The sequence below is a fragment of the Jaculus jaculus genome, chromosome 15, assembly GCF_020740685.1.
Source record: "Jaculus jaculus isolate mJacJac1 chromosome 15, mJacJac1.mat.Y.cur, whole genome shotgun sequence".
NCBI classification, from domain to species: domain Eukaryota; kingdom Metazoa; phylum Chordata; class Mammalia; order Rodentia; family Dipodidae; genus Jaculus; species Jaculus jaculus.
Genome location: NC_059116.1, coordinates 26,929,779 through 27,218,136, shown reverse-complemented (window position 1 = coordinate 27,218,136; position 288,358 = coordinate 26,929,779). Strand labels below are relative to the sequence as shown.

Genomic DNA, 288,358 nt, shown 5'->3' with positions numbered 1-288,358 from the left:
TTTGTGAGAGAGAGAAAGGGAGGCAGATATATAGAATGAGAGAATGGGTGTACCAGGAACTGCAAAGCAATTCCAGACACATGTGCCACCATGTGCATCTGGCTTATGTGGTACTGGGGACTTGAACCTGGGTCCGTAGGTTTCTCAAGCATGTACCTTAACCACTAACCTATCGCTCTAGCCCTTACTCCTATCTTTTGAACTACTTATAAATTATACTTGCTTGTGGTAAAAGATAATATCACCTGAATTTAAATTAGAAATGAAAAATGGCCATTTGTACAGCATGTAGTAGCTAAAATACTTGTTCATTAATCATGAAGTAGATTTAAATTATATAATAGTAGGGTTGAGGCACAAGAAATGAGACTGACTCCCTAATCTGTCTCTGGACCTCACTTAATGTGGGGAGACTACAATCTTCCACATGACAGTGAGACTGGGGCTCAACCAGGATAAACTCTGTCCAGCTACAGAATTGGCACCAGCACACTCTCTTCTGCTTTCTCTCACACACAGCAGCCACCCCCAGATTATTCCTGGCCGTAGAGAGAACTTAATATTGTAAGTCATCTTTTGTCTACGTAAGAGAGAGTTTAAATTTCAGAGCTGGTGAGAGGCAAAAGGGATTGGTCCTCACTGCAAACAAAACGTGCAATCTTCATCTGCCTCTGTAGACAGACATGCCTTGGAGGATGGCTCAGGTAGACAAATAAAACAGAACCCATCATACAACCATGTAGAGATACACATGTCTATTACTCCCCATCAAGAAATATGAACAGCTTATTAACTTTTACTGTCTAAACCAGAAAAGAAAATAATTTCTAGAAGAAAATACATCGTTCTCTAATATCCAGGAAATCCTGACTATTTCTAAAGCCTTGTTTAAGCCTCAGAGCTCCATACTGTCTCTTTTGATAACATTTTCCCCTCCAATGGACATTCCCATCAGGTCAATAATCACAATTTGGCACTTACCAATGTCTAAAATTCTCTTTTGTAGAGCTCCGGTGAAAAGAAATGGTTCATCTTTACACGACTGAATGAGTTTGCCCACCAGCTCTGAATTTGTTCCTAAGACACAGGCACTTTCTTCACTGAGGTTGACCCCTGCCATAGAAGTCACATCATTGAGGTCATCTTCATCCCTAACAGAAGAAAGTGAGAGATTTTGGTAGGATGTGCGTGTTTAAATGCATGGTTTCAGAGTGGGAAAGAAATGCAGATCCTAGCCAGGGGTGCGGGCACAGGCCTGTAACCCAGCACTAGGGAGGCAGAGGGAACAAGATCCGGAGTTTACAGTCAACCACAATTACACAGTGAGTTTGAGGCCAGCATGGGTTATATGAGAGCCTGTCTCCAAAAAGGGGGAAAAAGTACAACAAACAATAACAAAAATACCCAGATCTTTTCTTATAACTAGTTAATAACATATGTGTGTATGTGTGCAGAGGCCAAAAGACAAAAGGGGATGTCCTTCTCTATTGCTCAGCCACGTATTTCCTTGAGTCCTGGAACTGCTATCCATTAATGGGCTTGAGTTACAGAGGTGTATGGCCACACCCAGCTTTTCCACTCATGCTTAAACAGCAAGCACTCTAAAATTGCCGAGCCATCATGCCAGGCCCTGGTAGGCTTTTAATATTAATTTCAACTCTAACCACTAGTGCACATTTAATATAAGAAAGCTGAACTTTGCGTTCTGGAGTTTATCTATTCCTCTCTGGCAAGTCAAAGACACCAAAAAGGTTTTGGAGTTATACTAAGTCATCCACAAATCCTCTGTAATGAAAACCAAGGAAATGAAAACAGACATCTTTGTTTTCATCAAGATGGTTAAAAGGCCCCCAGAGTCCCCTGTGGACTCTGCCACTCCACATAAGGGCAGCAGATACACAGGGTCCTGAAAGGTCATCCACACCGAGTCCCCCAAGAAGCTGCTCATCCCACTAGCTGTTCTGAAACCAAACTGCTGAAAGGAATTGTGTTTTTCTACTTCAGACTTCTGATGTATTACAAGACACACGCGCATATGAAAAACAAGCACAAAATAAGTTTGGGCTATAGGACTAAGATGGGCATATGTATTGAAGAGTAGAGAGGAAACACTCAAGTTTCCTCCCAACGGCCTTAGCCCTGTAGATGGTAACAGGCAAGTTATTGGTCAGAACTCATACACTAGTGAACAACATAATTTACACAACAATGATTATTAAATAAAGATGTTCCTTTCCTTTATTGCATGGGTCAAACAGTGCATCATGTGGTCTCAGGTCAACAGTTTTAAATTAGAAATTTCCCTGTGGTGATGTATTTGTGCACAGAGGGAGAAATAAATTACAATTATCAAACACTCAAGAAAGGAAGGCCTATTGTGTCCAACTTTAAAAACCAGCACATTGGAGGTAAGGGAGAAAAGAGCCCATACCCATCCATCCATACATACATACAGTGAGCTAAATGAAAGAAGAGACGGGCCGAAGCAGCTGAGAATGAACCGAAGGAGCCATGGTCTTCGCATGTCACTTCAAGTCACTAGCAGGTCACAAGTAAAGGTGTAACGTGTCAAAGTATGACATGAAACATGTAGATAAAGAAAATGCTAAGACTCTATCCACCTTATACACACAGAACGGCTCTAAGAATCAATTTCCCACTTTTATGTCCAGATTTGAATATCTAAACTTTGAAAGCATAAGAATGGTAGAAACTAAACAAGGATCAATATATGAATAAAAAGAGCTGGATGTGGTGGTGCACGCCTTTAATCCCAACACTCAAGAGGCAGAGGTAGGAGGATCACCATGAGTTCGAAGCCACCCTGAGACTACATAGTGAATTCCAGGTCAGGCTGAGCTAGAGTGAGACCCTATCTTGAAAAACCAAAAAACAACAAGAGAAAAAAAAGCACTCTTAAAAAGGCCTATGTAAAATATTTCAAAAATAAACCCAGTAAGCACAGGCATTATTAAGCTACAGTAAGAAGGGGTAATAAGTTCTAATGTTCCACTGCACAATGAGAAAAATGCTGAATTTCAATAAGAGCAAAAAAAAAGAAAAGAAAAGAAAAGGACAACTGTTTTGAGATGAACTCATTCTCCTGATTTGAACATTATGCAATATATGCTTTAAAACACCATATAGCACCAAATAAATATGTACTAAAGCCAATTACAACTAAAAATAAAAAGAGCAAGGACACATAAGAAGTCACAACTCACTGCACAACAGGATCCTAACCAGCTACTTAGTACTGCGGGCCTCCATTTCTTCCTCTGGACCACGAGTAACTGAGATTAGCTCCCCTCCAAGACCCTACTCAGTCACGGAAGAATGAAGTTGCTCTCTCGGACTTGCAAAGAACAAAGAGACTTGGGCTTTGAACACATACACACTTATATGGACACAACATGTTACTAGAAAGATAGGTGAAGAATTTTTGCTCTAAGAGGGAAAGGGGGAACACATTATATTCTTTCTGTCTTTTTTTTTATTTTGGAGTGGGGGGAGGTTCGAGGTAGAGTCTCACTCTAGCCCAGGCTGACCTGGAATTCCCTAGATAGATTCAGGGTGTCCTTCACTCACAGCGATCCTCCTATCTCTCTCTGCCTCCTGAGTGCTGGGATTAAAGGAGGCACCACCATGTCTGGCTGTAGCGTATCTTTTAAAACACAGAAAGAAGCCAGGCATGGTGGCACACATCTTTAATCCCAGCACTTGGGAGACAGAGGTAGGAGGATCGCCATGAGTCCAAGGCCACACCTGGTGAATTCCAGGTCAGTTTGGGCTACATTAAGCTCTACCTTGAAAAACCAAAAAATTTAAAAATTAAAGAAAGATATACTATATATATGTATTGCCCAATCAGCATGGTTAGTGATTTTTTAAAAAATAAACTGAGCATTAGGAGAAGAGAGTAATAGCTTAGTGGTAAAGCACTTGCCTAGTATATACTCTGCCCTAGTTTCAATCCTTGATACTGGAAATATATTAAATTTAAAACAGCATTTAGAAGAAGAAAGCTAAGGATAAATAAAAGTTATTAAGGTTATTCCATAGAGTGTTCACACAAATGCACTTAAGACTGAATGCTTATAAATGAGATTTATGCTGCTACACAGGCCTTTCTACACTGGATCTTGCTTCTCTATCAGAGTGCCTACACAGCTCTCCTGAGATCCTACATGGGCATGGGCCACAAGTGCAAGCCTACTTATTACCAGTGCATAGCAATACTTAATAGCAAATAGTGTTAAAAAAATTAATGAAACTCATCATGGAGAATCCTTCAACCCTCCTCTGAATATAAAACATGGAATTAACTGCCCCAAAGAATGAACTCTTGCCTGCGATCCTTCCTTCTAGATGGTCTGGAGATGAACACAGTTCCCCTTAGTATAACTGCCAGAAATCATGGTTACACTGTCATCAGAAGACCCTTCCCTATGGAGGGAGGGAGGGAGGGAGAAACGGGGCCTCAGTAAAGAGCCAAGCCATTCAAAACCTCCTCTGGGACGGGGCTGAGGTAGGAGAGCAGAGACCCTTCCAGCAGCTCTGACAACGAAGCTAAGGCAGGCCAGTGATCACAGCAACGGTGTTCAGGGATGTTTGTGACTCTAGGTTTTCTTCCTCTCTTGTCTCATTCTAAAGAAGAAAGTGAAACCCAGTGATTAAAGTCTTCAGTCTAATGTAGGATCTTTGGATGAAGATATGAGACAGTCTTTTATTTTAAAAGACAATGAGAAAAGGAAAACTAGTACCTCAGTAGAAAGAACCTGCCAGCATCCATGAAGTGGACTAGAGTGCAGCACCAATTAAGGAAGTGCCGCCTGCTCAGAACGTCTTCTGGTCTACGGCCGTACCGCTCGGAACGTGTGCTCTGGCTTCTGACGCTGATCTGCCTTTGCACTGGATGAAGTTAGCCATGGCTCCTGCTTACTTTCTTAGCTCCGCCACCCTCTGAACATCTGCAACAGCACGAGACTGATTCTTCGTACTCTTTTCCCGCTGTTGTCCCCATAAAGTCAACCTCACACTCAAGGTTTTTCAGGTAAGAATCTTAAGTTTACCCTCTTCCCTCTCCAATCACTCGCTATCAATAGATTTGATCCTAGCTACTGCCTCCCTGTCTTCTCGACTTCTGAGAGCACGTTTTCACCCATTATCACAGAGCTTATGTGATTAGTAATACCCTGTATGTTTCCCCCTAACTTCAATGTTATCATACTCCACGCAGTGACATATATTGTACTTATATGCTGCACAATGCTGGCTCACTGAGTTATAGAGCTCCCAAATTTATACAATTATACATAATCCAGAAACACAGCATTTCTACTCAGATAGGAAAATTCGAGAAGCAGTCAAATTAATGGACTAGATATACATTTTCTTATATTTTAATTTTTAAAAAAAAATTTCTTGAAAGCTCAAATTTTATCACTGGCCAAAAAAAAAAAAAAAAAAAAAATACTGACAGTATTTTCCCTTTGAAGCCACAGACTCATTATGTAAATTTTCATAAAACCATCAGATTACTAAGTCAACATAACCATAGTTATTCTTACAAATAAAAAATGGGGATCAGTAAGAAAAGCAGACAGTTTGGATCCCAATTCAAATGCAAGCACAAGAAATTACACTCCAGCATTCCTCAGAGTATTTTTGCATCCCAGAATATTAAACACATATGTACTCAAGGGTCAAGGCTTAATGAAATAATAATCTCTCCTGCCTTATTAAGAGCAATTTTAAAAAAATACCCTTTTCCTTTTCCCTTTATTGCACTCAAGTAGTGTGATGGGTCAAGATGAGGAAGGTACCAGTGGTGGCTCTGATTTGGGCAAGGCTGAGGTGCTGGCAGTGTTACCTCCTTGGCTTCAGAGTCAACTCAAATCCCACAGCGAAAAAGGCAAATAATGCGATTATCATGACAATAACACCACGTAACACTCATGAGTCTCACTATGTGTGTGTCTGTGTGTGTGTGTGTGTATACATGTATGCATGTGTGAACAAGTACATGAACCATTTTACAGGTGGCATTATGTGGGTAGGAGAATTGAACCTAGACTGACAGGCTTTGCAGGCAAGTACCCCCAATGACAGAGCCATCTCACCAGCCTCGCAAAATTCTTTTCTGAAAACAATCTTTTGAGACCTAACAGTCTACACTTGTGGCTATTCAAACTGTAGTGAATGTCAGAAATACTGAAAAGAGGTCTTTAAAGTGGATTCCTTCCCTAAGTAATAAATGAGGTAGGTCCTACCTTCCCCCCACATAACTTGAACCTCTGTTTCATGGAATACTAACTCTAAGGCTTCTCTTCAATATACATGTAATCGACAAAGATCATTTTTCCTGAACATCATTGTACTGTGACAAAAAGTGACTAAATTCTTTGAAAGGCATTGTGATCTCATACCCAAGTCTCTACTCATGTTAGGTCCTTCCTTTATGTGGAACGGTCAGATTCCTAACTTCCATCAAAACCTTTTGCTGAATTTTAACACTATGGCTAATCTAGTCTGAGTTGAACTAACATGAATGCATCTTCTATGTACCTAGTCTTTCCAAGATGAGAGCTTTGTTTTGCTTGATATTTTGCCACAAGACCCCATTTTTTCTGTTTAAAAATTCTAACTAAGGAAAAATTAACATTATATCATCTAACAAACAATATTTATGCTGATAGACTTATACTTAATACAGAAAACAATGAGTTACATACATATGTTGAAAGTTTAAAACATTTACTATACATTAAAAAACTTGATTCCTGGAGCTGTGGAGATGGCTTAGTGGTTAAGCGCTTGCCTGTGAAGCCTAAGGACCCCAATTTGAGGCTCGACTCCCCAGAACCCATGTTAGCCAGATGCACAAGGGGGTGCATGCATCTGGAGTTCGTTTGCAGTGGCTGGAGGCCCTGGCGTGCCCATTCTCTCTCTATCTGCCTCTTTCTCTCTCTGTCACTCTCAAATAAATAAACAAAAATGAACAACAACAAAAAAAAACCTTGATTCCTGCAAATTGAAAAAAGTAAATATTAAACTTGGTAGAGTACCGTTGTCTGTGAAATAGAAAACAATACAGGGTAAGATTATATGCTAAGTGTTTTCTAAAACAAAAAAATAAAATCTATGTAATCCCTAGCTGTTAAAATACCTTCACTAATAAAATAATCCATATACACTGTTCATCCATAAAGATCTTAGAATGTATCTATAAAATAGAAAGGCTGGGCTGGAGAGATGGTCTAGTGGTTAAGCACTTGCCTGTGAAGCCTAAGGACCCCGGTTTGAGGCTTGATTCCCCAGGACCCACGTTAGCCAGATGCACAGGGGGCGCGTGCATCTGGAGTGCGTTTACAGTGGCTGGAGGCCCTGGCGTGCCCATTCTCTCTTTCTCTCTCTCTCTCTCTGTCACTTTCAAATAAATAAAAATAAACCAAAAAAGTTAAAAAAAAATAGAAAGGCTTACAAAAAGCTCAACCACAAAATATTATCACATCCAAAATGGAATTAATTCCTTATCATTACCAAATATCCCATTAGGTGAAATACTGATAACTAAACATTCAGGAGAAGTATAATATACTTGTTTGTATGATGCTGAAGTATGGCATAGAAGACATGAGTCTCTGGCGCCCTCTTGTGTTTAAACACCATACAACTGTCAATAGCCCAGCTGCTAACTGCTGAGTAGGAAATAGGATTTTCTATTAGAAAAAAGACAAAAATTAACCATAAAGTTAAAGTTAATTAGATAATTTTGAAGAAAAACCAAGCAGGTACCATGTATATTATTAAACCTCATTCAAGTTGCTTAAAGACCTACTATCATATACTCCTCATTTAACAAGACTTAAAACATTAGTGGTTTATCTTTAGTTTTACTGAACGGATACTAAGTACCCAGAGAAGCAAATTTATATTAAAAACATATACATGTGCTGGGCGTGGTGGCCCACACCTTTAATCCAAGCGCTAGGGAGGCAGAAGTGTGAGGGTCACTCTGGGTTTAACGGTACCCTGAGAATACACAGTGAATTTGAGGTCAGAATGGGCTAGAGTGACACCCAACCTCAAGAAAAAAAAAATTTAAATATGTGTAAGACCACATGATCCAAATTACCAGAAAGCACTGTAAAAAAATCAAAGTATCTCTTAGTATAAAAATAAAAGGTATCTAGAGCTATCCATTATAAATGCTCCTAATTCTCACTTTCAAATTGACTGTTTCAAAACTACTTGAATTTTTAATATGAACCAGACACTGTTATAAGCACCAGTATACATATGAAAGTAAATAACAGAACTGTAAGCTCTCACAGATAATGAAGGGGACTGAGAACCTCATCCAGGAAGATGGCAAAGACATGGAAAGACTCACAGCTCATCAAAGCAGAAAACCAGAGGCTGCTGCCTCCTCAACAGTAAAGGAAACTTCTAACATGCCCTCCAAGACACAGTGAACATTGTGGAAGACCGAAAGACATGAGAGCCACAGGTGGGAAGGTATACTCTGAGGCATTGGTCCCCACCACAGAGACTGATGCTGCATTTTGACCCCACGGTGAATACTGACAGCCCCACTGAAGAGACCTGTCAGGGAAATGGGGACAGTGAGAGAGTACCCAGCAGTATAACCTAATGGGAACATGACTAGTATGTACTAGTAAAGTTCTCCAGTATTAAGAAAAAAAATTTAGAAAAATTAAAAAAATTACTAAGGATTACGAATGTGCTGTGTGAAACTAGACTGCTTGGAAAGATAAGTTAAAAAATGTACCTTTAGAAAAGAAACTAAGCTGGAACTGAGTGGCCAGGAAGTGCATGTAGGCTGTGGGACAAGCCATCAGCATTCTTAGCCAGCAGTGAACCCTACATACTATCCGACCAGCCAGGCAAGATGTGCCCACTGGTACAACAGTAGTGTACCAGTTACCAGTGTCACCAACCACTTTCAGACTTGGTCTGAGGTCTGCTCACACGGGGAAATTCATGCTTGGTACTAAAAACCTGGCCCGAAAGCCCGGGATGGCAAGGTCCTAGGAGGAACCTACTATTGTTTTGCTAAGTGGATATGCTGTTCTCATGAAAGGGCAGCTAATTTGTTTATGACCATAGATAAATGCCACTCAGCTTCTTTGCAGTGGGTAGCAGTTGTTAGACTCATAATTGCTCAAACGCTGAGAACCATTGACTGTCCAGTTCGCTGTCATAAATGAGACATCTGCATCACCTTGGAAGGCAGGGCTCAGGGGTCATCATAGAAGAAGGGTGGAAAGCACGTGAGAGCTGGTGGATGGGGAGGGTGCTGTGGACACAATCTTCTGGATATGGCATGGCTATTGCACTTCTGAAGTCACGACAGCTGTGGTTGTGTGCAAGACTGAGCCCCTCGGGATTTCCTCATGGTGGGTGAAGAAACCATGAGGCCCTACACCTCCCGTGGAGCTGCAGGCAAGAGAACAGAGAAGACATTTCCTTTCAGTTGTGTGGCTATGGCTAAGCTGCCCGTTCTGATCACACAACAAGCATTCACCTTAAATGAGAATGGTTGAAAAGAATTCAGCGAGAGAGGGAGGAGATGGGAGAAGGTAAAGAGGGGGAGAATGTGATCAAAATACATTACATACACCTATAAAACTGTCAAAAATAAATTAATATTCATAAAAAGAGGAGTTGAGAAGATGGCTCCGTAAATAAAGCAAGCTTGAAGACTTGAGTTCAGATCTCCAGAACCCACAAAAAAAAAAGTCTAATGGCCATGGCAGCCCATCTTTAAATCCAGCACTCAGGAGGAAGACGATGGACCTCCAGGGACAGCCAGCTAGCTAGCTTAGCAGAATCAGTGAACATCACTTCAGAGACACAACCTCAGTAAATAGAGAAAAACTGAAAGACACCTGATGTCAACCTCTGGCCTCTGTACACAACACACATGTACATTTATACCTGTACACATGTGCACCCATACACATACATACATGCATACACACATGCATGTATGCACCACATACACACAATTACACAAATAAAGATGGATGGAAAGATGGCTTAGCAGTTAAGGCGCTTGCCTGTGAATCCTAAGGACCCATGTTCAACTCTCCAGGTCCCACATAAGCCAGATGCACAAGGTGATGCAAGCAGGCAAAGTCACACACGGCCACTAGGTGGCGCACGCATCTGGAGTTCCATTTCAGTGGCTGGAGGCCCTGGCATGCCAATTCTCTCTTTCTCTCATAAAAAAAAAAAAAAATTACAAAAAAAAGATAGACAAACTTCTTCAGCTGGAGGACAATGGATCTGTGGACTAAAGTGAACCCAACAAAGACTGGCGAGTACAACACGCTGGCTTTTGAATGTGTACAGAACCGCAGAAACGGATGCACAGCCAAAGGAGGGTGAGCAAGATGGAGGCAGAGGAAAACAGGAATCTAAGATGGGGAGGCAGGGGCTGGAAAGATGCTCAGTGACTAAAGGTGCTTGCTTGCAAAGCTTGCTAGCCAGAGTTCAATTCCCCAGGCTCCCTAGTGCATATCACAACAACAACAAAAAAATGAGAACAAAACTGATTCCTGATAATGGAAGACTGAAATAGAAGTAAAGCTTTAAAAAAAAATAACAAGGAAGACTATCCTTATGATCTATAGGAGGACTTCTTAAATAAGGCCCAAAGAAGCACTTTTTCATAAAAGAAACTGTAAATTTCCTACTTTAAAATTTCTGTTCAAAATATACCATATAGAAAGTAAATTGCAAAATAGTAACTCCAACAGAGTTGAACAACAACAAAAGAAGAATATGGAAAAAAAATTACATGAGCACTTCTGCTTGAGTTTGCTGATCTTTACCTATGCCAGCCTCCCAACCACACACACACATTTGGGGCAGAATAATAATAATAATTATTATTATTATTAGTAGTAGTAGTAGTAGTATTTTTTTGAGGTAGAGTCTTGCTCTAGCCTAGGCTGACCTGGATTCACTCTATAGTCTCAGAGTGGCCTTGAACTCACGGTGATCCTCCTACCTCAGCCTCCTGAGTGCTGGGATTTAAAGCCATGTGCCACCACACCAGGTAGAACAATGGTGTTTAAAAGTTTCTGTGAAAGACATGAAAGAGCTACCACGGGGCCACAGGCCTGCGCTCAGACCCTCGCTGAAGTCGCCTCACTCCCTCCATCTCGTGCGTCCTTGGGCAGGCGCTAATTCCTGATGTGGAATGAGACACTAAACCGCCACACAGAGCAGCTGCTAAGGGCACAAGTCAGCAGAGCGCCGGGCAGGTCCGTGAAGACGGAAGCAGAGCACCGGAACTCAACCCGTCTGGAAGGACAGCCACGCACCCCGCAGGCAGCGCGGCATTCACCCCGAAGCGAGGCTCTGCTCCAGAGACCCACGGAGCCGAGCGGAAATCCTACGCGAGGCCCTCGACGGCCGCAGTGCGGGTGAAAGGAGAAGCGGGCTGCAGTATGAGCACTGCGAGGTTTCTCAGTGTTACGTGAAATACTTGTAAAAACTGACAAAAGAAAACTACGCAAATCGCAATCAGAATTAGAGGTTTCAACACTCACTCTGAGTCAATGACAGACCAAGTTCCAAAAACAAAAGATGTGAACATTAGTAATACTTACGAAAGACTAATTCCCAAAAGTCAATGACACACATTTGTCCCCAATTCAACAGGATTATCCATATTGAGAAGTCAGTACAGCAAAACATGGGATACACGTAACTTAAGTTGGCAAGCCTAGAAATAAATATATTCTGAAAGAAAGGAGGCAAAGAGAAGAAAAGCACCTTTTGGAAGGCAAAAGATTTAAAAATAGAAAACTTAAGAGTGCCACAAGAGAAGAGAGAAACAACCATATTTAAACCATGGATCAAAATGATTTTACAAAGCCAAACACTGGAGAAACTGAGGTAAGAGGACCACAAGTTCAGGCCAGTCCAGTGAGACTACATGGGAAGATGCTCTCTCCCAAAGAAGGAGAAAGGAACAAGAGGACTACTACAGGCTTTCCTCTGTTAGTACTATTTATGTAGCAGGGACACTGTACTAGGTACTCTAAGCGCACGGGAGAGTGCACTCAGACTCTGTGAGGACAGCACACAACTTTATGAGCACGTTAAGCAGCACCAGGGTCTTAAGACCCGCGTTCAGTAGGCTGAAGCAGAAAGTCTGCTATGAGTTCGAGGCCAGCCTGGGCAAACTATACAGTGAGCACAGGTCGGCTAGGGGTCAGAACAGCATCATGTCACAAAAGCCCCCCTTCCCCTGCAAAACTTTAAAATGTAAGTTGAACTGAGCGCCCGTTTCTAAGGACTGGGACTAGAAGAAACCCCTATGCATAGCATGTGATTTTTTCCTTCCACATACATACCTATGACAGTATCTAGCTTAGGCATATTGAGAGATTAAACAGTAATTGATAATAAAGTGATTATAATATGTTGAATAGAAGTTACGTGGATGTGGTTTCTCTGTGCTCACCCTTTTGGGATTATGTGCAGTGACACAAAACCTACATAATGAGATGAATGAGCGACACAGGCATTGTGACGTAGCATTAAGCTACTATGGTAAACACTAGGGCTTGTCAATTTCGTAACTGTGAGAGGCCACAAGAGGACCACAGGACAGGTGGCACGTCCACCCTGGACACACCGGACAAAGCGATGTCTCACCTGCTGAGCATGACACACTGGCCCTTACCATGCTCCTCAGCATGGTACACTTCTGAAATATTTCTACACTTTTACATTTAATATTTTCAGATCACCACTGAGCACCACTGACTGAAACAGCAGAAAGCAAAACTGGAGAGAAGGGAGGACAATGGAACAGTCTAGTTAGGAGTACGAACAGACACAACTAGTCTGTGGTGGCAGGGAAGGAAGGTGACGGTAGACATGTCTTGTGTCTGGGATATTTTCAAACAAGTTTTTAAAAATTCATTGGACAAGACATGTAAGATGTGTGCACTGTTAAAGACATCAACATATCTGTTTTATTTAGGCGTTACTCTTTGCCGTCTTCTATTTCCTCAAATATTACTTCCTTAACCCAGACCAGGCTTAACTATTTACTTTCTTTACCTGAGGCATGGCGCTCCATTCTCTCTTACTTTGTTTTTCTGAAGAAGAGAAGCTTGAGCTTGAAGAGACAGAATTTTATTTCCAGGCAGAGTAATTTGCTTTACATTGGAAGCTATAAAAACAAAACAAGGAAAAAAAAAAAAAAACAATAAAAAATGGTAATCATAGCCGGGGATGGTGGTGCACGTCTTTAATCCCAGCACTCGGGAGGCAGAGGTAGGAGGATCACTGAGAGTTCGAGCCCACCCTGAGACTACAGAGTGAATTTCAGGTCAGCCTGAGCCAGAGTGAGACCCTACCTTGAAAAACAAAACAACAACAAAAAAAAGTAATCACGCTACATTAGAAAAAATTCAGACTAGCCAGTTTTTATATGAAAGATTTCAAGCTGCCCTAGAAGGGTGTTTAAACATAAACAGATGTGATGAATGTGACCTGCACAAGAAATCATCTGATAAAGACCTTTTGGCTCAAACTGCCTTTTGAAAATAGCATCATTATTAAAAGCATTTTGCACAAAAACATGACTGAAATGTGTTGGAAATATTTTTTCCAATTGGTATATTTTTAAAATATGCAAAGCCTTGACCTTACCTATATGTGACTAATTTCCACACAGATTAAAAACAAACAAACAAAAAAACTTTATGGAGGTTTGAAGCAGGGTCTCACTTTAGCCCAGGCTGACCTAGAACTCACTCTGTAGCTCCAAGCTGGCTAATACTCAAGGCCTCCCTCCTATCTCTGCCTCCTGAGTGCTGGGATTAAAGGGTGTGGCAAAAATAATTTAATAAATAAAGCTATGCTATCTATCTATCTATCTATCTATATACATACATACATACATACATATGTTTTGTTTTGTTTTGTTTTGTTTTGTTTTGTTTTGTTTTGTTTTGAGGTAGGGTTTTACTCTAGCCAAGGCTGACCTGAAATTCACTACGTAGTCTCAGGGTGGCCTCGAACTCATGGCGATCCTCCTACCTCTGCCTCTTGAGTGCTGGAACAAAAGGCATGTGCCACCATGCCCGGCTCTATGCTATATTTTTTAAAGTTAAAAGAAAGCGTACTTACTACTAGACTGTTCTAGCTAATTATACAATACTGTGAGAGGTTGTTTCCTTTATTTCAGAACAACATATGTTCCTAAAAGTATTTAAGTACAAAGAATGTTATCATTGTTTCAGTCTTGTCATAGCAGCCAACTTTTTGTTTTTGTTTTTGATTTCTTGAGGTAGGGTTTCGCTCCAGCCCAGACTGACCTGAGTTCACTATGTAGTCTCAGGGTGGCCTTGAACACTCAGCAATCCTCCTACCTCTGCCTCCCGAGTGCTGGGATTAAAGGTGTGCGCCACCACGCCCGGCCTTAGGAGCCAACTTAAAAGAGTAATCCCTCTTCTTGTAATGAAACAACTAAGTTGTGCAAAAGTGCAGCATGCTGTAGACCCACTGTGATGGAGCAGAGATTGGCCCGCATGGGCACAGAGAACTTACGAGTAGGTACGACGGCGTTCCCTGGCATCTTCAGCACAGATTTCTGAAGAGTCAATGCTGAGGAAGGAGAAATGGTGTTGACTTGTTTGGCAATTCCTCCCGAAGGCTGCTGGACTACCTGAAACATTGAGAAGCATCGTGATAGTCACTCAAGGAACCCTATTTAAAAATGGACAGGAGCTTTCACAAATTTGAAAAAATTGTATTTGTGTGCTTGTGCGCGCATGTGTTGGGGTCTCTTGGCACTAAAAACGCACCTTGAACTCTTGCACCACTTTGTATACCCAGCTTTATGTGTGCAGGTAACTAGGGAACTGAACCCCGGCCAGCAGGCCCAGCAAGCAAGTGCCTTTCATCGCTGACCCATCCCCTCCGTGCCCAGCCCATGAGCTTTCACAGCCAAGTGCCTTTCATCACTGATCCATCCCCTCCGTGCCCAGCCCATGAGCTGGCCTTTTTTTTTTATTTTTATTTATTTATTTATTTGAGAGCGTCAGACACAGAGAGAAAGACAGATAGAGGGAGAGAGAGAGAATGGGCGCGCCAGGGCTTCCAGCCTCTGCAAACGAACTCCAGACGCATGCGCCCCCTTGTGCATCTGGCTAACGTGGGACCTGGGGAACCGAGCCTCGAACCGGGGTCCTTAGGCTTCACAAGCAAGTGCTTAACTGCTAAGCCATCTCTCCAGCCCCGAGCTGGCCATTTTTAACAGCGTATACTGACCTAATTGTAAATACACATTGATGTAGCACAAGAATGCCTAGTTAAAATTTAACGTTTGTGTTGATTTTCCTGAGACAGGGTCTCACTATGTGGTTCATGCTGGCCTCTAATTTATGAGGAGCCTCCTCTTTCAGGCTCCCACATCTGAGTTTATGGGTATATAACATGACACTCAACTTTACATTTGTACCTGGCAAAATTATCTTGGGATTGGGAGATGGCTCAGTGGGTAAAGTGCCTGCCATCCAAACATGAGGACCTGAGTTCAAATCCCTAGAACCTATGTGAAATGCTGAGTGTGATGGCATGCACCTTTAATCTCAGCGCTGCAGAGGAAGAGAGAGGCAGATCCTAAAGGTTACTCACTAGTTCTTCTAGCTACATTGGTGAGCTCTAGGTTCTGTGAGAAACCTTTCTAAAACAACTGAGGTAAAGGGTGGAGACATAGCTTAGCAGTTAAGCGCTTGCTTGTGAAGCCTAAAGACTTGGTTCGATGCTAGATTCCCCAGGACCCATGTAAGCCAGATGCACAAGGTGGTGCATGCATCTGGAGTTCATTTACAGTTGCTGGAGGCCCTGGTGCACCCATTCTCTCTCTGTGTGTGCCTCTTTCTCTGTCTGTTGCTCTCAAATAAATCAATAAATAAAAATAAACAAGAATTTTTTTCTTAATGAGGTGGAGAGCAACTGGTGACAATTCCTAGCATCAACCTCTGGCCTACGTGTACACCCACACATAAGCATGCACCCCCACAAAAACCCATACTGACAGCACACATAAACAGGCATACAGGTACCAAACACAACAGAGAGACAAGTTATCTTGCTCAAAAGTGAAAGACATGACTATCTCACATATATTTTCTAGAAAATAATTTGAATTTTAAAAGCCATCATATAGATCTTTTTTAATTTATGCAAAATTTCAAAAATATAGAAAAGTATAGAGCAAAATGAAATCATCTAGCTCGATTAAACAATGATTAATTTTGCACAAACACATTTCAATTACATCTCATCTCTTTCCTGCTAATCCCCCAAATACTGTAAACCAAACCCAGGTATATCTTTATTCATGAGCATTCTAAAACATACCTCTAAAAGATAAAGACTTTATGTGCAGTCACAGAAATCTAGTCATGGTATAGGATAAAGAGAAATTAATCACAGGTCTACTCTCTTTAGCTTCAAAGAAAAAGAAAAGACAGAGTAGCAGAAAGCCTGTATTTTCACATCAAAGAAACAATAGCCACCATGTATTTGGGCTGCTACTGATAGCGGGCTCTTCAGAAGTCCCTAAACATCTAGATAGCCACTGCAAGGAGTCACGATCTGGCCAGGAGACAGGCTTCAGAGCAGAATTATACAAGCACAATTTATGACGCTTTAATTGTTTGTAATTAAAGTTAATAACTCAACTGTGTACTGCTAACAAAAGAGTAACAAGAAACAAAATATCCTCCTAAGTAATCCTACAAAAACCGAATGTCCTTAGAGAACTATCAGTGGAATAATTCCATTGTTATCATCCATTGATAACAGAGCTCCCCTAGAGAAAAGATATAAACTGGAACAATTCAATTGACATCCTTCTTTGATAACAGAAAAAGTAGTACTTTTTTTTAAAAGATGAGGTAAAATGCTATGTCAATGACTGGTTTATGGGTGTTCATTATACAATTTGGTTGCTTCAAGTTTTCATAATAAAACCTATTTTTTGTGTTTGTTACTACCTCCAGCTACCCCAAGTCTCAAGATCTTACTGCCTCCAGAGCCCCAGAGCTTAGATTACAGGCATGTATCACCACATCCAGCTAAAATATTTTATCTGTCTCTCAAGTAAGTAAAAGTGCTTTTTCACAAATATTCAAAAGAAAGCTTTCAAGTATTAGGTTGTCAGAAAGATTCTACCCATGATACAGTTTACCAACTCTCTTTCATTAACTTTTAAACAAACAAACAAAGAGGCAACCTAAAGGTAAAATGTTTAGCAGTTAGTTTGAGAGTACAATATCAAACAGTAATTACTATACCACAAGTAACAGAAAGCCAATGAGATTGAACATTTAGAGCTAGAGACAGCCCAGTGGCTAAGGCACTTCTTAAGAAGCCTAATGACCCAGGTTCCATTCCCCAGTATGCGAGTAACCCAAAGGCACATGCGTCTGAAGTCTGTCTGCAGCAGCTGGAGACGCTGGCACGCTCATTCTCTATCTGCCTCTTTCTCTTTCAAATAAATAAATTAAATTAAATATTTTTAAAACATTTATAAGAACTGAATTCTTTGATACAATCCCCACTACTGAGTAAGCTCACATTTCAAGTGTCTGAATACATAATACAAGCAAAAAAAAAAAAAAAAAAAACTTAAAAGAAGAAACTATGAACAATTCCAGTTTAATCCTCCTCTCTAATATTGTAACAACCAATGAGGAAAAGAAAGGTAACAAGTGAAGGGTCCATTGTGAAAGAGGTGGCAGAAAGAACGTAAGAGCCAAAGGAAGGGTACCGCTCCTTACTTACAACTGTCGGAACAGAATATGGCCTCGATACCCAAGACCTCACAGTGCCTAGTGATATCCACACAAGACCTTCATAATAGGAGAAAAAGATAATGACATGAAATTAAAAGAGAGACTAATGGAGAGAGGGAGGGGATGGGACAGAGACAGAGTTATGAAGGGGAAGGTGGGGGAGGGGAGGGAAATACCATCGTTTGTTGTCTGTAAGTATAGAAGTTGCCAATAAAATATATATATTTAACAAATAAATAAATTCTCAAAAAGATAGCAAGTGAAAGAAAAGACAGCATAAAGCAACATCTAATGTCTTCCTTTTTTTTTTGTTTATCGAGGAAGTCTCTCCCTCTAGCTCAGGCTGACCTGGAATTCAATACGTAGCCTGAGGGTGGCCTTGAACTCATAGTGATCCTCCTACATCTGCCTAAAGTGACAACTAATTTCTTAATGTGGTAGTAGATATATAAAAATGTGTAAACGTAACTTAGTTCATAAAATAATATGAAATCTAAACCCTGTAATGGTAGCTTGGAAGGATTTTTCCTACATCTTGTAAGTACAAAGTTTAAATATCTTATACAAAGGACAAGAAACTCCAAAATTACTATAATTAAAAAAAAAAACAGTAAGAAATAAATGCTAGGGATGGAGAGATGGCTAAGCGATTAAGGCACTTGCCTGTGAAGCCTAAGAACTCATGTTCGAATCTCCAGGTCCCATGGAACCAGATGCAAGGACACAAGCGTGCAATGTCACACATGCACACAAGGGGACGCATGGGCCTGAAGTGACTGGAGGCCCTGGCATGTCAACTCTCTCTCCTGAGTTCCAGGCCAGCCTGAGCTACAGAGTGAGTTTGAGGCCATTCTGAGCTAACATAAGACTCTGCCTCAAAAGGAAACAAAATATACAATTATTAAATTAACTGCTACCTCTACTTGGAAGGTTTAGTAGCCATTCAAAGAGTTTTAAGTTGTATATATTAAAAAATTAAAAAAAAAAAAAACAACTCCAAGAGTGTGACGGGCACTCAGCCCGCTCTTCACAGCACGTGAGTTACGTGACCACGGGTGTGGTGCAGTGTGGAAAGACTGTTTTCAATGACCACCTGCCGTATTTCATCTAGCATACATAGAATGCTTTCTTCTCTTCTAGTTTTATTTCCTCACTTTGACCTAGCGTGCTGGTTTGATTCAGGTGTCACCCCTAAACTTGGGTGTTCTGAATGCTAGGTGCACAGCTGATGGAGATTTGGGAATTAACACTTCCGGGAGGGAGTGTATTGTTGGGTGCATGCTTATGAGTGTTATAGCCAGTGTCCCCATGCCAGTGTTTGGCACACTCTCCTGTTGGCCAGGGGGTGATGTCCACCCTCTGCTCATGTCATCGTTTTCCCCTGCCATCATGGAGCTTCCCCTTGAGTCTATAAGCCAAGATAAACCTTTTTTGCCCCACAAGCTGCTCTTGGTCAGGTGATTTTCTGCCAACAATGTGAACCAGACTGCAACACCTAACATTAAAATAAACTATGGTTTATAAAGGACTCACTGAAGATATCCTATAATTACTTTCACACTTCAAATTAAATTTTTTAAATCTAAGTTAAAATACTAATTTTCTGATTAGTGATTTGAAAGGATGCCCATCCTCCCTGTGAAATTAGCATGGACAGTCTGTGCTGATTTTGGTCCAGGTAAAATGATATAGGGTGAATTAACTCAGTCTATCTTCATCATCTAGCTACTGGGTCCCTTGCCATTTTATGAAGGTAGGGAAGACTAATGTCATTTCTGTTTGCTAGAAAGCAAACAAGAAAGCAGAATTATTTCATATTCTTTGCTTTTTTTTCTTTTTTATTTTTATTAAGATAGGATCTCTGTGCTAGGGAAATGGCTCAGCAGGTATGAGCACTTGCTAGGCAAGCATGAAAACCTGAGAGGGCCTTGAGTTTAATCCTCAAAACCCATGTTTAAAAAAAGAGACTGGGCATGTCCACATGCCTGTTACCCCAGTTCTGTAGGTCAGAGACTGGAGCAATCACCAGGGCTCATTGGTCAGCTGGTCTTGACTGGAAACAGCTCCAAGTTCAATGAAAGTTCAACAAAAGACTCCATCTTAAGGAAGTAAAGCAGAACAATCAAGAAAGGTGAGACCTGATATTCTACTTTAGCCTCCACATTACTGTCCACGGGGCATACACACGTACACACGTGCACACATGCACACACACAGTCTAAAAAAAAAAAAAAACAGGAGCTCATGCTGCTGAGGGTAGCCTCAAACTTGCTACTTAGTGGAGGATGACCTCGAACTTTAGATCCGGTAGCTACCTCTGGAGCGTTGTGCTGCGCACAGGCGTGCACTGCCACGCTTGGCTTATGCGCCTGGAACCAGAACAGAAGCAACACAAGCTGACAGCAAGCACGGGAGCAGGCCGCTCTTCATCACTGGCTGACTCGACAGGCGGGTCACTTGGAATTTCTAGATTCTTAGTTTTCCTTCACCCAGCTTTTTCTATATCACAAAATTATTTTAGCCAGGTGTGGCAGCACACACCTTTAAACCCAGCACTCAGAAGGCACAGGTAGGAGAATGTCGTGAGTTGGAGGTTACCTGGAGACTACAGAGTGGATTCTAGGTCAGCCTGGGCTAGAGTGAAATCCTACCTCAAAAAACCAAAAAAATAAAAAATTAAAATTAAAATCCATAGCACAGTAATGATATGCTTTCAGAATTGCATGTAGGTAACAAAATATCATGGTCAAAAAGATTAGCATTGACAAGGATCAGAAGGATCAGAGATGACTTTTCCTTGTGGCAGTTCCTCTCACGTTCAGGCTCCCAACCCTCACTGCCCAGAACAGTGCTTATCAACCAGTGCTTTTAAAAGTGCTTCCCCTGGGCTGAGGAAATGGCTCAACAGTTAAAGGTGCTTGCTACCAACACCTGTAGTCTTGGATTCAATTCCCCAGCATCCACAAAATGCCAGTTGCTCAGGGTGCTGCGTACATCTGGAGTTCATTTGCAGTGGCAGCTGGCCCTGCTAGGCCCATTCCCTGTCCCTTTTTCTATGCCTGCAAATAGATAAAATACTCAAAAAATAAAATATATAAAAGTGCTTCCTCTGTCAGCTTATGTTCAGGTACCCTGGGAACTCTGCCCACCGGGTACACAACTTCACTTGAAAACACCTAGAGTGCGAACAGACAGAAAGCGTGCTCAAGAAATGACTCTTGCTCCAGCTAGCCAAAGGTTGACCACTCTCCCATCCTGGCCACCAGATCTTCCCCTCTGGCTCTATGTCCAAACCTCATCACACAAGCAAGGCTGAAAACCACACGCACAATAAAGAAACACACTAATGAGATTTAAAACACCTCATGTAACACGAACAGAACAGCAATCACTAAAATGCAGAACACTGTGCTTTGCTAAGAACTTTAAATTAATTCACCATGTAGTATTTCCCCATGGGTGAGAATCCTTTATAGTCTTCTGATAAATTTTTTTCCCTGACAAAAGTAGAAAAATTCTAACCAACTAATCAATAAACAACTACAGTTTTCTTTTTCATCCAAGAATCTCTTTAACTTACCAAGTGCAGGGAAAGAAATGCAATGTTACTTATGACTTCAGTTTTTCAACTACTAACAAAAAAAAAGTGCTGAGGAGATGTGTTAGACTATAATGTGCTTCCTGGGTGAGCACAAAGACCCGAGTTCGGACTCCTAAAACGCATGTAAGGTGCAGGGCGAGGTGGCATGCACTCGTAACTAGTGCTAGGGCACAAAGATGCCCCGAGGCCTGCTGGCTAGCTAGTCTAGCCAAGTGAGCGAGCTCCAGGCTCAGTGACAAATCCTGTCTCAAAAAAATATGGCGGAGAGCAACTAAGAAAGACACTCAAAGACACACAAACATATACATCACAGAAATGAGCCATGACTGATGGCACAGGCCTGTAACCCTAGTTATTCAGAAAACAGAGACAGTGCTGCATGTTCAAGGCTGGGCTGGCAACCGAGTGAAACCCAGCCTCAAACTAGACTAATAAAATAAAAAGATAAAAAGACATATCCCAGTGGTAGAGGACTTGACCATTAAGCTCAATACTGTAATTTCAGTCGGCAGTATTGATTTAAAAAAAAAAAAAAAAGTCTCCGGGCGTGATGAAGCACGCCTTTAATACCAGCACTCGGGAGGCAGCGGTAGGAGGATCGCCGTAAGTCCAAGGCCACCCAGAGACTACATAATGAATTCCAGGTTAGACTGGACCAGAGGGAGAGTCTACCTTGAAAGACCACAGAAAAAAAAAAGTCAAAGTATTTCCCATGTAAAAAGCCCTTCTCAAAACATTTCATTGAAATCTAATCTTCAGCAAACAAGATAAGGACACAGTCTATAAAATAACTAACCTGGGTACTTAAAATATTATAATGTAATGACAAATCACAAAAGCTGGAAAACTGTCTAGATTAAAAGAAGAAAAACAGGTATGATTGCTGAATACAAGTCATCTCATTAGAAACAAGATCAGAAAAAAAAAAAAATAGCATTAAAAAGTTTAGGGCTGGAGCTGGAAAGATGGCTTAGTGGTTTAGCAGTTAAGGCATTTGCCTACAAAGCCAAAGGATCCCAGTTCAATTCTCCAGGACCCACATAAGCCAGATGCACAAGGGGGCGCATGCGTCTGGAGTTTGTTTGCAGTGGCTAGAGGCCCTGGTGTGCCCCTTCTCCCTCTTTCTCCCAAATAAATAATAAAAAAATAAATTTAAAATAAATTTAAAGGACAACTAGAAAATATTTTACCAGTATTAACATCCCTATGTGACAATATGTTTTGCTTATATTAAAAAATCACCCTTGGTGCTGAGGCGACGGCTCAGTAGTTACAAGCACTTGCATGCAAAGCTGCTAGCCTGGGCTGAATTGCTAGCACTCACGTAAGGCCGCATGCAGAGAGTGGCACATGCATTTGGTGTTAAGTCTGCAGTGACATGAGGCCCTGGCACAAACCTGCCCCCTACCCAAATAAGCTTAAAAGAATTTAAAAAGCCGGGCGTGGTGGCACACACATTGAATCCCAGCACTCAGGAGGCAGAGGTAGGAGGATCGCCGTGAGTTTGAGGCCACCCTGGCATTACAGAGTGAATTCCATGTCAGCCTGGGCTGGAGTGTGACCCTACACTGAAAAACCATAAATAAATAAATAAATATAAAATAAATAAGGAAAAGAAAGACTTTAAAGACCATTCACTCCTTTAAGAGATAAGCCCAGTACTCAGAAGGGTGAGGTGGGAGGATGTCAAATTCAAGGCCAGTCTGGGCTACAGAGTGACTTTAAGGCCATCCTGAGCAACTCAGACCCTATGTCAAAATAAAACAAAAACAACAAACCCTGAAAAGAGGAAGGCTTGGGGAGCTGGCTCGGTGGGAGAATGCTTGCCTAGCATGCCCATGGCCCTGGGTTCAATCCCAAACAACACACACAGAAACAAAAAAATTAAAAAGAAAAGAAAACAAAGGCCTGGGAAGATGGCTCGGTCGTTAGGGGTGCTTTGGTCAGCACAGGTTCAATTCCCTAGCCACCCTCGTCAATTCGATGCAAAAAATGGCACAAGCCTCTAGTGTTTGTAGCAGCACAAGGGAACCTGGCATGGCAATACATATAAAATGAGTACAGCTTCTTTTAAATATTTTTAATTATATATGAGAGACAGACTGAGAAAGGGGCACAGAGAAAAAAAAGAGAAAGTGAGTGAGTGAATATTGGTAGGCCAGGGCTTCCCGCCACTGCAAGTGTGTACTCCAGATGCATGCGCCACTCTGTGCATGTGGCTTAACATAGGCACCGGGAAATCAAACCCAGGTTTCAGGTTTTGCAATCAAATGCCTTTAACCACTGAGCTATCTCTCCAGCCCCCAAATATGGTTTTTTAATTAATTTTTTTGGCATTTATTTATTTATTTGAGAACAACAGAGAAAGAGGCAGAGAGAGAGAGAGAGAGAGAGAAGGGGTGCGCCAGGGCCTCCAGCCACTGCAAACAAACTCCAGACGTGTGCACCCCCTTGTGCACCTGGCTAACGTGGGACCTGGGGAATCTAGGGTCCTTAGGCTTCGTGGGCAAGTGCTTAACCACTAAGGCATCTCTCCAGCCCCCAAATATGTTTTATTTATTTATTTGTTTATTGATTTATTTATTTGAGAGTGACAGACAGAAAGAGGCAGATGGAGAGAGGGAATGGGCATGCCAGGGCCTCCAGCCACTGCAAACGAAATCCAGACATGTGCGCCTCCTTGTGCATCTGGCTAACGTGGGACCTGGGGAACCGAGCCTCGAACCAGGGTCCTTAGGCTTCACAGGCTTGCACTTAACCGCTAAGCCATCTCTCCAGCCCCCAAATATGTTTTTTAACAACAACAAAAAAAACACATAGTACTTTAGAGTAGACAATTACAGCTTCCTTAGCCAACTCTCAAACGACTTTTAACAAAAATTATACTCAAGTTTGTGTACGTGTCTTGAAAGACACAAAGCATATGAGGCAAAAACAATTGAAGTTCGTCAAATCTGGAAAAGTATATTGAGTCTTGCCAGTTTCCTGGTGTGGGGAGTTTTGCTGTTACTATTCAGGGAGCCCCACTCTGTAGCCCAGGCTAGCTTCAAAATCAAGACAATCCTACCTCAGCCTCTTGAGTGCCAGAATTAAAAGCTACCACGCCTGCCTCCGTTTCCTGAGTGTTTGAAAATTTCCAAATATGTACCTGAGAAGAAATGACACATGACTTACTAGTTGCTTGACTTTAACTGCCTGTGGCATGCCAGCTGTCTGGGGAAGGAGGGGGCCTGGCTGAGCAAGCGTGATCTGGACTGGAGGACCAACAGCAGGCTTGTCAGCTGTGGTGCCAGCCGAAGTCACAACGGATTTCACGGGTGCGAGACACAGAGCTGCGGTTGAAGTTTCTCCAAACGCCACCGGTGGGAGAGCCAGCGTGACTGCCGCCCCAGACACAACTGGCTTCTCGGGCTGCAGCGGGACGGCCGTCACCGTATTTGGTACGGAAGTCACGAGTGGTTTGGAAGTCTGAAGCAGAACAGCCCCAGAGGTTGTTCCTCCTGCGATCGCAGCTGGGCCCACAGTGTGTAGTGTCACCACGCCAGGCTTCGCTCCGCCTGGACCAGCAAGTGTGTTCAGAGTCTGCAAGGACACGGTCGTGGGTGGTGGTGCTCCAGACACAAGGATGGGCTTTTCCGGCTGGACTGAGGAAACTGTACTTGTTACCACAGGAGACGCAGCTGCTGTTGTGGTACAGGTGGCCAGGACCACCTGACTGGAGGTTTCCTGAACACACTGCTCAATGAAGCTCTGGGAATTGGGAAGTAGTTGTCTTAAGGCAAACACGCTTTTCTAGAAACGTAAGAAGGAAAAGAAAACACTGAGAGCTAAATAACTCACCAGGAAAACAAACTTGTACTTCTTATCTTACCAAGTACAAAGCAAATGTGTTTCAGGAGAGAAAACCTAGTATCCTTTATACTGTCCCACCAGTACCCAGGATACAACCAATTTAAGCCCTTTTCAATAAGAAATTACCCTATCTCGGTATGAAACTCATTTTGGATATGTCAGTGATCAGTTTGGTAAAATAAAACATTATCATCTAAGCCTTATAAATAGATCATGAATTACTTTAGTATGTTTATTTAAAGCACACAGAATCTAGGTTGTTAAATAACTTTCAAACGATGGATGCACTCTATATCAAAAATAATACAAAGCGAATTTTAAAATCTGAAACAATTTCTTTAACTGAGTGAGCATACTTTCTGCCTTATTTTAGGTCAGTATTTATCTTTGTATAATGCTGAAAGAGCAAAGGTAGTTAAAAAATTAACATCTAGTAGATTATATCTTTTCATCCCTGAGGTTTTTTAAATTTAAATTTTATTTTACTTTATTAGGGTTTCATTTTTAAACCAACACAGAACAACAGATGTTACCTCCATGGGCTGCTGATAAAAATATCTTTGTTATACACTTAAACATAAGACAATAAGGTATTAAATAATCAAGAACTCAGAAGACAAAACTATTATTCCTCTTCCTTTATTATATACCGTGTGAGTATGTATATCTACATATATATACACACACATATATATATATATACACACACACACACATCTAAATCTTAAGTATATGAAAAATGTTCTTATTTGTGGAAATTTTCAAATATATATACTAAATAAGGAAAGCAAAAAGAAAATCCCTCATAATCTTTTCCAAAATTTAAGGGCAAAAGCAAACAGCTCTGGAAATACATGAAACATTATTTAAACCCATTTAAAATAGTAATCCAAAAAGAGGTTCTCAGAAAAACAACTGGAAGCTCATATTAAAGTAGTAAGACTTAAAGAGACAATGTAAACGTGCATTTGAATTACGCTTGATTATATCCAGGATTGAGCTAAAATGTCAAATCAATCCTTCGTACCTATGTAACGTTTAACTGTGAAAAAGTTCTCTAGGATGAGGATCAAAGCTCCAGGAATAGGCTGGAGATATGGCTTAGTGGTTAAGGTGCTTGCCTGCAAAGCTAAAGGATCCTGGTTTGATTCTCCAGTACCCACGTAAGCAAGATGCTCAAGGGGGCACATGTGTCTGGAGTTCATTTGCAACGGCTGGAAGTCCTGGCATGCCCATTCTCTCTCTCTCTCTTTCTCTCCCCCCTTGTTCTCAGTCAAATAAATAAACAAACATGAAAAAAAGCTCCAGGAAAAGAAAAATGGCCCTCATGAACAGTTACAGAATTCAAATCTTGCATGGCAACACTTGGTAACTAAGGGTAGCATTACAGAGAAAGAAATATCAGCATAAATCTAGACAAGTGAGTCTGAGCAAAAGTTTGGTGGTTTAAATCAGATAAACACAACCATCAGTTCTGAACGCTTGGTCCCTAGCTAATGGCAAGTCAGGAGGGGGAGGCTTGCTGGGGGAGGTGTGTTGCTGGACACCGGCTTAGGGCTGTTACGGCCAGCTTCTCTTGCCATAATTCAGTTCACTCTCCCGCTGCTGCTGTCCACCTGCTGTGGCAGAGGTGACACTCCACCTCGACTCATGCCATGCCTTCCCTGCCCTCATGAAGCTTCCCCTGGAGACTGTAAGCCACAAGAAAACCTTTCCTCCCATCGGCTGCTGTTGGTTGGACGCTGTATCACAGTGCAGCACTATAAAAATACTCAGCAGAAACACTAACAAATGGAGCCCCAAACACTAGTCTCTGGGTACTGGGGTGTGTCCCAGCGTGGCACTATAGAAAAGTAGTAGAAACAGTGAGCAATGGAGCCCCACGCGCTAGTCTCTGGGCATTGGGGCATGTCCCAGTAGGAGATTACAGGACTGTGCGCTTTCTCTGTCTCTATTTCACTTCCAAGCCATGAGATAAACATGGTAACAGAGTCAAATCCACAGACCTACCAGTCATGAACTGGAGCCTCTAAAACTGTGAGCCAAATTCCACTGTTACTCTTTAAAAAATATTGCAATAGTTATTTATTACGATGACAGGCCGAACAAGACCATCTGTCACACCACAGATGCTCACTAGCTGTCTTCCTCCTCCCTCATCATGCATTCATTGAGTACAAAAGAAAACTCCACAATGAATTCAGCCACACAGAAATATCCAGAGTTTAAAAACATTTAACCCAAACAATCTCCGGAAAGCAACATAATTGTACCTTAAGAAAAGGAACGAGGTGAGGCTGAGGTGCAGACTTGAGCTCAACATACAGTTTCTTAGTAAATTCTTCTGCGTCGATCTTTGCATCCTAAGGAAACGGAAAAGGCAAACACTTTGAGGTCTACACATCTTTTGAGACACAAAGCTAGCTATGGTGGCACAAGTGCTAGCTACTCAAGGAGGCTAGGGCACAGCATCGCAAAGGCCAGCCTGGACAGCAGTGAGACCACTGTCTCTTAAAAATGATTAAGCTGGGCTGGAGAGATGGCTTAGCGGTTAAGCGCTTGCCTGTGAAGCCTAAGGATCCCGGTTCGAGGCTCGGTTCCCCAGGTCCCACGTTAGCCAGATGCACAAGGGGGCGCACGCGTCTGGAGTTCGTTTGCAGAGGCTGGAAGCCCTGGCGCGCCCATTCTCTCTCTCTCCCTCTATCTGTCTTTCTCTCTGGGTCTGTCGCTCTCAAATAAATAAATAAATAATTTAAAAAAAATGATTAAGCTAAGTTGGACCAGCAGCTCAAGGTACTTGCGTGCAGAGCCTGATGGCCATGGGTTTAGTTCCCCAGTACCCATGTAAAGCCATATGCGCAAATGTGATACAGAAATCTGAAGTGTGTTGGCAATGGCAGGAGGTCTTGGCACACTCATTATCTCTGTCTCAAATAAATAAAAGAAGAACTATTTTTAAACATTATTAAATTAACAAATAAAAAGGCAAAGTACAGCAATCCCTGATAGCAGACAAGCATTTCAACAGTGGTAAAATCCCCTTTATAAGAAAGCACTTTTAAAAACATTACCAGAGAAACAGGTGAACATTTAAATAATAATGCTCAGTCCCAAACAATACAACAAGAGGATGATACTTTGGGAGTGAGGGGGGAAGAGGATTCCAGTAAGCAAATGAGAAAAGGGATGGCTGGTGAATAATCTTACAGTATTATAACGTCTGGAGAACAATTACCAAGCAAAGACACAGAAGTCCAAAATTTCTTAGATAGGGAAAAGTTATTTGGTTTGAGGGCTTTGAAGTTCATTGTTTTGTTTTGAATTTTAAATTACCTTAATAAAGCTGATTGTATCTTTAGAATGCTATGGCAAATTCATACTATCAGTTCCAAAAGATAAAGGACCCTTATTTTTTAATTTTTTTCCCCAAAGTAGGGTTTCACTGTAGCTCAGGCTGACCTGGAATTCACTATGTAGTCTCAGGGTGGCCTTGAACTCACAGAGATCCTCATACCTCTGCCTCCTGAGTGCTGGGACTAAACGCATGAGCCACCACCATGCCTGGCTTACTTATTTTATACTCTAAGCATTTCAGGGATCTGTGAGCCTAAATTATTTCCATGTTAATCCTTAACATTTGTGAAGTGGAGTGGGCTTTTCCACTGTACTGGCCAGAAGTCAATGGCAGTAAAAGAGTTATACTGTAATATACACTGCTATGTACTTGTAGTTAGACAGTCAGTTTCACTTTAAAATATCCTTAAAGCAATTTTATTATTTTATTAAGTATTCAGTGCATATATCTTTTTAAAACTGTAAACAAGGGCTGGAGAGATTGCTTGGCAGTTGAGGCACTTGCCCATTAAGTCCAAAAACCCAGGTTTAAGTCCCCCAGGACCCACATAAGCCAGATGCACATGGTGGTGCATGCATCTGGAGTGTACACTGGCTAGAGGCCCTAGAGTGCCCATTCTCTCTCTCTCTCTCTCTCTCTCTCTCTTTCTTTTCCTCTCTCTCTCAAATAAATATATAAGTAAAAATAATTTTTAAAACTGTAAACAAAGCAGGAACCAACATAAAGCCTTTCTGCTGCAGATCACAGAAAACTGTTCAAGGAACAGCACTGTGTTTAAGTCACCAGTGGAACTGCCTGAGTTTTCCCATGCCCGTCCCGCCCCTGAAGGAATGTCAAAGCAACTATGTTTATTCAGCTTAAAGACTGGAACACTTGAACGACCCATCCACAGCAAAAGATCACGCAACCCTCTAGAGAAAACCCAGTGATCTGGAGAAAGTGAAGGATGCTCACTATAGGCATCCTTCTGCACAACAGCTTATCTTCTGGGACGATGGACTCTAAGCTCTTTAACACCACGTCACAAAACAGATTAAACACGGAAGCAGGCAAACAACAATGACAAAAAATCCAATACCTTTCATTAACTCAGACACCAAAACAACTTACAAAATATAAAGCAATACCATTTCTCACTCAAATTTGTTTTAGAAACTATTGTTTTCCTTAAAACGCTATTTATGATAAAAATGGATTTGTTATTTTATATAAGTAAGTTTTTAAATTCTTGGGTTTTAATTCCACCCTACACAAAAATAAAATACCTGAGGGACCCCTGATTTTAAGAACACAGAAGTATCCTGACACCAAAATGTATGAGAACTGCTGCTTACTGCCTTGGGATAAATGGAGCTTAAGCTATAAAGAATATTTGATAGATTCATAACTGTTGCAATCTGTCCACAAAACTCACACAAATCTTTTCTATTTAGAGCTTCAAAAGCTGGGTACAGAGGTGCAGTGAGAAGATACAGAAAGACAAATGCTCATCCTCAGCCACACAGAGTTTACCAGCAGCCTGGATGACATGAGATCTCATCTTTTTAAAAAAAAGAAAGCAATTTTTTGGGCTTGTTTATTTTTATTTATTTATTTGAGAGCGACAGAGAGAGAGAGAGAGAGAGAGAGAGAATGGGTGCACCAGGGCCTCCAGCCACTGCAAATGAACTCCAGTCACATGCGACCCCTGTGTATCTGGCTTACGTGGGTCCTGGGAAATAGAGCCTCAAACTGGGGTCTTCAGGCTTCACAGGCAAGTGCTTAAATGCTAAGCCATCTCTCCAGCCCTTCTTTCTTTCTCTATCTCTCTTTCTTTCTTTCTTTCTTTTTGGCTTTTTAAAAATTTATTTATTTATTTGAGAGTAACAGGCAGAAGGAGAGAGAGAGAGAAACTTAAAATCTTTTATGAAATATATGTTCAGTTTAATCATATCTTTCTGTCTAGGAGGGTGTGTGTTGCAATCCCTATGGGGTCACGTAACAATGTGGAGATTGTGAAAAATTTGACAACAATCAAAGGTTTCTGAATGTACAACCACCAACAACTGATGGCTCTTAAGTGTTTCTGGCAGCATTCACAGGGGCTACATTGTGCAGTCTCACAGCAACTTTACTTCTGAATACACACCATGCACACTTTGCATATGCAGGCCATTGTATCAACACGGCCTAAAAATACCTTAGCTCCATTCTGGACTGTTGTAAGTTATGTCCTTACTGGTCTTACAAAAACATAATGGATTCATTATAAGAAACACCAACTTTTGATATTTTCTTACCATCATTCCCCAGTATGTTAAGTATCAAAGTAGGATACCTTTGGATTTTTTTTTTTACAGTATTTGATTTAATAAAAGTTTTATGTTAGAGCTACTGACTTCAGTGTCATAAAAAATTGTTAAAACAATTTTAGTTTGGTACTAGGACAGAATTTCTAACAATTTATGAAATGGTTCTAAACATACTATATTATCTGCTCCATATTTATGCAACATGGTGTTCTCAACATTGGTGATTATAAAATCAAAGTATTAATCAGTTCCCAAAAATTATAAAGGCCTTTAATCCCAGCACTCAGGAGGCAGGGGTAGGAGGATGACCATGAGTTCAAGGCCACCCTGAGATTTCATAGTGAATTCCAGGTCAGCCTGGACTAGAATGAGGCCCTACCTCAAAAACCAAAACAAAACAAGAACAAAAAAAAACTAAAGGCTGGGTGTGGTGGCACATGCCTTTAATCCCAGCACTTGGAGGGCAGAGGTAGGAGGACTGCAGTGATTTCAAGACCACCCTGAGACACAGTGAATCCCAGGTCAGCCTGGGCTACAGTAAGACCTTACCTGGAAAAAAAAATTTTTTTAAATGTCTTTTTAAAAATTAAAAGCTAGGGGCTGGAGAGATGGTTTAGCGGTTAAGCGCTTGCCTGTGAAGCCTAAGGACCCTGGTTCAAGGCTCAACTCCCCAGGACCCACGTTAGCCAGATGTACAAGGGGGGCACACACATCTGGAGTTCATTTGCAGTGGCTGGAGGCCCTGCGCGCCCATTCTCTCTCTCTCTCTCTTTCTCTCTGCCTTTCTCTCTCTGTCTGACGCTCTCAAGTAAACAAATAAAAAATGAACAACAACAAAAAAAATTAAAAGCCAGCCTGACATGGTAATGCATGCCTTTAATCCCAGCATTCAGGAGGCAGAGGTAGAAGCATTGTTATGAGTTCGAGGCCACCCTGAGACTGCAGAGTGAATTCCAGGTCAGCCTGGGCTACAGTGAGACCCTACCTTGAAAAGCCAAAAAATTAAATTAAAATAAAAACCTAAAAATGCTCTATATTCCACAGTATCAATTATTTGGTCAACACTTAATTTTTATGTAAAAATAAATCAACACATCCATTTCATTAATATGCACGTTTGCTTTCATCTTTAATAAGTGGCAAGAATGTATACCAAGAATGGTTTTAAGATAACTAAACCTTCCTGATTTTCAATAGACGTTTGTCTGTACACCTACTTTACACCTGAGGTCATATAGAGAATTCTCAGGCAGACAAGCATGAGAAGCCTGAGTTGGGGGCATCTCTACCATACCACATCCTCTGAACCTAGCACATCTTGTAAAGGGAAGGGCAAAAGCAAAAAGATACTCAAGGTCTGATTGAAAACCTGTTCATATGATTTATTAGCAAGTTTCTTCTTTCTAATTTCTTGGTTTTACTTTTTTGTCTTCTTGTTTCTTGAGACGGGCTCTTGCTATGTAGCTCTGCTTAGCTTCTAACTCACGACCACCCCACCTCAGCTTCCCAAGTGCTGGGGTTACAGGTGTCTAATAGTCTTCCCAACTTCTAACTTCTTTTTGGGGTGGGAGGGGCCCCTTTCTTATTTTGTTTGTTATGTTGTTTTCCTCAGAGCTGAGACTCAAACTCAGGGCCTTAAGCAAGTGCTATGCACCTGAGCAGCATTCCTAGCCCTGTGTTTGTTGTTCTTTTAATTTCTCAATATAGCTAAGGCTGGCCTTGACCTGCTATGCCACCCAAGCTAACCTGGAATTCAAAATCCTCTTGCCCAAGTCTCTAGAGTACTGCGATTATAGAAACGGTATCTAAACAAAAACAGCTTCCTAAATGGAAAGCTAGCTATTTCAACTATATTCTATTTGAAAGGTACATGTTTTTAAAAAGTAGTAAAAGCCGGGCGTGGTGGTGCACGCCTTTAATCCCAGCACCTGGGAGGCAGAGGTAGGATGATCGCCAAGAGTTCGAGGCTACTCTGAGACTACATAGTGAATTCCAGGTCAGCCTGGACCAGAGTGAGACCCTACCTTGAAAAGTGGAAAAAAAAAAAAAAAGTAGTAAGAAACTTCATTTAATATTTATAAAGTATGTTAATTTCCCCTGGACAATATGTGAAATATATGTGTTTGCCACTAGGAAAAAGCATTTTCATATGAAAAAAAATATAAATCAGCAGAGAATTCAAACTATTACCACATTCCACTTGTCATGTTCTCAGGATGTCTTAAGTACATCACCCAAAATATTGCTAACATCTCCCTTTATCCTCTGTAAAATATTTTCTTAAAGAAAATAAAAGAAACCAAGCATTTAAGTTGGCAGCTTAGGCAGCATCTTAGCTCTTTAGAAGCAGCAGAAATTACCATGTTCACCTTTCCCATCTTGTAGATAAGGACACTGAGAAGGTTAGTTAACCTGCACGGGTCTCAAAGCACACTGTTTTCACATACGACAATCAGATTGAATTACTAGTTAATGCTTTGGTTTGGGGGCATTTTGTAATTCGAGTAACAATTTCCTAGGCCCTGCTTAGAACAAGGAAGATAAGACTGGTACACAAAATATCATGTATACCTTAGACATATATGATTGGAAAAAAATCCAGGATAATAAGGAATTTATGATATATACACTTTGCAAAGCTTTCAAGAGATATATCTAAAATAAACTTAAGGGCGGGTGGGGGGGGGCTGGAGAAATGGCTTAACAGTTAAAGTACTGGAATGCAACGCCAAAAGACTCAGGTTCAATTCCCCAGGGCCCATGTAAGCCAGAAGCATCAGGTGGCACATGCATCTGAAGTTTGTTTGCAGTAGCTGGAGATCCTGATGTACCCATTCTCTCTCTTTCTATCTACCTCTTCCTATCTCCCAAATAAAACTTAAGGGCTGGGGAGATGACTCAGCAATTAAAGGTGCTTTTTTTGCAAAGCCTTCTGGCCTGGGTTCGATTCCCCAGTACCCACATAAAGCCAGATACATGAAGTGGCACATGAATATGGAGATCATTTTCAGTGGCAAGAGGCCCTAGCATGCCTATGTTTATTTATTCTCTCTCTCTTTTTACAAATAAATAAATAAAAATATATTTTTTAAAGCTTCATTACAAATAGTTTCCCACTTAAAACATGTTCCATGATTTTGATAGAGCTTGCAAAATTTATAAATTAACTTACCAAAAGTTGCTCCACCAGCTTCTTCACATTCTGCCCCATTTCTGGAGACTGTGATCCACTACATGCCAGTTTTATTAACATTGAAAGGAAGTTTTTGCATTTCTTTACATTTTCCAGTGTTGCCTAACATGGAAAAATAAAGTGTTAGTAAGTAGGATCGAGAAGTTAATAAGGAATTGTACATCAAGTGCAATTGAGAGTTTACCGGAGAAAGATTAGCCTGAGAAGCCACCACCGAGGTCTCTGCTTTGAGACTGGGCACATTTGAGGGGGTGGAGGATGCTCCCAAACTTGACGGCTTCAGTGTGGTGACAGTGTTCAGCAGCTTTGTAGGAGCAACCGTGATGACATTGGTTGGCACAGCCACAGACTGAAATAAAATCCCCATATATTTAGATATGTATTACTGCAGTACAATAGTGGGCAACTCATTTCACAATTCTAACACTAAAAATGAATTTTGACATCTTTTTTTTTTTCCAAGGTAGGGTCTCCCTCTAGCTCAGGCTGACCTGGAATTCACTCTGCAGTCTCAGGCTGGCCTTGAACTCACAGCGATCCTCCTACCCCAGCCTCCCTGAGTACTGGGATTAAAGGCGTGTGCCAGCACATCCAAAAAAAGCTACATCTTTTGTTCTTAACGTGATGCTGTAATAACCTGAGGCAATGGAAGGGAACAACTCTGCATTCTAGCACAACTGGTGTTCATTCTCACCACCACTCGACTTTCCATTGCTACCTACTAAAAATCTGCATATCACCAAATTAGCTAATCCTCTGCAAAATTCCTGTATGTACAAAACAAAGATGAATATGAGGCTCACTGTCTAGAATGGTCTGTGAAAAATAGTGTTATATAAAAACAAGACTTACTATTCATGGAGGCCTGTGGGAAAAGTGTTGCATAAGAGTGAGACTCAGTATTCATGATGGTCTATGAAAAACAGTGTTGTACACTAACTCCTTAAGATGTTATTAATGAGTCTTTGAAAATGTATTTGTAAAAGTAAGCCTGCATGAAAACCAAAAAACCTTGTTCTACACTTCCCTGCTTTTTCTTAAGCAGAAAGCAAAGCTATCTTGAGATGATCTTACAATCAGATATACTGATTTAAAAGATTTGATTTTTATTATTTGAGACGGAGGGAGGGAGGGAGGGGAAGAATGGGCACACCAGGGCCTCTAACCACTGCAAACTAACTCCAGATGCATGTACTGCCATGTGCATCTGGCTTACATGGGACCTGGAGAATCAAACCTGGGTCCTTAGGCTTTACAGGAATGTCCCTTAACAGCTAAGTCATCTCTCCAGCCGATATGCTGGTTTTAAGTAAACCATTAAAATAAGCATGGGCGTTACAAAGGAGGGAGAGTTTATTCTCAGACTGAAAAGAATTCCATCTGGCTCTACAGCTTTCTAGAGTAAGGTGTGAATGTAGCACCACCTACAGAGCAAAACGTTTAACACAAGAAATCACAAGCTACCTATAATAAACTAAAAACTACATTGAGATAACGCAACAAAAATATTACATCTTACACAAGAAAAAGATGGAAAAAATTTTTTTAAAGATGGGTGAGGGGTACAGAAAGAAAATAATATTCAATTTTCATACAAATACTTAATCATGACAGAAATTATTATTATTATTATTATTTTTTTTTTTTTTTTTTTTTTTGGTGGTTTATAGAGGTAGGGTCTCACTCTAGCCCAGGCTGACCTAGAATTTACTATGTAGTCTCAGGGGTGACCTCGAACTCAAAGTGATCCTCCCTATCTCAGCCTCCCAGTGCTTGCATTAAAGGTATGTAAAGTTTCTCCTGAACCCTACTAGAGATTTTTTAAGTAAACTTTTAGGCCAGTAACAGTAAAGGAAACTCTTGAGAACTGGGTGTAGTGGCATACTTTTAATCCCAGGACCTGGGAGATAGAGGTAGGAAGATTAGGATCTCAAAGCCAGCCTCAGTTACAAAGTGAGTGCAAAGCAAAACTGAAATCCTGTCTCCTCTGTCAAAGACTCCTTAAAGGGCTGGAGTGATGGCTGAGCGGTTAAGACACTTGCCTGCAAAGTCAAAGGACCCAGGTTCAATTACCCAGGACCCACATAAACCAGATGCACAAGGTGGCGCATGCATCTGGCGTTTGTTTGCAGCAGCTGAAGGTCCTAACATGCCCATCACACCCATTCTCTCTCTCTCTCAGTAAAATAAATAATAATTTTTGAAAAAGACTCCTTAGAGATGTATCTTAAGTGGCCATAAAAATCTTTGTAACACTGAATTTAAGAACATGTAATCTCAAATTTTTGCTAGTGTTTATGACAAGCCTTCAAAGCATGCTGAGAGGAGTTCCTCAGAGCAGTGTTAGTCCCCTTGTTCCAATGAAATGTGAGCTCAGTAGAAGTGTCCTACTATTGTGAACAGGGGAAGTACTCATGACATCTTAAAGTCCTTGCCAGTGTTTGATCCTTTCTCCATGTAATTAATAGTTGTGCAAGCCCGTATTATAAAAGCTTGTGAGCCGGCCCATGGCACTACTGGGAGATGATGGAACCTTGGAGAAGCAGAACCTAGTTGAACTGGGTCATGAGGGGAACACAGTTTGAGGAACCTTCTTCCTTGCTTGTTTCCTGCTACAAAGTGAACGGCTCTCCTTCACCACCCAATCGCATGATACAGGAAGCGTCAATAGGCCAAAGAGCAGCAGGGCCAATACATCATGCACTAAAACTGAAACTGAGACCAAATAACCCTTTCCTCTTGTTAGGCTGGCTTATCTGAGTTATGTTACTGTTATGGAAACCCAACCAACACCCTAACAGAAACTTGTCTTTCACAATGCTTTTAAATGTAGCCACTACCGCACTTCATCAGATAATCACACATTTCAAATTTAAATTTTAGGAGTCACTGCGAAGTACCTAACCTTTCCCACTACAGTACTGAATGGACCCTGTGGTGGTTTCAATATAAAACTTCCCCTACAGCCTCATGTGTTTGCAATTCAGCCTCACACTAAACCGCTAGCTGGCACAGCCTTTGGGTGGCAGGGCCTTGCTGGCGGAGGCACAGCGCTAGGGACTGGCCGTGAACAGCGCGGCCCCCCTGCTAGCCCACGCTCGCTCGCCCTACTTCCCCCCGAAGCAGCAGGGATGTGATGCTCGGCCCTCTGCTCCTGCTGCGCTTCCCCTGCCAGCTTCCTCTGGACACTACAAGACGTAAATAAGCCCGTCCCTTCCATCACCTGCTTCTGGAGGAGTTTCGTCCCAGCAGTGAAAAGGTTAACTGCTACAGATCCTCTTAAACTCAATCATAAGTCTGCCTTAGGCTCAACAATCTAGACTAGCCGATGGGAATTTCTATTCTTCGTTTTGTAATAACATTATCAAATGTGGTTTTTAGTTTTTGTGTGAGTGAGCATGTCTGTGTTTGTACATGTCGGGCCAGAGGTCAACATTGGGTGTCTTCTTCAGTTACTATGCCACGTACTTCATGACAACATCTCTCACTGAACCTAGAGATCAACCGTTCGGCTAGACCAGCTGGCTCCTCTGCTCCCACCACCGCAGCACTGGGACTCCAGGCACGTCCCGCCACACCTGGCTTTGCACGGGGGCTGGGGTTCACACTCAGACCCTCACGCCTGCCTGGAAAGCACTCTACCCATGAGGCCATTCCCACAGCCCAGTACTTCTATTCTTTGTAAGACCACATTGCACTGACTCAGCATGTCTTACGGACATGAGAGTAAAAGGCTGGATTATGTGTGAGATGAATCTGTGTGAAAATCAGCTATGTGTAATTTAACAGCTCAAACTGCACTTAAGCAAGGGTCACTTTCTATCCCCGTCTGAAAGAGCAATCACATTAGGTTTTACCATACTCAATTACAAATACTACTTCTGAATCAAATTATTTACACACTTGTGTTCTTGCCAAACAACGGGGTCTATATAGTTTAACATTGAGCACAAAGATTTAAAACTATTTCTTGTATCATATTTACTAGAATAAGACATACTGTAAGCCATTTTAAACATAAACTGGTAACTGTTAATAAGAAGATACGTACTCTCAAAACTTAACACATATTTGAGGAGGGAATTACCATAGTGTATTGTCTATAATTATAATTATGGAACTTATCAATAATAAAAAATAAAAATTTGAAAGAAAAACAGAGGGACCCAAGTGGATATGATACATAGCTGAGGCCAAGGCCATTGCAAAAGGTAACAGGGCTACTTAAACCAGGTCAACGCCTGCCAAAATGCCTGGTATGCACACCTGCATGGGGAGTGCTAATGACACCTGCCATGTCAGGAAAGGTTGTGTTAGATATGATCGATCATCGGCTCTGCCGTGCTTAAATAAGCTATATATTGGGGTTGTCCTTTGTTGCTTCCTGACTTATAGTGCCTTTGTCTTCTTCTGTCATTCATGGGGGCAGGGTCTCACTCAGACCCAAGCTGAGGTGGAACCCTTTATAGACCAGAAATCTTAGCCTCCCACTTGACAGGATTATGGGTGTGGGGCAACACAAACACTTAGAGACTTTGACTTTGTTAGATGATCTATTTGTTTTAATACCCAATCTTACATAAATACTCCAAGCTGGTTTTGACTTAATGTGTATATTGTTTAGTTGAATTGTAGAATTTGTCTGTATTTTGTACCACTCAGCTTACTAAAACACTTGCATAGCAAGCAAACCCAACACCTAGGGTCACTTCTGCTAGTGCTCTGGGGGTCATTTGGGAGCCACATCTGGTACCTTAAATTCTACCCTGAAGATATATAACATCAGATTTATATATCTAAGAATAGTGTAGGTAATAAGAAAACCCAAGCATAAAAATGAACCAAGATGCAAAAATTGTAATATAAAAAACACAAAAAAATTAAGACAATACAATTCCACCAAAAATTATAAATACATCAAAAAGAGGCTAACGGAATATATGACCAGTACTGTCAGATTTACAGAAAATATTTGAAAAAATCCTCCATGCTGAAGAGAAAGGAAAGCACACACATGAGGAAACAGGAAAAAATACACCATACTCAAATAACAGTTAATACAAGAAAGTAAAAGGAAAGCAGGAAGTACTACAAAACAAGAAGAATGGTGAGAATGAATACATATTTTTTTGTTTGTTTATTTTTATTTATTTGAAAGTGACAGACAGAGAGAGAAAGAGGCAGAGAGAGGGGGGGGGGGAGGGAGAGAATGGGAGCGCCACGGCCTCCAGCCACTGCAAAGAAACTCCAGATGTGTGCTCCCCCTTGTGTATCTGGCTAACGTGGGTCCTGGGGAAACAAGCCTTGAACCAGGGTCCTTAGGCTTCACAGGCAAGCGCTTAACTGCTAAGCCACCTCTCCAGCCCTGAAAACATATCTTTCAATGATAATTCAATTATCAATGGCCTCAATGACCTAACCAAAAGACGACACAGGCTTCCAAACTGGACCAGAGTGAGACCCTACCTTGAAAAACAAAATCAGGCTGGTGGTATCATCCTACCTGATTTTAAGCTACATTCCGGAGCCATAGTAACAAAAGCAGCATAGTACTGGCACAAAGGCAGATCTGTACATCGATGGAACAGAACACAGGGCCCAGATGTAAATCTGGGCAACAATAGCTATCTGATTTTCAACAAAAATATTTATTGGAGAAAAGAGCCTTTTAAACAAACGGTGCTAGAAAAATTGGATATCTATATATAGAAGGATGAAAATAGATCCTTATCTCTCTAGATGCATAAGAATCAAGTCCAAATGGGTCAAAGACCTTAATATCAGACCTGAAACTCTGAAACTACTACAGGAAAAAGTATGGGAAACCCTCCAACATATTAGCATATGTAAAGACTTTCTGAATATAACTCCAGTGGCTCAGAAAATAATAAACCACTAATAAACCACTGGGACTTCATGAAACACTAAAAGCTTTTAGAGGGCTGGAGGGATGGTTTAGCAGTTAAGATGTTTGTCTACAAAGCCAAAGGACCCAGGTTCAATTCCCCATGACCCACATAAGCCACATGTCTGGAGTTCGTTTGCAGTGGCTGGAGCATGCCCATTCCCTCTTTTTTGTCTCTCTCCTCCTCTTTTTCTCCCTCTTTCTGTCAAATAAATAAAAATAAAATGTTTAAAAAGCTTTTGTATATCAAAGGATGCTGTGAATAGAGCAAATAGGCAACCTATAGAATGGGAGAAAATCTTTGCCAGCTATACCTCTGACAGAGGATTAATATCTAGGATATACAAAAAAACTCAGAAAACTAAATAAGAAATCAAATACCTCTATTAAAAAAATGGGCTATGGAAATAGAGAGTTCTTAGAAGAATACAGATGGCTTATAAACATCTGAAAATATATTCTATATCCTTGCCATCAGGGAAATGCAAATTAAAACTAAGATTCCATCTCACTCTTGTCAGAATGGCTATCATCAAGAAAATAAATAACAATAAATGCTGGCAAGGATGCAGAAAAGCAGAACCCTTCTTCACTGTTAGTGGGAATCTAAACTGGCACAGCCATTGTGAGAATCACTGCGGAGGTTCCTAAGACTAGGGCCGGAGAAATGGCTTAGCAGTTAAGGCACTTGCCCTAAGACAACTAAAAATAGATTTACCATATGACCCAGCTATTGCACTCCTAGGCATATATCCTAAGGACTCATCTTACTACTTTAGAGATACTTGCTCAACCATGTTTATCATCACTCTATTTACAGTAACTAGGAAATGAAATCAGCCTAAGTGTTCCTCAACCAATGACTAGATAATGAAGATTTGGTAAATTTACACAATGGAGTTCTCTTCAGCAGTAAAGAAAAATGAAATTATAAAAATTTCAGGGAAATGGATGGATCTGGAAAGGATTCCACTAAATGAGGTAACCCAGGCCAAGAAAACCAAAAGTCACATGTTCTCTCTCATATGTGGATCCTAGCGACAAATGTGTAGACTTGTATGTAAGCTGGAGTAAGTATCAGTAGCAGAGGCCAGTAAGCTAGAAAAGGGCAATAAGGGATGGAGGAGAGGGGAGGATTTAAGGGGGCAGATGAACAGATTAGTGGGGGTGCAATACCCTAAGTGAGGTCATGCAAAGAGATTGAGTAAAATAAAGGTGAGGGTAAGGTTAATCAAAATTCAAGATGTTGTGAATAAGTCATATGGAAACCTACTTTTTTGGATAATGGCACAACCAGAAGCCATAGACTGTTACTAGAAAAGTTTCAGTGCCATGGATGGGATACCTTCCAGTGACATATTGGCCAGGAAGGTCCCTGACACCCCTAGAACATTATAGGCCATTGCCAAGGGCCTTAGTTTTCCATCAGGAATCAGTGGTAAGACTCTATTGCTGAAGATTCCACATGCCTGGGCTACAAGGTCATTGAGAAATCAAGCTGGAGCGAAGTTGAAAACCTCCTCCCTGTAGATCAGCAGACAGAAAGCTGGAAAAAGCTGTATTGCATGCTGCCCTATGGGAAGTCATTAGCATTGAACACAAAGGTCAACATAAGCCTCAAGTTTGGACAACCAGGCAAAATGCCTGAACAGGTGCAACAGTGGCATGTCTGTTATGGGGGAAACCATCCATTCTCTAATTGGACTGGAGGCCTGCTCCATGGGGAGGGGAATACATGCCTGGTAATGAAAACCTAATCAAAAGACTAGCTGGGTAGGGCTAGAGAGATGGCTTAGCAGTTAAGCGCTTGCCTGTGAAGCCTAAGGACCCCAATTCGAGGCTCGACTCTCATTAGGAGTTTAAGTGTTGGTTTAAGTGTTCCTTCAAAACTCCTGCTGCAGCCAGGCATAGTGGCATATGCCTTTAATCCCAGCACTCGGGAGGCAGAGGTAGGAGGATTGCCATGACTTTGAGGCCACCCTGAGACTTCATAGTGAATTCCAGGTCAGCCTGGGCTAGAGCAACACCCTACCTCAAAAAAAAAAACAAACAAACAAAACAAAACAAAATCTTGCTGAAAAGCTGAATATGGTGGCACACACCTTTGATTCCAGCACCCAGGAGGCAGAGGTAGGAGGATCACCATGAGTTTGAGGCTACCCTGAGACTACATAGTGAATTCCAGGTCAGCCTGGGCTAGAGTGAGACCCTACCTTGAAAAAAAAAAAATCCTGCTGAAATGTCCCTGCCATTATGCTGCTATTAAGATATGAGAATAAAAGGCATGGACTTTGCAACTGTAAATGGATTGACACTTTTATCAGAGGCATGGGTGAGTTCTCTCTCAAGAGAGGTTCCTAATAAAGAGTAAGTTCAGCTACCATCATTTTCTCTCTCTACCATGCTTTCTAGCCATGTACTCCTTCTGCCATAACATGAGTCCCTAACCAGTCATACCATGCTCTTGACACCCTTCTCTCCAGTACTAGGAGTCAACATCTCTGTTCATTACAAATTTCTCCCCCTACCTCCCACTATTCTCTTCGGAGTTTAAAAAAAAAACAGAGAGGAAAAAACAAATATGCATAGTGAATCCACACAGATCTCTTAGCAACTGAAGTCTGGTCAATTTACTGAACGACTACCAAGATCAACACAGTTATTGGTAGCTGAGGGTAAGGGTAAAGTCGGAGGGAATAAAATGAGTAGGAGCTCTAGCCCAAGACCATGCACAGGAGTTCATCCTGTTAACCCTAGCCCTTCTTTGTTTCCCCAGACAAGCTCCTATCAGAACCACAGAACACTTACTCCTCAACATGTAGGAGGAAGGAGATTCAAGGGGCAGACTGCAATGAACCCTTGTAAAAGGGCTGTGTACTGTTCTAGCTGCTGGGAATGCTACTGGGCAACTTCCAGTTAACAATTCCATCTGTTTGGTCACCTTGTCAGAAGGTAACCTTTCCCAAGAGAATTAATTTCCAATGACTAAACCCAAAATGACGCGTAGAGCCCCAGACTTCACTGGCCCACACTGGGACAGTACCAATGACCTGAATATTCCAAAGTTCTCCACTGCGTTAGCTAAGGCTTTACCAGACCTGCATTGGTTTATACTCACCCTCTTTCCCTTCATTGGTACTGATTCTTAATAATATCTCATACACCAAATTCTAATTAGCACCTGATTCCAGACTCAGACACATGGCCATTAGATGTACTTATATTAATAACTTTAAGTAAAATGTACTTAATAGTATATACGTTTTCTTATTTTCCATTCCTCCAACAGTTCCTAGCTTGATTAATAACAGCATATATCACTGAAATGCCTTCTTCCTTGTTTTACAGCCAGACACTTACAATCTGGTAGGAAACAACTAGATAATAGCAACTTACCTGTACTGAGGAAGCACTGGGAGCAGTGGCTGTTATGGTAGTTCCTATCTGTGCCACATTTTTAACAGGTGCCACTGCTACTTTCTTGAGCAACGGTGAGCCAGAATTCTTGGAGGAAAAGACAAGAGAGTCGCTAGTGTTAGTCATTTAAGTCAATCAATACAATGGAGAACATAAAAACATAGCAAACTGATTTGTTATAACTGGCTTAAAAACCATGTAGGTTTAATGTACATTTTATGCTATAAATCTAACTGGGTCAATTGGCCAGCTAACGCTCCATATTTCAAAGGAGACAACAGATCCACTAAATACTCTTTTCTTTTATCTGAAATCTTGAATGGGAGCTGGGCGTGGTGGCTCATGCCATTAATCCCAGCACTCGGGAGGCAGAGGTAGGAGGATCTCTGAGAGTTCGAGGCCACCCCTGAGACTACATAGTGAATTCCAGGTCACCCTGGGCTAGAGCAAGGCCCTACCTCGAAAAACCAAACAAATAAAAATAAAAAAAATGAAATCGCCAATGGAATTTAAGTACTACAACATTAAAATCTCAAATGACCCTGGTCATATAGGAGCTGTAAAGATCCTTATTTAATGATTATAAACAAAAATCTGCTATCCTTTATTTGTACCCACAGATAACCAAACTAGGAAGAAGAGAAACTACTACAGGTAGAAAATAATAAGCACGTATTATCAAAATCAGTAGGCCTCTCTCTCCTTGTAAATAAGTAAAATTAGAAGATAGAAAAAAAAAAAGAAGAAAGGAAGAGAAAAGAGGACAGGAGGAAGGTAGGAAGTTTCACTGCCTACCATACCAAAAACCCCAACAATGTAACCTTTATTCAGATGAGCATGAGAAAATGCTACACTACAGTCACCATCTTCTATCTAAAGATGTACACAGAAATATTTTTAAGTTCAAGCACAATAAATAATCTTCAGTTATGTAAAAAGATAACCATCCATATAAAACAAGTTACTTTCAACAATACAAAACCAATGCAGTATTAAAGCAGACTTATTTTATTTCTTAAACAAAATTTATATAGGGTATGGATAAGAAACAATACTATATGCAGGAGTCTTACTGTTAAACCACAAATTAAACTAGCACAATGGTTATTTTCTCTAGATGCAAATTGCCCCTTTGAACATTTCCTTTGAGGACTATAAAATCACCGAGTATGAAGATTCAATTTTCATTAATTTAACAATTATCAAACCACAAAACCAAAATCTTAATTAAATTAGCAAATTCAAAGGAAGGTATTTAATTTAAAAAGCTGAATAGAAGCATCATCTCAGATTAGTTTTTACTAGCATCTATATGAAAGATAAAGGCTGGAGGACAAAGATTAAGGGACATTACCGGCACTGCACAGATTTTGACTGCTTGAGTACTTGCTGATATTGCTGGCCTTGGATTGAGGGTACTTGTGGTCTCGGTTCTTGCTACAGCTTGCTGAGGAGACACCAGCATCAACTGACCACTGTTACTTTTGATCAAAACTGTTCCTACAGTTAAAAGAAAAACACAGTAACTTTAGAACTAGACAGAATTCATAACCATTTATCATTTACTTTTCTCATTGCTGGGACCAAATACCTGACAAGAAGTTACTGCACAGAGGTAAGGGTTTATTTTGACTTGCAGTCTCACAGCATATAGTCCATCACAGCATTGTACCCACAGTCATCAGGAAGATGAATGCAGAATACTCAGCTCCATCTTTCCTTTTAATTCAGCCCAGGACTCCCAGCCATGAAACAGTACTGCCCACAGTTAGAGAGGGGGTCTCCCACCTCAAGAAACCCTCACAAACATGCCCACGGGATTGTTTCTGTGGTTATTCTTGATCCCATCAAGTTGACAACAGTATTATCACATCCACAAAAACCTTTGAGAAATGCTCTAAATATGTGCTTAATACATAATGAATTTCATGTTCATTAATTATCATACATCAAATGGTAAATGTAAAAGCCAGGCATGGTAGTTAGCACACCTTTAATCTGAACACTTGGGAGGCAGAGGTAGAGGATCGCAATGAGTTTGAGGCCACCCTAAGATTACATAATGCCAGGTCAGCCTGGACTAGAGTGAGACCCTACCTCAGAAAACCAAAACAAAACAAAAAGGTAAATGTATTCAGTCAAAGCTTATGGGCTGGAGAGATGCCTCATTTGGTAAAGTGGTTCCTACACACAAGCATGAAAAATGAGCTTGGGTCCCCAACAACCAGGTAAAACGAAAAATATGGGTGGCAGGTCCCACTTTTAATCTCAGTACTGGAGACCCATGCTAGACAATTCAGATCCCATGTAAACCCGATGCACAGGTGATGCAAGTGGGCGAGGCTGCACATGTGCCCACATCTCAAGTTTGATTATAGTGGCTGGAGGCCCTGGTGCACCAATCTGTTGGATTTGCCTCAAAAAAAAAACAAAATGAAAGAAAGGAAGAAAAAAAAAAGAATGACAATGCCTGACATCAGCTTTTGCCCTCCTCATGCACCCAAGCACACATGTGCACCCACAATACACCCACATGAATACATAAAGACTAAACATGGTAACACATACCTGTAACCCCAAGAGTTGGGAAGGTGATGCAGAAGGAGCATGAGTTTAAGGCCAGATGAGGCTACACAGTCAGACTGTCGCTACACAGACTGTCATTACAGTCAGACTGCTGCTACACAGACTGTCGTTACAGTTAAGACTGTTGCTACACAGACTGTCATTACAGCCAGACTGTCGCTACACAGACTGTCATTACAGTCAGACACAGACTGTCATTACCGTTAGACTGCTGCTACACAGACTGTCGTTATAGTTAGACTGTTGCTACACAGACTCTGTCTCAAAAAGGGGGAGGTGGGGCTTTATAAAAATATTTTAAATGTATGCGTATGTTAAGACACTTCTGAAACAGGCAATACTTCAAGACAGCAGTACTATTAAGCTATACTAAGGTGATGGGCTAGCGGCACAATACTGCACAAGCTGGCCTGAAGAGGACTCAGGAGGACATGTAATAAAGGTTAAGCACCCTTTATCCAAAACGCCTCTGACCAGAGTGCTTCACATTTTGGACTTTATGCATAGACTTTATCAGGTGAACATTTCTGAAAAGAAAAATCTGAAAGCTAATATGCTCCAAAATCCAAAATCTGAGCATTGAGAGGGCACTGAAGAGGTTCAGAGTCTGGACTCCAGACACTCAACATGTATCAAATTCTCCTAAGAGGCTTCATATGGGCACACCCAAGCTTGTGACATTGTAACAGGATACTGCCATCTACAAAGTTCCCACAAGAACCACACAATTTAAATACAAAAAAAAAGTAAAGCAAAATGTCATAATTTTAAGCAGCGTTGCAGCTTTGGCGGGGCCTCCCTCCGAGCACTGCTGGCTGCGGGCGCTGCTCAGCCCCGGGCGCCCTGCGCACTACTCGCTGGACACACCTGTGCTCTACAGACTCGTGAGGAAAGCTTCGTGGATGAGTTACCCACAGGGAAAAGATGACATTAGTTGAGATGCAGCCACTGTAAGGGTTCCGTGTCCTGTGCACGAGGTGAGAACGCTGCTCAACCACATGCTCCCCAACCACCAAGTATCGTCTCCACCCAAGCCCAGAGCAACACGGCCTGCCGGGGGACCACACACTGAACCCTTTGCCCAGAATATGCTTTTCTCCCTTTAAAGTGTGTATGCATGCACACGGAGACGTGCACATCCATGTACACCTGTGTAAAGATCAGAGGACGATGGTAGATGTCTTCCTCTATTCCTCTTCTGCCTTATTCCCTGAGACAGGGTGTCTCTCGGAACCTCCAGCTCACCATTTGTCAGGTCAGCTCTCCTCCTATCTCTGCCTCCTCAGCAACGAGGGTACAAGCATGCATGGTCAGCCTGACTTGACTTCACTGCTCATACTTGAGCAACAAGAGCATTTACCCATTGACCCATCTCCCCAGGCGCTAAACTGCTTTTCGAGGGTATGTTGTCCTTGTGGTGGAAGGTCAAGATGGACACGAAGGTAAAAAGGTGTGTGGTGGCACACACCTGAAAAACCATGCTAGGAAACAGAGGCAAGGGGAACTATCATTCCAGGTCAGCTTGGCAAAACAGCAAATCTGTGGCCAGCCTGAGCTACACAGTGTGATTCTGTCTCAAAACAAAACCAAGGGCTGGAGAGATGGTGTAGCGGTTAAGCGCTTGCCTGTGAGGCCTAAGGACCCCGGTTCCAGGCTCGGTTCCCCAGGTCCCACGTTAGCCAGATGCACAAGGGGGCGCACGCGTCTGGAGTTCGTTTGCAGAGGCTGGAAGCCCTGGCGTGCCCATTCTCTCTGTCTCCCTCTACCTGTCTTTCTCACTGTGTCTGTCGCTCTCAAATAAATAAAAAATAAAAAATAAAAATTTATAAAAAAAAAATTAAAAAAAAAACAAAAGAACAACAGGGGGAGGATGTATCAATACAGTTCACTGGCACAGTCCTTCGCTGGCATGTGCAAGGCACTAGGTTCAATTTCAAGCACCAGGAAAAAAAAAAAAAAGGTAACAGGGGGGCAAGGTGGTAGAAACCCAGGAGTGGAGGAAAGGGGCTAAACAAAGTATGGGGCTGGAGAGATGGCTTAGCGGTTAAGGTGTTTGCCTGTAAAGCCTAAGAAACCAGGCTTAATTCCCTAGTACCCACGTAAGCCACATACTCAAGAGGACACATGCAGCTAGAGTTTGTTTACAGTGGCTAAAGGCCCTGACATGCCCATTGTCTCCCTCTCTGCCTCTAATAAATTTTTTTAAAGTATGTAGAAAAGTTCCATAATAAAACTCATTATTTACATATTAGTTTTTCTAAAAGCTATTTAAAATATAATTAAATTTTTGCTCCATACCTTATGAATAATGGAATGCTTTTATGTAATAACAAAAAAAATAAATAAATGATTTGGACTGGAGAAATGGCTCAGCAGTTAAAGGCTCTTCCTTGTACAAACCCACCCAACCTGGTTCTATTTCCCAGTACCCATGTAAAGCTAGATACACAGAGTGGCACATGTATCTGGATTTCATGTGCAATGGCAAGAAGCCCTCTCTTTGTATCTCTTACTCTCAATCTCTGTTTGCAAATATCTTTTTTTTAAAAAAAAAAAAAATTAATTATCCGGGGGCTAGAGAGATGGTTGAACAGTTAAGGCTCTTGCCTGCAATGCCTAATGTCTGGAGTTTGATTCCCCAGTACCTACATAAAGCCAGATGCACAAAGTGGTACATGCATCTGGACTTCGTTTGCAGTGGCTAGAGGCCCTGGTGCACCTAAGTGTCTGTTCTCCACCCCCCTTCTCCTTGCCTTTAATCCCAGCATGTGGGAGACAGAGGTAGGAAGATCACTGGGAGTTCCAGGCCAGCCTGGCACTAGAGTGAGTTCCAGGTCAGCTTGGGCTAGAGTGAGGCCTTACCTTGAAAATACAAAAAAATCAAATGATTCAAATATCTTAACACATACATACATAAACACACACATATATATATTTGAGACAAGCCCCAGTAGTCTGACTTTTTTTATGAAAAAGTTGAAAGAGAGTGAGAGTGAGAGAGAGAGAAAATTGGTAGGTCAGGGCCTCCAGCCACAGAAATTGAACTCCAGATATGTACCTGACCCCCCCCCCCCGTGCACATGTGTGACCTTGCACACTTGGGTCACTGTGTCTGGCTTATGTGGGACCTGGAAAGTCAAACATGAGTCCTTACCCAGTCAATTGCCTTAACCCCTATGCCATTTCTCCAGCCCAGAAAATTATCTTTTAAACTTAAGGAAGGACTTCTTAAAATAGGTAAAGCTTAATACATACACTAACATTAAGAGAACTTTTGGTAGACTGCACACCTTAAATACTAGCACTTGTGAGGCTGAAGTAGGAGGATCACTGTGAATCAAAGCCAGCTTAGGACTACAAAATGAACTATGGTCAGCCTGACCTAGAGCAAGACCCTACCAGATTAGGGGCAGGGACAAGGGAAAAGAGGATACCAACACATGATGTATCCATATGAAATATGTTGTTAACAATAATTTGAAAATATAAAATAAAAACCAAAAGGGCTGGAGAAATGGCTCAGCAGTTAAGGCGCTTGCCTGAGAAGCCTAAAGACCTAGCTTCAATTCCCCAGTACCCATGGTAAGCCAGATATACAAATCTAGAGTTCATTTACAGTGTCTAGAGGTCCTGGCACACCCATTGATATATCTGCTTCTTTCTCTCTCAAATTTTTAAAAAGAGTGGAGCAGCAGGAGCCTCACCAAAGAAACGTGGGGGGAAAAAGAGACAAGATAACACACAAAGCACTCTCCTACCAAAATGTGAAGGTGAGGAATTGTAAGCCCAGGTGTAATAGTTTGAATGTATGTTCCCCAATAGACTCAAATACTTTATTACAGCTTGCTACTTGGATTTCTAGCCACCTGGCTGGAAGAGGTATCAATGGGACTGGATCCTGGAGTCCAGTCCAAAGGTGTTACTGGGGGTGGATCTGCTTGCAGCCTAAAAGTATGCAGAGCACCTGAGCTGTGCCTGGGGTTCCCGGTGTGTGTTTGCTTTGGGTGGTGCTGCGGCGGTGCTGCTGGTGGTTTTTCTCTCTGTGTGTGGATCTGTGAAAGGGAGCCAGTTTCTTCTGCCATCAATGGAACTTCCCCTGGATCTCTAAGCCTGAAATAAATCCCATTGCTCCCATAAGCTCTGTCTGGCTTGCAGGTTCATCCCAGCAGTGTGGAGCTGACTATGATACCAGGTGACTATGATACCAGGTACAGAAGCAGGGGAGCAAGGAGCTTCTATGGAAAGAGCTTCAACTCATTCAGGCCCTGCTGAACCAGTAAGAGAAAAAGCACTGGGAAGGGCTGGGCATGGTGGTACACGCCTTTTATCTCAGCACTGGGGAGGCAGAGTTAGGAGGATCACTGTGAGTTTGATGCCAGGCTGAGACTACATAGTGAATTCCAGGTCAGCCTGGGCTAGAGTGAGATCCTACCTCAAAAATCAAAAACGAACCAAAAGAAAATTACAAGGAGGGGATTCTCCAAGCCACACAGGCCTTCCAAAATAAAAGTAAATAAAAATAAAAGCTTCAAGGATAAGACCACAGGGCCCAGCTGAGTAGCTCCAGAACAACTTTAGGCAGTTCTCCACACCCTTCCCTCCCCCTATGCTGGAGACCCCCACACAGCATCCAGACCAGCTGATCTGAAGAGTAGACCGACCTGACCAGCTGAGCCAAACCCCCATGTGCCAAAGAAAGAACCAGATTCATGCTCAAAATAGGTGAGACAGGAAGTTACCCCAAAAGGTAACTGGGCTGTACTACACTAGGGAAATATATACTCCAAAGCTGGGTATATTATACAGGCTTGCACTGGATGTGCCAGTTGCACCTTCCAAGTCAGGGAAGGTTGCTGAAGAAAACCATCCCAGGATGGGAAAGAATTAAAAACCTAGTCCACTAAGGAAAAGAAATACTGATGTGTTAGAAATAATGTACATTTAGTCTACTTTTCCAACCTTAAAAAAACTGTGTCTTGGGCTGGAGAGATGGATTAGCGGTTAAGCGCTTGCCTGTGAAGCTTAAGGACCCCGGTTCGAGGCTCGATTCCCCAGGACCCACGTTAGCCAGATGCACAAGGGGGTGCACGCGTCTGGAGTTCATTTGCAGTGGCTGGAGGCCCTGGCATGCCCATTCTCTCTCTCTCCTTCTTCCTCCCTCCCTCTCTCTGTCACTCTCAAATAAATAAATAAAAATAATTTTTAAAAAAATGTGTTTTAAGGTTAACTTTTGTCACCTTTGATATCTATTACAGTGCTCCCCCCCACCTTCTTTCTTTCCTGGGGAAGGGCCTCACACTGGCTCAAGCTGACCTGGAACCTACTGCAGCCCAGGAATCTCAACCTCCCAGTTGACCAGATTAAGAACAAGAAGCACCACACAGCCAAGTTAGGGCCTTTGGCTTTGTTAGTTTATGTTCTCTTAATCCCCACTCCTGCATAAATCTTCCAAGTCAATTTTGTTTTTATTTGGACATTGCTCAGTTGTTCTGTAGGACTGTTCTGTATTTTTCTCCACGCACCCTACTGTTGGAAACTTTCTGCTACTCTTCCCCCCTCACACACAACTTGCTTCCTTTCCCTCTCTTTCTCTCTCTCTCTCTCTCTCTCCAACCCCCTCCCCCACTCTCTTTATTCTCCATAACTATAACCTTCCACAGCCCCAACAACCTCTAAATTCTATGGAAATTATACCTCAATTTCCCTCTCCCAGATAGCTGAGTCACCATCTTTTGCAAAGTTAATACTAGCCCTCTCACATTAATTCCCCCTACACTGCTCCCACTTCTAAGTAACCAAAACCATAGCATACTTCTGCCAGCCTTTTACCTGGTTCATTTACCCACCAGCAACTGCTAAACTCAAAAGGAACACTGTTGGGCTAGAGAGATGGCTTAGCAGTTAAGACCCTTGCCTGTAAAGCCTAAGGACCCAGGTTTAATTCCCCAGTACCCATGTAAGCCATATGCACAAGGTGGTGCATGTGTCATGAGTTCCTTTGCAGTGGCTAGAAGCCCTGGCATGCCCATTCATTCATATTCATTTTCTCCCTCCATCCCTCTCTCTCTCTCAAAAAAAATATTTTTTTTTAAAAATGCTGAGGTTGAAATAAGGGAATCACTCCCATTCACAATTGGAATAAACCTAACCAAGGAAGTGAAGGATCTCTACAATGAAAACTTTAAAACACTCAAAACAGAAATTACAGAAGACATCAGGAAAGATATCTCAAGTTCTTGGATTAGGTGAACCAATATTGTGAAAATGTCAATCTTACCAAAAGCAATCTACACATTTAATGCAATCCTCATTAATATTCCAATGGCATTTTTCACAGAAATAGAAAAACAATCCTAAACTTCATTTGGAAACACAAAAAAGCCTTGAATAGCTAAAACAATTTTGGGCAACAAAAATCAGGCTGTTGGTATCATAATACCCAATTTAAAGCTACATTACAGAGCCACTGTAACAAAAACAGCATGGTACTGGCACAAAGACAGATACACAGATCAATGGAACAGAGTAGAGGTCCCAGATGTAAATCCAGGTAATATAGCCATCCAACTTTCAACAAAAATGCCAAAAATATTCATTGGAGAAAAGACACCCTCTTCAACAAACAGTGCTAGGAAAACTGGGTATCTATATATAGAAGATGAAAATAGATCTTTATCTCTCTCCATGTACAAGAATCAAGTCCAAATGGATCAAAGACCTTAATAATCAGACCTGAAACTCTGAAACTGCTAGAAGAAAAAGTAGGGGAAACACTTCAACATATTAGCCTAGGCAACAACTTTCTGAATATAATGTCACTGGCTCAGGAAATAAAATCACTAATAAACCACTAGGACCTCATGAAATTACAAAGCTTTTGTACAGCAAAGGACACAAAGAGGCAACCTACAGAATAGGACATAATCTGCCAGCTATACATCTGACCGAGGATTAATATCCAGGATACACAAAGAACTCAGAAAACTAAGTAAAAAGAAATCAAACAACCCAATTTAAAAAAATGGGTTAAGGAACTAAATAGAGAGTTCTCAAAAAAAGAAATACAGATGGCATAGAAACATCTAACATAATGTTCTACATCCCTAGCCATCAGGAAAATGCAATTAAAACTACTTTGAGATTCCATCTCACATCTGTCAGAATGACAATCATCAAGAAAAAAAATGGCAATAAATACTGGTGAGAATAGGGGAAAAGAGGAACCCTTCCACACTGTCGATGGGAATGCAATCTAGTCCAGCCATTGTGAAAATCAGGGTGGAGGTTCCTGAGACAGCTAAAAACAGATCTACCATATGACTCAACTATAGCACACCTAGGCATATATCCTAAGGACTCATCTCACTACCTTAGAGATACTTGCTCAACCATGTTTATTGCACTTTATTCACAGTGGTTAGGAAATGAACCCAGCATAGATGACCTTCAACAGATGAAGGGATAGTGAAGGGCATGGTACATTTACAAACTGGAGCTCTATTCAGTGGTAAATAAAACTGAAATTATGACATTTGCAGAGAAATAGATGACTCTTGAAAGGATTACACTAAGTGAGGTAAACCAGGCCCAAAAAGCTAAAAGTCACACGTTCTCTCTCATATGTAGATCCTAGCTACAAATGTTTAGACTTGTATATAAGTTGGAGTAAAAAATGGTAACAGAGACCAGTAAGCTAGAAAAGAGCAATATGGGAAGGAGGAGGAAAAGGGAGGACTTAAGGGGATGGTATTATATATATATGTAAGTAGATGAACTGATTACTAGGGGTGGAATGGCCTAAGTCGGATCAGGGGAAGAGATCTGAATAAAACAAGGGTGGGGGAAGTTTAACCAAAATTCAAGATGGTGTGAATAAGTCAAATAGGAACTTACTGTTTTGGATAATGGTACACCCAGTAGTCAGAGACTGGAACTAGAAAAATTTCAGTGCCAGGACCTTCCAGTGAGTTGTTGGCCAGGGAGGTCCCTGATACCCCAAAACATTATAATCCATTGCCAAGACTCTTGGTTTTCCACCAGAAATAGATGGTAAGACCTTACTGCTGAAGATTCCACATGCTTGGGCTGCAATGTCACAGAAAAATCAAACTGGAGCTGAGCTGAAAACCTCCTCCCTGTTCTGACAGAAAGCTGGAAAGAGCTGCACTGCATCAGCCCTATGGCAGACAAACATGAATGGTTAAAACAGTGGACACTGGAAGCCTCAAGTTTGGCCAGCCAGGCCAAATGACAGAAAGGGTGCAATAGTGGCATATCAGTTATGTGGGAAACCAACTGCTCAATGGGAGGAAATACATGCCTAGTACTGAAAATCTAATCAAAAGCCTATGGTGGGGGAGGTCATGAGCCCCAGGAGTAACGCCTCGTTTTGTCTGGCTAAATACATATATTATACTCACCAAACTTCCTTTTAAGAAATTTACTTAATATTCATACCCATATATTAATGCTACTCTCACTTTTGGTTTGAGAAGCTTCTCTTTTCAGATGGTGGTAACCACTGGGATGACCCACAAGGCACCAAAGTGCTGAGAAGAAGTGACAGGAGTACTCAGCACTGAACCACCTTTCTATCACCTTCCAAGGTTCAGGGTTCATTGTGGAAGAGCTGGCAGAAAGAATGTAAGGACCAAAGGAAGGGTAAGACTGCTTACAATGCTATTGTTCAGACAGAAATTGGCCTCAATATCCAAGACCTCACAGGGCCTAGCACTACCTTCACAAGACCCTCTTAACAGGAGAAAAAGACAATGATACCAAAATAAAAGAGAGGCTAATGGAGATAGGGAGGAGGTATGATGGAGAGTGGATTTGTGAAGGGGAAAGTGGAGGAGGGAAGGGAATTATTATGGTTTATTGTCCATAATTATGGAAGTTGTCAATTATTAAAAAAAAAAAAAAAAGGCCAGACCAGGCCAAGAGTGGGGAGGTCAAGGGCCTCAAAGGAGGTATGAAGGTCTCATTCAGGCCCCACCTCCAGTGGCATCTGGGAGGTTTTGGGAACCAGGGGCAAGAGAGGACTTTACTAAAGGGCAGTCTGATGGATGCCAAGCCCTGTGTGGGCAGCTGTTGGGCACTGCCAGGCACAGGCTGGAGCCTTCAGGAGAGGGGCCTGAGCTGCCAGGCATGACTAAGGACTCCAGGCTACAGGAGGCCATTCCTTCTCCAAGCCCAGCACATCTGAACTTAGGCTTTGCCCATAGCCCTATAACCTTTGGCCAGTGCCTAGGAAACTCCATATCAGCCAGCACCTTCATGCCCTGAGACCCTAGATCACCTGACAGCCCCTCAAGGTTCCCCCCACCCTCAGATGCTTATCAACCCATTTCCCTGACAATAAACGGACAGAGCTGTTCAACTATATCCCAGGAGTGACTCTCCAGTCACATGCTCCCCCACCCCGGTTGCCTGGGCACCTTTGGGGGAAACCGTGGCCAGGCCCCAGAGGACACAGGAACTCACAGCTGGCACCTGAACAGGGACCCTATGAGACAGACAGGGTAGGCGAGTGCTCGCCCAGAGGGACTGGGAGACATCGGCACTTGCGGACTTGCCTCTACCTTTTTGTGGGCTGGCAGGTTTCTCTTTTTCCTCCTTTATTTTCGGTTGGTGCCATCACGTGGGACCAGACATAACAAACTGCCAACTGGTATCTCTTGGCCACTCCTCAGTACTGACTGAAGGCCATCCGACCTCTGCCTGGACCCCAAGAGCCCATTGGGTGTTGACAAAAACCCTCTATTTCTCTTTCCTCCATCAGACAGAAGCAATTTTTCTTTTTTCCCCTTTACTTTAATATTGTCTCCCAGTAAAAGGAATCACAGATTCGTAGATTATGGGCTCTCCTAAAAGGTTAGGTAATTAAGCTCTCCCAGAGTAGGCCAGCTCCTTTTGGAAAGTCCTCCAGGTCGCCCCATGGATGATTTCTGGGCATCCATGTGGCCTAGACATGTGGACCTGCATAGCTTATCTGGCTAGGAAATGACAAGTTCAGGAAGCAAATTTCCCCTCACTCCCTTTAAGTGATGAAAATGCAAGCCGGATTTGCAAGCACTCCAGAGCAGCTTAGGTCAGAGTCAGGTGGCGGGCCCACACGTGCCCAGACAACGGCACCTCAGCCCAGGCAGGTGCCATGTCTCCGCCTCCTTCTCCAGCACCCCCCCCCCCCGTGGGTCCCCTCTTTTCCCAATGGTCCCCGGTGGGCTCCCTCCTTCAGTGGCCTCCTGGTGGTCCTGCAGGCCCCCTCTTTTCCCAACAGTCCCAGCCCACCCCCCGTTCTTTCCCTTTCAGGTAGCTGGATCAGCCTCCAGCAGTCATCTCTGGCAGTCTTGGCAATTCCCTCCACATGTACTAGACCAGACCCTGGGTTAGTGCCCGGGAGCAGGACGGGGCTGAAGCCGGGCAGGGCTGATCTAAGGTGTAGGCAAGCCCCACCCAGCTACCCTAGAGCTGGCACCAACAAGTGGCCAAAAAAAAAAAAGAGGTCACATTTAACTATAGCCTATGGTGAACAGAAGTTTTACATAAACAATGCCATACTTTGTGACATGATACCATAAATATAATTACTGAGCTTATGTTCTAGGTCAACTTCAATTTACATAGAGGATTATTGCAAACAACAGAATTCTAGCTTTAGTGGTGACTTATAATTTGTCAGATATTTTTTTTAAAAAAGATTGTAATGTCCTGTTACTTAAAATGAGGTGGCAACTGACCTGACGTCTAGGCCTTAGTTACTCCTAATAAAATCATTTCCAAGTGTGTTATTGGTATTAATGACATAAAATTGTCTTTAGACAACTTGCTTGTCAGTGAGTAAATAGGATTAATCAATTTGGTGTAGTTTTTCTTAATAACCTTATAAGAAAGATGGTTAATAATGGGGTGAGATGAACTGACTGAAGGAACTGGGAAAAAAAATTTCAATGGTGGGACATAGAATGCTCGTTAAAAATGCTTTTTAAGTGGCACTTACATCAGAATGTTAAAGTATGTGGATGAAGATGTGTGTGTAGGAAAGAATTTTCATGCTAAACCTAAACGCCATGCCTAAAGTTAGAGAATTTTCAACTGTTTACAAACTCTTAAGGAACAAAAAAACTAATTTTCAGGCTAAAATATGTTGGGATAGCTTGCATAAGCATTATCAAATTTAAGTCATAGGTAAAACATAAAATTGTTTTATGTTAATAAAAATTTCTATGGCACATAAAATCAATAACTATCAAGATAAAGCCCAAATCATTGGTTGTCAAATGGTCTTTTCTTTCAAAGAAGATTCAGCAAGGGTTATATTAAAATTTAGCTAGCTATCTGGCTCAAAAAGACCAGATTCTGCTCTAATGTGTGTAAAGTAACTGTCTCATTGTTGGCATCTTAAGTCTAGTGGCCATCCAATAGGCACACACATCATCAGTCCATCAGAACCCCAGTGAGCCCTAAATACCATGGTCGCCTGTGCTTGGATGGTGAGGCCCCTGAGCCTGCCTCCTGCCTTCTCTAGGTCAGCTCCACCTGTGCCCTGTGTGTGAAGGGGAAAGGAGGCGCAGGGCCAGTCCAAATGTACCAACTGGTGCAATGGTGGCATGTCTGTTATGAGGGAAAGAGCTTCTCTCTCATTGAACTTGAGGCCCACTCCATGGGAGGGAATTTCTGCCTGGTACTGAAAACCTAATCAAAATCCTATGACTGGGGAGGTTATAAGCCCTAGGGAGGGAACTACAAACAACTTTTGTGTGGCTAACAGATATATTATGCCTACCAAACTGCTCTCTAAATACTTACGTTTATGTCCACATATTCATGTTACTCTCTTTCTGGTTAAAGCTTCTCTTTTCAGAGGGTGGAGACCCTTGAGGTGACTCAAAACTTACCAAAGTGCAGAAAAGACGGAATAGTGGGGTGTTCTGCACTAAATGAGGTACTTCTATCACACCCTCCAAGGCTCAGGAACCACTGTGGAATAGGCAGTGGAAAGAATGTGCGAGCCAAAGGAAGTTTTTACAACACTTTCTTCCAGACACAAAGTAGCCTTGATGTTCATGAACTCATAGGGGCTGATGGTACCTACACAAGACCTCAATAGTAAGAGGAGAAACATGGTAACATCAAAGTAGAAGAGAGACTAGATGAAAAGAAGGGAGTCAGTGAAGAAATATCTTGGGAAAAAAGGGAAAGTGAGTGGTGCGAGGGGATTATTATCATGGTATATATAGTTTATAGTTACAAAAGTTGTCAATAACAAGAAGTAAAGTTAGCTGAGCATGGTGGCGCACACCTTTAATCCCAGCACTCAGGAGGCAGAGGTAGGAGGATTGCCGTGAGTTCGAGACCACCCTGAGACTCCATAGTAAATCCCAGGTCAGCCTGGGCTAGACTGAGACCCTACCTCAAAGCCCTCCCTAAAAAATGAAAAGTTGGAAGTAATAAAAAAGATATCACAAAATAGCAAACATTAGAAAGATAAAGCAGTGACAGCAATATCAAACACAACAAACTACACAGAGATACATGAAATGTCACTATTGATACAAGAGGAATGTTTGGGGGACTAGAGAGATGGCTTAGTGGGTAAGAACCACTGTCATGCAAGTATGAGGTCTTGACGGGGTCTGGTTCCATCCCCAGCACCCATGTAAAGAGTCAGGCAGTTGATCAGGTGCAATGGTTTTGGAATATACTGATAGACCACCATCTTCCACCAACCCTAAGGCTAAGAATGTCATCAGATAACGTCTAAAACCTATGGTAGAGATTTTTCCTACTTTACTATAACCCACCTACCTGATGATTAACCAATGTATTTGAAAGCCTTGATTTAAGACTTTCTTTTTTCTGTAACTATGAAAACTTCATGCAATTGTTAACATGTTGGAACGTAGAATTTGGGAATAACCTAAATATCTATGTCCAGGCCATGGCCACTTATACTTGGTTCCAAAATAAACTATTGCCTATCCCCTTTAAAAAAAAAAAAAAGAGTCAGGCAGGACCATCCAGACCGGTAACCCCAGTTAAGCAGGGAGGGGGAGCAGGGACTAGAGAATCATTACGTCTCGCTGGCCAACCAATCTGACATAAAAGGCAGCTCCAGGGAGTCAAAGCAGAAAAGTGATAGAAGACATCCAACATTCTCCTCTGCCTCCCCTAAGTATGTGCACATGCGCGCACGCGCACACACACGCATATGCATACACTATCAATACATACAACACACCATACATACTACACACATTCACACACAAAGGTAGTTTGTAATGACAAATGACTTATAAACTAAAAACTTACATTTTATATATGTATGTATCAAACTACAAAGCCTAAAATATACAAATTAGAACTGTAAATGAGCCGGGCGTGGTGGCACATGATGTTAATGCCAGCACTTGAGAGGCAGAGGTAGGAGGGTTGTCATGAGTTAGAGGGCACCCTACTACATAGTGAATTCTAGGCCAGCCTGGGCTACAGCAAGACTCTACCTTGAAAAACTGAAAAACAGCAGCAGCAAAAACTTGTAAATGAATCAGTCGTAGTGGTGCATGCCTTCAATGTAAGTACTTGGAAGTAGAGGTTGGAGCTGGCGTGAGTTTGAGGCCAGCCTGGGAGTAGAGAGTGAATTCCAAGTCAGCCTGAGCTAAGAGACCCTACTTAAAATAATGATAAGAATAATAATAACGCAGCTATAAGTTATGGAAATAAACAATTCAACACTAACAGCTGCATAATGCCCATTCTCAATAAAGTACAGAAGTAGATGATAGATCAGGGAAGGAGAGGAGCTCACTGGTGGAGAATTTGCCTGTTACACACAAAGCCCCAGGCTCTATCTCCAGCACTACCACCATCACCAACAACAAACAAATACATAGACACAGTAGATTAAATACCAACAAAGAAACCAAAAAGCACTTCAAACGAGTTGAAAAGGGATTCACTGGAGGGGGATTTGGGAGAGGGAAAAGAGAAGGAATTGGGAGGGGATTATGACCAATTTATGTTGTTTATATTTATGGAAGTTGTCAATAAAAGAAAAAACTTTTTTAAAAAAGCGCTTTAGGGCTGGAGAGATGGCTTAGCAGTTAAAGTGCTTGCCTGCAAAGCTTAAGGACCCATGTTCAACTCTCCAGATCCCACATAAGCCAGACGCTCAAAGTGAGACAAGTGCAAGGTCACACATGACCAGTAGGAGGCGCAAGTATCTGGAGTTTGACTGTGGTGACCAAGGCCTTGGCATGCCAATTCTCTCTCTCTGAAAAAAAAAAAAACTTAAAAAAGGTAATGAAATTAATAATTTCATCAAAAATAATATACTTTAAAAACAAATTTTAAAAGTATGTTCAAGCCAGGCATAGTGACACACACCTTTAATCCAAGTACTCGAAAGATAGAGGTAGGAGGATCACCTTGAGTTCGAGGCCACTCAGAAACTATATACAGAATTCCAGGTCAGCCTGGGCTAGAGCGAGACCCTACCTCGAAACACACATACACGCACATGCAAAATTGATTTCCCAGTACCCACATAAAACCAGACACACAAAGTGGTGCATGCCTCTGGTGTGCATTTGCATCGGCAGGTTGCAGTGCACCCATATTCATTCTCTCTGTGTCTGCATCTTTTTGTCTCTCTCAAATAAATAAAAACATTTTTTAAAGTACATAAGCAGGAGATATGGCTCAGCAGTTAAGGTGGTGCATGCAAAGCCTAACAGCCTAGGTTCAAGTTCCCAGGACCCACACATAGCTAGATGCACAAAATGGGGCATGCATCTGATACTCATTTGCAGCAAGAGGCCCTGGCACATCCATTTTTCTTGCTCTCTCTGTGTGTCTCTCTTTGCTTGCAAATAAACAAATAATTATTTTTTTAGAAATAAAGAAACTGGACTGGAGACATGGCTCAGTGATTAAGGCACTTGCCTACAAAGCCTAAGGGAACTGGGTTCAAGTCCCCAGTACCCACGTACAGCCAGACACACAAGGAGGCCATGGCATGCCCGCATTCTCTCTCTCTCATAAATAAATACAATATATAAAAAATAAGTGAGAGCTGGAGAGATGGCTTAGCAGTTAAGTCACTTGCCTGTGAAACCTAAGGACCCATTTTCTGCTCTGCAGATCCCACATAAGCCAGACTCACAAGGGGACATGAACACAAGGTCGTACATGCACACTAGGTGGTGCATACATATGGAGTTCAACCGCAGTGGCTAGAGGCCTTGGAGTGCCAATTCTCTCTGTCTCATTTAAAATAATATATATATTTTTTTAATTCTGGGTGTGGTGGTATGTGCCTTGAATCCCAGAGCTTAGGAGGCAGAAGAAAGTGGATTATTGTGAGTTTGAGGTCAGCCTGAAACTATTAGTGAATTACAGGCCAGCTTGGTCTGGAGAGAGACTCTACCTCAAAAAACCAACAATATAAAATAAAACAAAATACAATAAAATAAAGAGTAAAAAGTAAATGAATAAACAAACTATAAACTGTCTTTAAAAAATTCAAAAAGGTCTAAATAAATGGAAAATACCACAATGTTCATGGATTGGTAAACTTGAAACCTGCCTCATAAAACTGTTAATGAGATCAAAAGAAACAATATAGAAGCTGGGTGTGGTGGTCCATGCCTTTAATCACAGCACTCCCAGCCACCCTGAGACGACAGAGTGAATTCCAGGTCAGCCTGGGCTACAGTGAGACCCTACTTCGAAAAAAACAAACAAAAAAGAAAAAGAAAAACATTATCGGAGAGAAGGATTTATGAATTTTATTTATTTATTTTTATTATTTTTTTTTTTTGGCTCTTCAAGGTTGGGTCTTGCCCTAGCTCAGGATGAACTGGAATTCACTATGTAGTCTCAAGGTTGGCCTTGAACTCACAGAAATCCTTCTGCTTCTGCCTCCCAAGTGCTGAGATTAAAGGCTTAAGCCACCACACCCTGCAGGACTTCTGAATTTTAAAGAATGTTTAATATTACTACAAGGCCTACAATTCAACATTCAAAACAGCACTCAGCACATCACATAACATAACATGTGACTAGTTATGGGGCAGATGATACTGAGATAAAAAACTACATCATGTGAACTTTGGTCCTCTCCTGACTGAGGTGCTCCTTGTCGTACACACAATGTAGCTGTCTATTTTTCTGCCCTGTGAACTACTGTGTCCCAAAATGGCAACGTCGGACCTGGATGGAGGCTCTTGGGTCTCTCCCATATCTCCAGTACCACCTGGGAAGGAGAGCAGCTCCAACATCTGGAATCAGAAAGACTATGTAATCGACCTGCTACACTTCCAAATGCTGACGTAAGGCTGTCTCATCTTTTCCCAAGCAATCCTAGGAAGACAGAATATACACAGGCATTTCAAAAGCCCTTCCTTAATATGCAAGCAAAGTGTGCCTCTTTTAAATGTCTATAGATGTGATTGTTATTTCTACACCTATGCAAAATTAGCTTACTTTCATTCCCACAGGGAGTTCTATAAATACCTAGATGTGGCTAAAAGTCTAAACCACATTTTTTTTTCCAGGCACCATGAGCCAAAATCTTCTAATTTTACAAGTTAAAATTTTCCACACTGAGCTTAAAACCACTTAGATTTCCCTTTTTCCTTCATTTCCTGAATTGAGTAAATGCGAAAATTAAAACCAACTCATAGTTTCACATGTGTGGTGGGCGCACACATGTATGAGCATGCAGGTGTCTCCCTCCACGGTTTCCACCTTACTGACTGAGGCAATGTCTCTCACGTGAGTCAAAGCCGTGGACGGAGCTGGTCTAACTAGCCGGCCCGCTCCAGAGCACTGGGATCACGTGCCACCAGGCCCATCTGGCACTTACATGAGTGAGTGCTGGGGGTCTCCACTCCAGTCCTCATGCTCATGAGAGAGCTTTATCTACTGAGCCATCTCCCCGGCCCCAATTGCCAAGTGTTTGTCTCAGGATTTGCTATAAAATAGCACAACTGCCCATCCTTAATGTGCCAAAATAGACCTTGATTTGCTAAAAAGTTATTTTTCCCCATTAAATTTTGATTTATTTTTAAAATATATTTATTTATTTATTTGAGAGAGAGAAGCAGAGAAAGAGAGGCAGATAGAGAAAGAATGACCATGTCAGGGCCTTCAGCCACCGCAAATGAACTTGAGACACATGAGACACCTTGTGCATCTGGTTTAATGTGGGTCCTGGAAAATCAAACCTAGGTCCTTTGGTTTGGCTGGCAAGCACCTTAACTGCTAAGCCATTTTTCCTGCCCATCAATTTATTTTTTAAAAGTAGACCCATAATATTTCAAGTGATTATTACTTTAATTAATCTACAGAAATCCAGGAAATGTATTCAACTTGCAGGAAAATATTGTCTACCTGACTTACTGTGGTACCCATGGTTTTTAACATATAATCCAATAAGGGCTGGAGGGATGACTTAGAAGTTAAGGCATTTTCCTTCAAAGCCAAAGGACCCAGGTTCAATTCCCCAGGACCCACATTAGCCAGATACACAAGGGGGCGAACATGTCTGGAGTTCATTTGCAATGGTTGGAGGCCCTGGCGTGCCTATTCTCCCCCTTCCCGCCCTCTTTTTCTGTCGAATAAATAAAGTAAATCTTTAAAAAAAAAAACAAGCTGGATATGATGGCTCACACCTTTAATCCCAGCATTCGGGAAGCAGAGGTAGGAGGATAACCATGAGTTCAAGGGCACCATGAGACAACACAGTGAATTCCAGGTCAACTTGGGCTATCGTGAGACCTTACCTTGAAAAATCCAAAACAACAACAACAATAAAAGAACCAAAAACAAACAAAAAGATGCTTTATACAGCCATTAAAAATTAAACTGGGGGTTGGAGAGATGGCTTAGTGGTTAAGGCTATTCCCTGCAAAGACAAAGGACCCAGATTCGATTCCCAGGACCCACATAAGCCAGATGCACAAGGTGGCACATGCATGTGGAATTCGTTTGCAGTGGCCACAGGCCCTGGCATGCACATTCTCCCCTCCCCCCTTTCTCTCTCAAATAAATAAAAATAAAATATTTTTAAAAATTAAACTGGGTATGGTGGCAACCATCTCTGATCACAGCACTCTAGAGGCTACAAGCTCCATGCCAGCCTAGGATTCAAAGCAATATCTTATCTCAAAACCACACTGGCAGCAGAAAACTAGCACTAAATAATGACAGCCTACATGTTCTCTCTCTCTCTCTCTCTCTCTCTCTCTCTCTCTCTCTCTCTCACACACACACACACACACACACACACACACACACACACACACACAAACTTCTGAGAGTTCAACAGTCTGCACCTTGATCACTCTGGTGGCTAGACCATCATTTTTTTCAATATTCACTGTAAATAGGTTCCTTTTTTAAAAAAAACTATACTTCAATGATGTTGAAATTTTAAAAATAAGGTAAAAAGAGTGGAGGGGCTGGAGAGATGGCTTAGTGGTTAAAGCACTTGCCTACAAAGCTTAAGGACCCATGGTCAACTCTCCAGATCCCACATAAGGCAGATGCACAAAGGTGAGGCAATGCAAGGCACTACATGCACACTAGGTGGCGCAAGCGTCTGGAGTTTGATTTTAGTGGCTGGAGCCCTTGTGCCCCAATTCTCTCTGTCTCTCTTCAATGCTCTCTCTCTAAAATAAAAATAAAAAAGAAGAGAGAGAGTGGAGCCAAGCATGGTGGCACATTCCTTTAAACCCAGTACTTAAGAAATAGAAGTAGGAGCCAGGCGTGGTGGCACACGCCTTTAATCCCAGCACTCGGGAGGCAGAGGTAGGAGGACTGTCGTGAGTTCGAGGCCACCCTGAGACTCCATAGTGAATTCCAGGTCAGCCGGGGCTAGAATGAGACCCTACCTCAGAAAACCAAAAAAAAAAAAAAAAGAAGAAAAAGAAAAAAAAAGAAATAGAAGTAGGAGGACTGCTATGAGTTCAAAGCCAGCCTGGAGCTACAGAGTTCCAGGTCAGCCTGGGCTAGAGTGAGAACCTGCTACAGAAATAAATAAATAAATAGGGCTAAGGGATGTAACTCAGTGGTAGAACACTTGGCTTTGATCCCCAACACCACAAAAAATTTAAATTTTAAAAATAGATGCAAGGTCTGGAGAGATGCCTTAACTGTTAAGGTGTTTGCCAACAAAGCCAAAGGACCCAGGTTAAATTCCCCAGGACCCACATAATCCAGATGTACAAGGTGGCACATGTGTCTGGAGTTAGTTTGCAGTGGCTGGAGGCCTTGATGCACCCATTGTCTTTTCTCTCTCTCTTTCTCTCTCCCTCTTTCCCTTTCTCTGTCTCCCTCTCTTAAATAAATAAAATAAAATATTAAAAAGATATTTAATTAGATAATTAGAAAACCCAAGATTAAGTTAATCTAATCTGGAAGCAGCCTAGGAGAGAAAAAGGAAAAAAAAAGTAAAATACCCTCTTCTACTAAAAAGCAAAGGTGTATAAGAAATTATCAGCCACAGCAGAGAAGCAGGCGAGATTCAGAGAGTCTAGAGACAACAGAAGCAGGCAGAAACAGCTCCAGGAGCGGCTGCACCAGGTCTGCATGGTTGCCAGGCTCAGCCTGAGCTGCAGGAAAAGCCAGGTAAGGGGATTTTCCACTTACACCAGCCCCCTCGCAAACTCAAGAAAGGTGAAGGGGAATATGGCAGGGACCAGCGGAGCGACTCGTGAGGAAGTGGACCGCGAGGACCAGTGGGAGAACTTCAGCCACACACAATCTACGGCCTCCCCTCCCACCACTGCCAGTACAAGTGCCAGCAAACACCAGAGACGTGGGGAAGGGAACTCACCTACACAGCACCTGGCACAGGCAATAACAGCAGGGACCCAATGACCCAGCCAGCCTAGCTGAGTCCACAGCACAGCAAAGAGGGACCCAAGCAGGCGCAGCGTAACTGAGACAAAAGCCATCCCAAAAGGTAACGGATTACACCAAGTCAGCACCCGCCAAAAAAGCCTGGTATATAGACTTCATCAGAAGTGCTAATTGCACTTTCCATGTCAGGATAAATTATGTGTTTAATCTGATGGATGGTCAGATTTGCCATTAAATAAGCTATATTTTGGGCTTGTCATTTGTTGCTTCCTGATTTATACTGCCTTTGTCTCCTCTTTTGTTGAGGCAGGGACTCAGTCACAAGCTGACCTTGGAACCCTCTACAGATAAGAAATCTCAGCCTCCCACTTGACCAAATTAAAGGTGTGGGGCAAAAGACATCCTTAGGGACTTTGACTTTGTTAGAGGGTCTGTTTATCATAATATCTATTCTTGCACAAATACTCTGTGTTGGCTTTCATTGAATGTGTATAGTGTTTAAAGTTTAGAATCTGCCTATATTTTGTTCCACCCAGCCTACTACAATACTCTCATAGCAAGCAAACCCAACACCTAGGTTCACTTTTGTGGTTACTCAGAGAGTCTTTTTTTAAAAAAAGTTTTGGTTATTTTTATTTATTCATTTGAAAGCGACAGACAGAGAAAGAGGCAGAGAGAGAGAGAGAAAGAAAATGGGTGCGCCAGAGCCTCCAGTCACTGCAAATGAACTTCAGACGCATGCACCCCTTGTGCATCTGCCTTACGTGGGTACTGGGGAATTGAGCCTCGAACTGGGGTCCTTAGGCTTCACAGGCAAGCGCTTAACCGCTAAGCCATCTCTCCAACTCTGAGAGTCTTAAGAACCACATCTAACACCTTAAGCTCCTACCCTGAAGATATATAACATCAGATTGATTGATACATCTAATAACACTGCAGATAATTAGAAAACCCAAGCATTAAGTTAATCTAAGATGCAAAAATCTCTACATTATAATACAAGAAATGCAAAAAATTAAGACAATATAAATCCACCAAAAATTATATATCTATCAGAAATGACCTCCCGTGAGACTGATTTATAGGAAATGCCTGAGAAGATTTCAAAAGAATGATTATAAATATGCTCGAGGAAATCAAAGACACAGGAAACCAATTTAATGAAATAAGGAGGTCAATACAAGACATGAATAAGGAAACAGAAATAATAAAAGTAAACAAAAATCAGTAGTTGGGAATAAATAATAAAGATTAGGGCAGAAAATAATAAAACAGAGACCAAAAACAGTCCAAAGAATCAATAAAACAAAGAGTTGGTTCTTTGAGGGCTGGAGACATGGCTTAATGGTGAAGTGCTTCCTTGTGAAAACTGGGGACCCCAGTTCGAGGCTTGATTCCCCAGGATCCAAGTAAGCCAGATGCACAAGGTGGCGCATGCATCTGGAGTTCATTTATATTGGCTGGAGGCCCTGGTGTACCATTCTCTCTTTCTATCTGCCTCTTTCTCTCTCTGTCTGTAGCTCTCAAATAAATAAATAAAAATAAACAAACAAAAAAAGAGCTGGTTCTTTGAAAGGATAAACAAGATGGATAAACCCTTAGCAAATCTGACCAAAAGAAAGAGAGAAGAGCCGGGCGTGGTGGCGCACGCCTTTAATCCTAGCACTCGGGAGGCAGAGGTAGGAGGATCTCCGTGAGTTCAAGGCCACCCTGAGACTACAGAGTTAATTCCAGGTCAGCCTGGACCAGAGTGAGACCCTACCTCGAAAAACCAAAAAAAAAAAGAAAGAGAGAAGAGATAAAAATGAATAAAATTAGGGATGAAAGAGGCACCATCACAACAGATACCAGAGAAATAAAAAGAAATCATAGGGACATAATATAAGAACATATACTCCACTAAGTTTGAAAATCTGAAAGAAATGGATGATTTCCTTGATTTATATGACCTACCAAAATTAAATCAAGATGAGAATAATCACTTAATGATGCCCCCAAGACATTATAGGCCATTGCCGAGGCCCTTGGTTTCCCACCAGGAATAAATGGTAAGACCCTATTGCTGAAGACTTCACATACTTGGCCTGCAAGGCCACTGAGAAATCCTGCTGGAAATGAGCTGATAACCTCCCCCATGTAGACCAGCTGACAGAAAGCTGGAAAAAGCCATTCTACATGTAGCTCAATGGGAGAAAGAGATACCACCAGTGAAGATACTCAACAGTGGACATGGCAAGCCTTATAATTGGCCAGCCATCCCAAATGAGCCAAAGGGTACAATAGTGGCACGTCTGTCATGGTGGAAACTAACTGCCTTCCAACTGGACTGGAGGCCTGCCTGCTCCATGGGAGGGAACACATCCCTGATACTGAAAACTTAAAACAGGGGTAGTCATGAGCCCTAGGGGTGTAACATCTGCTGATGTCTGGAAAAATGTATAAACTCTGCTTATCAACTGCCCAGTAAGCACTTCTCTTAATATTTATACCCTTATATTAACGCTACTCTCACTTTGGGTAGAGAACATTCTCTTTTCAGATGGCAGTGACTTTGAGATGACTCAGAAGGCGTCACAGTGCTGGAAAGAAGTGACTGGAGTACTGAGTAACATCGCGATCACATCTTCGAAGGCTCAGGGTCTAATGCGGAAGAGGTGGCAGAAAGAATGTAAGAGCCAAAAGAAGGGTAGGACTCTGTACAACATGCTCCCTCCAGACCATAAAATGGCCTGGATATACAAGACCTCATAGGGCCTGACACTACCTACACAAGACCATCATAGAGGAGGAAAAGACCATGACATCAAAATAAAAGAGAGACTGATTGAGATGGGGAGAAGATATGATGGAGAATGGAATTTCAAAGGGGAAAGTGGGGGGGGGAGGGAGGATATTACCATGGGATATTTTTTATAATCATGGAAAATGTTGATAAAAATTGAGAAAAAAAAGAATAATCACTTAAATAGATATATAACAACTATTAAGATCCATGCATGGATAAAAAAAAATGATAATAATCTCCCAACTAAAAAAATCCAAGCCCAGATGGATTTTACCAGACCTTCATGGAAGAAGTAACACAACTGCTTCTCAAACTTTCTCATAAAATATAAAAGGAAGGAATTGTACAGACCTCCTTCTACAAAGCCAGCATATCACCCTGATGCCAAAACCAGACAAAGACAAAAAAAAAAGATAGATAGATAGATCGATTACAGGCCAATCTCCCTCATGAACATATATGCAAAAATTCTCAATAAAATATTGGCAAACAGAATACAAGAATATATCAGAAAGATTATTCACCCCAACTATGTAGGCTTTATCCCAGAGATGCAGGGATGGTTCAACATACACAAATCAATAAATGTAATACATTATATAAGTTGACTAAAGGACAAAAATCACATGATAATCTCATTAGATGCAGAAAAAGCATCTGACAAAATCCAACATCCCTTCATGATAAAAGTCCTACAGTACCTGGGAATAGAAGGAACATATCTCAACATAATAAAGCCTATTTATGACAAACCTACAGCCAACATAATACTAAATGAAGAAAAACTTGGAAGCTTTTCACTTAAATCAGGAACAAGACAAGGGAATCCACTGTCCCCACCTTTATTTAATATAGTTCTGGGTGTCTTAGCCATAGCAATAAGGCAAGAGACATACATAAAAGAGTTACAAATTGGAAAGGAAGAGATCAAGTTATCATTACTTGCAGGTGACATGATTCTATACATAAAGGACCCTAAAGACTACCAGCAAACTGTTAGAGCTGATAAACACCTTAACTATGTAGCAGAATACAAAATAAACACACAGAAATCAGTAGACTCCCTATATGCTTACAACAAACACACAGAGAATGACATCAGAGAATCACTCCCATTCACAATTGCATCAAAATAAATAAATAAAGTATCTTGGAATAAACCTAACCGAGGAAGTGAAGAAACTCTACAATGAAAATTTTAAAACACTCAAACGAGAAATTGCAGAAGACACTAGGAAATGGAAAGACATCCCTTGTTCTTGATTGGAAGAATAAATATTGTGAAAATGGCAATCTTACCAAAAGTAATCTACACATTTAATGCAATCCCCATCAAAATTCCAATGGCAATCTTCACAGAAATAGAAAAAACAATCCTAAAATTCATTTGGAAGCACAAAAAACCTTAAATAGAAAAAAATTTTTGAGCAACAAAAATAAAGCTGGTGGTATCACCATACTTGATTTTAACCTGTATTATAGAGCCATAGTAACCAAAGCAGCATTGTACTGGCACAAAAGCAGATATGTAGATCAATGGAACAGAATAGAGGACCCAGATGTAAGTCGGGGTAGCTACAGCCACCTGATCTTTGACAAAAATACTCCTTGGAGAAAAGACAGCCTCTTCAAAAAATGGTGCTAGGGAAACTGGATATGTTTCTATAGAAGGATGACAATAGATCCTTATCTCTCTCCATGTACAAGAATTAAGTCCAAATAGATCAAACACCTTAATATCAGACCCGAAACTCTGAAACTGCTAGAGTAAAAAGTAGGGGAAACCCTTCAACATATTGGTCTTGGCAAAGACTTTCTGAATATAACCCCAGTTGCTCAGGAAATAAAACCAGGGATCAACTGCTGAGACCGTATGAAATTACAAAGCTTTTGAACAGAAAAGGACACTGTAAATAGAGCAAAGAGGCAACCTACAGAATGGGAGAAAATCTTTGCCAGCTATACATCTGACAGGATTAATATCCAAAATATACAAGAACTTAAACTAAATAATAAGAAATCAAACAACCCAATTTAAAAATGGGCTATGGAAATAGAGAGTTCTCAAAAGAAGAAATACATATGGCATATAAACATCTAAAACAATGTTCTATATCCCTAGCCATCAGGGAAATGCAGATATAAACTACCTTGAGATTCCATCTCATTCCTGTCAGATTGGCTACCATCATGAAAACAAATGACCATAAATGCTGGCGAGGATGCAGAAAAAGAGGAACCCTTCTACACTGTTAGTGGGAATGCAATCTGGTCCAGCTATTGTGGAAATCAGTGTGGAGGTTCCTAAGACAGCTTAAAATATATCTACCATATGACCCAGCTATAGCACACCTAGGCATATATCCTAAGGACTCGTCTCACTACCTTAGAGATACTTGCTCAACCATGTTTATTGCCACTCAATTCACAATAGCTAGGAAATGGAACCAACCTAGATGTCCCTCAACTGATGAGTAGATAATGAAGATGTGGCACATTTATACAATGGCGTTCTACTCAGCATTGAAGAAAAATAAAATTATGAAACTTGCAGGAAAAGAGATGGATCTGGAAAGGTATTCTCTTAGTGAGGTAATCCAGGCTCAGAAAGCCAAACATCACATGTTCTCTCTCATATGTGGATCCTAGCTACAAATGATTGGACTTCTATGTGAATAAGAATAAAACTCAGGGGGCTGGAGAGGTGGCTTAGCGGTTAAGTGCTTGCCTGTGAAGCCTAAGGACCCCGGTTCGAGGCTTGGTTCCCCAGGTCCCACGTTAGCCAGATGCACAAGGGGGCGCACGCGTCTGGAGTTCGTTTGCAGAGGCTGGAAGCCCTGGCGCGCCCATTCTCTCTCTCTCCCTCTATCTGTCTTTCTCTCTGTGTCTGTCGCTCTCAAATAAATAAATAAAAATTAAAAAAAAAAAAAGAATAAAACTCAGTAGCAGAAGCCAGGCGTGGTGGTGCATGTCTTTAATTCCAGCACTCGGGAGGCAGAGGTAGGAGGAGTGCTGTGAGTTCGAGGCCACCCTGAGACTACATAGTGAATTCTAGGACAGCCTGAGCGAGAGTGAGACCCTACCTCCCTACCTTGGAAAAAAAAACCAAAACTCAGTATCAGAGGCTAGTAAGCTAGAAAGAGGATATAAAGGGAATACAAAGGGAGGGGGAAGAAGGGACTTAATAGGATGGTATTGTATATATGTAAGTAGAAGAACAGATTAATGGGGGTGAAAAGGTCTATATGAGGTCAAGGGAAGAGATTGTAGAAAAAAGGTAGAGGGAGGGCTAATCAAAATCTAAGAGGATGTAAGTAAGTCACATGGAAACCTACTTCTTTAGACAATGGAACACTCAGAAGCCATAGATTGTTACTAGAAAATTTTCAGTGCCAGGGATGAGATACCTTCCAGTGAGCTACTGAACAGGGAAGTCACTGATACCCCAAAAACATTACAGGCCATTGCCAAGGCCCTTGGTTTCCCACCAGGAGTAGATGATAAGACCCTATTGCTGAAGACTCCACATACTTGGGCTGCAAAGTCACTGAGAAATAAAGCTGGAGCTGAGCTGAAAACCTCCTCCATGTAGGCCAGCTGGCAGAACTGGAAAAAGCTATGCTGCATGCAGTTCAATGGGAGAGAGAAATCACCAGTGAAGATACTCAACAGTGGACACCGCAAGCCTTGAATTTGCCCAGTCAGGCCAAATGAGCCAACGGGTACAATAGTGGTATGCCTGTTATGGGGGAAGCCAACTGCCCTCTAGTTTGACTGAAGGCTCATTCCATGCGAGGGAATACATGCCTGATACTGAAAACCTACAACATGGGTAGTCATGAGCCCTAGGGGTGTAACATCTGCAGGTGTTTGGCTAAATGTATATTCTGTGCTCACCAAACTGCCTGGTAATTACTTCTCTTAATGTTCATACCCATATATCAAAGCTACTCTTACTTTTGATTAGACAACCTTCTCTTTTCAGATGGCAGTGACCTTGGGATGACTAAGAAAGCACCATAGTGCTGAAAAGAAGTGACAGAGGAGTGCTCAGCACTGAAACATCTCTATCACACCTTCCAAGGCTCAGGACCCATTGCAGAAGAGGTAGCAGAAAGAATGTTAGAGCCAAAGGAAGGGTAGGACTCCTTACAATGTGCTCCTCCAGACACAAAATGGCCTGGATATCCATGACCTCACAGGGCCTGACACTACCTACACAAGACCATCATAATAGGAGGAAAAGATGATGACATCAAAATAAAAGAGAGACTGATTTGAGAGGGGGGAGGGGTGTGATGGAGAGTGGAATGTCAAAGGGGAAAGTGGGGGGGGAGAGGGAATTTCCATGGGTTATTCACTACAATGATGAAAGCTGTCAATAAAAAAAATTAAGAAAAAAGAGATTCAAAATATATACATTTAAAATGCTGCATGTCATCAAAATGTCTATACGTTTATCTCCTTTGATTTATGCTGCTCTCACTCTTGCTTAGAAAGAACCTGATTTTCACAGATGGCTATGAATACCAGAGAGACCCAAGACCCATTAAAAGGATGAGCTGCTCCAGTACCCAGCACTAGCCTGTTCTGTATCACATCTGTCAGGACCTAGGAAACACTGCAGAGGAAGCAGCAGGTTGATATGAGTGCTGTTAGCCAGAGAACCTTCTCTATGGGGATGGGTTTAGACTGAGAAGACTCAAAAAAACTATCAAAGCAGAAAACAAGAGGCTGTCCAGAGCTCAACACTTAAGGAGACTACTAACAAGCTCTCCAAGATTCAGAGAACATTGTGCAAGAAGGGGCAAAAGAATGTAAGAGCTTGAGGCTGGAGAGATGGCTCAGTGGTTAAGGCACTTGCCTGCAAAGCCTAAGGTTACAGGTTCCATTCCTCAGTACTCACATAAGCCAGATGTACAATGTGGCACATATGCCTAGAGTTTGGTTTACAGTGGCTACAGGCCCTGGAGTACCTATACTTTCTTTATCCCCACCACCACCACCTCTTTCTATCTCTCAAATGAATAAAAAAACTAAAAATAAAAGAATGTAAGAGCCACCAGGTGGAAAGGTATACTGTGAAGCATTGTACCCCCTCCCCCTAGCAACTGACTGGAGTAGTCATGACCCCACAGTGATTATTGAAGAAGGCCCACAGTGGAATGAGGATAGAGGAAAGGGGACAAAAGATGACCTGATGGGATTATGACTAATTAACAACATGTTTATATATTAAAGTTCCCAATAAAAATTTTACAAGGAGAGGAAGAAGAAAAGAAATACTGGGCACGGTGGCCAATGCCTATAATTGCATCACCCTGGAGGCTAAGGTCAGCCTGGGCTACATAGCGAGCGCATTGCATTATGGGTGCAACAAGACTCAGGGGAACCAGACTAGAGATAAAGCAAAGTAATAATCAAGTGTGAGTCCATGAAAGCACAGGATAGGACTGGGAACACATACCAGGGCAACCTAAAAGCCACCAGCACTCTCTGCAGAAGTATAACCAACAATAGAAAAAATAAAGCCACTGACACTATGGCACTAAAATGACTACAGTCTTTGGGAACCAGCTGGTGGCCAAGGTGAGCTCAGAAGCAAACAGCCTCTCACTCCAGCCATCCGGCACCACCACCAGCTGCGGAGCCAGTGATCCTGGAGGCGGCAAAGCTTGAGTGAATGGGAACAAAGAACCCCGAGCAGGTCCAGGGACTGGCTCAGAAATGTCAGGAGGATGCCAAGTCCATGTACTCACTCAGCTGCTTTACACGCAACTTCCACAAACTTCTGGAGAATATCACAATCATGGAGAGTTTATCAGGTTATGCCCTACAAGTAATGGAATCTTTGCTTACCACTTTAAAATAGTGGTACATCTAAGCCTGGGCTAGAGAGAGACCCTAACTCGAAAAACCAAAAAAAGAAAAACAGGGGGTACAAAAAATGTAGACTATTAAAACCAGATATCAGATTTGAAATCCCCATGTTTGCTCAAAAGATTGAAGACTTTACCAAAACTTTTCCTTTCCTCACAATGCCCGCCCCCACACTTTTTCTAGCCCCTACTCTGTAGAAAAACCTTTGATCCATACGTTCTATTTTTGTGTTTTGGTTTGGCTTTGTGTATATATGTACATGTGTGTAACACATGGCAGAATGCATGTGGCAGTCAGAGGACAAGCTGGGATGTTGGTCCTTGCCTTTGATCTTGTTTGAGGCAGGGTCTCTCGTTCATAGTGGGAGTTTGCCAGGCTACCTGGCCAGCAAGCTTCTGGAAGATTCTCCTCTCTCTGCCTCCTATGTCACCAGAGGCACACTAGGATCACAGGCATAGGCTATAGCCTCGGGTGTGTTACTGTATCTGGAGATCTGAACCCAAGTACTTAGGCTTCAGAGACCCTTGTGGGTTTATTTGTAGGTGGGGTGGGGGACGCACGGGTGCCACAGTACTGTGTAGAGGTGAGAGGACAACCTCCCCCAGGAGTCTGTGCTCTCCTGCTACCTTCTTTGAGACAAGGTCTCTTGCTGCTGATGCCAGTCAAGCTGACCAGAAGAACATTCCAGGTTTCACCTCCCTTGTACTAGCTCACTGGGATCACAGACACATGTGCCACTTTGCATATGGCTTTATGTGGGTGCTGGGGAATTGAACTTGAGTTGGCAGGCTTTACAAGCAAGTGCCTTTAGCCACTGAGCAACCTGCCCATCTCCCCTCATTTACTGCTTGAATTGGGTCTTACATGGACCTCTAGCCAAGGATAACCTTGAACTTGTAGCACTCTTCCTGTCTCAGCCTCCCAACCGGTGGGATTACAAGCTAGAACTACCATTCTGAGTCTCAAACTTGCTATGTTGCCAAAGATGGCCGTGAACTCCTGATCTCCTGCCTTTGCTCCTAAGATTACACAGGTGCACCACCACACCAAACCACATAAAGACCAGTTTTGTTCAAAGAAAGTAACAGTCAAAAGTATTCATTATCTTGGAAAATTAAGAAGTGATTATACACACACGCACCTCCTTAAATAAGGGATTGTTTATCCTCACGAGCTCCTCTCAACAGAATGGCACAGGACTGATAACTAAAGTTAGTCAGTTTCCATTTCATTCTTCAATTAATGGTTCTTTTGCCAGAAGATATTCCCAAAAGCAACTGTTCAAGTACCTCCCAAGTTCTTCTGTAACCAACGATTAATTCTTAAAGACAAAGTATCTCTTCTGAATGATTTATGGGGGGGGTCAATAACATAAATACTTAAGCTGTGGTCTTTGTTTAAGGTGACAGAACTTAAGTCTCAATTTGGCTTCCTTAATTTATAAAATTCGAGGCTATATTCTAAAATTAAGTCACCTTCCAGTACCAACACTCAGCAAGGCCAACTGCACGCACTCACGTGGTAAGCACAGAGCCGTAGAGTTAGAGAGACCTGGACTCAAATCCTGACTCAAGAGTTAGTTGCCTGCACTGGACAAATTATTTACCCTTGGAGACTTCTTTCCTTTATTTGCTACCTGCAGATTATGGCCAATGAATAAAGACTATAAACAATGTATTAGAAATGTCTAGCACTGGGGCTGGAAAGATGGTTTAGCAGTTAAGACGCTTGCCTAGACCCAGGTTCGATTCCCCAGGACCCACATGAGCCAGATGTACAAGGTGGCTCATGCATCTGGAGTTTGTTTGCAGTGGCTAGAAACCCTGGCATGACCATCCTCTCTCTCTATTTGCCTGTTTGTCTCTCAAATAAATAAATAAAATATTTAAAAAATTAAAAATGTCTAGCATGAATTCTGGCGAGATGGCTCGGTAGTTAAAGGCCCATGATGTCCATAACCAAATACAGTACAAACTCTCAAGACAAAAGAAACCTGTAAGGGACACCAAATCTTTAGAATACATGCCTGTACTTCTCTTTATTATCTAAGATTATGAAAGGTTCTTGTACCTAGGAGTGATATTTTACATGTAGCTACCACCAGCAGATTGGAGTTCTAATTTTTGCTAACCAAAATTAATACAAAACAAACTTCAAGATACTGAAACTTGAGGACCGAGAGAGCTAGAACACTCAGACTTCCTTGGTACATTTTCCGTATGTAAATTATCACAAAGTGAAACCTTTGTGTAAGTAACTTATGAGAAATGGCCAGCAGGGTAATACGCGCTAGATACGCGCCAGGAGGAAAAGTAAAGGCTCATGAACAGAGCATGCTCACATCACGTCAAATATCAACAGTGGTATGGCCCTTATCTATTTGTCAAACTTAAAGTGTTCCCAAACTTAAACTTAGTTCGATGGTGCAGAAAGCAGTATCTGGCCAGGCATGATGGTGCATGCTGGTAAACCCAACATCTGGGAGGTGGAGGCAGGAGTGGAAAGTCATGCTCAGCTGCACAGTAATTTCAAGTTTGAGGCCAGCCAGGGCTACATGAGACCCTGTCAAAAAAAAAAAAAAAAAAAAAAAAAAAAAACACCTCTTTTTTTAAAGCATGTTTCTGGGGCAAAAAAGATGGCTTAGCTATTAAGGCAGTTGCCTGTGAGTCCTTAGGACCAGGTTCGATTCCCCAGTACCCATGTACACAAAGTGGCACATGCGTCTGGAGTTCATTTGCAGTGGCTAAAGGCCCTGGCGCACCCATTCATATCCATATGCATTCTCTCTCTCTCTCTAAGTTTGTGCTTATTAGAGAGCTGTAATTATTCGACATTGCTTAAAATGTAAGTCTCGGTCTTAACTCACAAGCAGTACCTTCCAAAGACACTTATTTGCATCAGATTCTACGCGTGTGTTAGGACGAATGGTCCTGTACGTCGCCCTCTACTTAGGTGTCAGTGTGACTCCCCTGGGCCCTCGTGTGCTGCTTCCAGCTTTCAGTCATTTAAGTGAAAAGTTTCCTCCTTTGAACATGAAATGCTGTAATGAACAGAGGTGATATGAATTTCAAAGTAAAATCACTGCCAATGGGCTGCTTCCTGTCGGCTCACTGCAAAGTCAAGATTTTACGGAAGGGTTCTGCTGGCTCAGGAGTTTCCCGGTGCTACCCGCAAGAAGCGACCGAGGGCTGCGACGTCCCCCTCCCAGTCCCCTCAGCCTTCCGAAAGGTGCGACCCACATACCTGGAGGAAGCTGCAAATTAGCAGGCAGCTGGATTGTCGTGCTGGGGGCTTTCACGGTGACTATCTGAGGAGCAGGCAGCCTAGGGCCGCCGCCGAGTTTAGGAAGGGCAGTGACAGGAGCCACTTTGGTCACTAGGGTCCCCACTGGGGACGGCAGGGACTGGGACGCCACGGATTCCACGCTGACACTGACAGAAGCCTTCGTCACGGCGCCCAGGCTCACCGGGGTGTTCTCCAGCCGGACGGGCAGAGCTCCGGCTGGGGCCATAGTCAAGGTCCCCGAGGCCGCGGGAGGAGCGGCGCCGGCCGGTTCACCGGTGAGGCCCGCGGGCATCCCCTCCGCGGGGTGGGAGGTGGAATCAGCAGCGCTGCCCTTCCGGGCGCAGAGGCGGACGGAGCTCGAGCAGGCGGCAGCCGACTCCGGCGCAGCCCGGGCTCCGCAGCATCGCTGGGGCGGAGAGAGCGGAGCGGGGGACGCGGCGCGGCGGAGCAGCGGGGGCAGCGGGACCCTCGCCCCCGGGGGAGCCGCCCGGGGCAGGCACGTGCGCCGGGCTACTGAGCCGGACGGGCAGCTCCCGTAAGGACGTCACTTCGGTTCCCACCTGGGAAACTTTGTTTGTTTGCTTGTTATTTTTTTTTTTAACTGCACGGTGTTTCCCCGCCACAAACTTCAAATAAGAAAAGAAAAGAAAAAAAAAAAAAGGAAACTACCGACCCGAGGCGGCGGCGTCCCGGAGCCCCTCACTGCGCGCACTCCGCACGGCCGGCCTGCGCCGCTCCGCCAGCCATGTTTATATAGCCACGCGGAGAGCTCGCGCACGCGCCCTGGCCCGCCGCCGCTACGGTGCGGGGCTTCCCCGGAGTCCGGCCTCCTGATTGGACGATGAGAGGTATACGCGCCCGTGACGTCATTGGGGACGACGGCCGAGCGCGTTGGAATCTTCCTAAGAATCCCGAGCTGCGTTATCACGTGCGGGCGGCGGGCTGCGCGCGGTGAGGTGCGGCGTCCCGGCTCCGCTCAGGTAAGCTGAAAGCCTGCGTCCCCGAAAAGCGCCCGAGCTGACCTTCCGCGGAACCTCCTTTTTAAGGGCGGGGGTGGGGGAAATGTGGAGATTTGGGAGAAAGGGAAATTCAGAAAGAAGTCACTTACCTCCAGGTTTTCCTGTTTGTGTGACGGCTGCTCTCAAATTAGCATTTACAGTTGATGTTGGGAAAGTAAGAATAAGGTAGAATTTATTGTCTTCAGAAGATGTCCTTTTGGCATTTTAGAGTTGAATCGCCTACAATATAAACTTGGGGGTGGGGGGAGTCTTCCCTACTGTTTTATATGCCTTTATTTCCTCCAAGTTTGCTTACTGACCTACTGGATTTTTTGCTTTTAAGAGAATCTCACACTAGCTGACCTGGAACTCACTATAAAGCCCAGACTAGACTTGAATTTATAGCAAACCCCCTGCCGCAGCTTCCCAAATGTGGGATAGTGCTGTGAGCCACCCTGCCTAATTTTCCTGGCTTACTTACATTGTTTACATGTCTGTCTTCTAAGAAATTAGGATACTGGCCTCTGATTCCTTACATCTGCAAAGTCTAGCGCTAATAAGTTCAGTTCACTACACAGGGTTGAATGAAACAATGGGAAAATTTGCCCCTTCATGATCTAGTGAAAGAAGCTGTCTTTATTTCCAGACTTCGGTCTTAAGATTTATTTGTGACTAATTATGTGATTTGTTACGAATGTGTTCCCTTCAAATTCATATGTTGAAATCTTAATTTATTTGCAAGCAGGGAGAGAAAGAGAGAATGGGCATGCCAGGTCCTCTTGCCACTGCAAACTCCAGATGCATGCAATATGTTGATATCTTAATGGTATTGGGAAATGGCAGGGCCTTTGGAAAGTGGTTAAGTCATGATGCCCTTACAAAAAAACAGTCCACCCCCCATAAAATGACAAGTATGTGAGGTGTTTCAGGTAGTATGATTTAATCATATACATACATATATCATGTCATAGTGTATAAATATACAATTATTACTTGTCATTTAAAACTAAGCTGCAGGGCATGGTGGTTCATACCTGTAATCCCAGCACTGGGAGGTATAAGCAGGAGTTCAAGGCCACTCTCTGCTACCATTTGGTTTGGGGGCAGCCTGGGATATACATACTGTAAATTTTGTCTCAAAAAAAAGTACGGGTGGGCTGGAGAGATGGCTTAGTGGTTAAGTGCTTGCCTGTGAAGCCTAAGAACCCTAGTTTGAGGTTAGATTCCCCAGGACCCATGTGAGCCAGATGCACAAGGGTCCCAGGCGTTTACAGTGGCTGAAGGCCCTGGCACGCCCATTCTTTCTCTCTAAGCCTCTTTCTCTTTCTGTTGCTCTCAAATAAACATAAAAATAAAAACGTAGGGGGCCCTGGAGAGATAGCTTATCAGTTAAGACACTTGCCTATAAAGCCTAGTGACCTGAGTTCAATTCCTCAGTACCCAACTAAATCCAGATGCACAAAGTGGTGCATGCATCCGGAGTTCCTTTGCAGAGGCTGTGCATGTAGGTACACACCTTTAATCCCAGCACTAGGGAGGCAGAGGTAGAAGGATTGCTGTGAGTTCTAGGCCAGCCTGGGGACTAGATACTGAATTTCAGGTCAGCCTGGGCTCGAGCTAGACTCTACCTCGAAAAACCAAAAACTAAAATACTTTAGAGGTGCTCAAAACCAAAAAAATAAAATAACATTATTAATGAAATAAGTACTCATGGTATGCAGAGGAATTCCAAGCCCGTCAGGCCTTTAGAGTGAGATCCTATTTCAACAAAATAATTAATTGAGTATATATATATATTTTTTTTTAAGAAACTAGAGATGAATGCTTGGCCCATTCCAATGTAAGGTGACAATGAAAAGACTACCACATAGAAAACAGTCACTAGATACCAACTCTGCCCTTAGCTCTTGGACTTCTGCCTACAGAAATAAAATGTTGTTTATATGTACTATTTTACTTTTTTTTTTAAATATATGTCTGTCCCTAGGACCTCTTGTTACTGTAAATGAACATCAGACACTTGTGCCGCTTCTTGTGTCCAGCGTACTTGGATGGCTTAGGACTTGAACCCAGGCCAGTAGGCCTCTCAAGCACATGCCTTTAACCAGTGAGCCATCTTCCCAGCCCCTGTTACAGTATTTTTGTTCCAGTAACTCAAACCACTGAGACAGCAGGCAACCTGACATTGACATTCCTCTGTTTTCTCCCTTCCAGTAGACTCCTTGGATACTGTTCTAGTTCATGGCCTTCCCTGTCCTTCTCATGTCTCAACCAGCCCACATGAAACTGCTGGACTTGAATGCCTGAAATCTCAGTACTAGGAGGTGGAGGACAGAAGGTTCTAGGCCAGTTTGGGCACAAACCTTGTCTCAAAAAACAAAAAACAAAAAACAAAAAAAAAAAACTGGGTGTGGTGGTGCATGCCTTTAATCCAAGCACTGTGGAGGCTGAGGTAGGAGGATCACCATGAGTTTGAGGCCATCCTGAGATTACATAGTGAATTCCAGGTCAGCCTAGACTAGTGTGAAACCCTGCCTCGAAAAACTGGGAGGAAAAGCCAGATTCATCTTTAGACCCAATTCAAGCACAGCCTCCTCCTTTCTGTAACTGACCTACTCAGTCTTTTTTGCATTTGCCTTAAAATGGAGTTCAGGAAACGGAAAGTAAATTCATGGAGAATTCCTAGGTGCCGCTTATGGAGATGCATCTGCTCTTCCCACCACCACCTTTTTTAAATGGTAAACGCTTCATTTCACTGACTTTAAAAAAAATGCACTTAAAGGCCCAAGGCATAGCTTAGTGAAAGAGCGCTTGCCTGGTATGCATGAGGCTCTCTGTTCCCGCTCCAGCACCCCACCTCCCAAGAAAATTCCTGCTGTTGGAGTCATTTATCCAAGATGCTGGTAATCAGACCGGTCTGCATGATGCCAAAGCACATTTCTTGCCACTACTATACAAACGTCTGATTCATCCTCTGTCCCTCACTCACTCTGCCAAGATGCCTTCGGCATAAAAGGTATTAAATAAATATTTGCCAAGATGGTGGACTGAATGGAGCCATATAATTTTAAAGCAAAGCTAAACAGTGTAGTGGGTTTGAATTTTCTTCAGTATAGGGCTGGGGGCTTCAATAAGTGCTATGGAAGAAAGCTCAAACTTTAAGAATTCTCTCTCTAAGCTTCTGTTAGTCCCACCCCAGAACTCCACTCAGATGGCAAAGAGGCTTGGTTGAGTTACTGTGTACTTTCTTTTTTAAAATGATCTTTACATATTGTTTTCTTAAAATTATTCCTATTTGCTTTGATAATTATAATTTTTATGATTTAGCTCATGGTTGGGATCTTTAATTTTCTTTTCTTTTATTGGATCTTTAATTTTCTTGTTTCAAAATATACACTCTTCCTTACTACCTACTACTAGCCTGAATTTGGAGGTTACTAGTAATTATGTTTTTACATTTCTTTCTCTTACAAACTTAATGAAAAGGGCACTTATATGAAAAAGGAACAAATAATGCATTTTATCTCTTTCGTTGTATAAAAAAAGGAGGAAGGTAATAATTTAATTTTAATATGTCTATTAAATTTTTTATTTGTAAACTTAAGGATGTTAAAAAAATACTTACTGGCTGAGGATAGAACTCAGTTGACATGAAGTCATGGTGGTAGATGCTTGTAATCCCAGCACTCTGAAGGTGGAGGCAGGAGGATCAAGTATACAAGGTCATCCTTGGCTATATAGAGAGTTGGAGGCCAGCCTGGGCTATAATGACATCCTGTCTCAAAAAATGAAAAAAATATTTACTTACCTTTTAAATAAGAGCAAGGGGCCATGTCATGAAAAGTCTAGATGTCCTGCTGATCAAATCAGACAATGAAACAAAAGTATGAACAACTGGAAAATGAATAGCTAGTATCTCACTATTTGGAATGTTAAAAAAAATGCAACTTAAACTTGGAAAAACCTAAGGCTAAAGGCAGAGTTACTGTGTGGACAGACAAGTAATTTATTCGTACTGTTCTTTTGCAAATGCCTAAAATCTTTTAAAGAAATGAAAGGGAATTTTGGATTTAAAAGGGAAGTCGATTTATCTGAAATAAAACTAACTGAAAGTATGCCTTGTACATGGGGCTAAGATGGTTTCAGAAGTAGATGCCATTGAACCTGGCCCATGAGCATTTTCATCAACCCATTTAAATTCTTTTTTGTTTGTTTGTTTTTGTTTGTCAAGGTAGGGTCTCACTCTAGCCCAGGCTGACCTGGAATTCACTGTGTAGTGATCCTCAGTTTAGCCTTGAACTCATGGCAATCCTACCTCTGCCTCCTGAGTACGTCACCACGCTCAGCCCTTTTTTTTTTTTTTCTTATGTATTTATTTATTTGTTTGAGAGTAAGTATGGACATGCCAGGGCCACCAACTCCTAATTTTTACAAACTCCAGATGCATGTGCCACTTTGTGCATCTGGCTTTACCTGGATACTAGAAAATTGAGCCCTGGGCTGTAAGACTTTGCAAGAAGTGTCTTTAACTACTAAGCCCATTTAAGTAATTTCTGCTACAACGTACATGCACTGTGATTGCCTAGCTTTCCTTTCCTTTTAAAGGAATATGAATGAAACACCTAAAAAGTTTTTTTTTTTTAATTTTTTATTTACTTATTTGAGAGCGACAGACACAGAGAGAAAGACAGGTAGAGGGAGAGAGAGAGAATGGGCGCACCAGGGCTTCCCGCCTCTGCAAATGAACTCCAGACGCGTGCGCCCCCTTGTGCATCTGGCTAATGTGAGACCTGGGGAACTGAGCCTCGAACCAGGGTCCTTAGGCTTCACAGGCAAGTGCTTAACCGCTAAGCCATCTCTCCAGCCCCCTAAAAAGTTTTGATTTTCCCTTTTGTTGATCTGGCTGGCCTTCAACTTGAAATCCTCCGGGCTCAGTCTCACTGTACCCCAATACTAGAGTGAGAGCATATGCCACCATGTTCAGCTGTAACTTCCTTTTTCCAATGCCTTTATAAAGGTTTAATGAACTCTAGGTCACTTAAAACTAGTAGAAAGAATTAATACTCTCAGGCTGGAGAGATGGCTTAGTGGTCAAGGAGCTTCTCTGCAAAGCCAAAGGACCCAGGTTCAATACCCCAGTACCCACGTAAGTCAGATACACAAAGTGGTGCATGCAGGTGGAGTTCGTTTGTAGCTGCTGAAGGCCCTGGCACATCAGTTCTCTTTATCTCAAATAAATATAAAATAAATAATAACATTTCCTAAAGATAAATATGACTGAAAGATCCAAACACAGGGAATCCATTCTAGATATGGAAAACTAGCCAGCCGCCACATTCTTCAGTGTGTAGCCGCTGGTATGTTGCCCATCTACTAATAAGTACCCCTCCCCCCAACATTCATCCATGCTCATGTCAGACACAATAATAATAAGTACCCCTCCCCCCAACATTCATCCATGCTCATGGGAGACACAGTAAAGTGCAATAAATGAAGTAGACCTGTGTGAGTGCATTTACTTGAAGTCCGCCTGTGTACGCGTCTGGCAGCTTGTGGAGAGCACCTTTCCAGCCACCACACTTGGATCACGGAGGAAGGGAGTACCAGCGGAAGAGCCCCAGGTGCCCTGTGGTGTAAGGAGCATCTGTACAAGGTGGAGTCTGGACAACCAGTAACTTAATGAGCTTTGAATGGACTGTCAAGGAGACAACAGGTAAGGAATGGAAACTGGAGAGTATCTGGTAGGTGCATTAACACAGTGTGAAGGTCACTGGTAACTTTAACAAGAGGTCTCTGGAAATGTGGGGGTACAAGCCTGATGAGAGTATGTGCAGGAAAGAAAGGGGAGGATAGGGCTTGAAGACTGAAGTTTGATGCAGCATGAAGCAGAGAAATGAGGCAGTGGTGAGAGGAAAGGGGAAGAAGTCAAGAAAGAATTGGGAAGTGATTAGTTAGGTTATTTTTTTGAGGCAGTCTTATGTATCCGGGGCTGGCCTCAGCTCACTGTCTACCTGAGATTGTCATGAATTCCTGGTCCTCCTGCCTCTGCCTCCAAAATGTGGGGATTGCTTACTGCATGCCCAGATGCTGATGACACTGACCCCACAGGGAGGGGAAGTTGCTGATCAAGTGTTGTTGGAACTAAATCCTAGGCAGAGACAGAACGTCGTCTACAAGTGGGAGCTGAGCTCTGGAAGAGGACAGGCCACTTTGTAAATAGCCTCAATTTGGGCTTGTCTGTCTCCTCGTGGTGACTTCAGTCATACATTTTTATAGAAATATGGTGTCATGCCCCGGTTTGAGGCTCGGTTCCCCAGGTCCCACGTTAGCCAGAAGCACAAGGGGCGCACGCGTCTGGAGTTCGTTTGCAGAGGCTGGAGGCCCTGGTGTGCCCATTCTCTCTCTCTCCCTCTGTCTTTCTCCCTGTGTCTGTTGCTCTCAAATAAGTAAATAAATAATTGAAAAAAATATTAAAAAAATAAAAGAAAAAAAAAGAAATATGGTATCATGACCTCTGAATCACATTAGGAGTCACATGTAGATTTTTTCACAAAGTGTAGTCTTCGGGTAAATTCAGTCACCTCTTGTTGGGCTGCTGGTGAGAGAAGCAGCACACTGTACTGCTGAGCTGTATTCCTGAATCCTTTTGATAAATCCCCATCAATTTCTTGAGTAACTTACATTCCTAAAAGAACATTATCATTTTAATTGTTACATGGAGAATGGACTTGGGGAAGGCAGAAAAGGAAACTAAAATTAGAGTACATAGATGTTTTTGGTTTTGTTTGATTTTTTGAGGGGTAGGGTTTCACTCTATCCCAGGCTGACCTGGAATTCACTATGTAGTCTCAGGCTGGCCTCAAACTCACAGTGATCCTCCTACCTCTGCCTCCCGAGTGCTGGGATTAAAGGTTTGCGTCACCGCACCTGGCACAGATGAATTTTTGTCAGAAGCCAGTTGTGAAAGGAGAATGGCTTGACATACATTGGCAGTTAAAGATAGATGTGGAAAAAGATGGGCAGGCAGATTTTATACATACACATTTGTTTGTTTGTTTGTTTGTTTTTTACTGGGGATTAACACCAGAGCCTCTTGCACACTAAACACTTCGCTACACCCCCAGCACTTTGAAACCTACTTCAGAGGTATGCTCTGAAGTATTGATTGAATAGAACAGTGAGCCAAGTGTCAGCGTATCTGTCACGTTTCTAGCGTAAGAAGTGAGGTGGACAGAGAGACGCATTCACAGTGAAGACAGGCGAAGCAGCAGCTCTGAGGTCAAAGACCACGGCTGGGAGATGATGGCTCAGTCAGTAAAAATTTGCCATGCAAACATGGGAAAAAAATATACTTCCATGCCAACCCCAGTACCCACTTAAATGCTGTGTGGGTTTAGTGGTTTAGTGGATGTAACAAGAATTTCTGGACACAGGAGGCAGAGACCGGGTCCCCCAGGTCAAGCTGGCTAGCTAGACTAGCTGGATCAGTGAGCTGCAGGCTCAACCAAGAGACCCACTGCCTCAATAAGATCAGTGGGTGTGTGATTGGGGAAGATGCCTGATGCCAGCCTCTGGTCTGCACACAAGTATGTGTTCCCACACACATACAGACCACCTAGGCATGCAAAAAAGAAAAAGAAAAACATGTTCAGTGAAAGCCAAATAGAACTTTGAGACAAGTGGATGGCTCACAACTGTGATCACTTGGGAGGCTGAGGTAGGATAGGCTAAGTACTGAGATCCATGTCACCTTGTGTTACAGAGGTGAGGAAAGAAAAAAAAAAGCATTCAAACTTTGAAGTGAAATATGGCATGGGCTGTAACTGGCTCATGCTTGCTTTTCGTGGCACGATACAAATTGTACTCCAAAGTATGGGGACTGGACAGTCACTGAGTAGGAAAGGCACTGCAAGGAGAACCCCTGCCCCCCATGAACCTCAGCACCCAGCAATAGGAAAAGAAGCCAGTACAGAGATGACAAGAGGGCTGGAGAGATTGTCCAATGGTTAAAGCATTTGTCTGTGAAGCCTACAGACCCAGGTTCACTTCCCCAGAACCCATGTAAGCTAAATGCATAAGGTGGTGCGTGCATCTGGAGTGGCTGGAGGCTCTTGTGCGTCCTTTCCTCCCTGCCCTCTCTTTTTCTATCAGATAAATATGATAAATGGATGTGGTGGCACACACCTATAATTCCAACACTAAGGGGCAGGGGTTGGAGAATAGCCTCAAGTTCAAGGACAGCCTGGTCTATGTAGTATGGTCAGTAGGGCTATGTAGCAATACACTGTCTTCAAAAACCAAGGTCTCATTCCCTGCTCTGGGAAAGTACACACAGGCTGATCCCAGGGGCTTGTTGGCCAGCCTGTCTAGCAGTCTGGCAAGCTCCAAGTTGGACAGTCCCTGGAGAGAAATAACACCTCAGGTGGTCCTGTGGCCTCTGTATTGCATGTGTACGCGTGTGCACTCAATAACAACAACAAAAAAAAAGCAGGGCAGGGGAGATGGCTCAGCGATAAAAGTGCAGGCATGAAGATGTAAATACCTGACTTCAGATCTTTATACCCCAAGTAAAAGAAACTATGGTGGGCTTCTGTAATTCAAGCATGCCTGTGGCAATGTGGGAAGCAGAGATAGAATTTCCCAGAGGCTCCCGGACCAGGTAGCCTGGCAAACAGAATGGTGAACTTCAAGAGAGAGACCCTGCCACATACAAGGTGGACAACGTGGAAGGCAAGGGCTGACATTTGAAAGTCATCCTCTGACCTCAGCCTGCCCGCTGAGGCACACATGCACCCGTGCTCTAACATAAACACATTCACACACAAAAGGTGGTAGCAGCCAGGTCGTCAAAAAATAAATAAATAAAAAGTACAATTAGCCAAAATACTAAGTGAAATGTAGATTTCAGAATTTTTCTTCTAGAATTATCTTTGTAAAGTCAGGTATCTTATCTTGTAGCCTGAAGCAGAGGCTAAACTATAGCGGGTGTTTGAGTTTGTAAAGCCTAGCTTTGTAGTGTCAGTATGTTGGTTAGAAATCACTTCAGAGGGGCTGGAGAGAGGGCTTAGCAGTTATGGTGCTTGCCTGTGATGCCTAAGGACCCAGATTCAATTACCCAGTACCCATGTAAAGCCTGATGCACAAGGTGCATGCATATGGAGTTTTTTTGCAGTGGCTAGAGGCCCTGGCATGTCCATTCTCTCTTCCTCCCTCCCTCCTTATCTGCCTTTCTCTCTTAAATAAGTAAAATTACAAATCTCTTAAAAAGTGCTGAGCAATAATGATACATATCCCACCTTGTTCCAATTAGGTAATCCTTTAAATGTTTGCTGCTATGAGAGAAATTTGATGGTTTTTTAAAAAACATTTTACTTAAGAGAGAGAGAGAATGGGTGCGCTGCAAATGAACTCCAGACACATGTACCACCTGGTATATCTGGCTTTTCGTGGCCACTAGAAAATTGAATCTGGGTCCTTTGGCTTTGCAGGCTAGCGCCTTAACCACTGAGCCATCTCTCCAGCCCATGATGTTTTTTTCTATAGGTGAGAACATTCTATGTATGGTCCTACTCATCTCCCCACTGCCAATGTCAAGAGAAATCCTTGCTTGCACTGTGTCTTCATCAAGATTTATGATAAGGGCTGGAGAGGTGGATAAGCAGTTAAGGTAATTGCCTACAAAGCCTAAGGATACATGTTCAACTCTCCAGATCCCATGTAAGCCAGATGCACAAAGGTGAGGCAAAAGTGCACAGTTGTATATGCCCACTAGGTGGCGCAAACATTTGGAGTTCGGTTGCAGTGGTTGATCCCCTGGTGCGCCAAATTTCGAGGTAGGGTCTCACTGTAGCCCAGGCTGACCTGGAATTCACTATGTAGTCTCAGGATGTCCTCGAACTTATGGCGATGCTCCTACCTCTGCTTCCCAAGTGCTGGGTTTAAAAGCGTGTGCCATCACGCCTGGCTCAGTGTTGTAAAACACTATGGGAGTCGCTGGAGGGCAAGGGTCACCGACTGTGAATAAGTAGGAACCCTGTAAGCTACAAAATCAACCTGGCAAGAAGCGCACACTTGTGTAGTAGTGTCACCAGCTGTTTCCTTTGCAGGTAACCAGCTGTTCTCAGACTGGACATGAGGCCAGCTCAGTGGAGGAGAACGCCTATCTGGTATTGGAAACCAAGTCAGAATCCCATGGCCAGGAAACTCATAAACTCCAGAGAGAAGCCTCCACTGCTCTCTGGAGAAGAAGAGTGGATTTACACATCAAAAACTCCCTCAAGTAATTTGCTTATCCCCTTTAATCCAAGCCATTCTCATTCTTGGTTGGAGAACCTGCTTTATTTTACAGATAACAGAGAAAACTCAATATGACAAGAAAAAGCCAATTGCCTACCATAAGATGTGCCGCCACAAATGCCAGGGCTCCTGAAAAATTATGTAGGAAGTGGTGACATAAATATTGCTTCCACTGCAAGTCTGACAACCAACTCCAGGGAACTGGCTACAGAAAATGTGGCCAGTGAAAACACATCCAATCAGAAACCCAGAGGCTACAGAGAACTCAACACTAAACCAGACTGCTAACAGACTTGCCAAAACTCAGGTACCACTGTGGAAGAGCAGGCATGAAGATTTTAAAACCTTCAGGTGGGGGGTAGAAATATATTGAGGCACAGTCCCTGCCCCCTGAAGACTGAGACCTTAATTACCCAACAGTAAATACCAACAACTCCTCTGAGAGAGGTAATATATGACTAAACCTTTGTTAAGAATAAACAACTCGGGCTGGAGAGATGGCTTAGCGGTTAAGCGCTTGCCTGTGAAGCCTAAGGACCCCGGTTCGAGGCTCGGTTCCCCAGGTCCCACGTTAGCCAGATGCACAAGGGGGCGCACGCGTCTGGAGTTCGTTTGCAGTGGCTGGAAGCCCTGGCGCGCCCATTCTCTCTCTTTCCCTCTATCTTTCTCTCTATGTCTGTCGCTCTCAAATAAATGAATGAATGAATGAACAACTCGCCGCGCCCGCGTCCACCGCGCCCCGGGTACCATGGCGCCCGCCCGCCTGCTCGCGCCGCTGCTGCTGCTGCTGCTGCTGCTGTTCGCCCGCGTCCCCGCCGCCACCACCGAGTCGATCCGAGAGACTGAAGTCATCGACCCCCAGTATCTCCTAGAAGGCCGGGACTTCTCTGGAGCCCTACCTGATGATGAGGATGCCGGAGGACTTGGGCAAGAAGTCGATGACTTTGAGCTGTCAGGCTCAGGAGATCTAGATGACTCAGAGGACCCCACAAGTCCTGATGGAGCCATCCAGCCCTTGGTGCCGCAAACTAACCACATTCCTGAGTGGGCAGAGCCTGGGATCCGGGTCCCCTCCAAACCCAAGGTACTGGAAGAGAATGAAGTCATCCCCAAGAGGGTCTCGCCCTTCGAAGGGGATGAGGACGTGTCCAACAAAGTATCCATGTCTAGCACCACCAAGGACAGCAACATCTTCCAGAGAACGGAGGTCCTAGCAGCTCTGATTGTGGGCGGCGCGGTGGGCATCCTCTTTGCTGTCTTCCTGATCCTGCTGCTCGTGTACCGCATGAAGAAGAAGGACGAGGGCAGCTATGACCTGGGAAAGAAGCCCATCTACAAAAAAGCCCCCACCAACGAGTTCTACGCATGAAGCTTCCCACGGACACTGCTTGGACTTAAGCAGGGAGGGAAGCCAAAGGATTGCGAACAGTGGGCATTAGTAGGGAGAGGGCACCTTAATCCTGACCTACCTGTCAGTATCTCTATCTCTGGTCACCTTTCCAGGGTCAGAAGCGAGAGCGTGTACTGCGCTGCCTCACTTTTCTTGATTCTTTGGACCCCAGTTGCCTTGGAAGAAAAATGGGGTGAAACTTGGCCTTTCTGAAGGCAAGCCTGGGATTGGGTCATAATTTTAAAACTTTCCAAATCAGAAGGTAGGACCAGTTCAGAGCTTGTATCAAACATGCCACATCTAGGACCATCCTTAAGCTGGAGAGGATATGAGGTATGTGTTAGAAGCCTGCCCAAGACTGCCTTCCTCCCTCCGTACACACCCTGTCCATCTGTCAGGAATCGGGGGAAGGGACTAGAACCCTCTAGACTTTGTGGTGTGTCCATCCATGGGTGCTTGTTCACACTATGGGTGTCTCTGTGGTATACCTTGGGCCATTTGGGGCTCTTTCAAGTGACTTGGAAATCAGTTGTTTTTTTTTCGAGGGGGTTAGACACGGGGTGGGGGGAGAGGTGAGTGTATAGAAAGCTCACACCGAAAGGGCTGTGTAGAATATTTGTAAATCTATTTTTTTTAAACGGTTCATTCCTTTATGCAGAGTGTCTGGTGCCTAGGCAGGAGTGTGGAGATACAGAGATATTCTTACTGAAAGCATTTCCACTGCACCTGCTAAGTTTGTATTTAATGGGTTTTTTTGTGTATGTGTTTCTTGACAATGAGAGAAGAGCTGGAGATATGATTTTTATTAATTTTTAATTTTTTACTATTTATAGCTTCAGACGGGCTTCCTCCCTCTTCCTTTTTTTTTCACTTCCTTTAAACCCCCTTTTCCATTTTTTTTTTTAATACTTCATCACACTCCCCTATATATAACCTTGGCCATTTCTGTAGCTGCTTTATCTAAGAAATAGTTTTGGCTGAAACAGTTTTCTAGCAGATCCCAAAATACAATGTATGGGGATGGTGGGGTATTTGTGTATGTCCATGTGCTTATAATATATTGTTCTTACTTGGCTCTAGAAAAATAGATAAATATATTTTTTTAGGATATAGTGTGATATTTCCAGGTTCCTGTTGGCTGGGTGGCTGAGTGATGTTCCGTGTGGCTGGGTCTGTCCCTGTCCCATTCTTTTGCCCTGTTCCAGGTGCCTTCTCCTGACTGAGCTGAAATAGTTGAGGGTAGTAGCCCACTCTAACCCTCTTTGTGCCTTCTGCTTTGGGGCCCAGTGGGCACCCTTTCTCCCATCTCTTGAGATGTGCTGCAATACAGGAAACACATGTGGGCCAATTCACATTCACGGCAATTAGAAATTCATGTCTCAGTTGTACTGGCTACTTTTGAGTGTTTGGTCGCCACCCATTGGGCTCACTCCTGAGAGACCTAGACTGGCTTAGAGAGTTGCAGCTCGACTTTGCTGGGATGATGACCCTTGTCACCTGGGCAAGGGAAGGGGACCAGGAGGGTGGGGGGGGTGATGTGATTTGTTATCTGGGCCTCACCCTCTCACAGGAGAGAGGCCTGGCGGCTTAGCCCATGGTAGGTGGGGGAACCTCACTCCCTTGCTGTACTCAGAGGCTGTTAGCTCCCATCACCATCCTAATGCAGGGTCCCAGCCGGCTGGGTCCTCCTAGCCCCAGTGCCCTTTTCCTTGGGCTGTGTTGGAGTGAGCACTTTTCTGTAACCCCTCTCACACTGTTGTCTGTTACTGATTGTTTTAATAAAATAAATAAATAAAACCTGGTACTTTCTAAAAATAAAAAATAAATTAAAAAAAATACAAAAAAAAGAATAAACAAATAGGGCTGGAGAGATGGCTTAGTGGTTAAGCACTTGCCTGTGAAGCCTAAAGATCCCGGCTCTAGGCTCAATTCTCCAGGACCCACGTTAGCCAGATGCACAAGGGGGCAGTTCGTTTGCAGTGGCTGGAAGCTCTGGTGCGCCCATTTCCCCAACCCCCTCCCCGCCTCTTTCTGCCTCTGTCAGTCTCAAATAAATAAATAAAAATGAAAAAAATAAAAGAATAAACAAATACAGGGCTGGAGGGATGGCCTAACAATTAAGGCACTTGCCTGTGAAGCCTAAGGACCTAGGTTCAATTCCCAAAGACCCATGTAAGCCAGATGTGTAAGGTGCACATGCATCTGGAGTTTGCAGTGGCTGGAGGCCTGGCACGCCCATTCTCTCTCATTCTCTGTCTTCCTCACTCTCAAATAAATAACATTTTTTTTTAAATAGCAAACAAATACATAAAAGGAAACACACACACACAATAGCCCCTCTTATCCAAAGATCCAAAGACTTCCTTTCAGAGGTTTCCATTACTCAGAGTCAACTGTCACCTAAAAATATTACATGGAAAGTTCTAGAACTAATTCATGTTCTGAATTGTGGACTACTCCAGGTAGCAGGATTCAATCTCCTTTCTTGCCCTCTCCCACCTAGAACTTGTATTGTCCCCTTGTCTAGCACATCCATACTACATATGCTATACCTGCCCAACAGTCACTTCATCGTGTTGGTTATTACATCAGTTAGGAAGGCACCACAAGTCTTCTGTTGAAATCACCCTAATGTGTTAGTCCAACCATAAGCCTAAGTCATACCCATCACTTCTTCTTATCACTTTATGTCATCACGTGAAGGGCGACTATGGCATACAGTCATTACTTCTTGTTAGGACAAAATACTTGACAGAAGTGGCATAAAGGAAGATTTACTGTGGCTCATCGTCAGAGAGGGTGCAATTCATTGTGGGAAGGCAAAATGGTGTTCAGTGTGGCAGGAGCCTTTGACAAGAAATCATCACGTTGGCCACTAGAAAGTAGAGAACACAGACTGGAACCAGAGGCAGATATAACCGTGCTCCACCCCAAGTGACCTACCTCTGCCAGCCAGAACTGGCATCTCAAGGTTGTACAACCTTCCAAAACAGAACCACCAGCTGTTAAAACACACGGGCCTATGAGAGGTTTCACAGTCAAACCATAACCTGGAAAAATAACACACACACACATGGTTCCATATAGTTCAGGATTCAGGTATCCCCAGGACAACTCGGAAGGTATCACCTGTGGATGGAGTGTGGGTTCTGTATTTATCCACAATGTCATCCTTCTCATCAGCTTGTACTGGAAAGCTAGTGCCTGATGCTCTTCCAGAGAGATGTAAAATTAACATCTGCCTGCAAACTGGAACAGCAGCCACAGCCCAGAGTGAGTCCTAGAAGTTCATGTTGATGAGTAAAGTGAACTTTTTGCTGGTTTATTTACAGAGCACTGGGTAACTATGATGGCTGCATTTTCCCAAAGGCACCAACACTCTGTCCTCACCAAGTTCCTATTTTATGTGTCTTGAAGTCTGCATCATGGCTCATGCAAACCTGGGCTTACAGTGCTACCAAGTGCTACAGCAGCAGAGGGGCTTAAGGCCCAGACAACCACGTTTATGTCGATTCCATTCTTGCCTTTATCAGGGATCCTGCTGTTTTCATCAAACACCTTCTGACTGTGGGAAGGATGACATTATTTTTCTGCAGTCTGGCATACAAAATAGCTTGGTGGAGGCTTGCTGCAAAATGGCATTAGTTTGGCTAGAACTCAGGAATAGATCTCAGGACACTCCACTCCTACCCTTGGCACTTACGTTCTTTCTGTCCCCACTCTTCTGTGATGTCCCATTGGAGGGGTGTTGTAGTCAGTTCCACTTTGCTGGGGTGAATATCCAACCAGACAAACTACAGGAGGAATGGATTTAGTTTATTTCAGGCTTACAGATCCAGGGGAAGTTCCAGCAATGGCAGAAGCTTGTCTCCCTTTCATTAGATCCAAGCAGACAGAAACCACCCAAACAGCTAGTACCACAAGCAAGTGTGAACCACCAGAGCTCAAACTGCCCTTTCCACGCCTTTTGGTAACATGCCTTAGGGTTGAGCTCCAAGATCTGCCCACAGTGGCATAACCCCACTAGGAGCTGAAGTTGTAAACTCAATTTTAAATATTTTTATTTAGTTATTTATACATTTATTAGAGAAAGAGAATGGGCATGCTAGGGCCCCTTAGCCACTGTAAACAAACTCCAGACACTTGTGCCACCTTGTGCATCTGGCTTACATGGGACCTGGAGAATCTAACCTGAACCCTTAGGCTTTTTTTTTCTCAACATTTATTATTTTATTTAATCTCACAAAAATTATGAGTACTTAACAGATTGCCCACTTTACAGAAGTTGATCAGCAAGTACTTGCCCAAGGTTACTCCATTAAACACAGCCTGGGACCTGGGCCTGGTGGCATAGGCTATCATCTCGGCCACTCAGGAGGCTAAGGCAGGAAGATCATGTGTACAGGGACAGCCTTGGCTTCAGAGTGAGTTCACATCCAGCAGCTTTGTGGGACCCTGTCTCAAAATAAATAGTGAAAATATAGGCTGAATTCTTAGGCTTTGCAGGCAAGTGCCTTAACTGCTAAGCCATCTCTCCAGCCCCTATAAACTCAATTTATTTAACCACCTGAGTCTATGAGGCTATACATTCAAACTACCACAAGGTGGGAGGACTTGGGTATCTCCTGAGAGCAGAGCACTCAGCCCTCACTCCACAGGAGCAGATGCATACTGCTAGAACAATGGAGATGGATCAAGAGCACATGAGGGGCACTTGCCTGTGAAGCCTGAAAACCCAGGTACCCACATAAAGCCAGATGCAAGAAGTAGCATGTATGTCTGGATTTTGTTTGCAAAAACTATAGACCCTGGCATGCCTATTCTGTCTGTCTGTCTGTCTGTCTCTCTCTCTCTTTCTCTTTCTCTCTGCTTGCAAATAAATAAAATAATAAAAGCTTTTTTTTTTTTCAGAGCACATGAGCCCAGTTACCAGATAACATGCTTTTATCTGAAAAAAGAAAGCCATCCAACAGGATTGGGATATGCATAAGGTGAATTGGTACTCAATACTAGACTAGTTTACAGGGGAAAATGTCTTTTTGTATGTGTGCTTCTTAGTTTTCAGTTACAACTTACAGATAAATGGCCAGACAAGAAAGGCCACCCAAGTGCACACCAGTAGTCCAGTAGTAGGGAAACTAATGCCACAGGTATTTTCTGATCACCACTCTGGACCTGCTGGTGTCTACTCCATGTATGCAGTAGGCTTCTTGTCTCCCAGTCCTTCCTATATCCAAACCTGTTTGGTATTTACACAGCTGTAGACCAGTAACCATCCCATGTGCCAGTAAAGGACAGTTTTTGTGACAACAGGGAGCATAGGTACATAGATGTCCATGCTTCACCGTTACCCAGGTTATTTGTCTAATTCTGTGTTGTGTCCATGCTTTTCCATTCCCCAGGTTATCTGTCTTCTGTGGTGTGTCCATGCTTCACTGTTAACCAAGTTACTCGGTCTTCTGTGGTGTGTCCATGTTTCACCGTTACCCAGGTAATCTGTCTCTTACTGTGGCATGTCCATGCTGTAGCCCTGACCATGTCCCAGTTCCATTTAGGACAAATAGGCATTGGAGCTCCTGTTTAGCTTGCACCACAAGAGTATCAATTTGCACAAAAGCCTCTTGCGTCTTTTTTGTCCCAATCTCATGTCCCCCTCCTTCATGAGGGTGTGTAGGGAACCAGCAATCAGTAAAAAGGGGGGTATTAAATATGTATAGGGCTGGAGCGATGGGTCGGCAGATAAAGATGCTTGCTTGTAAGGCTTGAAGACCCAGATTCAATACCCCAGTGCCCACATAAGCCAGATGCACCAAGTGGCCCATGCATTTGGAGTTTGTTTACAGTGGCAAGAGGCCCTGGCATGCCTATCTCTCTCCACCCTCTCTATCTCTGCTTGAAAATATTTTTTTCTTTTTTAATATTTAATTTATTTATTTATTTGAGAGAGAGGTAGATAGAGAGAATGGGCATGCCAGGGCCTCTAGCCACTACAAACTCCAGATGTACATGCCACCTTGTGCATCTGGTTTTATGTGGGTATTAGGGAATTGAGCCTGGGTTTTACTTGCCAGTTTTACTGGCAAGTGTCTTAATTGCTAAACCATCTCTCCAGCTCAATAAATATTTTTTAAAAGAAATATGGCAATATTAGGTAGGAGAGATGGCTTACCAGTTAAGGCATTTGTCTACAAAGCCAAAGGATCCCGGTTCGATTCTCCAGGACCCACGTAAGCCAGATACACAAGGTGGCACATGCATCTGGAGTTCATTTGCACTGGCTAGAGGCCCTGGCATAACCATTCTCCCTCCCTCCCTCCCTCCCTCCCTCCCTCCCTCCCTCTCACCCCGTCCCCCCCCCTCTCCCTCTTTCTGTCTCTCAAATAAATAAACAAAATATATTTTTTTAAAAATAGCCAATATTCCTCACAGCCTGCATAGCACTTGGCTCTAGCTTCTGTCCTGATGCAAAATTTCCTCAATGACCTTATCAGGTGACCTGAGACCACTGGACTCCTAAAAACTTTTACAACTGTGCCAGGTCCTTTTCCTGTGACTTTTCACCTTGTTTCTTTTGTTCACATAACCAAACACTCCACTAACAATAGGAAACAAAGCGGCCTTACAAAACAAGGGTACCAAACTAGTGAAAGACAGCTGAGTCCTAACTACATTTATGACAAATGAAACCAATGAGACCCACCCTCCATACAGCTGAATTCCAGGTTCTTAGCAGCTCCAGGTTGTAGGCAGACTTTATTACCATTTTGATTTCAAAAAGGATCTTTTTCCCCCGTTGGTCTCTCATGAACCTAAGAATTACAGAAAGTTACATTCTAATGAGTGCTGGGCAAGATAAAACTTTGAAACAACCTTGAACGCTGAAACTATTAATATATGCAAGAAAAGGCAGAAGGGAGAGAAAATACACAAAGATCCTAGAAAAAAAACCTTTAGATATTAACCTTGTAATTGCAGCTCAGGCTGTAAAAGACCTTTGTTTTCTTAAAGACCTGGGGAGATAGCAAATAGCTACTTTCCTCTGGAAAACCAAGGGAGAGAAATGAGGAGGGGAGGGAGGAAGAAAAATGGAATATTCAGTGGCATATATGGACTGGACAGGAGACTTGGGTTCAGTGGAAGCAAGCTAGACCCACAGCACTTGCTGGTCTTCATCATGCTCCCCCCCCCCTTTTTTAACAACTTTTATTTGTGTGTGTGTGTGAGAGAGAGATGGGGGGGGGTGAGAATGGGTGTACCGGGGCCTCCAGCCTCTGCAAACAAACTCCAGACTCAGGCCAGGGGGTGTTGAATGCCTTGCATTCCAGACTTGGGAGGCAGAGGTATGAGAACTGCTGTGAGTTCGAGGCCACCCTGAGACTACATAGTGACTTCCAGGTCAGCCTGGGCCAGAGCAAGACCCTACCTCGGGGGGAGGGGGACTCCAGACTCATGCGCCACCTTGTGCATCTGGCTTACATGGGTCCTGGGGAATTCAATCTGGGTCCTCTTGTTTTGCAGGCAAGCTCCTTAATCACTAAGCCATCTCTCCAGCCCTCTGAACGCCCTTTTTAATACTCTGCTCATGGGAGGCTTGAGAGGTGGCTGAGCAGTTGTAGTTGCTTGTTGTAAAGCCTGACAGCCTGGGTTCTATTTACTAGTACCCACATAAGCTAAATGTGCACAGTGGTACATTTGTTTGCAGTAGCAAGAGGCCCTGGTGCACCCATACTTACTCTCTAGCTCTCTTCCTTTGCAAATAAAGAACTAAAAAGTAATTTAAAAATAAAAACTCACGGGGAAGACACTACTACCTGAAAATCCTTTTCTAACTGAAATCCCTCTGTTAGGGAGTAATTCCCTTCTGGGCAGACAGCCCACTTTGGGTGCATGTCTTTCTGCGCACAGCAGGGACCATACAACTGAGGACATGGCTCCTCGGCAGTATAGTTCCACAAAGCATGGTAACATGTCCTCTGGTCCATCGCACTTCTTATTTGAAGAACTTTTCAAAATCTTTTTTTCCTGTTGTTTTTGCCATTATAACAAATATGACATTATATTCCAATAAGCAAAACAAACCTTAACGTTAGTAATTTTGCATTATATATCTCTTAATTAAGAAAAATGATAACAACTGGCAGCTGCTTTTGAAATTTTGTTTTATCCTGAATGAATGGCTTTGTACTGTTCATTCAGCAAGTTTTTTTTTTTTTTTTTTAATCTTCCATGTGCTAGGCACTGGTCCATGTACCAGTGGATAAAATGATGTGGAAAGGAGAATTCTAATGGGAAGTATGGTCAGAAAATCATACAAATATGTATTTCACAGACACATTACTTCAGGTATTATTAGATTGTGGGTTTATGAGTGCAATCTTATATGGTCATCAGAGAATGCTTCGGTAATTGTGGCATTTGTCATGCCCATATGGGTATTTGTCATTATGGCAGAAACAATAAGATAAGGATTTATTTCTTTTTAAAATTTATTTTGAGGGCTGGAGAGATGGCTTAGCGGTTAAGCACTTGCCTGTGAAGCCTAAGGACCCCGGTTCGAGGCTCGGTTCTCCAGGTCCCACGTTAGCCAGATGCACAAGGGGGCGCACGCGTCTGGAGTTCGTTTGCAGAGGCTGGAAGCCCTGGCGCGCCCATTCTCTCTCTCCCTCTATCTGTCTTTCTCTCTATGTCTGTCGCTCTCAAATAAATAAATTAAAAAAAAATTTATTTTGAGAGAAAGAATGGGCATGTCAGGGCCTTCAGCCACTGCAAATGCACTCCAGATATATGTGACATTACGTGCTTACATCACTGTGCATCTGGCTACATGAGACCTGGAGATCTGAACATGAATTCTTAGGCTTTGCAGGCAAGCGCCTTAACTGCTAAGCCATCTCTCCAGCCCAAGGACTTATTTTGACTTATGGTCTCAGACAGTTCAGGCCATAGTTGCAAGAGTGCATGATTTTTAAAATTTTTATTTACTTGAGAAAGAGAAAGAAGAAGAGAGGGAGAGAGAGAAAATGGGTACACCAGACCCTCCAACCACTTAAGGCTTGCAGTGTCCACTGATTACATCTTTCTCTCCCATTTAACTGCATGCAGTGTAGCTTTTTCCAGCTTTCTGTCAGCTGGTCTACATAGAGGAGGTTTTCAGCTCAGCTCCAGCAGGGTTTCTCAGTGACCTTGCAGCCTAAGCATATGGAATCTTCAGGAATAGGATCTTACCATCTATTCCGGGTAGGAATCCAAGGGCCTCAGCAATAGGCTGTAATGTTCTGGGAGTTATCAGGGATCTCCCTGGCCAACAACTCACTGGAAGGCATCCCATCCCTGACATTGAAAATTTTCTACTTAACAAACTATGGCTTTTGGGTATGCCATTGTCCACAAAAGTAGGTTTCCATATGATTTATACCCTCTTAGATTTTGATTATCCCTTCCCCCACCCTTCCTTTACTCAACATGTGGAAAACAATTTAAATCACATCCTTTCTCTGGACATCAAGCAGGAAGTTACTAGGTTCAGAAGGTCGCTTAAAACTTTTCCTACAAATGACTCACCTGTTTCATCAGAAGACTAATCATAATTCAGTTCAAATAATGGTTAGTCATGTCTTATGAATCCATCCATGTGTTCACTTTTTTTTTTTTCTTTGAGGTAGGGTCTTGCTCTAGCCCAGGCTGACCTGGGCTATCCCTCAGGGTGGCCTCGAACTCACAGTGATCCTCCTATGTCTGCGTCCCTGGGCAGTGCTGGAATTAAAGGTATGCACTACTGTGCCCAGCATGTTTACCTTTTAAGATCACCAAAGTGAGTATAAATATGGGGGAAAGAAGTTTTAAAAAGTGTTTCATTGAAGAGATGGCATAGCAGTTGAGGCACTTACCTGCAAAGCCAAAGGACTCAGGTTCAGTCCCCAGGACCCACATAAGACAGATGCACAAGGGAGTGCATGCCTCTGAAGTTTGTTTGCAGTGGCTGCAGGCCCTGGCGTACTCATTCTCATTCTCTCTCTTTTAAATAAAAAAAGTAAATTTTTTTAAAAGTCTTAAGTACTGGCTGGAGAGATGGCTTAGCAGTTAAGGCATTTGCCTGCAAAGCCAAATTATCCAGGACCCATGTAAGCCAGATGCACAAGGGGGCGCATGTGTCTGGAGTGTTTGCAGTGGCTGGAGGCCCTGGCACACCCATTCTTTCTTCCTCTCTCCCTCTCTCTCAAATAAATAAATAAAATAGTAATTACTAGCTGTAATTATTAATAAAGCAGAAAAGTTTCTGGCTCTGATAGACTACCTCTACCTGCTCAGTGCTGGAATTAAAGCTTTGTGCTGCCATGCCAGATTTCCATGGTAGACATTGAACCTGTGGCTTTGTGCATGCTGGGCAAGTAGTCAACCAACTGAGCTACATCCCAGGGTTATACTTTTTACTTTTACTATTTGTAGATTTATAGATATCACTTAATATATTATCCTTAAATGTTTTGAATTTTTCTCAGCCTCTTTCTCTCCCCCCCACTCTCTCTTTGAGGAATGGTCTCACATCATAGCCTACCTTAATCTACAATTTGCCATTTAGTCCAGTTTAGTCGTAAATTCACAATCTTCCTGCTTCAGCTTTCCAGGTGCTATAATTACAGGTGTGCACCATATGTACCACCACACCTAGCCTCTGCATTTCTTGAAGGCATGGTAAATTTTTCTTCATCTTTATCCTGTATTACATATTTTTGTTGTTGATTTTTGAGGTAGGATCTTTCTCTAGCCCAAGCTGACCTGGAATTCACTAGGTAGTCTCAAGGTGGTCTCAAACTTAAAGCAATCCTACTACCTCTGCCTCCCAAGGGCTGGGATTAAAGGCGTGCACCACAACGCCTGGCCTGTATTACATATTTTGGACCTATAATTGTGAAATGCATAGACATAGTAAGCACTGCAGGTCTGTAGAGTTAGGAATAAGGAGTATTCCTAAGGAAATACTTAGGAAAGTTTTACCAGTGCTTGTGTCTCTCTGCCCCACTCCCAGACCTCATTTTCTTGAATTTTCCATTAACTTATTTTTAAAATATTTCATTTTTATTTATTTGACAAAGAAAGAGGGGGGAGAGAGAGAGAGAACGGGCAAACCAGGCCTTCCAGCCACTGCAGATGAACTCCAGATGCATACACCCCCTTGTGCATCTGGCTAACATGGGTCCTAGGGAATCAAACCTGGGTCCTTTGGCTTTGTAGGCAAATACCTTAACCACTAAGCCAGCCCTCTGGCCCTCCATTGACTTTTACTTTGTTTTACTTCAATTTATATTCAGCTTTTTAGATCTTTAAACATTCCACGATTATTTATTTATTTATTTGGTCTTTCAAGATAGGATTTTGCTGTAGCCCAGGCTGACCTGGATGGAATTCACTATGTAGTCTCAGTGTGGCTTTGAACTCATGGTGATCCTCCTACCCCAGCCTCCTAAGTGCTGGGACAAAAGGCATGAGCTACCATGCCCAGCAAATTTAATGTCTTTTTATTGTTTATTTATTTATAAGGGAGAGGGAGAGAGAATGGGCACACCAGTACTTCTAGACACCACAAGTGAAACCCAGACACATGCGCCACTCGTGCAACTGGCTGCACATGGGTACTGGGGAACTGAACCTGGGTCCTTTGTCTTTTGCCACCAGGCATTTTAACTGCTAAGCCATCTCTCCAGCCCTGAAGTTGCTTCTTTTCAGGAATTTTGTTACAAGAAAAGTAATTAATACAAGCATGTATGGCTTAGCAGTTAAGGTGCTTGCCTGAGAAGCCTAAGGATCCAGGTTCAATTCTCCAGATCCCATGTAAGCCAGATACACAAGGTGGCACATGTGTCTGGAGTTCGTTTGCAGTGGCTAGAGGCCCTGGTGCATCCATTCTCTCTCTCTCATAAATAAAACTAAACTTTTTTTTTTTTAAACAAGCATGGGCTGTAGAGATGACTTAATGGTTAAAGTATTTGCCTGCAAAGCCAAAGGATCCTGGTCTGACTCTCTAGGATCCACATAAGCCAGACACACAGGGACACATGTCACATGCGTCTGGAGTTCATTTGCAGTGGCTAGAGGCCCTGGCACATTCATTCTCCGACAGTCTCCCCTCTCTCACCCTCCCTCTCTCTCTCCCTACCTATAAATAAAATTTTTAAAAATTAAAAGTAGCACTATTTGAGTATTTTTTGTTTAAAACTTCATGTTACATGAAAACAAGCAAGCAAAAATTTGAACAGATGAGTGAAGCTTGGCCAAAATAGCAGTTAAAGTTCCAAAGAAAAATAAAGTCCTCAAAATAACCAGAATCTGATATTTGAGTATGACTAAGTCACCAGCTGGGGGGGGGGGAGCCAAAGAAAAGAAAAACTCTTCATCATGGCCTGTCTAGGTGAGGGAGACTGGGTGAGAAATGGAACACCATTGTGATGGATACTTGTGGCAATGCCATATGATGTCAGCCCCATGGCCAAGTAATATGCTTGTCTCAGGAGAACCATTGGGAATTAAATGAGCCTGTGTTCGCAAAGAACTCAGAAGTGTTTGGTATTTTATAAGTACTTAAGTAAAAATTAAGGGGTGGGGTTACAACCACATCCTTGAGAGGATGCATAACCTCAAAACTGTGCAGCAGCTTAGAAAAAGCCAGTAACATTGTTTGTTTATTGTTTATTTTTGCCAAACCCATCCAACATGTTGACCACCCTAACTTCAGATCAGAGATAGAAAATAGGATGTAAGAGGTCTCACTCACTTCTTTTGTTCATTAGGACACAAAATAGGTTGCAATTGCTTTTATAAAGGTCTGGTATTACATGCCTCATTTATTCCATCATTTTTAGAGAACATTAGCAATACAGCAATACATGTTAAATTCAGAGAATAGGCTTCACTCTTAGGTTTTATGGCCTTGCTCGTTTTAGGTACTTGCACTGATGAATAGTATGTGAATGTCATTTCAAATCAGGGAAGTCTGAGCATTCTCAGGAACACATCTTCTCACATGATAATGGTCTTATTCCTGGGAGTACTCCTATTTTTATTTAATCAGAGCTTGAATATATATACTCATTAACTATGTGGTATCTTCCCATCACTATGATATTCAACAAGTGCCACAGAAATTAATAAGGTGAGTTCTACACTGAGTGATTAGACTGGGCAATTAGTCTCTTCCTTTCCTCCTAATATCTGGTCTGTTTACTGTATTTACTTGGAAACAGTGTCTTGTGTGTCCCAGTCTGGGCCCAGCCTCCTTTATACCAAGGCTGACCTTGAATTTCTGATCCCCCTGCCTCTACCTCCCAAGTGTTGAGGTTACAGGCTTTTGCTACCATGCTGGGTTTCATATGGTACGTAGAACTGAATCTAGAGTCTTGTGCATATGAGGCAAGCACTCTACCAACTAGGCTTCATCCCAGTCCCAATGTCTGATATTTTAAAGGAGATGATTGACAATAACCTTACATGTATTTATTAAGTCACAATCATAAGACAGTTGTGGAAACAATGAAGAAGATCAGGCCATTAGGCTCCTCAAAGTCCTCAAGATTAGGAGAGGTGAGGTTCACAAAGAGGTTCACCACATTAATCCTGAATGCAATTAAAATTACTTGGGTTTGATGCCTATCTCCTTCCTATGTAGTAACCAGGAAAGAGACAAATCTAGCCAGGTATTGGTGGCACAAACTTGTAAACCCTGGACATGGGAAGTAGAGGCAGAAGGATCAGAAGTTCACAATCACCCTCAGCTACATAGGGAGTTTGGGACCAACTGGGGAACTAAGAGACCTTGTCTCAAGAAACAACCAAGTTGGGTGTGGTGGTGCACTCCTTTAATCTCAGCACTTGGGAGGCAGAGGTAGGAGGATTGCTATGAGTTTGATGCCAGCTTGAGAATACATAGTGAATTCCAGGTCAGCCTGGGCTAGTGTGAAATCCTACCTTGAAAACTAGGGAAAAAACCATAACCAAATAAACAGACCACTACATTGTGACTAGTATTTCATTAGCATCTACCATTGTTTCTATCATTAAAGCATTTAGTGTTTGTCAAACAAGTAGATCAAAAGGATAACATGGGGCTGGAGAGATGGCTTAGCCTTTAAGGCACTTGCCTGCGAAGCCAAAAGGTCAGGTTTGATTCCTCAGGACCTACATAAGCCAGATGCACAAAGTGGCACATGTGTCTGGAGTCCATAGTTTGTTTGCAGTGGCTGGAGGCCCTGGCATGCCCAATGTCTCTCTCTCAAATAAATAAATAAAAATAAAATATTTAGAAAAGATAAGCTACTGTTCTACTTTCCATTGTCAAGTTCCCAGTAATCTTGGGCTATAAGAGATCTACACCCTTTAAATTCTCTCTGAATTCATAATGGCTATCCCATTTAACTGGTGCTGTCTTCACTCTCCATTGGAGAATCTGCTTCTCTTTTTCAGATGGGAGTTGGACCTGAGGAGATAAATGACCCAGCGCATTCCACCCCGGCCCCAGCTGAAACCAGAGGAACTGGGGAAATGAGCAAGTGTGCTGCTTTCTTACTGAATCTGATATAAGCACAAGGGTGAAGGAGATAGACACTACCAAACCAGAGATCCAGAGGCTCCTGTCAGTGAAATAAGACTTAAAATGTACCCAACAGCCAGGTGTGGTGGTACACGCCTTTAATCCCAACACTCAGGAGGCAGAGGTAGAAGGATCACTGTGAGTTCAAGGCTACCCTGACTCCATAGTGAATTCCAGGCCAGCCTGAGCTAGAGTGAGACTCTACTTTGAAAAACAAAACAACAAAATGCACCCAACCCAGCTCAGGAAATTTTGCTGAGGAGGGGGTGGAAAGATTGATAGAGCCACAAATTGGGACATTTTGCACAGAGACATTGCCTCTCCCCCATAACTGATTGTTGTCCCACAATGCATGACCCACAATCCCCATGGGGTTGACATACATCCCCAACAAGGAAGGCCTCTTCAGTAAAGGGGCAGGGAGGAGGGAAAGGATGGCACCAACATGTGTTGTTTATATTCTAAATATGTCCATATCTAATAAAAATAAATTTTTAAAAATCTGAACATAGTAAGGCAAATGCTAAGAAAGACATCTGTGTAGGCTGAGGAAATGGCTTAGTTGGTAAAGGGCTTGCCTCACCAGCATGAGAACCTGAATTTGATGTACAGAGCCCACACAGGTGCTGGGTGTGGTGGTATGTGCCTGTAATCCCAGTAATGGACAGGCAGAAACAAGCAGATTCCTAGGACTTGCTGGTCAGCCTATCAGGTCTTTCTGGTGAGTTCAGGGCAAATGAGAAGCCTTGTCTCAAAAAGATGTGTGCAGCACCTAAAGGTGACACCAGTTACCCTCTGCCTCCTCACACACACACAAACATATGCACACCACATACATATGCAAAACAAAATAAAAATATATGTACAAGATGCATGTATTATGGTTTCCAAGGACTTCACAGTACAAACTGTATAACCACCTATATACAGAAATGCCCTATAGTCTTGCCAGGCGTGGTAGTGCATGCCTTTAATCCCAGCACTTGGGAGGCAGTGGCAGGAAGACTGCTATGAATTTGAGGCCACCCTGAGACTACATAGTTAATTCCAGGTAAGCCTGGGCCAGAGTGAGACCCTACCTCAAAAAAACGAAACAACAACAACAAAAAAGTCTTTAGGTCTGGTAACAAAAGTGTGGCAGCAGGATACAACAGAAAGCTGCCACAAGAACACCAGTAAGGTAGGCCAAGCAGATCTGGCCCAAGCCAGTCAGCACACCTGGCTTCTGACAAAATGTTGACAATCCACCAACATATGTGTAGTAGTCTGAATGATAGTGTCAATGTATGGCACCACAGACTTGGGTGTTTTATTCAAATTAAACTTGTAACTTGGGTCTAGTCGCCTGGCTGGGGTAGGTGTCACTAGGGGTGGATCCCAAAGTCCAGCCCTAAGATATATTTGGGGGAGGATTTGAATTCCAGCCCAAAGGTATGGAGAGGGCAGTTAGAGCTCTGGCTGTTAGCATTTGAGGTGCTGGCGGGTAGTAATTTCTCTGTATTTGGATCTATGACTGGAAGCCAGCTTCTTCCACCATTAATGGTGTTAAGTGTGAAATAAACCCATTCCTCCCATGAAGTGTGTCAGGTTGGATGTTTGTCCCAGCAACTTGGAACTGACAACAACAGATTTTGGTACCAGGAGTGGGGTGTTGCTGTGATTAATCTGGTCATGTGGGTTTTGGTGTTTGGAACCTGTGTGCTAGGGACTTGGTACTCGGGACTGCAGAAGCCTCACAGTGTGGTAAGCCATGTTTTATGGGATATTCTTGTGAGTTTGAAAATGCTACATGCAGAGATAAATGTTGGCTTATGAACTTTCAAAGGGAAAGGAAAAGGCCCTGTGTTACAGGAATAAAGGCTGGCCATATTCTGCTGCCCATGCCCACAGAGTTTGATCATGGTTGAATTTAAAAGTAATGGACTGGTGTGCTTGGCAGAAGATATAGAATTGAAATATGCACAACTTAAAGTTGAAAAAAATAAAAATAGAAAAAAGTGGGAAAATATCAAGCCAGTTTTAAACTGGCACAGAGACTGATTTGAGGCTGATTTGGTTACTAAAGCTACTATTGTTAAACAGATTACCATCATTAAGTGTGAGCCAACTGCTTTACATTGAAACAATGGAAAAGATACCTGAGGGTGAATTCTACCCAGGAAAGGCTGAATGATCAGGAATGCAAACTCTTTTGAAAGATGATGATTGGAAAGAATTCTGAAGACTGAAGATCAATATTTACTTCCCCCTGGATGAACAATGGCTGTGTTACTGTACAGCTGTTGTTGGTTTTGGAAGCATGAAAAATGCATGAAAGCAGGTCATGAATTGCACACAGTTCTAGGAGCTCCTGCTGACATATGGCATATGTAGCAGGGTGACGTTCCTAGGTAGACAGGTTGTAAGATAGACAGTGGTATGCAGTAGAGACATGATTTGGATGTACCAGAACTGTGCAAAGGCTACCATGGAGCACTGTTGGTTGATGAAAATTTTCCCTGGGCTAATAAGCCCAGTTGGAGGGGCAGAAATAGAAATTCCAGGGACTGTTGTCACTGATTGTGGATGTCAGACTTGAAATATAGATGTTGATGTTTACCTGATGGTTACTGATCTTGTATTGGTCCAGTTTCTCTTTGTTCTACCTTATTCTCAATGGAAATGTTTACTGTGTGCCATTATGTGTTGGAAGTATGTAACTTGTTTTGATTTTTCAGGACCAACAAGTCTCGAATCTCAGATGAGACTATGAACTTTGTAACCATCTTAAAGTTGGTAAAGACTATGGGGACTTCTGAAGGTGGTCTGAATGCAGTTTGCATTGTGGTATGGTCATAAATGTATGGGGACTAGAAGCAAAATGTGGTAGTTCGAATGTGATAGTGTTAACATATAGCCATAGACTCAGGTGTTTTATTAAAATTAAACTTGTAAGTTGGGTCTCCAGCCCAGCTGGAGGAGGTGTTAAGAGGGAATACTGTTAGGGTGACTGGACTCTTGAAAGTAAAAAAGACAGAAAAGTCTGTACTTGTTAGAAACCAGAGATGATCTGACTGGCTAATCTTTTGTCTAGTTTCCTAGACTTGCTTTTTTACAAACAACCAGGAAACCTCTTGGGAGGAAGGTCTTTCATAGGTTTTAAACACTGTGGTTGGTCAAGTTCAGCCTTTAGAACTTAGTGTCAGGGCTAGTTTTTTTTCTGAGACAGCCCCTAGCCCTAACCAATGAGCAGCCTGCCCCTCTGGCTCACCTGAGCTGGAAGACAGCCCACCACTATAAGGTTACAAATACCTTTGCAAGGGGAGGGCAGGCTCTCTAACCACTTGGGAACTACCAGCTGTGGGTGAGTTTTCCCTCTGCTGGGCATTGGGCCCAGCCGGGCTGAGCTGAGGGGAGAGCCTCCAGCCCTAACTCTCCACATGGGCTCCTTTACCCCTTCCAATTCCCCACATGGCAGGAGCTCCTTAAACTCATTTCTCTCTTTTCCTTCCATGGTTTTTCCAGGCCCTCCACATGAGTTCTCTAGCCACATGGGTCTCTTTACTTGGCTCTGTACTTTCCTCAATTAATATAATAATTTAATAACTATCCTTCTCAGGCTTTTTTATTCAATTCTTTGATTGAAATTAGAAACAAACCTAGGGTTTGGGGTTCAAGGACTTTTCTGGACCCTGAACACCCCATTACAGTGTCACTGGGGGATGATCTTATCTACCATTCATCAAGAAATGCAGCTTGAGGTTGAAGAGATGGCTTAACAGCAGAGTGTTGACCACATAAGCAAGAAGACCTGAGTTTGATCTCAAGCACCCACATGAAAAAACAACAACAAAAAACACCAGGTATGGTCATGAATACCGGTGACCCTAGTTCTAAGGGGGGCAGAGATAAGAGAATTACTGGGGCAGCCAAGTCCGACTAAAAACAGCAGCTCCAGGTTCATGGACAGACTCCTTCTCAGGAAGACACAGTGGAAGAGGGACAGAATAAGACACTGCATACACCACACATACACCAAGGGGAAAAAAAAAAAAGAAATGCAACTCATTGTTATATCCATTTATTTTGGGATATAGGTAGCTACCTAACTGATAGTGAATATACAAACGTCATAAAAGTACTAACTTTTTATTTTATTTATTTATTTTTTTTTTTTTGGTTTTCCAAGGTAGGGTCTCACTCTAGCTTAGGCTGACCTGGAATTCACTGCGTTGTCTCAGGGTGGCCTCGAGCTCATGGTGATCCTCCTACCTCTGCCTCCTGAGTACTGGGATTAAAGGTGTGCACCACCACACCCAGCTAAAATATTAACTTTTAAAATTGAATTTATTGAAGAAAAGCAACATATTGAGCAAGTGTACAGTTGCACTCTCAGGCTTATATACAAGACTGCTTTAAGCAACTGCTGGACCTACTTCTAAAGAAACCACACAAGCCTGTCTGCAGACGCCTCAAGCCTGTCACTCTCAAGCGGCGCATGGGATGCAATGCAAGGCTTCAACCAACTTACCCCCACAGCTCCCTCCCAAATCACACACTGCACAACAGAACGGAAGCCCCCAGGGCTGCCCCATTAGGTAGACTTCTTTGATTTCTTCTTCTCTGCTTCTTCCTTTTCCTTTTCTATTTCACTTACTTGTAATTCAATTTCTTTGGCACTAAACATCTGAAAAGTGGAAAAAATTCAAAAAGTAACTATACTGAATATTTTCTATTTATAACTTTGTATTTTATCATGTCAAGTGTGGTGTATGTTCAGGGGTCCCCCATAAACTCAGTTGTTCTGAGTGCTAGGTTCCCAGGTGATGAAGATTTGGGAATTAATGCCTCTTGGAGGCGGTGTATTATTGGGAGCGGGCTTATGGGTATTATAGCCAGTTTCCCCATGCCAGTGTTTGGCACACTCTCCTGCTGCTATTGTCCACCCTCTGCTCATGCTATCATTTTCCCTGCCATCGTGGAGCTTCCCCTTGAGCCTCTAAGCCAAAATAAACCGCTTTTTCCCAGCTGCTCTTAGTCGGGTGATTTCTACCAGCAACGCGAACCTGACTGCAACAGTAAAGTGGTACCAGGAGTGTGGGGTTGCTGCTAGATACCTGACTGTGAGGGTTTGGCTTTTTGGAGCTGATTTTCAAGAGGAATGTGGAAGGATTTGAACTATGGACTGTGAGGTTTGGCTAATAAGGGTGATAAAGAGCTTTGCCTTGTATGGGAAGCTTGCTGTTATGCCTGGGTCCTGAGAAGGTGTGCAGGGTTGCTTTGCATAGAGATGAACTGGGATGAGCAGAGGGATATGGCACAGAAAGAAAAATTTTGTGGTGAACTGTTGCCCATCCAACTGCAATTAAGAGATTACAACCATGGAGATTGGGCCAGCTGACCTGCACTGAGGCAACAGGAAGAATGTACTTTTTTGAAGGGACCTAAATGCTCAAGGAGTGTCCTGTTCTTCAAAGTCTGCTTTATGTCCCCCCCCCCCCATTAACAAATTGGCACCCTACCTGGTATTGTGGAGCATGAGAAATGCAGGAAAGAGAGGGTCACTGAGTTTGCAACACAGTCTTATGTTTTGGAAATGGCCATGGGCAGTGTGTGGTGGTTTGATCCAGGTGCCCCCCATAAACTTAGGTGTTCTGAATGCTAGGTTCTTAGCTGGTGGGTATTTGGGAATTAACTCCTCCTGGACGGAGTGTATTGTTGAGAGCAAGCATATGGGTGTAATAGCCAGTTTCCCCATGCCAGTGTGGCACACTCTCCTGTTGCTAGTCCACCTTATGTTGGCCAGGGGGTGATGTCCACCCTCTGCTCATGCCATCGTTTTCCCCTGCCATCGTGGAGCTTCTCCTCGAGCCTGTAAGCCAAAATAAACTTCTTTTTCCCAGAAGCTGCCTTTGGCTGGGTGATTTCTACCAGCAATGTGAACTGGACTGCTTGCTACACAGTGTGAAGCTGGTGTGCTGGTTGCCAGCATAGAGACCCAATAGAGCCATGAGGATGAACCATGGTTTGCAGTGGAGACCTAGTGGAGATGCCGGGGCCATGAGATGGCTGCCGAGGAGCTGCTGGTCTGGATGAAGTTTCCCAGGACTGGGAGTAGCCTAGCTGGAGGGGCGGAATTGGAACGCCAGAGACTTGTTGCTGGTTAGAATTATTGGACTTGGAGATTTGTCACTGCTAGAGTTGCTGGACTTGAAGCTACAGAGTTTGGTGTTTTCCGTGGTTGTTTTAAATCTTGTATTAGTTGAATATTTCTTTGCTATGCCCAATGCCATCTTTTTCAGTGTGAATGTTTATTCTGTGTCACTGTGGGGTTTTTTTTGGTATTATGGCTCAGTTAAAAGATCTTATCAGTTAAAAGACTATGGGGATGTTTGAACATCATCGGGACTGATTAAAACTATGGGGACTTTTAAAACTGGACTGAATGTATTATATTTTCCATCCCATATGAATATGAGTTTATGGGGGCCAGAGGTGGAATGTGGTGGTTTGATTCAGGTGACCCCATATACTTAGGCATGCTGAATGCCAGACTCCCAGCTGATGGAGATTTGGAAATTAATGCCTCCTGGAGGTTGGAGGTGGGCTTATGGATGTTATAGCCAGTTTCCTCTTGCCAGTGTTTGGCACACTCTCCTGTTGCTATTATCCACCTTATGTTGGCCAGGGGTTGAGGCCACCCTCTGCTCATGCTGTCATTTCCCCTGCCATTGTGGAGTTTCCCTTTGAGCCTATAAGCCAAAATAAACCTCTTTTTCCCACAAGCTTCTCTTGGTCAGGTGATTTCTACCAGCAATGCGAACTCACTGCAACATCAGGTATACAAAAACACTTCAAAATGTTCAAAACAATACACTTGCAATAATTAGGATCAAAATAAAATCTGTGACATTACCAATATAAGGGCACTAAAAAAGGAAGTAGGGCAGGATGTGACCTTGAATTATACACCCTATGGTATGCACAGTTACTGTGAAAACATTTCAATAATGCAAGGTGAATTTTTCATTATTGTGAACTCCTATTTCATCCTACTGTGTTCCTCTGAGACAAATTTAACCACCGTTATAGTTTGAATGTCCCCACAGCCTGCTGTGTTTGAACATTTGAACCCTCTTTCTTTCAAATAAATAAGTGAATGAATGAATAAATAAACTATATTTAAAAGATTCATAGGTAATAACACTTTCACTTCTATAGATTGGTTTACCTCTTTAGCTACTGACTTACCTTCAAAGGTTGATTTCTTCTTATGATGGCCAGCTCAATGTTTTTTCCTCCAGACTGGACAACCTAATGAAGAACAAGTCCACATGAGAGCTACTTACGCAGGCTCGGGTCAGGTCTGTGGTAGAGCAGGTACCCGGCACATGTGACGTCTGGGGCAACCCCCAGAACCACAGACAAACAACCTCCTGCAGCAAATTGTGCGTTGAATAAACAAAGGCGAGGACAAGAAAGACCTGCCTTTCAGAACACGTCTTACTAGATACTTACTTCTAGCAAAGCTCTTATTGCCAATTTGATGGCTTCATTGTCATTTGCAATAGCATCTTCTGTGTAATTCTTTTCCAGAAATTCCCGAACAGTTTTAGCACTTCGGCCTATTGCATTTGCCTTGAAAATGAAAAGGAATTAGTGATACTATTGCAATATGAGTGAACTTATTGTTACTAAGTATAGAGTATACTCTAGAATTCTCTAGTTGAATCAAGAATAAAGTATAAACTAAGCAAATATTTAAGAAATTATTTTGGTTATCATGTGAATATTCTATAATGGAGACATGGTTTTTCTTTTTAAATTAAGTAGTATGCAAATTTGCTAGACAAATTTAATGGGCAGTAAAATTAGTATTGTAAACTTTTTGTGGACAGGCTCCATACATATACACAGGGCACCCTGGTCATAACCCCTCCCTCCAGCCTCCTTTGTCCCCATCTCCCATCATTGAACCCCGTCTTCTTTCCAACTAGTCCCCTTCTCCTTTGATGTCATTTTTTTCCCCTTCACATTATGCAGCTCATGTGCAGGTCGCAGCAGCACTGTGAGGTCATGAATGTAACTGCCATCTGGTGTCTGACATGTTTGAGGTCCTTTGTGGAAACACAGCATTTCAAAAGCACCCCTCTCCTTCCTTTGGCTCTTACATTTTTTATACCACCTTATCTGCAGCAGTTTTATTTTCAAATTCACCAACGTTCTGCGTGGTGAATGCTTTCTATTACCTCACTGTTAGGATCCCAAGTCCTCTCCCACTAGAGGAGACTTCTGGCTGGCATGACTATTGAGTCTACTTACCACAAGTAGTTGTTGGTAACTGGTTGTTGCCCAGTGAGGAAGGACAAAGTGCTTTATCCCAAAGTTTCACAGGTCCATTAAGGTCAGGTTATAAATTCTCAGTGACTTTTCTAGTCTCTCCAGTTGCTAATGGCAAATTCTTTGGCTCTTATCCATCTGACTGATTTCCTAAAATCTTGCCTGCTCTCAGCAGACTCTTCTCTTCACCTTCCCTGCCCCTAGCACGCAGCCCAGCCAGCATCGACAAGATTTCCTGCTTGCCTCTATACCCACAAGAATCGTGAATTTTTTGTGGCAGACTAGTACTTGACAACCTCATTATCCATTCTTCCTTTGTGACAAAACTCTAGGCAATGTGAATGCTAAAAATGTAATTTCCCAACATTTGTTCCAACTAGGTATAAAGAAATGAAGTCACTGGATGCAGCCATGGGAATCTTTGCAGCCGGGAACACAAGCACACTGGCGGAAGGTCAAGTACGTATCCTGAAGGCATGGGGAAGACCATGCATAACAGACAAGTGCCAGCACCTTCACACTCTCCTTAGTTAATGAAAAACTTAATCTTCATGTACTAAGCATTATCAGGCCCTTATTTTTAGAAGTTAAGAACACCACCTCATTGGTATACTCCTGGAGTTATCGTGTAGCACACTGTCCATACATCCTCCGAAAAGAAAGCTTTACCCTGGAGCTGTTCTCCGTGCCCTCGGCAGGCACGCCTCTGCTCTTGTAAGAGTTGGCTAACTCAAGATCATGAGCACTTTCAGGGACAGCCCCATCCACTGACTGAATAAAGAAGAGCCTTTAATGTTGAAGTCCTACACCCCAACTTGGAACAACGCTACGGAGTTACCACAGATCCAGAGATTTCCACAAGGGCATCTAATGAGCTGCAGGCCATCTTTGTTCTCTCTCTCTCTCTCTCTCTTTTTTTTTTTTTTTTTTTTTTTTTTTTGATTATTTGAGGTAGGGTCTCACTCTAGCTCAGGCTGACCTGGAATTCACTATGTAGTCTCAGGCTGGCCTCAAACTCACAGCAATCTCCTATCTTTGCCTCTTTCTTACTAGGATTAAGGGCATATACAATCATGCCTGGCTTAGAATATTATATATTTAGTTTTTCGAGATAGAATCTCACTCCAGCTCAGGCTGACCTGGAATTCACTATGTAGTCAGTATGGGCTCGAACTCACGGCAATCCTCCTATTTCTGCCTCCCAAGTGCTGGGATTAAAGGTGTGTGCCACCACACCCAGTGAGAATTTTTTTTTTTTTTAAGTGGCCACTTCACTCATTAGCTGCTGGTTTCACTAGTGTCCATCATGGAATAGTTTTATTTAGGAATTTAAAATACAAGTTTTTCAAGAAATGCACAGAAACCAAAGCATTAAATATAAAAACAGAATAACAATTCTGTAAACTATTATGTCTTAAGTGAAAGCAAGCACATTTCACAGGAATGTGAAGCGACTGAGCTGCATACTTGGGTCCCTACATTTCAGACTATGAAGCAAGAACAGAGCCAATCCCTGCAAGTATATGTTACAAAACGTTACTTTGAAAAATCAGTAACACACACAGTAACAGTTAAAATTTTCATTATATACATGATTAATGTGTTCACCATAAAAAAATTAAGACACAAACTTTCTCTCTATATATTTTACTTAATATAGGAAATAAATGAAAAGGAACTACTATTAAATTCAAAATTGTTAAGCTTTCAGAAGTATAAAGGGAGAGAATGCTTCCAGCTGAGAATCAAGTTATGTCATGTACATTTGGTTTTTAAATTATTTTTAATTTTTGCTTATAAACTACTCTATGATCCTAGGCTGACCTTGGACTCACAATGATCCTACCTCTGCTTCCTAAGTGCTGGGATTAAAGGTGTGTGCCACCACACCCGGCTATGCATTCATTTTTTATTCATTAATTGTTTATGTACAAACATTCATGCTCATATTGTATATAAGGTTTCAAAAGCATAAAAATTGGACAAAATCCCTTCACTCACAGACTTTAAAGTCTAGAGTGAAGCAGGGGAGGGAAGAGAGAGAGATAAAATAGCAGTATGTTGTTAGAAAGGAGAAAATAAGCTGGGTGTGGTGGTGCACATCTCTAATTCCAGCACTTAGGAGGCAGAGGTAGGAGGATTGGCATGAATTTGAGGCCACCCTGAGACTACATAGTGAATTCCAGGTCAGCCTGGGAGTACGTAACCTTACCTCAAAATAATAATAATAAATATAAGTGGGGAAAGAAGAAAGGGTATTGGGAGTGGGCTGCAAACTAGTAAGTCTTTTTAGGAGAGACTTTCCCAAAGGAAGACAATGGTAGCCATGTAGGCATCTATGAGAAGAAAGCTCATGGCAGAGGGAGAATATGGAAAGACAAAGGATAAAGGCTCTGAGTAAGGCACATGTCTGGTTTTAGAAGAACTCCACACACCAGCACACCTGGCAAGGAAGCAAGGTGTGGAAGGCTTTGTAGAGTTCTTCAGAATTTCTTCTGTGTTGCAAGAGGATATTTTGAACAATGGAGACTGGATCTCATTAACTGTCAACAGAATCGTCCTGCTGACAATCTGCATGCACACCCAGTCAGAGCTGCAGCAGATGCACTGCAGTACAGCAACAAAGCTAAAATACTTACCACTTGGCCTTTTAAAAAACTGGATTCCACCGGGTGTGGTGGTGCACGCCTTTAATCGCAGCTTTCAGGAGGCAGAGGTAGGAGGATTACCGTGAGTTTTAGGCCACCTTGAGACTCCATAGTGAATTCTATCTAAGTCAGCCTGGGGCTAGAGTGAGACCCTACCTTGCAAAACCAAACAAACAAACAAAAACACCCTGGATTCCAAGCCTCACGTGGTGGCTCATGACTTTAATCACAGCACTTGGGAGGCCGAGGTAGGAGGATCGCTGTGAGTTCAAGCCCAGCTTCAGACCACATAGTGAATTTCAGGTCAGCCTGGGCTGGAGCAAGCCCATACCTACAACAACAAAACAAAAAAACAAACAAACAAACAAACAAAAAAATCCTGGATTCCTGCTCTAGATCAATAGTTTACATTCTGAACAATTACTGAGAACTTCAAAGCACTTTGGCTTGTTTTTTTCCCAACAATATTTACCAAACCACTATTGAAAGAGATCGTGTTCCTGGGTCCTGCAATGGTTAGCCTTGTCAAATGGACTGGATTAGGAAATATCTAGGATAAAACTCTATTGCTAAAAACACCACAAGCTGCAGCGGCTTGTGAAGTCAGCATGACGAGATATCAAAATGGAACTGAGATGGATGCCATCTCCCTGTGGCATAGCTGTCACAGTGCTGGAAGCCACCATGTGAGCTCCTGGCAAAGAAAAGCCATCTGCAGTCTGAACATCTGTGGATCCTTCAAGCTACAAAATCAACCAGCCAGGCAAGACATACTCAATGGTGCAACAGAGGCACAAAGTTACAGGGATAGTCAAGTGGTCTCTGATTGGATAGGAAGGCCGCTAAGTGAGAGGGAATTCATACCTGGTACTGAGAAGCAAGTCAGGACTTGGGAGGCAAAGGGAGGAGGATTGCTGTGAGATCCAGGCCAGCCTGGGCTAGAGTGAGACTCTATCTCAAAAAAAAATTTTAAAAAAGCCTTTGCGTCTTCTGCCGTGAAAGTATACAAGATGATTTATTAGCATGTATTAAATAAACACTATAGTATAAAATCAAATCCAGACTCAAAAATGAAAACATAATATGTTCAAGTATTTAATTCATTAAATAATAATTACATCTTTGGTATACAGTCTACCTGATTTGCCACTATAAAATACCACCAATAGGTGGCTTCAATAAGAAAAATTTGTTTTCTCATAGTTTTGGAGGCTTAAAGCCTAAGGCCATGGTGCCAACAATTTACGTTTGTGGTGAGACTCCTCATAGTTTGCAAACAGCTGTTTTACCACTAAGTCCTCACATGGCCTTTCTTCCTTGTGTGTGCACATGCATATACATGGAAAAGACAGTTCCACTAGGTCTTCCACTTCTCATGAGGGTATCAAAGTTAGGGTCCCACCTTGATACTCTCATTTACTCTAGTTATCACTCTAAAGGACCTATTTCCAAAAACAGTATATTAGGGGTTAGGGATTCAACTTATGAACTGTGGGGAGGGACACAACTCAGTTCCTAACATGTTGATATATATAGCATGCTTTTATGAAAAAGTTATATTTCCAAAATAAGTAAATCTGAGAAGAATGGCACTGTTTTATATTTTTATAAATAATTTTGCTTTTGCTATCTGGTCAGAAGAAAAAAGATTTTCCTGTGTGTTTTGCATTCATTACTTTATAATACTATTATTTTGATTGAATTATAGCCTTATGCAAGTATGTGGTTAGGAAAGGAACATTTATTTATTTACTTATTTTTATTTATTTATTTGAGAGTGACAGAGAGAGAAAGAGGCAGAGAGAAAGAATGGGCACACCAGGGCCTCTGGCCACTGCAAAGGAACTCCAGATGCATGTGCCCCCTTGTGCATCTGGCTAACGTGGGTCCTGGGGAATTGAGCCTCCAACGGGGTCCTTAGGCTTCACAGGCAAGCGCTCAACCGCTAAGCCATCTCTCCAGCCCAGGAAAGGAACACTTTAATGTCCTTCCCAGAAGTATTTTAGTATTCCACTCAGAAAGTGATATCATCATAAAAGTTAAATGCAACTTGGAATCTGAATCACAGGAGATAAAACTTTTTAAAAAAAATTTTATTTTTATTTATTTATTTGTAAGAGAGACAGAGAAAAAGAGGCCAATAAAGGAGACAGAGAGAGTAAGTAAATGGGTGCTCCAGGGCCTCCAGCCACTGAAAACAAACTCCAGACACATGCACCAACATGTGAATTTGGCTTTTTGGCTTACATGAGTTCTGGAGAATCAAACCTGGATCCTTAGGCATCACAGGCAAGCACCTTAACTGCTAAGCCATCTCTCCAGCCCAAGAAAACTTTTTGACATGATTGCACGAATGTCTCTTGACTAATTATTATCTTAAAATTAATGAAAAATTTGGGGAGAAGATGAAGAGATGGCTCAGCAGTGAAAGGTGCTTGCTTGTAAAACCTGATGGCCCAGGTTAAATTCTTCAGTACCCACTAAATCCAGATGCACATGTGGGCTGAAGAGATGGCTTATCGGTTAAGGTACTTTCCTGAAAAGCCAAAGGACCCAGGTTCAAATCCCCAGGACCCACATAAGCCAGATATACAAGCCAAATACACTAAGTGGCACATGTGTCTGGAGTTCATCTGACATGGCTGAAGGCCCTAATGTGCCCATTCTCTATATGCCTCTTTAGCCCTCAAACAAAATAAAATAAAAGTTTAGAACAGATGCACATGTGTTTTGAGTTCAGCTACAGTGGTAGTAGGCCCTGGTATACACATAATTGTTCTTTGAATCTCTCTGTTTCTCTCTCTCTCTCTCTCAAATAAATAAATAAATTTCAAAGAAAATTTTGGCAGAACATGGTACATGCTTTTAACCCCAGCAGTCAGGAAGCTGAGGCAGAAGAATTGTGAGTTCTAGTTCTAGGCCAGCATGTCCTATATAGAAAGACTTGTTCTAACATTTTTTTTTAATTTTATTACTGAGGGTTCTTTGGTGATGGTGTAGTGTCACTGATTTTGACTTTTGGCAAAGGAGCTTGCTTACACTGGCCTTGAACCCATGTTTCCCCTGCCTGCGCCTGTCTAGTACTGTGATCAAACTGAATCTTGAATAGTCAACAGGCATTAGTAAAACCTACACATGGAAGGAACTGTGATCAAAATATATTATGTAGAGGTTCAAAAATTATCAACATAGATGGTTCTTAAAAGTGAACATGGGCTGGAGAGATGACTCAGTGGTTAAGATGCTTGCCTGCAGAGCCCATGGACGAGGGTTCAATTCCCTAGTACCCACATAAAGCCAGATGTACAAAGCGGTGCATGTGTCCAGAGTTCATTTGCAAAAGCTTTTTTAGAAGCCCTGGCACACCCATTCTCATTTGCTCTCCTCTTCTCCTTGGCAATAAATAAAATATTTTTTAAAAGCCTACATAGGGGGCTGGAGAAATGGCTTAGTGATTAAGGTGCTTACTTTCAAAGTCAAAAGACCCAGGTTCTACTCCCCAGGACCCACATGAGCCAGAGGCACAAGGTGGCATATGTGTCTGGAGTTCATTTTTAGTGGCTGGAAACCCTGGCATGCCCATTCTCTCCATTAAATAAATAAATAAATATTTCTTAAAAAATAAAGCCTACATAGGGGCTGGAGAGATGTCTCAGCAGTTAAAGCACTTGCCTGCAAAGACTAACAACCTGGGCTCAATTCCCCAGTACTCATGTAAAACCAGATGCACAAAGTGGTGCATGCATCTGGAGTTCATTTGTACTGGCTGGTGATCCTGACATGCCCATTCCCTCTCCTTCTCTCTTTCCTTCTATCTCTCTCTGCTTGAAAATAAATAATTAAAATAAAATAAGTTTTTAAAAGCCTACATAGGTCTTATTTTGACTAGATCTTTTATACTACAAGATTTTGTAATATTATGTCTTGGCATAATTGGAAAACATTGGCTTGCTGAATTATGTAGATATTTCAAATGTTAACCCATCCAAATTTTAAAATATCAAATAATTATGCTCCTTAATTTCAATTCAAGTCTCATCAAACAAACCTTATTAAGTACTGGGAATCTGTCAAGTATATTGTAGTAAATGATATGTCTTCCAAAATTTGTCCCAAACCTTGAATTTTTATCATTAGCAACAATACTATCAGTTGTTTCCTGAAAGTAACAGGCTCAGTTTGTTCATTCTTGAGAACATGTCTTGCCAAATCTCCACATCTGAATAGCCACCATTATTGTCTGTTTCTATCAAGCACAAGTGAACTTCCATAAAAAATGGGCTTTTCATCTTGTAGCTAAATAACATAATTGTTAACTTCTGAGAACAATCCCCACTGTGCCCACAGCAAACCTGCCTTATGAACCCTCCCGTCCCAGCTCACAGAATGTAAAATGCTGCCAGACAGGGGGGCACATACCTTTAATCCCAGCACTTGGGAGGCAGAGAGAGGAGGATTGCTGAGTTTGAGGCTACCCTGAAGCTACATTGTGAATTCCAGGTTAGCCTGGGCTAAAGCAAGACCTACCTTCAAAAGCTTAAAAAAAAAAAAAAGTAAAATGCTGTCCACCTGGTCTGAATTTCAGAAAATTATGTATTAGCATCTATTGTTTCATCAAAGGTGTGAAAATTGATTTATTCACTTATTCACTGAAGATTCATGATGGTAATGAATGAGTATTATCAAGGTTGGAAGGTACTAGCAGTTTTATCCATACGGAATCAGGACACATGTCCACATATAAAAAGGGAAACATTCCTTGGTGGTGTTATAAAAATGGGGTTTTCCTCCTCAGACATCATGGAGGCCTTTTATTGTGCACATAAAACCACTGAGGATCCTTCTTGTGGCCACCTTGAGATTGCATGAGAGGCAGGCACATCTGGCTCCAGACACTTGGGCTTAATGATCTGGGTCAGTCACAGGAATACAGAACTAGGTTCCAGCCAGCCAATGTTGGCTTTTATATACTGAGACCATCACAGCTGACTACCAGAGTCCTTCAAGTACTGGTCAAATACTTTCAAGATCATACCTTGGCCACATGAAAAACTTTACCTTGGTGACAGGGAATAATTACCTAGCTATTGACTGAAGGGCTCAGGAACTCACTGCCTACACCTTACCTGGCCAGAGAGATTCTGAAATTCCTGTCAGCAAACTTAGCCTTGGGTTGCCCAGTTGCTCAAGTCCGAGGAGTTGGATATACTTGGCCACTTGCTCATATCTGCAAGGTGTCTCTGCCCTAAATCTTGCCCATTACGAAGCACCACCATTAGGTTGGTAGTGAAGGCATCTTTAATCTTTCTAGAACCATGTGACACCATGATGTCCAACCATTAGACTACACCTGCTTTCAGGCCTGAAGAGACACAGACACAGGGCTGATCTGTCCTTTGAGGAGAAGGCAGTTGCATAATTTCTTGCCCTGGGTCTCTGACAATTGGCTTTGAGTTGGTTACTGTGAGATTGCCCCTTATTATGTGGATCATGGCAATGGGTGTGAACTCTGCCAAGTTCCTTAGTCATCCAGATCAAAGGGGTTTTTGTAAGATTTTTTTTGAGGGAGGGTCTCATTCTAGCCTAGGCTGACCTGACACTCTGTAGTCCCAGGCTGGCCTTGAACTCACAGTGATTCTCCTACCTCTGCACCGCCACTGGCTCCCTTCCCCCCAGCGCTAGAATTAAAGGCATGAGCCACCAAGCCCATCTGGCTCAAAGACCTTTCTTTCTTTTTTAAAATCTTCTCAAGGGGATTTTTGACAGAGAAACTAGGTAGTAATTTTAGGGTGTTTGTTTTGAGGCAGGGTCTCCTGTAGTTGTGGTGGCTTGAGTGTAAAATGGAGTTAAACACTAGATGATGGCATTGTTCAGGAAGGCTGTGGAGCTCTGAGGAGATGAAGCTTTCCTGGAGGAAGTGCTTTACTGAGAGCAGCGCTTAAGGTTTGATGACCTGGCCCCATGTCCTGTGTGTCTGTGTCTCTGTCTCTCCTTCCTCCCTGGCAAAATGACACTGGCTGGCTGCCTCTCCCATGCTTTTCCTGCCATGGCAGAGTTCCCCTCGAACATGTACGCTGAAAATAAACCCTTTTCCAAGGCTGCTTCTGTCATGCATTTTGTTCTAGCAGTAACAAAGCAACTGATACTGTAGCCCATGCTGGCCTTGCTGGCCAAGGACAACGTTTACCTCCGGCTCCTCTTACCTCCATCTCCCAAGTACTGGGTGCAAAGGTGGGTCCACCATGCCCAGCTTACTAGGTAGGCACTGAAGAAGGAGTTTTACAGGTCAGCCAGCTTCCAAAGTGTGATTAGACCTACTTGTGTCATCACAAGACAAAGGTCAGGTCTCATTTCCAGAAGCACTTGGCAGAATGAGGCAGGCAGACTGCAAAAAGTTCAAAGCTAGCATGGGCTATGGAGTGAGAACATGTCTCAAAAACTAAGTAAGTAAAAATAAAGCAAATAAATTAGATGGATAGCAGAGTTTATAGAAGTGTAGAGCCAGTTGGCCTAGACAATATGGCATTATATGGTAAAAAGAATTAACTTTTTGCTTCTTTATTGCTTTCAGTAATTGTCATTAACTATGAATGTGAACTTAAAATCATTTAACCCTTCCATTTCAGTAGCCAAGCACATTTTTAAAGTTTTCTGATATTTTTGTTATATTTTTTTAAAAAATTTTTTATTTATTTGAGCGATAGAATAAAAGAGGCAGATAAAAGAGAGTGCGTCGGTATTCCAGTGCCTCTAGCCACTGCAAATGAACTCCAGACAACTGTACCACATTGTGCATCTGGCTTTATGTGGGTCCTAAGTAATCAAACCGGGGTCCTTTGGCTTTGTAGGCAAATGCCTTAACCACTAAGCCATTTCTCCAGCTCTGTTATAGATGATTTTGAAAAGTGCCATAACACTTCCATCTGAACCTCATGTGGAAAAAGTATGTAACATGCACAGAACATGCATAGAGTGACAACAGTGAGATGTACAATGTGTGCGTGTGCAAGACTTTTCACAACCTCCCACCCACGGTGCAGCTTGAAGCAGAGCAGAGGTGATCTGTGACATGTTTACCAATTTGAAAACTCTGTTGTTCTCCTGCCTGACTGACTGGAGTGAAATAAAATAAAAATACTTACCTGGATGTCCTCAGAAAACAGCCAAATTAAATTGAAAAAAAAAATTAAGCAAACTTGGAACTTCTATGCCCAGATACATGAACAGTAATGATGCCATGACAAGTGTAAACAGAAGGTGGCAGGCTTCTAAAATACTCAAGGATCAAGTCCAAAGACTTGCTTCCTGTAGGTCACTGGTATAAAAGGTAGATGTTAGATGCTTGTTTTTGTTTTTTTGAGAAAGGGTCTCTATCCCAGGCTGGCCTCAAAGTCTCATGCAGTTGAGGATGACCCTGAATTTCTGATCCTGTTGCCTCCACCTCCCAAGTGCTGACCATGTCACGTTTTCTAATTGGCGGGATAACAGGCTGGCATTTTCAGCAGGTAAATCCTCCCTTCTCTTTAGCGTTGAGGTTATGCGGTAGACTGAAGGATGCTGCTATCTGTTGCAAGATTGTATCCCACTGCTTTACTGGCCTGCTTACGTGGGTTATGAACCAGTGTCATGCAAGTATGGTCAGACAAATCAAATTCTTTACCTAATACAGGCATAGAGACCACAACAGTATTCCCCCATTAATTTCTTTAGCTCCTAGTAGTAATGAAACAAATTCAGCATAAAATTATCTAAAGTCTGCATACTTAAATTTTTTTAAGTTTTTATTTATTCTTTTATTTGCAAGCAGAGAGAGATAGAAGAGTGAACAAAAACAGAGAATGGTCACACCAGGGCCTCCAGCCACTGCAAATGAACTTCAGATGGATGTGCCACTTTGTGCATCTGGCTTTACATGGGTACTGGGAAACTGAACTCGAGTAATTAGGCTTTGCAGGCAAGCATCTTAACCACTGAACCATCTCTCCAGCCCACTTAAACTTTTAATACAGTTAAAATCACATAAGCTTAGTTCTGTAGTTGTCGTCTTATTCCTACATAGCATAGTTCATGAAAATTCACTGCCAGAAACTGCTACTGGCTTCTCAGGGTCCTGGACTTTCGTTTTAGATTTGAACATATCATTAAATAAGTCATTATCTAATAATGAAACAAGAATAATTTATCAAGAAAAACTTCCACTAATTATGTGGAGATTATTACTGTGTAGTGACACACATGTATCTCTAAGTTTGTGGTACTCTGACTCTCCACAAACAGAGGAGACATTAAAGAGTTCAGTATGAGGGCTGGAGAGATTGCTTAGTGGTTAAGCACTTGCCTTTGAAGCCTAAGGACCCTGGTTCAAGGCTCAATTCCCCAGGACCCACATTAGCCAGATGCACAAGGGGGCACACGTCTGGATTTCCTTAGCAGTGGCTGGAGGCCCTGGCGCGCCCATTTTCTCTCTCTCTCTGCCTCTTTTTCTCTTTCTCTCTGTCACTCTCAAATAAATAAATAAAAAAGAACAACAACAAAAAAAAATTAAGAGTTCAGTATGAAAGCCAGATCAGAAAGATAAATATCACATGTTTTCTCATACATGGCATCTAGATTTAATATCTCTATCCACACATAAGTGAATGACATGAAAGAAGAGAGACTCGGGCTGGAGGGATGGTTAAGGTGTTTGCCTGCAAATCTGAAGGACCCAGGTTCAATTCTCCAGGACCCACATTAGTCAGATGCACAAGGGCACACACGTCTGGAGTTCATCTGCAGTGGCTGGAGGCCCTTGAGCGCCCTCTCTCTCTCTCTCTCTCTCTTTCTCTATCAAATAATAAATAAAAATAGGGCTGGAGAGATGGCTCAGCAGTTAAGCACTCGCCTGTGAAGCCTAAGGACCCCGGTTGGAGGCTCGGTTCCCCAGGTCCCACGTTAGCCAGATGCACAAGGGGGCGCACGCGTCTGGAGTTCGTTTGCAGAGGCTGGAAGCCCTGGCGTGCCCATTCTCTCTCTCTCCCTCTATCTGTCTTTCTCTCTGTGTCTGTCGCTCTCAAATAAATTAAAAATTAAAAATTAAAAAAAAATAAAAATAAAATAAGAAGAGAGACTATGCTTGGAAGTAAGGGGTCTGAAATGAAGGGAAGGGGGAACAAGAGAGGACAATGAGGAGGGAAACACATCACGTTTACTCTCAAATACAGACTTCGGGTCTCTCTGTCTCTCATAAGAAAGCAGGAGTACTTATTGGGGAGAAGATCAAAGAGATGAAGAGGGGGCAAGGGAGGGTAATGGGGGAATATGAGCAATTATACATATGTATGAACTATTAAAATTAAACCCATTTTTTTTGAGGTAGGGTCTCACTGTAGCCCAGGCTGACCTGGAATTCACTATGTAGTCCCAGGGTGGCCTTGAACTCATGGTAATCCTCCTACCTCAGCTTCTCAAATGCTGGGATTAAAGGTGTTTGCCACCACACCCAGCTGAAAGCCATTATTTTGGATGCCAAATAAAAATTATTTTTGTTGGCATGGTGCCACATATCTTTAATCCTAGAACTCAGGAGGCAGAGGTAGGAGGACTGCTGTGAGTTTGAAACTGGCTTGTGAATAGAGTGAGTGCCAAATCAGCCTGGGGTAGAGTAAGACCTACCTCAAAAATTTTTTTTAAATTTTTTAAATTTATTTATGAGGGAGAGAGAATGGGCATGCCAGAGCCTCTGGCCACTGCAAACCAGCTCCAGATACATGCACCACCAGGTGCACCTGGCTTTCGTGGGTTCTAGGGAATTGAATGTAAGTCCTTGGGTTTTGCAGGCAAGTGCCTTAAATGATAAGCCATCTCTCCAGCTGAAAAAAATTATTTTTAAAGGTATTAATCACTGAACCAACATTTCATTATGAGGATTACATGCTCATTTAATTCTTTATTAAGAGCAAAAGAAGTTTTACTCAAAGCAAGAATCTACATAATGCAAGACTAATTTGGAAGTATGTGTAATGCTCTTGTTTGTAAATTACAGATTCACCTGTCACATCTTTTCCAAAGTAAAGGAAGGATCCTGGGATTAAAAAATGAAAATGCTTACTTTGAGACAAGGTCTCTCTCAGGAGCCCAGGCTGGTCTGAACTCCCACTGATTCTTCTGCCTCAGCCTAAGTGCTGGGATCACAGGGGTGCACCACCCTGGCTGGCTAGAATAGTGTTTTACTATCCAAAATCATTTCTGGCCAGCTAAGTAACTCCTTTTACACTATGCTCCCATCAATGTAAATACAATATAATTTCACCATGCCCCTGAAAGCAATAAAGCATTGAGAGTGAATACATGTACCCAATTTCTATGAAAACTTAAATTCATTACTCACTTTCCAAGCATGGTAAGTACCAGAAGGATCTGTCTGATATAATCGTGGGATACCGTCGTCATCAAAACCTACAATTAAGGCTGAAATACCAAAAGGTCTTCGTCCATTGCTCTGTGTATATTTCTAAAAAAAAAAATGTATTTTTAGGATAATTCTAATATCAAATAAGATTCTAATGATTTACTTTCCTGTCGTATTTGACACATTTTTAGGATTTTTTCTGGACTGTCTCAATTCATAATGAAATTTTAAAGAAAAATAATATATATAACCTATAAAATGAAATCATAAATTCACTTTTATATCTCATTTTTCTTAAGACAATTATTTTCTTTCCATTTTTAAAATTAAAATTTAAGGTTAGCATTAAAGGCCTGTTTGATTATGGTACTTTCTTTCTCTCCTTTTTTTTTTTTTTTTCCTTTCATTCTTTTTAGTCTTTTGGGACTCACTTTAAACAAGGCTGACCTGACCTTACTCTGTAGCCCTGGCTGGCCTTGAACTCATAGGAATCCTTCTACCTCAGCTAACCAAGTGCTGAGATTAGAGGCATGCACCACCACTCCTGGATTCATTATGGCATTTTCATACATCCGTGTCATAATATTGTTCTAATTCACCCCCTCCACATTGACACTCATCTGTTCACTCTTTCCCTCTGTTGTCCTCTTTCCTTCTCCTAAATAGTTTCCCCTCCCAATTTCATGTCATCTTCTCTTTCCCCCTCCTTCCCATGTATGATCTTAAGTATGTCCTAATGTCCTGACTGCTCTGGGTACATGTGGTAACATAACCACATTGCAGTCTCTTTTTTAAAAAATGTTTTATTTATTTACAAGGAGAAAGAGAGAGAACAGGGAAAGAGAGACAGAGAGAGAATGGGCATGCCAGGGCCTCCAACTACTGCAAACGAACTCTGCAAGCATGTGCCACTTTGTGCAGCTGCTTGTACATGGTGACTGAGGAATCGAATCTGGGTCATCAGGGTCTGGAGGCCAGCACCTTAACCGCCGAGCCATTTCTCCAGCCCCACGCTGCAGTCTCTAACACAGCAGACAGAGGGCTAGGTACTTACGCTTTACTATGCTGGTTCTCAGTAAAGATGACCTAATGAGTTGTGCTTTGTAAGCAGATCCTTGGTCTACCTTGAAGGACAGTATAATTGTTACTATTATTATCAAATATTCCTATTTGATACCAGTGTTATCAAATATGTTCTGTTCCCTGAATACTGGGTTATCTCTACTTCAAAACCCAGTGAGACATTGCTTTCAGTCCCAAGAAAAACAATCCTTTGTTTCTCTTGAAGAAAGTGCAGCCTTTTTTTTCTTACAAACAATAGGACACTGAAACCAATTATATTCATTACTTTTGTGACAGGGAACTTACTGGGTCTGTGCTTCAAGGAGTGGGATTCACAACCACAGTGGTGTTCCTAGAAGTTGCGGGAAGAGGCAGTCCTGACAGAAAGCTGAGGATGGACTATGTAGGTAACTTTCTGTAACTGTGTATGTCTGTGCTGCACCTGCGTCTGTATATAACTCTGATGTAACATAACTTTACCACAGCTTTCTTCCAGGCTTATCCAGGTATGGGATCCAGTTTATTTTTCAATTGTATCATATTATATGATGTTTTATGAGCCAGTTCAAATGAAATGCAAACAATTGGGCTTTGAAAGTAACCTTCTTCTAAAATAGGGTTTATGTCTTAATTCCTCTGTACTTTCTAATGCTACCAGTTAATACCTAGTTATGAAGTAGATACTTTCCAAATATGTCTTAGAGAAGAAACCTTTTTACTTTACTTTAATCTTTGCTTAATCTTTTTAATTTTAAAGTAAAAAATGTAATATACACAGGGTTAAAATGATTGAAACATATAAAAAAAAAAGATGCACATAAGATCTCTCTGCCCCAGAGTCCCAGGCATTTCCAGAAGCAATCTCATGGTCACAGATTTATAACTAAGTTTCCACAAATATCCTCTGCACTGCCTTTTGATATTTCTAGATGAAATCTTGAAAATCACGAGTAAGAGCCTTGTATGCATACTGTTCTGTGTCTTAGTTTTTGGTAGGTATCTTTTTAAGGCCTGGAAAAATTAAAAGAATAAAAGGTGGGTAATAGTAAAATATTGAACTTCCTTTCAACACGAATTAAGATTTTTAAAAATCAAGAGTGATTTTTTACATGTCAATGATTTAAAACTTTATTATCTAGAATATACATACAGAGAGTTTACCTCCATTCAGACATATGGAAACAGCCAGGTCAGAGATGGATCTATGTGTTTGAAATATAGTAAATCATCTAGTTCATAATGGAACTCAGCAAGCTATATAGTATTACAACATTCATTTTGATTTTATTATTTATTTACTTGAGGGGGGTGCAGATAGCGAGAGCAAGAGGTTGGGTGTGCCAGGCCTTGTCACTGCACACGAACTCCAGACACATGCACCACCTTGTGCATTTGGCTTACATCGGTCCTGGGGAATTGAACCTGGGTCCTTTAGTTTTGCAGGCAACATGTCTTAACTGCTAAACCCTCTCTCCAGCCCACAATATTCATTTTATATATAATAAATATAGAGAAAACAAAACTGAACAGTTTTCTCAAAGACACTAAGAAGTAGAAATGCCAGGATTTAAAATCTTAAAAATCTAGCTCTTGCAGACACACCCTTTAACAAAGTACCTTTTAATAGAGGAGTGGATAAAGAAAATGTAACATACATGCACATGGAAATTTTCAGCCACAAAGAATAAAGTCGAGCTAGGAAGATGGCTTAGCGGTTGAGGTGCTGGCCTGTGAAGCCAAAGGATCCAGATCCAATTCCCCAGGACCCATGTAAGCATAAGGTGGTGCATGCGTCTGGAGTTTGTTTGCAGTGGTTAGAGGCTCTGGTGTGCCTATTCTCACTCATTCAAACAAATAAATAAGCAAAATATTTTTTAAAAGAATAAAGTTATGTTGCTTGCAGGAAAGTAAGTGCCACTGCAAATAAACATATAAAGTTAATCAAGCCAGGCTCAGAGACACACAGTAAAGGTTCTCTCTCATCTGTGGGTCCGATTTCATGTAGATACACAGTCATGTGTGATGCATGACAGGAAAGTAGAAACGGAACTTCCTAGCAGAACAAAAAAGGGCTAATGGAAAGGGGTAAAATCAAAAGGCATAAAGCTATGGAGAAATATGTCGATGTGCAATACTTGCTTGTATAAAAAACTTAAGTATGGGCTGGAGGGATGGCTAAGCGGTTAAGGTATTTGCCTGCAAAGCCAGAGGACCCAGGTTCGATTCCCCAGGGCCCAGGTTAGCCAGATGCACAAGGGGGTGCACCCATCTGGAGTTTGTCTGCAGTGGCTGGAGGCCTTGATGTACCCACTCATTCTCTCTCTCCCCCCTCTTTCTCTGTCAAATAAATAAATAAATAAACCCACATATTCCAGCATGGAATTGAATCCCAATAGATTAAAAAAAAAAAAAAACCTTAAATATGGCTGGGGAAATGGCTCAGTAGTTAAAGACACTTGCTTACAAAGCCTGATGGTCCAGGCTTGAGTCCCCAGCACCCGCATAAAGCCATATGCACAAAGCGGTGCATACATCTGGAGTTCATTTGCAGTGGCAAGACTTTCTGGCATGCCCACACTCACTTTCTCATTGTCTCTGTGTCTTTCACAAGTAAATATACTAAAAACTCAAATGCCAAAAAAAATTTTTGAAAAGTGCACAGATTTACCTATGTCTGCAAATTGGGCAATTAATTAACTAATTTAAATGGTAGAAAAATAAACGATGTGCTTGGTACTTGGACATGGTGGCTCACACTTAAAATCCCTGCCCTCAGGCTAGTGTAGGAAGACTTCTGTGAGTTTGAGGCTAGCCTGGACTACAGAGTTTTAGGTCAGCCTGGGCTAGAGTAAGACTGCCTCAAAAAAACAAAAACAAAAACCAAACAAAAATGTGTTTGTACAAATACAATTTACACTACGAGAAATGAAAATAGCAAATCAATATGTGGGAAAATTTATTCTCAGTAATCAAACACAAATTAAAACAACTATTACAGTACTACTTAATACTTATAAAAGAAAGAAAAATGAAAAAAAAACCTGGATGTTGATTCCTCTGGGACAGTCAGCTGCACAATAAAAATCGGCTCAATCTTTATAGGAGGCAATTTGGTACATATAACAAGAGCCTTAAAATCAAATATAACCTCTAACATAGCAACCCCTTAGTGAAAACTAAATTTAACAATGCAATTTATAGAAGAAAAAAAAAAAAACAAAGATTACGAGCAAGACAGAGTAACATTATTAGGGCAGGAAAAAGATTAAGAATAAATGTGAAAGGAACCAGAAACAATATAAATTTTCAAGTTACTACTGGAAACAGTTACAGTTTTTAAAACTGCAACTAGCAAGAGAATAACTATAAGGATGATGTTACCACATATAAAATAAGAGAACAGTACATACACTCTATCTGACCTAGTCAGGTGTATTTAGGCTTACAGGGGAAACAATGGACATTTCTTTGGAAACTTTAAAGAATATTTTTTGTTAGTGTGTGTCCACAAGTATAGAAATTTCCTATTTTAAATTTTACGAAACTCCTAGAATTGAAAATAATTTTTGATTTTCAATGATTGATGCAATTCAATGTACCTGAGTAAGGATGTCTTTGTGACTATGAAGTAATTGTGAGAATGAGTAAGAAATTTAATAGATTCAACAAGCCAAATGCTTGGAGCAATTGTAGTATTTCTAGGTAGGGCCTATAACAATGGAAAGGGAGAAACGTGTGCAGAGTTCGAGCTTACCTGCTTCAAAGTGGCTATGAAGCGGGTTATGTACTCCACTGTGACAGGGTCCTCCACGGTCAGCTTGTGGCTCTGGCACTCCACACGGGCTCTGTTGATCACCACTCTAGCATCAGCAGTCAAGCCTGGAAAATAATCAAAACTTTAAAATATATATTTCCTTGTCAAAGGATTTTAGCGACCACCAAATCTTTCTTGGCATTCCCTTTACCCTTAATAACGATCTTCTTAAAGGAATTATGAAATAAAGCAACATTTGTTTTACAATGTTACTTGACAAATTCTTATTTCCTCTATAAAGGAAATAGTAAAAAGTTTTAAAGAATAATAGCTTAAAGCTGGAATTTTTTTTTTTTTCCTTAAGAAAGCAAGAATACTCCTCCATTCTGAAGTTGTGGTAGTTTGATTCAGGTGTCCACCATAAAAGTAGGTGTTCTGAATGCTAGGTTCCCAGCTGATGGAGATTTGGGAATGAACACCTCCTGGATATAGTGTATTGTTGGGGGTGGGCATATGGGTATTATAGCCAGTTTCCCCTTGCCAGTGTTTGGCACACTCTCCTCTTGCTATGGTCCATCATGTGTTGGCCAGGGGGTGAGGTTCAGCCTGTACTCATGCCATCATTTTTCCCTGCCATCACAGAGACTCCCCTCCACTCTGTAAGCCAAAATAAACTCTTTTTCCACAAAAGCTGCTCTTGGTCAGGTGATTTCTGCCAGCAATGCAAACCTGACTGCAACATATGTCATTTACAGTTTTTGTTAAGAATAAAACTTTGCTGGGCGTGGTGGTGCACACCTTTAATCCCAGCACTTGGCAGGCAGAGGTAGGTGGATCACTGTGAGTTCAAGGCTACCGCATAGACTACATAGCCCAAGTCAGCCTGGGCTAGAGTGAGACCATACCTTGAAAATCCAAAAAAATAAATAAATTAAATTAAATTAAAAAAATAAAACTTTTAGGGCTACAGAGATGGCCTAGCAGCTAAGGTGCTTGCCTGCGAAACCTAAGGACCCACATTCAACTCTCCAGGTTCTATCTATATAAGCCAGATGCACAAGGTGATACAAAAATGCGCAAGGTTGCACATGTGTCCAAGGTGGCACACTTATCTGGAGTCTAAATGCAGTAGCTGGAGGCCCTGGTGCACAAATTCTATTTCTGTCTCATAAAAAAGAATAAAACTTTGAAAATCAACAATATTGAAACCAATCAGCATTTGGCCTTGCTTCTGTAATGCCAAAATATCATGTGATTAATCCTCAACCTTGCCATAAGGAAAAAGAATGTGTTCTATCAAATGTCACAAACTACAAAATTTATCTGATTGAATGATTGTGGATATTTGTATAAATTAAGGATCTCTTTGGTACTTGACTTCTCTGCAGCCGTTTTGTTTCTTTCACAGTTCTGTTAGTGTAAAAATCCATAAAGTCCTGGAGACAGTCACTTCTCACATGACCATCGGTGTTTTGCAGTCACATTCATTTTTCTTCCACATTATCGCAAACCCTTTTTTTTACTATTTGGAAAAATCTTCAGTCCCCAAAGACAGTATTATTCAGCAATCAAACTGTTGGAATCTGTCACTGTTGAGAATCACCCAAGTACTCATAGGTCAAGTGTGAATTATAACCAGATACTCAAGTGGAGGAAGAGAAATTGATTCTCTTCTCTTTGCAGAAGTTATCTAATGGAAAGAAGTGGCAAGAAATTATCTAAGCTGGGGCTGTAGAGATAGCTCAATGATAAAGGAACTTACTTGCAAAACCTGATGGTCTGGGTTCAATTCCTCAGTGCCCACATAAAGCCAGATGAAAAAGTGGTACCTGTGTCTGAAGTTCATTTGTAGTGGCAAGAGGCTCTGGTATGTCCATTCTCTCTCTGTTTGTACTCCCTCTCTCACACACATAAATAAATAATTTTTAAAAGTTCCTCTTTCCAAATGAACGTCATCCACTAGAGAAATATTCAAGTTGAAACACTTTAGAGACAAAGGAATGTAACTGACGCAAGAGAAACACTAGCGCCAAAGTAACTGAGCAGGATCACTGTGGCGCAGGTTTATAACACAGAGGGAGCAGTCACAGCAACCAGGTACTAGGTAAAAGAGAACAAATTCCTGTTTCAGTTTTGTTTGTTTTTTTCAAGGTACAGTCTTAATCTAGCTCAGCTGATCACCAATTCACAGCAATCTTCCTACCTCTGCCTCTCCAGTGCTAGGATTAAAAGTGTGTACAACTATGCCCAGCTATGAGAACAAATTCTATTTAACAAAAGAATTTGAAATTATAATTCCACTTTGTTTTATAGCAAGTAATTCATCTCTTAGTCTAACGCTGTTAAATTTATAGCACATTACCTCAAAGATACTATCCTAATTCAAAGTGCACACTTTTAAATGAAATTCTATATGCTACATGAACTATTTTTTCAAATTCTTTGTCCCATCCCCAAGGTTTATTTCCCAAACATTAAAATCACAATCTAGAATCAAAGGCAAATTAACACCAACAAAAACATGATTTTTTTTTCAAAATGAAACTATTTTTGCCTGATATGTACTCACTATAAAATACACCAATAGGTAAAATAAAAGCTCCCACAGGGGCTGGAAGATTGCTCAGCACTTAAAGGCACTTGCCTGTAAAGCCTGATAGCCTTGGTTCAGTTCTCCAATACCCACGTAAAACCAGAAGCACAGTGTCACATGGGTCTTGTTTGCAGTGGCAGGAGGCGCCTCTGGCTTGCCCATACTCACTCACTCTTTCTTTCTCTCTCTCTACTAATTTAACTTGTGATTTTTTTCTTTGATCTATGACAGTTTTTGGAGTACATAGTTTAATTCCCACATGTTTGTAGTTTCATTCCATTTTAATCAAAATAATACTTCATGTGATTTCAATATTTTAAATTTAATACAACTTGATTGAGGCAAGATGAATCCAAAAGTGGGTAGGCTAAAAATTCTCTTTTGCTGAATATTTTCTTTTAAACTTCAATATAAAAGTCCCAGTTAAAAAATATTAGAATCAGGGCTGTCGAGATGACTTAGTGGTTAAGGTACTCACTTGCAAAGCCTAAGAACCCATGTTCAACTCCCCAGATCCCATGTAAGCCAGGCACACAAGGTGATGATGCACAGATTGTGTATGCACACAAGGTGGCGCATGTGTCTGGAGTTCGACTGCAGTGGCTAGAGGCCCTGGCATACCAATTCTCTCTCTCTCATTAAAAAAATTAGAGTTGGCAAGAATTATGAGACATGCTTTACTCAATATACAGAGTTAAACAGGCATATGAAAATGTGTTCAACATAATCAGTCTTGAGGAAAATACATGGTGATCCCGCAAGTAAATGTGGTTTACATACTTTAATGAAAGTCCACCATAACAACATCTAAGTATACAGAGAAAATGAATCACTCATATAATGATAGTGGGATGTAAAATAATATATAGACACTTCTGAGTAGAATTTGGAAGTATTTTTATAAAACTGAAGATGCATTATCATGTCCATCAGACCATATCTGTTCCATAGAAATTAAGTCCTTAATTTCCACAAAACATGTAAACAAATGTTCATACTTTTATTGTAACGGGCAAAAACTGGAAAGGCCCTAAATACCATTCAGTGCGCAAGCTGCGAACAAGAGTGGCACATCTATACCAGCAATTCTACTTAACAACAAGGAGAATGCACTGTTAATCTGCAGCAACCAAGGTGAACTGCAAAGGAATTTTGCTGAATGAATTATGTGTGCAAAGGTTCCACATCATATGACTGTATTCATATTACATTCTGAAAATGACCAAATTACAGAAACGAGGCCACATCAGGAGTTGCTGGGAGTAGAGAAGGAGAGAAGGGACAGCACAAGGCAGTCCTGTTGTGATGAAGAAAGAGTTCTTCACTGTGACTATTTGGGAGTAACATGGATCCATACATGTTTAAGTGTCATAAAACTACTACAGGTATCTATTCCAGAGAAGTGAGGCCCTATTTTTCCACAAAACCTGTACACAAGCATGCATGCTTTATTTGTAATAGGCAAAATTCTGGAAACGTACCCTTGAGTGCCAACTTACTAATGGTGGTGCATTCATGCAGTGTGGCACTCCTCAGAGCATATGTAAATGGATGCATGCAAAATTGCTGGGATCTGAACAAGTTCTTTGGATTTAAGGTTCAAATGTTTTCATGATTTTGAAGATGCAGTCATTAATGGAAAACAGTAAATAAAAAATGGAATTCTCTGTGCTTCTTGTGACTTTACATTATTTCACAGTAAAAGTATTTTTAGCTATGAGATGTATAGCTCAGTGGTAAAGTGCCTGCCTGGCACATGGCTTTTTAACCTTTTCTACTTCGAATCTTTTTGCACCAGAGAAGTTCTACATGACCATTAGTATATAGTTATATAAAATAAGTATATAAATCAAACATTTGCCGATAATATTATGAAATTATTTTAAAACATTTCTTTGGTATATATGTATCAATTATTAAAGTAGAAGCAAATCATCACATTAACAATACAAATATGATTACTTATTTTCAGATAAAGAATTAGCCTTGGCTGAATATTTGATAATGCAGGATACCAAACAGCATTAAGGTTTTTCGGAGTTGTTCGATATTTTGAATTTGTAATCGTCAATTCTGAGTGCTGCTCCACACAATCTTGAGGTACAAAATGGTAAAAGCGTTTCAGGGCCATGTTTCATGTGTATGTAGTATATGATGAATATGTGCGTGTGTGCAGGCCAGACGTTGATGGTGGCTGTCTTCCTCGACTGTCCTCCTCTTCATCTTACCAAGGGTCAAGTTCTCAAGTCAGCATAGCAAGGGCTTTATCCACTGAGCCCTCTCCCCAGCCCTGTTTAGAATCATTTCAGAAGTTGGAAATTCTATCTTAATCCTAGTTTAAAATTCATTGAATGAAGGCTGGAGAGATGGCTTAGCATTTAAGGCACTTGCCTGCCAAGCCTAAGGACCCAGGTATGATTCCCCAGGATCCACGTAAGCCAGATGCCTAAGGTGGTACATATGTCTGGAGTTTATTTGCAGTAGCTAGGGGCCCTGAAGCACCCATTCTCTCTCTCTCTCTTTCTCTCTCTCTCTGCCTCTTTCTCAAATAACTTAATAAAATATTTTTAATTCATTGAATGGATGATTTTTTTCATGAAACTTGAGTCAGCAATTTGAATAGTAACCTTAAAAATCAACATTTAATCCCAGCACTTAGGAGGCAGAGGTAGGAGGATTGCCATGAGTTTGAGGTCAGCCTGGGACTACATAGTGAATTCCAGGTCAGCCTGGGCTAGAGCAAGACCCTGCCATGAAAAAGAAAATTAAATTTTAATTTTAAAAATTCCTACATTTTACCACTATACTAAATCCTACTAATTTGATGCTTACATGCTAAGGAATTAAGGTAGGACATATTGTTAGAACTTTCTTTTTCATAAATAAACCATTCTGCTCCTATAAGAGTAGAAATGCAATTTATAACACAGAACATGTAACACTGTTGAATCTGAGTGGCAGTGTTTCAGGAAGTGTTTGCAGGCGACGTCTGTGTGTGGCACACACACTGTGAAGTATGCACCTTGTACTCAGAACTGAGGCTGCAGTGAAGTTGTTAGGTGCCGAACAGGCCTGTGCCAACACACATCTCAGCTTCACGTTTCATTTTGAATTAATTTTGGTCAGTGTGCATTCAGAAACCTTTCACTGTTATAAATTTTCACATTTACTTGGGTCACAAACCCAGTTTAAGAAGTTAAGACCTAGTACATGGGAAGCCATGAGTTTGAGCTCTAGCAGAACACACACACACACACACACACTCATACACACATACAACACACTCACCACACTTTTTAAGGTATGAAAAGAAAACCAGTTCCTTAAAGTTATGAGGTTTACATCTTTTAACACTTATCCATCATTATCAACCATCATTATTAGATACCCTAGTCTAGAGAGCTGCATTATTTGTGTGTGTGTATGGAGGGAAATCTGTATAGTATGTGTGGTGGTTTATGTATAGTCATGTGTGCACATGCCCCATGTCCACACATGCAGAGGCAGGGAAAAACACTGGGTGTCCCCTCTATTGCTAACCCATGTGCTTCCTTGAGATGACGCCTTCCAATGATTCTGCAGCTTCCTATTTCCACAAGACCCAGATATTCTCCCATCTCTGCTCCCCATAGGCCTGGGTGACAGACATGTGTGGTCACAGCCACCTGTTTCTATGGGTCTCAAGCCCCTTGAGCCCTCAAGCTTATGTGGTGAGCACTCTTACCCACTTAAAAGTCTCTCCAGCCCTATGATATTCTATTATTAATTTTTTTTACATTTTTAATTTTTTTTATCTTTTCATTTATTTATTTGAGAAAGAGAGGAGATAGAAAATGACAGATAAAGAATGGGAATGTCAGGGCCTCCAGCCTCTGCAAATGAAGTCCAAACACATGTGCTCCCTTGTGCATCTGGCTTTTGTGGGTCCTGGGGAGTTGAACTTGGGTCCTTTAGCTTTGCAGTCAAATGCCTTAACCACCATGCCATCTCTCCAGCCCTGTTTTTTTAAAATTTGTATTTACTTGTTTATTAGAGAGAGAGACAGAAAGAGGTAGATACATATACAAGGAATGGGTATCCCAGCACCTCTAGCCACTGCAAATAAACTCCAGATGCATGCACCACCAATGGGTCCTAGGGACTCGAACTCAGGTCTTTGGCTTTGCAAGCAAGCACCTTAAAACAGCTAAACCATCTCTCCAGCCCTTAAATATTTTATTTAGTTATTTATTTGAAGGAGAGAGACAGAAAGACAGAGGGTGGGCACATTAGGGCCTTTAGCCACTACAAACAAAGTCTTGTGCATCTGACTTACGTGGGTACTGTGGAATCAAACCTGGGGTCCTTAGGTTTCACAGGAAAGTGCCTAAATGGCTAAGTCATCTCTCCAGACGCTTTTTTAAATGTTCTTTTTAAATATAGGTGATATTGCTTGTTTTTAGGAAGAAATGGAGTGTAAATACTCATGTTGTGTAACTGTAGAAAACCTGGTTATAGGGGCAACTATGTTACTACAGTCCATTAAAATACCACCCATCCTTATCCAGGTTTGTAAATACCTGCAAAAGCCATGCAGACGTGGTCATCGAGGGCACAGATTTTCCTCACGGTTCTTTCATCTTGAAGCTTGGCAACAGATTTCTTTTCTACCCCAAGCACGACTATATTGGTACCTCGAATTCCAACCTGCCAAGTCATTAAAACAATTTCAATTTAAAACTGATGAGTTATTGTAACCCATCACTAATAGTTAATGGGTTCCTCCCACATTTACGTAAAATGTAAAGAGTGAGTTGTGCCGGGACGTGCTTATCGCAAGCCTATTCCCCAACCTCAAAGCAAGTAAGACCAGGTAGAAACGGCAACGGATATACCTACCGTCAGTGAGGAAACCAAAGTGAAATGTCCTAATCTCATCAAACACCTGAGAAGTGCTTTCTAAATATAGTACATTAAAAGATATGTATAGTCCATTTAAAAAAATATTTTATTATTTTTTGTTTTTCTGAGGTAGGGTCTCATTGTAGGCCAGGCTGACCTGGAACTCACTCTGTACTCCCAGGCTGGCCTCAAACTCTGAGAACTCAGAAACCTTAAAAAAATAAAAAAAGGTTCTAACCCTGACCATATTTAATTAATTAATTTTCAAGGAAAGAGAAAGCAAGAGAACACATGGGCGTACCAGGGCCTTTAGTGGCTGCAAACAAACTCCAGATGCCTGCACTACTCTGTGCATCTGCCTGTATGTAGGTCCTAGGCAAAGGTACCTGGGTCTTAAGGCTTTACAGGCAAATACTTCAATAGCTGAGCTATCTCTCCTGGCCTATTTTTTTTTTAATTTAATTTATTAGTTTTCATTTCAGTGAATACAGGCAGTTTGGTACCATTATTTAGGCTCATCTGTGATCTACCCCCTCCCATTAGACCCTCCTTGTTAATGAAAATGGGTCGTGCATTGTGGAGTTAGCCCCCAGTTATTAGTATGATAAATGTCTCTGCAACTCATGACCCTGGCCTATTTTATTTTAATACTGTACTTATTAGCAACGAGAGAGAGACAGAGAGAGAGAGAAAACGGGCACTCGAGGGCCTACTGCCAGTGCTGCAAACTCTAGAGACGTACAACTTTGTGAACCTGGCTTTATGTGGGCACTAGGGAATGAAATCTAGGACAGCAGGCTTTGGTAGCAAGTGCCTTTAATTGCTGAGCCATTTCCCCAGCCCTGTTATTTGTTTAATTTATTAAAAATTATTTATTTGTGCCAGGCGTGGTGGTGCAATCCTTTAACCACAGCACTTGGGAGGCAGAGGTAGGAGGATCATCATGAGTTCAAGGCCACCCTGAGACTACATAGTGAATTCCAGTTCAGCCTGGGCTTAAGCAAAACCCTTCTTCGAAAAACCAAAGGGAAAAAAATAATAATCTATTTGTGTGTGCAAGTGTGTATATGTGTTTGCCTGCCACGGTGCATGTACGGAGGTCACAGGACATCTTTGAGGTATCTGTGCTTCACAGGGTCGCTTTTAATTATTATTTCTTATTTTTAAATTTTATTATTTATTAGTGAGAAAGGCAGATAGAATGAGAATAGGCGCATTAGGGCCTCTAGCCACTACAAACAAACTCCAGAGGCATGTACCACCTTGTACATCTGGTGTTATGTGAGTACTGGGATATCAAACTCAGGTCCTTAGGTTTTGCGGGCAAGTGCTTTAACCACTGAGCCATTTCTCCAGCCTTAGTTATTCATTTGACAGAGAGGGAGTAAGCAGGTAAGAGAGAGAAAAACATAGGCATACCAGGGGCCCCTGCCACTGCGAACAAATTCCAGTTGTAGTTGTCATTTTGTGCATCTGGCTGTATGTGGGTACTAAGGAAATCAAATCCAGGCATCACACTTTGCAAGCAAGATACTTTAACCACTGAGCCATCTCTCCACCCCATAACAGGCTCTCTTGCAGAAGCACACCAGGTTCAGATTCTCCTGGCTCTGCCCCAATGCCATAGGCACTTTGAAATCACAGATGAATGTGTGACACTGCATCTAATTCTGGTGGGTGCTGGAGAAATAAGCTCGGTCGGGCAGGCTTTGCAAGCAAGCATGTTTAACTACTGAGTCATCTCCTAACCCTACGATTTGTTTCTTAATGACTGCCATTCTGACTGGAGTGAGTGTCAATGTAGTATTGATGTGTATTTCTCGTAAGGCTAATGAGGGCCAGGGATTTTTCTGTTCTGTGCGTGTGAGTAGGCATGTGTGCATGTGCACAAGTGTGGGGGTCTCCGTGCATGTATGTGCATACGGAGGCCAGAGGACAACCTCGGGGGTCACGCCTCAGTATGCCATCTTTTTTAAATTCTTAATTGATTTGTTTGAGACAGAGAAGGGGTGAGGGGAGAGAAAGAATGGGCACACCAAAGCCTCCAGCCACTGGAAATGAAACTCTAGGTGCATATGCCACCTTGGGCATTTGACTTTATGTGGGTACTGAGGAACTGATTCTGGGTCCTTTGGCTTGGCAGGCAAGTGCCTTAGCTGCTAAGCTATCTCTCCAGTCCCATGTTTTTTTTTTCCTTTCCTTTCCTTTCCTCTTTTTTTTTTTTTTTTTTTTTTTCTTTTCAAGGTAGGGTCTCACTCTAGTTCAGGCTGACCTGGAATTCACAATGTAGTCTCAGGGTGGCCTTGAACTCACAGTGATCCTCCTACCTCACATCCAGCATTCTTTTCTTTTTCTATTTTAATTAAGTATTTATTTATTTATTTGAGAATGGGACCCTTTTTTGCTTTTTGATTTTAATAAATAAATATTTTATTGTGATATTTCTGATAAGGAGCACTTTAGATGTGTTCCTTTCTCATCTTTGAGCCTAACATGTAAGAGCGTCTAGCATTTCCAAAGCTGTTATTCCTGTCTTTTTTTTTTTTTTTTTTTTTCTGTTGTCACTGGGGCTTTCCCTTCCCACTGTTCTAACTTGTTATTGCCCTGAAAAAATAAAGACTATATTTTGGGGAAAAAAACAGCAATTGACTTTTTAAAAAAATAAATATTTTATTAATTTGTTTATTTATCGGACAGGAGAGGAAAGAGGCAGATAGAGAATGGGTATGCCAGGGCCTCTAGCCACTGCAAATGAATTCCAGAAGCATGTGCCACCTTGTACATCTGGCTTATGTAGGTACTGGGGAATGGAACCTGGGTCCTTAGGCTTCACTGGCAAGTACCTTGACTGCTAAGCCATCTCTCCAGCCCTTCATTTAAAAAAATATTCTATATTTATTAAGGTTTTTTTTTTTAAATCTTATTTTATATTCTCTCTCTCTCTCTCTTTTTTTTTTTTTTTTTTTTTTTGGTTTTTCAAGGTAGGGTTTCACTCTAGCCCCGGCTGACCTGGAATTCACTATGGAGTCTCAGGGTGGCCTTGAACTCACAGTGATCCTCCTACCTCTGCCTCCCAAGTGCTGGGATTAAAAGCATGCGCCACCACACCCGACATTTTTCTCACTTTTAAAAAACATTTTCCACGATTATAAAAAATATCCCATGGTAATACCCTCCCTCCCCCCCACCTTTTCCCCTTTGAAATTCCATTCTCCATCATATCTCCACTCCATCTAAATAAATGTCTCTTTTATTTTGATGTCGTGATCTTTCCCTCCTCTTATGATGGTCTTGTGTAGGTAGTAGTGTCAGGCACTATGAGGTTATGGATATCGAAGCCACTTTATGTCTGGAGGGAGCACATTGTAAGGAGTCCTACCCTTCCTTTGGCTCTTACATTCTTTCTGCTACCTCTTCCACATTAGACCCTGAGCCTTGGAAGGTGTGATGGAGATGTTACTCAGTATTCTAGTCACTTCTTCCCAGCACTATGATATCTTCTGAGTCATCTCAAGGTCACTGCCATCTGAAAAGAGAAGATTCTGTACCCAAAGTAAGAGTAGCATTAAAATAAGGGTATGAACATTAAGAGAAGTGCTTACTGGGCAGTTTGATAAGCATAGTACATACATTTAGCCAGACATCAGCAGATGTTACACCCCTAGGGCTCCTGACAACCCATTTTAAATTTTCAGTATCAGGGATGTATTCCCTCCCTTGGAGCGGGCCTCCAGTCCAATTGTAGGGCAGTTGGTTTCCACTGTGACAGATGTGCCACTATTGCACCCATTGGCTCATTTGGCCTGGCTTGCAGTGTCCACTGTTGAGTATCTTCACTGGTGGTATCTCCTTCTCCTATTGTGAACAGCATGCAGAATAGCTTCTTCCAGGTTTCTGTCAGCTGGTCTACATGGAGGAGGTTATCAGCTCACTTCCAGCAGGATTTCTCAGTGGCCTTGCAGCCCAAGTATGTGGAGTCTTCAGCAATAGGGTCTTACCATCGATTCCTGGTGGAAAACCAAGGGCCTTGGCAATGGCCTATAATGTTTTGGCGGCATCAGGTACCTCCCTGGCCAACAACTCACTGGAAGGTATCCCATCCCTGGCACTGAAATATTTCTGGCAATGAGCTACGGCTCCTGAGTGTTCCACTGTGGGACTTTCTTTTGTCATAGGGTCTCTCAAGCCTGGAGGTCACCTTGTACTTAATACTGGCTAGCCAGAAAGCCCCAAGAATGCTCTTGTTTCAGCCTTCCCAACACTAGGATTATACGTGCACACACCATGTGTAGCATTTTTACATGTGTTGTGAGAATGATACTTGGGTCCTAATTCTTACAAAGCAAGCTTTTTGACAACTGAGCTATCCCCACAATCCAGGTTGAACATTTTTTTTCCATGTGTTTAATGTTGAGAACTATCTGTTCATTTCACTAGCCTATTCAGTGAGTGTGTTTATTTCCTGTTTAGTTGTTTTGTTCTTTGCATAGTCAAGATACTAATCTGCCAGCTAGCAAAGATTTTCTCCCATTCTGTAGGCTTTTTTTTTTCATTATACAATCTATATTTTTAGTACATTTCTTTGTTGTTTGTTTTGGAGGTAGGGTCCCAATATAGCTCAGGCTGACCTGGAATTCACTATGCAGCCTCAAGGTGGCCTCCAACTCATAGTGATCCTCCTACCTCTGCCTCCCAAGCACAGGGATTAAAGGTGTGTGCCACCACACCCAGCTATCTTTATCATCTTTGTCAAAAACTCATATCCCTATAGTTAGGTGTGTTCATATCTGGGTCTTCTATCTATTCCACTGACATATATGTCTGGGTTTCGACCAATACTGTGGTGGCTTGAATGTGAAATGTCCTCCACGACCTTGTTTTTTTTTGACTAACCTTCATAATTAATCACCAGCAGGTGGAAACCTTTGGGAGGTGAAACCTTGCTGAAAGAGCTAGATTACTGGAGGTCACCTGAGGTGTTTAGTCCATAGTAGTGGGTATTAATTGCTCACTCTCTTTTCTTCCTCCCTGCTAATGTAGAGATGTGATGTCTGTTCCTGCCTTGGTTTCTCTACCATGATGAAACTTCCCCTTGAAACCGTAAGCCAGAAACAAACCCTTTCCTTCTGTAAGCTGTTTCTGGTCAGATACTTCATCCCCATGGTCAGAAGGTGACTAATACCATGATTTTTTTTGTTACAATAGCTCTGTAGTGTAACTTACAATCAGGTATGGTAGTTTCTTAAGTCTTTTTGCTCAGGAGTGCTTTGGCTATCAGAGGTCTTTTGTGTTTCCAATATAAATTTTAAATTTATTTTTATTGTTATTTATTTATTTGAGAGCAACAGACAGAGAGAAAGAGGCAGAGAGAGAGACAGAGAGAGAGAATGGGCGCACCAGGGCCTCCAGCCACTGCAAACGAATTCCGGATGTGTGCGTCCCCTTGTGCATCTGGCTAACGTGGGTCCTGGGGAATCGAGCCTAAAACTGGGGTCCTTAGGCTTCACAGGCAAGTGCTTAACCACTAAGCCATCTCTCCAGCCCTCCATATAAATTTTAAATGATTTTTTTCTATTACTGTTTCTTTTTTTTGTTTGTTTTTTTGTTTTTGTTTTTTGAGACAGGGTCTCGCTCTAGCCCAGGCTAACCTGGAATTCATTATGTAGTCTCAAGGTGGACTCGAGCTCATGGAAATCCTCCTACCTTTGCCTCCCGAGTGCTGGGATCACAGGCGTGCACCACCACACCACACCGGCTGATTTTTTTCTATTTCTATAAAGAATGGTGGAGATTTTGTATACATTAGTTCCAATACACAAGCATGAGAGGTCTATCTCCCAGTGTCTTCTCCCGTTTCTCTCTTCAGTTTACTAAAAATACTCTATGTGAGTACTAGGCACTCAAACCCAGGCTGTCAGACTTTGCAAGCATATGGCTTAACATTGACCCACATCTCCAGCCCTCTTCAGTGTTTTGAAAGTTTTCATTGTAGAGGTTTTTAACTTCATTGACTTTCAAGTATTTTACTTTATTCTGTGAATAGGACTGTTTCCCTGATTTCTTCCATGGCATGTGTCTTATTGTTATATAGAAAGCCTACTCAATTTTGTATCTTGTCCTGGTATTAAAAGTGTTTATCAGATCTACCAGTTTCTACTAGAATCTTTAAGGTGTCGTACGTATAGAATCACAGCATGTACAAGGAAAGATATTTTGACTTGTTCTTTTCCTAAATGTATCCATGTTATTTACTTCTATTGTTGCATTGATCTAGCAAAGACTATACAACTTTAAACAATACTGAATAATAATGAAGAAAGTGGAGCTGGAGAGATGGCTCAGTGCTTAAGGCGCTTGCCTGCCAAGCCTAAGGACCTGGATTTGATTCCCCAGTACCCACATAAAGCCAGATGCACAAGGGTAGTGCATGCATCTAGAGTTAATTTGTAGTGGCTGGAGGCCCTGGCATACTCATTCTCTATCTGCCTCCACTCTCAAATAAGTAAATAAAATTTTTTAAAATGATAAAGTGGACACCCATTTTTGTTCTTGATTTTAGTGAAAATGCTTTTTTTCTCTCATTTAGTGCTGTTTGTAAGTTTGTCATATATAGATTAGTATGTTCAGTTATGTTCCTTCTATTACTACTCTCTTCAGAGATTAAAAAAAGTCTTCTTGGGCTGGACAGATGGCTTAGCGGTTAAGCGCTTGCCTGTGAAGCCTGAGGACCCGGGTTCAAGGCTCAATTCTCCAGGACCCACATTAGCCAGATGCACAAGGGACACATGCGTCTGGAGTTGTTTGCAGTGGCTGGAGGCCCTGGCGTGCCCATTCTCTCTCTCTATCTGCTTTCTCTCTCTCTCTCTGTCGCTCTCAAATAAGTAAAAATCAACAACAACAACAAAAAAGTCTTCTTTATTTATTTGCAAGCAGAGAGAAAGAAAAAGAGAAGAGACGGGGGGGGGGGAAGGGGGGGTATGCCAGGGCCTCCAGCCATCACAAATGAACTCCAGATGCATGAGCTATGCAGTGCATCTGATTTTACATGGGTATGGAGAAATCAAACCAAGGCTATTAGGCTTTGCAGGCAAGTGCCTTAACCACTGAGATATCTCTGTAGCCCTCTTCAGAGATTTTACCATGCAATGATGTATTCAAAAGCCTTTTCAGTATTTACTGAAATGATTATGTGACTTTTGTCCTTGAGTTCATGTATGTGGTGTAGCACATATCGATTTGTGCATATTGAATCATCCTCTGTCCCTGGAATGAAGCCAATTATATCATAGTAAATGATCTTTTTTATGTGTTCCTTAATTCAGATTGTAAATATTTTATTGAGTCTTTGCATTTATGTTCATCAAAAGATTGGTCTAAAATGTTCATTTTTTTGGTTGGCTCTTCATATGGTTTTAATCTGAAAGTAATATTGGCTTCATAAAAAGAGATTCCTTCCTCTTCTTTTTTACAGAATAGTTTGAGAAATATTGGTGTTAGTTTTTCTTTAAAGGTATCATAGAATTCTGCAATGATTCCATCTTGGCCAGAAAGTCTTTAGTCATAAGGTTTTTTTTTTTTTTCTTTGTTTTGTTTTGTTTTGTGTATTAATGCTTATTGCTTCATATAGAGCTGTTCACATTATCTATCTTATTTTGGCTTCATTTTGTGGTCATACGCATCTAGTAATTCACCCTTTTCTTTTTGATATTCCAAATTTAGTGGAATATGAGTCTTTAGGGTACATCCTATAATTTTCTGAATTATACTGTTGTCTGTCTTCTTATGTCTAATTTTACTAATTTGAGCCTTTTCTCTCTTTTGATTGGTTTGGCTAAGGGTCTGTCAGCCTTGTTTGTCTTTACAAGTAACTAACTCTTTGTTTCATTGATTCTTTGTATTATTTGTTTCATCTCCATCTCATTCATTTTTACCTTGATCTTAATTATTTCTGTGCTAATATAGGGTTTGGCTTGTTCTTGTTCTTTTTTCAAGGATCTAAGGTTCATCTCTTAATTACTGTATTTGAAGTGTCTCTGCTTTGTGTGTGTGTGCATGTGTTTGTGCACGTGTGTGTGTACATGTGTATGGGGAGGCCAGAAGACACCCTCCATGTCGCTCCTCTCACATGCATGAGATGGTTTAGACACCTGCCATTATTATGTAAGAGTTAATCTGTAATTTATATTTCATAATATTTCATGAAATTGGGAGCACTTGTATTTTTTTCAAGGGTATTTAAAATTATAAATGTCCTCTTGAAGGATTATTCCCTTAATCCATATCCATTTTTGTCAGATATTAGACATACTCATTTCCTAGTTCTACTTGCTTCAAAGACCTTTTCTATCTTTTCATCCTAAGATTGTACTTTCCTTTGATGGTGATAAGTATTTCTTGAAAGCAACAAACAGATCATATATATATATATATATATATATATATATATATATATATATATGTATATATATATATATATATATATATTTATTATTTTTATTTTTTTTGGTTTTTCAAGGTAGGGTTTTGCTCTAGCCCAGGCTGACCTGAAATTCACTATGTAGTCTCAGGGTGGCCTCGAACTCACAGTAATCCTCCTACCTCTGCCTCCCAAGTGCTAGGATTAAAGGTGTGTGGCACCATGCCTGCCTCAGATTCATTTTTAACATTAAGTGTGTGCAGGTGTGTTTGAATGTGTGCGTGTCAAGGCAAGAGATTAATCTTGGATGTAATTTTCAGGAACACTGTACACCTTTTATGACACAGGGTCACTCATTGGCTTGGAGCTCACCAATTAGGCTAAACTGGCCGGCAAGCAAACCTCAGTGATTCTCCTGACTCCACCTCCCTAGAGCTGGAATTATGGACATAGGCCACTACAAGTGGGTACTAGAGAAAGAACTCAGTCTTCATGCTTGCAAGATAAGCTCTTTACCAACTAAGCAGATCCTGCTTTGTTCTGTTTTTAAATCCAGTCTTAGAGCTTATGTCTCCTGATTGGGGAATTTAGAACATTAACATTCAGCGTTATTATTGAGATATGTATCAGTTTCTGTCATTTTACTGATTTCATAATGTGTTCCTCACTTACTTATCTGTTGTAGTGGTTTATTCCTCTTTGCATCATCATGGATATTTTATCTGTCTCTTTGATGACAACGATTCCTCTGTAGTACTAAGGTTTAGTGATCATGAATTCCTTTAGCCTGCTTGTAACATGGAAAGCTTTCCTTTCTCCATTAACTATGATAGCAGCCTGGGTTAGTAGTTGTCTAGAGTTTAAAGTATATCACTCCAAGTCCTAGCATTTCACATTTATGTTGAGGAATATAATGAATGTTATTCTGATAGGTCCGTCTTTGTACATGGCTTGGTGTTTCTCTCTAGCAGCTTTCAATATAATTTCTTTGTTCTATATACTTGTATTTGGACCATATGGACTGGGTCTGTGGTCTTGTCTTGTTTGTGTTCTAAATGACTCTTGTACCTAGATAGGCATCTATTTCCCTAGACTTGGAAATTGTTCCGTGATTTGTACTGAAAATATTTTCTAAGATTTATAATGGAATTCTTTTTATATGCCTGTGAATAAATTTGTTTTTTTAATAGTATTTCATAGATGTCAAATTATTTTCTTATCTGTTATGATGAATGACCCAATCCTTCTACCTGTCTTCATACTCTGTCTTCCCTTGATCCACAAAAAAATTATCTACTGAGCATTTTATTTGATTTATTCCAATTTTCATTTCTAAGGATTTCACTTGGGTTTTTTGCATGTGTTTCTCTTTATTGGGACCTTTCATATCCTGAATTGACTTCCTTATTTCCTTCAGGTGTTAATGTTGGCAAATTCATTCAGGAGTTTGCGTCCTTTGATTTCATTGAACATACTTATAATTAATTCTTGTGGATTCTTTTTCTGGAACTTTATCTAATTTACTCTCATTGATGGACATTACTGTCAGGTGAATGTTTTTTGAAGGGAGGAGTCATATTGCCTTAGTTTTTCATGTTTTGTGTTGTGACTTGCATATTAAGGTTATATCATTTTGAGGATTTCTTTTTAAAATCATGCTTATACTTTCATTGGAAGTGTTTGCAATGTTCAAGGAAAATCAGGTATTAGTAGGACAAGATGTTCTTTGCTAGGCTAATATTTGGGGCACCAGGTCAGTTCCCAGTACTTCCTGACAGTAGAGTTTTTCCTTTGTAGGAAGGTGAGTTTCTTGGACACAACAAATTGTAGGATCCTGCTTTTTAACCCAGTCTGCAAACCTATGTCTTTTGGTTGAGGCATTGAGGCCATTGATATTAAGAGATATTGAAAGGTGTGTATTTATGTTTGCCATTTTTTTGTGTGTGTGTGGTTCTGGTTCTACCTGTGTTCTCTTGTGTTAACTAGTATTTGAGTATTGCTTGTTTTTTCTAGGTTCCTTATATGTGTGCTTTGCCTTTTCTTCACCATGAAGGATTCTATCAAATATTTTCTGTACAGCTGGTTTTGTCTTCAAATATTCCTTTAACCTGCTGTGTCATGGAATGTCCTTATTTCTCCTCTATTTGAATGGATAGCTTTGCAGGATAAAGTAACCTTGGTTGAGAGTTGTTATCTTTCAGAACTTGGAATATATCACTCCAAGCCCTTCTGGCTTAAAGTTTATGTTGAGTAATCTGCTGTAATCCTGATGGGCTTGCCTTTGTAGGTAACTTGATTTTTCTCTCTAACTGCTTTCAATATTTTTTCTTTGGTTTGTGTGTTTGGTAGTTTGATTATAATATGGCAAGGAGAGGTTCTTTCCAGATTTTGTCTGGCTGGGGTTCTAAAGGCTTCTTGTATCTGCATTGGCACCTCTTTCCCAATTTGGGGGAAGTTTTCTTCTATGATTTTGTAGAGGACGCCTACTGCCTTTGGAATGGAATTCTTCTCCTTCTACTATGCCCTGAATTCTTATATTTGATCTTTTCATAGTGTCCTGAATATCTTGAAATTCCCACTCATACTTTTCTATAAGTTTTTCTTTCTCTTTGTTGGACTGTATTAGATCTGCCACCTGGTCTTCTAGCTTAGATATTCTGTCCTCTCCTTCTTCCATTCCACTGGTGAGATTTTCTACAGTTTTTTATTTCATTAACTGTGTTCTTCATTGCTAGTAATTCTGACTGGTTTTTCTTTATTATTTCTATTTCCTTATTTATGTCTTGTATTGCCTTCTTTATTTCATTAAGTTGGTGTCCTGCATCTTCTTTGATTTCCTCTTTGATTCCTTTGATTTCCTTTTTGATTTCTTCTTTAATTCCTTTGATTTGTTCTTTGACTTCTTTGAACATATTTACAATCATTCTTTTGAAATCTTTCTCAGGCATTTCCTCTAACTCATTCTCACTGGAGGTCATTTCTGATGCATTAATACTTTTAGGTGGATTTATATTGTCTTGCTTTTTAGTGTTTCTTGTATTATAATGTATATATATATTTGCATCTTGAATTAAGTTAATGCTTGGATTTTCTAGCTAGCTGGGTATTCTTCGCTGTATCAATTGATTTGATGTTATATATCTTCAGGGTAGGAGCTTAACATGTTAGGTGTGGCTCTTAAGACTCTCAGAGTATCTACAAAGGTGTTCCTAGGGGTTGAGTTTCCCTGCTATGGGAATATTCAAGTAGGCTGAGTGGAATAAAATACAGGTAGATTCTAAAATTTAACTAAACATTGTACACATTCAATCCAAAACAGCCCCGAGTATTTATGCAAGAGTAGTTATTATAACAACCAGATCCTCTATCAACAAAGAGTTTAAGATTCCTGGTCTGTTGAGGGATCCAAGTCAGCTTGTGACCAAGTGAGACCCTTCTCTGGTGCAATCCCAGTTACCTTGGATGGTTTTGGTCTCAGTCAAGTTGCTGCCTGGGTTGTTGGGCTGATGTTCTGATTTCTGGAGCTGGGCACTGGCTTTTCCTGGGGGGCAAACTGAGCCTGGAAACTGTGGCCCTGCAGATCGGCACCCCCACTGCTGGGACCACTACTGCTGCTGCTGAAGCTGCCGCTGCTGGGTCTGTCACCACTGCTGCTGCTGGATCTACCACTGCTGTTGCTGCTGATGTAGCTGCCACTGCTGGAGCTACCACTGCTGTCTCTGAAGCTGCTGCTGCTGGATCTGTCGCTGCTGCTCCTGAAGCTGCCACTACTGGATCCGCCACTGCTGGGGCCGCTGTTGCTGGTGCTGAATCTGCTGATGTTGCTGCGGGACTCTGCGCCTGCTTGGGTCCCACTGTCGGCTCAAGTTGGCGTGGCCAGTCCCGGGACTGCTGCTCTATTTGCTGGAGCTGGGTGCAGGCGGTGGGGGAGGGGAGGGAGCCGCAGCTGCTCTGGTTCTCTCCCTGTTCCACGTGTTCTTCTACCTTGTGATCTGCTCCTGCATTGTTCACTGCCGCTCTCCCTTCAAGTTTCTTGTGTTGTGGAGAGCTCCGGTGTGAGTAGAAGCTCCCCTCACCTAGCTTTTCCTGTGGCTCGAGTTGAGCCGGGTGGCTTTCTGGTGCGCTGCTGCCGCTGCAGTCATCAGACCAGCTGGGGCCACTTTTGCCGGCCTGTGCCAGCTCTGGATGCTCTGAATCTCTCCTACTTCTCTGCTGCTGTTTCAATTTCCTATACACCTCACTTTTTAGTAAAAGTGTGTATTTTGCTGAGGTTTTTTGGTCTTTTTCCCACCTAGGCTGCTTTGGCATGGTACCTACGCCGCCATCTTAACCGGAAGTCTAGAGTATTTCCTGATTTCTGTTGCAGCCTTAACTCAGTATTCCTTCCTGAGCTCCAGATGCCTGTTATAGTCCTGGATGTTCAGGTCACAGATGCCCATCCGGTCAGCTCATAGATGCTGGTCATGCTTCTTGTCAGTCTTACAGGGGTTGATCTGTGGTCTATGTAAATTTGAGCTCAGGTCACAAATGCTGGTCCCAACAGGTCTTGTCATAAATGGTGACCACACCTCTGGGCTGTCCATCAGTGGTCAGATTATGAATGCTGCTCTTACCCCTGAACATTCTTTTGTAATATTTATTCCCAGATACTGATCCCATTTCATGTGTCATATTAGGAAGTTGGCCCTGTCTCTGAGTGGTTCTTTTGTGTAGTGTGCTGAGTGGAACTTGAGTCTGTGTTCCCTCCCGGCTCTAGTTCTTTCCAGTTGTCCAAAGTGCAAAATACTGCTCACTTAGACTCAGTGCTTCTTCCCTAAATTCTACAGGAATTCTGCTTATCAGTTTCAGCATATAGACCCATAACACTTGCTCTGAGTTTTCTGAAAGTGAAGTTCATGGAAGGTCAGCAGAGGTCTCACTGCTGCTCTGATCATTTTAAGATGCCATCTTGTCGCTGCTCCAGTTGAGTGCCAGGAGGAGTGGGTTTTCAGGTGTCTGTCTCTCCCCCTAGATGCTGTAAATGACTTTGGTTTCCATTCCACCCTCTTCTAATTTTCTCTTTTGCTGTCTGTTACTGCAAGTATAGTGCTGGTTTTCAACAGCTGTCTTAAGCCTGTCCCTCTCACTAAAATTGATTCTGTATTCTATCTGCTCTGATTTTAAAGTTTCATCTTTTACTTTGGTACTCACTAGAGATATATTATTATCTTCCCTCTCTCCTGATAGCTAATTACCTAGCTTGCCCCAGTTTATTCACTGGAGATTCTAATAGATTCTCCCTGTATGTTATCTACTCTATTCCATTATTCTTACTTAAAAAAATTAAAATCTCAATGCATACATACTATTTAGGAAATGTTAATACTAATTAAAGTCTTTTGGAAATGGTCAAAAAAACATTAAAGAGAAAATTTATGATTTTTCCAACTTCAAATGAACAAAAAAAACTGAAATTGTAGCCGGACATGGTGACACATGCCTTTAATCCCAGCATTTGGGAGGCAGAAATAGGAGGATCACCATGAGGTTCAAGGTTACCCTGAGACTACATAGTGAATCCCAGGTCAGCCTGGCCTAGAGTGAGACCCCACCTTGAAAAACCAAAAACAAATTAAAATTAATTACTAAAGCTAGGTATAGTGAACCATACTTATGCTCTAGCACTTAAGGGGTGAAGGAAAAAGAATCAGGAGTTCAAAGTCACCCTAGGCTGCACTAGGAGTTTGAGGTTAGCATCGGCTACGTGAAACCCTATCTCAAAAAAATTAATTAATCATTTGAAAATTACAAAATGTACAATATTTAAGCTAAACTTAATAGAAAATGAGGAAGAACAGTTAGGGAGAAAATAATGAATTATATCAGGTCTTTTAAAAAACAATTTAAAAAAAAATCTCTTAATCTAGCCTAGAACAAAGTAAAAGAAATACATATAAATGGAAAAGTAGTATTTTAAAAATAACAGTTTCAGCAGTTAAAGGCATTTGCTTGCAAAGTTTGTTGACCCACGTTCAATCCCCCAGTACCCATGTAAAACCATTCACATAAAATGGCTCATACATCCGGAATTCCTTTGCATTGGTAAAAGAGGCCCGGGTACACCCATTCATTTTCTCTCTCTTTTTCTCCCTCCCTTTCTCCCTGACCCATTCTCCCATTCTCTCTCTTTGTCTGATAAATAAATAAAAATATAAAAAATTAGAGACTCTACCTTAAAAACTGAAAAAAAAAATTAAAAGTAGCAATTTAGAAATTGTGCTGGGCATGGAGGCACATGCCTTTAATCCCAACATTTGAGAGGCAGAGCTAGGAGGATTGCTGAGAGTTCGAGGCCACCCTGAGACGCCACAGAGAATTCCAGGTCAGCCTGAGCTAGAGTGAGACCCTACCTTGAAAAACAACAACAACAAAAAAAAAATGTGTAAAAATTGTTGCCACAAGACAGGCATGGTGGTGCACACTTTTAATTCCAGCACTTTGGAGGCAGAGGTAGGAGATTACCATGAGTTCAAGGCCACCCTGCGATTACATAGTGAATTCCAGGTCAGCCTGAGCTACAGTAAAACCCTTCCTTAAAAAAACAACAACAAGGGCTGGAGAGATGGCGTAGCGGTTAAGCGCTTGCCTGTGAAGCCTAAGGACCCCAGTTCGAGGCTCGGTTCCCCAGGTCCCACGTTAGCCAGATGCACAAGGGGGCGCACGCGTCTGGAGTTCGTTTGCAGAGGCTGGAAGCCCTGGCGCGCCCATTCTCTCTCTCCCTCTATCTGTCTTTCTCTCTGTGTCTGTCGCTTTCAAATAAATAAATAAATAATTTAAAAAAAAAATGTTGCTACAAGAGGCTGGAGAGTTGGCTCAGCAGTTAAAGGCACTTGTTTGCAAAGCCCCATGGCCCTGGTTCAATTCCCTACTACTTCTGTAAATCCAGGTGCACAAACTGGCACATGAGTCTAGGGTTAGTTTGCAGTGGCAGGAGGCCCTGGCATGTCCATTCTCTCTCCCTCTCCTTCTCTCTCTCATACACACACACACACAAACACACACAAAATAAATAAATTAAGAGAAATTTAGCCGGGCGTGGTGGCGTACGCCTTTAATCCCAGCACTCAGGAGGCAGAGGTAGGAGGATCACCGTGAGTTTGAGGCCATCCTGAGACTACATAGTGAATTCCAGGTCAGCCTGGGCCAGAGTGAGACCCTACCTCAAAAAACAAAAACAAGAAATAAAAAAAATGGGGGCTGGAAAGATGGCTTAGAAGTTAAGGCACTTGCCTTGGAAGCCTAAGGACCCCAGTACCAAGGTAAGCCAGATGCACAAGGTGACACATGCATCTGGAGTTCATTTGGAGTGGCTGGAGGCTCTAAAATGCCCATTTTCTCCCTTCCTCCCTCTCTCTCCCTTTTCCTCTGCCTCTTTCTTTTCTCTTCCAATAAATATATCAATAAAAGATTAAAAATCTAGATAAATTTACTGTAATGTAATAAGATTAATCAAGAGACTAAAAATCTGGGCAGAGCAGAAAAATTTTAAATGCATTATATTATCTCAAGAAAAAGATAATAACAAACATAGCATAAAAATCTGCTTTGTGAAAGCTAGGTGAAGATGAAGAAAATAAAAGCTGCAGATGAGAGAAGATTATTGAGGCCACATCTACAAAAGGACTAGTATTTAAGAATTCAGAAAACTCAAACCTCAAAGGTGAAAAGCCAGCCATCATCTGAAAGTGGGAAAATTACATAGTGGTACGTTTCACTAAGGAAGACACACAGGTGGCAAAAGGAGCTCTACAAAGTGTGCTCATCCATTACCAGCCATTACTGTCAAACTCAATTCATTTAGTTAAAATCACTGCATATTTCTTAGAATGATCAACCTGAAAATCAGTAAAACCAGCAAATGCTGGCAAGGATGTAGAGAAACTGGATCACTCATATTTGCTGGTGAGAATGTAATATGATACCACTCTGGAAAACCATCTGGCAGTTTCTTAAAACTACCATGTGATTACCATATAACCCTACAATTGCACACTTGGGGACATATACCAGAGAAATAAAATCTGTTTTTACACAAAAACCTAGGTTAAAATTTTTACAGCATCTTTATTCATACTCCAAATGGGAAATAGGCCCGATGTTCTTCAACAGGTGACTATTTAAGTGGTTCCATACTATGCAACATTACTCAGTAATAAAACACTGGCACATCAACAACCATGGAGGCATCTCAAGGCATATGGCCAATCTTAAATGGTTTCACACATTTACATCACAGTTTTCTTATTTTGGAAACACAGTCTATATGGCCTGAACCTGTCTGCAACAACCTGGAACTCTTGATTCTCCCACCTCAGCCTCCCAAGTGCTGAGATGGCAGGCTAGTGCCACCATGCCTGGATACGCAACAACATTCTTGAAAGGACAAGACTTACATACAAAGGACAGGTGAGTGCTGCTAGGAAACCATAACTTTCTCTACAGGCTTTTACTTACCAACATTTAAACATACGCTGAAGTCTCCCTGATATTAAATAAAAGTTTAAAAGATACTCCCATTTAATCCCACATTTGTCCCTTCCAACATCCTCAAAACCAAATACTGTCATCTCTCAGCCCGTATATAGCAACTTGGTTTCTGTCTCTGCTCCCCTCCTCTCGGAGACTACCGGCAAGAAAGATGATACACAAGTAGACTCAACTGAAGGTTATCCTCTCCACGGTCTATAGCCTACATTGAATCTTCTCAAATGTAGAATATTCTGCTGGAGGTGGTGTGCTGCCTATAGTCTTGGAACTTGGGAGACTGAAGCAGGAGAACTGCTGTAAGTGCAAGTCCAGTTTACGTTAACCAAGAAATTCCAAGTCAGACTGGTCTAGAATGAAACCTTGTCTCAAAAAAGGGGGGATCTAGAGAGACAGCTCAGTGGTCCAACCTGAGGACCTGAGTGTGGATCCCCAAAACCCACTGCTACTACTGGATGCAGTAGCAAGAGTGTTTGTAATCCCAGCACTCCCACAGTTGGATGGAAGGTGGAAGAAGCAGGAGAATCCCTGGAAGCTCACTAGCCAGCTATCCTGGCAAACACAGCAGTGACCAACAAGAGACCCCACCTCCAACAAGTTATCAGACAAGAACGACATCTGAGGCTCTCCTCTGACCTGCACACATTTGTCCTGGCGTGTACATGTGCATGCACACACACGCAATAGAAAAGACAACAGAGGTACAATCTCCAGCCAAATGCAACCTTGTGATGTCTAACCATGTGTGCTGAGCCCTCTCACGGTGTGTGGGTCAGGAATCTGGCCATCATTTAGGACAGCATTCTGGCTCAGGTCTCACCTGGATACCATAAGCTGTCCTTCAGGGTTTCACTCATCTCAACACTCAGCAATCTAAAACATGACAATGCTCACACCCCAAAGTCTTTTCAACTTACTGGCCTCTGCTACTAAGTATTTTCATTCTCACGCAGAAGCCCAGTCATCTGTAGCTAGGATCCACATATGAGAGCGAACATGTGGTGCTTGGCTTTCTGGGCCTGGGTTACCTGACTTAGTATAATACTTTCCAGGTCCATCCATTTTTCTGCAAATTGCATAACTTCATTTTTCTTTACCGCTGAGTAGAACTCCATTGTATAAATGTACCACATCTTCATTATCCACTCATCTGTTGAGGGACATCTAGGCTGGTTCCATTTCCCAGCTATTATAAATTGAGCAGCAATAAACATGGTTGAGCATGTACTTCTAAGGAAATGAGATGAGTCCTTTGGATATATGCCTAGGAGCGCTATAGCTGGGTCATATGGTAGATCAATCTCTAGCTGCTTTAGGAACCTCCACACTGTTTTCCACAATGGCTGGACCAAATTGCATTCCCACCAGCAGTGCAGAAGGGTTCCTTTTTTTCCACATCCCCGCCAACATTTATGATCATTTGTTTTCATGATGGTGGCCAATCTGACAGGAGTGAGATGGAATCTCAATGTAGTTTTAATCTGCATTTCCCTGATGACTAGTGACGTAGAACATTTTTTTAGATGCTTATATGCCATTCGTATTTCTTCCTTTGAGAACTCTCTATTTAGCTCCATAGCCCATTTTTTGATTGGCTTGTTTGATTCCTTATTATTTAACTTTTTGAGTTCTTTGTATATCCTAGATATTAATCCTATATATCAGATATATAGCTGGCGAAGATTTTTTCCCATTCTGTAGGTTGCCTCTTTGCTTTTTTCACTGTGTCCTTTGCGGTGCAAAATCTTTGTAATTTCATTAGGTCCCAGTGGTTAATCTGTGGTTTTATTGCCTGAGCAATTGGGGTTGTATTCAGAAAGTCTTTGCCAAGACCAATATGTTGAAGGGTTTCCCCTACTTTTTCCTCTAGCAGTTTCAAAGTTTCCGGTCTGATGTTAAGGTCTTTAATCCATTTGGACTTAATTCTTGTGCATGGCGAGAGAGAAGAATCTATTTTCATCCTTCTGCAGCTTTTTATCCAGTTTTCAAAACACCATTTGCTGAAGAGGCTGTCTCTTCTCCAATGAGTATTTTTGGCATTTTTATCGAATATCAGGTGGCTATAGCTACTTGGGCTTACATCTGGGTCCTCTATTCTGTTCACCCCAAAGTCTTTCAAAGTCTCTTGACCTCAGAGTCAAGTATATTCTCAATAAAATAATTTAAATGTGTTCTAAAACCTGACCCTGGTTTCTGGCTTCATCTTATCCTACTTTTCCATTGCTTCCAGAACACATGTTTTTTGCTTCCTGTCTCCCCACATACTATTTCATTTGTCTAAAATACTTTCCCCTGTTTATGTAGCAATCTTTCTTCTTTCAGGAGGCTTCTTAAGTATTGCTTTCTCAGGAGGGCTTACCTTACATCCAGAATTTTCATAACACCTCATGCTTTTGTATGTATGTGTGTGTATGTGTATATATATATACATACACACACACACATACATACACACACACACACATACATTTATTTCAAGGCAGGGGCTCACTCTAGCTCAGGCTGACTTGGAACTCCCTCTGTAGTCCCAGGCTGGCCTTGAACTCACAGCAATCCTCCTACGTCAGCCTCCAGAGTGCTAGAATAACAGGCATGTGCCACCATGCCCAGCTTTTCCCTCTCTCTCTCTTTATCTCTCTCTCTCTCTCTCCCTCCCTCTCTTTCTCTCTCTCTGTTGAGATAAAGAGAAAGCGAGAGAAAGAATTGGCATGCCAGGACCTCTAGCCTGCAATTGAACTCCAGATGTGCGTGCCACCTTGTACACAGGTGTGACCTTGTGCATCTGGTTTACATGGGTTCTGGGAAGTTGAACCTGGGTCCTTTTGCCCCATGGGCAAGTACCTTAACTGATAAACCATTTCTCCATCCTCTTTTTTCTCTTTTAACATATGGACTTCTTATGGAGCCCAGGCTAGTCTAGACCCAAGAATCCTCTCACTTCTGCTTCCTGACTGTTGAAATTAGAGGTTTTGCTGCCATTCCCAGAGAGGACTCTCCCCCTTATCTTTTAATTTCCCATCTAGACAGTAAGTCTGTGAAGGCAGGGATTGAGAATAACTCGTTTATGTGAAATCCTAGGGTGGAGCACCTAGGTCAGTCTATGTAAGTGTCCAAAAAAAGGTCTTCAAGGGCTGGGAAGATTTCTCATCAGTTAAAGGCACTTGGTTGTAAAGCCTGATGGCCTCGGTTTGATTCCTCAGTACCCATGTAAAGCCAGATGCACAAGTGACACATGCATCTAGAGTTTGTTACCAGGGGAAGGAGGCCTTGACATAGCCATTCATATTCTCTCTCTTTCTCCTTGTTCTTCTTCCTTCTCTCTCAAATAAATATTAGAAAACATTTTAAAATGTCTCCAAAATAATGTACTTGAAGACCCATAGACAAAGTTGAGGGAAATGAAAAAACAAGAGTAGTAAATAAGAATGAATACAATTTATGGAGTACTTTCTGTGAACATGAGTTTAACATGTATCATTTCACTTAGCTCTCATAAATCCTCTGAAACAGGTGCTACTCTGATGCCTGTTTCACTGCTAGACTTACAGATGTCAATTGCCTTCAATGGAACAGATGTGTTTTCACATTCATGATGACATAATTAGCACACAAGAATTTACTGACAAAATTTCAAGATACAATGCAATAAGTACAGGCTTTAGAACTACAAATATCTGGGTACCAAAGTAGGCTCCATCACTTTCTAGCTGGGTATTTTTGTCAAGCTATGAAAGCTTCTAAATCATAACTTCCACAAATGTAAAGATGGGAATAAGGTCAATTGTGGTGGTACACATCAGTAATCTCAGCAGTTGGGAGGCTGAGACAGAAGGCCACACGTTAAAGGCCAGCCAGTGCTATATAGTGAGACCTTATCTCAAAAGAAAGAGAAGGGGGTTATCTTAAATATTCTCCTTAATACAAGATAATGCACATAAAATGCCTGTAACAAAATGCTACTTAAGTGATAGTTCTTCTTTTTGAACAACAAAAGAAAGCAAACAAAATAAACAAACCAACCATTGGTAAATAGAGCATAGGAAGTTTTCCTTCTCCCAAGAAGCCACTCCTTAATTAAAGAAGAGGAATATGGAAGACTTTGAAGGTCAGACTGTAATGCTGAGATTTAATAAGTGAAAATATGGAACCACTAGAAATTTAGGGTGGGGCATGGAGAGATGGCTTAGTGGTTAAGGTGCTTGCCTGCAAAACCTAAAGACCCAGGTTTGACTCCTCAGAACCCATGTAAGCCAGACACACAAGGTGACACATAAGCACAAGGTCACACGTGTGCACAAGGTGGCATAAGCACCTGGAGTTCCATTGCAGTGGCTAGAGGCCCTGGTGTGCCAATTCTCTCTCCCTCTGTCATTTTAAAAAAGACAGATGGGCGTGTGGTACACACCTTTAATCCCAGCACTCCAGATGTAGAGGTAGGAGGATTGCTTTGAGTTCAAGGCCACCCTGAGATTACATAGAGAATTCCAGGTAAGCCTGGACTACAGTGAGACCCTACCTCAAAGAAACAAAAAAACAAACAATAAAACAACAACAACCCCCCCCCCAAAAAAAAAAGAATTTAGGGTCAAGGAAAGGACAAATTGAGGAATGATAATAAAGCACATTTTTTTTTCTTGAGAACACTATCATTCACTTTTACCCTAAGAAAGTATTTTTCTAAAATATCACTCAAACATTCTTGCCATTATAGAAAAGGAAACTAAAGCAAAAACCAAACAGCCTTCAGGCCCAAGTTTACGCTGTCAGATAACTACAAGAAGGAAGCAGAACCTGAGCTCTCTAGTTATGGCCCATATAGTTTTTTATATTACCAAATAATATCATATCTACATAGTGGTCAAAACTGGTTAGTCTGGCTTATTTGTAACTCAGTATGTCAACAATTTATAGATATGTTTTACAGCCTATTTTAGTAAACAAATGCTGCATAACTTTATTCTGTGTAAAAGGTCATAGCACCCTCAAGGAAACACAATGAATAAAACCATTAAAAGATGCAAATTATATTTTCAGAATCGAAAGGTAAAAGTCTCATCCTTCCAATGTATCTTTAAAAATGCCCACTATAGGTATTTTTATATCCTTACCCTTTTACAGCTCATTACAAAGGAACTATCAATCAGTTCAAAGCATTCTTAAAACACTTTAAATGGCCAATGTGGTTTCTTATTACACCCCAGTCTTCTACCATTACTCCCTTTATTTTAGACTCTAAAACTTGGGCATTATTTTCTAACCATATGCTACATGCCATGCTGGGGATTGTATAACTTTTTGTTTTTATCAAAATGGTACCCTTTTGGTTTAAGCTACATCAGGCTTTCCTTAAATTTACAATTCTAAAAAAAAGTTATTTAAGAAGCTGAAGCTAAACTAGTAGGCCCAATTAAATGGAAAATACTTTAAAAGTGATTCTCCTTTGTAATTATTTTTGCCACTTTATATTTGATAGATTTATAATGAAAGTGAATTATTCTCTTCCATTATCACATTGATATGGAAAGTGAGAGAAAGTAGCCACTTGTAGACTCAGAAATGCTCTGTGTATTCTCATAGCTAGCCTCAATTTCCAAAATGCACAACAAACATGCTCATGAAATTTGAGAGATCTTTAAAACAAAAAGTCAAATCCTTCTGCATTTGTAGGTTAGGATTTGGAAGTTTGGGGGTAATAGATCTTCAGTCACTAGGGCACTTTTGTCCTTTTAAATTTTTATAAATCACTAAAATTATTGAATATAGTTAAAATCTGGCAGCAGTATTACTGCTGCCCTGAGTATTTAAAAGTTTTTCAGTAATGTGGACACATAAGTCTCAAGTAGAATATGATCTGTCATGAAACTTCACAAGTACTTTAAAACAAAAACAGTGGTAAGAGACTGAACATTCATGGGAATTCAAACCTCTATAAAAGATTTCCATATGCTTGGGATTATTATTTTTAATGTGTATATTTGGATTAGAATTTTTAACTTTTCTCTCATGAACAACAATTTAATAATGTTTCATCTGGTCCATATGGGGAAGGGGTGCATAGGCCTAAACATTTTTTTTTTTCCCAAAGGCAGGGTTTCACTCTAGCTCACTGTGGCTCTCAGAGATCTTCCTTCCTCAGCCCCTCAGAGAGCTGGGAAGAGAGTATTAATTTTTCCACAGGTCTGTGAGTGGGCCATGGGCAGTCAGGAAGAATATTCTAAGTGTTTTCTGTGTTGTCAGGCACAGCATTAATATGTCTTCTGAGAGCTGAAATTACCATTGACAGACACAGACACACACACACAGCATAGTTTTGTGTCCACAGCTTTCTTGAAGCAAAGGCTGGTTCACAACAGAAGCAGGTGAAATGCAACAGTTTTTTGTTTTTGTTTGCAGGTTTTTTTTTTTCCCCCTTTGTTTGAGGTAGGGTTTTACTCTAGTCCAGACTGACCTGGAACTCACTCTACTCTAAGCTCCAGGCTGGCCTCAAACTCATGGCAATCCTCTCTCTGACCTCAGCCTCCTGGGTAAAATGCACCAATTATTCTTATTCTTCTTACTACTTTTTTCTTTCTCTTTCTTCCTTTCTTTCTTTTTTTTTTTTTTTTTTTTTGATTTTTTGAGGTAGGATCTCACTCTAGCCCAGGCTGACCTGGAATTCACTATGGAGTCTCAGGGTGGCCTCGAACTCACGGCGATCCTCCTACCTCCGCCTCCCGAGCGCTAGGATTAAAGGCTTGCACTACCACGCCCATCCCCCCATCCCCTTCAGTCCCAGTCTGAGAAGCGGTTTCTTCCTCCACTAGGGGCCAGTCACTTCCGGCGCCGGGGGACAGATGACTTCCGGCTCCGAGCTGAGGCCTGGCCGGGACGCTCAGAGCCAGAGCCGCTCTTACCGCGGTGGAGCCCTTCTTCACCGCCTCCTGTGCGTACTCCACTTGGAAGAGGTGTCCGTCCGGGGAGAAGACCGTGATGGCCCTGTCGTACCGAGATGCCATGGCCCAGGCCTGGCTGCCACCGCGTGCTAACGCCCGGAAGTGGTTGTTTAGCGCCGCCCAGAATGCGCTGCGCATGCGCTTCTGCTGCCCGGAAGCCCTTGCCTGCGGAAGTGACGTAGGCTGACCACGCTCTTCCTCTGCGTTCCCATCATGGCTGGCTTGCAAGGTGATGACAGGAAAGAGAAGGACTTTAAATCAAGTTTCAACGAAGAATGGGGCCAGATTCTTTATTGAGAAACCTCAAGAAATACTGACAAAATATTTTTTATAAGATCTGTATCCCTTCTCAATGCACATTTGTGATGTTGCAATGGGGGGGGTAACAAACAAAAGAAATGAGCTTAGTATTTTCTCTTGAGGTTTAGGTAATTTAAGTGATCCTTTAATAGACAAGAAATGAAGTTAAAAGCAAACATGTAATGATTGCTGTTGTTGGGACCTAAAGGCCCATAGTACAGAAGTAAGGGCAAAGCGAAAATAGACCTCAATCTATATTCGGCTGTGGCCATATAGACCAGGCCCTGTGGCTCACATAAATCTGGTATCCGAGAAAATGAGTAGATCAAAGTTGAAGAACACAGAAATATGAAAAATGGCCTGCAGCCTTCAACATGAATGATTGGACAGGATATGCAACAAGTTCTAATGAGGCCGGTGACACCAATATGCACTGTGCATTCCACAGGCTGCCACGCATTTATCCTACCTTTTTCTGTTTAACTTTGTAAGCTGCCACGAGATAGATTGGGTCTAGGCGGCTGGGATATCCCCTTTTATCAAAGGGTCAAAAACTGTTGGCTGGAGAGATGGCTTAGCGGTTAAGCGGTTGCCTGTGAAGCCCAAGGACCAAGGTTCAAGGCTGGATTCCCCAGGACCCACATTAGCCGGATGCACAAGGGGGTGCATGCATCTGGAGTTTGTTTGCAGTGGCTGGAGGCCCTGGCACACCCATATTCTCTCTCTCTCTCTCTCTCTCTCTCTCTCTTTCTCTCTCTCTCTCTCTCTCTCTGCCTCTTTCTGTGTGTGTGTGTGTGTGTGTGTGTGTGTGTGTGTGTGTGTGTCTCAAATGAATAAATAAAAATTGAATAAAATTTTTTAAAAAACTGTTGACTGTGGGAGCTGGGGCAATGGCTTAGCCTATGAAGTGCTTGATTGAGGCAGCATGAGGAGCAAAGTTTGGACTTGCAGGACCCCATTTCAATACCCCAAATACTGTAATCCCAGCTCTTAGGAGATGGAAAAGGGAAACGCCAAATCAAGCTGGCTGGCTAGACTAGCCAAATAGCCCTGGGCTCAAGGGAGAGACCCTGACTCAGAAAATCAGGTGGAAGCCTGACGTGGTGGTGCATGCCTTTAATTCCAGCACCTGGGAAGTAGGAGGATCACTATGAGTACAAGGCCAGCCTGGGGCTACAGAGTGTATAGAGTGAGTTGTAGTTTAGCCTTACAGTAAGACCCTTGCCTCAAAAAGAAAAGAAAAATAAATGAACGTGGAGTGCTATGGAGAAAGATATCAGAGAACTACCTTTGGCCTCCACAGGCACACATACCCATGCAAGCATACCCAGGTCCACAAACATATGCCCACACCATAATAACATGACTATTTCCAACACGCACACACGGACGCTCGCACAACTGATTTAAAAATAAAACAAAGCCAGGCATGGTGGTGCACACCTTTAATCCCCGCACTCGGGAGGCAGATGTAGGAGGATTGCCATGAGTTCGAGACCACCCTGAGATTACATAGTGAATTCCAGGTCTGGTCTAGAGTGAAACCCTACCTTGGATAAATAAATAAATAAATAAATAAATAAAATAAAAACAAGCCCTACTAACCACCAATGATATGCCTGCCACTTCCATCTGCCTGGCTAAGTGAGAGGGAAGGAAATGAACTTGTTTTTGACACTTAACAAAAACAAAAATAACAACAAAGATCTTTTTTCCCAAACACTAACACAGGGTTTTAAATCATATCCATCTATGATTAGACTGAAACACTGGTTATCAAACTGTAATCCACGGATCTTTGAGACTCCTGAGAAACTCTGAGGGGTTTCACAGTATCAAAGCTATAGTAACAATACTAACAAAATATTTAATTTTTTACTGTGTATTGACAATGCAAAGGAACCATGAGTGAAACTGATGGAGCCTTAACATAAATTGAGGTGATGTTATCAAAGTTGTGCTAGTACACATTGTATTATTTTTTTTAGGTGGTTGGGAGGGGTGGTTTCAAGGTAGGGTCTCACTGTAGCCCAGGATGACCTGGAATTCACTATGTAATCTCACGATGGCCTCAAACTCACAGTGATCCTTCTACTTCAGCCTCCTGAGTGCTGAGCTTAAATGCATACACCGTCATGCCTGGCCCACATTCTACTTGTTATCACTAAGCATGATAAGAAGAAAAATAGTTTCAATTCAGAATGTCATTCAATAATCAGAATATTATTTGTTTTTTTAAACGTTTTACTGACAACTTCCATAATTATAGAAAATAAACCATAATCCCTTCCTCCCCTACTTTCCCCTTCACAAATCCATTCCCCATCATATCCCCTCCCCCTCTCAATTAGTCCCTCTTTTATACTGATGTCATCATCTTTTCCTCCTACTATGAGGGTCTCCTGTAGGTAGTACTAGGCACTGCAAAGTTATGGATATCCAGGCCAATTTCTGTCTGGTCAATTGCATTGTAAGCACTCCTACCCTTCTTTTGGCTTTTACATTCTTTCTACCACCTCTTCTACAATGGACCGTGAGCCTTTAAGGTGTCATAGAGATGTTTCAGTGCTGAATACGCCTCTGTCAACACTATGATGCCTTTTGGGTCATCCCAGTTTTCACAGCCATCTAAAAAGGGAAGCTTCTCTAACCAAAAGTGAGAGTACCATTAATATACAGGTTAAAGAGGCTGTCTTTTCCCCAATAAATATTTTTGGCATTTTTGTTGAAAATCAGATGGCTGTAGCTGCCTGGATTTACATCTGAGTCTTCTATTCTGTTCCATTTATCTACTTTTTGTCTTTGTGCCAGCAGCATGCTGTTTTTGTGACTATGGCTCTGTGATATAACTTAAAATCTGATATGGTGATACTTCCAGCCTTGTTGCTCAAAATTGTTTTGGCTGGGCTGGAGAGGTGGCTTAGCAGTTAAGGTGCTTGCCTGCAAAGCCTAAGAATGTAAGTTTAAACATCCAGGTCCCACTTAGCCAGAGGCACAGTGATGCAAGCACTGTGCAATGTCACTCATGCACCACAAAGGGGCATGCATCTGGAGTTCATTCATGGACTAAAAAGCCCTGGAGCACTCATTCTCTCTCTCCCTCTCCCCCCACCCCTCTCTTTCTCTCTGCCTCTTCCTCTCTTTCTCTGTCTCTCTCTCAAAAAAATAAAAAAAAAATAAAAAGCCAGGCATTGCAGTGCATGTCTTTAATCCCAGAACTCAGGAGGCAGAGGTAGGAGGAACATCGTGAGTTTGAGGCCACCCTGAGATTACATAGTGAATTCCAGGTCAACCTGAGCTGGAATGAGACCCTACCTCAAAAAACAAAAACAAAACAAAAAAATTTGTTTTGGCTATTGGAGGAATTTTGTGCTTCCAAACGAGTTTTAGAATTATTTTTCTATTTCCATGAAGAATGACATTGGAATTTGGATGGAGACTCCATGAAATGTGTATATTACTTTTGGCAAGATTGACATTTCACAATATTGGTTCTTCCAATCCAAGAACATGGGATGTCTGTCCATTTCCTAGTATCTTCTGCAATTTCTGTCTTGAGTGTTTTAAAGTTTTCATTGCAGGGATCCTTGGGTTTATTCCAAGGTACTTTATTAATTTTTTTGAGGCAATTGTGAATGGGAGTGATTCCCTGATTTCATCCTTAGCATGTTTGTTATTAGTATATAGTAAAGGTACTGATTTCTGTGTTTATTTTGTATCCTGCTACATTGCCAAAACTGTTTATCAGCTCTAACAGTTTGCTAGTAGAGTCTTTGATCCTATATGTATAGAACCATATCATCTGCAAATAATAATATATATATTGGGGGGATTGGTTTTTTGAGGTAGTGTCTCACTGTGGCCCACACTGACCTGAACTTAACTATGTAGTCTCAGGGTAGCCTCGAACTCACGGCAATCCTCCTACTCTGCCTCCTGAGTGCTGGGATTAAAGGCATGTGCCACCATACCTAGTTAAATAATGATAATTTTATCTGTTCCTTTCAATTTGTACCCATTTTATGTTGTCTCTTACTTTATTGCTATAGCTAAGACTTCTACTACTATATTAAATAAAAGTGGGAATTATGGCTACCCTTGTCTTATTTCTGATTTCGTGGAAAAGCTTCAAGTTTTTCTCTTCTAGCATTATGTTGGTTGTGGCTTTGTCATAAACAGCCTTTATTATGTTGAGATATGTTCCTTCTATTCCCAGTTTCTTTAGGATTTTTACCATGACAGGTTGTTGATATTCTGTCCTTTCCTTCATCCATTCTATTGGTGAGACTTTCCTCAGAAATTTTCATTTGACTTATTGTGTTTTGCATTTCTAGTATTTCTGATTGGTTTTTATTCAGTGTTTCTATTTCCTTACCCATGTCTTGCACTAACCTCCTTATTTCATTAACTCCTTTGGGAACTTGCTTTCTTCTTTGACTCCTTTGATTTCTTTGAACATAGTTATAATCAATCTTTTGAAATATTTGTCAGGCATTTCATCTAAGTCAGTCGCACTGGAGGTCATTTCTGATAAAATTTTATTGGGTGGAATTATATTGTCTTGATTTGTTTTTGTTTCTTGTATTATAATGCAGAGATTTTTGCTTCTTGGGTTAATTTGATGCTTGGGTTTTCTAATTATCTACACTATTTTTAGATGTTTATATCTGACATTATATATCTTCAGGATAGGAGCTTAAGTTGACAGGTATGGCTCTTCTATTATTCCCAGAGTACCAGCAGAAGTGACCCTAGGAGTTGAGTTCATCTGCTATGCAATTCTAGTAGGCTTGGTGGAGCAAAATATAGGCAAATCCTAAAATTCTACTGAGCAATATACATATTCAATCAAAACCAGCATGGAGTATTTGTGTAAGACTGGGTATTAAAACAAATAATGTAACAAAGTCATTGTCGCCCCAAACTCTTAATCCTGTCAACTGGGAAGCTGAGATTTCTGGTCTGTTAAGGTTTCCAGGCCAGTATGGGGGCAAGTGAGACCCTGCTTTCAAAATGACAGAAGACAAAGGCACTATAAATCAGGTGCCCCGGCCAGTGAGGAGTCGAACAAGGACTCGAGGAGAAGCTAACCTGGATGGAGGGAGGTAAACAGACACAAGAAGGAGACCAAGCTTGGTATTTGTCAAGGTCTCGAAGTTTATTTTTACACATAGGTTTTTTTTTAATTTTTTTTTTTTTTTTTGCTTGTTCATTTTTCTTTATTTGAGAGTGACAGACACAGAGAGAAAGACAGATAGAGGGAGAGAGAGAGAATGGGCGTGCCAGGGCCTCCAGCCACTGCAAACGAACTCCAGACGCGTGCGCCCCCTTGTGCATCTGGCTAACGTGGGACCTGGGGAAGCGAGCCTCGAACCGGGGTCCTTAGGCTTCACAGGCAAGCGCTTAACCACTAAGCCATCTCTCCAGCCCCACATAGGTTTTTATAGGGTTGTAGGGGGAAGGAGTCATATTCAGGCCAGAGATCACAGGATCACTGGCTAAATGCAATTTCTTTGTTTCTTCATCAATTACCGGCAGCACCAGGAGAGGCTATCACCCAAGCATAACGATTTCTTCATTTCTGGTAATAGATCATTAGATGAGGAAATAGAAACTTAACCTGCTAGATGGCGGTTTCTGTCAACATGGCCGAGGTTCGGTTCATAGCTCCCAACAATCAGGAAGCAACAAAAGACAGCCCCCCAAATACAGCTTATTTAAGAATGTCAAATCCAGGCTGGAGGGGTTGCTTAGTGGTTAAAGTGATTGCCTGCAAAGCCAAGGGACCCTGGTTCAATTCCCCAGGACCCACATTAGCCAGATGCACAAAGGGCACACGTGTCTGGAGTTCATTTGCAGTGGCTAGAAGCCTTGGTGTGCCCATTCTCTCTCTCTCTCTCCCTTTCCCTCTCTCCCTCCCTCTTTATCAAATAAATAAATTTTAAAAAGAACGGCAAATCCGACCATCAAACAGATGTAACACATAAACTGCTCTAACATGGAAAGTGTGATTAGCACTTCAATGCAGGTTTTATTTAACAGGCTTTGTGGCAGGTACTGACCCAGTGTGAGTAGCCCTGTTACCTTTTGGGATGGCTTTGGTGTCACTTATACTGTCTGCCCACTTGGGGCCCACTTTTCTGCCCTGTGGTCTCAGCTAGGCTAGCTGGACTGGTGGGTCCACTGCTCTGATCACCGGTGCAGCTGAGTTCCCTTACTCAAGTCTCCAGTGGTTGTGGGCACTGGTGGGGGGGGGGAGGGGAAGCTGTCTGAAGTTGTACAGGAGCTGCGTAGGTGGTCCCTGTGATCCCCCTGCTTACCAGCTAAGCTGGTCCCTGCTGTCTTCTCCTTCAGGTGTTGTGAATTTGCAAGGAGGCTGGTGTGAGTGGGAAATGCCTCCACTTGGCTTCTCCTGTGGCTCAGGCAGAGCCTGGTGGCTGCGTGGACCAGCACCACGGTGGGAGCCGATTCTACCTGGTTCTATTGTTGCTAGAAGTGCTGGGTATCTCCTGCTTTTATGCCAAGGTTGATAATTTCTTATACACCTCCATTTTTCAGTAGAAGAGTGTATTTTGCTTTTCTGCTCACCCCTCCTCCCAGGTTGCTTTTGTGTGGCTACTATGCTGCCAGCTTATCTGGAAATCCTCAAGTTATTATTTTCTTTTAATAAATCATTATTTTATGGATCATGTATCATAGACAATCTCAAAGTTTAGAAGCATCTGAAGTACCGCAACTATCCTCTAAAGTCACAGAAATGTGGGTGTCTAGGTGAATCTGTTTGAAGAGCAAGTATGATTTGGCTTGGTTCATTTGCAAGTCAGACACAGAATCATATAGTCAAGTTTAGAAAAATAATTCTATCAAAATATCCTTTCACCTTATCATTGAATATTTCCTCCCAAGGAAATTGTTTTTTTTTTTTTTAACTTTTGGTGGGACCTTTAATATATAAACATATTGTAATTTGGTCATGTTCTCATCAGATTATTATTGTCTCCTCTCCCCTGCCTCCTCATCTACTGAGGACTCTCCCCTTTCATGGCAGTCCTTTGTTTTGTTGCCTCATTCCTTTTGCCCTCCTTCCTCTATGTCAAAATGTTGATGGGCTCATAGCAGTGCAGGGTGTGGGTAACCATTGTGGGGTATGAATGCACCACTTTATGTCAGCAAGACAGCATCCCAAAGAATGCCTGTGTGCCCCTGGGGCTCTTGCATTCTTTCCTCCCGCAGCCTTGAAGGTTGTGTTAGAAATTTCCTTTAGTGCTGGGCTCTCAACAGCCTCTTATTTTCTGCCTTGGTGATTTTTTTTTTTTTTTTTTCCTGAAGTAGGGTCTCACTCACTGTAGCACAGACTGACCTGGAACTCATTCTGTAGTCCCAGGCTGGCCTGGAACAAACAGCAAGCCTTCTACTTCTGCCTTCCCAGTACTAGGATTAAAGGTGTGTGCCACCATGCCTGCCTTGCTTTGGTGAGTTTTGAGTCTCCTCAGTGTCTACCACCATTTCCATAGAGAAGGTTCTCAGGCTGTCAGGGAGAGCAGCATGCATGTTCAGTCCACTGCTAGTTAAGATTGTTGATGACTTTTCTTCCCAATAGGCTACATCGCTTTTTGCAGAATCATGAAAACTACTCAACAGGGAGGAGGCTTCCAGTTTAGCTCCAGCTTGATTTCTCAATGAACTGAAGCTTGTGAATGTGGTATCTTCAGGCAGTAGAGTCTTGCCATCTAGCTAAGGTGTACAACCAAGAGCCTTGGCAATAGCCTGTCAGGTTTTAGGGTCATTGAGGGCCTCCTAGACTTCCTAGACCAACACTTTGCTAAGGCTTCTGAGTTCATTATGATTACCCAAAGAAGGTCCTTCTGCCCAAACGCTCTCTCTTTTTAACATATACACTATTTAGCTAGCAAAGAAGTTGATTTCCATATGGCTTATTCATAACATCTTTAATTCTTATTAACTCTTCACTCCCCCAGCTCTCCCCTGCCTCTACATAGACCACTTGGTGATAAAATTTTAGATTACATAGTTTAAGTAATCTGGAAACTATGATTTTCTGACCTTTTGGTTTAATGTCAGTGAATGTATAATGAAATCATTGACTAATTGATGTGATGTATTCTAAAGACTGCTTCAATCAAATAGTTAAAACAAACCATACCCCTCTATTTTCTAATATTCTTGTGAGGCTAGGTATTTCCAACCAAAAATAAAGCATATTGCAATAGGTTTCAGAAGCAGATATGAGACTTCAACTATATTAAATTAAGCCAGAAATTAAAGAGACTGGAAGCTCAGTGGTAAAATATTTATCTAGTGTGTATAAAGTTTTGGGTTTGATCTCCATAAAGCTAAAGGAGAAAAGAGAGAGAGATTTTTCACTGTTTCAAAAAACTGAAGAATATTTTTTCACTGAAATATTTTAAATGTGTGTAGAATATATAATGGGTGAGAGACTTTCCTCATTTCTAAAAAAATTTGGAAAATATTATTTTTATTGAAGTGTTTCAAATAAGTGAAGAGTATGCAATGAGTAATTTCATAAACTAAGAATTATAGTATTTTAATTTCTAATGTCAGAAGTATTAATAGGTAAAGTACATTTAAGAAATAAACATTGAGATCTTCAAAAATTTTTAAGAGATGGACTGGTGAGATGGATCAGTGCTTGCAAATCCCACTGGCTCAGTTTTAATTTCCCAGTACCCACGTAAAGCCAGATGCACAAAGTGGCACATATTTCTGCAGTTCATTTGCAGTAGCAGGAGGCCCTGGAAAGCCTGTACTTGCTCTCTCTATCTGTCTTTTTCTCTGTCTGAAGAAATAAATAAACAGGGGCTGGAGAGACGGCTTGGCGGTTAAGCGCTGGCCTGTGAAGCCTAAGGACCCCGGTTCGAGGCTCGGTTCCCCAGGTCCCACGTTAGCCAGATGCACAAGGGGGCGCACGCGTCTGGAGTTCATTTGCAGAGGCTGAAGGCCCTGGTGCGTCCATTCTCTCTCTTTTCCTCTATCTGTCTTTCTCTCTGTGTCTGTCGCTCTCAAATAAATAAATAAATTAATTAAAAAAAAAGAAAGAAATAAACAATTAAAAATTTTAAGAACTTTTTAAGTGAACAAAGTGTTTTTTTGCTTTTTAAGTTTTGGACTTTTTTTTTTTTTTTTTTTTTTGATGTACACTTTCACTCTAGCCCAGGGTGACCTGGAATCACCATGTAGTCTCAGGGTGGCCTAAACCTCATGGTAATCCTCCTATCTCTGCCTCCCAAGTACTGGGATTAAGGTTGTACACCTCCACACCCAGCTCCTTTTTCATTTTTATTCCTTTTATGTCTTCTTCTTATCTTATTATTCTAGCTAGGACTTCAAGCACAATATTGAATAGAAGTAGCAAGAGTGGACATCCTTATCCTGTTCCTGTTTGGGGAGGAAAGGTGTCAATTTTTCTCTATTTAATATATTTGTCATGGGTTTGTCATGCTTAATCTTTATTATTTTGAGGTATGTTCCATCTGTTTCAACTTTCTCCAGGACTTTTATCATGAAGGAATGTTGGACTTTTTCAAATGCCTTTTTGGCATTAATTGATATGATCATGTGGTTTCTATCATTAAGTTTATTAAGTGGTCATGGTGATATGATCTTATTAATGTTTTCTTTTTTGTAATTTTTTATGAGAAAGAGAGAGAGAGAGAATTGGCATGCCAGGGCATCTAGCCACTGCAACCCAACTCCAGATGCGCACACCACCTTGTGTGCATGTGAGACCTTGCGCTTGCATCACCTTGTGTGTCTGGCTCATGTGGGCTCTGGGGAATCGAACATGGGTCCTTAGGCTTTGCAAGCACCTTAACTGTTAAGCCATCTCTCCAGCTCTTATTAATTTTTTCTTGAATTGGTTTGTAAGACTCTTGTTGAGGATTTTTGCATCTAAGTTCATGGGGAAAACGGTCTGTAAGTTTCCTTTTGTTTGGTTATGACTTTATCCAATTTAGGAATCAGGGTAATCCTGGCTTTGTAGGATGAATCTGGAAGTGCCCCTTCCCTTTCCATATTTTGGTGCACATTGAAAAGAATTGGCTTTAGATACCAGATTGTCCTTAAAGGTTGGATCGAATTCTGTGGTGAATCAGTCTGGTTCAGGGCTTTTCTTTGTGTGGAACTTTTATTTTATTTTATTTATTTTTTTTGCTGCTGGAATGTTTTATTAAGTTAAGAGGGCTCACAGAGCAGGAGAGAAGCATCTTCATGGGAGCGCCTGTGGGAACATGCCCAGCACCCTCAGAAGGTGGGTGGAACTTTTTAATTACAGACTTTATCTCATTGGTTGTAGTAGGTCTGTTTAAGTTGTTGGTGTCCTCCTCTTTTAACTTTGAGAGTTATATGTACTTAGAACTTTGTCCATTTCCTCTAGATTTTTCAGCATTTTGGAATATAAGTTTTCAAAGTATTCTCTAATGGCATTTTGGCTTTCACTAGGGTATATTGTAACAGCTCCCCTTTTGTCTGTAATTTGACTAATTTGGGGGCTTCTCTCTTCCTTTTGTTATTTTGGCTAATGATTATTTATCAAAGAGTCAACTCGTCATTTGATTAATTCTGTGTATTGTTCTTTTAGTATCTATTTCATTAATATCTGCCCTGATTTTGATTATTTCTTGCTGCCTATTGGGTTTGGGATTGGCTTGTTGCTGTTTTACTAGAGACTTGAGGTGGATTAAGTGTTTTGCCATCTCTCTAATTTCTTCACATATGCACTTACAGCTATAAACTTTCCTCTTAGGACTTCCTTGCTTGTATCCCAGAGCACCTGCTGGTTCCATTGTCATTTTCCTTTGCTTCCAAGAAAATTTTAATTTCCTCCTTGATTTCTTCAATACCCTTTATTCACTCAAAAGTACATTATCTAGTGTCACCCACAGTGGCTCTAAGCAACATCAGCAATAGCTTCCTGTTTCTTCCCCAATTTTGCAGACTTAGCCCCTGTGGGAAGGCCCTTCCTAAGTCAGTGTTCCTTCTGGGTCCACCAGCCAATCAGGTCCCTCCCTACACACCTGAGCCTAATGAGGAGGCTCATTCTTATTAATGCCTAATTCACATAAATGGACTTGGAACTGTCACCTAAGGGAAATTCTGCTCTCACCTCTTCTTGTCCCCTCTCAGCAATGGTGGGGGAGGGAGGAATCCCCCTTTGCTGCTTCTTTTTTGTTCTCCTGTTTCCACATTATTCTTTTTAAAAAATATTTTATTTTTGTTTATTTATTTGGAGAAAGGCAGAGAGCGAGAGAGAGAGAATGGGTTTTCCAGGGGCTCCAGCCACTGCAAACAAACTCCAGATTCATGTGCCACCTAATGCATCTGGCTTATGTGGGTCCTGGGGAATCAAACAAGTGCCTTAACTGCTAAGCCTTCAGCCTTTCCACATTATTCTTTTTTTCTTTGTCCCCTTTTTCTACTTCTGTTCAACAATACATCAGAGGACCTAACCCAAACAACAGGACACAAACACATGGCACCCAAATTAGAAAGAAGGAAGTAAAACTGTTTATATTTGCAAAGTTACAATTAACTATGTACATCACCTGCTTAATATATATTTAAACTACCATAATATGTAAATAAGCTTAAAAACACTATAGGATTCAAGACTAACATATAAAAATAAACTGTAGTTCAATGTACAAGTGATGAATAACTGTAAATTAAAATACAAAAGCATTTGAAATAGTATCAAGGGCTGGAGAGATGGCTCAGCAGTTAAGGCACTTGCCTGCAAAGCACAACGACCCCTGTTTGAGTTCCTAGTACCCATGTAGAGCCATATGCAACAAGTGGCACATGTATCTGGAGTTTACTTGCAGTGGCTGGAGGCCCTGCCAGGTCCATTCTCTCTCTCTCTCGTTCTCTCTTTCTCTGTGTTTTTCTTTCTGCTTGCAAATAAATAAGAAAAAAATTAATTTTTAAAAACTCAGTAATATGCGTGAATGAACAAGTCATAATGGTCTGGAGAGGTGCCTTAGCTGTTAAGATGCTTGCCTGCAAAGCTAAAGGCCCCAGGTTTGATTCCTCAGGACCAATGTAAGCCAGATGCACAACGTGGCCCATGTGTCTGGAGTTCATTTGCAATGGCTAGAAACCCTGGTATGACCATTCTCTTTCTATCATCTACTCTCTTTCTCTTTCAAATAAATAAATAAAATATTAAGAAGGAACTATTTTCCAAGTCAAAGATATCAGAACAATATTAAATACTTTGGGTTTGATTTGTTTGTGTGTGCACATTTGTGTTCATATGCATGCAGATGAGGATGCACATATGTAAGCATGTGTGTGGAGGCCAGAAGTGGATTCCAGGTGCCTTTCTCAATCAATCTCTACCTCAATTTAAAAAATTATTGATAGCTCCCATAATTATAGATAATAACCCATGGTAATTCCCGCCCTTCCCCCACTTTCCCCTTTGACATTCTACATCCCATTCACTCTTTCAATCAGTCTGTCTTTTATTTTGATGTCATTCATCATTTCCTCCTATTATGATGGTCTTGTGTAGATCGTGTCAGGCATTGTGAAGTTATGGATATTGAGACCATTTAGGTGTTCTGAATGATAGGTTCCCAGCTGATAGAGATTTGGGAATTAATGACTCCTGGAGGTGGTGTATTGTTGGGGATGGGCATATGGCTGTTATAGCCAGTTTCCCCTTGCCAGTGTTTGGCACACTCTCCTGTTACTACTATATACTTTGGGTTGGCCAGGAGATGATGTCCGCCTCCTGCTCATGTCATCGTTTTCCCCTGCCATCATGGAGCTTTTCCTAGAGTCTGTAAGCCAAAATAAATTCTTTTATCACAAAAGCTGCTCTTAGTCAGGTGATTTCTGCCTGCAATGCAAACCTGACTGCCACACTCACGAGGTATAATCTTTTTTCAGATATATATCTATCTTCCTACAAATTTCATGTTTTCATTTTTCTTTGCCACTGAGTAGAACTCCATTGTATGAATGTGCCACATCTTCATTATCCACTCATCAGTTGAGGGACATCTAGGCTGGTTCCATTTCCCAGCTATTGTGAATAGAGCGGCAATAAACATGGTTGAGCAAGTATCTCCAAGGTAGTGAGACGAGTCCTTAGGATATATGCCTAGGAGTACTATAGCTGGGTCATATGATAGATATATTTTTAGCTGTCTTAGGAACCTCCACACTGACTTCCACAATGGCTGGACTAGATTGCATTCCCACCAACAGTGTAGAAGGGTTTGTCTCTTTCCACATCCCCGCCAGCATTTATAGTCCTTTGTTTTCATGATGGCAGGCATTCTGACAGGAGTGAGATGGAATCTCAAAGTAGTTTTAATTTGCATTTCCCTGATGACTAGGGATATAGGACATTGTTTTAGATGTTTATATGCCATGTGTATTTCTTCTTTTGAGAACTCTCTATTTAGTTCCATAGCCTATTTTTTAATGGGGTTGTTTGATTTCTTATTATTTAGTTTTTTGAGTTTTTTTTATATCCTGGATATTAATCCTCTGTCAGATGTGCAACTGGCAAAGATTTTTCTTTCATTCTGTAAGTTGCCTCTTTGCTCTATTCACAGTGTCCTTTGCCAAACAAAGCTTTGTGATTTCATGAGGTCCCAACAGTTGATCAGTGGTTTTATTTCCTGGAAAACTGGGGCTATATTCAGAAAGTCTTTGCCAATATCAATATGTTAAAGGGTTTCCCTATTTTTTTTCCTCTAGCAGTTTCGAAGTTTCAGGTCTGATATTAGTATCTTTAATCCATTTGGACTTAATTCTTGTGCATGGAGAGAGATAAGAGATAAGGATCTATTTTCATCCTTCTACAGATACATATCCAGTTTTCCCAGTACCATTTCTTGAAGAGGCTGTCTTTTCTCCAAGGAGTATTTTTGTCGAACATCAGTTGGCTGTAGCTACCCTGACTTAAATCTGGGTCCTCTGTTCTGTTCCATGGATATGCATGTCTGTTTTTGTGCCAGTACCATGCTGGTTTTGTTACTATGGCTCTATGATATAGATTAAAATCAGGTATGGTGATACCACCAGCTTTATTTTTGTTATTCAAAATTGTTTTAGACATTCAAGGTTTTTTCGTGCTTCCAAATGAATTTTTGGATTGCTTTCTTTTTCTATTTCTGTGAAGAATGCCATTGGAATTTTCATGGGGATTGCATTAAATGTGTAGACTGCTTTTGGTAAGATTGACATTTTCACAATGTTGATTCTTCTGAACCAAGAGCAAGGGATGTCTTTCCATTTCCTAGTGTCTTCTGCAATTTCTTGTTTGAGTGTTTCAAAGTTTTCATTGTAGAGACCCTTCACTTCCTTGGTCAGGTTTATTCCAAGGTACTTTGTTATTATTATTTTTTTTTGATGCAGTTTTGAATGGGAGTGATTTCTCTGATTTCATCCTTGGTGTGTTGTTGTCGGCATATAGGAAGGCTACTGATTTCTGTGTGGTTATTTTGTATCCTGCTACATTGCCGTAAGTGTTTATCAGCTCTAACAGTTTGCTGGTAGAGTCTTTAGGGTCCTTTATCCACATTATTCTTTTTTTTTTTTAATTGTGAATGATACTTTATTTAGTCATCTGTTTACAAGTGAAACTTTGGAAATTCAAAATTAACTTCTTTGCCCTTGAGCTTCTCACAGACACCAAGAAAAGTTTCAACCTTGTGTTCCAGCAGTTCTGCTGGGCCCTGTCTAAAGGACCCTCTTGAGCTGGCCGCTGTCCAGTTTCACGCAGATCCTCTGGCCCACGATTTCACTTGGGAAGACCGAGTCCTCAAGGGTGGGGTCATGCACAGCAGTCAGAGCCCAGCTTCTGGGGCGCTTTTTGCTAATTTTTTAGTGCGGCTTTTTCTTGTCTTAGGCAGAAGTCTCCTCTGAGCAATGAAGACTACCTGTTTCCCACTGATCTTTTTCTCTAGTTTACACACTTGCAGAACTTGGATTTTCTGGAAGGATTACAGTTGAGGAACTGGGACAAAAATTATGATAGCTTTGCAACCATCTTGGATTTCCCTGGCTGGGGGACGTTGAGCTCCCGCAGCTGAGCCTGGTGGCCCAAGTCCATTGCCAGCCTGAGCAACGCCTGGGATACGCCCAATGCAACTCCTCGGCTCTCACGATTCTGCTTCAGATCTTGGCACTCGGCTGACCATGGCTTTGTCCTTGAGGAGCGTGGCTTGGAAAGAGCCACATTATTCTTAATACGTTCTCCTAACTTAAAAAAAAAAAAGTTTTGGGGGGCTGGAGGGATGAGCTTAGCGGTTAAGGCGTTTGCCTGCAAAGCCAAAGGACCTTGGTTCTATTCTCCAGGACATACATAAGCCAGAGGCACAAGGGAGCGCACGCGTCTGGAGTTCATTTGCAGTGGTTGGAGGCCCGGGTGCACCCATCCTCTCTCTCCCTCTCTCTGCCCCTTTCTCTCTCTCTTAAATAAGTAAATAGAAAAGAAAGACTTTTTAAAAATAAGTTTGTTGGACTGGAAAGATGGTTTAGTGGTTAAGGCGATTGCCTCCGAACCCCAGGTTCAACTCCCGGAAGCCCACGTAAGCAAAATGCACAAGGTGGCGCAATTCCCTCGCTCTTTGATTAAAAAAAAAAAAAAAGTTTGTTGTTCAGTCTCCAAGAATTTATGAAGCTTCTTGATTCTCAGCCTTTTTTTTTTTTAGTTGCTTTCACTAGTTTATTTTATTATTTAGTTTATTTCACTGTGATGGTAGGATTCAGGCTATTGCCTCAAGATTTTTGTATTTATTGAGGTTAATTTTGTGGTCAATTATATGATCAGTTTTGGAGAAGTTTCCATGAGCAGCTGAGAAGAATGCAAATTTCCTATCTATTGTGTGGAATACTCTGTACATATCTGTTAGATCCAGTTGATCACTAGTGTGGTTTGGCTCAGAATTTGTTTCTTTTTTTTTTTTCTAACTTTAAAAAATGTTATTGATTAGGGGGGGGGGCGGGGGGGGGCGGGGGGGGGGCTTTTAATCCCAGCACTCAGGAGGCAGAGGTAGGAGGATATCCATGAGTTGAAGGCTACCCTGAGACTACATAGTGAATTCCAGGTCACCTGAGATAGAGTGAGACCCTACCTCAAAAAACGAGCAAACAAACAAAATGTTATTTATTTATTTGCAAGTTGAGAGAGAGAGAGAGGAGAGAGAGAGAATGTGCATGCCAGGGCCTCTACCCACTGCAAATAAACTCTAGATGCAAGCTCCACTTTGTGCATCTGGCTTTATGTGGGTACTGGGGAACCGAACCTAGGTCCTTAGGTCTTGCAGGCAACTGCTTTAATTGCTAGGCCAGCTCTTCAGCCCTAGCTCTGAATTTTCTTTGCTAATTTTTAGTCCAGATGACCCATGCAAATGTGAGAGTGGGGTACTGAATTCTCCCATTTCTGTCAGGTCTGGACCTGTGTGTTCTTGTGTGTCTGTTTTACGAAGTAAGTTAAGATTCCCGATATTTAGTGCGTAGATGCTTACAACTGTACTATCTTTTTACAAAAATATTTTTTAAATTTTATTTATGAGAGAGAAAGAGACAGAGAGAAAGAGAGGGCTTCTAGCCACTGCATACGAACTCCAGACACATTTGCCTCCTTGTGCATCTGGCTTACATGGGTCCTGGGAAATCGAACCCTGGTCCTTAGGCTTCACAGGCAAATGCCGTAACTGCTAAGCCATTTTCCCAGTCCCCTGTAATATCTTTTTGTTTTTGTTTTTGTTTTTCAAGGTAGGGTCTCACTCTGGTCCAGGCTGACCTGGAATTAACTATGTAGTCTCAGGGTGGCCTCAAACTCACAGCAATCCTCCTACCTCTGTCTCCCTAGTGCTGGGATTAAAGGCATGCTCCACCACGACCAGCCCTGTAATATCTCTTTGATGAATTGTTCCTTTTATTAGAATGGAATGCCCCATTTTTTTCTTTTCTGATTGGTTTTGGTTTGAAGTCTAATTTAATGGCCACTCCTGCTTGTTTGCAATTTCCATTCACTTGGCAGTTTGCTTCCATTCCTCTTACACTCAACTTAGGAACACCTTTATTGGCTAGATGTGTTTCTTCAATCCCACATGTAACTGGATCTTTTTAAAATCTATGTTTAGGTCTGGAGAGATGGCTCAGGGGTTAAGGTGCTTGCCTTAGCTCAGATTCGATTCCTCAACATCCACATGAAGTTAGATGCACAAAGTGGTGCATGCCTCTGGAGCTTATTTGCAGTGGCTAGACCTTTCTCTCTGTGTCTCTTATCTTTCTGCTTCTCTCTACTTGCAACTAAATAAAAAAATTAAATAAAATTGATTTTTATTGAGAAATTTAATATATAAACCAGATTGCAAATTGGTCATGTTCCCATTAGGATATATATCCCCTCTCACCACACCATCCACTGAGGCCCCTCTTTGCTGGGGTTACCCATGATCACTATCGGGTCATGAATGTACCAGACAGTCTTTGTGGAAGTGGGGGTGGCCAATATCTTACAGTACATCTTCACACCCTGTGGCTCTTACATTCTTTCCACCCCACCTCTTCTGCTACATCCCCAAGCCTTGGAGGACATGCTATAAGTGTCGAATAGTACTGTTTCCCTGCTAAAATGGCAAAGTTGCATAATTGCACTAGCCTGGCATGGCCTACCTAAACTAAAATAATTACTACGTGATCATTTATAGAGAAAAAAAATCTACTGACTTAGGAACTTAGGGAAGAAAAATTACAGCAATAAATGCAGAATCACAGTGAATAATTTCACCATCTGGTAGTAACCCCAATGATATTTAATGCAAGGATTAACTTCCTTAACATCCCTGGAGCTCTACAAGTTTTCTTAAGAAAATATATTGGAAAACTCAAGCAAGAAATTGGAGAAGACACCAGGAAATGGAAAGGCATCCATGCCATGCTCTTGGATCAGAAGAATCAATATTGTGAAAATGTTAATCTTACTAAAAGCAATCTATACATTTAATGTAATCCCCATTAAAATTCTAATGGCATTCTTCACAGAAATAGAAAAAAAAATCCTAAAATTCATTTTGAAGCACAAAAACCTCGAATAACCAAAACAACTTTGAGCAACAAAATTAACTCTAGTGGTATCACCATACCCAACCTTAAGCTATATTACAAAGCCATCATAACAAAAACAACATGGTACTGGCACAAAGATAGACACATAGATCAATGGAACAGAATGGAGGACCCAAATGTTATTCCAGGCACCTACAACCACCTGATTTTTGACAAAAATGCCAAAAATATTCATTGGAGAAAAGACAGCCTCTTCAACAAGTGGTGCTAGGAAAACTACATATCTATATGTAGAAGGATGAAAATAGATCCTTGTCTTTCTCCATGCACAAGAATCCAGTCCAAATGGATCAGGGACCTTAATATCAGACCCAAAACTCTGAAATTGCTAGAGGAAAAGGTAGAGAAAACCCTTCAACATATTGGCATAGGCAATGACTTTCTGAATATAACCCCAGTTGCTCAAGAAATAAAACCTCAGATCAACCAACAGGATCTCATGAAATTACTTTGCTTTTGTACAGCAAAGGACACTGTGAATAGAGCAAAGAGTCAACTTACAGAATGAGAGAAAATATTTGCCAGATAAACATCTGACAGAGGATTAGTATCCAGAATATACAAAGAACTCACAAAGCAAAACAATAAGAAATCAAACAACCCAGTTAAAAAATGGGCTATGGAACTAAATAGAGGGTTCTCATGGAAGAAATGCAGATGACATATAAACATCTAAGAAAGTGTCCTATGTCCTTAGCCATCAGGGAAATGAAAATTAAAATCACTTTGAGATTCCATCTCACTCCTGGCAGAATTGCTACCATTAAGAGAACAAAAGACAACAAATGTTGGTGAGGATGCAGAAAAAGGGGAACACTTCTACACTGTTGCTGGGAATTTAATCTGGTACAGCCATTGTGGAAATCAGAGTGGAGGTTCCCAAAACAACTAAAAATAGATTTACCATATAATCCAGCTATATCACTCCTAGCCATATATCCTAATGACTCATCTCACTACCTTAGAGATACTTGCACAACCATATTTATTGCTGCTCTACTCATAATAGCTAAGAAATGGGACCAGCCTAGATGTCCCTCAATAGATGAATGGATAATAAAGATATAGTACATTTACACAATGGAGTTCTGTTCAGTGGTAAAGAAAAATGAAATTTGTAGGGAAACAGATGGATCTAGAAAGGATTATACTAAGTGAGGCAACCCAGGCCCAGAAAGCCAAACGTCACATATTCTTTCTCATATGTGGATCCTAGCTACAAATGATTGGACTTTTATGTGAGTAGAAATAAAACACAGTAGCAGAGGCTAGTAAGCTAAAAAAAGGCTACAAGGGATAAAGGAGAAGGAAGGACTTTAGGGGATGATATTGTATATATGTAAGTAGAAGAACAGATTACAGGGAAGGGAAAAGCCTAAGGGAGGCCAGGGCAAGAGACTGAGTAAGAGAAGGGTGAGAGAAAGATCAATCAAAATTCAAGATATTCTGAATAAGACATGTGAATGCCTGCTTCTTTGGATAATGGCACATCCAGAAGCCATAGATTGCTACTAGAAATTTTTCAATGCCAGGAATAGGATACCTTCCAATGAGTTGTTGGCCAGGGAGGTCTCTGTTGCCTTCAAAACATTACAAGTTGCCAAGGCTCTTGGTTTCCCATGAGTAATAGATGGTAAGATCCTGTTGCTGAAGCCTTCACATGTGTGGGCAGCAAGGTCAATGGAAAATAAAGCTGGTGCTGAACTGAAAACCTTCTCCATGTAGACCAGCCAACTGAAAGCTAGAAAAAGCTGCACTGTATACAGCCCTATGGGAGACAGAAGTCATCATCAGTGAAAACAGTGGATACTGGAAACCTCCAGTTTGGCTAGACAGGCCAAATGACCGAATGGGTACAATAGTGGCATGTCTGCTCTGGGGAAAACCAACTACTCTCTAGTTGGACTGGAGTCCTGCTCTATGGGGAGAAATACATGCCAGGTACTGAAAACTTATTCAAAAGCCTATGGCAGGGGAGGTCATGAGCCTTAGGGGTATAAAGCCTGCTCTTGTCTGGCTAAATACATATATTATTCTCACCAAACTGCCCTGAAAGCATTACACTTAATGTTCATCTTTATATATTAATGCTACTCTGACTTTTGGTTAGAGAAGCTTTTCTTGTCAGATGGCAGTGACCACTGTTATGACCCAAAAGACAACATAGTGCTGAGAAAAAGTGACGGAAGAGTGTCCAGCACTGAAACATCTCTATCACACCCTTCAAGGCTCAGGGTCCATCATGGAAGAGGTGGCAGAAAGAATGTAAGAGCCAAGGGAAGAGTACCACTCCTTACATACAACTGTCCAGACAGAAATTGGCCTCAATATCCATGACCTCACAGTACCTAGCAATATCTTCACAAGACCCTTATAATAAGAGAAAAAGATGATGACATCAAAATACAAGAGAGACTAACAGAGACAGGGAGGGGATATGATGGAGAGCAGAGTTATGAAGGGGAAATGGGGGAGGGGTGGGAAATATCATGGTTTACTGTCTATAAGTAATGAAGTTGTCAATAATAACAATAATAAAAACCTCCAAAAGCAAAAAGAAAGGAAAGAAAATCTATACAATGGTAAGCAATTTGGAGTTCATTTAAGATCAGCAATGAATAGCTCGGTGTAGTGGCACACACCTTTAATCCCAGCACTCGGGAGGCAGAGTTATGAGGATTGCCATGAGTTCAAGGCCACTCTGAGACTACGTAGTGAATTCAAGTCAGCCTGCTCTAGAGTGAGACTCTACCTAAAAAAAACCAACCAGGGCTGGAGAGATGGCATAGCGGTTAAGCATTTGCCTGTGAACTTAAGGACCCTGGTTCGAGGCTCGATTCCCCAGGACCCATGTTAGCCAGATGCGCAAGGGGGTGCATGCGTCTGGAGTTCGTTTGCAGTGGCTGGAAGCCCTGGCATGGCCATTCTCTCTCTCTGCCTCTTTCTCTCTCTGTCTGTTGCTCTCAAATAAATAAATAAAAATAAACCAAAAAAATTTAAAAAAAAACCAACCAAACAAACAAACAAAATGATCAGCAATGGAGAATGTCTGCTGTGTTCACTTCTATTCATTTCTGTGCTGAAGACCCTTTTAAGTAGCATAAGACAAGAAAGAAAGAAAAATCTTAGGTGCTGGAGAGAGAGCTGAGTGGTTGAGTTGCTTGCCTATGAAGACTAAGGACCCAGGTTTGATTCTCCAGTACCCACATAAGCCAGATGCACAAGGTAGCACATGTGTCTGGAGTTTGTGTTTAGTGGCTGGAGGCCCTGGTGTACCCATTCTCTGTCTATCTGCTCCCCCTCTCCAATAAACAAAAATAAAACATTGTTTTTAAAAAGAAAGAGATGTTTTAGGAATTGGAAAGGAAGACACTGGTATTGCCTTAGTTTTGTTTGTGTTTGCTCTGTAGCTTCGGCTGGTCTTTCACTTGCAATCCTCCTGTCTCAGCGTCCAGAGTGCTGGGATTACACGCATGCACCCCCATGCTTAGTGAGACTACCCTAAATGTCCTTAGTATATACAACATGAAGAGTCTAGCATAAAGCGTGGATTACTAGAATTCTCAAATTTAGGAAGATTGATGGATGCAATAACTAAAATTAAAACAAAATACTATTTCCAAAAAAACTATTTCCCTTCCCTCCCTCCCTTCCTCTCTTCCTTCCTTCCTCCCTTCCTCTCTCTTTTATTCTCTATAGATTAAACTGCTGTAGTACAACCTGTAACCCAAGTGTTTCCCTTTTCTTTCTCTGATTTGATAGAGCTATTTGAATATTTCTTAGTGTTCTATTATATTGTCCCCTTTGACTCTGACGCTACATTGCTTCTGATTTTTAAAATTCTTTCCCTTTGATGCTAGAGGGTGTACCCTTGGGCTTCCTGGAGGTTTTCTTATTATTTGAAAGGTCCAGGAGGTTAAAAATAATTTTGTAATGACACTACTACAGTTTCTTCCCTTTGCTTTAAAAATATCCATTTTTTTTTCTTATGAATGCATAGTGAAGCTTTCCAGAGTTATATCTAGGGATCTCATTGCCCTGACATCTAATAGAATATCTACCTGTATTTAAAAGTTTCCAAGTTTTAATATAGTTAGGTACATAGTGGGAACTGTATCTCCCTTCAACAAAAGGTCTTTGAAGCAAACAATACTTTTTAAAAATGAATTGTATGAGCTGGGAATGCATGGTGTCATACCTCAGTAACCCTAGCACTTGGAAGGTGGTAGCAGGAGAATCAAGACTTTAAGGTTATCATCAGTTTTATAGGTTTCAGGATCCACCTGGGTTGCAGGAGATCCTGTCTCAAACAAAATTCAAACAAGCAAGCAAACAAAAAAAGGTACAAAGTGTAGAAACCCAGAAGAGACCGAAAAGTTTAAGAATTATTACTCTTGGGCTTGCAGTATGTATATTTATAAATATTCTAATTTATGTAAAATGTAAGAATTTTATAATGTTCATTTTCTTTGTGCTGGTTTTATCAGGGATTTTTTTTTTTTTCGAGGTGGGGTCTCACTGTAGCCCAGGTTGGCCTAGAACTCATGGTGACCCTTCTTCTTCAGCCTCCTCAGTGCTGAGATTAAAGGTGTGAATCACCACGCCCAGTTTTATCCTGGGCTTTTCCAGGCTTGGTGTTAAACTCAATTATCCTCAGCTTCCTGGACATTACTATTATAAGCTCGCATCAATGTAACACCACTCCTGGCTTTTGTCATAGACTTTTCTTTTTCTTATTTATTTATTTATTTATTTATTTATTTATTTATTTATTTATTTATTTATTTATTTATTTGACAGAGAAAGAGGAAGATTGAGAGAGAGAGAGAGAGAGAGAGAGAATATGGGTGAACCATGGCCTCTTCTGCAAACGAACTCCAAATGCATGCGCCCCCTTGTGCATCTGGCTAACGCGGGTCCTGGGAAATTGAACCAGGGTCCTTTGGCTTTGCAGGCAAACGCCGTAAACACTAAGGCATCCCTCCAGCCCTGTCATGGGCTTTTCTATGTTAGAACATCTCCAATCTATCGTCTCTACCTCCCTATCTCATTATTTTCGTGGTATTGGGAATGCATTCCACATCTTCATGCATGGTAGGCAAGTACTCTACCAGACTTGCACGTTCAGGACCTATGATTTGTCTTTTCAAGAAAATAAACAAAGTGGCAGTTTGGTTTACTATATACTAGCACGGTAGTTTGTTATATATGAATGACTTTTCATTATTTTCCTACCTGTTGTCAAATTCACATCTAGATGCTGTACTGAAAAATAACATTTTATTAGCTTCCTACTTGCATATTTTGCTTTTTTTTTTTTTTTTTTTTTTTTTGAGATGCAGTCTTGCTATGTAGTCCAGGCTGGATCTGAACTGACTATCCTTCTGCCTTAGCTTTTTAATTGCTGAGCTTGTAGCTATGAACCAGCAGGGCTGACTCTTTATTGCTCTTCTGGCAAATCATCATGAAGTTTGTGGCTTAAAACAATCCCTATTTACATATGTTTTATAGCTTTGGAGGTTATATCTGAAATAGGCTTCAAGGGGCATAAGTCTAGTTGTTGGTGGCCACCGGAGTATTTCTAAGATGTCTTCACTCTGATCCTGACACTTCTGTGCTACTATTCTACTTTTTTTATTTTTAAAATTTATTTATTTGAGAGAGAGAATTGGCACTCCAGGCCTTCAGCCACTGTAATTGAACTAGAGATGGTTGCGCCACCTAGTGGGAAAATGCAACAGTGCGCTTGCCTTACCTTTGTATATCTGGTTTGAGATCTGCACAGTTGAACATGGGTCCTTAGGCTTCACAGGCAAGTGTCTTAATGGCTAAACCATCTGTCCAGCCCCCACTACTCCATTCTTAACTCATGGACACAGGAGAGTCACTGGACCCACTTGGCATCTCCACATCTTATAGTCATTGGTTCACCACACTAATTCCATGTAAAGTCTTAACTCCACTGTATTATATAAGCTAACATAATCACAGTCTATAGGGGCTAGACTTTGTGGGTCTGGGATTCTGTGTGCCACACTCACTCAGATCAAAATTAGCTATCAGACATTATATTATTATTTTTTTTATTTATTTATTTATTTGAGAGCGACAGACACAGAGAGAAAGACAGATACAGGGAGAGAGAGAATGGGCGCGCCAGGGCTTCCAGCCTCTGCAAACGAACTCCAGACGCGTGCGCCCCCTTGTGCATCTGGCTAACGTGGGACCTGGGGAACCGAGCCTCCAACCGGGGTCCTTAGGCTTCACAGGCAAGCGCTTAACAGCTAAGCCGTCTCTCCAGCCCCAGACATTATATTATTATTTTAAAAGATATCCCTAGCCAGGCATGGTGGTGCATGCCTTTAATCCCAGCACTCGGGAGGCAGAGGTAGGAGGATTGCTATGAGTTTGAGGCCACCCTGAGACTACATAGTGAATTCCAGGTCAGCCTGGGCTAGAGTGAGACCCTACCTTGAACCCCCCCAAAAAAAAAAAATCATAAGGAGAAAGAGAGAATAGGTACACCAGGGCCTCTAGTCACTGCAAATGAATCCCAAATGCATGAGCCACTTTGTGCATTTGACTCTACATGGGTACTGAGGAACTGAACCCTGGTTGTTAGACTTTGAAGGCAAGAGCTTTAACTGCTGAGCCACTTCCCCAATCCCTCTGACATTATATTATAATCCTTTCTAAACTGTGGACTAGTTTAAGGACAGTTATTTTACTAAGGGCAGAGTAACTAACTGCATCACACCCAAAGACAGAAAACATGTTAAATGGGGAAAAAGGAACACTGTATTTCTAAATTTTGGCCAGGAAATTTCCCAGGGGCAGATTGCCCTATCAAGTACCTTTGATCATTGCTTGTCTTGAGTTTACATTTTTCTCATTACACTTTTACATACACACCTGATCCTTCTAATTGTAATTTATGATGTCCCACATATCTTTAGATATTTACCAGCTAAATTGGAAATAATCTTTTTTTTTTCAAGGCAGGGTTTCACTCTAGCCCAGGCTGACCTAGAATTCACTATGTCATCTCAGGTGTCCTTGAACTCACGGTAATCCTCCTACCGCTGCCTCCCAAATGCTGGGATTAAAGAAATGCACCGCCATGCCCAGCTGAAATAATCTCTCTCTCTTTTTTGTTTTTTGAGGTAGGGTCTTGCTCTGGCTCAGGCTGACCTAGAATTCACTATGTAGTCTCAGGGTGGCCTGGAACTCATGATGATCCTCCTACCTCTGCCTCCCAGAGTGCTGGGATTAAAGGAATGCGCCACCATGCCCGGCTTTGAAATAATCTTTTTTTAAAAAAATATTTTATTTATTTGATATTGAGAGAGGCAACTAGAGAGTGAGAGAACTGACACACAAGGGCCTACAGCCACTGCAAACAAACTCCAGACACATGTGCCACCTTTTGTATCTGGCTTATGTGCGTATTGGGGAATCAAACCTGGGTCCTTAGGCTTTGAAGGCAAGTGCCTTACTCACTAAATCATCTCTCCATCCTGGAAATAATCACAATTCAAGAATCTGGCTGGGCACCCAGGTCAGCCTGAGCTAGAGTGAAACCCTACCTCGAAAGAAGAAAAAAGAAAAAAAAAAAAACGGGTTTGGTGGTGCATGCCTTTAATCCCAGCACTTGGGAGACAGAGGTAGGAAGATCACTATAAGTTCAAGGCCACCCTGAGATACATAGTGAATTCCAGGTCAGCCTGGGCTAGGGCAAGACCCTAGCTCGAAAAACCAACCAACCAAACAAACAAACAAATAAACAAAAACCCAAGAATCTAAACTGGAAATAGTATTTTCTATAATATCAGGACTTGCTGAGGCTGCAAGTTCAAGTCCAGCTTAAAAAACTACACATGAAGACTCCATCTCAAAGCCAACACCAGAAACAGAATTTAATGTCATCACTGGCACAATGTCTAGCGTATAATAAATACTAAATAAATAAATGTAGCTCAGTGGCCAAGTGCTTGCTTGGTATATATGAGACCCTAGGTTTTATTTTCAGCACTGTGAAAATAAAGAAGACTATTCTTTCTTGCTTGCTCTCTTTCTTTCCTTTCTTTCTTTTTTACCAAAGAGAGAGAGAGAGAGAGAGAGAGAGAACAAGCAGATTGGTGTGCCAGGGCCTCAGCCACTCCAATTGAACTCCAGAGGCTTCTGCCACCTAGTGGGCATGTGCGACCTTGTACTTGCCTCACCTTTGTGTGTCTGGCTTACATGGGATCTGGAGAGTCGAATATGGGTCCTTAGATTTCACAGGCAAGCACCTTAATGGCTAAGCCATCTCTCCAACCAAAGACTATTATTTCCCATAGTTGGTTAAATAAGGCTTTTAAACCAGGGCCTCTTGCCACTGCACATGTACTCTGGACACATGCACCACTTGGGCAGCTAGCACTACATGGGTACTGGGGGAATTGAACCCAGGCCATTAGGATTTGCAATCAATCACCTTTAACCACTGAGTCATCTCTCCAACCCTGTTTGTTTGCTTTTTGTGACAGGGTCTTACTCTGTAACCCAGGCTGGCCTAGAACTCACTATTTGGTCAAATCTGGCCTTGAATTCCTAACCATCCTCTTATTCTAGCCTCTCAAGTGCTGGGGTTATAGGGGTGAGCCAACATGCCAAGTTTAAGAAATACTTTTCTGTAGAGAGCCCCTCGGGCCAAGCCCTAAAGATGGCGCCTGACAGAAACTTCTATGCTTGGGACAAACAAGTCCATATTTGGAGGAGCTCCCCTCACCGCTGCTCATTGGCTTCTGATGCTTGTGCCTGGGGTGATTGGGCGGAGTGAGTGCGCTTATAAGGAAGCCCCGCCTGAGGCTGGGGGAGATGAAGCTTGAAGTTGCCTGAATAAACTGCTGTAAGAAGAACTGGTGGTTGTGTCTTCCTTGCTGGTCGAGGTGGACGCGACACTTTTCTAAGATCATGACATCAAAATAAAAGAGACACTGAGATGGGAAGGGGATATGATGGAGAATGGAAATTCAAGGGGGAAAGTGGGAGGGGGAGGGAGGGTATTACCATGGGATTTTTTTTTTTTTTTTTTTTTTTGGTTTTTCAAGATAGGGTCTCAATCTGGTCCAGGCTGACCTGGAATTAACTCTGTAGTCTCAGGGTGGCCTTGAACTCAATGGTGACCCTCCTACCTCTGCCTCCCGAGTGCTGGGATTAAAGGCGTGCACCACCACGCCCAGCTTGGGATATTTTTTATAATCATGGAAAATGCTAATAAAAATTGAGAAAAAATAAAAATAAAAACATTCTTTTTGGCCAGGAAAAAAAAATACTTTTCTAAATTACTACACCTCTAAATATAGTTGATTCAGTTCATCCTTAATTTATTCCATGTTTAATGATGGAAGGAGAGGTACAAATGTCCCAGAGAGACTTTGTTGGAGTCTGCTTTGAGTGAATTTTCTGGATCCTCAAAAATAAGTCTTTTGGGCTGAAGAGATGGCTTAGTGGTTAAGGCACATGCCTGCAAAGTCTAAGGACCCAAGTTCGATTCACCAGGTCCCACGTAAGCCAGATCCACATGCATCTGGAGTTCATTTGTAGTGGCTAGAGGCCCTGGTGTGCCAATTCTCACTCTCTCTCTCTCCCTCTCTCTGTTTCTAATAAATAAATAAAAATTAAATAAAATCTTTTTTAAAATAAGTATTTTTGTGGAGAACTGGGAAAAGTGATTTGTTCTCGCTAGAGTCATGATTATGTACATAGATGTATGTTGTTCTCCTTGTAGTCTTGAGTTCTGGGGAAGCCACAACTCAAATTGACTCATCAAATGCCACAGAGACTAGGAGCAGAAATCTTTTGAAAGATCTCACCTGAGGGGTTTTGCTCTGAGCCCAATTATGAGCAGACAGACTTGGTCTATGCCTTCCCATATATTCTAAGAATTTATGGTAGTTCAGGGGCTCTACATATCAGCAAATTTTGCAGTAAGGATGTACTATTAATTGTAAAGCAGTAAGTACCAAAGAAATTCTGTGAAAATGCATTTCATCTATTATCTGCACATACATGATTTATTTTGGGGGGATTAAAATACGTTTTAATCCCATGATTACAGTTTCACTAACTATTGAACATATACTAGGAAAACTTCATTTAGCCAGCTCATTGAAATTTATTTCAGCAATTTAAGCAAACTCGTATGAAACAAATTAAACAATTAAAACCTCTGAAAATTCAATATGAGTAATCTTCTATTATTTCACTGTCATCTTTTTAACATTTTTATTGACAACGTCCATAGTTATAGAAAATATACTATGATCATAAGATCCTCTCACCCCCTTTCCTTTCTCTCCCAAATCCTCCCTCCACTGAATTCCTTCCTTCCAGAGATTCTGTCTTCTACTCTTTTTTTTCTTTTTTTAAAAAATTTTTATTAACATTTTCCATGATTATAAAAAAAATCCCATGGTAATTCCCTCCCTCCCCCTCCGACACTTCCCTCTTTGACATTCCATTCTCCATCATATTACCTCCCCATCTCAATCATTGTAGTTACATATATACAATACCAACCTATTAAGTACCCTCCTCCCTTCCTTTCTCTTCCCTTTATATCTCCTTTTTAACTTACTGGCCTCTGCTACTAAGTATTTTCCTTCTCACGCAGAAGCCCAATCAATCATCTGTAGCTAGGATCCACATATGAGGTAGGGTATCACTCTAGCTCAGGCTGAACTGCAATTAACTCTGTAGTCTCAGGGTGGCCTCGAACTCACAGCAATTCCCCTCCCTCTGTCTCCCAAGTGCTGGGATTAAAGGCCTGCGCCACTATGCTCGGGCCTGTTTTCTATTTCAAGGTCATCATTTCCCCCTCCTATTATGCAGGTCTTGTGCAGTAGGAGGTATGGTCAGCCACTGTGAGGTCATGAGGGACACAGCCACTTTGTGTCTGGACGACAGTATTGCAGAGCACTCCTCCCCTTCCTTTCGCTCTTACATTTTTCTGCCACCTCTTCTACAATGGTCTCTGAGCCTTGGAGGGTTAGATAAAGATATCAAACACCCCACTGCCACTTATTCTTATTACTTTGGTGAATTTTGAGTCTCTCCAGTGGTCACTGCCATCTGGAAAGATAATTTTCTCTAAGTGAAAGCGAGAGTAGTATTATTATATGGGCACAAGCAGGGCAGTTTAGTGGGCATAAGATTTCCATTTAGCCAGACATTAGTATTTTTCTCCTGGGGTCTTATGACCTACGCAGCCATAAGCTTTTGATTAGGTTTTCAGTACCACATATGTATTTCCTGCCATGGAGTGGGCCTCTAATCTAATCAGAGAGCAGTTGGTTTCCCTCATAATAAACATACCACCATTGCACCAGTTGGCACATTTGGCCTGTCTGGTCAGCCATCAAGCTTGCAGGGTCCACTGCTGCTTAAGACTGTTGATGACTTTTCTCCCCCAAAAGGCTGCATAGCTCTCTCCAGCATCCTGACAGCTAGCCGATATTTCTATTTTTAGTTTTAGATCATATTGATCTACTTGACATTTATTAGTGATCATAACCAAGAATTAATTACTCATGCTATTTTACTTGTTTGGAACCCCTTTATATGTTATTATATTATTACTATTGTTATTATTTTTTTGATCTTTCCAGGTAGGGTCTCACTCTAACCCAGGCTGACCTGGAATTTATTATGTCATCTCAGGGTGGCCTTGAGCTCATGGCAATCCTACCTCTGCCTCCCGAGTGCTGAGGTTAAAGGCATGCACCACCACTCCTGGCATATGTGTTATTTTTTAAATATATATATTTTGTTCATTTTAATTTATTTAAGAGCAACAGAGAGAGAAAGAGGCAGATATATAGAGAGAGATAGAGAGGGAATGGGTGCTCCAGGGCTTCTAGCCACTGCAAAGGAACTCCAGACATGTGTGCCCCCTTGTGCATCTGGCTAACGCGGTTCCTGGAGAATCGAGCCTTGAACCAGGGTCCTTAGGCTTCACAGGTAAACGCTTAACTGCTAAGCTGTCTCTCCAGCCCATGTTATTATTTTTTTAATATTCATATATTTATTTGCAAGCAGAGAGAGATAGAGAGTGGCACGACAGGCCCACCCACCAGCTGCTGCAAAGGAACTCCAGATGCATGCACCACTCTGTGCATCTGGCTTTACATGGGTACTGGAGAATCGAAACCAGATTGTTAGGCTTTGCAGGCAAGTGTCTTAACTGCTGAGCCATCTATATGTTAACCTATTGGCACTCCTCTGGAAACCTGCTTCTGGTTGTGTGATCTCCATTCTTTTTGCCCTGTAAATAAAGGACTAATGTGATTGGGAAGATGGCTGCCTGGGAATGTTTTATTTCTTCCTTTAAAGTATTCCAAGGCCATTTCCCAGGTTTAGGCAGACTTCCTTCCCACATTCATTCTGTTCCTTCCTTAACTAAATATTGGAGGCTCTTTTTTCTTTCCCTCCCATGCTACCTCAGAATGTCTCACAAAGTCATGGTGAAGTCAGGCTGGGTTTGCAGTATTCCTCTCAGTAGCCCCTAGGTCTTGTCTCCTCCACACTTATCCTCTTCCTTCTGTCCGAATTTTCTGCTTTTCCAGGAAAGTCTGATTGGCTGTTTTCTTCTTTTTTTTTAAAAAAAATATTTTTTTCATTTTTTGTTCATTTTTATTTATTTCTTTGAAAGCAACAGACAGAGAGAGAAAGAGGCAGAGAGAGAGAGAGGGAGAGATTGAGAGAGAGAGAATGGGTGCGCCAGGGCCTCCAGCCTCTGCAAATGAACTCCAGATGCGTGCGCTCCCTTGTGCATCTGGCTATTGTGGGTTCTGGGGAATCAAGCCTTGAACGGGGATCCTTAAGCTTCACAGGCAAGAGCTTAACCGCTAAGCCATCTCGCCAGCCCGATTGGCTTTTTACCAGGGAGGCTTGAAGGTGAGGTAGAAGTCGTTTTAAGTGTCTTCTTTCATGGAAGCCTTGTATTTCTGCACCTTTCCCCCCCCTCCCCCAGGTAGGGGCTCACTGCAGTCCCTAGGACTTACCCTTCTACTCTCAAGGAGTAAGCACCTCAGGGAGACATCTAGCTTTTGTCAGATTTCCTTTTCCTATTGTTGGGCAGCAGTACTTTAAAGAATGTATCTATCTATGATTACCCCCTTGAGTAGGAGTAGGAGACACCTTGTAATATATCTTTTTTTAAAATTTATTTTTTATTTTAAATTTGAGGCAGTGTCTCACTCTTGCTCAGGCTGACCTAGAACACACTATGTAGCCCAGGGTGGCCTCAAACTCACTGCATTCCTTCTACCTCAGTCTCCTGATTGAGGCACAAGCATGGCTGGCTCTTTTTTTTTTTTATATAAAATATTTTATCTATTTATTTGTGAGAGAGAAAAATAGGCTGATAAAGAGAAAGACAGAATGGGTGCACCAGGGCCTTTAGCCAATGCAAACTCCAAATGTATGTGCCACCTTGTGCATCTGGCTTTGTATGAGTACTGGGGGATTGAACCTGGGGTCCTTAGGCTTTGTAGGCAAGAACCTTAACCATTGAGCCTTCTCTCCATTCCCTTGTTGTTTTTACTATTTATTTGAGAGAAAGAGGCACAGAGAGAGAGAGAGAGTGTGCAAGCGAGCAAGCAAGCGAGAGAGATGTGTGCACCAGGGCCTCTAGCCAATGCAAATGAATCCTAGACTCATAACCCACCTTGTGCATCCTGCTTTCGTGGGTATGGGGGAATCAAACCTGGGTCCTTAACCATTAAGCCATCACTCCAGCTCTGTTTTATTTTTATTTTTAGAGATAGGGTTTCACTCTTGCTCAGGCTGAACTGGAATTCATTAGGTAGTCTCAGGATGGCCGCTAACTCATGGAGATCCTCCTACCTCTGCCTCCCAAGTGCTGGGATTAAAGGCGTGTACCACCATGCCCCGCTCCCTGCTGTTGTTTTTCAACTAGAATATGGAAATTCAATCAGATGTTCACATTAATTTCTGTTTTCAAGATTTTCATGCTATCTCCAAGTGGACAAAACTTGGGCAGTAGGTCTATGTAAGATTCATTTTTCCCACTGAAATATTGTTCTTAACTACTAAGGTACTTTTTTTTTTTATTTGACAGCGATAGACAAGGAGTGAGAGAGAAAGAGAGAGAGAGAGAGAATGGGCGCCCCAGGGCCTCCAGCCTCTGCAAACGAACTCCAGACGCGTGCGCCCCCTTGTGCATCTGGCTAACATGGGTCCTGGGGAATCGAGCCTCGAATGGGGTCCTTAGGCTTCACAGGCGAGCGCTTAACCGACCATTTCTCCAGCCCTAAGGTACTTTTGTGTAAAGACAGGACCATGCCTGCCATACGTTGGACACTCAGTTAGTAGTGAAGAATTGCCTCTGAACGCAGTAACTATTTTCCCATTTGGTGTGTATACCAGAGTGCTTTTCTTGCAGTTTAGGGTAGTAAAAGAGAGCCATTAAATTCCAAAAAATTAACTACCATTTTAAGGGAAGGAAACTAAACTTTCCTTACAAAATATATATTTTACTTATTTGAGAGAGTGTGAGAGAGAAAGAGAATGGGCCCACCAGGGGAACTCCAGATGCATGCACCTCCTTGTGCAACTGGGGTTACTTGGTTATGGAGAATGGAACCTGGATACTTAGGCTTTGCAAGCAAAAGCCTTAACCACTGGACAATTTCTCCAGGCCAAACTTTCCTTTTATTCTTAGAATCATTTGAGTCTTTTTATCCTTTAAATCTTCTTTAATTATAATGGTGAAAACTTACAACTTCCCACCTTAACTCACATGAATGTCCCTGTGTTCTCAGCCCTTTGCTTCCCTGTTATAATGTCCTTGAGAGCAGGTTCTCATGTCCAATTTGTCCTGTCAGTAAAAGCCTGGCACAAACACACTCCAAATTGTGAATGAATGAAATTTTTCTGTGTGTGAAAAACATCTGAAACAAAAATTTCAAACATGTATCTGCTTTTCAATTTGTACATAAACTGAGGTCCTGATTTTTGAACCTCCTTGATGTTGGGTAACATTTTATGTAGTTTTCCTTTGTGTTATGCTATTCTAAGGTGACAGAGTAAGCCACAGCAACGTTACTCATGTCTAGCCTTGCTCCTTACTAATTTTATTTTTAAAAGTATTTTATTTTTATTTACTTATTTGTGACAGAGAGAAGGTGGGGAGGAGAGGAAAGAATGGAGCCCCCTAGGGCCTCTAGCCACTGCAAATGGACTTGAGATGCATGTGTCATCTTGTGCATCTGGTTTACATGGGTCCTGGCGAATGGAACCAGGGTCCGTCCGTTTGGCTTTTCAGGGAAAGTGCCCTAACTGCTAAGCCATCTCTCCAGCCTAAACTAATTTTGTTTGTATTACCCCTCCCCAACCTCACTGGCTGGATGCTGGCAGCTTGTGGGCCTAACACACAAGCGACTAAACCTGTTAAGTGGAAAAGGGGGTGCCCTTTCAGAACTTCACCCCAAATATCCCAAGTGAGAGCGTGTGTCCCCAGCGGCGAGCTCGTGGGGCGTGGGGGGGGGAGACTGCAGTCACGCTGTCCGCACGTGCAGAGCCTGGCACCAGCCTTGGCACCACTCCCACACCCCCCCCCCATTCTGGGTTCCCCGCCCCTCGCCCAGGCTCGACTCGGAGCGCGCGTGCTGGGGAGCGAGCCTGCGTCCCCGAGGTGCGCACGTGGGGCCGTCGCCGAGCCATTTAAACCAGCGAACCGGCGGGCCGCGGTCCCTCCCACCCGGGGGGGCTGCATCAGATGCCCCGGTACCGGCTTCCTCTCCCCTCGGGCATCCCTGGAGGAGTGAGGACGAAGTTTGGGGCGAAAGCGCTCTCAGGCCAGATCAGGGTTCCCCCCCCCACGCACCCACCCACCCTGCACGAGAGGGGCGGGCCGGCCGGGCGCCGCATTTCCTGTGACCGGGCCTCCCCCCCCCCCCCCCGGTCTCCCGCGGCGGCGGGGACCATTTCCTGAATCTCCCCAGCCGAGGCCGGCGCTACCATCCGCGCGATCGCCCCCGGGGGCGGCGGGGGGGGAGAGGGGTGCGCGCCCGGCGGGGACCGCGGGCGTTCGCGGGGCGGACGATCCCGCCCGGTGGGAGGGGGAGAGAGGCGGCGACTCGCCCTCGGCCTGGTCCACTGCGCGCGTCCTCGCGGGGGGGGGCCCGAGGTGGGCGGCGCGCGCAGCCCCGGCGCGTCCACCCCTGCGCGCCTCGCGAGGTGGTGCGTCCCGGGAGGCCGGCGTCCCCGCTCGCTCGGTGTGCGCGTTCCCCCGGAGCGCTCGGGACGGGCCGGTCGCGGGAGGCGGCGGCGGCGGCGGCGGCGGCAGCATGTCGGTGGCGTTCGCAGCCCCGAGGCAGCGAGGCAAGGGGGAGATCACGCCCGCGGCGATCCAGAAGGTGAAGGCCGCGGACGGGCGGGGTGGGGGGGTGGTGGGATCCGGGATGCCAGGCCGCGTCCCGCCCTCGGCGAGAGTCTTTCCACCGCCTCCCACCCCCCACTCAGCCCCTCACTAGCCGGCCGGCGGCGGGGGCGGCGGGGGCGGGACGGGCCTGTGCGGAGCGCCGGGCTGGGGAGGGAGCGCGCGGTTCCCGGCTGCGCCCCGGCGTGGGCGGCCCACGAGGGCCCACCGGTTTCTCCGGCTGCATTTTCCTAATGGCACACGCGCAAACACGCACACATACACACATACACACACGCGTGCGCGCGCAAACACACAAAACCCCCAACCACCGCCGCCCGATTTCTCCCGGGACCCGGGCGCTGCGCGGCCGGGAGTCGGAGGTCCCGTTCCCCCCTCACCCCCCCCCCACACCCCCGGGATGCTCCCGCCGCTCTGCGAACTCCGGGCCGAGTTGGGGATGGGGAGTCTCTCCGCAGAACTTGGAATCGTGGGTTCTAGAGTCCGGGAGACAGACGGGGAAGAAGCCCCGTGGCCTTCGGGGTTGCCCGGGAGTGGAGCCCTTCCTCTCTGCAACCCTCGCTTCCCCCCTCCCTCCCCCGGACATCGCATCACCTTGGTCCGTGAGCATCTGCCGAGGTCCGTGGAGCCCCAGGGTGGGCGGACCACAGTCCCAGGCTTCTAGAAGCTGAGACGGTCGTGATCGTTAACACACACACCAGCTATTGCTCCACTGTCGTGGCTCTGTGACTGCCAACTGGGGACACAAAGGTTCTTTATCGTCCTCTTATTTTATTTTTCTTGAACAAGGCAGTATTCTCAATGTTAGTGAGCCTAGACTTTCAGAAGTCACTTATGAAATTTTAGTAGTTTGCCTCCGACGTGTTTACCTTTCGTTGCCTACGCCTCAGAGCAAGGATGAAAATAGAAAAGTCACCTTTTAGTACCACTCAGGGCCACCCCTTTGTAAGACCTGTAAATTATGCTAATCGGTGTCTGTTTACTGTCAGGGTCTTTGCAGTTTGGCATTTGACATTTGCACAACTGTTGCTGCATTTTGATGATCAAACCCGCTTGGCAGTGCCCGGGAAAGCAGTGCCACCCCGTCATGCGCAGGCAGCTGGGGCTGTAGCCTGGCAAACTACTTCCTTCAAGTGTACACACACACACACACTCACACACACACACACGTTTCTGGGGGGGGGTCATACTGTAGTTTTGAACTCTAGAAAGCTTGGAGTTTGCCATTTTTTTTTTTCCTCAGTAGAGTTTTTCTTTATCATAGGTGATTAATTCAGAACACACTGATTTCATTCTCAGATGAGAGATAGGTTGTAAATTAACTGGCTCATTTTCAGCGTCAGATTGAGATTAGACATTCTAATGGTCAGTTTTGAAGGATACACAGGAGATTTGTTGTGAATTCCTTACATCAGGTATTGGTGATGCATTTTAAGAATACTTTTGATAACTAGAGATCGTATTTAAGAAATAGCTGCATATCTTAGAAGGGCATTCTCCGCACATCCTCCAATCCCCAAGTGAAGATAATGATAATAGTGCAAGGTAAACAAAAGAATCACAGTTAATAGTAAGTGGATTTTTGTTTTTCATAAATTTTACATTAAGTCATTGAGAGCATGATACTGTGTTTTATGCATCCATTGATCAGGAAGGCTGGAGTGCGTTTAGGAAGATCTTAAAGCTCCTGAAAACTTGAGTTTGCTAGGGATAGCAAAGTTGGCACTAAAGCTAACTGTTTTTTCATCTATTTTTTAAAAAGTTATTTATTTGTATGCATGTATGTGTGAATGGGCATGCCCGGGTCTCTTGGCACTGTCAAGGAACCCCACATGCAGGTGGATGCTGGGAAATTGAACTTGGACCAACAAGGTTTGCAAGCAAGTGCCTTTAGCTACTGAGCCATCTCCCCAACCCCTAACTGTCCTTTAATAGCTATCACCAGGGCTCTTTTCAATGCCATTTAGCATAGATGAATGATTGTGCATATAAGGCTGACATTACTTAGAATTGTTATAAGTGGATAGAATGAGAAACTGATGAGTTATTTGTCATTAACCTTTTTTTTGTTTTTGTTTTTGTTTTGAGGTAGGGTCTCACTCCAGTTGACCTGGAATTCACTATGTAATCTTAGGGTGGCCTCAAACTCACAGTGATCCTCCTGTCTCTGCCTCCTGAGTACTGGCTCTGGCTAAACTTTTGAGACCTTATTTTATAAGGTAAACTCTGTCTGTTAAGTATCATACATGCATAGAGGGTATTGTATTAGGGCATATTTGGAGAATCACAAAAATATAAAACTTGCAAACTAGCTGGTTATCTCATCGTCACCTGGACTAAAGTGTTTGTGTATTTATTTTAAAATATTTTTTAGAAATATTTTTATTTATATGTAGGCAGAAAGAGAGAGAGAGACAGACAGACACACAGACAGGCCGGCCGGCTGGCAGGGCATGCCAGGGTCTCATGCTGCTGCAAACACATGGGCCACCCTTTGGTTTTATATGGGTGCTGGGGAATCAAACCCAGTTTGTCAGGTTTTGCAAACAAGCCTCTTTAGCCAGTGAGTCATCTTCAACTTTTATCTATTTATTTCATTCTGGATAAGAACAGATTTTACTATTATAAAGTATTCGAATGTTACAAAGCAACTTGGACTCAATTTTTCTCTTCCTAAAACTGCTGTTACCTGACAGCAGAGGTAAGTAAATGCTTCAATTGAAAAAAACCTCAAATTTTCCTTTCCAGGCTTTAGGTAATAATTTAGCAGGAGGAATTCTAGAGGTATCAAAAAAGATCTTCTATGGGGAGCTATACTGTGTATTTAAAAAAAGATCCAAGTGAATTCGGTTTCTGTATAGGTGAAACATTTTTAGAAATCAATGAAAAATCAGTTGTTTAAAGGATGATCCATGTAAATTGCTCATTGTGTATTTTATAAGTGATATATACAGTTTAATATGTAATGAAATTTTATAAGAAAGCTAATTCACTAATCTCCCTTTAGAATTTGTTATTAAAATTAATCTAAAAATATTTTATACCAGCAGGTAGAGATATTAACAAACAGTAATTTATTTTTATTTATTTGAGAATGACAGAGAGAGAAAGAGGGAGGGAGGGAGGGAGAGAGAGCGAGTGAGCGAGCGAGCATATGGCTGTGCCAGGGGGAGAGAGGGGGGGGGCAGGGAGGAAGGGAGGGAGGGAGAGGGGGAGGGAGAGGGGGAGGGAGGGAGGGAGGGAGGGAGGGAGAATGGGAGAATGGGCGCGCCAGGGCCTCCAGCCACTGCAAATGAACTCCAGACGCGTGCGCCCCCTTGTGCATCTGGCTAACGTGGGTCCTGGGGAATCGATCCTCGAACCAGGGTCCTTAGGCTTCACAGGCAAGTGCTTAACTGCTAAGCCATCTCTCCAGCCCCAAACAGTAATTTTTAAAAAAGTTTTTTTTTTTTTTTATGTGTGTGTGTGTGTGTGTGTGTGTGTGAGTGAGTGTGAGAGAGAGAGAGAGAGAGAGAGTGTTGGCATGCCAGGGCCTCTAGCCACCTCTGTTAACTCCAGATGTGTGTGCCACCTTGTGTGTATGCATCACCTGGTGCAGCTGGCTTAAGTGGGTTTTGGGGAGTTGAACTTGGGTCCTTAGGTTTCACAGATAAGTGCCTTAACTGCTAAGCCATCTCTCCAGCCCAATAAATAGTAGTTTTAATGTAACCTTGTTTTTTGTTTTCTTAGTTTCTGAAATGATTTTGTAGTAGGTTACCATTGTTTTGAGAGACCTGTGTTATGTCTGCCTTAATGTGCTCCTATATACAGTGTTTGTTATTAAACTTTTCTAATTTTATTTCAGATGTTGGATGAAAATAACCATCTCATTCAGTGTATAATGGACTATCAGAATAAAGGAAAGGCCTCCGAGTGTTCTCAGTAAGAATGATAAGAAACTTTTTGGGTTCATTTTTATGTGTGGGTTAGATTTTTACTTTCCCTTCTAATAATAGCTGTGTTGGGTTACAAGTATTTCAGAGCATACATTTCCATGTTTAAAATATATCCTTGGACTTGAGGTCCTATCACCACAGTCAACTTTAGAACATTTTCATTATCTGAAAGAAAAACCCTGGTACTCCATGTTACGGATGCATAGGTGTTCACAACTACAGCCATCTTTTCCAACAAAAGTTGATACTGTTTGATTTGTATTCCCAGCTTTTCCCTGTGTGTGTATTGGGGTGGGGGAGTCATCCCCTCATGCTCTACATAGTGGCATAGGCCTCATAGAAGTCTCTCACATGTAAAATTTGCTCTTTTTGATGAATTTTATTACTTTTTTTTTAACCTACTTTTAATATAGAGAGTTTTGTTGCCATGCTGCCTGGGTAGCTCTGAATTCCTGGGCCCATCAGTCCTTCTGACTTAGCCTCCAGAGACTTAATGCTTTATATATATATATATATATATGTATGTTACATATACATATACATACATATATGTATGTATGTATATAAAGGTTTTTCAAGGTAGGGTCTTGCTTTAGCCCAGGCTGATCTGGAATTCGCTATGTGGTCTCAGGCTGGCCTTGAACTCCTAGCAGTCTGCCTACATCTGCCTCCTACGTGTTGGAATTAAAGATGTGCTCCAGCACGCCCGGCTCAGGTATTCTGTCTTTCTCAAGTTGTCAGTATTAGTTTGTGAATAAATGTTCTTATTTCTCATGTTAGGAGGAGCAAAAGGAAAGCAGTGTGGAACATTAATACGGAACTGGGAATTGATAAGCCAGTGTTACATATTGTTTTCATCATCTCTTATTAGATTGAAAGTAACTTTCAGTCAGACGGCTCACACCTGTGAGTTCAGCACTCTGGAGGCCGAGGCAGGAGGATTGCTGTTAAATTGGAGATAGCCTGTGCTACATTGTTTCTGTGCCGGCCTGGGCCGAGGAATGAGGCCTTGTTTCAGAAACAAGCAAATCAAAACAAAACCCACTTTCACGAAGATAATATGTGTACTGTTAAATATTAGAGACCTTAAGACAAAGGGGTTAGGGAGGTGGCTCAGCAGTCCAAGGCAGCGAAAGGCTGGCTGGAGTTGGATTCCCCAGCTCCCATGGAAAACCTGAAGCAGCTGATGCATGTGACCATGATCCTAAAGAGCCTAGGGCAGTGGGAGGCGGAGCCAGGAGAATCCTGAGGCTCTGGGGCCAATTAATCTGGCACAAGCAGAGGCAAAGAAAACAAGGCCGACCCTGGCAAGGTAGCAGAGGACGAACAGCAGGTTGTCCTTAGACCTCTATACCACCATGACATGTATGTTCCCACACAAATGCATTAAAAAAAAAAAAAACATTCTGCTCAGCAGGATGTCTTTCATTCTATAAACTGTTAGTATTAGCTAGTAAGTACACTATATAACTAGTAGGTACAGTTTTTTTTGAATCTGAGCTTTGCAAATTAATTTTATCAATCAATTTAAAAATGATTATTTTACCTTATGCAAAGTTATTTATGTAGTGGCATTATAGTACTGATATGTATTTGGAGTGTTTGCTGATGTTTATTAATTAGGACAATATAGTTATCAGATGTAAAACTTTTTTTTTTTTTTTTTTTTTCCGAGGTAGGGTCTCACTCTGGCTCAGGCTGACCTGGAATTCACTATGTAGTCTCAGGGTGGCCTCGAACACTAGGCGATCCTCCTACCTCTGCCTCCCGAGTGCTGGGATTAAAGGCGTACGCCACCACGCCCGGCTTCAGATGTAAAATTTTGAATATATTTTATAACCGTCACTGGCTTAGAAGAGTGTTACCATCATCCAGTGTAAGATGTTAAATATGCTTATATCTCCCCTTCATTTCTATGTTCAATTTTCTTAATAACATAATCTTTTTGGGATCATATGCAAAAATGTTGAGTACAATCATGTTGCTTAAGGAGTCAGACATGTTTTGAGAAATGCATTCTTAGGCAATTTTTCATTGTGTAAACGTTATAGAGTGTGCTTTACACAGACAAATGGTTGTGACTTTCCTAGCAATATATTCTTATGGGAGCACTGTGGTATATGCAATTTCTTGTTGGTCAATGCATAAAGGCATGAATGTCAGGCCTGGATATATGGCTTTGTGATTAAGACACTTGTCTGCAAAACCAAAGGACCCTGGTTTGATGCCCCAGGACCACAGAAAAAGGGGGAGAGGGGGATGAGAAAGAAAGGATGGGTGAACCAAGGCCTACTACCACTGCAAAGGAATTCCAGACGCTTGCATCACTTTGTACATCTGGCTTTATGTGGGTACTGGCTTTACAAGCAAGCGCTTTAGCCACTGAGCCATCTCCCAGCCCTATCTCTGAGTTTTTTTTTTATCTTGGGAAAAGGTTATTTGATGGGTGCTATACAAACAATGAAATTTTACCCAAATGAGTGCCTGTTGAGTACCTTGTGGAGTGACCCACTGCCTGTAATCTCAGCCAAAAACAAAAAACGGTTTTTACCTATCTTCTTTTATTAGGAAAAGTAATTTATAGGTATGGGAATATATTCAAATCAGTTCTTGTGATTAGATCGCAGTATTGTATGGTGATAATGTTAATATATATATTCATTATGATGGGGGTGCCATGGGAATGTCCTTGTTTGGAGGAATTGATACTGAAGTATTAGTGGCAGTGGGGAGTGTGTCTACAACTGACTGTCAAATGGTTTTGGCAGAAAGTCAGACAAAGTAATAAGGCAGATTTCCTAAATAACAATTAGGAAATCTGGAAGAAAAAAAAAAACTGTTCCTAAAAGGTTTTGTAAACTGAAAATCGAAAGTGAATAAAGATTGCTCAGGCCTGGGGTATGGCCCTGAGCTCCATCTCCGTGCTGCGGGGACCACACGTGGTGGCACGTGCTTGCGCTCCAGCACCCGGGAGGTGGAAGCAGCAAGTTCGAGGCTAGCCTAAGATTTGGTGATGTTGACAGGGCTTGAGTCAATACTGGTACAATTTAAACTTCGTAAATGAGGCTGTATTTATAGATACCTACGGCTGCAAGGACATCTAGTTCATTATTAGATGAAACTGTGTGATAGATTTGATTTCTTAGCATTTTAGCTTGTTTATTAAACACTAATCCGGATAAGAACTACACTTTTTGTTGTGAAGAAGCTGTGTCTTAGTAAGGTCTGTTTTTTTTTCTTTTTTCTTTTTTTTAAGTAACTTTTTTTATTTTATTTGAGAGAAAGGGAGAAAGGGGCAGGGAGAAAATGAAGTTCAGACACATGTACCACCGTGTGCATCTGACTTGCATGGGTACTGGGGAATTGAACCTGGGTCTTTAGGCTTCACAGGCAAGTGCTTTAACCACTAAGCCATCTCTCCAGCCCTCTTTTTTCTTTTTTTAAAATTAATTATTCTTGAAGCAAGCTCAACAGAGTGGTCCTTTTTTTATGAAAGAGAGAGAGAGAGACAGAGAGAGAGAGAGAGAGAGAATTGGCCTGCTAAGGCATCTAGCCACTAATCGAACTCTGGGCACGTGTGCCATCTTGCACGCATGTGTGGCCGTGTCACATGTGTGTCACCTTGTGCAATTGCTTACATGTGGGGAGTTGAACATGGGTCCGTAGGCTTTGCAGTCAAGTGCCTGGGCCTTAACCACTAAGCCATTTTTCCAGCATAGGTCTTGTATTTTTTTTTTTTAATATTTGTTTATTTTTTTGAGAGAAGGAAATAGGCAGACAGTGAGAGAATGGGTGCATCAGGGCCTCCAGCCACTGCAAAGGAATTCCAGATGCATGCCCTACCTTTTGCATCTGGCTTATGTGGGTACTAGGGAATTGAACCTGGGTCCTTAGGCTTCACAGGCAAGTAACTGCTAAGCCATCTCTTCAGCTGTAATATTTTTATTTGCAAGCAGAGAGAGAGAGAGAGAAAGAGAGAGAGGGATTGGCAGAGATAGACTGAGAAAATGGGAGCACCAGGGCCTCCAGTGTTGCAGACGAACTCCAGATGCATGTGCCATTTTGTTCATTGGCTTTATGTGGCTACTGCTCGCGTTTAATCCCAGCACTTGGGGGACAGAGGTAGAATCTCCATGATTTTGAGAGGTCAGTCTGGGCTAGAGTGAGACCCTACCTCAAAACTCCTTTCCCCCCAATAAAAGACAGCTTGGTTTTCTTAAAAATGGCAGAGCCGGGCATGGTGGTATATACTTTTTTTTTGGGAGGGGGGTTGTTTCGAGGTAGGGTTTCACTCTAGCCCAGGCTGACCTGGAATTCACTATGGAGTCTCAGGGTGGCCTCGATCTCATGGCAATCCTCCTACCTCTGCTTCCTGAGTGCTGGAATTAAAGGCATGCATTACCACGCCTGGCTTTGGTATATGCTTTTAATCCCAGCATTTGGGATGATCACTGTGAATTGGTGACCTACATAGTGAATTCCAAATCTGCTTGGCTAGAGCGAAATCCTACCTCAAAAAAAGGGTGTGTGTGGGGGGGGTTGCTGGATGCAGGTGAAGGTGGTGGCCCATGTCTTTAGTCCCAACTCCCAGAACACTGAGGTAGGAGGATCACCATGAGCTCCAGGACAGCCTGGGCTAAGTAAGACCCTGCCTCAAAAACAAAACAAAATGAAAGGCAAGATGTGGAATCCTGTACCTTACCCGTTTAAGACTTGTCAAATAGTGGTTGTTGAGTGCTGTTCGAAGAATAGAAAAACAAACAAACAAAAATACGAATAGAAAAACCATTATGAATGATTCGATAAGCATAATTATTTTTTATTCCTATTTTAAAAATTTTTATTTATTTATTTGAGAGAGGGAGTGAGAGAGGGAGGGAGAGAGGCAGAGAAAGAGACAGAAAGGGCTTTTATCTTTTTATTTATTAATTTTTTTATTTGAGAGTGACAGACAGAGAAAAAGAGGCAGTGAGACAGAGAATGAATGAGAATGGGTGCACCAGGGCCTCCAGCCACTGCAAATGAACTTCAGATGCGTGCACCACCTTGTGCATCTGGCTTACATGGGTCCTGGGGAATCAAGCCTCGAACTGGAGTCCTTAGGCTTCACAGGCAAGCGCTTAATTGCTAAGCCATTTCTCCAGTCCCTGGTCTTTTATCTTTAAAAAAAAAAAATCTAATGTACATACATGTGAAACCAGGAAGTCCGTTACTCGATTAACTAGCCATGCAGTCTTGTTGAAGTTTGCTACTTGCAATTATTTTGCGGGGCAAATAGGAAAAGTTGATGCGCAGGTAACAAATCTTTTATTAAACTCTGGAATTGATTAGAATGCTGGTGTGTTTACACAGGTAGGAGGAAGGTTGTTTTTAATATTGGTATTTGTTTTGTTTTAATAGGTATCAACAGATGTTGCATACAAATTTGGTATACCTTGCTACAATAGCAGATTCGAATCAAAATATGCAGTCTCTTTTACCAGCAGTAAGTACCTTTAAAATAGTGTGAATAGACAGTTTTTGCAGTCATACGATATGACATGTTTTTGCCTAGTAATATTTGAGTTTTAGTTCACTATTCTTTAATTACTATGACAATATTAAAGTATTTTATATTATCTAAAAGCCTTATTTTTAAAAATCACAGTTTTGGGTACATGTATATGATGTATTTTGGTCATCTTCACCTTCCTTCTTACCATCACCTATCCCTTCTCATTCTTGCTAAACCCCTCCTCCCTCCCAAGTAACCTCCTTTCCACTGTCACCCCCTAAAAGCTTCATTATTCTACAGTAATTCATTTTAATTAATTCACTTAAAACCAATTCCTCCCTGAGGAAATTGTTTTCGTCCACTTGTCCACCTACCTTCTTATTTTTAGTTCTATAAGAAATTTGCTTATGCATTTCACAACAAATAGTCAATATTTCCATATGCAGATGGTAGGACTGTTACCTTACCCAACAAACTTAAACATAATTTCTTTTTTTTTTTTCTGGTTGTTTTTTTTTTTTTTTTCCCCTGAAGTGGTTCTTACTTTTTAGTTTCAGACTGGCCTAAGACTTGGCATTCTTCCTGCCTACTGAGTGCTGGGATTAAAAGTGTGTACTATCACACCTGGCTTTACCATAATTTCTTAACATCTATAATAAGCAGTTTATCTCCAATTTTCTTTAAAAACCTAAATGTTTTAAACGTGTTTGATTGCCTCATATCTGAGGTCCTCAGATAACATTAGTTGGTATTAATCTGGATTGATAGATCCTTTTTAATTTCCATTATTGTTGATAGAATTGAGTTACGGATTTGGCAATTATATACTCAGTCAATTTTGGTTTTTCAAGGTAGGGTCTCGCTCTAGCCCAGGCTGACCTGGAATTCACTATACAGTCTCGGGGTGGCCTTGAACTCAATGGTGATCCTCCTACCTCTGCCTCCTGAGTGCTGGGATTAAAGGCGTGCACCACCACACCTGGCTGCTTGATCACTTTTTAACATGGATTTCCATCTCTCACTGGCTATAACTAACAATCAGAGAAACTTAATTAGGTTTTTTGAGTGTTTCATTGGTAGTATTGTGTATTTCCTGTTGGATCACACCAAGTGGATCTGCTCCAGTGTTCTGTTTTCCCCAGTTAAGACTGCACAATGGATGTATTTGATCCCAACATGATCAGTCCATTTTCTTTTTTTATTTTTAAATTTTTTATTTATTTATTTGAGAGCGACAGACACAGAGAGAAAGACAGGTAGAGGGAGAGAGAGAGAATGGGCGCGCCAGGGCTTCCAGCCTCTGCAAACGAACTCCAGACGCGTGCGCCCCCTTGTGCATCTGGCTAACGTGGGACCTGGGGAACCGAGCCTCGAACCGGGGTCCTTAGGCTTCACAGGCAAGCGCTTAACCGCTAAGCCATCTCTCCAGTCCGATCAGTCCATTTTTATAGTTCCCTGCCTGTCTTTCCGTGAACAGTTTTAATAGTTATAGTTATTTATTTTGTTGGCCAGGTCTTTCATATCATTTTGGGATTACAGAATGGTAAATTTTGAAATTCTTACACTTATGAGCTGTGTGTGTGTGTGTGTGTGTGTGTGTGTGTGTGTACGTGCATGTGCGCACGTCAGATTCTCTTGCTGTTGCAACAACCCGCACACTAGCACCACTTTGGGCTTATGTGAGTGGCTTAGGAATTAAACCCAGGCTACCAGGTTTTGCAGGAAAATGCCTTTAATCACTGAGCCATCTCCTTAGCCCCTATACTTGTTTTTTTTTAAATTAATTAATTAATTATTTTTATCAACGATTTCCATGATTGTAAACACTATCCCATGGTAATGCCCTCACTCCCCCCACTTTCCCCTTTGAAACTGCACTCTCCATCATATCCCCTCCCCTTCTCAATCAGTCTCTCTTTTATTTTGATATCATGATCTTTTCCTCCTTTTATGATGGTCATGTGTAGTTAGTGTCAGGCACTGTGTGGTCATGGATATCCAGACCATTTTATGTCTGGAGGAGCATCCTACCCTTCCTTTGGCTCTTACATTCTTTCTGCCACTTTTTTTTTTAAATTTTTTTTTTTTAAATTTATTTGCTTATTTTATTTATTTACTTATTTGAGAGTGACAGAGAGAGAGAAAGAGAGAGGCAGATAGAGAGAGAATTGGCATGCCAGGGCCTCCAGCCGCTGCAACCGAACTCTAGATGCATGTGCCTCCTTGTGCATCTGGCTTATGTGGGTCCTGGGGAATCGAGCCTTGAACTGGGGGCCTCAGGCTTCATAGGCAAGTACTTAACTGCCAAGCCATCTCTCCAGCCCCCATCTTTGTAATTATTTTTTTAAGAAAGAAAAACATCCTGTCAGGTAATTGAGAGAAGAATCAGCATTATATGAATGAGAAACAGCAGGTCATGTGAGCAAGGGACAAGGAACTTTGACTCCAAAATTTCTTTAACATTGGCTCAAAGGAAGAGATTTAGGAGTAAGATGAGCTGACCTCTGCTGATCCCTAGTATGAATACATGTGCGCATACACGTACATACACACACACATACACACACACACACAAACACACATTATAATGTTTGAAGGCCACCTATTGTTTTCAGCATTCTTGTGGGCAGTTTGCTACTTTCCTTTTCTTCTGAAGGTTTTTTTTTTTGTTGTTTTTTACTTTTTTTTTTTTTTGAGAGCAACAGACATAGAAGGAGGCAGACACAGAGAGATAGAGAGAATGGGTGTGCCAGGGCCTCCAGCCACTGCAAACGAACTCCAGACGCATGCGCCCCCTTGTGCATCTGGCTAATGTGGCTCCTGGGGAATCGATCCTCGAATCAGGGTCCTTAGGCTTCACAGGCAAGTGCTTAACCGCTAAGCCATCTCTTCAGCCCCAGTTTTTTTTTGTTTTTTTTTCTTTTTTGAGTCAGGGTTTCACTCTAGCCCAGGCTGACCTGCCACTCACTCTGTAGTCCCAGGCTGGCCTCAAACCCAGAGATCCTCCTCTGCTTCCCTGGGGTTAAAGTCATGCGCCGCTATGCCCAGCCAGTTTGTTACTTTTAATGTCCGTTGCTTTCAGTGGTGACTAGCATGTCTCATGAACATGCACATTCATCTGGGCCAAGAGTACAACCAGCTCGTTGGAGGATGAAGCAAAGGGCTCAGCTTGAGGTCATGTCAGCATATCCAACATGCCTTGTCCATATTGGTCCTCTGTGAAGTTCAGGGCAGAGACGATCTGAGGCTAGGAAATTTGGCTATGTTGTTAAGCAGGCTGGTTGCATGGTTACATGGTTTTAAGATTAACTTCAGGGCATGAGTTCAGTATAGATAGGATTTTTTTTTTTGTTATTTATGTTTATTTATTTGAGAGAGACAGAGAGGGACAGAAAGAGGCAGATAGAGAGAGGGAGAGAGAATGGGCATGCCAGGGCTTCCAGCCACTGCAAACGAACTCCAGATGCGTGCGTCCCCTTGTGCATCTGGCTAACGTGGGTCCTGGGGAGTCGAGAGCCTCGAACTTCTCTCCAGCCCTGCATAGATAGGAATTTAACCGAAAGGGCTTCTCACAGAAATATTCTTTGAAAAGTCACCTTTAAGGCCTGTGAGACGGATTCTCAGCTTCCTCTACTTTGCACATTGAAGAGGTATTCCCGTGGAGATCGTGTCAGGGTGAGGTGGTCTGGTTGGGCCGGTGCGCTCTGGAGGGCAGCATGGTCAGCCTCACTTCCGCTCTGACGGCCCTGCGAAGGACGCCGCAGAGGCAGGATCGGATGGTAATGAGAAGGCAAACGACTAAGACAGCTACTGGCTCTTAGGTAGCTCATCCTGGCTGGTGGAGTTAGCGCCGGGGAATTGAAGCTTAGGGGAGAGTTTTTTGTCTGCTGCCAGGTCGTGGTCTTTGGGTGCTGGCTCATAGTATGTCTTGGCCAGTCTTGTTGGGATCCCAAGAGGACCCGTGGGAGACAGCACAGAAGCAGAGCCTGGGCCCCAGGTGATGAGAAGAACGGAAGTCAGCTCTTGGTTGAGCCCTTCAGGTAGCTTACATAAAACCATGGATCTGCGTAAAAACATTTTTTTTTGGTTTTGTTTTTTGTTCTATAACTTTATTCATGCTGTTTATCATGCACAGTATGGAACTTTATTCATACATAAGTAAAAATGGAAAAAAAAGCCAAAGGACATGTAATATGTTATATTTAACAAGACATAAATGGCGTACAGTTACTTTCAAAGTGGTAACTTGAAATCTGTCTTGGTTTCACGTAGGCCTGTGTTTAGAGTATTTGACTCTCACGTCATGGACCTATTTGGGGACATAGTTTTGAGTTGAGGAGGTGCAGCTTGTTTGATAGGATGACTGAGGGATGGCTTTGAAGGTTACAGCCGGTGCCCAGGCTCTTGTTTGCCTTACGATTTTTGTCCGTCATGACATGCTGTCCTGTCACTTGGATGTCTGGCAGAAGGCTTGTGGTCAAGCAGCTACATGTAAGATGCGGGCATTGTCATCCGAAGAGGACATACAGGACAGGGAAAGGGTTCCAGTTCATTTTTCTTTAAATTTGTTCTCTTCACCCTGGCCAGTTCTGGGATGAGGCCTCTGCTACACCCCTGTGGCCCGGAGCCATGCTCCAGCTTGAAGATCAACTCAGGCTTGGTCAGGCACTGTCCCCAAAGTCGCAGGCTGTTGTCTTCTCCAGCCTCACTTCCCTGTAGAAGGTCCTCTGAGAAGCCAGCCTCAGCCACTCCTGCCCGCTGAACTGCCCAGGTTCATCCTCGCGTGACCCCACCTGCAGCTTGTGGGGCCCAGGTTCATCCTCGCGTGACCCCACCTGCAGCTTGTGGGGCCCAGGTTCATCCTCACGTGACCCCACCTGCAGCTTGTGGGGCCCAGGTTCATCCTCACGTGACCCCACCTGCAGCTTGTGGGGCCCAGGGACCCTCCCTCGCACCCTCCTGCAGCAGCATTTGGATTCTCAGAAAACTTCAAAATCTCCACACATCATTCCCGGCTTCTGGGACATTCAGGATCCTTCCTGGTATTTCCCCTACCATCTTGCACACAGCCACAGAGGCCAGATACAATCTCCTCAGACTCCAGAGAAGAAATGCAACCTGGTACCCAGACTTCTTGTTTTCGATGTGGTTTTTCTTTTGTTTGTTTGTTTGTTTGTTTTGTTTTCAGATGTTAAGGGGAATTGAGAAGATGAATTTAAAAAATTTAAAGTTGCTTTAGCAAGTTGTTCTTGAACAGCCAGTCCCTTATACCCCCCTTTGTTTATATATTGACTTTTGAGTAATAAATAGACTTGCTTGACCATAGCTTGTCCTTGGGGGTTACAGGGAATGCCATGAAACGTGTATTTCTCATAGTTGACAAAAAGAGGTAAAATCTTTGGATATATAAGTATACATATATAATTTGTTGTGGAATTTCCATGACAGAAAAAGTCCTGAGTAAATGTTTGCAAACAGCTCAGCAGATTCATGTGATTGAGCAAAATCAAACCAAGAAAAAATAACACAGACACGAACAAATTTAAAATACCAAAGTAAGGAATGGGAGTTATGCCCATTTGTCACCCAGTTCATCAGGATGAAGACCCGGGGGCTTACTCCCCTTGATAATGGGTCCCAATGACTGACAGCCAAGACAAGACTGAGTAGTTGAGCTTGAATCTGTGATAATTGAAATTGTTTTTGTTAGGATTTCTTTGCTTGGTGAAAAAAAATAAATGAGAAGTTGTTTGTCGAAAGAGAGGCATAACTGGGTATTTTATATGATAGTTTCCCTCTGTAAGGGGGCCGGGCAATTTTGCATGGGATCAGATGTGTTGAATGAAAGCCAGATAGTTTCCTTTATAAAGAAGGCTTTGAATAGAAGTAAAGACTGATAATAAAAAGGAACCAGATGTATAAGCCAAGGTGGCTTGAAATAAAAGTGGGATGGCTTGAGCCCACATAGAGTCTGTAAGTAAACTATAAGGATGTTTGGGGAGTTGTTTAAAAGCAGAAAGGGGGCCGGGCGAGGTGGTGCACACCTTTAATCCCAGCACTTGGCAGGCAGTGGTAGGAGGATTGCTGAGCGTTGGAGGCCATCCTGAGACTACATAGTGAATTCCACATCAGCCTGAACTAGCGTGAGACTGAGACCCTACCTCAGAAAACCAAAAATAAGTAATTCTTTGTTGGTGTTGAGTATAAATTTTTTGTTAAGCTGTATAGGAATTGGCAGTTAATCATTCAGTCACTGTTGTAAGAGAATGGGGAGTGTTACAAATGAATAGACAGGTAAGTCTAGGAGTGCGAGAGAAAGCTAGCTGTTTTTGTTGTATGGCTTGATTTATTAGCTGCAGCTGCTAGAAGTGAGTTTAGACTAGTGTCCCCTTTAAGAAAGGCAAATAGCTGCATTAGGATAAAGCTAGAAGTGAGTTTAGACTAGTGTCCCCTTTAAGAAAGGCAAATAGCTGCATTAGGATAAAGCTAGAAGTGAGTTTTTAGACTAGTGTCCCCTTTAAGAAAGGCAAATAGCTGCATTAGGATAAAGCTAGAAGTGAGTTTTTAGACTAGTGTCCCCTTTAAGAAAGGCAAATAGCTGCATTAGGATAAAGCTAGAAGTGAGTTTTTAGACTAGTGTCCCCTTTAAGAAAGGCAAATAGCTGCAGTAGGATAAAGCTAGAAGTGAGTTTAGACTAGTGTCCCCTTTAAGAAAGGCAAATAGCTGCATTAGGATAAAGCTAGAAGTGAGTTTTTAGACTAGTGTCCCCTTTAAGAAAGGCAAATAGCTGCATTAGGATAAAGCTAGAAGTGAGTTTAGACTAGTGTCCCCTTTAAGAAAGGCAAAGAGCTGCATTAGGAATTGCCAAGGAAGGTAGGAGCCAGTTGAGGTTACATAAGAGCTGTTGATGAGTATATACTGTTAGCTTTTTTTTGGAACAGATAATTGTAATTGGTGAGGTTTGATAGAAAAATGAGTAACAATATGATCAATGTAGCTGTAGGGAACATCTAACAAAAAATTTTTATCCAGGGCTAGCTGTAAGTGAAGATTTTGTAGTGAGATTTGTAAACCTTTGAAAACAATCTGATTGGTACTTTCAGAGAAGGAGGTTAGTGAAATTTTTGTCTAATGGGGTGTGTTGCCTTTTTACCCTCAACTGAGAGAAGGTGGGGCCGCTGGCCAGGCCTTGAGAAGGACTTTGCAGTGACAGCGAAGCCTGCCAGTTATGGTAGGGACTGAAAAAGCAAGCCTTTGTCATCTGTGTGTAAGTCAATAATAGGATAATTTTGAGGGACTAGGGCAGGAGAAGAAAATGCCAGTGCCCCAGCAACCACTAACTGCCAGTAATCCTGGGGGGGGGGGGTTCGAGCTCCTCTGCCACCCAGAGGGAATATTGGCGGACCCGATCTTGTGCTGATAGCAGCAAGCACCGTGAGCTCGTGAGCGGAACAGCCATGTCATTTCCACTCCTGCCCACCTTCTGCATTGCTCCCCTAGCCCTGGGGCGCCTTAGCACCGCACGCTTATCAGTCACTTTATTCTCGGCACTTCCATGATTTCGAGTCTCCAGTATTCACCACGCGCTGCAGAAAGAAGCTTTGCCAACCAGAGCCCAGAGCAGCGTTTGTCTATGGCCCAAACATCGAGTTCTTGATGTTGCTGGGGATCAAAGTTCTTGAGCTTCTCACTGCACTCCTTTCTCCGCTCTTACCGCATCTCCTGAGTAGCTGGGGAAGAGGCGCAGTGTAAAAGATGGCCTCTGCTGGTTGTGGCGTGCCGCTCTCCACGTCCCTTCTTCTGCCACCTCATCAAACTCTCTTTGTAACTTCTGGGTTTGGGCAAGCCTGGGTTATGTCAACTTGTCCTAATTTGAAGTATTATTCCTACAACATGTAGAATTATCTTGAAGTCTTAAGTGGTATAGCTTCTAAAATACTTGCCAGAAACTATTACATTCTCTCCTAGTTTTATAAAAATATAAAAACAATTTTTGGTTAGAATATGTGTGTGTGTGTGTGTGTGTGTGTGTGTGTGTGTGTGTTCGTGTGTGCTTTAGAGCAGAGTCTAGTTGTATTGTCTAGGCTGGCCTTGAATTGACTATGTAGTCCCAAACTGGACTTGAATTCTCATCCCCCGTGCCATGGCCTTGTGATTGCTGGGTTGTGTATCTTGAGGTTTAGTTATTCATTTCTCTTGCCTTCTTTTTTTTTTTTTTTCCCCCCCAAGGTAGGGTCTTGCTTGCTCTAGCCCAGGCTGACCTAGAATTCACTGTGTAGTCTGAGGCTGGCCTTGAACTCACAGTGATTCTCCTACCTTTGCCTACTGAGTGTGTGCGCCACCACTCCTGGCTCTCTTGCCTTTCTGAAGGGATGCCATATATTTTTTTCTTTTCAAAATTTTTTTTATTAGCAATTTCCATGATTATAAAAAATATCCCATGGTAATACCCTCTCTCCCCCCACTTTCCCTTTTGAAACTCCATTCTCCCTCATATCCCCTCCCCCTCTCAATCAGTCTCTTTTCTTCCTATTATGATGGTCTTGTGTAGGTAGTGTCAGGCACTGTGAGGTCATGGATATCCAGGCCATTTTGTGTCTGTGGGGAGCACATTGTAAGGAGTCCTGCTCTTCCTTTGGCTCTTACATTCTTTCTGCCACCTCTTCTGCAATAGACCCTGAGCCTTGGAAGGTATGATAGAGGGACTGTAGTACTGAGCACTGCAGTCGTTTCTTTCCATCACCATGATACCTTCTGAGTCGTCCCAAGGTCACTGCCATCAGAAAAGAGAAGAAGGTCCTCTACCAAAGTGAGAGTAACGTTAATATAAGGGTATGAACATTAAGAGAAGTGCTTACCAGGCAGTTTGATAAGCATAGTATATACATACATTTAGCCAGCCAGCAGCAGACGTTAACACCTCTAGGGCTCATGACTACCCCTGTTTTAAGTTTTCAGTATCAGGGATGTATTTCCTCCCATGGAGCGGGCTTCCAGTCCAATTAGAGGGCAGTTGGTTTCCACCATGACAGACATGCCACTATTGCACCTGTTGACTCATTTGGCCTGGCTGGTTGAATATAAGGCTTGCAGTGTCCACTGTGGAGTATCTTCACTGGTGATTTCTCTCTCTCCCATTGAACTGCATGCAGAATGGCTTCTTCCAGCTTTCTGTTAGCAGGTCTACATGGAGGAGGTTATCAGCTCAGTACCAACAGGATTTCTCAGTGGGGATGCCATGCTTCTTGAGATGCTAATATGGCAAAATTAACTTGTTATAGAGATTAATTTTGGTGCTCCAAATCTCTACTCATCTGTTATTAAATTCTGACTCTTACCTTCTGCATCTGTTATTTATAGACTTTACATTTTCCTTATAGGATAGAAAATTTACCCATATGTGTTATATTATTACATCTAATTATTGCATGTGATATATTAGTTCTCCATCACATGGACAAAAACTGTCATAAAGGAAGGGATACTTCATTACAAAAGGATTCACCATTTCGTATTGTACTTTACTATTGAAGATGGACATTGCTTTTTCGTATATTTTGAAATAAAGTTTTTGCTTTTCAACATTGGTCAAAGTTTAAAATACATGGCCAGTTGTTATTTACAGATATGAGGGGGCTGAGTTTACAAGGGAGGGTGGATTTTAGAAAGAATATGTGTACTAAATATCATTAGAGAGAGAAGAGAGTTGAGCCAGTGGAAACGGGGATACATGTTGGGTTGCAGAGGGAAGATGAGCATGAGAAAGCTACATTAGCAGTAGCAGAAGTTCAGTCTACCAGAGGTGAGGACTGTTACAAATTGTAGTTTACGTGGGCATGCATGTGTCTGGTGATCAATCCCGGGGCCTTGCCCAGGCTGTGGAAGTACTCATCACTGATATATCCCCAGCCCAAGAACTGTGTATCTTAGACTTATTTTACTCATGTTTTCAGATGAGATTAGGCATGTTTGGGGCAGTATGGCCGTTAGATTACTCAAGTTTTCAGGAATGTGATTTTTCATTTCATTTCAGTTAAATGGTTATGGGAATTGGAAATGTGCTCATAAGGTCAACTTTCAGGTTTTCTCCATTTCCCCTAAGAGGAAATCTGTATTTATAGTAATATTTTAGGTATCTGTAACTGGCTTGCTTTTAGAAGTGTATCCTATTCAAGAGTCAAGAAACCAAAATCCCTAAAAGAAAAATAACTTATTGAACCAGTGCTTCTTTTGGTCATTTTATTTTCACTCATTCATGTGTGTGTGTGTATGTGTGTATGTGTGTATGTATGTATATATATGTATACGTATGTATATATGTATGTGTATATATATGTGTGTGTGTGTGTGTTGTCTCAGGCTGGCCTCAAACTCATGGCAGTCCTCGTACCTCTGTCTCTTGAGTGCTGGGATTAAAGGTATGTATCACCATTCCTGACTCTATTTCCTTTTTTTGTTTTTTAAAGATTTATTTATTTATTTGTTAGAGGAGAGAGAGAGGGAATGGTGTGTCAGGGCCTCCAGCCACTGCAAACGAACTCCAGACGCGTGCGCCCCCTTGTGCATCTGGCTAACATGGGACCTGGGGAAGCCTCGAACCGGGGTGCTTATGCTTCACAGGCAAGTGCTTAGCCATTAAGCCATCTCTCCAGCCCTCCTCCTTAGTTTTAAATCAAGAAGCAACAAATCAGAAATGGATGAGAGGGTGTTGTGCTAATTATTTTTTGTGTATGTTGCTATACACATGTGCAGGGGCTTGTGTGTCTGGATGCCAGAGGACAGCCTTGGGGGTCTTCCCTCAGGTATGCTGTCCTCTTTCTTTGAGGTGGACATCTCTCATTGGCCTGGAACTTACCAGGTTTGGCCAGCAAGCCAGTGAGCCCAGGGATCCATCTGTTCCCACCTCCAACCTCCAACACTGGGTACTGGTATCTGCCACCTGTCTTGGTATTTTTACGTGAGTTCTTGGGATTGAGCTGAGGTCCTTATTTTTGTGACTCAGGCACTTGACTGACAAAGCGCTCATCCAATCTAGAATTGCTTCTTCTTTATATTTTCTATATTGCTTTTCATTTTTCTGATGTGTAAATTTTTTTTTTTTTTTTGTGATGTAACATTTCTACAAAACTCTGGGCAGTGTTTGTGTAGCTGTGTTTTCCAAATGCTCCAGTAAATACACTTTCATTCTAGGTTCAGTGAGTCAGCTGCAGAGCATTATTTAGAATTTTTTAAATTTGTTTGAGAGAGAGAGATTGAGGGGATAGGCATGCCAAGGCCTCCAGCTGCTGTGAACGAATTCCTGATGCATGCCTCACCTCTTGCATCTGGCTTATGTGGGTGATGGGAAATTGAACTTAGGTCCTTAGGCTTCCCAGGTAAGAGCCTTAGCCACTAAGCCATCTCTCCAGTGCCCTAGAGCATCTTGTAAGTACTTCATTGGGTGGCATTTCATACAGTAATTTTTCCTGTACAAGTGTGATAATATTGGTGAAAGAACACATGCTGAAAGCCGTGGAACATTTGGAAGATGGGCAGGATATATATATATATATATATTTTTTTTTTTCTTTCTTTTTTGAGGTAGGGTTTCACTCTAGTCCAGGCTGACCTGGAATTCACTATGTAGTCTCAGGGTGGCCTTGACCTCAAGGTGATCCTCCTACCTCTGCCTCCACGCCCAGCTCAGAATATATCAGTTTAATCAGTACCCTCTTTGTGGTGGGCAAGAATTCCAGGCTGTGCACATCCAAGGCAACCACTGTATGTTGAGTTCTATCCCCTGTCCTTCCATCTGGTTTTGGTACAAATAGAAGAGATAAAAGTATTTTATCCTGCTTTTTCTCACTATTCTGTAGCTTGCTGTTTAATTATGATATTATTAGATATTTTATATTTATTTATTTATTTATTTATTTGAGAGGAGAGAGAATGGGAGCATCAGGGCCTCTAGCCATTGCAATCAAACTCCAGGCGCATGTGCCACTGTGTGTACCTGGCTTACACGGGTTCTGGGGAACTGAACCTGGGTCCTTAGGCTTCCCAGGCAAGCACCTTAATTGCTAAGCCATCTCTCTAGCCCCTAATTATGATATTATTTAAATGAAAGATTTCCAGTCTTATTCAAAGTTAGCAAAATAACTTTTCTTCAGAATTGACATCATTTTAAGACATGGTGTTTGTTAACCTGATAATGTTATTTATTTAGTAAGTATGATAATGCAATTTTTTCTTAACAGGTTTTTTCCTTTGGCTTCCATGATAGTTTTCTTTTTACCTGTCAATCCACACTCAGCTCATCACTTTGTCATACTTGCATTTTCTCAGTCTATACGTTCTTCCTTGGAAAGTTTATCCACACTTCTAGCTTCCTATATCTAGACTTCAGGTTTCTAACTATTCACAGATGGTTCCCAAATATGGATGTTCTTGCCTGAGTGAGAGACAAGAATGTAGCTTCTGCTAGACATAACCATTTGTATATTTCATATGCCTGTTTTGCACAATATTGATAAAGCTCACTTCTCCTCAGCTCCCCCTCTCTTGTCTGATATAAATAAGATTTCCTTTGTGCCCACAGGTTTTATTTTGGTATTTGCATCTTAAGTTGGTATGAGCATTGAGTTCTTTTAGTCAGGAGCATGGTGGGAGTGTCAGACTTCCTAACCTTTCTTTTACCTACCACAGCCTGATCTTCTTTCTCTAGTGCCTACCATGGTTCTACAAAATAAGAGAAGTTAATTAAAACATTGAATGACTAGAGAGATGGCTTAGCTCTTGCTAGCAAGTCTGCTGGCCCAAGTACAGTTCTCTACTGTTGCAGTCTGGTTCGCCCTGCTGGCAGAAAATCCCGACCAAGAGCAGCTTCTGGGGAAGAAGGGTTGATCTTGCTACAGAATCGTGGGGAAGCTCCATGATGGCAGGGAAAATGATGGCATGAGCAGAGGGTGGACATCACCTCCTGGACAACATCAGATGGACAACAGCAATAGGAGAGTGTGCCAAATACTGGCAGGAGGAAGCTGGCTATCACACCCGTAAGCCCTCCCCCAACAGTACACTGCCTCTAGTTGACTTTAATTCCCAAATTGCCATCAGCTGGGGACCTAGCATTCAGAACCCCTAGGTTTATGGGGGACACCTAAGTCAAACCACCACACCCAGCATCCATGTAAAAAGCTGGACGCATGTGGCTGTGATCCCAATGCAACTTTGGCAGTGGGAAGAGGAGCCAGGAGGGTGCAGAAGCCCACAGGCCACAGAGACTGGTGCACACAAAGCAGAACAAGGGAGACCCTGTCTCAAGCGAAGTAGAACGGGATCAACACCCCGTGCTTGTCCTCTGACCTCTACACACACTCTGTGGCGCACACGTACCCATGCACACACATCTTACACACTCATAATTAAAGAAAATCCCATAGTTAAAATAGGAAGTGGGCTAAAAATACAATGTCTTTGTAGTGTTTAATAGATTCAAGACAAATTAAGGCATCAGTATTTATCTGATCGTGAAGTGAGGAATCCTTTTTTTTTTTGAGATGAAAAAGGAAGAAATGAGGAAGATATTGATTTGATTTCTTTAAAAATGTAAAACAGTGTTTTACATGTCTATAACTTCTATGATCAAAAGATAATACAAATTCTCCAGTATAATATATGCTACTTTAGAAACATTGTATTGAAAGTACATTTCAAACAGTGGAAGAAATTACAGTTCTGCCATTGGGGATTAGGGAAAACTCCCCCTTCTGAACACATGCTTTTCATAGACAGCACTGTCTTTTGTAGGGACCTGAGTGGACCTTTCTAGGGATTAATAATTTTGGGGGCTGTTTTACTTTGATGATCTTTCAGATAACAAATATGGTATTTACAGGATTGTATGCAAAATCCCGATGCCCACCTAATATAATCTACATATGTAAAGAGAAGGGATATGTCTCACTATGAAGAATAGAAATGTTTTGGTATATGTATGTATGCAAATGTTTGAATTGTTCACAGCAATATTTAAAATAAATGAAAGTGTCTTCCAAAAATACTAAGGATCTTGAAGATTATCCCTTAAAATACTGTAAGAAGGAGTGGAGAGATGGTTCATTGGGTTGGTGGCTAGGGCACTTGCTTGTGGTGGCCAGATAACATGCCGAGTATTTCACTGTATCACTTGCTTGAACTGGAATCTCTTACTGATACTGTGTGCAAGCCTGGGTGATTCCCTGCTCTCCGCTCTCCAGAGACCAGGGTACTAGGACTGAGGTAACAGGTACATCTGGCCATGCTCAGCTGTTAACGTAGGTTGTGAATCAGGCCCCCTCAGGCCCTCATGCTTGGACAGGAAGGTGTGCTAATCACTGAACCATGTCTCCCCCCTTAGAATGCTCTGCCCTTTTCTTCTTTTCCTTTTCCCCATGCAGGGTCTTACTCTAGTCTAGACTGACCTGGAACTTACTCTGTAGCTCCAGTCTGGCCATTACTCATGACGATCCTTCTACCTCAGCCTGTCCGGATGCTGAGATTCAAGGTGTGCACTGCCATGCCCGGATGCCCTGTTTGTTTAACAGAATGCCAGCCACACTGTGGATGTGTACATAGAAGCTCGCGTCCCTGTTGCTTTCTTCCAGTGAGAATTGTTTCACTTTGGGGTGTGACATGCTAGGAGATCACTTTGAGTTGAATGAGGGTTAATTTGAACTCTCTTTTTTTTAAAATATTTTTTTGTTCATTTTTTATTTATTTATTTGAGAGCGACAGACACAGGGAGAAAGACAGATAGAGGGAGAGAGATAGAATGGGCGCGCCAGGGCTTCCAGCCTCTGCAAACAAACTCCAGATGCGTGCGCCCCCTTGTGCATCTGGCTAACGTGGGACCTGGGGAACCGAGCCTCGAACCGGGGTCCTTAGGCTTCACAGGCAAGCGCTTAACCGCTAAGCCATCTCTCCAGCCCATGAACTCTTGTTAAGGCTTCTCTCTTAAGTGTGATCTTGGTCTAAGGGGAGATTTTTGTGAAGTCTTTGAAGGCCCATCTTACTTGGTGGGCCCCATCCTCCAGCCATGGGCTGCAGCAGCTATACAGTAATCTTTGCCTCCTAGCTACTCTTTTTTGGCAGTTTTATTGAATTTCCTCCCTAATCATGCTTTTCTTTTTTTCTCTCTCTGGGTCTTTTTTTTATGTAGCTGTGTGCTTTCTGCTAGTCAAAAATTCTTATTCTTAGCCGGGCGTGATGACACATGCCTTTAATCCCAGCACTCAGGAGGCACAGGTAGAAGGACTGCTCTGAGTTCGAGGCCAATGTGGGACTACAGAATGAGTTCCATGTCAGCCTGGGCTAGAGTGAGACCTTACCTTAAAAAAACAGGAAAAAAAGAAAAACCTTACTCTTTTTGGTCTAAAGGACTATAGCTTTCTACTTGGGCTCTTTGACGCTAGAACAGGAAACTCAAGGACAAGCCAAGGTCATTGTAGGGTGGGTCTTATAGTCACCCCTTCTTTCAAGAAGTGCAGCTACTCCTGTTTCACATTGCTGTTTCAACGTTTTGTCACCGTTCATGAGACAAAAACAGAAGGTTTGATATATGGTACTCTGTCGTGCTGATAAATAGTGACCAAGGGCATTTTATAGATAAATTACAAAAAAATTAACCAGGGCTAGAGGGATGGCTTAGTGGATAAGGCGTTTGCCTGCAACCAAAGGACCCAGGTTCAATTCTCTAGGACCCACATTAGCCAGATGCACAAGGGGGAACAAACATCTGGAGTTCATTTGCAGTGGCTGGAGGCCCTGGCATGCCCATTCTCTCTCTCTCCCTCTTTCTCTGTCAAATAAATAAATAAATAAAAATAAAATAAATTAACCAGAGTTAAAGCATGATGTATAAAGGATTATTAGAAGTAAGATATCTGACAGTTATCTAAAAATTATTTAAAAACAGAAACAAATTATTAATAATGTAAAGATATAAATTTGATAAATGCTGAAGATAAGAGTTTAAGTTCTCACTAATGATCAATGGTCAGGATTTAGTTGCAACAAAATTAAAAATTAGCTTTGCATGGTAGCACATTCCAGCACTTAGGAGCAGAGGTTAGGAAGATTGTCATGAGGTTGAGGCCACCCTGAGACTACATAGTGAATTCTAGGTCAGCCTGGACTAGAGGCTACCCTGAAAAACAAATTAAAAATTATAATTAGGAGCCGGGTGTGGTGGCGTACGCCTTTAATCCCAGTACTTGGGAAGCAGAGGTAGGAGAATTGCTGTGAGTTCGAGGCCACCCTGAAACTCCATAGTGAATTCCAGGTCAGCCTGGGCTAGAGTGAGACCCTACCTCGAAAAACCAAAAACCAAAACAAAACAAAAATTGTAATTTGGAAAATAAATTTTATTTGTGTTTATGTGCATGTTGTGTATATGTATGTGTGCTCCTATGTGTGTGTGTGTGTGTGAGAGAGAGAGAGAGAGAGAGAGAGAGTGTGTGTGTGTGTGTGTGTGTGTGTGTGTGTGTGTGTAGGTCAGAGGACAACGTTGGGGTCAATTCTAGCCTGTCTACCTCATTCGAGGCCCCTCATTCTTGCCCTTTGTTGTATTTGCCAGGAGCTCTGGGAAATTCTTTTTCTCCACCTCCTATTTCTTTCTTTTTTTTTTTTTTTAATACTGTTATTTACTTAAAAGAGAGAGACACTGCAAACAAATTCCAGATGCATGCATTACTTTGAATCTGCCTTTATGTGGATACTGGGGAATGGAACCTGGACCATCAGAGTTTGCAACAAGTGCTTTAAGCACTAAACCATCTCTCCAGCTCCCATTTCTGTCAGCATGCTAGGATTATAGAAGTCCACTATTATGTGCAGCTTGTGGGGCCTGAGAATTGAACTTGGATCTTCCAACGAGAATGTCAAGCACTTTCTGTACTGAGACATTTCCCCAGTCCCAGAATTGTGAATTTTAAAAAAATGAGGGCTAGTTGAGTAGTGCTTAGCTTTCCCTATGCCTGTTAGCCATTCTTTAAATGTTTAGAGGTTTGGGTGTACGTGTTGGCTAAAGATCAGTGTATACAGAGCTGTGCCAAAGAGCCATATTCACAAAATCTGGAACACTGTATAGGATCTAATGTACATCAACAATGTGGGAACAGTTTCCTGGACTGGCCATGACACACACGCGGGGAAGCAGCCAGGGAAGGAGGCAGAAATCGTGGAGAAGCTGCCTTCCTGCCCTCCTTCACTCTTAAAGTCTCGCTCCTTAGTTTTTCTGCCATAACATCCCTGAGAAGGGAGCCGAGCGTTGCAGACCACCTCATGTCTGTATCTGTTTTCCCTCTCACCCTTTTGTGAACTCTCAAGGTCAGTTAGTGGTTTTCTTCACAATTTCATTAGGAAACGTGCCAACGGCATTCTTTCGAGGCAGCTGTCTGTGTGCCCTTGGTGGCCGTCAGTGATGTTCCTGGTCTACAACAGTGGTATAAAAATGCTGAGCTCAACTGTGTTTCTGTGTTTTTAAAGACACACTCTACTCCATCGCTGTCCATACCCAAGCAGTATAAAATATATCATAGTGGGAGACTTTGGTTCTTTTATAACTTATTATTATTGTCCCTTTTGCACATAAAATCTATCTGAATGTTAAGTCTATCTGAATATTTTAAAAGTGAAATGAGACAGTTTTCTTAAACACAGTTGAAATAACTAATAGGCACAAGAGATCCTAAATAAATATACAAGAATTCTGTTTGTATTGAATAATACAAATTTTATTTTTCCCCCATGAGATTTCTCCCACTCTTTTTCCTCTGTGAGTGTGTGATTGTGTGGTATGCATGTGTGTATATATGTTTGTATGCAAGTGCACACATGTGTGGGTGTGCCTACATGTGGAGGCCAGAGGTCACTGTTGTGTGTCTTTCTCTGTCATTCTCAACCTTACTTTTTTTAAAAAATATTTTTATTTATTTGCAAGAGAGAGAATGAGAATGTATATACCAGGCCTCTCGCCACTGCAGACGAACTCCAGATACATGTTTTACCTTGTGCACCTGTCTTTACGTGGGTACTGGGGAAACAAACCTGGGTTGTTAGGTTTTGCAGGCAAGCGCCTTATCCACTGAATGATCTCTCCAGTCTTCAGCCTTACTTTTTAGATAGAAGGTCTCAAGGTCATCCATTAGGCTAGACCAGCTGGCCAGCAGCCCAGAGAGGCTTGTGTCCTCCTCCCCAGGGCTGGGATTACAGGCACACCAGCACACCTGACATTTTAAGTGGGCTCTAGGGATCAGAACTCAGGTTCTTAGGTTTGCATGGCAAGCACGTTACCACTGAGCCATCTTCCCAGCCCTGAGATTTTTTTTATTTTTTTGTTTGTTTAAAAAAATTTTTGTTTATTTTTTATTTATTTATTTGATTGCCACAGACACAAGAGAGAAAGAGGCACAGGGGGAATGGGTGCGCCAGGGCCTCCAGCCACTGCAAATGAACTCCAGATGCATGCAACCCCTTGTGCATCTGACTTTATGTGGGTCCTGGGAAATTGAGCCTTGAACCAGGGTCCTTAGGCTTCACAGGCAAGTGCTTAACAGCTAAGCTATCTCTCCAGCACTTATTTATTGTTTTTTTAAAATATATTTTATTTATTTATTAGAGAAAGAGAGAGAGTGGCAGTGCCAAGGACTCTAGCCACTGCAAATGAACTCCAGACATACGTGCCACTTTGTACATCTGGCTTTATGTGCATACTGGAGAATCGAACCTGAGTCCTTTGGCTTTGCTAAGCCAACTCTCCAGCTCTTTTTTTTTTTTGAGTGAAGGTCTTGCTTTAGCTCAAGCTGGTCTGGAATTCACTATGGAGTCTCAGGCAGGTCTCAAACTCATGACATCCTTCTACCTCTTCCTCCTTAGTTCTGAGGTTAAAGATGGGTGCCATCACACCTGCCCCAAGATTTTTTAAAAGTAAAATACACTTTAATTGGAGTGGACTTTTGTTCTGAGGTTCTCAGATGCTGTGGCTCTACTAAGCGTCTTGTGAAATTGTGGGGGAGATTAAATAGGGTGTTAATAAGTCCATCATTAATTTGCTTTAGAAGAGATTGAAATGCTTGTCAGTTGTTTTGTTTCTATCCGACTAGTCACATAGGCGGCCGTGATTCCATATGCATCCTCAGTGTCTCAGTATAGCTGTTTCCCTTGTTTCACGAAACTGTCTTCTTTCAGCCACCCACGCAGAATATGCCTATGGGTCCTGGAGGGATGAACCAGAGTGGCCCTCCCCCACCTCCGCGCTCTCACAACATGCCTTCAGATGGAATGGTAGGTGGGGGTCCCCCTGCACCACACATGCAGAACCAGATGAACGGCCAGATGCCGGGTAAGTTTTTCTCCTCTAAGACATTAACACCAGAGTTGCTTAGCAACTGAACCGACATGGGGGCTCAAGGGATACTAGATTGTTGATGACAAAACTGCTTTGAATGCCCCCGAGTGCAGGCTCTCTTAGAGTTTGTTAGCTACAGAGCTACGTGACCTGTATTCAGTGTTTATCAGGCTGCCCTTGGGCTTTGATGTGGCTGACACACAGCATTCCTCTGATGAACAGAACTGGCTAAATTTAGTCTGTCTGAAACTCTGCAATACAGTTGGCTTTAGAAGCTTTTTGGGGAGGGGGAGACAAGGGATTGTGCCATGGCTTAAGAATTAAAAATGTGTTTCTGGAAAAGAAGTTTGACATTTCCCTGCATTCTTTATTTTCTTAGAAATTTACTGATCTCTAAAATAGTTACCCCAGAAAGAACACACGGGGAAAGGAAGAAACCGGTCTCTGACATCGGGTGTCTTTAGCAGCATCTCCTCATTGGTACCATTGAAGCTGAATCTAGATTTTTATTAGCACACTTGCTTAGAGAGTAGCATAAATGTGGAAATGATTTGGAAGCAAAATAAAAAGCTGGAAAGTAATGTACTTTCTTATACACTGAGCCATTTTCTCTTCTGTTTACCCACCTTAAACCCAGACTCACTTGCATGGCGCCTTTTTAGGCTGTTGGATACTTAACTTAAAACTCTTTTGTCTTTGTAATAGCCACAGTCCACAGCCATACTTTTTGGTGAGAGTACCCAGTGCTTTTAATAGAAGACTGTTTTTACTTTGTGAAGATAAAGGTTATTTCCTTAGCAAATAATAAAAGAGTGATGTATGATTAGCAATGAGCGTAAGTTAGCAGGACGATTATTACAGAGAAGAATTGGAATCCACATCGTATTTTGGTTAGCTGATTGTGTGGTTGGCTGCATCAGTGTCAGGGAAGACGATACAGTCAAAAGAAACAAAGGGGAGCCCTGAGCAAGTCTAGTAGCCTTGTTAGAAGGTTGACGGGTGTGGGATCCTGCCCGACTGAGTGGTGTTTCGGGCTCACATTGTGGCCGCACACAGTGCTGAGGCCATCGCAGTGACGCCGGCGTGTTGCTTTGCAGGCCGTGAGGCGACGGCTGCTGCCAGGTCGGGCTGTCCTGGACACGCCGCTCTAGAACTGGGAAGGCGGTGCTGGGGCAGGCAGCTGGTTAGTGTGCAGCCTTCTACCTTTAATTAGGATTTTCGTTCCACTCTTCAAATAACCTAAGGCCAAGGAAGCACTTAAGAAGCGTATAATTATTAACTTGACATTATGTTTTTTTTTTGTTTAAAGCCATATGACATAGTTATGTTCTTTTTTAAGAAAAAATGATTTTAATTTATTTTATTTATTTGAGACAGAGAGGCAGGTACACACACACGAGAGAGAGAGAGAGAGAGAGAGAGAGAGAATGAAAGAGAGAATGAGAATAGGTATGCCAGGGCCTTAGGCCACAGCAGATGAACTCCAGAGGCATGAGCCACTTTGTACTTAATGTGGATCCTGGGGAATCAAACCTGGGCTCTTTAGCTTTGCAGGCAAGCGCCTTAGCTGCTAAGCCATCCCTCCAGCCTTTATGTTCTTTTTGTAAGCAAGGAATGATCAAATGTTGATGAACTAGGTTGTCCAGAGTACTTCGGAGCTGCTAAAACACCAAGTAGTTAAGCTGCTGTCTAAAAATAGAGAGCAATTGTTTGTATAAGGAAAGTTAGAAAGCCAGTAACATAAGAGTTTTAAAAGAAATTTCCTTATGGCATCTAACCAGTCCTTTTAAATGCATATTAATTTGCATCTAGACTCTTAATTTCCTATTTTAGTATTAATATTTTTATAATGTTTTGAGTGTGTGGTGGGTATATTTGTTCGTGTGTGTGTGTGTGTGTGTGTGTGTGTGTGTATAGTCTGGAGGACAACCTCAGGTGTCATTCTTCAGAACCTCATCTACCCTTTTCTAAGAGTCTTTCATTGGCCTGCAGCTCTCCAAGTAGATCAGGCTGGCTGGCCAGTGAGCCAGCCTGTCTCTTGCCTTCCCAGCCCTGGGATTACAGTTACCTGCCATCGTGCCTGGCCTTTTTAAGTGTGGGTTCTGGGGATTGAACTCCAAACTCATGCTTATAAAACAAGTCCCTTACTGACTGAGCTGTCTTCCTAGTTCTGTTACCATCTTAAGCTGTAAGGCTGTTAAGATGTTTAATCTTGGCCAAATAATCTCTCAGTCACAGTTCCTTTATTAAAAAAAAAGAATTTTGAGTTTTCTTCAAACTTAGAAAATATGTCTGTGGAACCAAAACCAAAAAGGTGCCAAGGGGTTATCTAATAACCCTTACCTCTCCAAGTGCTTTATTTTGAGGAGGCATGGTTTTCCTTCTGCAGCCATGCTCCCCCTCTCTGAGAGGAGAAACAGGAAGAGCATACCCATGTTCTTATTCTTTTAAACGGAACATACACTAGCAGACTTTGTTTCCCTTCCCTTCATGCAGCTCTGTTTTGGAGTCCATCCTTGCACTCAGTGTATGATGGATGAGCTTATCTCATCCCTTTTCATGGTTGATCACAAAATTCTTGATGGAATTAATAATTTCTAGTATTTTGTTGCTATAAGTGTGGTTAAATGGCTATTCCCATAAAATATATGTATACACACATAGATATATATACTTTATGTACCCATATATACATCAACTTCAAAACATGCATGTCTGTGGGATTAATTTCTAGATGTTAAATTTTAGGGTAACAGTGAATTTATTTATTTATTATTTTTTAAAATATTTTTACATTTATATATTTATTTGAGAGAGAGAGAGGCAGATAGAGACAGAGAGAAAGAGAGAATGGGCATGCTGGGGCCTTCAGCCACTGCAAGTGAACTCCAGCCACATGTGCCACCTTGTGCATCTGGTATATGTGGGTCCTGGGGAATCGAACCTGGGTCCTTTGGCTTTGCAGGCAAGCACTTTAGCTGCTAAGCCATCCCAGCCCAACAGTGAATTTTAAAAAAATATTTTATTTTTTATCTTTTCACAATTTTTATTAACATTTTCCATGATTGTAAAAAATTTCCAATGGTAATACCCTTTCCCCTCCCCCCCCACACTTTCCCCTTTGAAATTTCATTCTCCATCATATTACCTCCCCATCTCAATCATTCTACTTACATATATACAATACCAACCTATTAAGTACCCTCCTCCCTTCCTTTCTCTTCCCTTTATATCTCCTTTTCAACTTACTGGTCTCTGCTACTAAGTATTTTCCTTCTCATGCAGAAGCCCAATCATCTGTAGCTAGGATCCACATATGAGGGAGAACACCAACAGTGAATTTTTAAGCCATAAATGATGCTGCATACCTGTAATTCCAGTTCTTGGAAGGTGGAGGCAATAGGTTCAGGAATTCAAGGTCATTCTAGACCACATAATGATGTTCATGCCAGGCTGGTTGATGTGAAATTAAAAAAGTATACACACACACACACACACACACACACACATACACATACACACATACACACATACACACACACATACACACATATTCCAGCCTAGAGAGATGGCTTAGTGATTTAGGCACTTGACTGGCAAAGCCAGAGGACCCAGATTCAATTTCCCAGGACCAAGTAAGCCAGATCACAAGGTGGCACATGTGTCTGGAGTTTGTTTGCGGTGGCTGAAGGCCCTGGAACACCCATTTCTCTCTCCCTCCTCCCTCCCTGTTTCTCAGAGAAAGAAAGAAAATTCTTTTAAGTGTACATTCAAAAAAAAGAATGGATAGTTCTGCCAGGCGTGGTGGCTCACGCCTTTAATCTCAGCACTTGGGAGGCAGAGGTCGGTGGATCACTGTGAGTTCGAGGCCACCCTGACTACATAGTGAATTCCAGGTCAGCCTTGGCTAGAGTGAGACCCTATCTCAAGAAACAAAACAAAAGGGCTGGAGACATGGCTTAGTGGATAAGGCACTTGCTTGTGAAACCTAAGGACCCAGGTTCGATTCTCCAGGTCCCATGTAAGCCACGTGCACATGGTGGCACATACATCTGGAGTTCGTTTGCAGTGGCTAGAGGCCCTAGTGTGCTCATTCTCTCTCTAATAAAATAAATAAAAAAAATAAAATATTAAAAAAGAAAAACAAAACAAAAAAGGATAGTTCTTACCAAATTGCTCTATATAAAAATAGTACTTACATTTCCACTCACAGTAATGTTTAAAAGTTCTTCATATGTTCAGAGCAAAGCCTGATTTGAGAATATGAAGGAGAAATTGAGCCTTGTAGCTTTAAAAGAACTTTGGAAAGTATTTGTTTATTTGAGAGACAAAGAGCCAGTGAGAGAGAGGAAAAGAGAATGAGTGTACCAGGTCCTGTAGCTACTGCAAATGAATTTTAGTTGTATGCACCACCTTGTGCATCTGGCTTATGTGGGTACTGAGGAATCAAATGTAGGTCCTTAGGCTGCACAGGCAAGTGCCTTAACTGCTAAGCCATCTCTCCAGCCCATGATGAACCTTTTTTTAAAAAAAAAAAATTTAAATTTATTTATTTGACAGCAACAGACAGAGAAAGAAGGAGATAGGGTGGACGCACCAGGGCCTCCAGCCTCTGCAAACGAACTCCAGACGCGTGCGCCCCCTTGTGCATCTGGCTAACGTGGGACCTGGGGAATTGAGCCTCGAACCGGGGTCCTTAAGCTTCACAGGCAAGCGCCTACCCGCTAAGCCATCTCTCCAGCCCTAATGAACCTTTTATTACAAATGAAGCAGTGAATCCTTACTTACAACCTTGCCTGCAGTTTTTCTAAAAAAATTTTTTTTTAATTTCTTTGAAAAAGAAAGAGAATGGGCACTTGAGGGCCTCTTGCCACTGCAAACTCCACACACGCCTCACCTTGTGCATCTTGCTTTATGTGGGTCCTTATCATACTTGGGTCCTTAGGCTCTGCAGGCAAGTGCCTTAACCACTGTGCCATCCATCCCTTCTGCCCTCGTTTGCAGGTTTTTTTTTTCTTCGAGGTTTTTCATTCTAGCTCAGGCTGACCTGGAATTCACTCTGCAGTCTCAGGGTGGCCTCGAACTCACAGCAATCCTCCTACCTCTGCCTCCGGAGTGTTGGGATTAAAGGCGTGCGCCACCATGCCTGGCTTTCGTTTGCAGTTTTTGTGCGAACTGCTCATTCATGTCCTTTGCCTACCCTTCTGCTTGCTGGTGGTGGTCTTCACATGGGAGTCATTAGCTGGGTCTTTGATTTGTTGTGTAAATAATTTTTAAATTCACTTTTTATTGACAACTTTCATAATTGTAAGCAATCTTTTCATCTTATCTTTGGGTTGTTTTAAGTTTTTGTGATGTCCCATTTATTACTATTATATTTAAAATATTTTTATTATTTTATCATCATCATCATCATCATTATTATTTTTGGTTTCTGAGGTAGGGTGTAGCTGTAGCTCAGAGCTGACCTGGAACTCATGGCAATCTTCCTACCTCTGCCTCCCAAGTGCTGGGATTAAAGGTGTGTGCTACCACACCCGGCTTTTTATTTATTTGTTTTGAGAAAGAATGAGGCAGATAGTGAGTGACAATGGGTATGCCAGGGTCTTAGCTGCTGTGGACGAACTCCAGATGCATGCGCCCTCTTGTGCACATGTGTGACATGCAGGCCTGTGTCACTGTGTGTCTGGTTATATGGGACCTGGAGATTTGAACATGAGTTCCTAGATTTTGCAGGCAAGTGTCTTAACTGCTAAGACATCTCTCCAGCCCTAAAATGTTTTTATTTACTTATTTTCAAGCAGAGAAGAGACAGAAAAGATACAGAGACAGACAGAAGGAGATAGGAAATAGGTACATCAGGGTGTCTAGCCACTGCATACAAACTCCAGATACAAGCGCCACTTTGTACATCTGGTTTTATGTGGGATCTGGGGGATCAAACTCAGGTTGTTAGGTTTTACAGACAAACACCTTAACTGCTGGGCCATTTACCCCAACCTGTTTTTTTTTTTTTTTGTATGTGTGTGTGGGGGGGGGGAAGCATGTGTGTGTGCAAGTGTGCATGCACCTATGTGCACATATGTGTGGAGGCCAGAAGTCAGTATTGGGGGTCTTCCTCAGTCACTCTCCACCTTACTCTTTGAGACAGAATCTTTGTCAACTTGGAGGTTAATGACTTGTCAGAGTAGCTGGGGATCCCAGAGTTCCACTTGTTTCTTTGTTCCCCAGCACTTGGATTACAGATGTGTGCTGCTGCGCTTGTCCTTAACATGGGTGCTGGCGATCTGAACTCAGGTCCTTATGATTGCGTAGCAAGCACTTTACCTACTGAGTCATCTTCCTAGCCTCAATTTTTAATTTTTTTTATAGACAAATTTATCATTACATTCTTATGGCTCTGGGTTTTCTTTCATATTTAATGAGGCCTACCCTTCCAGGATTATTTTTTAAATTCTCCTATTGATCTCTCTGGTTTGTTTTCCCTTTTAAAAGAATATTTTGTTTATTTATTTATTTGAGATAGTGAGGGAGAGAGAATGGGCATGCCAGGGCCTCCAGCTTCTGCAAACGAACTCCAGACACATGTGCCACTTCATGTATCTGGCTTATGTGGGTCCTGGGGAATTGAACCTGGGTCCTTTGGCTTTGCAGGCAAGTGCCTTAACCACTAAGCCATCTCTCCATGCCAGAGCTGGCTTGTTTTCCATATTTAATATTTAAAGTTTTCGGACCTAAGAAGTTAGTTCTAGTGAAAGGATTGAGGTACCAAACCAGGGGTTCCCCCGACACAGGTGGTGACTTTGGTGTCAGAGTGCTATTTACTGAATTCTCTGTTGCCCAGTGATACTACTGCCGGCTCTTATGACTGAAGTAATGTTTGTGAGCATTTTTTAAAACTCTCCCCAGCCATTGGTCTGTTAGCCTATCTGTTCGTGCTAGCTGGTGCTAAATAATTTTCGTACTCCAGGCATATGTTTCCCTGTTATTAAGCTAGTAGTCCTGTATTGTTCTTGTTTTTCAGAAGATTTCTGGCCTTTTGAAAAGCTCGTTTCTTAGCAGCATCCACTTGTCAGACTTGACAGTCCACGTGCTGTGCTCCTGTTAGTGCTGTTCCTACCATGATGACAAAGAAAGCTGCGCTGTGTACTTGCTGTCCCCGGTCTCTTTAACTTGACTTTCATATTTTGGTTCTGATCATTTGTCTCCAAAGGGCCTAACCATATGCCAATGCAGGGACCTGGACCCAATCAGCTCAGCATGACAAACAGTTCTATGAATATGCCTTCCAGTAGCCATGGATCCATGGGCGGTTACAACCACTCCGTGCCGTCCTCCCAGAGCATGCCGGCACAGAACCACATGACCATGAGTCAAGGGCAGCCAATGGGAAACTATGGCCCCAGACCAAATATGAATATGCAACCAAACCAAGGTAACTAACTTTATGTCCTTATTTGGGGCAGGGAGAGTTGACGTGGGATCTCACTGTGAAGCCTAGGCTGGCCTCAAAGTTACAGCAGTCCTGCCACTGCTCCTGAGTGCTTGCCCTCAGGCAGGCGCACGGGGCTCAGCCTTGCTGCCTTGGCTCCAGAGCTGCTGCCCTGTGGTTTACGTGGCTTGGCGTTGTACGTCTGTCTCTGTGAGCTTGGTGCGGGTCACAGTCATGCTCATGAAAGTCTGCACCTAGCCTAAACCTTTCTATTTATGGTTATAAGTCAAATCGCACAAATTGGCTTTTTAAGCTTACTTTCTTTGATTTGCCTTTTGGACATTTTGTTTAGAACTCTGTATTATTGAGTTAGTTGTTTTTAAAGCTCATCAGTGGATAAGCAGCACACATTCAGTTTCAAGTTAGAAAACCAAAACCAGATTGTCTTTGCAAGTACACTGTCTAAGATCATGTCCTGTAAGGCTCATTAGACTTACGGCGAATATGCCTAGTCACGTGGCTTTCTCTTGACCTCCAGGGGTGTTTTTTTTTTTTTAAATTTTTTTTTTTTATTATTTATTTATTTGAGAGCGACAGACATAGAGAGAAAGACAGATAGAGGGACAGAAAGAGAATGGGCGCGCCAGGGCTTCCAGCCTCTGCAAACGAACTCCAGACGCGTGCGCCCCCTTGTGCATCTGGCTAACGTGGGACCTGGGGAACCGAGCCTCGAACCGGGGTCCTTAGGCTTCACAGGCAAGCGCTTAACCGCTAAGCCATCTCTCCAGCCCTCCAGGGGTGTTTTTGATGATGTGTTTCGGTCCGGAAAGATTGTTCCGAAGTGATTTGCTGTTAGAATGTTGAGTGGAGTTGCCTCTGCTCTCAGAGTTGAGTCCATTACGGTTTCTGTCCGTCTCTGAGATTAAAATTGTTACCATGTTTTCAGTATCCTGTGAATAATAACTAAAACCAGTAAGTGGCACTGTATTCTGCTACTGATGTACTAAAACAGTTGACATGTTGCCAGCTATTTCACATACAAAATGTGGGGTTAAGAATGTGAGATAGAATTAAATATATTGGTAATAAAATTTCCTAGATTTTGATTATATAAAAAAAAGATCACCAAAATTCAGATATAAAAGGTTAGTCTTTTTATGATGAAATACTTTAATAATATTAATTTGTATTATATTGTATGTTATATTTAATATCCATATTAATATAATATAATATTTATATTATATTATACTATAATTTAATAATATGAGATCAGATGTTTTGTGCAGTGTGGTGTGTATGGTGTGTGCACGTGCACACCTCACACATGTGCATAGGCCAGAGGAGAGTGTCAAGTGTCTTTCTCTCAAAGCTCTTCCCAGGATTTTCTTGAGTTGGAGTCTCCTTCGGACTGGCACTGCTGTCGACACACCAGTGAGCCTGAGGGATTCCTTGGTCTCTTCTACCAACAGACTGGGGATACTGACGAGCATGGCCACACCCAGCTTTTCACATGGGTTTTGGGGTGTCCAGCTTGATAGTGTCGAGCTGCAAGTGCTCTTAGCTACTGAGCCAGTCTCCCCAAACCTTGCTTCATTTTCTTCCCCTGACCCCCTCGTTCCATTATTTTTTAATGCCTAAGTTATTTAATGCCCATGATACATAGTTTTGCATTATGCCAGTGTTTAAAATAGCCACGAGGTCCAGTCAGTGTCAGGTCAGAGGGGAGTTCTGAATTTCTAAGAGAGCAAAAAATAAGGATTTATACAGAACAGCAGTGATGATGGCAGACTTCTCAGAAATCTATGTATGGTTGAAAGAAGATCAAGGCTGGAGTGGCGCAATGCCTTTAATTCCAGCTCTTGGGAGGGGGTGACTGGAGGATCAGGAGTTCATAGCCATTCTTGACTAGATAGTGTGTTCAGAGCCATCTGGGGACACATGATGGCAGTCTCCAAAAACAAGCAAGCAAGCAAAAACCCAACAACACAAGGTAGACTGCGCAAGCTTGGTAGAAATTCCTAAGGTTTGAAAAAAAAATGCATGCAATAGTGTCCATGTGAAAGGTGGTTATAGTTTTTGTAAGAGTGGAGGTCCATAGGGGCTTTTGTTATAAACTCAGAGACTAGCCATTCTTCTAAAAATAATGTCATAATTGCCGGGCGTGGTTGTACATGCCTTTAATCCCAGCACAGACAACCACGAACGACCTGACTTGCTCTGTGGTCTTAGCTGGCCTCCAGTGCAAGGCAGTCCTCCCGACCTCTGCCTCCCACGTGCTGGGACTGAGGTGTGCAGCACCTCACTGGTGAGCCATAGCTGTTGTTGAGCGCATTGTTTTTCCTTTCACTAGAGTAAAAAGTTTTTTCTTTTCTTATGATTTGCAACTTTTAAGAATAGAAACTAAAAATGACTAGACATTTGAAAAAAAGAAACACTTCAAGGGAAAATAAGGTCAAAATCATGGAGGAATTTTTGTTTTTTAAAATTGTTTCAGGACAATTTTTTTCATTTAAATTTTGATACTTCAAAATCAAAAGACACCAAAGAAAATTACAGTTCCAAAAAGAAAGGAGGGACAAAATTATGTTCCTTGGATCTGTAATCATATGAATTTCTTTTAAGTTGTGGTTGCAGTTTTAGTTTTAGTTCATTTGTGCTGTTTGCAAGCATTTAGAAATTGATAAAAATGAAGGTTTTTTTTTGAGTTCAGCAACTAAACTAGTTTTATAGAAGAATATTGTCCTGTCTTTTTGTCATAGTTTGTTTTTAAAACTCTTCTGGCAGAATGTTGCTTAGGTGTAACAGACAATCCAACATACTTTTCCTTGTTATTTCACTGTTATCCAGATGAGCCTTTAGCCGTACAACTAATGTCTGTGCACAACTGTGCTCATATGCAGAGCATAAACTTTGCTAGAAGGTCTCAAAGCTCTGAAAAGGCCGGAAGTAGGTCTGTTCCCTGTTATCCTCCACTTGCTGAGAACAGTGCTTGGGGCCAGCACACATCTGTTTCTTTGAAGAATAGGAATTGTAACCAAATGTCATGTGGGAACCTGGAAAGATAACAGTTAACCCCTTAAAGATACATAATAAAGCAACACATAAACGCACTGGCATGGGAACAGTCAAATTAGAATACCAAGTTTTGTGAAGATGGCCAGTGATTACTTTGGGCAGAGTCAGCATATTTTCATTCCCAGGCATAAATTGTAGCTTTCCTCATGCAGTAGTATTTTATTAATTACATATTCAGTGATGAAGAACTGAACAAATTGTGATATTTGAATTAATACTGTGTTTCTCAAGCCCCTCGTATATAATTCTTTAAGGCTGAATTCTTGTCTTTGCTTGAGTTTTCTGTACGTAAATGTTTGAATTAATTTCTTTATGTCAGATTAAGTGAAGGGATACCTGTAAAAATCCAGATTCGGTAATGGCATTATTTATATAAAATACTTGGATTACAGAAAGCTTTTGCTTTTTAAGTGAACATAAAAGAGTTTGAGGTTGGTTTATCAGTTATCTTATTACAGCCACAGCATCTTACTTTGTTTTTGGTCACTAAGAATGGCTTCACTTCTGACATGGGCTGCTAGTTTAAATGTTTTCCAAAACCATCTGTAGGTGTAGTAATTTTTGGGGGGAGGACTCTCATAACTCATTGAGTACCTTGGTGCCTGTAGATAGGATGTATTACAGAGAGAGGACAAGGTTCGTGTCCGCCGATGGAAGAGTTTCCTAGAGCAGAGTCACGGAGGGGCCCTGGGCCGTTGTTCATGTTGTCTTCTCCCTGCAGTCAGGAGGCACTGCCCACCCGGAGTGCTTATGGGATAGCACCCAGGGGCACTGCTGACAAGTGCAGTTCTCTGAGCACGGGCCGTGTGCATAGACTGTGGGGCTCTGTTACGTCAATTTCATTGACAGATTAAGTCTCTAGACAAGATTCTTGTTCCATGACCCCAAACTCTAGTTCTAAAGCTTAGGAAGAGTAAGAATCCCCGAGTAAGTCTTTTACACGAATAGTAGTTGAAGTAAGTATAGAGTATGGAGTATAGGGATAGTCCCGAGTGCTGGCCTCGCCTCAGGCACATCTACTAAGTTGCACATAGCGATTAGGAAACCGATAGACGGGAATTGTTTCAAGCAGTCTACGGAAGCGTCATGTTTGATAGCTGTAGTGCTTTGAATGAATGAGAATTGCAGGTGCCTTCTTTTTTTTTTCCACTGTCAGAATTGGTGAATCTGAGCTGGAGAAATGGCTCAGCAATTAAGGTGCTTGTTTGTTTTGACCAAGGTTCCATTCCCCAGTATCCGCTTAAAGTCAGCCACACAACTGGAGTATGCCTTTGTAGTTTGCAGTAGTACAGGGCTTCGGCATGCCTATCTTTCTCTCTCAAATAAATAAATAAAATAACTGTTTTAAAGTGAATGAATCTCCAAAATATGCTAAAACCACAGGTTTCTGTGACCGAGTTTTAGTTTTAGTCACCACATTGTAGTTCAGAATAGATTTTTATACCTTTGGTATCTTTTTTCTCAGTCTCCTCCATATAGAAAAATACTTTATCTTATTCATGGATAGTTGAGGTTTGAGGGCTGGAGAGATGGTTCAACAGTTAAGGCATTTGCCTGTGAAGCCTAAAGACCCAGGTTCGATTCCCCAGTACCTATGTACTCCATCCTTCTCTGCCGTATTTTTTGTAATCGTGTGTGTGTGTGTGTGTGTGTGTGTGTGTGTGTGTGTACACATGTGCATTCTTGTGAGCATAGGAGTACTTGTGTCATGGCACGTGTGTGGAGGTCAGAGGACAGTTCAGGTGCTGGTCCTCAGAGGATAGCCTCGGCAGTCCTCGCTTGTCATCTTGTCGTGAGCTGTTGTGCCTGCAGGCTAGCTGGTGTGCGGGCTCCAAGGATTCTTTTGTCCCCTCCGCCCACCTTGCTATAGACACTTCTGCTGCTGTATCTGGCTTTATGGGGGTTCTGAGCATTCAGAGGTTCTGCTTGCACAGCAAGTGCTTTGACCCACAGAACCATCTCCGCAGCACTTCACCATATTTTTTGGTCTCTTGCTGATCCTGGAGCTTACCAGTTTGGCCCCAGGGATCCTCCTGCCTCTGCCTTCCCAGTGCTGGGATGGCCAGCAAGCACTCCTTCACCTGCACGTACATGCTGGGACTCTGAACTCAGGTCCTCTGGGTTGTAGTGCAAGCCCTTTACCGAACGGACCCATCTCCCCAGCTCCGTCTTGTTACTTTCATGGTAAAGATGTGCCAGAGCCTGTAGATAAACAGCTTGGTTGTTGGCAGTTTGTTTTATAAGTAGAGGTGCTGTGAACAGCCATATGAACACGTCCATGATTTTCATCTAGACACACACTCTCATTTCTCTGAGGTAGATACCCAGGAGTGTAGTTGCTGGGTCATATTCCAAGTGTTTGTTTCATAAATTATGTTTTGACAAATATCCCAAGTCATAACTACTTGTCATCCCATCATTATTTTTCTTGGCAGGATAATTTCTCCTTTGCCATATGGTTTGAACCTTTTCAGCTTTTATGCTAGGTAGCAATGCTAGATGTTCCAATGTAGCCATGGCTATCTATGTGGGTCCTTGTTTCTATAGCAGATGGTCATTGTGCCACAGAAGTCTAGAATATGTGTGTGTGTGTGTGTGTGTGTGTGTGTGTGTGTGTGTGGTTTTATTTCATTCAACAGTGACTTTATGTGCTGCTTGGTAGCACAGTTAGAACTGTTTGTGAAGAATCATTTGAGGAGTTAAGAAACAGCCTAGTTTTATATTTTGCTGGTTCATTAAGCCATAACACATCTTGTTTCTTTTCTATATCTCAGCTACCAGGAAGCAACATACAGAATCTAATGCTCAGACTAGTTTATAAAGATGCCTGTGGCTTTACAGTCATCTCCATGAGAGAGCCAGGATTTCTTTTTTTTTTTTTAAATTATTTATTTATTTATTTGAGAACGACAGACACAGAGAGAAAGACAGATAGAGAGAGAGAGAGAGTGGGCGCGCCAGGGCTTCCAGCCTCTGCAAACAAACTCCAGATGCGTGCGCCCCCTTGTGCATCTGGCTAACGTGGGACCTGGGGAACCGAGCCTCGAACCGGGGTTCTTAGGCTTCACAGGCAAGCGCTTAACCGCTAAGCCATCTCTCCAGCCCTTTTTTTTTTTTTAAAGAAGTTATTTTATTTTATTGAGAGTGAGAGAGAGAGACTTGGTGCACCAGGCCCTCAGCCACTGAAGTCGAACTCCAGATGCTTGTGCCACGTAGTGGGCACATGTGACCTTATGCTTGCTTCACTTCTGTGCATCTGGCTAATGTGGGCTCTGGAGAGTAGAACATGGGTCCTTAGACGTTACAGGCAAGCGCCTCAACAGCTAAGCCATCTCTCCAGCCTTAAAGCCAGGATTTCTTAGTGACATTTTGAGATTTAAGATGGTTTGTCGTCATGGAGATGATGCAGTGTATCATACAGTGTTTAGCAGTATGTCCGTAGGTGGTATGTCTAGTAGGTGGTAGTTGTACCTTCCACACCCCCTTTGGGACAAACCAAAATGTCTCCACTGCTTGCCAAATGTCCCTTGGAAGAAGTCACTCTAGGTTGAGAATCACAGCTTTAAAAATTTTTAGTTTTATTTATTTGTATGAGGGAGGGAGGGAGGGAGGGAGGGAGGGAGGGGGAGAGAGAGAGAGAGAGAGAGGGAGAGGGAGAGGGAGAGGGAGAGGGAGAGAGAAAGAAAGAAAGAAAGAAAGAAAGAAAGAAAGAAAGAAAGAAAGAACGAATGTGCCAGGTCCTCCAGCCATTGCAGACTAACTCCAGATGTGTGTACCCCCTTGAGCATCTGACTTACATGGGTCCTGGGGAGTTGACCCTGGGTCCTTTGGCTTTGCAAGCAAGAGACTTAACTGCTAAGCCATCTCTCCAGCCCCAAGAGAATGACAGCTTTTCAGAAACTTTTTTTTGTCTGTGTGTGTGTGTGGTAGAGTCTCAATCTAGCTCAGGCTGGCCTAGAAGTCACTATGTAGTCTCAGGCTGGCCTTGAACTAACAGTGATCCTTGTACTTCTGCCTTACAAGTACTGGGATTAAAGGCACTTGTTTCCAAAGCCCACCACCCAGGTTCGATTGCTTCTCCAGTTCCCATGTAAAGCCAGATATACTAAGTGGTGTATACATCTGTAGTGGTCTCATTTTTCATAGGTTACTCAGGTGACTAAGCTTTTGCTCATTGCAGAAACCAACCAAATTTCTGAGATAATCAATCTGCAGGTTGTTTTTTTTTTAAAGTTACTTTGGAACTGTGTGCAAACATCTTTAAACTTTTTCAAGTTCTTGAAATGAGCAAATTATTATTCAGTTTTGTAAAAAATCTTTTTCATTCAAATAGCTTTTTAAATAGCAAGTTGGTCAGCTAAAACATTTGCTAAAATCTAGATAATTTTTTCCTTGCAAAGTATTATTTTCAAGTCTTTATAAATGCTTTAATTTGCCATTAAATGGTTAAGCAACAAGTAGTAAATATGGCAAATGATGAATATGAGTCTGAAGATATGACTGTGTAATTTCTTAGTCTACTTTTTCTAAAGATATAAGTAGACTGAAAGTTTTTCTTATACTTTGGGATTTTTTGTATTATAATGAAGGGGGGCCACATTTGATGAAACTTTTCATAGGAGAGAATGACATGGGAGTGACTTGGCGTGAGGACACATAGGAGACCAGGCAAGGGCTGTAGGGTTCTCCCCTTAATAGTCTGTGAATTTTAGTAAACAGCTTAGTATTTGTAAGCCTTGCATTTTCTTGTTTGTGAAATGAAGGTGGTAATACTACCTGTTTCAAGATGTTTGGAGGAGGAAGTGGAGTTTTTAGTATAGTGCCTGGCTCATAATAAGTCTTCACGAAATGTTAGCTTTAATATTTAGCCATATTAAATTCTCACATTGGTGATACAGTTTATGCAATTTTAGTGTATTGGTTTGCATCTGAAGGTATGCATATACATATGTATATGCATGTACATAGAACATTTTAAAATGTTATCCTTCAGAATTCATCACATATTTATTAACTGCCGTGTCTGTGAGCTCTTCTTTTTAGTCTAATTGTAAGCCATTGATATAGTGGCAATGCCCATGAATGTTTTTAAAAAGTATTTTTATTTATTTATTTACAGGGAGGGAGGGGAAAAGAGAGAGAATGAGAAAGAGAAGGGGCTCAACCAGGCCTCTTGCCACTGCATATGAACTCCAGATGCATGCACCACTTTTGAGTATCTGGCTTCATATAGGTACTGGGGAATTGTACCTGGACTGGAAGGCTTTGCAAGCAAGTGCCTTTAACTGTTGAACCATCTCCCCAGCTCCAAGTCCATCATAGTTTTTTGTCACCATGGTTCCAAACCATGAGTCCAGTATATAACAAATACCCAGATTGGATTGACTTACTCTTTTAACAAAATCCCTCATTTTGACTAACAGTTTAGGCCAAAACTGAATCATCTCATTGGAGCAAAGAATTCCACTAATGTAAAATACAGTAATTTCAACATAATTTACACGAAGTTACCATATAGACAATTGTTTCCTTAGAATATCTAGTGGGGTATGGAATTCAAAGCAGAAAGAAATAGCATGGTAATGATGAACATTTCTTTTTTTGTCTTCTGTAAAAAATGAAGAAACCTATTCTGAGTAATTAGGACCTTAGCAATTTGTGTGTTTGTGTGTGTGTGTATTTTCATTGTGGGGGTATCTTCACTTCATCATACCTCAGGAACCTAGCTTCATCCAGCAGAGAATGGTGTATGATGCTATTGCTTGCAGAAAAATGGTTCTCTACAAGTGACTCATCTTGTAATTTATTTTATTTGTAGTTCGTGTTCTCAGAGTTTATTTGGGAGCAGCCTTTTAAGCTTTAGCTTTTTTGTTTCCTTTAATGTCTGAAGAGATAATAGTCTCACATTGCCAGAGCAGTGTGCGTGTCCGTGTAAGGAAAAGAATGCGCTTCCTAAACAATGGAACTCATAATCACCATTTGTTAATCTTGAATGGGTAAGGCTTCAAGGAGATGGTGGAAAGGTATATTGGTAGTTCTGGTTTTAAGCTTGATCCTGAATGATGTGACGGTCCTCAGAGGGAAGGAAGTGACAGAGAATGAAAGAAGAGTGGTAATTGAGCTCTTTGGAATCAGAACTGCTGACAATCCCAAAGATAGAGCGCAGACAGCCAGGCTTCCTGTCTGGGGCATAGGCCGGGATTCCTTCTCTAGAAAGGCTTTGAGCAGGCTGTGAATTTTGTTGTGAGATGTCTTTTTGGAGTCCACTCCTCTCCTCAGACTATTACAGTTTTGCCTTCCTTTTAATACTGGTTCTGATTTGTAGAATGCACTTAAATGTAGCACTGCCTTGGTTTAAGGCACAACAATGTTGGAGAATGAAGATAAGGCAAAGCTTTCCTTTATTGAAAATGAATTCTGCAAATGCACACTCAGGTTGCCAGTTAAATTATGAGCTTTCCAATGCTTTTTGTATAGAAAGACATATTTCAAGATTGTAAGTTACTAAACTCATTACTGTTTTAGAATTTTTTATTATTTATTTTTGAGAAAGAGGTAGAGAGAGGGAGAGAATGGGCATGCCAGGGCCTTCAGCCTCTGTGAACAAACTCCAGATGCGTGTGCCCCCTTGTGGCACATGTGCACATTGTGTGCTTCTGTCACTGTATGATTGTGTGGGACTTGTGATTTGAACATGAGGTCCTAGGCTTTGCAGGCAAGTGCCTTAACCACTAGGCCATCTCTCCAGCCCAATGGCAGAACTTGCTTCAGAACCACGGAATTTGTTGCAGCTTTTTTTGTTGTTGTTGGTGTTGTTGCAGCTTATTTTCGAGGTGCACAGTGAAGGGCAGCAAAGTAGGCTTTTCTTTGAACTCACTTGAGGTTTCCTTTGATCCATGTGATGCCTGCTAGGCACCCTCGGGTTCCTTGAGTGCAATTTAAAACTTGGGAAACCGCTCCTGTAGTTGCTTGAGCTCCGTGGGAGATGAATGAGAAGCACGTAACCGTCAGCCAGGTGTGCGCTCACCACTCTTCCTGTCCCCTTTCCTTGAGTCACCTTGTTCCGCTCTTAAGAATTCATTTTCATGTTGAAGGAAAAGTAACCTTTGGAAAGGCTTGTGTTTATGGGAACAGAATTGGAGAGGAGGAAAAAGGAATTTTGGAAGGAAGGAGTCCTGAAGAAGATGAGTAGGAAGAACACGTTAGGTCTGAGACAGATTTCTCTAGATAGCAGAGTCCACACTGGACTCCGGTTTTTGTGCTCACCCTGTTATTTTGTAGGTTAGCCCTAAGATTATAGCTGTAGGCTTGCTAGGTTTTTTCTTTTTCTTTTTTTAATTTTTTTTTTTTTTTTTTTTTTACTGTTGCTCATTTAAATAATGACTGAGTTTTTGACTCGTCTGGACAGTTCTGCCTGTAAAACTTTTCCAGACTTTCTAGGTGTTTGGAATTTGTTTTTATTTATTTATTTATTTTTGTTTTTTTGAGGTAGGGTCTCACTGTAGCCCAGGCTGACTAGGAGTTCACTATGGAGTCTCAGGGTAGTCTTGAACTCATGACAATCCCCCTATCTCTACTTCCTGAGTGCTGAGATTAAAGGTGTGTGCCACCACGCCTGGCTTGGAATTTCCTTTAAATCGTCCCAATTCCGCACAGTGGGAGCATGGACCTCTGGAGGCAGGAGACAGGGAGGTGGTGCACATATACTTCAGAGGCAGAAATGGTATGGAAACATGACCCTCTCCGAACAGCTCGCTCTTCTGGGTGACGTCATGGGTCTGGGTGGCGGTTGCTGCAGATTTTATATGATGTCTTTGTGCTCCATTGTGGAACTGTAGCAGTGGTAGTTTGGTTGCTCCCAACTACTCAGTCTGGAAATGCTGGGATACTAGGTTCGAGCCTGTGGCTCATTACAGTTCTCTTCCTGCGAGTTTTGAAATGGTACAATCAGGGGGACAAGGAGGGGCAGTTTTAGTCATTTATAGAAGTACTATACAGTTCCTTGAGTGGAAGTTTAGAAAGCTGGTGAAAGTTTGAGAAAGGGAAAGAAAACTCTTTCACATTTTGTCCTAAATTTAGTTTGAAATTCTAGTGATATGTTTGTAAGTGCTTGTATGGGTGTGCCTATTAAAAATAATAAAATACAGATTTAGAAACTTTCTCTTGGTTTCTCTACTGATTTGGTTGCAGTATTTGTGAAGTTACTTTTGATGTCTTTTCTATTGTGACAAAGGATATTTTGTTCTAGAAAGATTGTATAGGTTAATAATATATAATATATATTAAACATATATATTCAGGAGGTTTATATGTTGTGTCCATTTTTATTTTTTTAAATGGCTAGGATACTTAGTGGATTTAAGTGATTTAATTTCCAAGGTTCCTATTTACGGACTGTTTTTGGCAGACATGTTTTAATTCAAAGACTTGCATTTTGGGGGCTTGGGAGGTGCCTCAGTGCATAAAGAACTTGTTGCCCACTTCTGAGTACTGTGTGTGGATTTCCAGACACCGCAAAAACCTCAGAAGCTATAGTGAGCTTCTGCAATCCCAGTGTGCCTTTGGCAAGCAGGGAGGAGGAGACTGAAGAATTTTTCCTAAAGCTCAGGAATGCAGTGGTGAACACAGAACCAACCCTGTCTCGAACAAGATGGACGGCAGGGACTGACCCCAAAGACTTAATATGAAGAGAGTTTTTAATCATGATTAATTATGTGCTTTCTGTATTGTGTTGTAAGGAATTAATTCTTGTGTACCTTCTGTGATGTTGAAATGATGTGATCAAATTGACTCGCATAATGCTGTATGCCTTTTCAGGTCCCATGATGCACCAGCAGCCTCCTTCTCAGCAATACAACATGCCCCCTGGGGGCGGGCAGCACTACCAGGGACAGCAGCCCCCCATGGGGATGATGGGCCAGGTTACCCAGGGCAATCATATGATGGGTCAGAGACAGATCCCTCCCTACAGACCGCCTCAGCAGGGTAAGAGTCCACTCCTAGCATTGTCTGTGTAAGTAAATGCAAACAGTTGAAAGACCTCTAATTGTAATGAACTTTCTCATCTAAGTATATCTAGAGCTGTTTGTTGGTTTTGCCAACTACTCCAAAAGATAATGGGTTTAAAGGAACAGAGGGCCACAAGGTAGACAGGAACTCCCTGTCATACAGCTGTCTTTCTTCTGCTTTCTTCTGGGAAAATGTTACAATATAAATTTTTTTAACAGAAAATGCCTTTTTTCTCTTTTAGGAATTACTAAATATACAAGCAGGAATAAATATAATTTTATTTCAGTGTACATTAATACTAACATAAAAAGAAATCAAAGATTCTTTTTACCAAGTTAAACATCTTTTTAAGAAATGAGTGTTTGTTTTTCTGAGTTGGTTTTGTTTAATAGTACGTGTATGGTCTTAATGTTGACTTCATAAATGTGACATGTGGAACTGCTTGCTGTGTGTGTGTGTGCGCGTGCCTGTGACTAAGTAAAGGCTTCAGAGATGCCATTCATTAAAGGCGTGTCTGCAGATGAGACTCTCTCATAGCGTTAGATTACAAAGAAAGCTTTGTGCCGGGCGTGGTGGCGCACGCCTTTAATCCCAGCACTCGGGAGGCAGAGGTAGGAGGATCGCTGTGAGTTCGAGGCCACCCTGAGACTACCTAGTGAATTCCAGGTCAGCCTGGGCTAGAGCGAGACCCTACCTCGATAAACAAATGAAAACAAAAAAGAAAGAAAGCTTTGCTAACGAAGAGAACAAATCATTCATGTCTTGACTGGTTGTGGTTTTTCAGGCCCACCACAGCAGTACTCAGGCCAGGAAGACTATTATGGGGACCAATACAGTCATGGTGGACAAGGTCCTCCAGAAGGCATGAACCAGCAATATTACCCTGATGGTAATCTCTCCTAATGCTAACCTTCCCGTTTTCTATCCCTGCCCTGTAGTAACGTAGAAAGCTATTTAGAACATGCAGTGAAGATGAAGGAACTCCCAGCTTGTCTCCTCTACCCTGAGAACCACCAGTAACGTGCGGTAGCAGTAGTAACCCACAGGTTTATAGTCTCACTGAAATAATTTGGTTGCCGCTCCGTCAGGGGTCGCCTCTGTCACTGGACTCCTTTCTGCTGGAGGAGAGGGTCTTTTTGTTGGGATTTTTGTTCATTTGAACCGAGGCAAATACTACAGATTTCTTTTATTTTGATGACAGCTTTATAGGCATACACTACAAAAATAATTCAGAGTTCACTCACTGGCTTACTTTCGTGTGTTGTGTCTAAAGAACATAATTTTGTAGAACAACAGAATATAGTTCTTGAATGTTTTTCTAAGTCTTCATTACTGCCAAAGAACTATGATTTATGTATATTAGTGTTTGCATCTGAGAACTTAACGTTCACACTATGGCTATATATAGCTATGTTTACTAGAATAACCAGGACATTTAGAAAGTAGATATTTAGTTATTTGGTTTTAGTGTATCCCCCGCCCCTTTTTTTAATGGGAAAGTGAATTGTGAAAATCTGATTGTATTAGAAAGGTACTACTGTTAAGCATGATAACCCAAGTGTGCACATTAATTTTGACTGGGCAGTCCGTTCAGGTCTTGTTTTGAGAATTCTATTATGTAAAATGTTGAAGCAAAATTATCCAAGCATATACAACTGGTAATTTTAACAGATGGCTATATTATCTAGTAATTACTCTTATTTATGAAAAATATGCCTAAAGATCTATTTATAAAGTAAGCTCCTTTGATATTTTTAATGTAAATTACTTGGCAGAGAAATGAAGAAACTTAAGACTGAAGTATGTGTTGCAATTGACTAGAAGTTAATGTCAACTAATAAGAGTATAGAATTTGATGTGTTTGAAAATCATTTCACATGATGTTTGTTTTTAGTGTATAAAACAAAGATGCATCTGTACTTGTTTGATTTTTACCAGAGGCTCTGACTAAATAGCATAGCAGGCACTTTTTAAATTTTACATATAGCGAATTTTAGTGATAATGACAATATATCTTCTTAATTCTGGTTAGACAGTGTATAGTTTTTGAATTTCAAGTTTTCTTGCCTTGAATTATTCAGAATTTTTCTTACCTTTTCCTGTTCATGTGTAGACATGGCATTGACATATTTTTAATTTAAAAACTTCAGTAAGTTTATAGTAGACATAGGTATCTTAAAGAGGAGGCATCTACTTGGTAAATTTTACATATTAAAGAATCAGAAAATACTTGATAGCTTTAATCAGTTTTTAAATGATATCTTAAAGTATTTGAGTTGAAGTTGGCATTTTTTTGGTCCTGATTATTTTGTGACGTGAAATTTGTACTGTTAAAAGCATAAAATTTTTATTCAAAATAGATGATATTTTCAGAAATACTAAACTTCATATACATATAGTTCCTTCTTAGTGGATTCTTGTGTTTAAACAGTACTGTTTTTTACATAAATTGTGTAAATATAAATATATCCTTCTTTTGTTTGTTTTGTTTTTGAAGCAGGGTCTCACTCTAGCCCTGGCTGACTTGGAACTCAGTCTGTAGCCCAGGCTGGCCTCAAACTCACAGCAATCCTTTTCCTACCTCAGCCTCCTGAGTACTGGGATTAAAGGTGTGACCACCACACCCAGCTTGATATATCTCAACATATGCACAGAGTGTTCTGTTTATATCAGTAATTTTTATTTTCTTAAACAGCATTGGCTATTTTCTCATGTTCAGCTCCTTATGACCATGAATACGGATGTATAGTTGGGAAGCTGTTTTGGTGCAGGGCCTGAAGTGAGTGTTTCAGTCCTTGTCAGCTGTATGATCTCTGTCTGAGCTATGAAGTCTTCCTGAAGCAAGAAGATAGCTGTATATAATACTTAAGTGAATGAGTGTAATTGTACTACAATAAAACTTTTATTGTAAAAATGGCCCACTGGCTCTATGAAGACTACAGGCCATGTGTTCCCAACCTTTAATGTGGTTTGGGAACATTCAAGTCCTAGAATACTGGGTTTTAGTCTTCCTTATTCATTATTAACAAAAATTAGTTCATATTTTTGCAACCTAAAAGGTTATGCCATGTATTTTTTCCCCTAAAACTCAGTTTAGAAGGATGAGAATAGTCTAGTTACTTTAACTAGTGAAAATTAATGTGTTGTGATATGTAGAACTCAAAAATAATAATTTTTATGGAGTTGTGTATATATGATACTCCAGAGATACTTCTAAGGACTCTCAAATGACAGCATTAAGAGGTTATTATTTTAATAAGAGATATATTATTATAAGAGATTTATTATTGTTATTATGAGATAAGCTATTACTGCATCTGAAAGTACTGTAGTAGATGCAATAAAATATTAGTGTATGAACGTGGAAGGCTTCAGTTTTTGAAGGGAAAAAAAGAACTGGAGTACTTCAATATTTGCATTGTTTTTTAAGCACAGGTGTGTACTTGGAGACCAGTTGAACAGGTGTTTGACAAAGTAGGATAATTGCTTCCTTTGTTTATCTAATTCAATTCAGGTTATTTACATGTGAAAGGCCTAAATGCTCTTTTTTTTAAAAAAAAAATTGAAGGTAAAGTTTTTTTCCCCTCTTTCGTAAGGATTATCAGAGCTGAAAGGATTGTAATGTTTCTGAAACCTACTGCCTTTTTTGCCTTTGAAAAAAATCTGCACGTTATCTCAATATGAAAACAAATCACTTGGTAAAAATACTTGCTAATGCAATAAAATTACTTTTTATGTATTTCCATTTCTTTTTCTTTATTTTTTTTCAGTTTTATCTGAAAGTTTAATTTTAGGGTTTTCACTCAGTGGCCATTAACGTTTCTTCCTGTCTCTTGTCGAATTGATGTAGGTCATAATGATTACGGTTATCAGCAACCGTCGTATCCTGAACAAGGCTACGATAGGCCTTATGAGGATTCCTCACAACATTACTACGAAGGAGGTATCTATATACCTTCACACATACACACGTCCCCTGCCACGGGAATGGACACTCTTGCATAAGACAACTTCTACCCAGGCAGCGCTCCTGTAGAATGCTAGTTGCTGGCTGTCTTGAAAGTTACAGGGAGCCCAAAACAATCAAAGTAATTTCCTTACAAATACTTTCAAATGTATAATCATGACTTGTCATTTCTAACAACCACAAAAAGATTAAAACAGTTAAAAATTATTTCTTTCCTCAATGGAAATTTTCTATTTGAACATCCATCAATCCACTTTTCCCCTCCTGTGTGTTTACATATGTATAATTTTACATAGAAGAATAGTGCCTTTAGGAAGCAGCTTGCTGATCTTGTGTAGCTAGTGTGTGCTCTTGCAGCTGTCTTTAATTTTGTCTTTTTTATTTTATTTAGCATAGTCATGATCTTATGACTGTGATGTTCCAGTAAATGTATTGCTCGTTGGCAGAGACGCTGAAAATGCTGCAGTTCAACCTTGCACAATTGGCTTTAACTGCAGTTTGTTTGGCCGAAATCCTTCTGTTTGGTTTGAGTTTTTCTTTGTTTTGTTAACTTTTAAAAATCAATATGGCATTTCATTTTGTTTTTGTGTTGTTGGCTATGCATCTTAGATGGAAGAAAAGTCATTAAATGAACTTCTCAGTGTTCCCCCATCTTCTCCATTCATCCTGCAGGAAATTCACAGTACGGCCAACAGCAAGATGCCTACCAAGGACCACCCCCACAGCAGGGATACCCACCCCAGCAGCAGCAGTACCCAGGGCAGCAGGGTTACCCAGGACAGCAACAGGGCTACGGTAATAGCTTCTTGTAGTTTGTGTTTGGAATATGGAAGAAGTGGATGCTCAACATTTATTTTGCAAGAATTAGTTTTGATGGTTTGGGATATTGTTCAGGTGGTAAAAAAGCATGAAGACCCGAATTACATCCTCGGAATCTACATAAAAAATAAAAAGTCAGGTGTGGTGCCATAACCTTGTAATCCCAGTTCTGAAGAGACAGACAGATTCCTGTCTTGGGTTCCTGGGTTTGCTGGCAAGCTTCAGGCCAGTGAGAAACCCAGTCTTAAAGCAAACGACACCTGAGGTTGTCCGCTGGCCTCCGCATGCACACACTTCCCCATACCCAGGAACGTTCACATACCCATATACATAATTTTTTTTTTTTTTTTTTTTTCTTTTTCGAGGTAGGGTCTCACTGTGGTCCAGGCTGACCTGGAATTAACTGTAGTCTCAGGGTGGCCTTGAACTCACGGCGATCTTCCTACCTCTACCTCCCGAGTGCTGGGATTAAAGGCGTGCGCCACCATGCCCGGCCATAAAAATATTTTTGACAATCATAGGTTTAGGTCAGTGCACTATTACTTAAAAAGAATCACAAACTAGAAAGTGACCGAAGGAAAGGTGTGTAGTATTTAAAAGCCATAAAGATGAATTCTCAAACCTACTTAGTATTTATGACCAAGAAGCTGATTTTCATATCTGGAGTCCGATTGCAATGGCTGGAAGCCCTGCCATGCTCATTCTCTCTCCGCCTCTTCCTCTGTCTGTCTCTCTCAAATAAATAAATAAAAATAAACAAAAGGACATTTTAAAAAATAAATCTTAAATATGTATATAATATCTTAAGCTTGCTTGTCAGTTACTGTCGCCCTGTCTGTCTGTCTTCGGAAGGAAATCTCAGAGCACAGGCCAGGGTCAAAGCGCCTGCGCCCCCTCAACATGTACATGAAAGCTCATTCCCATTTTGGGAATCGTGTGTTTCCACAAGTATGAGTGGTTCCCTGATTCTAAATAGAATTTTAGAAATATTCCATGAATTTCCTTTATTCCCAAAAGAACTTTCTTGCTTTCCCATCCTCTGTGACTATTTGCCATTTATACTTAAAATAAATAAATAAATAAATAAATAAATAAATAAATAAATAAAATAAATAGACTATTCTGACCTAAATTCAGTGACTTGAGAAAAAGTTCTCATTGAAAAAAAGGGCAGAAGAACACTTCACTTTTTGGTACATGTCGTGAAATGCTGACTTGTTAAATCAGGAATCCTGGGCTGGGGAGATGGCTCAAGCTAAAAGCACCTGGTGCACAAGCCTGATGATCAGACTTGAGAGCCACAGAACCCATGGCAAACCACGTACAAGTAGTCTGGCCTTCTCGGCAGCGAACAAGGAAGACCTTGTCTCAAACAGAGTGGCGGGTGAGGACTGTCACCCCAGGGTTGTCCTCTGACCTGCACTCCTCTCACGCGGGGTGGGGGCACATCAAGAATAAGAAACTCTGATGTGCTTCTTCACGGCGTTCAGCTGTCACAGCAATGAGCGTGGTGGAGCTGACTGAAGATCAGAACTCTTACTTTCTTTTGACTATCATTCTGCAGTCATCGTTTCTGGGGCCGGTTTTGGAGGACTGCAGTAGAAGACGTGTAAGTGTCAGAGCGTCAGCATAGGCTTCATAAAACAGCTTTCCTGATGGGCAGTGGTAGAGGTTGTAAAACACCCATGCTTGTTTAGCAAACCAAACCAGCCCCTAGCCAGTTCTGGACCCTAAAATCATTTTTGTGGGTAAAATATCCAAGTAGATTGTCGGAGTGAAACTTTTTTAAAAATTTACTTAATTTTTTAAAAAAAATATTTATTTGAGAGAGAGAGGGTGGGGGAGAGAAAGACAGAGAGAGAGAATGGTCAAGCCAGGGCCGCCAGCCACTGTAAATGAACTCCAGACACATGTGCCACCTTGTGCATCTGGCTTATGTTGGTCCTGGGGAATCAAACCCAGGTCCTTGGGCTTTGCAGGCAAGTGCCTTAACTGTTAAGCTATCTCTTCAGTCCTTTAACTGTTTTATTTATTTACATTAGGGTGAGAGAGAAAGAGTGAGATAGAGAGAAAGAGAATGGGCACACCCGGGAGTCTAGCCACTGCAGATGAACTCCAGACACATGAACCATCTTGTGTATCTGGCTTACATGGGTACTGGGAAATTGAACCTGGGTCCTTAACCTTAATCGCTAAGCCATCTCTCTAGCCCTCGAGTATAACTTTTTAATTAATTAATTTATTTATTTTGGTTTTTCGAGGTAGGGTCTCACTCTAGCCTAGGCTGACCTAGAATTCACTATGGAGTCTCAGGGTGGCCTCGAATTCACAGCGATCCTCCTACCTCTGCCTCCCGAGTGCTGGGATTAAAGGCATGTGCCACCACGCCCGGGTTTAAATTTTTTATTTTTTTTTATGAGAGAAAGAGAAAGAGAATGGATGCACCAGGGCCTCTAGCCACTGCAAACGAACTCCAGACTCATTTACCACCTTGTGCATCTGGATTACATGGATGCTGGGGAAATCAAATCTAGGTCCTTAGGCTTTGTAGGCAAGCATCTTAATTACTAAGCTATCTCCCCAGCCTGAGTGTAACTTTTGAATCAGCTTTTTCACATGCAACTTGTGGGTATGCAAGTCACTGGTTTCTATTTTAAAATACTGTTAAGTTTGTTGATGCTGAGTATGACAAAGTGATTCTTTTTTATTAAAATATTTTTATTTATTTATTTGAGAAAGAGAGGGAGAGACACTGGGCATGTCAGGACCTCCAGCTGCTGCAAACTAACTCCAGATATACGCACTACCTTGTGTATCTGGGTTACCTGAGTCCTGAGGAGTTGAGTCTGGCTCCTTTGGATTTTCAGACAAGCATCTTAATATTTTGTTTATTTTTATGTATTTAAGAGTGATAGACGGGGGGAGGGGGGAATATGAGCGTACCAGGGCTTCTAGCCACTGCAAATGAACTCCAAACGCAAGTGCCCCCTTGTGCATCTGGCTAATGTGGGTCCTGGGGAATTGAGTGTTGAACTGGGGTTCTTAGGCTTCACAGGCAAGCACTTAGCCACTAAGCCATCTCTCCAGCCCCAGAGTGATTCTTCTAATATTCCAAATACAAATCTAGCTGTATACTTACAACAGTCCCTGATTTTCCCAACATTATTTAGCAGTTATTTCACTTGGATCACTGTTTTCCTTTTGCCTCTTGTTGCTTTGCTTTCCAGTAGAGGTCCAGATTGATTTTTTTTTTCATTATTATTTTGGTTATTTTTTAAAAATTTATTTATTTGAGAGAGACAGACAGAAATAGGCAGACAGATAGATACAGAGAGAGAGAGAGAGAGAGAGAGAGAGGAGGGGGGGGAATGAGAATGAGAATGAATGGGTGCACTAGGGTCTCCAGCCACTGCAAACAAACTCCAGATACATGTGCCCCCTTGTGCATCTGGCTAACGTGGGTCCTGGGGAATTGAGCCTTGAACTGGGGTCCTTAGGCTTCACAGGCAAGCGCTTAACCACTAAGCCATTTCTCCAGCCCCCAGATTGATTTTTTTGTCATCATGGAGTTAACCTGGTTTACAAGTTCTGAGAGGGGTGTGTGTGTGCATGTGAGCATGCTTGCATGCATTTGTGTTTACTAGAAGACAACCTCTGGTGTCGTTCCTCAGGAATGCAGTTCATCTTTTTGGAGACAGGGTCTCTCATTGTCCTAGAGCTCCCTAACTAGCTAGCTAGCAAGCTTTAGGGATCTGTCTCCACCTCATCAGTAATGGGATCATAGGTAGGTGCTACCATGCCTGGCATTTTCACGTGGGTACTGGGTTTGGGCTCAGATCCCCAAGCTTGAGAGGCAAACACTTTACTGAGTGTAGTGTCTCTCCAACCCAGACTCGCTGAGCCTTTCTTACCCACTTTGATGTGTATATTTAGCACAGTGGTTACCTTGAAGTAATATTACAATCTTTTCCTAATTGTTATAACAATTAAAATTTTATTTCAAGGGGCTGGAGAGATGGCTTAGTGGTTAAGGCACTTGCCTGCAAAGACTAATGACCCAGGTTCAATTCCCTAGTACCCATATAAAGCTAGATGCTCAAAGTGGCACATGCATTGAGAGTTCACTTGCAGTGCCTGGAGGTCTTGGCATGTCCATCCTCTCTGTCTGTCTCTCTTCTATCTCTCTCTGCTTGCAAATAAATAATAAATAAAATATTTTAAAATTTATTTCAAAAGCACTTGAGAAAGTCAAAGGTACCTAACTGACCTTTTTGCTTTAGGTATAAGAATGTAGTAACATCTAGCTTTCCACCTTTTCTCAAGTTGTATAGAACAATTCCGTTTTGACCTGGACTTCTGTGTTGTTCACTACTTTACAGGTCCTTCACAGGGTGGACCAGGTCCTCAGTATCCTAACTATCCTCAGGGACAAGGTCAGCAGTATGGGGGCTATCGACCAACCCAGCCTGGACCACCACAGCCCCCACAGCAGAGGCCTTATGGATATGACCAGGTAAGTCATGGGCCAGCTATGGCATGGCCACATTGTTTCTTTGGGTTATTTTTTGTTTTGCTTTGGATCTCTTTCCCCCCTCTCACTCCCCCAAGGTAGGGTCTCTCTGTAACCAGGCTGACCTGGAATTCACTGTGTAGTCTCAGGCTATCCATGAACTCACAGCAACCCTCCTACCTCTGTCTCCCAAGTGCTGGGATTAAAGGCGTGCGCTACATTGTTTTTTTTTTTTTTTTTTTTTTTTTTTAATTTGAGAGCAACAGACACAGAGAGAAAGACATATAGAGGGAGAGAGAGAGAGAATGGGCGCACCAGGGCTTCCAGCCTCTGCAAACCAACTCCAGACGCATGCGCCCCCTTGTGCATCTGGCTAATGTGGGACCTGGGGAACCGAGCCTCGAACCGGGGTCCTTAGGCTTCACAGGCAAGCGCTTAACCGCTAAGCCATCTCTCCAGCCTTGTTGTTGTTTTTTTGAGTCAGGGTGTCACTATATAGCCCAAGCTGTCTTTGAACTCATGATCTACCTGCTTGTGTCTCCTGAGTGCAGGCCCTCTAAGCATATGTTCTTATGCTTGTCACCCTTCTCTGTTTGTGGTACGTGTGTTAACTGCAAAGTATAAAATGTTTTAGCTTTTAAATCTTGTAGAATGCCAGCACAGTTTAATCATAGTCACTCTCACATGTATAATATATTTTTTTATTTTCATTTCTTTTTCTTTCTTTATTTTACTTTTTTTTTTTTTTTTTTGAGGCAAGGTCTCACTGTAGCCCGGGCTGGTTGGAACTCACTCTGCAACCCAAACTGGCTTCAAACTTAGGGCGGTCCTCCTCCATCAGTCTCCCAAGTGCTGGGGAATATAGGTATGAGCCACCATGTCTGGCTCTAAAATACATCTTGAAAAAAAGATATATGTTTATTCTACTCAGGCATAGTGTCCATTGGTGTTTCTCTAATGTCCCTTCTTTGCCTTGACTTAATAAAATGTAGAGAATACTGTCACGTGCTTTAATTAGCTCTCCCACTTCACTTCACTTAACTGCTATGCTTCCTTCGTCACTTTGCATTCAGGCTTCTCTGCTCTGTTGTATCCTTTGGCACACGTATCTATTACCTCAGGTAACGTTTCTCTCTATCATACTTTCTTTCGAATGGAAGTGTGTCTCATCTTGAGATAAGGTTCCCTTGAATCTTGTCGTATTCATTTAAGTTTCTTCTGTTTTGATTAAACTCCTCAGACTTAGAGGTTATGCCTGAGCCTCTGATTATGAACGCCCTCGCACCTCTCTCACTTATTAAACAAATGATGTATTAGCGCAATGCCTTTGTATTGGTTTCAGGGTGGTATAATGGGTTTCCTGTGAACCTGTGAAGTATTTTGATCTATTCACCCATTAATAACCTAAAATAGAGTGTTTAAAAAAAACACCTTTTTTGCCAGGGGGTGTTTGAGGTAGGTTCTCACATTCGCGCAGGCTGACCTGGAGCTCACCCTGTAGTCCCAGGCTAACCTTAACCTCCTGGCCATCCTCTTACTTCTGCCTCTTCAGTGTGGGATTAAAGGTGTTTGCCACCATGCCTAGCTGCAAAGCATTGTACTGACAACATCCTTAGCGACGCACGCAGTGTCCCTTGATCGTAATCCCCAGCCACCACTCTCCTTTCTCCCCCGCAGGTGAGAGTAGCACTAATACATGGGCATGAGCTGTGGAGGACCATTTGCTGGGCATAATATATCAGTTTAGCCAAACTGCAATATTGTCTTGCCCACTAAGGCTTATGATCTTCCCAGCCAAAGGCTCTTGATTAGGTCTTCAGAAGTAGGCATGGTTGCCTGCAATGGAACAGGCCTCAAAGCCACTGTTACGCTAGTGGGCACTTCTTGCCTGGCTGGCCGGTTGTGTAGCCCGCAGGGTTCACTGCTGGTTAAGATGGTTAATGAACTTTGTCCCCCAGCAAGCTGTGTAGCACTTAAGGTAGTTTTGAACATGGAACTGTCTTTAGTTTATAAATTAGTGCTCCCAGGCAAAAATGCAGATGCTATAATTTGAGGAGCAGCCCGGATGTAGCATTAACTAGAATTAGGCAAAGCGGCTCTTTCCTTCGCCCTCTGTCCAGCATATAACTCCCTCGTACTTACACTTGCTTTTTAAAGTAAAGACAGAGGTAAGAAGACTTAATCAGAAAGGAAGAGATCAAATCAAGCTTACTTAGGGTTTTTAAAACAGAACAAAGTTAGAAGTTACATTGTTTTAAAAGTAAGGTTAGTGCTGGCTCGTGAGTGTTTAAGGGTAGGAACTCTGGCCACATAAGCTTATTATATTCATTCTGATACACAAGTTACCCATGTAAACGTAAGATCTGGGACGGGGAAAATGGCTCAGTGGATAGAGCACTTGCTACCCAAGCAGGGATATGTCACCAGGACCCCAAGCATTCACATAAGGTCGGACTTGGTAATGGGAGCCTCTGTACCCCAGCATACCTGCAGTGAGGGACAGAGGCAGGAGAACGCCTGGATGCATGTGGGCATACGTAGCAGGGAACAAGAGAGCTTGTCTCGAACCAGCTGGAAGGTGAGAACAGCGCCTGAGGTTGTCCTCTGACCTCTGCACATCTCATACGGCCCCTGCGCACCTGAGCTTATGAGTGAGCACACACACACACACACACACACGCATGCAGGGTACATTTAGTCAAGTGCTCCTGCTTAGCAAATATTTATTATTCTTTCACATGTTCTGAAAACTAAATTTAGTTCAGATAAGTAAAACAGACAGGATCCATGTGACTTTAAGGATAACTCTCTTGATCTTTCTTGACTGCACTTCTGCATTTGGCATGTAGTCCTTTTTCATTATTTTTAAAAATAATTTTTAGTATTTATGAGAGAGTGTGTATGTGTGTGTGTACTCGCATATCCAGGATCTGTTGTCACTTCAAATGAACTCCAGACACACGCACCCCTTTGTGTAGCTATCTTTATGTGCATACGGGGGAGTTGAACCTAGCCTGCAGGCTTGACAAGCAAGTGCACCGAACCCTCTCCCCAGCCCGTCCTTCTTCATCCTGGAGGTCTTGTGCAGGTAGCACCATCCATTGTGAGGTCACGAATAGCCAGGCCATTTTGTGTCTGGAAGAAAGCACTGTAAGCACTCCTCTCCTTCCTTTGGCTCTTCCATTCTCATCACCTCTTCCACAATGGTCCCTGAGCCTTGGAGGACTTGATAGAGATGTCTCGCTTCTTTCTGAATACTCCTCTGTCACTTCTCAGCACTTTGGCCAGTTTTTAGTCACCTCAGTGATCATTAATGGTGTTTTATACAATATTTATTTGTAAGGGGAGAAAAAGAGAAAATGGGTGTGCTAGGGCCCTGTGCCACTGCAAACTGCAGATGCACGCACCCCCTTATTTATCTGGCTTTACGTGAGCACTGGGGAATTGAACCTGGGTTGTCAGGCTTTGCAGAGACGTGCCTTTAACCACTGGGCCATCTCTCCAGCCCCATTCATTTTTTAAAAATCACTGTTTGAAGTAGGGATTATAATAATCTTGCTACGTTAGAGGAGAAAAATGAAACACTTGGGATGTTAGATAACATCTTGCCTATGGTCAAGAAAGCGCTTAAGTGATTTAGTACTAGAAGTTGGCTCTTGACCCGCTCTACTACCTGGAATTAGCTAGCGTTCTCAAGCGCTATCCCTTTGAGGCATGGTCGTGATTTGCTTTGGTCCTAGGAGGGACTGAGGTGAGTGTGTTCAGGTCAGCTGAGCTGTCAGTGCCTCAGCTTCTCCATCTGTAAAATGGAGCTGGTGTTCTCTGCACAGTTTACAGATGGGGACCGAGGAGTTAATTTGGCTGGCTAGAGTAAGGCTCAGTTACTGAGTGAGATAAGTTAAGAATTAATTATCATCACTATTAGCTGTCATGCTACTCTGTAGCTCCGACTCTGTCACAAATAACTATTAGCGTTGACTCATTATTAGCTCATAGTCCCGAGCCATGGTGCGTCTCCACCCCTGCCTCTGCTCATCAGACTCTTCCTTCTCTTAACGTTGCTCCTTCCCCTGCCTCCTGCAGCTTACCACTGTCTTAAGGTTCCCATAGCTCCTAAAATACTTTGTTAGTTATGTTAGTCTATACTATTTTTTTCCTTCTTAAACCTTGTAGACTGTATTGTCTCTTCTCTAAATGATTTCATTCTTCCTTGTTTCTCAACTTTCTTATGTATAATAATGAACATTTCTTCTGTAGTGTTTATAATTACCTGGGTATGGCTATGTGACATACATTACTGAGGAAGTCTTATGCACCAAGCATTCTTCAATACTGAGGGCATCAGGATGGGTGAGAGCTGGGCTATGCGTTAAGATGGGTCAGAGCTGGTCTGTGTACTTCAGTACATTGTAATCCAGCTTGTGTTGCTACATCAAGACTGTTCTTAGCCACCCTCTGCCGTCACATCATACACGCGTACAGCTCACTTTCGTCCTGAGCCTCTCACTTGGCACACGCACGGGGGAGTACTTCCTACCAGCAACAAGACTCAGGGATTTCTCTCTCTTTGGTCAGGGTTTCAGCATATTGCTGGGCTCTGACTTTGTAGTTTAAGCAGTCCTGTCTTTTCACCCTGTCTGCCATGACATCCTGCTGATTCTGAAAACCCTTTGTCATATGCCTTCTCTTAGTTAATTGTCATGAAAGACGATGAGGACTCGGGGGTTGGCTCAGTTGGTAGTGTAGGCTATGTAGGCATTAGGACCTGTGTGCAAATCCACAACACCCACATAAAAGCTGGGCATGGTGGTGCCCACCTGTAATCCCAGTGCTGGGGTGGTGGACACAGGAGGATCCCTGAGACTGACTCACTAGCTCTTGCCTGGTCTATTCAGTGAGTCCTAGGTTTAGTGAGAGATCCTGCCTCACAAATAAAATTGGGGGGCACAGGCATGGTGGTGCACACCTTTAATCCCAGCACTCTGGAAGCAGAAACAAGAGGATTGCTGTGAATTCAAGGCCAGCCTGAGACAACACAGTGAATTCCAGGTCAGCCTGGGCCAGATTGAGACCCTGCCTCAAAATAAAAAAAGCAAACTAAATTACATTGGGGGGAGAGGTGGAAGAGTATTTGAGGAAGGCACCTAATGTTGACCTCTGGCCTCCCCATGAATGTGCACATGGTCAGCCATACAAATGTGCACCTACACACATGAATATGCGCGTACAACCTACATGCTTAATGAATAGTAAACATATAACAATCAAGCGAGGTGGGGCTTGATAACATTCCTGACAGAATAGAAATTGTGATCTAAAGAGTACGTTGCTCTCCCGAGTCATAGGTAACACGACTGTGTCTCACAGAACATCGGTAGACTTAAAGATCAGCGGTCCCCGTCAGGTTAGGATGGACAGTGTGTGGTAGTGTACTCAGCCTTTGGCTTCAGGTCTGTGCATGGGTACAACAAGCTCCAAATACTAAAGGTAAAACGTTTTTAATTTTAAACAAACACAGATGGTTATTATGTTGTTTTTTGTATTGTGTTTGTTTAAAATAAAGTTCACCTCTGCCTCCTGAGTACTGGGATTAAAAGCGTGTACCACCACACCTGGCTTTACTACTCAATTTAGCTCATATTTAACCCATGTTTATTTATTTATTTTTTAATTTACTTTTTGGTTTGCACATGTGTTTGTCATGTGTGTGTACATGTTTGCATGTATGGGTACATCAGTCATGTATGTATGTACACGTTCACATGTGTGGGTACATCAGGGTCTTTTGCAACTCCAAATGGAATTCCAGATGCTTGGGCCATTTTTTGGACCTAGTTTTACATGTGTGGCTTGGGATGTGAACTCAGACCAGCGGGCTTTGCAAGCAAACACCTGTAACCACTGTGCCATCTCTCCAGCCCCTTATCCGATATTCAAATCATTACGGTGTAATGTCTACTATTCCAGGTTCATTTGCTAATGCTTTATTTATTTTGGACTATGAAATCTATTTGCAATTGAATATAGTGTCAAAAATTACAGTAAGACTAATGTGCCTAATATAAAATTTTGTATTTGTTGGATGTAAATTTACTTTCTTAATATGACAGTGTTACAAATTGTGCTTACAATTTTCTGTGCTGAACTAATTTAGGTCAACCTGTTACCTAATTATATTTTCAAATTTGCCTTTCAGGGACAGTATGGAAATTACCAGCAGTGAATAAGTACTTAACATTCCAATAGCCAGTATCTGTTAGCAGCCATGTCGTCACCTCAGCACTGTGGACACCTCCCTGTGAAGAGAGCCTTCCATTCCTTCTAGTTTTGAGAAAAGCCTTGTGGATAAGTGGCTGTTGTGTCAGTAAGCAGCCGTGGGGTTTAGTTTTCAAGGGCTTTGGTAGCGCAGCACACGCCTGATTTCACATCTCCACTCTAGATGGCAACATTGGACAGAGAATGCATCGACATAACCAAGTGGCAGTGATTTCCAAACTGAGCTTCAAATGGACTGTTACAGACTGAAAGGTGTGAGCAGCTCGTGTGTTTATGAAGGTTGAGGGAATTTAATACTTTTCCACAGATTCTTTTGTAAGGGGAAGAGGGAAATGTACACTTTTTACAGCAGCAATATTTTGTATATTATGTTTATTTCATGTGGCAAATATGCAAGGCGGTACACTATGCACTGGACAGAATCAGAACTCCTCTGCCGACTGGAGTGGAGTGGAGTGGAGTGTGGTACATGCTTGATTGTTTTGGTCTCAAAATGGTGTTCTACAAAGATAAAGCAAGGGAGCCGATGCACACACCGCGTATCCACTGTAGTGTTCCTAGAGAGGACGCTCGCGTCCCTTTTATCTACCAGGTAATCAAGGGCACTGTGAAACAGTTTTACAGCTAGAAGACATTTTTAACAAAAGCCTTCCAGTTTTGTGGATTAAAACCTTTTTATAAAGATGATTTATAATGCTGTTTTAAAATGTAAGGCAATAATAATTATGTTGGATCAGTTTCATGTAAATGAAGTGGTAATCCTCCTAAAATAGCAATAACTGAAAGTGAACGTGTGTTAATTTTACCTTGTTTGAGTAATCAGGGAACTTAATAGGTAACTTGAACACATTTTATAGATGATGCCTAAGAAGAGCTAATGTCAGTCCAGTAATTTTATTTTTTAACATTAGAAGGGAAATTGATTTATATGACAAAATAGTTCAAGAGACTTTATAAACCTTAATTTTAACTTCCTCACCTGGAAATGATGCCGTTTTTAAAGGGATGCTTTTATGTTTTTCCCCATTTTCATTTTGGTTTACAGAAGACCCAGAGATGTTTAGGAAATTGTTTATTGATGATGTTTTTCTGATCAATACTGAAAGCATAGAGGTTGCATATTTGGACTTCTGGTTCATATGTGTACTTAATCGTTTTTGAGACTGGCCTGTGCCTGATTATTTTAGCTAAATTCAGAGATATTTCATTGGGCAGGAAAACTTATATTAAGAACATTTCTAGCCACAGTTATTTAAGCATAATGTGAAAGCATCCAGCCCAAAGGTAAGTAGCTATTTCCATCACAGTTGCCTGTGCCCAGGGAATAAGATGCATCCTTCATAATTGAATTGGTTTTTCCCACTTCCAGCTGGAAACAAAACAGAAAGGCTGCTATAAATTTGAATAAGCATGGCAGACTGATCTTAACATACCATAGTCAAAGGAGGAATTTCAGTATGTTTGGAGAGAGAGGCCGAGGATGTGCATGTTAAGGTCAGAATAGGTTTTCTTCAACCACTTGGTCATTAGAAAATGAACACCAAGTTTAAACTGGTACAGTGTGACAGCCTTACTATGATTGAAATGCGTACAGGTTCTGTGCCAATTTTCCACCACTGTGTACCTTGTTGCTATTTAAAACTGTATCAACTCTAACAGAAGAATAAATTATTTGTGATTTTAATTTTCTCATTTGTTTCTTTAAATTAGATCTCTTTGACTCTCTTGTTTTGTCTGGAGACTGTGCTGTGGGTTTTTATATAACTTGGTCCAGTGTAAGCAGACTGTATTTGTATTCTCGGACTTTATCAAAATTCTCTTGCCATGCCCAAGTTAATTAGAATTAACTGTTCAGTAATCAGCATGTTGTGTAGGCTGTTTGTTACAGAATTCTCTCTCTGAAAATGAAGTCCAGGAGGCTATAATCAAGATGACTGAATTAGATAAATGAGTTGAGGAGACAAAATTGTACTGAACCCAACCTGGTGTAGATACGTTATCTCATTTGAAAGAAGCTCAACTGACATTAAGAAATAATTTGTCTTGCCAGCCCATCTTCTGTTGTCTTATTCTCCTTTTAATGGAAACTAAAATTGCAATTTTAATAAGCAGAATTTCCTCCAGGACTTTCTTCCTGGAGACTAGTGCATTTGCAAGGTTTAATTGTTTTATAACAGTCCTATTTCGTAAAAGTTTTTAATTGGTGGTGACAAAAATTACCTTACTCCTTTGGAGCCTACTAGGAAGAATAACTTTTCTAGTAGTTTTCTACTGAATTTGACATTTTCTTACAGACTGTGTTACAAAAATTTCATTTTATCCAGACGTGTTAGATAAAACATCCTGTAAAATTCTAGATGCAAAATATTACTAAGGAAGGAGCAGAATGATTATTGACAAAACTTCAGCATATTTAAGTGTGCTAGTGTCGTCGTTTGGAGCTATGTTAGCATTGTTCTATACCTTTATTCTGTTGGCACATTGTTTGGACTTTTAATTTTTAGTGTAATTTTCATACCAAAGTGGAAAGAATGGCACAATGACCTCTCTTCCTCCCCAAGTTCTAGTAACCCAGTTCATTCACTGAGCAGTTCATAGCCAACCTTGCGTCTCCACAGTGTCCCACAAATAGAAACAAAGTCTGTGATTTATTCCCTAAATATTTTATTAAAAACTTTAAGGACTCTTTCTGTTCCTGAAAGTCTGTATTTTCAACATTAGCAATGAATTAGAACCCCTCTCAGGATCCATACATAATAGACTTCTGCGTTTTCTTTCATTTAAAAAAATCAGTTCATGTTAAGGATACCAAATTTTCATAAAAAACCTGAACACTACCCAATTGTAAAGATAATTATTAAAAAATTAGTATATTTTTTCCAACTTGATTTTAGGCACATAGCCTATATCAGTATATATCAATTATTGTTTTTTAAATAGAAATGGAATAATACTATATGTCATTTTGTAACCTTTTTATTTTTGGTTTTTAAATTTAAAAGTACCTTGAATGTTCCTTATTCTTTTATTGCCTTTAATTTTTATTTTTGCAAGACCAATTTTTGTAAACTGTTGTTAGTTCTTTTATGCTTTTGGAATATTTATACACACTTTTTTTTTTTTAATATGCTAGATGACACAATGTGGCCATTTTAGAAATGTCACCCTAAAAGATAGATCCTCACCAACGCTAGTCTATCTAGTCTATTAGTCCTGTCTGGTTTTGTGATTCTGATCAATTGTTTAGAAAAATATCTCTGAACTTAATTTGAATTACATTTGATTTGTAAGTTGAGCATCACTTCAAATGGTTATTGACACTTTCTTGTTCTGAACTACCTTTTAATGTCCTTTGCTCATTTCTCTGTTACATGGCAGAGAAGAAATATATGTGTGTGTATACATAATGTATACACATGTGCCTGTGTGTGTATACACACATTTAACATATATATGGCTCCATGCATGTATCAATCTTTGTCTCTTCTATAGCTTACAGATTTCTTTTGTCTATAAACTTCCAATTATGATTTGTCTTTCACTGTATAAAAGTGTTAAGGTTTTATATAGTTTTAAAAAATGTGGCTTGCAATCTCCCTAACTTGCAAGTTTATAAAAGTATTTCCTATATTTGCCTTCATTTTTCTAAAATTTATTGTATATGGTATGATTTAGGGCATTAATTTTTTTCTCAAATATGGATAACGAATTATTTGACCATTTATTGAATAAACCATTTTCTTCCAGTGACTTGAGATGCCATCTTATTATTTTTTCTTAATAAATTAATTGTAGTCTACATGTTAGTTATTCCATTTCAAATACTAATTAGATACACTTAAGTAGAACTACACCTAATTACCTTAAAGTTGTGAGCTGATCTTTTCCCCTAGCATAGCATATTTTTAATTGGATAAAAGTTATCTGCAGTCTTACAAGCAATGACTAACTTCTTTTTTTAACTTTTTATTAACAAGTTCCATAAATATAGACAATATGCCATGATCATAATCACCCACCATTTTCCCCCTCAGAAATGTGCCCTCAATTGAACCTGTTCTTTTTTACATTTAGTCTCCTGTTTGATGCCATTTTTTTTCCTCCTGTTACGCAGCTCTTGTTTAGGTAGCATCAGACCCTGCGAGGTCATGAATATAAAGGCTACTTTATGTCTAGAAGACTGTATTGTAAGCATTCCTCCCTAGTGGACCTTGATGGTGTCATAAAGATGTCTCACTGACTGCTGAACATTTGATTGTCATTTCTTCTCAGCACTTTGATGAGTTTTGAGTCCCGTCTCCGCCCCCCCCCGCCCCCCCCCCCCCCCGTGGTTACCACCATCTGAAAAGAGAAGCTTCTCCAACCAAAAGTGAGAGTAGCATTGATATATGGGCATATATTTAAGTGTTCAGAATTGGGTGAGTATAATGTATGCATTTAGGCAGACAACAGTAGTAGTTTCCCCCCTAGGGCTTAATGACCCTTCCAACCATAGGCTGTACGTTTTCAGTACCAGGCATGGATTCCCTCCCATGGACCAGGCCTAAAAGCCAATCAGAAAGCAATTGGTTTCCCTCCAACAGACATACCATCAGTGTACCAGTTGGCATATTTGGCCTGGCTAGCCAGTGTAAGACTTGCTGGGTCCACAGCTGGTTAAGACCATTGATGACTTCTCTTGCCCCAAAAGGCTGCATATCTCTGTATTGTGACAGCTAGTCAACAGGGAGGAAGCTTCCAGCACAGCTCCAGCTTGATTTATCAGTCAGTGACCTGCAACCCAAGTGTCTGGAGTACAGCAATAGAATCTTGCCATCTAGTTCTGGTGGGCAACCGAGAACCTTAGCAATAAATAGACTGTAGTGTTTTGGGGGTCGTCAGGGGCCTCCCTGGCCAACAACTTTCTTGAAAGTATCCCACCCCTGACATGAACATTTTTCTAATAACAAGCTGTGGCTTCTGGGTGCACCATTATCTTTCCACAGGATACTTCTGCCTAAACCTACTTTCTTTTTCTTCCCCACATATATATTAGCTAGTAAAGAATTAAGTAGGTTTTCATATGGCTTAAACATAACACCTTTTTCAAGGTAGGGTCTCACTCTAGCCCAGGCTGACCTGGAATTCACTATGGAGTCTCAGGGTGGCCTTGAACTCATAGCGATCCTCCTACCTCTGCCTCCCGAGTGCTAGGATTAAAGGCGTGCGCCACCACGCCCGGCCCAACACCTTGAATTTGGATTAACCCTCCTCCCACCCCTCCGGTCCTCACCTGACCCCAATGACTGGGTTCTTACTAGTAAAAATTATTAAATTATTCAAATGTTTAGGTTTTTAAGAATTGTATAAAAAATTTTATTTATTTGTACACGCTTGTGTATGTGGAAATACACCAGGACCTTCTGTTGCTACAAATAAGTGTCGGAACTTGTGCCACTTTTTGTGCCTGGCACTTTTCTGTGTCTTACGTGGGTGGGTTTGGAATTGAATTTGGGCCAACCGGCTTTGCAGTCAAGTGTCTTTAACCACTGAGCCAACTTTCTAGCCCCTCTTTATGTAGAATTAAGAGAACTTTTAGAAATTTTTGCTTAATGAAATTTAGAACCTCTTTAATTTTTTTTTACACTGCTAAGTAGTCATCTCCATAGCTACCCCAGAGTACCTCAAGAGGATTACTAAGAAAAAAAAATGAAGGAGTCAATATATAAATCTTTCTTATTGTATATTAAGTCTTAGAGATAGGCAATGCTGGGCTGGAGAGATGGCTTAACAGTTAAGGCATTTGCCTGCAAAGCCAAAGGATCCCAGTTTGACTCTCCAGGACCCACATAAGCCAGATGCACAAGGGATGCATGCATCTGGAGTTCATTTGCAATGGCTGGAGGCCCTGGTGAACCTATTATCTCCTTCCCTCTTCCTCCCTCCCTTCCTCTTTCTCTCTGTTTCTCACTCTCTCTGCCTCTTTCTCAAAGAAATAAAGTATATTTTAAAAAAGAAGAAATAGGCAATGCAATGTCATTTTCATTTCTTTAATAAAGACCTGTAAACAAGGTGACTATAATTTATTAATCAATCTAAACTTACTTTTGAGAATGAAGGGGAGTATTTTATACACTTGCATATATGTGCCTCTCTGTATAGCAACAGGTATGTATGTCTGTTTATATGTATGCATGTTTTGGATATGAGAATAACTTTTTCTTTTATTTGAGAGCTAGGAAGAGGCAGATAGGGAAAGAGAGAGAAAGAATGGGCTCACTAGGGCCTCCAGCCACTTCAAACAGACTCCAGATGCATGCTTCACCATGTACATCTGCCTTACGTGGGTACTGGGAAATCAAACACGATTCCTTAGCCTCAAGTGCTAAGCCATCTCTCCAGCCTGAGAATTACTTTTTAAAAATGTAAGCTTTCCTCTTGGAGACCCATAATTTAATGATTTAGGTGTGTGAATAACAGTCTAAATTGCAATCTTTTGACTGTGCCAATATATTATGAGATTTTCTTCATGATTGAGTACATTAAATACACTAACACGCACAGACACACGAACAAGCTGAGGATATGGCTCCAAAGTTAAAGGTGATTATTCACAATTCCTGCTGGCAAGGGTTTGATTACCCAGCACCCATGTAATGTTGAGTGCAAAATGTGTCTATAAAGACCCTGGTGTGTCTACACATACATGCAAATGAAAAAAAATGAATAACTGAACTTTACATTGTTAAATGAGAACTAAACATCGTTGGATGCTATGTAACTAACCTGACAGGTAAAATGTGCTCACTGGTGCAACAGTGGTTCTGATTGGATTTGAGGCCCACTCCACAGAACGGACTTCATGTCTGGTACCATAAAACTGGTCCAAAGCCTGTGGCTTGGGGTGGGGCTCGATCCTAGTAGGATGAAGCAACTACTGTTTAGCTACCAAAGAGTTATCTATGTGCCTGTCAAAGTGTCTTCCGTATTTATGTCTGTCCACTGGTGCTGCCTCCACCCTTGGTCAGAGAAGCTTCTTTTTGAAGTGGGTGGTGGGTCCCCTGCAGATTCATGTGGCCAGCCAGAGTGCTGAGAAAAAGTGACTGTGAGGCTGGAGGGATAGTTTAGTGGTTAAGGCGTTTGCCTGCAAAGCCAAAAGACCCAGGTTCAATTCCCCAGGACCCACGTTAGCCCGATACACAAGGGGGTGCACACGTCTGGAGTTCGTTTGCAGCGGCTGGAGGCCCTGGCACGCCCATTCTCTCTCTTTCTCCCTCCCCTCTTTGTCAAATAAATAAATAAAAACTATTTTTAAAAATAGAAGAGACTGAGCAGGGCGTGGTGGCACACGCCTTTAATCCCAGCACTCCGGAGGCAGAGTTAAGAGAATTGCTGTGAGTTCAAGGCCAGCCTGGAACTACAGTGTGAGTTCCAGGTCAGCCTGGGCTATAGTGAAACCCTACCTCGAAAATACAAAAACAAAAAAAAAGTGACTGTTGAGTACTCAGTATTACTCTCTTCCAAGGCTTAAGGAACATTGTGTAAGAGAGGGCAGAAAGAACCTCAGGGCTGGAGGATGGGGAGGAGGGCCGCGGACCTCTTGTCTGGACATGGTGGTCACGTTCATGAACTCACAGCAGATGAGGTTCTTGTCTAAGACCTGCTTGAGATTGAGCCTGTCGCCATTTTTATGGACGGGGATAGGGGCTCATTAGGTGCCGTCCTTCCCTGAGGAGCTATTATAGGTAGTTAATGGTTGCTGGAGGGCGGGGGGGCGGGGGAGTACAGTTTCTTCACCTAAAAATGAAAAACCTAAACTCATAAAAGTAGGTAGGATGGCCTGGCGTGGTGGCGCGCGCCTTTAATCCCAGCACTCGGGAGGCAGAGGTAGGAGGATGGTTGTGAGTTCGAGGCCACCCTGAGACTACAGAGTGAATTCCAGGTCAGCCTGGGCTAGAGTGAGACTCTACCTAGAAAAAAAAAAAAAACAAGTAGGAGAGAGACAAAATGGGAAGGAGGGTTTAGTGGAAGTGGGATGGAGACAAGATAATGGGGTATGATCAAAACACACGATACGCATGTATAGAATTGTAAAAAAAAAAAAAAGTCTGGAACATTCTGCAAGCTTTTCCTCATTTCTTGTCTTTGTTAGAAAATACTGATTATACCCCAATACCAGTCTCTCTTCTTTAAAAACACCCCCATGTGTGTGAGTACTTGGCTGCCGGAGAGGTTTATCTCCTTTGCAGATTGGCGTGGGTTCACAACTTTAAGTTAAGGCCAGGTGATACAGTGAGCTGAAGTGTACAGTGTCTAGAACGTTCTTGAAACATTCTGTGCTTCATTGTCTCATTTCTACTGAGAATAGCAGTGTACTGAGAGAATTGGAGTCCTCTGAATGGACTTGTGAAGGCTCTTAACTGGCTTTTTTTTTTTTTTTTTTGAGGTAGGGTCTCACTCTAGCTCAGGCTGACCTGGAATTCACTATGTAGTTTCAGGGTGGCCTCAAACTCACGCCAATCCTCTTACCTCTGCCTAAGGTGTGTGCCAGCACACCCAGCTCTGGCTTGTGTTTTGACAGGACAGAAGTGACACTTTGTTCCTAGGCGTCTTGTCACAGCCCCAAACTCTGCTCTATAATAATACAAGTCTGAGTAATAGATTCCAGTCATTCTGCTCCCTGACATTCTCTACACAGCACATATTATATAGGAATGACAGGTCAGTGTGTGACATGGGGAGTGTGTTTCACTTCACAATGGTGCAATAGGCAAAATACTTCAGTATTTTCCAAGATCATCTTCATGTCTTTTGTCACTTGAATGAATGGAGTGCCATACTTAAATAGCAATAGTCTCTTCATTTAAGAGTATTGGTAAAATATACCTAATATTTATAATCTATTTAGCATCTGCCTGAATTTTATGGAGAATTGTGTATGTAAGATGTCATGAAAACTTGTAGGTTTTCCACATTATTTTGGCTCTGTCTGAGTCAGTTTGCAGTTCGGACTCTTGTAAGACAATCTTGTTTTCTTAGTTTCCTGCCTTCCTCTGTTGACATGTGCTTTTTTTTTTTTAATTTAATTTATTAGTTTTCTTTTCAGCGAATACAGGCAGTTTGGTACCATTATTTAGGCTCATCTGTGATCTACCCCCTCCCATTAGACCCTCGTTAATGAAAATGGGTCGTGCATTGTGGAGTTAGCCCCCAGTTATTAGTATGATAAATGTCTCTGAAAATCATGACCCAACATGTAACTCTGACATTCTTTCCGCCCCCTCTTCCGCAAGATTTCCCTGAGCCATGTTGGGTTCATTTTTGGTCTGCTTCAGTGCTGAGGTGTTGGGGGCCTCTGAGGCTCTGGCTCTCTGATTTGGTAGGAGTTGATTTTTCTCTGCGTTGATCTCCTTTCCCTTTGTGCTGGTATCCGGTTCACAGGAAAACATCACCCTTGCTTATTTCGCCAGTTGTCCTTAGTTTCAGTTGGGCCCCTTTTGAGGTATGTTGGGGCAGCTCTCTTCTTAGGATCTGCATCTATCTGGAAAAGAGAAGCAGATTCTCCAATGGAGAGTAAGTTAGCCCCCGGAAAATTGAGATAACACTTACTTTTTTGATAGACAGTATGATAGGTGTAGGCCCTCTTATACCCCGTGATTGATGGTAGCTTGATGTTGTAGAGTGGGCTTGTGTTTGGGTATGGTTCTGACTTGTTTCCCAGCTCCAGCTATGGGTCTAGTACCACTGAGTGAATCAGTTAGCATGTGCTTTGAGTGTAGATTATGTGCCAATTTTCTTCCTGCCTTTCTTTCTTTCCTTCTCCCCTCCCTCCCTCCCTCCCTCCCTCCCTCCCTCCCTCCCTCCCTCCCTCCCTCCCTCCCTCCCTCCCTCCCTCTCTCTTTCTTTCTTTCTTTCATTCTAAGATATTGGGTTGGAGAAATGGCTTAGCAGTTAAAGCATCTGCATGCAAAGCCAAAGGATCCCAGTTTTGATTCTCCAGGACCCTCGTAAGCCAGATACAAAAGGGAGCGCATGCATCTGGAGTTCGTTTGCAGTGGCTGGAGGCACTGGCATGCCCATTCTCTTCCTCGTTCTCATTCTCAAATTAATTAATTAATTAATTAAATTTCAAAAAAAGACAGTGTAATGTTTTGATTTTAAAGTCAGGCAGGGCGATGCAGACCTGAGATCTCAGCACTGAGAAAACTGAGGCAGGAGGATGGTGAGTGTGAGGCCAGACTTAGCTACAAAGTCTTCAAAAACAACCAGCTGACCAAATGAACCACCCAACTTTGTGTACCTGTGTAACTTAAAAACGGAAGAATGTTTTCAACAGTGACGTGTTTTCATAGAAGTATTTTATACCCTTGACAATTTTTTTTTTTCTGGAGAAATTTTTTATTTATATTTTAATTATTTTATTATTTACTTATTCACTTGATATGGTCTCACATGGCCTAGACTTGCCTTGAACACTGTATATAGACCCTTGACAATTTTTTTTAACTTTTAAAAAAGACTGATAGTGGACTAAAATATTGTTTTTAGCTATCATAGAGGTTACCTCCTGTCATGGTTATACTAGGGAATTATGTCTGTAAATGTTTTCTAAAGTTAAAAGCGAGGAAGTGGGATCGTAGCATTCTTTTCAGTGTGAGTATCATTCTTCTCAGACATCCTTTTTCCTGTTCATTAGTTTCAGTATTCCTTTCTTTCCCAAGATCTCGCTTCACAGCAAGCTTTCATACTTCAAGCTCTACATGTTTAGTTCTCAGTCCTCATTCCCACATAAACACAACCATTTTGAAAACATGAACTGATATTAATTACCCCCTTGGCACCAAAAAGTCAGGATTTCCTGATGCGGCACGCTAACGTAAAACGCATTAGTGCAAACGCTGGCTCCAAGGGGTAATACTCTCTAAATAAACACAGCGATGTTTTTCTTTATTCACGACTCTCAGGCTATTCTGAAAGTCATTCATCCTCCACAACCCCCCCCCAAAGAAAGCATTTTGAGTTTTAATAAGTTATAACTGGATTTTCACAAGATGGATTTGAATTCTAAGGTGGAAATCAGTGACACTTAACTCTTTTTGGTTTGGTGAAGCCAACTTACCTGAATGTTCCAATGGTTAAAAATGACTTTGAACTGCAATTTGCAGTCATTTATTAGACACTGATGACAGTTTATGTTTAACCACTACTGACTGCAAATGAGTATCTCATATTTCGGTTTAATAATTTCTTTAGAAGTAGAATTTGAGGCTCTGTGCCAGAAAGTATGTAAATGAGTATTTTGTTAGTGGTATGTGCATGTTTATTTGAATATGTCGTACAGGCTTTTGATTGAGGGCCATTACTTCATGCCCTGATGTATTGTTTCTAAATACATTGCTACTGTTGCTGCTGCTACTGTAAATTGAAAAGATAAACAGAACCGGAGAGCGAGAGCGAGAGAGGGAGAGAGAGAGAGAGAAAGAGACATCCAGGCTCAAATAAAACTGAGCATCCCTTATGCCAAATTGAAATAGAAACGAAACTGATTATAGCTAAAGCCATGAGCTTCCTAGGTTCTGGGTGCAGAAACGGTGGTGGCGCTTAAGAAATGGGCTCCCAGGGAGTACTACAAACTAAAAACATTTCTCAGGATCGGACGACAAAGCTTAGCCTGGTACTCTAAGACATGGGCTACCAGGCGACTCCACCCTTTCTAAAGTTGGAAAAGGAACTTTACAATTTATTTATGGGCTGGAAGGATGGCTTAGTGGTTGAGGCACTTGCCTGCAAAGCCAAAGGACCCAGGTTCAATTCCCCAGGAGCTCACATTCTCTCTCTCTCTCTTGATCTTGAGAGAGAGAGAATGGGTACACCAGGGCTTCCAGCCACTGCAAACAAACTCCAGACGTGTGCGCCCCCTTGTGTATCTGGCTACTGTGGGTCCTGGGGAATCAAACCTGGATCCTTTGGCTTTGCAGGCAAACACCTCAACAACTCCAGCCCGGAAAGGGAACTTTTATCAATCAATAGCTACCTAGGACCTTGTTTTGAGGAAATTAAACGTGATGGTGCTAGAAAATTCTGTTACCCACGCTCTAGAACTGAACCAAGCCGAAATAGCCTCAGGTTGCTGAGATGAACTTCCAAACCAGGCATGAGTTACAGGAGGAAAGGAATTGATTTGAAGCTTACAGATAGTGGGGAAGTTCCATCATGACAGAAAAAGCTGGCCCACTTTCACAGGTCCAAGCAGAGAGAAAAGCCATGACCACCAAAAGCAAGCAAGTGCACGTTAGGAACCCAGGCAAAGCTCTAGCACTTTGTATACCTTTAGGCTAGAATTCAGATCCGCCCCCACACCTTAGGGCTGGACCCTAGGACCCACCCACAGTGACATCAAGTTACAAGCTTGAATAAAAGACCTGAAACCATTGGGGGACATCCATTCAAACCACCACATAAGCTATTCCGAAGCTTTATTTTTTTGCTTGTTTTTTGAGGTAGGGTCTCGCTCTAACCCAGGCTGACCTGGAATTCACTATGTAGTCTCAGGGTGGCCTTGAACTCACAGAGATCCTCCTACCTCTGCATCCCAAGCACTGGGATTAAAGGTGTGTGCCACCACACCTGGCTATTCTGAAGTTTTTTATTGAGTATGAGATAATTCCTAAAATCATTGGGAAAATAGAAGTTCTTTCAGAGACTTGATTCTACACTTGGCTTAGGGGCAAATGGAACAAATGGAAGTAAAAAGGAAAGAGAAAAGAGGAAAAATGACAAGTAAAACCTTATTTAAGCCAGTGATTTTCAAATTATGTCAAAAAACTCCAAGAATTTGTGTTCACAAATATAAAATTAATATAAATGTTTAAGATACTCAATCCATTCTTGTAGATCTTCAATAGGTATGGAATTGCAAATCAAAAAAATGAAACAACAGTTACAATCAAAATCAATTTTGCAATCTTGCAGTAAAAACTACAGCCATTGAAACATGTTGAATTGGTGTAAATGATAGATTGGGTACAGAGAGGAAATTTGTGAGTTCAATGATAGTATGAGAAATTGTCCCAGATCACGAGGAAACATTTGGGAAAACACATGAACAATTGAGCAATATGAAAGTTGAAGGCAGAGTGTTAATATGAGACCTCCAGAAAAAAATGGGATTGGTTAAAAAATAAAAATAAAAAGCTGTCAATTTTTTTATAGCTGAGTCTAACTACATCCATCATGTTCACTGTAGTCCAATCAGATATAAAATAAAAATGAATTCACTTTGTATGCAGACAACATATATTGATTTTCAGGGAAGGAGATATCTAAACCTGTTTGAAAGAGAAGCTACATTATGTATAAAGAAATAAAACTTGCCGGGTGTGGTGGTGCACACCTTTAATCCCAGCACTCGAGAGGCAGAGGTAGGAGGATCACCGTGAGTTCGAGGCCACCCTGAGACTCCATAGTGAATTCCAGGTCAGCCTGGGCTAGAGTGAGACCCTACCTTGAAAAAAGAAAAAAAGTAAAATAAAAAGAAATAAAACAAGACTTAAAACAGAGACTTGTTTTCAACAATTAGAGGGAAACTAGTCTGCTTGCCTGTCAGACCCAACCTAAAATGTGATTCTGAAATGAAGACAAAGCAAAATCTTTTTAGGTTCCATAATGACCAGTAGAATTTATCCTCATACATTGAAGAATTGCTTAAGTCAAAAAAAGTAGCTGGGCATGGTGGTGCATGCCTTTTAAAAAAAGAGGGAGGAGGAGGAAGTGGGAACAGAAAGATGGCTCTGGTTAAAGATGCTAAGATGCTTGCTTAGCCAGGCATGGTGGCATATGCTGTTAATCCCAGCACTTGGGAGGCAGAGGTAGGAGGATTGCCGTGAGTTTGAAGCCACCTGAGACTACATAGTGAATTCCAGGTCAGCCTGGGCTAGAGTGAGAACCTACCTTGAGAAACAAAACAAAACAAACAACAACAAAAGAAGATGCTTGCTTACAAAGCCTGTAGTCCCTAAATTTGACTCTCAGTACCCAGGTAAAGCCAGATGTACAATGCGGCACATATGTCTGAAGTTCATTTGCAAAGGCAAAAGGCCCTGCAGGGGCAGGCTGAAATGCTCTCTCTCCCATGTTTTTTTTTTTTTAAATAAAGAACATAATTCAGAGGTAAGGTGTAGGATTTTTAAAAAGATTACAGATTGTATAATATTGATAAAAATACAATTATTGATAAGAAACAGTTCTTCCATGTGAAGAAATGGTGGAAAGAAAAACCGCAAAACAAATTTGGGGCTGAAGAGATGGCTCAGCAGTTAAGGTGCTTGCCTGCAACACCTAACGACCTGGGTTCGATTCTGCAGTACCCATGTAAGGCTGGATGCACAAAGTGGTGCGTGCATCTAGAGTTCTTTTGCAGCAGCTAGAGGCCCTGAAACACTCATTATCTCTCCTCCCTCTCTGGTTGCAAATAAATGGAAAATATTTTTTAAAAAGAAATGATGAAAATTGTGATAAACTGATTACTTTAACGGCCTTAAATTTTTATCCTTCTAAGTCCAGCTCCTCTGTTACATGGTTCTGCAGTTCCTCTCACAGAGGCAGAACTGACTTTTCTGTGCCTTGATCTGTCAGTACCATGGCCAGTGGATGTTAGTAGATAGGCGCTGAATTTGGGGCTTCGTTTTTGTTTTTGTTTTTTATTACTAACTTCACATTTTTTCTTCTCAATTTTTATTAACATTTTTCATGGGGGCTTCGTTTTTTTAAAAAAAATATTTTGTTTATTTATTTAAAAGCAAAGAGAAGCCGGATGTGGTGGCACATGCCTTTAATCCCAGCACCTGGGAGGCAGAGGTAGGAGGATCACTATGAGTTCAAGGGCACCCTGAGACTACATAGTGAATTTCAGGTCAGCCTGAGCTAGAGTGAGACCCTACCTCCAGAAGCCAAATAAATAATAAATAATAGTACAGACAGAGACTATGAATGGGCAGGTGTGCCAGGGCCTCTAATCACTGCAAATGAACTCCAGATGAATGCACCATTTTGTGCACCTGCCTTTCCATAGGTACTGGGGAATTGAACCCCGGGCAGTTAGGCTTTGTAGGCAAGTGCCTTAACCCTTGAGCCATCTCTCCAGCCCAGGACTTCATTTTTAATAAACCACAGTATTCCTTTGGACATGTCTCTAAACCTCTCTCTCTCTCTCTGTGAGTGTGTGTTGCTGTGCATCATGCATGGGGTATGTGCATGGCAGGTGAACATTACCACTGAGCCAAATCCCCGGCCCCTTGAACTTGTGATGGAACTTGGGCAGTTCTGCTTCCACTTGTGATGCTCCTGCGCCTTTGTTTGCCATGGGAATCTGCACAGGCTGACCTGCTGGAGGGATGGGAGAGGTAATACAGACCGTCAGAGCCGTTGGACACCAGTCCACTCCCAGCCAAAATCAGTCACTCCGTGTGGTAGTTTGAATGTATGTCTCCCATGAGTCTCAGCTGTTTTATTGAAGGTTGTAACTTGGATCTCCAGCTGTCTGCCTGGAGGAGGTGTCACTGTGGGAGGATCCTGGGGTGCGGCCGTAAGGCTTGACTGGGTGGGCTTGGATTGGAGTTCCAGCCTAAGGTACATGCATTCTGCCTGGGTTCCTGCTGTTTTCCTGTTGGGTTTTGCTTTCATTTTGGTGGTGTCGCTGGTGGTTTTTCCCTCCGCCTAGATTTGGTAAAGGGGACCAGCTTCTTCTGCCTTTGTGGAACTTCCCCTCGATCTGTAAGATAAAATAAATGCCTTTCCTCCCATACACCCATACACTGTTTGGAGGTTTGGAGGTTTATCCCAGTGGCATGGAGTTGACGACAACACCTAGACAGCTACCCGGCTGACCCAAGGGTACCGAGGCAAACCTTACCCACATCAGGTTGACTATAAACTTAAATGGTTGGCTGAACAAGCTATTTATGTGCGTGCCTTTGGTTTTTGATTTTTTTTTTTTTTCTTTCTGTAGTGTTGTTTTAGCAGTTAAAGAGCTGGCACATTATCAAGGTAGAGTCACAAGAGAGGCAACAGGATGAGTTACTGGCTTGTAGCGTGCTAAGGCAAGACTGCTGGTCCTGCCCTCCTGGGTGTCTGGGTGTCTCTTCCCGGCTGGAACTGTAATGCCAGATGCTCTACCCATTGGGTTTTAATCCATTTTAAGGAGTGAAAGGGGAATGTGACTAGACGTGTGCACAGGAGCTGTGTAACACGCCTGATGGTCTTCCTGTAGTTGACACTAATATCATGAGGTAAAGAAGCTCAGCTAGAAGACCGTGGACTTGTATATATGTCCACACTTCAGCTGTAATAACAGAAGGATGTATTTCTTGCCGAGTAGGCCAGGAAAAGTTACCTGGTCATACCAGAGATTTGTTAATGAACCATAGCATTGTGATCATTTCTTTATTGTTTTTTTTAAAAATGATTTTTAATATTTTTATTCATTTGTAAACAGAGAAACAGAGAGAAGGAAAGGGAGAGTGAATGAACGGGAATGCTGTGGCTTTAGCCCCTGCAAACGAACTCCAGATGCATGCACGCGCTTTGTGCACCTGGCTTTATGTGGGGACTAGGGAATCAAACTCGGGTCACTAGGTTTTGCAAGCAGGTGTCTTTAACTGCCGAACAAACTCTCTAGCCCAGGACTGGTAATCATTTCATGCTTATGAGATGGTAGACAGCTAACTTTCTTCTGTTTCCTCTTGGAAAAAAAAAAAATAAAAGAAAAGAAAAGTAGGCTCCACAGTAGACTATCTTTTTATGGGAATGAAGATTATTATTATTATTTTTATCTTTTTATTGACAACTTTCATACATATAGACAATACAAAGGATCATAACCCTCTCCCACCTCCCTTTACTCCCTCTCAAATCCCCTCTTTGTTGACTAACTGAATCCCTCTTTCTAATGAGTCTGTCTTCTATTCTTTGTTTTGTTTCGAGGTAGGGTCTCACTCTAGTCTAGGCTGACCTGGAATTCACTCTGTAGTCTCAGGGTGGCCTCGAACTCATGGCGATTCTCCTACCTCTGCTTCCTGAGTGCTGAGATTAAAGGCGTGCGCCACCACGCCCAGCTCTGTCTTCTATTCTTTTATTAGTTTCTTGAGGTAGGGTCTCGCTCTGGCCCAGGCTGACCTGGGATTCACTATGTAGTCTCAGACTGGCCTCCAACTCACAGTGATCCTCTTATCTCTGCCTCCCGAGCGCTGGGATTAAAGGTGTAAGCCACCACGCCCAGCTGTCTTCTATTTCTGGCCTTACTTTTTAAAAATTAATTATTCACTTTGCTGTATGGAGATAGCACATATTGCACACTGGTCATATTCCCACTGGGTTGTTCTTGCATTCACTCTCGTGTGCTCCTTTTGCACTGACGGCCCTGGAAGTCTATTGAGGACAGTAGTTTCTCTCTGGTCCTGCTTGTCTTCTCTAGCAAAGCGTGGGCTGTTTTGCCCTCACAGTGTCCCAACTATATGATACACGTAACAGTCTCAGCATCAGGAGCTCTCTTCTGCTCCCCCTTGTCACTTCGCTTTCACGGGCTTGGCTGGCTGCCAGTCCAAGGGAACACCGCCCCTCCTATTTCCCAGGGCTTCGCCTTGCCTTTATAGAATCTTCCCCAAGCATTCTGTCACGTTCCAAATGACTTTCTTTACCGCCTAGCAGTCACTCAGCCACGTTCAATCAAGCTGCCTGTTAAGACCATTTTCTCTCTGTATTTCTGTTTTTAAAAATTTCTTTTGTTTATTTTTATTATTTATTAAAGAGCGATAGAGAGAGAAAGAGGCAGAGAGAGAGAGAGAGAGAGAGAGAGAATGGGTGTGCCAGGGCCTCCAGCCACTGCAACTGAACTCTAGACATGTGCGCCCCCTTGTGCGTCTCGCTAACGTGGGTCCTGGGGAATCGAGCCTTGAACCGGGGTCCTTAGGCTTCACAGGCAAGCGCTTAACAGCTAAGCCATCTCTCCAGCCCTTTCTTTCTTTTTAACATTGTAGGCTTCTAAGAATGTCCAGGTTCCTATAGTAGAGAGTTCCCTTCCACTCTGGTCCTACTAATTATTACTAATAACTCCTCTTCTATGCAAAATAGTTAACACAGCTTCTTAGTAAAAAAAAAAAAATGTGGGAAATTTGTGTATTCATGTTTTCGCTAATGTCTCAGTAAGGTTGCCACAGCTAAAAAGGATAAGCTACACTACTATATCACTTACTAGTTAGAAAATGAAGTTATCTTCAGGGCTGGGAAGATGGCTCTGTGGGTAAAGGACTTGCTGCACAAGGGAAGGGATGGAGTCTAATCACCTGACTCCACAGAAAAGCCAGATGCGGTAGTGCGTGGCTGCCATCCCCGAGCTCCTACAATGAACTGGGAGGCAAAGACAGGAGGGTCCCTGGAAGCGAATGTGCCAGATAAACAGAGACGCTGCCTCAAAGGGGGAAGATGAGGACTGACTCGCAAGGTGGTCATCTGATCTCCATGGATGCACCTTGGCACATGTGTGCACACACATGCACTCAAAGATTTTAAAAAAATATGAGGAGGATGTACAGCAAGACCCATTAACTTAAATTAAATATATTATATTTTACTTAATTCAAGACCTTTTTAGCTCACTTTTTTTTTTTTTCATGGTAGGGTCTCACTGTGGTCCAGGCTGATCTGGAGTTAACTATGTATCTCAGGGTGGCCTCGAACTCACAGTGATCCTTCTACCTCTGCCTTCTGAGTGCTGGGATTAAAGGCATGCGCCACTACACCCAGTTTAGCTAACATTTTTAATACTTCTGAAATTGGGAGGTTTTTTTCCCCCCTTTGTAATACGTGAGGTAATGATGTGTCTTACTCTTATATTTGATAGATGAGACCAGTTATGATGTCAGTATTTTAAAATGTATGCTATATTATTTTCATCGTTTGATTTTCTTAATAGACTGTTTCTTACAGTCTATAAAAACCTATAATTAAAAATCCACAGTTTACTGGGTGTGGTGGCGCACGCCTTTAATCCCAGTACTTGGGAGGCAGAGGTAGAAGGATCACTGTGAGTTCGAGGCCACCCTGAGACTACATAGTGAATTCCAGGTTAACCTGGGCTAGAGCGAGACCCCGCCTCACAAAAAGAGGAAACAACACCCCCCGCCCCACGCACATTTAAGGACTGGGGAGATGAAGTACTTACCTTACATGCATGATAACCTAATTTTGATGCCCAGAAGCCCATATGAAAGAATCTAGCTGTGGTGGCACATCCTTGTAATCTCAGCCCCGAGGAGCTGGTAACGGGTGGATCCCTGGGCCTCACTGGCAGGCAGTTTAGCCTAATTGGCAAGTTTGAGGCCAGTGGGAGACCATGACTCAAAGAAAAGATGGATGGCACTTGAAGAGCAACACCTGAGATTGTCCTCTGGCCTACACAAGCATGTGCACACATGTGCACACTCACCTGTACTGCAGTACGCAGCAACGTGGACAGGTAAACACATATAGATAAAAATCTGCATTTTAGAAGAATATTTTTTTTTAGATTTTTATTTTATTTTATTTCTTGGAGAATGACAGACAGAGAAAGAGGTAGAGAGAGAGAGAGAATGGGCACTCCAGGGCCTCCAGCCACTGCAAACGAACTCCAGACGTGTGCGCCCCCTTGTGCATCTGGCTAACATGGGTCCTGGGGAATCAAGCCTCGAGCCAGGGTCCTTAGGCTTCACACGCAAGCACTTAACCACTAAGCCATCGCTCCAGCCCTAGAATAATATTTTAATCATTTATTGTTAGACCTGTCTGTCCCTACCATGAAGTAGCCAACAAAAAGAAAAGATTAAATATTTGTTTTTATTTTGTTATTTATTTGTTTATTTGCATGCAGAGGAACATTTTAAGCCAGTGCTAAATTTAGCCATTGTCAAAATTGTATAAACTAGCCGGGCATGGTGGCGCACGCCTTTAATTCCAGCACTTGGGAGGCAGAATTAGAAGGATCGCCATGAGCTTGAGGCCACCCTGAGATTACATAGAGAATTCCAGGTCAGCCTCAACTACAGTGAGACCCTACCTCAAAAACAACAACAACAACAACAACAAACGAATATTATATAAACTTATGATTGCATTAAAATTTGTTGTTGTTGTTTATTTATCTGTTTGTGAGTGACAGAGAGAAAGAGGAAGATAGATAGAGAATGGGTACACCAGGGCTTCCAGCCACTGCAAACAAACTCCAGATGCATGCGATGGGTCCTGGGGAATCAAGCCTTGAACCAGGGTCCTTGGGCTTCACAGGCAAGCGCTTAACCACTAAGCCATCTCTCCAGCGCATGATTGCATTTTAAAAATTTTATTTATTTATTTGAGAGAGAGAAAGAGGGGGAGGGAGGGAGAGAAAAAATGGTCACACCAGGGCCTCCAGCCACTGCAAATGAACTCCAGATGCATGCACCCCTTGTGCTTCTGGCTTACATGGGTCCTGGAGAGTCAAACCAGGATCCTTTGGCTTTGCAGGCAAATGCCTTAACAGCTAAGCCATCTCTCTAGACCCTTATGATTGTATTTTTAAAGGTAATAAATTCTTAAAACTCATTACTTTCTCTTGCTTCATTCCCTATTATCAGTGCTCTTGAGAGTCTGTGTATCTGTTTAACGTGGATAGTGGCAAAATCATCCCATGAATTTTCATCTTTTCTAGTGCAACCAGTGCAACATCTTAATGCAGGCAACTTGAAAACTGCCTCAGTGGGAGTGTTTGCACCCTGGAAAGTAGGAAATGCTGCTGAAAAATCAAGGCCCAGTTTATCATGTTATTGATTGTTTTTTCCCCTAGACTAGGAGGGAAATGATGGTACCAACACACGATATGTCCATAGAAAGTTCCTACTTGATAAAAATAAAAAGAAAGCGATGTATAAAATGTTGGAAATGAAGCTGAGTGTGGTGGAACATGCCTTTATCCCAGCACTATGATGGCAGAGGTAGGAGGATCACTGTGAGTTTGAGGCCAGTTTAGATTACAGAGTGAGTTCCAGGTCAGCCTGGGCTTCAGTGAAGTCCTGTCTCAAAGCAGCCAAAGCAAACTGACAAGCAAAAGTAAAATATGGACAATGCAGGCTAAGCTGAGTGAGTCTCGTGTTTCATGGTGACTTACATGAAAAACTAAGCAAGCATTCTTTTACTATTAAAACCACTTCAAAAAGAGCTTGTGTTATTGATGAACAAACAGGAAGGATGCTGGTCCACAACTTCACTTTTTTCTCCTTAACATAAACATCAACATTAGCAACAATTATGTCTTAGCTAGACTCATTCATCAGTTGCAACCATAGATTTGTTGTGGATTCAAGAGCCTGGCAAAAGTTAAACATTCCTCGAGACTTGATTGGTAGAATGGAATTTGTAATAGAGAGGATTGAATATTGCATTATTCTTGTAAGTGATCTCCTTCGTATAGATGAGATGTGTAAGATTGCATGTCCATTTCCATGTGAATTCATCTGCCCTTTCCTGGAGAGCCAGTTAAGTACTTACCAAAATGTCACATCTTGATACCCTCATTATCACCTGCCTAGCAAACATCTTAAATTTAAAATGGTAGATTTCTCAGGTATGTCAAAAACTGAATTTATTTTTCTCCTAAAACTTTTTTTCTCTTCTGGTGTCTTGTACCTTGAAGAATTACACTACCCAGAGGAGATAAGAAAATGGAAACAATAGCTCTAGACTGCTTTTTCAATATGTCTTGTCTACAAAGGCCAGAAAGAAGGCGAGAGAGGATACATGGTTTGTGAGGCTCTTTGCTGATTGAATTGTAACAAAAAGTGGTCCTGCCTGTATGTGTATTGTGACGGACCCTCTAGAGGTCAGTGGCAAACTCCAGGAAAGGGTGTCACAGATGACCGGGGGTATCTCTGATGATAGTGCAGTGACTGTAGAAGCCTTGGTTATGGAAAGAGAAGAGTCATCTCTTGCACAATGAAACAAGAAATGAAAAAAGGACCTATGTGTCCTAGGATGGGTTCCCTGGGAGAAGTGCTTGCAACAGAGGTCCCTTCTTTTTCTTTATTTTCTCCTTTCCTCCTCTTTCTTTCTTTCTTTTCCTTTCCCTTCCCCTTCCTTCTTTTCTTCCTTCCACTCTTTCTTTTCTTTCTGTCTTTTTAATTGTTTAAGACAGGATTTCACTATATAGCCCCAGGCTGGCCCTGGACTTGTAGTTCTCCTTCCTCAACCTCCTAAGAAGCTGGGGTTACAAGTGGTGTGTGCCACCATTCCCAGCGCCACAATTATTATTTTTTTTTTTGAGGTAGGGTCTTGCTGTAGTCCAGGCTGATCTGGAATTCACTATGTAGCCTCAGGGTGATGTCCAACTCACAGTGGTCCTCCTACGTCTGCCTCCAGAGTACTGGGATTAAAAGTGTGTGCCACCACGCCTGGCTCAAGCTTCTTGTTTAAGTGATATTGGGGGTATTCTCTGAGGAGGAGGGGATGAGAGATATAGTGCAGGGAAAGACGAAACCTGAGTGTGATCTTGGCTGAACTCGAACTTTGTTGTGATCTGGAAAGCAAGTGCTGCATCACGAACAGCTGGATGGGCGTGTCCTCGCTCCGAGATGGAGCAGGCATCTTTATCCCATTCTGCTCACTAATTTGGTGAGGTCTGCCCTCAGCAGGGGAGTGGGGCACTGCCTTCGGTTTCAGTGGAGCCTGTCAGGCTGAGGTCCAGGCTCCAGGGAGGTCCAGAGAGTATCTGGAAATCACACAGCAGCACACAGTGAAGCTGAGAGACAAACCACCTACCGGTAAGTGGGATCCGAGTGGTTACCCACAGTGTCCTCTGCAGTGTGGATACAAACATAGTCATGCTTTGGGGAGGGGCATACTAGTTATTTTTCTTGTTGTGACAAATACCTTACCAAAACAAACAAACAAACAAACAAACCTGCAGGCTGGAAAGATGGCTTAGTAGTTAAGGTGCTTGCCTAAGGACCCATGTTTGACTCTCCAGATTCCAAGTAAGCCAGGTGCAGAAAAGTGAGGCAAGTGCAAGGTTTCACATGCCCACTAGGTGGTGCAAGCGTCTGGATTTAGATTGCAGGGGCTGAGGCCCTGGTGTGTCAATTCTCTCTCTCTCTAAAAAATATTTTTAGTAAAAACAAACAAACAAACAAACAAACAAAAAACGATTTCAGGCTGGAGAGATGGCTTAGTGGTTAAAGCACTTGCCTACACAGCCAAATGACCCAGGTTCGATTCCCCAGTTCCCATGTAAAGCCAGATGCACAAAGTGGCACATGCATCTAGAGTTAGTTTGCAGTGGCTAGAGGACCTGTCACGCCCATTTTCTCTCTCTTTCTCTGCTTGCAAATAAATAAGTAAAAATGTGAAAAAAATGATTAAAAACAATTTCAAGGAGAGAGAGAGGTTATTTTGGTGTTTGAACGGACACAGTTCATCACGGTGGGGAAGGCGTGGTGGCAGAAGCATGAAACAGTTGGTCACACTGTGTCCACAGTCAGGAAGCATGCCTGGACCTCAGCCACTGCAATCCAGCTCCAGGTGTGGGCGCCCCCTTGTGTGCAATTGTGACCTTGCGTGCTTGCATCACTGTACGTCTGGCTTATGTGGGACCTGGAGAGTTGAACATGAGTCCTTAGGCTTTGCAGGCAAGTGCCTCAATTTCTAAGCTATCTCTTCAGCCCTAGAGTTTGTTTTTAAATATATTTAATTTATTTATTTCGAAGACAGAAAGTGACAGAAAGAGAGAGAGAATGGGCACTCCTGGGCCTCCAGCCACTGCAAACGAACTTCAGATGCATGTGTCCTCCCTTGTGCATCTGGTTTACATGGGTCCTGGAGACTTGAACTGGGATTCTTTGGCTTTGAGGCAAACACCTTAACTGCTAAGCCATCTTTCCAGCCCCCCCCCAAATTTATTTTAAAATGATTTTTATTTATTTGAGAGTGACAGACAGAGAAAGAGGGAGAGAGAGAGAGAGAGAGAGAGAGAGAGAGAGAGAGAGAATGAGAATGGGCACACCAGGACTTCCAGCCACTGCAAACAAACTCCGGGTGCATGTGCCCCCTTGTGCATCTGGCTAATGTGGGTCCTGGGGAATCAAGCCTCGAACCAGTGTCCTTAGGCTTCATAGGCAAGCATTTAACCTCTAAGCCATCTCTCCATGCCCCCAGAATTAATTAATTAATTTATTTATTTTTACTTTTATTTTTTTGTTTTTCAAGGTAGAGTCTCATTCTGGCCCAGGCTGACCTGGAATTCACTATGGAGTCTCAGGGTGGCCTCGAACTCACGGCGATCCTCCCACCTCTGCCTCCCGAGTGCTGGGATTAAAGGCGTGCGCCACCATGCCCGGCTTCAGAATTTATTTTTGATATGAAGGAATATCACTTTGTAGTTACCATCAGGTGCTGGGACAAAGCACTTGGCCAAAAGCAGCTGATGGGAGGAAAGATTTATTTTGGCTTACAGCCTCCAGTGGAAGCTTCCTGAAGGCAGGGAGAAGTGTGGCATGAGCAGTGGCTGGACATCACTTCCGCCACAGCAGCTGGGAAACAGCGGGTGAGTGAGCAGAACTCTGGCCGTGGAGAGCTGGCTACAACATCCCTAAGCTGGCTCCTAACAGCACAGCTCCTCCAGCAAGTCTCCATTGTCCAAATTGCCACCAGCTGGGGACCAAAACACATGTGTTTATGGGGGACACCTGACTCAAACCACAAACAGTGTCAAATCTTCAGGTGAGTGAGAAATGCTTCTCAGAGAAACTAATACTTCTACTTTCCAGTTTCCAAAAAATACTGTGCAGCCATTTTTTTTTTCTAGCAGCACCAATTTTGCCAAGCCAATCTTTTAAGTTAATAAGAAACATGTCTTACCTTTATAAAAAATTATTCTTTTGGTCATTCTGTTTTTTAAAAAATTTTTGCTCATTTTTATTTATTTATTTGAGAGAGAGAGAGAGAGAGAGGGAGAGGGAGGCAGATAGAGAGAGAGAGAATGGGTGTGCCAGGGCCTCCAGCCACTGCAAACGAACTCCAGATGTGTGCGCCCCCTTGTGCATCTGGCTAACATGGGTCCTGGGGAATTGAGTCTTGAACCGGGGTCCTTAGGCTTCACAGGCAAGCGCTTAACCGCTAAGCCATCCCTTTCGCCCATGTCTTACTTTTTATCATTAAAAAAAAAAAAAAGGATCAGGACTGGGAAGATGGTTCAGTGGATAAACATTTGCTGCTCTAGGCTGAGTACCCATATTCAGATCCCTAGAACCTACACAAAAGCAAGAAGCTGTGGTTGGATTCTATAATTCCAGTGCCCTGGTGGTGGGATGGGAGGTGAGGCAGGAGAATTTCCCTCATGCTCAAGGAATATCCCATAAGGTCAAGGACCACTGTTGTAGCAAACAGCAATGAACCAATGAACCACAACAGGCCCTGCCTCAAATGAGGGGAAAGGCAGGGCCTGACGCCCAAATGTTTACCCCTGACCTTTTCCTGTGCATAGAGCACACACATGTGCTTGCCCTCACACACACAGGCACACATCATGCACAGAGATACAAAATAAGAGAAGTGGGCTGGAGAGATATGGCTTAGTGGTTAAGGCACTTGCCTGCGAAGCCTAAGGACGCATGTTTGACTCTCCAGATCCCATCTAAACCAGACACATAAAGGTGAGGTAAGCGCAACGTCACACATGCCCACTAGGTGGCGCAAGTATCTGCAGTTCTATGGCCTGGGTTCTGAAGCCCTGGTGTGCCAATTCTCTCTTTTCTCTGTCTCCCCCTGTCTCTAAATTAAAAAAAAAAAAAAAAAAAAGGGAGCCTGGAAACATTGTCAGCATGTAAACATCCAGCTGGCTGGGGTCCTTTTGCTCAGATACTTTCATCAGGCAGGGAATAGCTCTGGAGTGTTGACAGTCCTGGACTTTTGAGTGCCAGAAGCCTGAGGGCTGGTATGACAGAGGCTTTAAAAAAAAGCTCCAAGTCCTCAGAACTAGAAGTCAGAGACTTATGAGTCTTGGTGCTTAAGTTTGAGGTTTATTGCTCTGGGTTTTGATGGCCAAGAGCCAGGCATTTGCCAGATAGTGTAATTCTCAGCTCTTCCCAGCAGTCAGTGTCACAGCAGCAAGCACCAAACTTTGGGCATTGGCACCCTCATCTAGGAAGGGCTTGCAGATCTGTGGACCTCTTCCTGCAACCAGGGCCTGTGACCCCTTTCACAGCCTTCCACCTTCTTCTATTCTGTCTGTACTCCTGTTACCTTCCACTTATTTTATTTATTTGAGAGAGAGACAGAGAAAGAGGCAGACAGATAATGAGTATGGTCATGCTAGGACCTCTTGCCACTGCAAATGAAATCCAGATACATGTACCACCTTGTGCATCTGAGCTTTACGTAGGTACTGGAAAATTGAACCCAGGCCATCAGGCTTTGCAAGCAAGTGCCTATAATCATTGAGCCACCTTCTATTTATTATTATTTTGGGGCTAAAGAGAGGATTTAGCAGTTAAGGCACTTGCCTGCAAAACCTAAGGATCCAGGATTGATTCCTTAGTTCCTAAGTAAGCTAGATGCACAAGATGGTACATGCATCTGATGTTCTTTTGCAGTGGCTAGACACCCTGGCATACCCATCCACTCTCTTTATCTGCCTCTTTCTATTAAAATAAATAAATAAAATATATTTATAATATTTTTATAAAAATATTGATCTGTTAGCAAGAGTGAGAGGGAAAAAGATAGATAGATAGATAGATAGATAGATAGATAGATAGATAGATAGATAGAGAACGGACTCACCATTTCTTCTTGCTACTGCAGAAAAACTCTGGAAGCATGCACATTTTGTGCATCTGGCTTTATGTGGGTACTGGAGAATCGAACCTGGGCTATCGGGTTTTGCAAGCAAGTG

General features: G+C 41.9%; 4 protein-coding genes, 1 long non-coding RNA gene and 1 pseudogene across 10 annotated transcripts in view; 3 read left to right on the top strand and 3 right to left on the bottom strand.

Annotated features, from left to right (window-relative positions):
• Positions 1-78,169, bottom strand: part of Taf4b (TATA-box binding protein associated factor 4b) — a 138,683-nt gene extending 60,514 nt beyond the window's left edge. Inside the window, exons 1-10 of the mRNA XM_045135387.1 lie at positions 77,836-78,169; positions 44,830-44,975; positions 43,455-43,562; positions 34,338-34,502; positions 34,133-34,255; positions 27,588-27,677; positions 24,637-25,254; positions 14,605-14,722; positions 13,111-13,222; positions 982-1,151 (exon numbers count right to left, since the gene is read on the bottom strand). Coding sequence (XP_044991322.1) covers positions 982-1,151; positions 13,111-13,222; positions 14,605-14,722; positions 24,637-25,254; positions 27,588-27,677; positions 34,133-34,255; positions 34,338-34,502; positions 43,455-43,562; positions 44,830-44,975; positions 77,836-78,169 — 1,984 coding nt within the window. The remainder of the gene's footprint in view (positions 1-981; positions 1,152-13,110; positions 13,223-14,604; positions 14,723-24,636; positions 25,255-27,587; positions 27,678-34,132; positions 34,256-34,337; positions 34,503-43,454; positions 43,563-44,829; positions 44,976-77,835) is intronic.
• A 598-nt stretch (positions 78,170-78,767) lies between these two features.
• Positions 78,768-105,067, top strand: LOC123453244. 3 transcript variants are annotated; one of them, XR_006633674.1, is made up of 6 exons: positions 78,768-78,857; positions 81,725-81,891; positions 84,425-84,588; positions 95,473-95,552; positions 95,964-96,052; positions 105,016-105,067. It is a non-coding gene; the product is annotated as an uncharacterized LOC123453244 (long non-coding RNA). The 3 variants fall into 3 exon arrangements; XR_006633673.1 differs by lacking the exon at positions 81,725-81,891 and having other exon boundaries at positions 78,804-78,857; XR_006633672.1 differs by lacking the exon at positions 78,768-78,857 and having other exon boundaries at positions 81,392-81,891.
• LOC123455090 (syndecan-4-like) lies at positions 89,881-92,352 on the top strand. The gene has a single exon (XM_045135072.1). It carries the CDS (start codon positions 89,920-89,922, stop codon positions 90,538-90,540), a length of 621 nt encoding a protein of 206 aa, XP_044991007.1. The 5' UTR covers positions 89,881-89,919; the 3' UTR covers positions 90,541-92,352.
• A 4,648-nt stretch (positions 105,068-109,715) lies between the features above and the next one.
• On the bottom strand, positions 109,716-162,723 carry Psma8 (proteasome 20S subunit alpha 8). Of its 2 annotated transcripts, XM_004654844.2 has the most exons (7): positions 162,622-162,723; positions 138,468-138,594; positions 131,316-131,440; positions 126,479-126,601; positions 112,640-112,759; positions 112,373-112,435; positions 109,716-109,808 (listed from the first exon to the last, which is right to left on the bottom strand). In XM_004654844.2, exons 1-7 carry the CDS (start codon positions 162,721-162,723, stop codon positions 109,716-109,718), a joined length of 753 nt encoding a protein of 250 aa, XP_004654901.1. The 2 variants fall into 2 exon arrangements, with proteins under 2 accessions (XP_004654901.1, XP_004654902.1); XM_004654845.2 differs by lacking the exon at positions 112,640-112,759.
• Positions 162,724-177,587: 14,864 nt separating this feature from the next.
• LOC101611670 lies at positions 177,588-197,452 on the bottom strand (annotated as a pseudogene).
• Ss18 (SS18 subunit of BAF chromatin remodeling complex) lies at positions 197,427-263,113 on the top strand. Of its 3 annotated transcripts, XM_045134847.1 has the most exons (11): positions 197,427-197,519; positions 201,387-201,463; positions 206,878-206,962; positions 226,179-226,332; positions 233,552-233,773; positions 245,666-245,833; positions 246,642-246,746; positions 249,708-249,800; positions 250,497-250,619; positions 255,023-255,156; positions 261,350-263,113. In XM_045134847.1, exons 1-11 carry the CDS (start codon positions 197,451-197,453, stop codon positions 261,374-261,376), a joined length of 1,257 nt encoding a protein of 418 aa, XP_044990782.1. In that variant the 5' UTR covers positions 197,427-197,450; the 3' UTR covers positions 261,377-263,113. The 3 variants fall into 3 exon arrangements, with proteins under 3 accessions (XP_044990782.1, XP_044990780.1, XP_044990781.1); XM_045134845.1 differs by lacking the exon at positions 249,708-249,800; XM_045134846.1 differs by lacking the exons at positions 233,552-233,773; positions 249,708-249,800.
• The last annotated feature ends 25,245 nt before the right edge of the window (positions 263,114-288,358 follow it).

What these genes read in the sequence shown, in the direction of transcription:
- Ss18 (XM_045134847.1), top strand. Translation starts at nt 197,451, where the DNA reads ATGTCGGTGGCGTTCGCAGCCCCGAGGCAGCGAGGCAAGGGGGAGATC. An exon ending in TGCAGTCTCTTTTACCAGCA is followed by an intron (nt 206,963 to 226,178) that starts GTAAGTACCTTT and finishes GTCTTCTTTCAG; the next exon opens with CCACCCACGCAGAATATGCC. An exon ending in GGCCTTATGGATATGACCAG is followed by an intron (nt 255,157 to 261,349) that starts GTAAGTCATGGG and finishes TTTGCCTTTCAG; the next exon opens with GGACAGTATGGAAATTACCA.
- Psma8 (XM_004654844.2), bottom strand. Translation starts at nt 162,723, where the DNA reads ATGGCATCTCGGTACGACAGGGCCATCACGGTCTTCTCCCCGGACGGA. An exon ending in CGTCTGCATGGCTTTTGCAG is followed by an intron (nt 131,441 to 138,467) that starts GTATTTACAAAC and finishes ATTATTTTCCAG; the next exon opens with GCTTGACTGCTGATGCTAGA. An exon ending in GAAGAAATCAACCTTTGAAG is followed by an intron (nt 109,809 to 112,372) that starts GTAAGTCAGTAG and finishes TCCACTTTTCAG; the next exon opens with ATGTTTAGTGCCAAAGAAAT.
- LOC123455090 (XM_045135072.1), top strand. Translation starts at nt 89,920, where the DNA reads ATGGCGCCCGCCCGCCTGCTCGCGCCGCTGCTGCTGCTGCTGCTGCTG.